The sequence below is a fragment of the Peromyscus maniculatus genome, chromosome 14 (genome assembly GCF_049852395.1).
Source record: "Peromyscus maniculatus bairdii isolate BWxNUB_F1_BW_parent chromosome 14, HU_Pman_BW_mat_3.1, whole genome shotgun sequence".
In the NCBI taxonomy this organism is placed as follows: Eukaryota; Metazoa; Chordata; class Mammalia; order Rodentia; family Cricetidae; genus Peromyscus; species Peromyscus maniculatus.
The window spans coordinates 37,527,617-37,774,300 of record NC_134865.1 but is presented as its reverse complement, the minus strand read 5'-3'; the positions used below and the strand labels follow the sequence as shown (position 1 = coordinate 37,774,300).

Genomic DNA, 246,684 nt, shown 5'->3' with positions numbered 1-246,684 from the left:
AGAACCCATTGGCTGAATTACTTTGTTAATTGCTCTGAGGTCTGTTACCATTCTCCATTTACCAGATTTCTTTTTAATAACAAATACAGGAGAATTCCAAGGGCTGGTTGATTCTTCAATATGCTGAGCATTTAACTGTTCTTCTACCAGCTCTTCTAAAGCCTGGAGTTTTTCTGTTGTTAAAGGCCATTGTTGAACCCATACAGGCTTGTCTGTTAACCATTTTAAAGGTAGAGTTGTTGGTGTTTTTGGAAGATCATCAGTTGTTGTGCCCTGTTCTTGTATGATATGGATGGCTAGTGATGACTCATTAGAATAATCTCTTCTAGTATTTCTCTCAGAAATATGTACTAGTTTATGATTTGTTTCTGAGATTGGAGGGATGTTAATCTGAGTATTCCATTGTTGCAACAGGTCTTGACCCCACAGGTTCATAGCTATGTTAGCCACATAAGGTTTTAATTTTCCTCTCTGTCCTTCTGGACCTATACATTCGAGCCATCTTGCACTCTGTTTCACTTGAGATAATGTTCCAATTCCTAACAGTTGAACGTTTACCTCCTGAAGAGGCCAAGTTGGATGTCAAAATTCTGGTGCAATTATGGTAATGTCAGCACCTGTGTCTACCAGACCAGACAACAAAACACCATTTATTTTTATCATTAATTTTGGTCTTTGTTCATTTATAGAAATTTGCCAAAAATTTTTCTTTATGTTTTCTCCTGAATTTTCTATTCTATTTTGTCATCCCAAGCAACCTGGTTTATTCCAATAGGCATTTGGTTATTTAACTGCTCTGAGTAGGGGTTTCCTCTACGATTGCAGGAAAGGTCTGAACTGCATTTCCTGTGGGGGCCTGCCTGAGGCTCCTCGGGGAGTTTCCAGAAGACCAAGCAAAGGATTACCTTGCCTGTCCCTTGTTGTTCTACATTCCTTGGTCCAGTGTTTTCCCTTACCACACCTTCTGCATACTCCAGAAGGAGGGAAGTTCTCTTGCCATTGTTCCTTGAAGAAACATTGTTTCTAGGAATGCCCGGTTTACAGTCCCTTTTCAAATGCCTTGCTTTCCACATCCAAAACATCTTAACATTCCTCAAACCTTTTGAAATTGCTTCTCCTACCCACATATCATCTTGGTCATAGACTCAACATTAACTGTGTCTCTAATCCAGTCTTCCAAGGATGCAGATCTTGCCTTTAACGACCTGATTATTCTCTTGCATGCTTCATTTGCGTTCTCAAAAGCCAAAGATTCAATTATTATCTGACTAGCTTCTGAATTCAGAACCATTCTCTTTATTGTTGAAGCCAATCTTTGTAAGAAATCTATGAAAGATTTCTTTTGGGCCCTGTATAACCTTTGTAAATGACTCAGTTTTCTTCCTGGTTCCTCAACTCTGTCCCATGCATTCAAGGCTACCATTCGACATAAAATTAGGGTTTGGATATCATATAAACATTATGTTTGTACTGTAACATATTGGCCTTCTCCAACAAGCTGATCCTGGAAGACTTGTATTCCTTTATCCCTCCATTGTTTTTCTATGTTTTTAGCCTCCTCTTTGAATCACATTTGCCACTTGAGCTGTTGTCCGGGTTCCAGAACAGCATGTGCCAGCTCCCACCAGTCCTGTGGTATAATTCTATTATAAATTGACCAGGTGTTAACATTTGCTTTACATATGGGCAATGCATGCCATAAGATACTATTGTCTCCTTAAACCTTTGTAAATCTAATATTTCAATTGGAGTTCAAATATTTTGTGTATTCACTTGATCAGGTTACTGCTGTATGGTTACCAGATAAATTAAGGGTGATTGTGTGAAAACAGGCTTTCTTTCTGTAACCTTAGGATCCAATCTTGAAACAACTTCACTGTTAATTTCTTTTGTCTGAATTTGAATTTCTCTATAATTCATTTTAACAGGTTTAACAGGTTTTTCTAAAACTTTTATCCTGGCACTTAAATTGACTATCTTTTTAAATAGTAAAATGAGGATAAGAAAAGTAATAAACTGCATAATTTGATCAACATTAATCTTCTCATATAGTTGTTCCATTGTCAGACTGCCTAAAATTTCAAACAAAGCCCAATTTTCTTCCAGTGTACACATAAAACCCATTTTTTTTTAATGTGGAAAAAAATTCTCTTTTAAATAGTTTCCTTTAAAATGTCTGATATCTTAGTTGACTTACCAAGTCTGCATAGAACAGTAGAAATCCGAGGGAATTTCAAAACAGCTACCTAGTGTCCAAGGTATGACATAAACTCTGATTAGTATCAATTGTTTCTTTGTAGCATTGACACCTTATTGGGAAACAATCCTTGGATTAAACTGGTCACAGTAAGAATGGTCATATGAGTCTCTTATGTTGGAATTTGTTTGACTTTGCTTGGATAAGAATGGCATTTTAGAGCCAGGCAATGGTGGCTCACACTTTTAATATGCTTTGGAAGCAGAGGCAGGTGAATCTCTCTGAGTTTGTTCCAGGACAACCAGGGCTACACAGAGAAACGCTATCTGGAAAAACTTTTTGAAATCAAAAGGCATTTATAGTTGATACATAAACATGTATACATAAACATGTCTGAGGTATACAAATTAATATTGAAATGCATCTGATGAAGCTCACCACATCTAGATAATGAACCAGTATCAGTTACTGCCCAGAGTGGCCACTATTCTTCTGACCTGCGCACTCCAGCAACTATTGTCACTGGATATTTTCTAGAATTTTGTGTAAATGAGTTCATCCTAGTACATAATACAGTTTTTTTTATTTCTAAGTGTTCTGTGTGTGAATTACCACAATTTGCTTATATGCCTCTGTTGGTGAATAGGCTGTTGGAACTTTGGGCCAATGACAGTCTATGAATATTCATGAGTCCTTTCGCTAGGTGTAGTGGTACACACCTACAACCTCAGGGCTTGGGAGGCTGAGGCAGAAGGATCTTGAGTTGGAAGAAAGGCTGGACTACATAATAAAACCCTATTTCAAAGGGGAAAAAAAAAAACAAAATGACAAAAAAAAAAATGTTAAGTGATGGCACACACTTTTAGACTCCACACTCAGGAGGGAGAAATAAGCAGATCTTGCTGAATTCAAGGCTAGCCTGGTTTACATGGTGAGTTCAAGATCAGTGAAGGCTACATAGTCTGCTGGCTAGCTTTATGTCAACTTGTCACAAGCTAGAGTCTTCATAGAGGAGGAACTCAATTGAGAACATGTCTCTGTAATATCTGGCCATTAGTCATTTTCTTAATTAGTGATTGATGGGCAGGGCCCAGCCCATTGTGGGTGGGGCTACCCCAGGGCTGATGGTCCTGGGTTCTATAACAAAGCAAGCTAAGAAAGCTATGGGGAGCAGTCCAGTAAGCAGCACCCCTCCATGCCTTCTGATCAGTTCCTGCCTCCAGGTTCCTGCTCTGCTTGAGTTCCTGTCCTGATTTCCTTTGGTGATGAACAGTGATGTGGAAGTGTAAGCCAAATAAACCCTTTCCTCCCCAGGTTGTTTTTGGCATTTTTTTTTTAAATCACAGCAATAGAGACTATAACTAGGACACATAGTGAGACCCTGCCTCAACAATTAAAAAAATACTTACTGTGTACATACTATAATAGTAAATACATGGGCAGGGTACCGCCTGCCATTTCCATCATTTAGGAGGTAGGAGGTAGAAATAAGAGAACTGGGTTAAAGGCCAGCCTCAGTTACAGAACACCAAATTTCCCAAAACACACATACACACACACAGAGACAGACAGACAGACAGAGAGAGGCAGACAGACAGACAGACAGAGAGACAGACAGACAGAGAGAGAGAGACAGAGAGAGAGAGAGAGAGAGACAGAGAGAGAGAGACAGAGAGAGAGAGAGAGAGAGAGAGAGAGAGAAATGTGGTGGTAATCTAATTGTACTGAAATGTGATTTTGATTGTATGTTAATAAATAAAGTTGCCCGGGGGTCAGAGCTATTAGAGCCATAGCAAGAGTGTGGCGGTGGTGGCACACGCCTTTAATCCCATAGATATCTGTGTGTTCAGGGATATAGCCAGCATTGGAGACATATGCCTTTAAGACCTAGGGGGCTGTACATTCAGACAGTGACGAGGCAGTCACGTGTTTGGGTTTGCAACCAATGAGAAGGCAGAACAAAATACTTTAAATAGACAAACAGACAGGAAAGAGAACCCTCATTCGGGAAGCTGGGACACCGCGGGCGGAAGGGTGAGATTTTAGCTCTGAGCTCTGACCCCTCGGCTTTCTCTTTTGCATTGTTTCTGTGTTTCTTATTTAATAAGATGGTTGGTTACATCTATAGAGAAATGATTGGAGAGGTGGCTCAGCAGTTTCCAGCATCTGTATCAGCCATCTAGCCCCTGTTCCAATGCCCTGTTCTGGCTTCCCTGGGTACTGCACATGCATACATGTGAACACATACATACTTGTGGACACACATCTGTAATTTTTTTTTTAATTTTAAAAGGCAACGACTAGTAGAACAGCTGGATCACATGGTAGTGGTGTTTTAACTCGAGAAGCTGCCCGAGTGGTTGTGTAGCGACAGTGTCTAAGACTGGTTTCCTGACATCATCAGGATGTGGCATGGTCAGAATTTGGAGCAGAGCTGTTTTGATAGGTGTGTAGTAGTGCCATTGTCCTAATTCTAAAAGTAAATCTAGTGGATTTTTCTTCATTTTGTCTTTCAAAGAACAAATTTAATTGTTTTGTGTTGGGAATTTTTATTTTTTATTTTATATTTTTTTTAACATTTTTTTTATTATGTATACAGAGGAGGGTGCCAGATCTCATTACAGATGGTTGTGAGCCACCACGTGGTTGGTGGGAATTGAACTCAGGACCTCTGGAAGAGCAGTCAGTGCTGTTAACCTCTGAGCCACCTCTCCAGCCTGGGAATTTTTAATTTGATCATATTTTCCTATGGATTTACTTTTGATGTGTTTATAAAATCTTTCTTTAATAATCCAAGCTCTCAGATATCTTTTGGAGTTCACAATTTGAGTTTTACAACCAGAGATCTGCATTTTAATAAGTTCCACAACAGCTTGTAATCTTTCAAGCTTGAGAACCAGCAGTGCCTGTTGACAAAAGGTGCCATGGAAATCCTTTGCTTTGGGGTGCACCTCAAAAGGTAATGGGCTCTGTCTGCTAGCTGTCCAAAGGAAGTCCTAAGCAGCTTGGTCAGATACCAACATGAAGGCGATCTGGACATTTTTACACTGCTTTTACCTCTGTCCAAGTCATCTTAGACCAGTGCTTACTGGTCACTCTCAGAACTGAAAAGTAGGCTCTGTGACCTTAAGATTTCAGAATGTGACTAGTGTGTAATAACCATATGGTTCTCTGGACCTGAGTAGTCCCCGTACTTCTACATGACACTTCATTCACCCATTTCTAGGCTGCTTTACCTAATTGTCTCTGAAGGTTTTCAGCTGATATTTCCCACCGCAACTGTTCCCTTGGTCGTACTGGGGTTCACTGGCTTCCTTACTCCCTCTGCCTCGTCTAGTCACCTTTCGCTTGCTTCTCTACTTAGGAAAGAGCCATGAGTAAGCTGGGCATAGTGCGATGCCTATTCACCTCCGTGCCTATCTAGTGAAAGCCCAGCCAGTCATCACATCAGAAGTAAAGCCTGTTTTCTTCTGAATTAAAGGTGTCAGGGAGCTCACACGCCCTGCAGAGATTCTTTCAAGTGGTTACTGTCTTCCAGGGCTGGCAGCCACTCTACCCCATTCTCTAACACTCTTCACATCATCTTATGTGTATGTATAAATCTCCCTTTGTTCAACCTGGGTTTTTTGGCTGTTGGGACAGGGCCTTGCTATTTAGACCAGGCTAGCCTGAAATTTACTATGTGGCTTAGGTTTGCTTTCAGCATGATCTTCCTGTTGAGCCTCCTGGGTGCTGGGCCTGTAGCACCATGCCCAGCTTACCTTCGCCTTTTTAAAAATTAACATTATTATAATGATGTAATTTTCCTCCATTCCCTTTCTCTTAAAGGGAATTTTGATGGCATCATAGATAGATAGTTCATCACAACTGCAGAGATAATTTCCACATAAGGCAGCATTTGAGTGTTCTTAAGGTAAAGATTTGGTATTTTAAGGGTGACCAGATGTCCTATTTTGTACTATTCAAAATAATTTTTTTAGAGTATGCATAAATATATATGAGGGGGCTGGAGAGGACTCAGTCTGAAGAGTCTTGCTGCTTTTACAAAGACCCGAATTAGGTTCCCAGCACCCATGTTGGACAGCTCAAAACTGCCTGTGACTGCCACATGAAGAGGGGTGAGGGAAGGATTTTTAAATGCAAAAAACACAAGACCACCTTCACAAGCAAGCTGAGAGCTGTTCCGCTCTGTCAAGATTAGGTAGTCAAGGTGAATGTCTGCACAAGCAGGTTACAGAAGCCAAAAAAAAAAAAAAAAAAAAAGCACTTATTCACGTCCTAACAAGTAAATGGTCACAACTGTGCGTGTTTGGGAGGGGGCAGGAGTAGAACTTATCTTCCAGGAACTAGAGTCAGAGACAAATGGCTGTCGAGCATAAGATGGAGTTTCATTGGTCATCAAGATAGCAATACAGAAGTAAGACATCAGGTTTCCTCTCTCTCTCTACCTTTGGGAATTTTAATTTCTTTATATATAATGACTCCACCCCCCAAACCGAAGAAGTAGGGAAAAGTATAGCTTCTCTGGCTTTTGGGAACAAGTCCTCCCTCTTCTTGCTGAGTAAAGTTTCTGCCGAACTGTATACTCAGCAAGCAGAGGGAAGCTGGGTGAGGAGAGTGTATCTTTGCCTCTCAGTATTTGTTTTCCCCATGCTTAGCACAAAGCTACTAGAAAAACAATGTAAGTGTGGAAATAGTTTTGTCACAGAATTTCCTTTCCCAGGATTTCAAATGGCAAAATAGTCTATGTGTAGTTTCATTTTAGAAGTTGTCTTCATGCTACTAGTTCTATGCAATACGTAAGAAATAAGTCTAAATCAAGTGCAGAACATCAGCATTGGAAGAGTCAAATCCCTCACTTTATAAATCGGATCTAGAGTTCAGCTTGAGAGAGCATGGCATCCACACTATTCCCAGAGCAGAAGTGTATCTGGACCCCAGTCCAGCCCCATTTAGCCAGCATATTTAGGCCAGACACCACGTCCTGCATCAGGACATCAAATGTCTCTACAGCTCTCTCTGGGGCAGACTGAGAAGCAAACTGCACTGTGTAGCTGTGTGTTTATTGTCTCTTTGACTCTTTGGGGGGCGGGGTGTGCCACCCAGCTCCCAAGTAAATCACATGGAGGCTTATTCTTTTTGATGAATGCCCAGCCTTAGCTTGACTTGTTTCTAGCTAGCCTTTCTTAACTTAAAATATCCCATCTTCCTTTTGTCTCTGGGATTTTAGCTTTCTCTATTCTGTATACCATTCTTTACTTCTTACTCTGTGGCTGGCTGTGTGGCTGGGTGGCTGGCCCCTGATGTCATCCTCCTCCTTTTCTCGTTCCTTCTTCCCTTCCCAGATTCTCCTCCTATTTATTCTCTCTGCCTGCCAGCCCTGCCTATCCTTTCTCTGCTCAGCTCTTTATTAGACCATTAAGTGTTTTAGACAAGCAAAGTATCACAGCTTCACAGAGTTAAACAAATGAAATATAAAAGAATGCAGCACATCTTTGCATCATTAGAACAAATGTTCCACAGCATGAACAAATGTGACACATCTTAAAATAATATCCCACAGCAGTGCTGGGGGATACAACAGTAGCTCTCAGCTGTGGGCCTGGCTTCTCAGCTGTGGGCCTGGCTTCTCAGCTGTGGGCCTGGCTTCTCAGCTGTGGGCCTGGCTTCTCAGCTGTGGGCCTGGCTTCTCAGCTGTGGGCCTGGCTTCTTTGTCCTCTTTGTCAGACACCCTGTGCTGAACTAAACAGTGTGATGTGAAACTTCCTGCCACCCACAAAAGCCATAAAAAATCAGACCTTTCCTTTGAGGGATTGGCTTGAGATCCCTGGCAGAGGTGCAGGGAGATGCTCTGTAGAGCTCCTCACCTGCCCCACCCCCATCCTTCTCATGCCCTCTTTATCTCCCCATCTTTCATGAATGAAGCATCGCTCCAGGTTTTAAAGAGAAGCTGCTCATTCCTTCTAAGGCCCCATTAAGTTTAGCTCTCCCTACATTATATTGCTCCCCTCCCACCTTAAGTCTCCTCATTGAAGGGAAGTGTGTTGGCCGCCTCTGTAAGCCAACAGCTATTGCCTTACACACACACACACACACACACACACACACACACACACACACACACGCGCGCGTTCCTCCCCCCCCACACACACATTTCTTCTAACACACTACAAATTTTTAATTAGCAAGGAAGGCGTTTTTGCCAATAACAGAAAGTTATTTGTATTATGTTAGCCAAATGCCTTACTGTTTTGAGAAAAAAAAACAATGTAGAAGTCCACCCAGGCATTTACACCCTCCTCACATGGCCCGGAGGTCGGCTCTGTCATCTCTGCTGAGACAGTAAGTACTAATAGCACTAGGGGTGAGACCCACTGCATTTGTTTGACAACGTGTTGGTTATTGTCCTTAGCAGGGGCAATTTCAGTGGAGTTTTAGGGACAATAGCCTAATCAGAGTAGCACAGGAAAGAATAATTTGGGAGAGGATGACATGAGCAAATGTGGATGATTCTTTGGAGGCACTCTCCTGTGGGGAGAAGCAGAGAACTGGAGTAGAGGGTTTTGTCTTTTAAGCTGAGAAAAAAAATTGATTCTCTTTAGAGCTAGAAAATCCTTGCTGATCCAGAGAGAAGGAATGGAAGGATGGTTGCAGAGCCAGAAAGGAGGAAAGGCAGGGATCCTGAACCCGAGGGAGGACACACACAATCCATTATATCAGGACAGTGTGTCTGTGTGTCTGTGCACATGTGTGTGCCTGTGTGTATGACAAAGTGCATGTGTATGTGAATGTATGTGGAGGTCAAATGGTTGCTGTCCTGTGTCTTCTCAGTCACTCTCCACACTGAACCTGAAGTTCACTGATTCTTTTAGGTTGTCTGGACAGCAAGTCCCAAAGATCCTTCCAGCCTCTGTTGCGCCCATGCTGGCACTACAACCATACTCTGGCTTTTTCACATGCGTGGTGGGGATTGAACTGAGATTCCCATGCCCAGTGAGCCATCTCCCGGCTCTGCCAAAAACAGAATTTTTAAACAAGCTGCTTAGATTTAGTGACAAAGAATGTTCTCTTTAATTGCTACCGTGTTCTAAAAGTAAGCAAGATCATCACATGAGAATAAGCAGGAGGGCATGTACAGATTCAGTGGGCAGGAGGCGAGGAGAAGTAGAATGTTTACATTAAAAGGCTTTGCCAAGCATGGCAGACACCTGTAATCCCAGCACGTGGGAGGCTACAGCGAGGCCCATCTCAAAAACCCAATGGCTGGGATGGAGCGTGCTTAGAGCCATAGTGCTGAGTCCGAGGATTGCTCTAGGGATTCTAGCCAACACAACAGGATGAGAAAAACTGCAAAAGGAGAAACTAAGCTATTATTATTAATAGATAACAAGTCCAGATAGGAGACCCAAGATGAGCTCCAACCACCGGAAGTAGCTTAGAGAAAGTGGGATGGAAGATAAATACACCCAAACTGCACAAGCAATTATTCTAAGACTTCGAGAAAGGTTGTGGACTAGAAGCTGCCACTGTGAGAGCCACCAAAAAGTCAGATGAGAAGAAAATAGACTACCCCAAGGGGAAAAGAAGGAAGAGCTTCGGCAGTGGAAAGTTGTGGTAGAACAACTGAGTATAAAACTGCATTACACACTGAAACTCAGGTCAAGCTGGACGCAGCCCAACTATGCAGCTCCCTGGCACAGGGAGAGCAAGTGGAAACCAAGGTTGCAGGTTTGGGTGAGATTGTAATTCCTTCAGCCAGAAGTCAGGAAGAATCCCACATTATCTGTCTATGTGATTCAGAGGGCAGTGGCCAGGCACCATTTTAACAGAGAATCTATTGTGTAAACGTGAGCTGCCCTGGTGACCAGATAATAGGAAGAACCACAAGTCAGGGAGACGGAACGTAATGTGCCAGGACCCCAGGCTGAGAGTCAGGCATGGGACTGTCGTATAGAGCAGGGGTGGGGGGGTGGGGGCCAGGGGGGTTGCAGGTGCTGAAACGCTGGAAATGTAGGCAGCAGGAGGCTGTCTGGGCAATGAAGTGCACAGGGAAAGGTGAGGGACTGCTCAGCAGGGAATAACTGGAGTCTGACAGCCCAGGCCTGAGGTCGGGTGGTGTGGGGCGGTGTGGGGCGGTGGGGGTGGTGTGGGGTGGTGTGGGGCGGTGGGGTGGTGTGGGGCGATGGGGGTGGTGTGGGGTGGTGTGGGGTGGGGGTGGTGTGGGGTGGTGGGGTGGTGGGGTGGCGGGGTGGCGGGGTGGCGGGGTGGTAGGGTGGCGGGGTGGTGGGGGTGGTGTGGGGTGGTGGGGTGGTGTGGGGTGGTGGGGTGGTGGGGTGGCGGGGTGGCGGGGTGGCGGGGTGGTAGGGTGGCGGGGTGGTGGGGGTGGTGTGGGGTGGTGGGGTGGTGTGGGGTGGTGGGGCGGTGTGGGTGGGGTGGTGGTGTGGGGTGGTGTGAGGGGGTGGGGTGGTGTGGGGCGGTGGGGGTGGGGGTGGTGTGGGGTGGTGGGGCGGTGGGGGTGGGGTGGGGGTGGGGTGAGGTGGTGTGAGGGGGTGGAGTGGTGTGGGGCGGTGGGGGTGGGGGTGGGGGTGGTGTGGGGTGGTGGGGTGGTGGGGTGGTGGGGTGGTGTGGGGTGGTGTGGGGTGGTGTGGGGTGGTGGTGTGGGGTGGTGTGGGGTGGTGTGGGGTGGTGGGGGTGGTGTGGGGTGGGGTGGTATAAATGGAATTCCTAGCTGCTGTTCACTGCTCTGAAGCTCCACAGCCAAGACTACATCTCTATAGCAGGGCTGTCAACACTCAGGAGGCTCTGGAAATCAGAGAGGCAAGTCTTCCACCTACACAGATTCCAGGGCTGTGGTCTTCCCCACATCCACAAGGAAGACGCCTCCCTCCATATAGCACATCTGCCACAAATGTATGATCTGGGGAGTCTCAGGAAGGTGGGTGTCTTAGTCACTGTCCAATTGCTGTAAAGAGACACCATGACCATGGCAAGTCTTATACAATAAAGCATTTAACTGGGAGCTGGCCTACAGTTTCAGAGGTTTAGTCCATTATCATCAAATCCAGGAGCGTGGCACCACACAGGTAGACATGATGCTGGAGAAGTAGCTGAGCGATACACCCTGATCCACAAGCAGCGGGAAGAGAGAACCACCGGGCCTGGCTTGGGCTTCTGAAACCTCAAAGCCCACCCCCAGTGACACACCTCCTCCAATAAGGCCACACCTACTCCAACAAGGCCACACCTCCTAATCCTTCTCAAGTAGTGCCATCCCCTGATAACTAAGCATTCAAATCTATGAGCCTATGGGGGCCATTCTTATTCAGACCACCACAGTGGGATGATCTGCCTGGTCCATAGGCTGCAAACCTAGATGGGCCAAGAGGGTACTCTGACATACAAAGAGGAACAGCTACTAAAGACAGTTCTGACAGGCACTGAGCACCTGTCCTCTGCAGGCTCAGCACAAGCATAAATCACAGGAAAGACACGGAGCAGCTTATATTAAAGCAATCCGTCAAGAAAATATCACAATTGGAAGTATATACACTAAATGTTGGGGCTCAGAATTTTATAAACCATTAATGACACAGAAGATCACACGGGTTCTGCCATGAGAGCAGTAGGTGACTTGAATACTCTAATGATATACCTCAGGGTCTCAAACACAAGAGCAGACAGCAAAACATAATACAAATCAGAGCAGAGGGCTGGAGAAACAGCTCAGTGGTTAAAAGTATTTGTTGCTCTTCCAGAGGACCCAAATTTGAGTTCCAGCACCCACATGTGGCTCACAACTACCTTTATTTTTTTTTTATTTTTTTTTTTTTTAATACTTGGAAACATTTCCATATAATGTTTGACACAGAAATCATCAAATAGAAGTATACAATGTTGACAGGAGGCAGTACATTTATAATTTATAAACCCAAATGTATTTATAAATTAGAAATGGAAAGATCTACAAATGAAATTATGAAGGTTCACCAAAGTCATTTAATCTGTCAGTTTCTCATTCATTTTTATGTCTTAATAATATTCTATTGTATGAATAAGCCACATTTTATTTCTCTCCAGTATTTGATAGCTATTTGAGTTGTTTTAACTTTTTTACTATTAGCAACACACTGCTGTAAACTTTCATGTACATGTTTCATAGGTGCACATTTTCAGTAGTTTGAGGATTTATTCCTAAGGGTAGAATTGTTGAGTAACAGAGTAACAGTGTTTTGCGTTTTGACCAACCACCAAACTGTTTTGCCAAAGTGGCACACCATTTTACAATCTCACCAAATCCTTGTTTTTAAGGCTCTGATTTTTGTACAAAAGCATTCAATCATTCTGTCAGACCAAACCAGGAAAAGTAAGCTATAGTTCAGAGCTGTTCTATTCCATTTACTATGCAAAGCCATTCTTGGCATTTGCAACTCTCAGCCCTTTTGAGTATTCTTGCAGTGTTCACCTTTTCCTCCACCACTTTTTCTTCTTCTTTCTTTCTGGTTTATTTCTATCTATTACAAATGTATAAAAAATCCTCCATCAACGCTGCTGTTAGCAGCAGAACCTTGAGAAATACCTTTGGTTTGCCTCAGAAAAGGAACACATATTGCACTGTAAAGTTTATAAAATTGGCGTAAAACATTGTGATAATGTTACAATACCAGTTTTAAGAGTTCAGTGACTAACGGGGAGCCGATGGGATACATGCAGAACTGTGAAAGCGATCTCACTTAGCCAGCTGTACACGCAGACTGTAAATCTACATTCAGATCATTTCTGAACTAAGACTATTATCTCAGTTTATCTGTTGAGGTCAACCAGGAAACCCTAGAATATACCTTGATTTTTGCAAAAAACAAAATAGGGGGAGGGGTTTCTTGAGCATTTCAGTCCACGAGTAACAGTATCCTAACAGGCAAAGTGTTCTCTCACTGTCAACATAGAATGAACTGCTGCTGGAGGTCAACTTGGGTTTTAATTTGCATTAGCACTTACATGCATAGTAGTCCAAGTTGTTGACCTCATGACTTTAAAAAGTAACTCTAAAAAAGTAAAATGGCCCTTCTTGGAAGACTAAAGAAAGACATCCAGCCACAGTTGTAAAAAGTCTCATCAAAACAATATACCCTTTTATGAATTACGCCTCAATTAAAAAAAAAAGTAGCCCCAAATAAGAAGCAGCTCTGAAAAAGAAAATATAACTTAAGATATTTGAAAAAATACTTGCAGCTTGATCTGCACTGACAATGATTGTCGAAGCCTAGAATTCAACATTTACAAATTCTCATTCACATACACAAAACACACTATTATCACACGACTTGTGTCTTGAGAGAATCTTCTGCTTTTTAAATCTTTGGCCTCCCAGTCAATCCCAAGTTCAACCAACTTTAACTAAAACTTCACTCAGAATTTCACCAAGCTTTTCACCCACACATTAATGCTTGTCTTATCTTTCATCAACTGTCAAAATCTGAAGCCTGCTCAAAGATCGCCAGGTAAAAGAAAATAAATGAAATACACAGAGGTTATTTCAAAACAGAACATAACCATCATCCAAAAAAAAAAAAAAAAAAAAGTCACGATTCCCGATTGGGATCATCTTTTGTTTCCCACGTTGGACTATTTCACACTCTGGCATTGGCCAAAGGACACGAGAGCTGGTTGTGGAGCATACAGTTTCTCACACAGATGTCCCCAGAGGAACACCAGAGACAAAGTCACGTGAGGCCTCTCCCGTACAGAGACTGTCTCACAGGGGCAGTGAGGGAGGACACCCACTAGTTTGTGGAGATCCCTGAGAGAGTATGATTCTTTTTTTTTTTTTTTTTTTTTTTTTTTTTGGTTTTTCGAGACAGGGTTTCTCTGTGTAGCTTTGCGCCTTTCCTGGAACTCACTTGGTAGCCCAGGCTGGCCTCGAACTCACAGAGATCCGCCTGCCTCTGCCTCCCGAGTGCTGGGATTAAAGGCGTGCGCCACCAACGCCCGAGAGTATGATTCTTAAAATCTGGACTTTACATAATTCACATCAGCCCTGTTCAGGTACTTACTGGAAGAAAGATGCAGCTGTTTGCCAGAACTCAGCACTCCACTCTAGATCTCTGCTGCCTTAGTCTCCGTCGCGGATTTCCGAGTTCTGGTAGTTACCTGGACCACTGAGGCATTGCCACAAGACTTCTTCTCTTTTGAAACATCCTTTTTCTCTAGATATTAGGATAGCTACACCAGCTTGTTTCTTAGGTCCATTTGCTTGGAAAGCCTTTTCCCAGCCCTTTACTCGGAGGTAGTATCTATCTTTGAAGTTAAGGTGTGTTTCTTGTATGCAGCAGATGGATGGGTTCTGTTTTCTTATCCATTCTGTTAGCCTATGTCTTTTTATAGGTGAGTTGAGACTATTGATATTGATGGATATTAATGACCAGTGATTGTTAATTCCTGTTGTTTTTTGTGGTTGTGTTGTGTTGTGTTGTCCTTCTGTGGTGTATGTTGGTGTGGGATTATCTATTGCTTGATTTTTCATGGATGTGTTTAGCTTCTTTGGGTTGAATTTTCCCTTCTAGTGCTTTCTGTAGGGCTGGGTTTGTAGACAGGTATTGATTAAAACTGGTTTTATCCTGGAATATTTTGTTTACTCCGCCTATGGTGATTAAGAGTTTTGCTGGGTATAATAGTCTGGGTTGGCATCCGTGGTCTCTTAGTGTCTGCATGAGATTTGTCCATGATCTAGCTTTCATAGTCTCTATTGAGTAGTCTGGTGTTATTCTGATGGGTTTACCTTTATATGTTACTTGGTCTTTTTCGTTTGCGGCTCTTAATATTTTTTCTTTGTTCTGTGTGTTTAGTGTTTTAATTATTATGTGGCAAGGGGACTTTTTTTTTTTTTTTGGATCCAGCCTATTCGGTGTTCTGTAAGCTTCTTATATCTTCATAGGTATTTCTTTCTTTAGGTTAGGAAAGTTTTCTTCTATGATTTTGTTGAATATATTTTCTGTGCCTTTGAGTTGGTATTCTTCTCCTTCTTCTATCCCTATTATTCTTAGGTTTGGTCTTTTCATGGTGTCCCAAATTTCCTGGACGTTTTGTGTTACGACTTTTTTGTCTTTAGTGTTTTCTTTGACTGACGAATCTATTTTCTCTATCGTGTCTTCAGTATCAGAGATTCTCTGTTCCATCTCTTGCAATCGGTTGGTTATGCTTGTTTCTGTGGTTCCTGTTCGTTTTGTCAGGATTTCTATTTCCAGCATTCCCTCAGCATGTGTTTTCTTTATTGTCTCAAATTCATTTTTCAGATCTTGGAATGTTTCTTTCATCTGTTTAATTGCTTTTTCTTGGCTTGATTTGATTTCTTCCCATTTTTTGTTCGTTTTTTCTTGCATTTCTTTAAGGGAGTTTTTTATTTCCTCTTTAATGGAGTTTTTCATTTCCTCTTTAAGGGAAGTTTTTATTTCCTCTTTAAGAGAGTTTTTCATTTCCTCTTTAAGGAAAGTTTTTATTTCCTCTTTAAGGTAGTTTTTCATTTCCTCTTTAAGGAAAGTTTTTATTTCCTCATTGAGGGAATGTTTTATATCTTCTTTAAGAGCCTCTATCATCTTCTTCAAGTCATTTTTAGGGTTGATTTCTTCTGTTTCTTCTGTCATGGTATGTTTAGGTCTTGCAGGTGTAGAATCACTAGGTTCTGATGTTGCCATATAGGTCTATATGTTACTGCCTGTATTTTTGTGCTGGCGTCTACTCATCTTTTCCTCTGTGCAGTGCAGGTGGTGTCTGTGTCTGAGAGTGCCTCTCTTGTTCTAATTTTTAGTCTTGGTTTAGTAGGGGTTCTTGGTTAAATTGGTGCTATTGGGCTGTTTCTTCAGGGACAGCTGATCTCAGTCGGTGAATTATATACTTATGATTCTGGTGATCTGGTTTAATGGCTGGGTAGTGCCTTCTTCTGTGTTCCCGGGTCACGTTTTGTTCATTTGTCAACTCCTCAGCTGATCTTGTTTCTTCAGACTTCCAACTGTAGGCATCTGAATCCTCTCCCAGATGGGTTTCAGCTGAGCAGGGTAGTCTCACCAACACCTCCAAGTTGTTGGGTTTCAGCAGTTGGGCCCTGGGTTGTCCCCAGACAGAGTGCCCAGACTCGGCCTGGTTCCGACCCACGGAGATAGCCTCTTCCCCAGGTGTTGGGGCCAGGGGCGTCCCCGCTCCAAGCTGCGTCCGCCTCTCTCCGTCCCCGGGCCTGTCCACTCCTGCCGCCCGCTGCCACAGGCCCACCTGTGTCCACTTGTCTCAACCGCCGGGCCTGTATGTCCCTGTCAGCTGCCGCTGGGTCTGTCTGCCTCTGCAGGCCGCCAACGGGCCTGTATGTTCCTGCCGGCTGCCACCGCGGGCCTACCTACCTCTGCTTGTCACTGCTGCCGGGGGCCCATCCACCTCTGCGGGCCGCCACCGGGCCTGTATGTCTCTGCCGGTTGCCGCTGGGCCTGTATGTCCCTGTCGGCTGCTGCCACTGGGCCTGTCCACCTCCGCAGGTCGCCGACCTGCGTCCGCCTGTCTGCGCCGCGTGGCCCGTCCACCTCTGTGGGCTGCCGCCGGGCCTGAATGTCTCTGTCGGCCGCCGTCGCCGGGCCCGTCCACTCCTCGGGCCGCCACCACAGGCCTACCTGCGTCTTCACAACTACCTTTAACTCCAGTTCCAAGGGATCCAGCATCCTCTTCTAGTCTCTGTGGGCACAAGGCACACACTTAGTACACAGATATAGATTTAGACAAAACAATCATACACATAAAATAATAAAAGATTTTACAAAATTTAAATCAGCGCAGAAAATTATTAAATGGAAACTATGAGAATAACACACAGAATCAAAGAAAAGTTATTTGAAAAAAGAAATAAGACCAACAAACCCTGAAAGAAAAGAAAGATCCAAACTTATAAAATTGCATAAGAAACAAAAAAAGAAGAGATTTCAGAAGGGTCCAATGAAATTCAGAGAATCACTGGACAGTAATTTGAAAACACATTTCAAAAATGTAGAAAACCTAGAAGAAATGGATAAATGTCTAGATACATATGACCTACCCAAATTAAATCAGGATGTTAACTTCAGTGGGTGCATTTCAAGCCACAAGATCGGAGCAGTAACAAAACCCAGGACCGGACAGGTCTGTTATCAAATGCTATTAAAGCACTAAAAAAAGCTCCTCTCTCTGTTCCTAAAGTAGAAAGGCAGGGGCATGGCCAAACTCACTCTACAAAGCTGGCATTCCTGGGACACCAGAACCAGAGACAGGCACAACAAATAAAACTGTTCATCAATTTCCTTGATAAACAAACACAAAAGTTCTCAATAAGATTCTTGCAAATTGGGGCTGGAGAGATGACTCAGAGGTTAAGAGCACTGGCTGTTCTTCCAGAGGTCCTGAGTTCAATTCCCAGCCACCACATGGTGGCTCACAGCCATCTGTAATGGGATCTGATGCCCTCTTCTGGTGTGCAGGCAGAACACTGTATACCTATTAAATAAATAAATCTTTTTTTAAAAAAATCTTGCAAACTGAATTAAAGAAGGCATTAACTGTCGACCTATAGCTGAGGAGCCCCCATGATACTGGACTGGACCCTCTGGATAGGCGAGACAGCTGTTTGGCTTGAACTGTATAGGGGACCCCCAGGCAGTGAGATCAGAACCTGTTCCTAGTGCATGAGCTGCTTTTTGGAACCTAGTGCTTATGGTGAGACCCTTTGTGCAGCCTTGGTGCAGGAAGGAGGGGCTTGGACCTGCCTCAACTGAATCTACCAGGCTCTGCAGACTCCCCATGGGAGACCTTGCAGATGGAGGGGTAGTTAGGGAGGAAAGGCTGAGGGGGCAGGAGGAGGAAGGACAGGGGAATCTATGGTTGGTGTGTAAAATGAATAGAAAATCTCTTAATAAAAATAAATAAATAAAATCCCAAAGACAACACACACACACACACACACACACACACACACACACACACACACACACAAAGATCGTATGCGAAAGCCAAATAGTTTTCACCCCAGAGAAGCACAGATGGTTCAAAATACATAAATCGATAAGTGTGATACAGCACAGAAATAGTCTCAAGGACAGAAATCACATGATCATCTCAATAGTTGCAGAAAAGACCTTTAATGATGCTTGATAAAAGCCCTGAGAAAATGAGGAAGGAAAAGAAGTACATATCTCAGTATTGTAGCCGCTGTAGGCAAACCTATGGCTGACACTAGGCTTAACAGGAGGAAACCAACAGCATTTCCTGTGCACAGGGATGAAACGTAATTATTCAGCATAGAATTTGAAGCATTAGCTAGAGTAGTAAAGGAAAGAAGTAAAAGGGGTGTAAGTAGGAAAGGAAGAAGTTAAATCATCCCAGTTTGCAGAGAACATGATGCTATATTTAAAAGACCCTAACCACTCCATAAGAAAACTCTTAGTAACAAGATATAAAATCAATGCATAAAAATCAGCAGCTTTTCTATATACCAATAATGAACTTGTTGGGAAATAGATCAAGAAAAAAAAACCATTCACACTAGCTTTTTTTTTTTTTTTTAAATCTAATAATAAACCTAATCAAGGAAGTAAAACACCTCTACAGTGAAAATTTCAAGACACTGAAGAATTGAAAACAGAAGATAGAAAGACCTTCCATGTTCATGGACAGGCAGGATTAATATTGTGAAAATGGCTATATCATCTAAAGCAATCTGCAGATTTAATGTAATTCCCATGAAAATTCCAATGAAGCCCATTAGAAAAGTAGAAAAAAAGACAACCCTGCAATTTGTATGGAAACACAAAAGATCCCAAATAGACAAAGCAATCCTGCAGCCATCACAATACCTGAGCTTAAACTGTGCTGCAGAGCCATAGTAACAAACGCAGTAGGTACCAGCATAAAAACATTACATGCTTTGGTCATAGAACATGGGTTAATCAAATTTCCCCAAGGAAGTTAGGAAGCTTCCTCCCTGCCAACTAGATTTCATGGTACCAGAAGGTGTTGTGTAAGCTGATGTGAGGGAAAAGCCACCAGCAGTCTTATCCAGCTGTGAGCTATGACAGGCATGACAACATAATGGCTGCAATGGTGGCAGGAGTGTTTATAGGGTAAACAACTGCTTCTTTAGATTGGTTTACGGACCACTCCTCAGGAGGCAACTCATGCCTAAAACTCATGCCTTCCAAGGCACATGGTTGGGGAGTTCAAAGACTCCAGAATGAACCTGCTACTACTATTTTACTAAATGAACATAATATCAAACTTCCCTCTAAATTTATGTCTCTCTACCCATAGATCAGTGCGGCTCTCAGACATTATTGCAGAATTTCTTTGTGTAGTGGACAATGGATAATGCAGACACTCATAACTGATTAAAGTGCAGAGAATAGGTGTCAGTGGAGTTGGCAGCCACAGATGCACATCTGCATCCCCTACCCACAGCTCAGGGACCGTCTCTGAAAAAGGGATGGAAAGATTTTAAGAGCCAGAGGTCAGGGAAGACCAAAGAGAAACTGTCTTCTGAACATGAAAGGGCCACTGCTGTCATGAACTCATAGAAGCTGTGTTTCCTGCACGAGACCCGCCCAAGAGGCTGAGTGTCCCTTATCTAAAATGCCTGGGACCAAGTGGTTTGGATTCTAATGTTTTGATTAGATAGACGGTCAAGGCATGCCTCGGTAAAAAGGTGAACACTTCAAGAGAGTACACGGATGTTTGCTCTTGCCATACCTAAAAGGGGAGTGTCTTGGCAGAGGGAAAGGCAAGGCAATGGTGCAGAGGTGAGAGCACAGGCACCAGAGGTCGTTCAGGGCAGCACCGTGTGAGTGATATGGAATATGGCATGTATTTACAAGACTAGGCCTGAAGTCATGGTGAGAAACCACGAAAGAGTGCCTCTGCCTTGAGTGATAGATCCCAAGTCCTGGTTGACCAGCAGTCTGGAAGCAAAGCTGGACATGCAGCAGGGGAACGAAAAACTGGAGTCTGTGAAGTCAAATGAGAGAACCCGCAAGAACCTAGATGGACACCTTAGAACCCACCCAGTCCCTGTGCTTCCCCCTCAATGGCACCTGAGAACTTCAGGTGCCATCTCTGCCCTTCATTGTAGATCTCGTGTACCAGGCTCGGGATGCAGGGACGATGAAGGCAGTCTGGCAGCAGCTGCCGCACATCCACATCCACAGCAGATCACCAGCCACCTGTGTGAACTGCTGCAGAGCCTGGCTTACTGCAGTGTCCTGCACAGTATTTGGCCTGCACAGCAGTGACCTGCACTGCAGTGACCTGCACTGCAGAGCCTGGTGCACTGCAGTGACCTGCACAGCATCCTGCAGCTGTTTTGTTGCTGCATCCCAAAGCTCACACCCTTTTCTCGAGAGCCAGGAGGAATTCTGGGAAATGTAGCTCAAGCTTAACCAAGCTGACGCACCTTAAAATGGGGAGTGGGAAAGATACCATTGTAGCCAGACGGGGGTGAGTTTGGGACTGAGTGGTAAAGGATGACTAGAGTATGTTCTGAATAAACCACACCTGAGCATGAACCCAAATGACTTCCTCTGACTGTGTCTGAAAATAGCTCACTGAATGTAGTTGGTGTAGTTTTCCAGGCTGAAGAAAAGCCATCACGAAGCTTAGGTAGAGGGTAACAAACAACACTGGTGATTGAAATGTTAACAAATGTTAGAATTTCCCTTTGGAAACCTTGGTATCTAACTGAAAAGAAGCGACCAGTGATTTGATCCTAGATAATAGGGGATTGGGAGGTAGGGATGGCCTGGAATAGGACCTAGAGTTCAGGAAATGGGACTAATCTATGAGTTAAGGCAAGATTTTTTTTGTCCCCTTTTTTGTAATGTCACTTGCTTTTATAATTTCATGGGAAGGCCTCAGGCCTCGTGTCTCACAGATACCTATTTGAGACTAGTCTGACGGTCTAGCTTGGTGTCAGGGCAACATCAGCAAGATACAGTAGAGCTCAGTGGCCCCTGACTGTGTATTTCCCAGATTCACTTGAGCTATGTGTGGCTTTGTGGCTAAGTGATGACCTCTTTGGTGCTGACATTCCGAGTGCATGTCACCATGATGGCTTTTTAATGTGGGTTCAGGGAACTGCAGTCAGATTCTCTCACTGGCTAGGCAAATGCTTATAAAAACATCTTTTCTCATCCTCAGTGAGTTCATTTTTTAAATGTTAAAAATTATTTGTTTGAAGCACCCTAACTGGCCCATACATTGTGGCCCTCCTTCCTCATCCTCCTGAGAATTGGGGTTATGGGCATGTGTCATGTGCCATGTACCCAGCTTGTAAATTCATTTTTAAAAGCAATGAATATCAGGCACCAGTGTAGAAGAGAGGCTGATGTGAGACAGACAGGTCAGGACAAAGTCAGGCCGTTGCCTTTCCTCGGGTGGAGGTAAAATGGCGCTGATGGTCTAACTCTGGATTGGGTATTAGTTTCATTGTGTTCGTTATCACATGAGGGGGATGTAACGGCAACAGGCCAGGTGTGGACTAGTGGACAGGGTACCATCCATTGAGAATGTTTACCAGTGGTATTCTGCATCCTTCAGTGCATTTTCCAAAAACCACTTGCCCATGAGAATTGTAAAAGAAGTTTCCTTAATCCCACTACCCAAACACAGCAAACAGCTCCTTAAACGTCTCAGCTAATGACCTGGAGCACACTTTCATGGCTTTCCAGTGAAGTGTGAAGTGTTGCCGTTCTCCTCAGCACATTGCCGAGTGAGCCCTGGGACACTCTCAGCAGTTAAGGCCAGGGGAAAGATCTAGAAAACCTTGGCTCTGAACTCCAGAAAAGAAATAACAACAGCGAAAAAGTGTCATGTAAGGCTTCTAAGGATAGATTTCCATTTGTTGATTTTAAAATTGAGCTGCAAAATGCTCATCTAAATTCTAGGAGTGGAAAGTATTGCAGAGTAAATATTAAGTGCTAACATTTGTTTTCGATCATGTTCATACTGTCGTATGTTTTATATCTTTCTTCTGTGTGATTGCTTACCAAAGTTTTCTTTATATTATACACCCTTCGTTTCCATATCATAACACAGAAAGTGTTAGCATTCAGGCATTACCTGGCCCGCCCCGTGGGGACCTGGCAGGATGCATCATCCCTTTGCACATGTGCTTGCCAGAATTCAGGCAGGTACGCTGGCCAGCCCAGGGTCCTACGGCCGCTACGTCGCTATGTAGTCTGTGCACATGCATTATGTTGCTAGGGTGGTCTCTGTGCACATGCACGGTGTCCCTCATAAAAGGCGGGCCCCACCCGCCTTCCCTTTTTCTCTCCTCAGCTCTTGTCTCCAGAGGTCACACTCTTCCTTCCCTTCCCCCAATAAACCCTCCATGAGCCCTGTCGCATGGTCTGTCTGTCTATTTTCGCACGCTGTTTTTAAACTATAACATTGGCTCCATGAGACTGAGCAGGCCCTCCTGACGCTTCTTCCTGCCCACCGGCAGTCTGAGGCATGCCAGGACCCTGGAATCCGATCTGCCTGCAACCGTCTTACTTTTCCAAGTAGCAGATCGCAGGCCCTCCATCCAACACTGGCACCATTAGTGAGGTTCCCTTCTCCACCTCTGGCCATTTCCCACGAGTGAGGATTCGTCTCTCAACCATGGTTTCATGCCTCTTGGCCCCACCAACAAGCCCTAATTCTGGGCAACCCATTTGTCTCTCAGACTCAGAGCCCTGGCCCCTGCTCTGTGTGTGACGACTCACTGAGCATCCTGTGCCTCCTCAATTGATCCTTGCTGAATTTCTGGGACACTAGAAAATCCAGGCCTTTGGATCTTACTTCTCTACCTCACTCATGGAAAAATGCCTCTAGAACCATATCTCCAAGCTCCCCAAACCTTAGACCTCTATATCTAACACCTGACTTAAGGGCTTAACTTATCCGCCTTTGCAGTCAGAACTGGTCCCAATACCCCTTGGATATCAATCCAAATGACCGCTTACTGGCACCCTACATCCCGATATTTCATGGGACCTTTGTAGCTTCTGCCAGCGATCTGATGGATGGAAGGGGGTACCTTGTTTTCAAGCTTTCTCTTATCTTTGCTCCAAGCCCTGCCTCTGTTCTTTCTTCTTTACAAGACTATTAAGCTGCATTTCCCCTCTCATTAGGTGAACTCTCTCAAATAGTTCTTCGTTAAAAAATTCCAATGTTAGTTTCTGTTGCAGCAGCAGCAGCAGCAGCAGCAGCAGCAGCAGCAGCAGCAGCAGCCTGCCTCTGCCGAAGCAGTTACATCATCATCACCTGTCACCAGGCCCCTTTCCACAGCCAGCTGTATGACATGTACACCCCTTGAAAGTGCCCACCAGGCAGAGCTCGCTCTCTTGCTCCTCTCCTTGTCTCTATTTTCCTCCCTTGCCTCCTCTTCTTTCTCTGCTTCTCTTCCTTCTCATCTGCCTGCCTCTCTCAGGTCCCCACTGATGCCGCCTTCCACTCATTCACTCCTCTGTTCTCCCGTCAACTCTGTTGCGTGTGGCATGTTTGTTTAGTGGCATACTTTGGCAGGGCCCGCCAAAGCTACTCACTTCATGCTGGGACCCTACCTGGCTGCCCCACCCACAACAGATCTGCTCTCTTCCATCTGCAACACATCTGCTTTCTCGCTCACCAATGGCTTCGCCTTTCATTCAGTCCAGGCAACTGGGTCCCTGGTGGGGCAGCCTGCCTCTGACCATTCCCCTAGATGCGAGACTGGCATCAGTATTCCTTGGACCAGGCAGCTGGGGAACTGAGAATGAATTCTCTACTTTCTTTTTCTTAGCTCCCAAACCTGCTTGACTCTGTCTGTTCTCCTTCTCTAAATGTCCTGTCTAGGTCTGCTACAATGTGGGAGTCAGAGATGGAAAAGCCAGCTTCGTTTCACTCAGCACACACTGATTTTCCCTTTCTTTTAATTTATTCAACTCCTGTTTGAGATGTGTTTGTGTGTGTGTACATGTGTATGACTTGGATTTAATTCTGTATGTGTGGACGTAAGCTAGCTTTATCTCTGTGTGTATGTAACTTGGATTCAACTGTGCATATATGTGTATGTATTGTTTAGAAACACATGTGCTAAGCAGCAACCACATGGCTCTTCTCCATCTTGGCTGGTCACCTCATCATGATGTAGGCAGCCACATGGCTGGCAGCCATCTTTTACTAAGGTTAAAAAGTACATTTCTTAGTTCTAATGAGTTCTCTGTTCATTGTATCTCTCTCTAGGCTAAGGACACAACAAGTCTCAAATATTTTGGTTTGGTATGAACTTTTATATGATGATAAAAATATATGGTTAGATTTATTACAACATACTGTATATGTGATTCAACTCTGGTTTAAAATATACTCTATATGGTGATAAAAATGTAAGGTCATGAAGATCTACTCATATTAACAAAAGCTAACTTAGAGACTTATACCTAAGTAGTTATGTCTTCACCAAGATTCTAGAAAACTTAAATAAGTGCCCACATGTGTTTGATGAATAAGGTATTTGATAAACAAGATATATATTCTATAATGAAATGACTGGTCCCCTGAGAAGGTCCTTTTCCCAGAGTTGGGCACTTGGGCAGAGGCCCCCATGGCCTGTCAAGGACAGTGCTACCCTCTCTGTTCCCTCAGTCCCTGCTCATGGGCCCCACCCCAACTCGCAAGCCCCCTTTGTCCTGTTCCCATTTCTCCCTGGGATCTTTCCTTTGTCATTTTCCTTGTCTTCCCAGGAGACAGCCTTAACAGCTTTGTACAAACTTGTTCTGTTTTTACCCACAGAATGGCTCTTTTAGTTTCTTTACTGAGCCCATTATCTATGGTTAAAAGGTTTTAGTTTGATACTAGAAGAGCTTTAATTCAAAATCATTATTTTTAAGGCTAAACCTGACAGGAATAGAATGTAAAGTCCTAGTCTTATGAAAGTTGCTAACTTATTGCAGACTGTTAGGGAACACAAGTTAACAATCATCCTTATAAATGATCAAGTTCTTTAATTATAGTCATGTAAGTACTAATATAATTAATTACAGGAGTAAGCCTTATTTAGTCCCCTGTATGTATTTTCTAAGTTAAGCTTAAAACAAGTAACTAGAAACAAAGTTTATCTATTCTGATACATCTAAGAGACAGACAGTCCTCAAGTGCTCAGAGAGCTGCAGAAGCTGGCATTTAAAATATTTAATTAAAAAGCTTTTCATGTTAGAGAGACATGCCAGCTCCTGGCAGCAACCCTGTCTCCTCCAAAGAAGATGGCTGGGCACAGAAGAACCTCCACCTGGAAACTTGCTTCAAATGTGGCAATGCCAGCCACCAAGCAAAAAACTGCCTTTCACCTCAACTGCTCCCAAGACCCTCTCTTGGGGTCCTGTGGACAACAGGACACTAGGGAATCGACTGCCTTGAGCTGCCTTGACAAGGTAGGCTGGTCCTGGTCCCCCACAAGTTCCTACTCCAGAGGAAGTCTGTTGGATCCTCTGGCCCTGGCAGTCGAAGACCGACGCTGCCCTGAGCCTCTGCCCTCTACGACCATGGAGGACCCTGGGTGGCTGTCTAGGTAGCCATCAAGTCAGTCTCTGTCATTTCATTTGCTGATTCAGGTAACACCTTCCCTTCTCAGAACTCTGATGCCGTTTGACACCTAGGCTAGTGGTATCTTTGTCAGCTCAAGAGCAGCAATCAAGGCTTCAGCTGCCTCCTCAGCTCTCTGTGTCAAACTCACAGGCCTCACTCTCCTGCAGCTAATACAGAGTCTAGACACAGTTCACCTTGCTACCAGACTCAGAAAAGAGATAAATTCACAAAACAGATTTCAATGACCTTTTGCCATTCTTTTATTTAAAGGAACTTGCTTTGCAGTGAGTGCTCTCAATGGTCAGCCACCTGTATCTCCTGGTGAATTAGATAGAAAGAAGGTATTTTTAAGGTGTAAAGTTTCTGTGAGGATATGAAAGCTTAAGATGTGAGGATCTAAGAATGTTTTAGGGTCTAAGAATGTGGCTTACGGTGTGCAAATGCAAATTACTAAGGTCTGAGGATGAAAAGGTTGAGAAAGTGACTCGAGATGTATAAAAGAGAGAAACATGTTCCAGACTCCTCTCCCTCGCTGTGTTACTCTTCATAACCTTAACATTAACTGATGGCATTCTGATAAGCCATTCGTTAGCTCTGGCGGAGCACTAAACACCATACTGCCGATATACGACCACAGGCTCAGGATTTTAAATTCCCTTTGGTTGTTTTCTAACTATAGACTTAAAAGGTGCTTTTCATTGTGCAAAAAACATGTCACAGTTCTCCAGATAGAAAGTCATTTCTGGGTCCCCAATGACTCAAAGGTGTACATATGCTGCCTTTTCTACAATGTGGATTTCAGTACAGATTATAAGCAGTGGTAATGCTAATGTGTCTAAAATTTATCTTTTTACAAACTCAAAGAATTTTCATAAGCTCCAGGGAGTCAACCTGGATCCACCTTGAGCAGGTCAGATGCACCCCTCAGTTATGAACTTTCAATCAGCAGCCCAAGCCTCCCGACCTTTCCCTGGCCTTGGGACTTCCCCTCCATCAACTACCAAGACTTAAGGGAAAAAAACTTTTCCCCCTAAACTTAACTTTATCTTCTGCCCTGCCAACATCTTGCCAGATCCAAGCAACACCAGTCCACAGAGCCTGGGCAGCAGTGAAACAACCAGCTACCCCAGGATGTGGCCAGCACCCCAGTTTTCTCAGGTCCCTCTAGATGACCAACTCCCCCCAAGTCAACAGGAAGCAGTCTGGAGAACTTGGTGTCCCCGTTCCCAGCCCACTTTGTATCTGCTTCTAATGCCTCACCTTTTTAATAATAAACAAAAGGGAGGAATGTCTGTAGACAGATTTCTAAATGGTCTTATTAAATAAAACACACGGAGCCAGAAATTTGGGTTAAAGCCTTAGAAAATTCAGGGAAATACGGAAAGCCACCAGCTAACCTCACCTCACCAACTCTGCAGCTTCCAAGGAGAGCACCTTCCTGTCTACCCAGGCTTATATGCCTTGCTTTTCTGCCCTCTCATTGGCTCTTAGCCCAGCTACCTCACTTCATCTTCCTACACAGTTCTGTCACTGTCTGTCCGTCTGTATAGACCTCAGGTCTCTATGGTTGTTACTAGGATTAAAGGCCTGTGTCACCACGCTTGGCTCTGTTCCCTAGTATGGCCTTGAACACACAGAGATCCTGCCTTCTAAGGAATTAAGGGCATGTGTTGCCTGACTTTGTTTACTTTAAATGGCTGGCCTTTTCCCCCTGATCTCCAGGCAAGCTTTACTTATCAAAGCACAAATGAAATATCATCACATTTCAGCACAAATAAAATATCACCACAAATATTAGCATTCAAGCATCACCTGGCCTGACCCTTGGGGACCTGGCAGGATGCATCATCCCTGAGTACATGTGCTTGCCAGTATTCAGGCAGATACGCTGGCCAGCCGAGGGTCCTATGGCCCTGGTAGTCTGTGCACATGCGCTGCGTCCTCTCATAAAGGGTGGCCCCTGCCCGCCTTCCCTCTCTTCTGTCCTCAGCTCTTGTCTCCAGATCCCGCACTCCTGCCTCTTCCTTCTCTTCCCCCAATAAACCCTCCACATGAGCCCTGTTGCATGGTGTGTGTGTCTGCTCTCACATGCTGTTTTAAATTTTTTTAAATTATAACAGAAAGCAGCTTTAATTTAGAAAGAGTAAAATTAATAAATAGAAGTAGGGTTTTGTTTCGTTTGGGGTTCTTGTTGTTTAAGACAGTCTACATTTTTAGCCCAGAACTCAAGATCCTCCTGCCTCAGACTCTGGAGTATGCCAGCATGGTTCATGGAAGTGCTTTGAAAGCAGCATCCTTAGACAAGCTCATACACAATGCTTACCACCTCATGGGCAAAGCTTTATAGATAGTCACTGGATAATGTGAAAAGCAAGTGACCACACATAAAATTCCAAAGAACACTCATTTCTCTGTGTTTCTCTTATGCTTCCAGCTATTTAAACTTAAGGCAAAGACCTGCCTTCCAACCTCAGGGTCAGCATAAGGGCATGTGGGCTACCAGCCCATGCCAAGGTCATGGGTAGCAGCAACAGGAGGCCAGCTATCAGGTGCACACAGCAGATCTACCTCCACTCTCCAGCTCTCGGAGCGTGGGCCCACTGCAAAGAGCACAGGGTGCTGACGGAAAACACCCAATCAAACATGATGTGTTTAATGTCAACTCCCTGCTCAGGAATGTGACTCCAGATGTGAAAATTTGAGAAACCTGTTTTAGCATGGTTTGCTTTGTGTGGAGATTGCCAGAAACTTTTCATAGTAGTGACTGAGGATGGGCATGTTCTCTGAAATTGCTGATGAACTGGGCTTGTCCCTATTACTTCACTTTATCATTTCAAAGGTTCTTCATGTTTATTTCTGGTTGAACACCTTCTTGGGCTGCCCCTCCCCAAATGTCATCTTGAATCTTTCTGCCCTACAAAGGCTCTGAGGAAACACATCCTTAAATGCCTCAGGAGCCCTGTTAGAGTTCTGAGCTGTAAACAGCACTTGTGAGTGAGCTGGCTGGACCCTGTGCTTGCTTTCCTGGAAGGCAGTGCACCTCTCAAGTCCCTCTCCAGGCTCTCCTTGTGGGCCTCCGGCGGTCTCCCATGATGCAGGAAGAAGTGACTCTGAAAATCCTGTTTTTGTTTTTTTTCCAGAAGTAGGAAGATCTGAAATAGGCCTGGCAGCTCGATCAGTGTTGGCTGCCTCTGCCAACAATATGTAAAATGTGTTTTTCAAGGATAAGAAGCTTGGGCCCCAGGCCAAAGCTCATGTCTGCCATCAGCAAGAAGATACATGATCTCTGTGACCCCGCTAAGCTGTTTACCTTTGTGCTTAAACAGGAATCAATGCCTTCCGCAGTGCCAGGGCTGCTCTCCCTTTAACAGAAGCCCACTGCCGGGTGGGTGTGACTGTGCCAGTCTCCAGTGAGGTGAGACTCCACACAGCTCCATCCCTGCCAGCTAAGCTTTCCTTGTTGCCTAAGAGGCTCAGCAAGGTGAATGCAAACACTCTTGCTTTTAACACCTACACAGGCGGTTCCAAGGAGGTCAGAAGAATCTGTGCATGCCTGAGGTGTCCCTGGGCAAGAGCGATCTGGTAGAACACGGTATTTATTTGTTATGCAAAGCTTCGTCCTCAAATACCAGCTCACTGAAGTGCTCAGAATGTCCTCGCAGGGACGTCTGACGCACCATGCTTCCTGTTTTTGTAGAGTCAGCACAGCAGTGCTCAAAGCGTTAAAGCATGAAAGGAGGCAGAGCTGCAGCTAGGCCAGCGGCTTCCCTCCTCACTGCCTCATCCCTCCCACCCCCAACCCCCACCCCCACCCCCTGTCTCCTAGGGAAATGATGCTCTCTGGTAACTAAGCCCGAGATCCTAACTCCTTGCCTAACAGTGTGAGGAAGTGTTCAGGGGAAGCTGGGATGAGCTTCTACTTGGTCCTACAACACCCAAAGGCCTGGCTAAAATAGAGACCGAGAGGGATAAGTCTCATCAATCAGCTCCTCAAACTGGGGTGCGTGTGTTTGGGAGGGCAGCGAGGGTGGGGTGAGCTTGAGAAGAGAAGCTACCGAAGAAAAACAGCATAATCTCCTTTGTTTCCCCCAGATTTGTAAATGAAATGCTTGTTTGTTTGTTTGTTTTTTAGCTTTAAGTATAATTAAGTTAAGCAGTCCTCTTATCACTCTGACAAACCTCCCTTTTCTGAAGTGGGTCTGGCTAAGCCCACACTGTATGCTAGCTATTCCTCACAGGCTGGCCGTGTTCGCCTGGGTCCCTGGTTCCACCCACGTGCGTGGAGTTCTTGCGCACCGCACATGAGAAAGACTCGGCTTCCTCCTCGGGAGACCTCAGTCCAGCTAGGAGGAGCAAGTCAGCCTTTGATGTGGGTCTGCTGGGGGGCCACAGATACGAGATCCCAGAGTTGGTGAAGAAAGCTGGCGAGGGGTAGGCGAGCGTGAGCTGGGTAAGGTTCATTCTCCGAGCCCTTGGGTGACATGGCCACATTCCTACCTATCCAGCCTCCAGTCCCCAGTGCGTCCCCGCCAGATGCAGAATTTAGAGAGATGGCCAGCTATTGTCTGGGGCTGCATTCACTATTCCCCTCCCAGAACCCGAGGCTCACAAGCCCGGAGCTTGGGACATGCCCTGCCGTGAGCTGGAATTGAGTAATGTCATGCTCATCTTAACTCCACAGACACTGCTGACCACTGGGCTTCAGGAGTGGAGTAGGGCAGTAAGTTGACAGCCTCCGGTCTGGAATCCCGCCCACTGGGCGAGGCGAGCAAGCCTGCTGGAATTCCGGGTTTGTTTCCAGCAGAGACCCGAAATGGATTCTGGTTGTTGCTTCTTGGTGTTTTCCTGGGATGGTGAGCACTTCAGCCAGCCCCCTCAGGAAATGTTCCCCAGCATCCCCCCACCTCCGCCCGGAAGCCCTCTTCTCATTCCTTGCTACACAATGTCCAACTGAATGTACCTCCTCCTACGGTAGGGCATCACTTCTTCCTCTCGGGCTCAATGACTCATTGTTTTGTGAAATCGTAAGAGGCTCCGCCTCATCCTTTTGTTCGCCCCTCTCCATATGCTTTATTCATTCCAAGACCAATATTTGTTTTTCTGATGAAAACTTGAGGCTCACTGGCTTCCTCCTCCTGGGACTCCTACAGCCCTTTGCTCTCTGCCATAGCTTAAGAATTCAGCCCTCGGATCCGTCTGTTGACTTGTCTGTCTCCTCAGGCACTGAGCAGATTCTGTAGGGTGGGGCTTGCTTCTGCTGATATGAAGACTTCAGTCAACACCATAAGTCTGTAAATGTTGTCTTTCAGACAACCATCTTTAACCTGTGCGATCCAAAGTCTCTTATTTATTTATTTATTTATTTATTTATTTATTTATTATTTGTTATTTTTTAGAATGGGTCTTACGTTGTCATTCTGGGTGGCCTAGATTTTGATATGTAGATTCAGCTGGCCTCAAACTCAGAGAGATCTGCCTGCCTCTGCCTCCTGAGTGTTGGGATTAAAAGTGTGTGCCCTCAAATATCTTATTTAGATTTCATCTATCTTATTAAATTGTGGTGTTAGATAACCTGGGCTCAGAAAACAGCATTAAACTGCTATTATTCTCGCTGCTATTATTTCTTCTTACTCAGGGATCTCTGTCTCCTGGAAACAACCATGAGACAATAGACTGACTTCTTCACCTGCAGTCAGGCAAAGACCTTCCTGGGGTGGCATGGTGCCCTGTAGGCAGCGGAATTGCCAGGAGGGCTGAATGGCTGCAGCACGTGATTGGCCCGGGATGGATCCAGCGATTTCACACTCACTGAGTCAGTCTCCCTTAGCCACCCCATGTAGCGAAGCATCCCTGTGAACTTCTGTGCGTTTCACTTCTAGCACGTGTTTTCATGTGTCTGTTGTCTGTATTTCCCCGTATGATGGCTAAGTCCATCAGAGACTGCAGCAATTCCCTACTTAGAACAGAATCCAGCAAAGCAGGTGAACCATCAGGACAGACAAGCGTGGCTTGCACCTGGCCACAGACCATGTCAGCCCTGGTTGGTGCATGGGCCAATCCTGGAAGGTACAGGGGTCCTTTGGGGTACTAAGAGGTCAGCCATGTTGGTGAGTGGACCATGAGAGTTTGGCAGATAGGGCGGGTGGTTGGGGTAACAGGAAAAATGATGCAATCTGTGTGGGTCATCAGAGCAGAGGAGAAGTCATGTGAAAGCCATGAAGAATGCTGGGTAAGGGCTGGCGAGATGGCTCGTCAGGCAGGTGGGCTTGGTGCCAACCTGAAAACTTGAGATCAGTCCCTGGAAATCAAATGGTTTAAAGAAGAGAACGGATTCCCACAAGTGGACCTGATGTCCACACATACACATAAGCTATTTATGTGCATACATATGTGTGTATATATGTATGAATATTAAAGGATGCTTACTGACAAGGCTTGATGATTGATAGCGTGTGAGACACAGTGAAAGGGGGTCATAGGTGGCCTAGCAGAAAATGGGAACATGATTGGAGGCAGGATGTGTAATAGGAAAAACTTTGGCTCAGTATTCCCGTAAAGGTATGAAAACCATTCTCTTATAAGCATTGCTTGACACAAACCCAAGGAAAAGGGATTTATGACTGGAGCCAGGGCCTGAGTGTGCATCACCGGAAGTCTATGTCAGTCCCGCAGTTACAGAACCCCAAAGAGAAGGTTATGGGGCACTGACTGTCATTTCCGTGGTCAGCTGCTGTGATGGTTTGAATGAAAACGCTCCCTTAGGCCCATAGGGACCGGCACTGTCAGGAGGCGTGGCTTTCCGGAGTGGAGGTGGCCTTGTTGGAGGAAGCGGGTTATGGGGGTGGGCTTTGAGGTCTGAGAAGCTAATGCCTGCCTAGTGCCTCACAGATCTCTTCCTGCTGCCTGTGGATCCACATATAGAACTCTCAGCTACCTCTCCAGCACCATGTCTGCCTGCACACTGCCATGCTTCCCGCCATGATGACAATGGACTAAACCTCTGAACCTGTAAGCCAGCCCCAATTACATGTCTTCCTTTATAGGAGCTGGCGTGACATGGTGTCTCTTCACAGCAATAGGACACCGACTAAGACAGCTGCAGGCCGGAGAGGCTCCATTTCACTTGGCTTTTTTACAATTCCCTTTAAAATGTTTTTTCTAAGCCGGGCGGTGGTGGCACACACCTTTAATCCCAGCACTCGGGAGGCAGAGCCAGGTAAATCTCTGTGAGTTCAAGGCCAGCCTGGGCTACCAAGTAAGTCCTAGGAAAGGCACAAAACTATACAGAGAAACTCTGTCTCGAAAAACCAAAAAAAAAAAAAAAAAGTTTTTTTTCTATTGATTGATTATTGTTGTTGTTCTGTTGGTTTATGTAGTCCTGGACAGTCTGAAGCTCACTATATAGAACAGGTTGGCCTCAAACTCACAGAGATCTGTCTGCTTCAGCCTCCTGGGTGCTGGGATTAAAGGTGCACTACCATGCCACCCTCCTTTTAAAATACTTTTATACTTTCAACTTTCATGCAGTGAAGTGTGTTTTGAGCATGTGTCTCTGTAGATGCATATGCATACAGCCACATAAATACCATCCAAATCAAGATACTGAGCATCCAACCCAGCAGGTTCTGTTCCTCTTCCCAGTTCTCACCCAGGGTTCCCACTACTCTGCATCTTCATCTAGGGCTCTTCTGGTTATTGAGTTTGGTGTAAACAGGACCACACTGCACATGTTTGCTTTTGGTTTTGGTTTTGTGTGCTTTTTGGTTCTCTCAGCATAATTACTCTGAGGTTCACACTGCTGTGAGTCTTAGGAGTTTGCTTCCTTTAATAGCTGTGATCTTCCTTTGTACAGACAAACTGTAGCTTTTCTATTATTTCCTGTTGATGGGCATGTAGGTTGTTTGGTCTAAAACTGCAGCCAACTTTCTCATACAAACCTTTTGTGTCTACTCACTTTGTATGCATGTGTGTGGTATGCATGTGTGAATGTGGGGTATGTGTGTGTGTTCATGTGTGCAGGTACACATTTGTGTGTGTGGTGTGCATGTGTATGTGGTATGTGGGGGGTGAGTGCATACTTTGTGTGTGTGTGTGTATGTGTGTATGCATGTGTGTGCATGTGAGTCCTGAGGATGATACTGGATGTTTCACTAGGACCTAGCACTTGCCAATTAGGCTCGATGGCCTTGACCCACCTCTCTTCACCCACTCAGCATTGCCACTCAAAGAGCATACCATGGTAGAGGGTAGCCATTCCAGCTTTGACCTGGAAGTTCCAACCCCCATTGAGACTTTGGTAACTGTCACATCAACAAGGCGGGGCCGAAACAGGACCCTGAAGACCCGAGATCCGGATGCGGGGGCCCTCTTGGTTCCTGGACCCTGGACATTAGAGCTAGACCGAGCAGAGTTCTCCAGAGAAAACCGCCGGACTGTACCACACCTTTCCCAGACCCTGTTACCTATCCCTTCACTTGTAAGTTATCCCACAAAATAAACCTTCCTTTTAACTACATGGAGTGGCCTTAATAATTTCACCAACATACTACCCACTTGGCTTTTCTTTAATGTGGATGCTGAGGGTCAAACTTTACCAACTGAGCTATTTCTCACTTTTAACCGTTGCAGGGAGGCTGTACTTTTTGTGTTTTTAGTTTTATTTAAAAATGTATCATCATCATCGTGTGTGTGTGTGTGTGTGTGTGTGTGTGTGTGTGTGTGTGTAGTACATGTGGAGGTCATAGGGCGACTGTGTGGAGTCAGTTGTCCCCTTCCACCTTTATGTGGGTTCCGGGAATCGAACTCAGGTCACCAGGCTTGCATGACAAACCCTTGTACTCAATGAGTCATCTTGCTGGCCTATTTGAAAGTTACAAAGGGGAAGCCTTGACAAAGCCCTAGTATTGTAGCTGGTCTTGACCTGCAGTAACCTTGAGGCTGGCTAAGTCACATCACCTCTGTCATTTATGCTTTGTTGGAGAAAAGAAGATCTGAGGAAAAAGATACAAAGGATTTTAGAGAATCATTTTGTTTTTTTCTCTTCTTTCTTTCCTTCTTTTCCCTTCCTTCCTTCCTTCCTTCCTCCCTCCCTCCCTCCCTCCCTCCCTCCCCCTCCTTCCTTCCCTCCCTCCTTCCCTCCCTTCCTTCTTTCTTCTAGACATGGTTTCTCTATTTAACAGCCCTAGCTGTCCTAGAACTCACTATATAGACCAGGCTGCCTCAGATTCACAGAACTCTGCCTTCCTCTGCCTCCTAAAGACATGCTCCACCAAACCTGACAAGCACGTGGCAAAGTCTTAACCAAGTTAGTCCCAAGGGGTTCTCTATTCTAGTGAAGAGGAGTACTGACCTTCTCTCCTTTTGTACACTTTTTTTCTGAGACAGAGTCCCACACTGTAGCCTAGGCTGGCCTGGAAACCCACAGCAATCTTCTTGCCTCAGCCTCCTGTGTGCTGGGCTGACAGGTGAGTGCCATCATGCACAGCTTTTTTTTTCTTTTTAAAGATTTATTTTTATTTTATGTACATTGGTGTTTTGCCTGCATGTATGTCTGTGTGAGGGTGTCAGATCTTAGAGTTATAGACTGTTGTGAGCTGCCATGTGGGTGCTGGGAATTGAACCCTGGTCCTCTGGAAGAATAGCCAGTTCTCTTAACCACTGAGCCATCTCTCCAGCCCCTACCATGTATAGCTTTGAGCTATCATTTTCAGATGCTTACAAAGGAGTTTGCTGAGGTTTTTGTTTGTTTTGTTTTGTTTGGAGACAAGGTCTCTCTACATAGTCCTAGCTTACCTGGAACTCACTGGGTAGACCAGGCTGGCCTTGAACTCACCAGCTCAGGAGTTTTCATTCTTAACAAGGAAAGAGATGAGATAGGATGTTGATACAGGAAACCAGCAATATACTTGGGAAATGACTTTGAGTCACATGTGGCCCCAAGTGAAGGGTATGACTTTCCTACATCATATGTGGAAAACATTTTCACTTCCCTCTGATCATTACCATCCTGTTAAGCATCATTTCCCAGTATTCAAATGAAGAAGGGACTCTCCTAATTTCTGCAAAGAACTTCTTTCCATGTTTCCCTTTTTAGTCTTTTCCCAAGTGATTCTCATCTCCATGGCAACATTGCTGGTAAATATTCAGTTTCCTAACACTAGACTCCTTCTCAGGCATCACAGGCTTCAGAAGAGTGACTTGTCATTGATTAGGAAATTGCTATGTGCTGGGTAATACATGAGGCAGTTTATAGTCATTTTACCTTAACCCATACACAGGGACAAGGTCAGAAGTGCAAAGAGGTGGGCAGCCCACCCAAAGACACACAGCAGAGCTAGGACATGATCTCATGTACTTTTGGCCCGTTGGCCTAGTGCTAAGTATTATTTGAGCTGAGGCTTATGGGAAGGGTTGAAGAGCATAGGCCAGCTTGAGGTTGAAGCAAGAGGATTTGGAGAGAGCAACCACCCCCACCCCCGATAGCTGTCCACAGCACCCCCATTCCTATTAGCTGTATGCAGCCCACACCCTCCTCCTTAAGCAAACACACTCCTGGCCTCTGACGGCAGAGGACAGCAGATCAGTCTCTCTGCCTGCCTGTGTTAAGAGAAAAGCCTCCATAGAAACAGTCATAGAGAATCATTTAGGAGAACAAGAGGCTTAGCCAGATGTGGCAGCAGATGCCAATAACCCCAGCACCCAAGAGGCTGAAGCAGGAGGATCCCGAGTATGTGACCAGACTGGGCTACACAGAGAGACCTTATCTCAAAGAATGAAGAGGAAAATAAGTATGTAAACAAATATTTTCTGTATTTCACAAAACAGTCATCAGTTGGCATGGGGCAGGATGAGATTGGGGGAAGCAGTTCAGAGGAAAGAGCAAGCGTTCCACAGATCATTCCAGAAAGAAATCCACTCATCTTGAACACTAGATTGTAAGTATTAGTAGGAAACAGGGGGGGGGGGGCTGAGGACAAAGGTAAAAGAAGTTACCCCTTCCCTGGTTTCAAACAGCACTTAGACGTAACTCAGTGAACCCAGGTGAAGCTGTCTTTAAGCCGTTGCTCGATTGCTCTAATCTTAAGTGAGTTCAAGGCATTATGGCTGGTGGAACCCTTTCCTGGAGCCCTAACATTAGAGTCTGAATTCTTGGAGGTGTTGCCATCTAGGGCTGCTTTCTCTGCCAACTAAAGAATTAAAAGGCTGGAAAGAGTTTGAAAGTCGAACAAAGCCAATGCTTATTCTCAGCAAAATAACAAGCGTAGAAGCCACTTCCTCGTGGAAGGAGGGGATCGAGTCCAAAGATGGAGTTCTACTGGGATGCTGGACCGTGCCTGGAAACCAGGATCACCTGTGAGGGCACCAGACTGTTCCTGGAAACCAGGATCGCCTATGAGGGCACTGGACCGTGTCTGGAAACCAGGATCGCCTGTGAGGGCGCCGGACTGTGCCTGGAAATCAGAGTCGCCTGTGAGGGCGCCGGACCATGCCTGGAAACCAGGGTCGCCTGTGAGGGCGCCGGACTGTGCCTGGAAACCAGGATCACCTGTGAGGGTGCTGGACCGTGCCTGGAAACCAGGATCGCCTGTGAGGGCGCCGGGCTGTGCCTGGAAACCAGGATCGCCTGTGAGGGCGCTGGACTGTGCCTGGAAACCTGGGTCCTCTTTGAGGTTCTTAGTTTCACAAACAGACTCAAACAGAATCTCCAGGACAATATCAGTAATGTTAAAAGTAACCCCAGGGCAGGCAGGTGTGAATGGAGGCAGCTGCCCAGAGGAGAAGAATGGAGAAGAGAAGGGAACAAGCCATACTGTTTCAGTGACTGTAGCTAGAGTTTTCCTGCCTTGCCCACAGTCAGGACAAATCTCTGTTACCCGCCAGTCCCACAGCCGCTCAGACCCAACCAAGTAAACACAGAGACTTATATTGCTTACAACTGTATGGCCGTGGCAGGCTTCTTGCTAACTGTTCTTATATCTTAAATTAACCCATTTCTATTAATCTATACCTTGCCACGTGGCTCATTGCTTACTGGCATCTTCACATGCTGCCTGTCATGGTGGCGGATGTCAGTGTCTCTCTGACTCAGCCTTCCACTTCCCAGAATTATTCTCCTCCTTGTCCTGCCTATACTTCCTCCTGCCTGGCTACTAGCCAATCAGTGTTTTATTTATTACCCAATCAAGCAACACATGTAACATATAGAACATCTCACAGCAAGTGACCCTGGATGGAGGGCAGACACATTGGACAAGCAGCCACATGGCAGGAAGGAAGGCTTTAGGGAAAAGAAGGAAGTCCAAAGTACCAGGAAAGGCCAACATTAAAGACAAGCAAAGAAACAAAAACTAAGAAGAAGAGCAAAGAAAAAGAAAAGGTAGTTAGAAAGGTAGGCAGAGCCAGCCAAACCTCATGGCTGCCCAGTGGGGACTGTCCTAATGGGAGGGGATTCTGGGAAGGGAAGTACAGCATCTTATTCCACCTATCCATTTCGCATGGCTTAAAGTGAGGCTGCCTTCCTCGGGGTAGCCCCTGGGCCAGGTGATTGGCCTGTATGACCCATTCACTTTTTTCTGTCTTGAGTAGCTTAGAATGTTGGCTCTCCACTAAGGCCAGAGGTTTCATCCTCCTGACCAGAATGAACTAGTTTTCCCTTGATGGCTTGTCAGACTGACCAGACGTTGCTCTGGTTGAAGGATCAAGGGTCCTGGTAGGTGGTCACCGCAGGGAAGGAGTGCAGGAGCAGAACTGGACTGAGAGGCTCGGCATGGATGACCACAGGGACAGGGGCCTCCTGGGAGGACATACCTTCCAGTCCAGCGGACAGTGGGTGTGACCTGCGTCCAGCAGGCTCTGGACACCCTGGGCACTGTTCTCTTTCACAGAAAGGAAAAGAAGGGAAGGGCCCCGGGTGCTGGCCCGCTGCAGTGTGGAAGCTGCCTGCTGCAGTGTGGAAGCTGCCTGCTGCAGTGTGGAAGCTGCCTGCTGCAGTGTGGAAGCTGCCTGCTGCAGTGTGGAAGCTGCCTGCTGCAGTGTGGAAGCTGCCTGCTGCAGTGTGGAAGCTGCAGGGGTTCGGAGAAGCCGGAGGCTCGGCATGGGTGGAGCACACAGAGGCCGCAGGAGAGGAGCAGCCCAGGCTCCGAGCCGGAGCTCTTTCCCTTAGCTGGCCAGAACCACTGGCCTCACTCTCCAAGGCTCAGCTCATGACTGACGGTGGGGATAGAAAGAGCCCTGGGTGAGGAGTCAAACCCTGACTGAGCTAAACAACCCCTTCGACATGAGCACAAGCCATGGACCACCAAGGAACTGATCTGGAGTGTGACTCACACAGTCCTTCTGGTCCAACTAAGCTGACCCTTTCAGTCACGTAGCAGCCCATCAGAACGCTCGTGCCTCTTACCCCAGCCCCCCACTGGCCTTTACAGAGTGAGGGGAGAGCCAGAGGCCCAGGCTATGGGCTTCCCTGGTTAAATACTCTCTGAATTTGCTCCAACTCCACAAGCCCGGGACCTTGCTGCCCGGCCTCTCTCTCATTCTCTCACTGCCCCAGCATAGGGCCAGGACATGTAGTTAGGAGACACTGATGACCTGCCTTGTAACGAACCTTGTCAGAGCCTGTGATGTGGCCCAGCAAACCCGATTCCAGTTTAAGCCGCGCCGCTGCCTGCTGTCTGTGCGGCTGAGTTAGGTGCTGGGTTTCCCTGAGGCTCAGCTTTCTTGTATATAAAGTGGCTCATGCTTCATGGGGCTTACGGGAGGATTAACACAGTGGCATATGGCAAGCAGGAGGGGGCCCAACAAATGAGTTTCCTTTATCCACGCAACTGGAATCTCTGATCACTCCTCCCAGGAAAAGAAGCCAGTGGAGCCTGTCAGGGGAGGGACCCTGTTGTTTTCAGAGCCACGCCTGTCACTGAGGAGGGTGAACAGCACATCTGCTGGGTTCCGCACCCGTCCTAGGGAGAGACCTTATGCTGCAGCTGTTGCCCCAGCTGACCCACAGGGTGATGTTTGCAGTGGAGCTGTTAGAGCACAGCAAGGCATGAGCCCTGGATGTACAGGCCAATCCCGATGGCACCTGTTATCTCCACACTGACTCTCCAGCTCTTCCTGGGCCCTCAGCCTCTTAGCTAGGGGAGGAAGAGAAGGATTGGGAGGGACAGTCACTACAAAATCTGTCTAAGGAAACATATTAATCTTTAAGCAGTTATTTATATATAATTGTTGTGTGTGTGCACATTATGTGTTGGGAAGGTATGCATGCCATGGTGGGCGTGTGTGTGTGTGTGTGTGTGTGTGTGTGTGTGTGTGTGTGTGTGTGTGTGTGTGTGTGTGTGTGTAGATCACCGGACAGCTCTGAGGAGTCAGTTCTATCCTGTCATTTTTACTCAGGTCACTGAGTTTGCACAGCAGATACCTTTACTCATCGAGGCATTTTACAGGCCTCCCATTAATCTGAAGAATGTTTCTGTATCATAGAAGAAAGACTTTTACTATGTGTGACTTGTTCTCATGAGCAGGAGTTTCAACCCCAGCTTGCCCTCACCTGAACAAGCTCTGTGGTGTTTTACCCTAGTAGGATTTGAGTATTTGGTCACTGCAAGGTCACCACACACCTTGGAGCCACCTTAGGGTTTACAGGACATGTTTAGGGACATTACTTCTCATGATTCTCACTAAGGTCCCAGAGGCAAGAAAGGAGTTCTTAGCCTGATTTTACAGGCAAAGATATTGAGTCTTAGGGAGGCTGTACAACTTCCCGGGATCTGTGGTGATGGGGAAGGGTTTTGTTTTTGTCTTTTCAGGAAAACAAAAACAACTGTCTTAAAGAACTTAAAGACCTTTGGACAAATAAGCATCCAAGGAAAAATGGGAGAACTAACTACCTAGAAAAGATTACCAAGAAAAGGAATAATCTGACCTAAAGCAATCTCTGATGTCTCCAAAAAGATTATAGGATCCCACAATGATGATGATAATGCCATTAAGCTGACAAACACCACCCAAAGATCAGCTTTTGACTACAAACTGCTCAGGACAATTTCCAGATGGCTAGCTGAGATGATCCAGCCTCACAGACTACTCTAGCCAGGACTTGAGACAAGCCCTGCACTTTCCCATTATGCAGAGACTGGACAACAAATGATACAGCTACCTCTCCCAGGACTTGACAATTAACCCATTTTTTTTCTTTTCAGGATCCCCTAAAGATTCCCCCAGACAATAGGAAGTAATTTTAAGAATACAATACCCACATTCCCAAGAGGTGGGGTGGGTGGTATTTGGTCATTCAATGGGTTATGAGTAATTGTCATTGTTTAGGGTGGTTGGTTACAAGTTGTTATTGGTCAAGAAAAAGGCTAAACAAAGGTGATTAGATTGAGGTTCTTGTTTTGAAAAGAAAAAGGGGGAATACAGATAAGATAAAAGGTAGATTATTGAATCTACTCTGAAAAGAAAAAAGAGAGGATATAGATATGATATGATAAAAAGGTAGATTATTGAATCTACTTTTAAAAAGCAACTACTAGTTTTTTACATTGATATGGATCTTTGTATATTGATACAAAGTCGAGATTATTTTGTTAGAATATTCTATACATGTATTTCTAATCTCGTTCAAGGTATTGTACTTATACATCTCATTTAACAATGTAATGCAAATTTCTAGTCCTTGAAATTTATTATTACCAACTAATTAGGCTAATCAAGGAATGCAGTTTAGTAGTTAGTCACCTATTGCAATTGAACTTGTAGTCATGTTAGGTATGTTTTCAAGGTCAAACAGAGATATATTTTAGATAGTCTTCAAACATTTCAGAGATTTACAGGATATGGCATTTAAGATGTTTTAATGACATAGATTCTTTTTTTTTTTTTTAATCACAATGAGACACATCTGCTCCTGGCAGCACCAATCTACTTCAGAAAAGATGAAGGACATCGAAGAAACTCCTTATGGAGTTTACTTTTTTGTGGCAAAATTTAGCCACTGGGCAAGTAAGTGCCCTTGCCTTGATTGCTGACAGTATGCTGCCCAAATGGGACAAGCAGAACACAAAAGAAAGTGACTACAGATCTTTGCCAATACAAGGCAGGACAGTCCTTCAAAAATTCTTGCTTCACAGAAAAGTCTGTCAGATATGCTAGGTCTACAGGCCAAAGATGGGTGCCCCAACATTGCAGAGGAACCTTGGGTGACTGTCCAGGCAGCCAGCTGTTTCTGTCATTTCTCACATTTTTGGAAGTCTTGTTTGCACTTCCTGCTTACTCAGTTAATATTATTTCCTTCTCGGGTCTCTGATGGATTTGAAGACTAGATAGTTATAGTTTTCCTTGTTAACAAATTCAGAAAAGAAACTCACTAAAGAGGTGTAAAGTGTATAAGTTTGAGAGACATCAAAAGACAGTTTTCAGTTGATAGTAAAAGTTAGATAGAAAGTGAATTAGGTACAACATTTTGGACTCAGTAAAATAGGACAAATAATGGAGTATTTTTTCTGAATTTGCCAAATGTTAATGGACTGGACATTGTTAATACAATTCTTGACTATATCTATATTGTATATAGTTATCGTACTTATTGTATATAGTTTTTCTTATATTAGTTATAACCTTTTATTATTTTAGACAAAAAAGGGGTAATGTAGTGACATTTTGAACAAATAAAATTTGCCTGAAGATCAGAGGACAGAACAAGCTACTAGATTAAACATAGAGTCCAAGCAGTGGTGTCACACACCTTTAATCCTAGCACTCAAGAGGCAGAGGCAGAGATTTATGGATTTCTGTGAGTTCGAGGCCATGCTAGGCTACATGAGATTAATCCAGTCTAAAAGAGAAACAGAGCTGGGCAGTGGTAGTACACACCTTTAATCCCATCACTAGGAAGGTTGAGACAGGAAGTGATATGGCTGGGCAGAGAAAGGAATATAAGGCGGGAGGAGAATGAACTCTGGCTCTTTGAGGCTGAGGAGTTGATGAGGTAAGGGATGATGGCTGTGGCTTGCTCTGCTTCTCTGATCTTTCAGCTTTCACCCTGATATCTGGCTCTGGGTTTTTATTAAGACCAATTAGGAATCACACAACAGGGGTCACACAGCTTACTGGTGTCTTGGTATTCTTTCACTGCAAGACAGGAAGAAGCAATCACCATTGTCTGTCTCATGGAGCTTCAGCAGTTCATTCTGCACCTGAGCTTAGCTTCCTGTCACTATTGGCGTAGAAGGAACATGGAAATACTAACACTGGACTGTGCTGGAGACTCTACTCTGGGAAAGCATAGTACAAGGGTTGTCGTTGTGGGTGGCCTCTCTGTAGTTCAAGACATTTAGACTTTCCAAGTACATGTGTGTACGCTGCATCGGGTGTACTGGAAATGTACTCAAGCATCTGCCTTGGGCCCTGTTTGAAATCCTGGTCCAGAAGCCTCTAGAAGCACCTTTGACCCTGACTGCTAGGCCAGGCCCCAAGTCTGTCCAGGGCAGCCCTGTGTCCCTGTGACCCACCACCAGGCATCTTTGGACAGGACCAGATCAGATAGGTGTACCCAGGACAGGCAAGACCTCTGCAGAGAAGGGAGACAGTGGCCACTTCAGACCCAAGCACTCATTCTGCATTCTATGGAATGGCCATGTCACCTCCCGTCTCAGTCACTGTTCGGCTGCTGCGAAGAGACCGCGGCTGCTGTGAAGAGACGCCGTGACCGCGGCAACTCTTATGAAAGAACGTATTTAATTGGGGCTGGCTTACAGTCTCAGAGGTTTAGTCTGTTGTCATGGCAGGGAGCTTGATGGCAGACACGGTGCTGAAGAAGAAACTGGGAGCTCTACATTTGAATCTGCGGGCACCAGGAGGAGAGGGACCTCAAAACCCACCCCCAGAGACACAGTTCCTCAACAAGGCCACACCTCCTAATCCTTTTAATCCGTTCCCTGGTGACCAAGCATTCAAATCTATGAGCCCATGGGGGCCATTCCTGTTCAGACCACCACACCTCTAATACTCTAAAATAATGATTAGACTTCAGTATGAGTTTTGGTGGGGACATTCAAAACTATAGCACATGGAAACTAAGCATGGAGATTGATGTCTTTTACTTTTGCAGGCAATCCATTTCTTAGGAGACAGTGGTGATGGGAAGTCTCTGCGCCTCTTCTGTGACCTCCTAAGAAGAACAGCACAGTGCAGTTTGAATGAGTTGCCACATAGCTGCTCCATTAGTATCCAGTATTAGTAAGTGCTCAGTAAATTGTGTTATTTTCACAGCTGTGGCCATTCAAACACTTGGGCATCTCCTCCAGACTACATACTGTCATTACTTTCGTTTCTTGCCTCAGCTGGAATACAATCTGCAGGACAGGGCTGTAAGCCTTGCTCACTAACGTGTCCTCCTTTCCTACAAGCTGCCTGGTGCATAATAAGAGCTGGTTTTGCACAGCGAAAGGCAGAAACAAAGGGAAGACCAAGAACAGAGTAAAATCTGCGGTTGGCTGGAGCCGATGGAGATCTGTCCAGCTCGCCGTTGTGTAAAGGTCATGGAGACGACAGCAGCCTCTGCTATAAAACAGGTTGGGACACAAGGTAGGGAGAGGAAAGGCAAAGCAGGAAAGCAGTGCGGTAAGGACACAGACTGCGGCTGGGTGGCCCCTCAGCCGCCACCGAGCAAAGGGTTCAGCAGGTCCTAAGTGAGTCAAGACGGAAACGGCTCCCACGCCCTGCTGTTCAGCACTCATCCTCTTGGTCACAGAATGGCACAGAGTTTCTGGTTATTCCAAGCATGGCTTTCCTTGCTTCAGGATACGCTTTCTGCTGCCCATGTAGGTGCTTCAAGGCAACTCAAGAGGGGCGTCCAACCTGGTAAGCTCAGGAGGAAAGGTGCCCACAGCCACTGAGGCAGCCTCTGTCTGCACTGTGCCTTGCTGCCCACAGGGGAAGGACAGCTCTGTAGTCCTCTGAGGGAAGTCAAGAAGCTGACTTGACCTAGAAGATGCTAATTGCCAGCTGTGTTCGCCTGTCCTCGGTCCCCATGGACCTCAGCCTGGAGCAGTGAGTAGAATTTCATATTTGAAATGATCCTTACAGCTTTGGCCAGTTGTGACTGTAAGAAGAGCAGAGGAAGACTGGAGAGGGCTGTGACCATGGAGGGTCTATTGGTCGGGACAGAAGAGGAAGGCTCTGGGCAGAGGAGAGGCAAGGGCTCTGCAGAGCCCAGGCTAGACTTCCCAGACAAAGGCCCTGCTGGGGGAGATGGGATCAGCCTAGGACACACTAGGCCTGGACCCAGGAGGTGGGCCTCATAGTGCTTGTTTGCACTTTCCTGGGTACCAGCAGGCTTACTTACCACCTTCCTGTGTCTGTTGGCCCCCATGCTCTTCTGTCTGTAAAATGTCCATTCACATTTTTGTTTTGGGGGACTTTTGGTTTTGTTTTTTGTGTTTTTTTTCCCAACTCTTTCTACCCCATCAGGATTACATGACTCCATGTAGTATTGATTCTAGGCTTTCATTGTTTGTATGTAATATATACCTTTTTTTCTAGTTTATGGCTTATTTTCTTGTTTCTTTACACTACCTGCAATGAATCAAGATTCTAAATTTTAATAAGGTGACATTGTAAGTATTAGATGAGTTGTGATTTATTGTTTGTTTTGTTGAGGTAGGGTCTCCCTGGCTGTCCTGGAACTCACTATGTAGATCAGGCTGGCCTCAAACTCACAGAGCTCTGCCTGCCTCTGCCTCCTGTGTGCAAGTAATAGCGGTGGTGAATATGACTGAAATGCATTATATGTGTGTGTGTGAAAGTGTCAATTAATTAAAATTAAGAAGCGAGAAAAAAAAAAAAAAAAAAAAAAAAAAAAAAAAAAAAAACAGCAACAACTCCCAAACCCACAATCAAAGAAGTACTTGATTCCATTTTCTCTGGATGGATGCCCAGCCACAGGGCTGCGGCTGCTGCTGCTGCTGGGGCCGCCACTGCTGCTTAGAGACCTGTGTTCCAAGACAGGGATGGGCAGTCCTTAAACATGCCATGTTGTCACCCTGATGTTAGTAGGACTACAGAAGGGCTGTGCACAACCGTGAGGACCCTGCTCCTGTAAGCTGGAGTACATTTCCACTATAGTCTGGCTTCAAGCCCCCAGCTCCAAGCAACCATCACCAGCATGAACAACCCTAGCTTGGGCTCTACATCCAAGGTGCTAACAAATCTAAGGCCACAGGTATCCGAGGCGAAGTGGAGGCAGCCCGTCTTGGATAAATCTCAGAGCCCAGCTGCTGTATCAGATGGGGCGTCCTCTGAATACAGTGGCTGACACACAGCTGTTCACCGCATGCCAGGATCTGCCAGGGACCAATCTCCCAGCTCATGACAAATCCTTCTGTCAAGATCACAAAGCAGGGCATTGTAGCTCTGTGTTAGCCTGTGTCTCCCAGGGTAGGTCTCCAGACTGAGAAGACCAGCCCAGAACATTGTGGACAAAGGAGCCACAGTTGGGCTGGGCTTGAGAGGGAAGCAACTTGGAGAACGGAAGCCCACTCTCCGGCGGTCGGATCCACACCCACCTCCCAAGGCTGGGGCGGAATCGGACAGCAGTGTGAACGAGGCAGCTCTGAGCTCGCGATGCCAGGCCCGCTCCCAGGCAGGTTCCAGATCCCTGCCCTGGCCTGATTTTCCTGTTCTGCCTCCCGAGGCTGCCAGAAGACACTTGATAAATATGCCAGTGCTCTGGCCTTTGAGCCAGGTCTGGGGGACATTCTTAGGCATTAACCAAAGAAAAGCCAGGTGATCTTTAAAGGAAACCCATACTTCAGTCTCTGCCTTCTCTGGCAGTCTGATTTTTAAGAACCCTGCGGGGAAGGGGTGGAGGATGGCCCACCTGAGGTCTAACCGCCTGAGCTGGTGGGGCTTGAGTTCTAAATCCAGGTGTCCGGAAAGAAGGAGTGTGTGTGTGTGTGTGTGTGTGTGTGTGTGTGTGTGTGTGTGTGTGTGTATGTGTGTGTGCACGTGCGCGGGGGTGGGGTGGGGGTAGGGGTGGGATGGGGGGGTGGGGGGGTGGGGGGGTGGGGGTGGCGGTGATGGAGCCGGGGAAACTGCCAGAGTATGGGGAATTGAAGGGACTTATTGGCAAATGTTGCATTTAACGGGTATTTTCAAACACCAATAGCAAGAAGGTTGTTTGGGGACCCCCCTCCCTCTTTGTATATTTCATTTAGAAGAAACTGAAGTCTAAATTTGCATTGCGCCTCATCAAAGAAGTCAGCCTTGGTCTCTTTCTGGGTTCCACTTGGCCAGCCCCACGCTCTCACTTCTGCCTTCCTGCTGTGTCTTGACCCACCTCAGCTTCCTGCCCGTCATGTATTTCCCTCCCCTAGAGACCACCAAACGTCTCCACACTGCTCTGTTTCCCTCCCACCACAGGCAGTTGCTCTAACTATTGTAAGTATAAACTTTCCCATTTAGCTTATTTCCCATTATATTAGACTTACTATAGACTCTAAGATATAATGGATTTATAGTGAACTAATTACATAGTTGTATAGACTATCCAATGGGTAGAAACTTGCCATTGAACAAAGTGACCATGAATTAGGAAACATGTTAAACACAGCTGTGTCTTACATAGACACAGGCAGGCGCTTTGAAAACCACCAGCTCTGGAATTCAAAGGCAGGTTAGCTTCTTCAGGCTGGAGACAGTGGAGAGAGTGTGTGGGTGTGTGCTGGCTGCCCCAAAGTACTCTCTTCCTGAACAGCACCATAGTCTCCTCAGGCCTGGCTGTATGCTGCTTTCTCTGGCTTTGCCCACTGAGATAGCTCAGGGCTCCTGGCTCTGGGACCTTCGTGTCCTGATGTGGATGGGGTGTAGGCTGCCTGCTACTGAGGAAAGTCAGGAAAAATCCATCAGGATGGGAGCACTGGTTGGAGTCAGAGGTCCTTCACCATTTGGGAGGAAATGAGCCCCCATGAAGGGGAAGCCTTGTCCCCCCCCCCCCAAAGTGCACTTGACAGTCAGGGGAGCTCCAGAGTCCTGGAAGAGAGACACAGGCACCATGATCCCACAAGGCCATGTCATAGACGAAGACATTTCCAAAGTTGTCCCAGCTCTGACTCATGGTTTGCTTCAAGGACACAGACACTTCAGAAGTGAGACGTGTCATACCACCGTGTGGCCATAACGCCCATGAAGGTGCCACGGTGCCACCTTCTGCTTCCGTCCTGAAATTGCACCTTTACTGGAGCTCATGCCCGTGAGCCCACTGCCTACCATTTCCCAGTGAAGGTAAACCTCAGCTCCTCATATTCTGCCTCAGGGCCTTTGCTTGAACTGTTCTTTTCTTGGAGGTCTAGTTTCAAAGCTACTTATGCAAGTCCATTTTGTACAGCCATTATTATGAGTCAAGAAAACAAAGATGGTCTTATTTTCATTTGGCCTAGTATTATAAAATATCACAAGAGAACATTAAGGATTTCTTTTTAATTTGAGGCAACTTGCGGGGGAGTGGGGGGCTGGGGGTGGCCGAGTTTGATGATTACAGAGCATGTGAGTCAGCTCTCATCAAGTTTTGTTGCAGTAACAAGCAACCTCAAAATCTCAATAACAAACAGCAACAAAAAGACCTATCATTTGTTACTTAATGGAGTAGGCAGTGGCGGCACATGCCTTTAATCCCAGATGGATCTCTGTGAGTTCAAGGCCAGCCTGGTCTACAGAGTCAGATCCAGGACAGGCACCAAAACTACACAGACAAACCCTGCCTCGAAAAACAAAACAAACAAACAAAACAAAAAGAATAGAGTGGCCCTGGAGGAGGAGCCAGGTGGCCTCTTGTCCACATCACAGAGAGCCTTGGTGGGCGAAAGGAAGCTAAAGGCTGCGGGAGATGCCTCCTTAGACTGCAGATGTCCTAGGATGCCTGTTCTGTCTAGAGCAGGCAGGATTATCACTGTCCCCCGGGAAGGTGTGGCTCAGTCATCGGGGAGGGGACAGGAAATGCTGTTGTGGGCGTTGAGTCCTCATTCAATGCACACATGCAGAATCCAAAGTCACCTCAGACTCTGCAGGAATCAAACTGCTCCCAGACCTGTGCCACAGAGGAGGCAAGAGGGTGACCTCAGCTGATAGGGAAAAGGAGGGAGGGGATTAGGATAGAAAAGCAGGAGGAGCAGGCGCCTCAGGTGGGGTGTGGCGGCTCACCTGGAACCATTCACACCGAGCTGACTCTCACCGTCCTTCCTCACAAAGCAAGCAGTGGAAGGGCTCAGCTGAGAAACACAGGCGTTGGGTTTCTTCCTTCGAAAGATCTCTTAGCCCTGGGGAAACAAGTTTCAAAGTTGATTGGGAAAGGGGAGGGTGGGGTTCAGATATGGAAAGAATAAGGAGGGAACAGATGGTGCTTGCTATAGCGACCAGATTCCCCCCACCTTAGTTAATCTGGGAATGACCTAATTTACATAGTATTTGCATGAATTTCCATTTCAAATTAAAGCTGCCTAACTTCAAACATATAGGAGAAAATAAATGAGATAAGGCAATCTTCTGTAATTGAGCTGAAAGGATGTCTGACATGCAGGTCTAGCCTTTAAGCCCTACCTCAGCAAGGGAAAGAGCTGGCCCTTACCCCCTTGTAAGAGGGGGCTTTCTGCAGCCTTCTGCCTGAGGGTCCTGTGGCCAGTGGTCTGGAAAGAGTAAGAAAGGCTACTTTGCCTGTGTCCACCCCTCCTTCCCTTATGCAGTCGTTTAAGAAGAAGTTAAACTGAGAATAACACAGAAAAGGCAGGAAATCTCTATCCCAGAGCTGAGATATCTATCTCATCATGAGAGCAAGTGGGAAGCCAGCATCAGGTATGGCCTTTTCCACAGAGAACCAGGTGCCTGGGACACTCACTGGGCACGACTCTTATGATGGGGATCATCTCTGACTTCTGTCTGCCAACAGCCCTCCATCTATTCATTCTCATCCTCCATCAAGTCCTAGATTCCATCACAGTGTCTCAGACATATGTGAGCACCCAGGAACATACACCCTGGGAGTTGTCACCAGCCTGGCTGCACATTGGCAGTCCAGTGATGGGAGCTGTGCCAACCTAGGACATGCCACTCACCGTGTTTTGTAGCTGGAAGTTTTCCTGTGTCCTGCCTGGCCCACAGTCAGGACAAATCTCTCACCCACAGTCCTGCAGCCTTTTATAAAATAATCACACAGAGGCTTAATATTAATTAAAACTGCTTGGCCATTAGCTCAGGCTTACTACTGACTAGCTCTTAACACTTAAACTCAGCCTATTTCTGTTGATCTATATGTCACCACATTTTCCGTGGTTTACCTGAGTGCCATTTCATGCTGCTCCCTGGATGGTGGGACTCAGCCTTCCTCTTCCTAGAATTCTCCTTGTCTGCTTATCCCACCTATACTTCCTGCCTGGCTACTGGCCAATGAGCATTTTATTAAACCAGTGTACAAAAGCATTATTCCACAGTATTTTCCCTTTTCTGTTTAATTAAAAAGGAAAGGTTTAACTTTAACATAGTAAAATTATAGATAACAAAACAGTAATAAAGCAAGAATTATAGTTAAAATATCTAGTCTATTTGTATTTGGCAAAATCAAAGAAGATATCCTATCTATTCTGTATTTGTGAGTCCAAGGTTTCATATCTACCTTATCTCTTATCATAAACAAGGAACACCATAATTATAACTATCTAGTCTTCAACTACATCAAAGACCTCAGAAGGATATATATTACCTAAGTAAACAGGAAGAGCATTGTAAGCAACTTCCAAAAATCTAGAATGACAGAGACAGCTGTCTGCCTGGACAGTCATCCAAAGTTCCTCTGCAATGTTGGGGCATCCACATTTAGCGCATAGGCCTAGTCACTTTTAGTCACTCTCAGTCACTTTTCTCTGTGTCTTGTAGAATGTCTGGCAGTTTATTCTGCAAAGCAGGAACCTGAAGGACCATTTTGCCTTGCAAAGTTCAGTGGTCACCTTCTTATGAGTCCTGCATGTCCAGTCGAGACAACATTTTGTCAAGCAGTCCAGGCAAGAACAGTTTCTTTCCCAAATGGCTATTTTTGCCAAGAAGAAGACAAATTCCATATGGAGTGTCTTTGACACCCATCTTTCTCTCTGAAGTAAATCATTGCTGCCAGGAGCAGACGTGTCTTATTGTCCAGAAAGTCTAAGTTTTTAAAACATTTTAAATCCCATATTCTGCAGGTCTTTGAAGTTTACCTACCTAATTGAATTATATTTATGTATATCTAGAAAACTCAACATGACTATAAGTTTGACTATTGTAGAAAACTAATTATTAATCTGTATTTCTTAATTATCCATTTTAATTTAAATGAGTTACATAAACACAATACCTTAAATGAGAGTAGAAATATATATATATACAGTATAACAAAATTAACTTTAAATTTGTATAAATAAACTAAAATCTATACCAATGTAAAACATTTTAAACAAGTTGTTCTTTAAAAGTAGGTTCAATAATCCACCCTTTTATCCTATCATATCTATATTCTATATTTTCATATCATATCCCCCTTTCTTCTTTTAGAAAGATATTGACTATTACCAATAACAATTTGTAACCAACAACCTAAACAAAGATAAACATTCATAATCCATTTTTTGGGAATATGGGCATAGTTTTCTAGGCTACTTCTGCTGATAAAGGGTGCTGTATTCTTATGGGGATCCTGAGAAAATTAAGAATTATGGTCAAGTGACTGGAATAGTCTGTGAGGCTGCATTGTCTGAGCCAGTTGTCTTGAAGCTGTTCTGGATGTTGGACCATCTGGGCCATGGTGTCATCAGAGACCTTTCAAGGGGCCTTGGCTCGTCAAACCACATTAGCCTGGAAGCAATCCACAGGTTCTCATCTTCTGTGGAAACAAAAGCAGAACCTCCTTACCAAAGCAACATATCCATAGACACACATTTTGAAGTCAAGATACTTTTGAAATATACATACTGATTTAACTCAGCAGTTTTTACAAACAAATGTCTCTCTGCAGTTAAAAATCCTAAAGACAACATAATCCAGACTCTCTGTGTGATTTCCATCTTTACATGACCTATTTTTATATTACTTTTACTTTCTCTTTAAAGACTTTATTTTTTAATACTATCCATTTTTTAATATAGCTGTCCATCCTCCTTTTTCTCTTTCTTTTAAGCCTACATACATTTTTACACACACTGTAAACTGTTCAGGGTTTATCCCATCTGAACATGTCTTACTGTGACTCTATTGCTTTAAACTGCAGCATGACTAGGACTGAAATGGCAGCTTTGGCTACTGGCTCCGCCCACCTCAGCTTTCCAACATGGTGGAAATACATTCACTGCCAGCTCTTGGGGAACCATGTGTACCACCAACTCTTGGAAGCAGTGGGTCTATGCCTCTGTTAAAGCAGTGTGTAGCCCAGAAAAGGTTTTTTTTTTCCTGTCTCTGCTAGCAAAGACTAAATCCGCCACACAACACACTGTGCGGCTTGGAGTTGCCTCTGTGTATTGTGGCAGGAATCTGCAGCCATGCTGCTTAGCTCATGGTGACTGGCAGCCAGCTCCATCTCACAGGCAGCTGTAAAGAGACAAGTTTGCACTGCTGCTGGCATGAGACTGTGAGACTAGGAAGCCCAGTGTGGCTCCGTTTCTGTGCATTCAGGATATTTAAACTTTCTTAGGTCTATATGGGTCAATGCCCCATGTTGGGCGCCACTTGAGAGAGGAGCAAGTGGCCCAAGGAGCAACATGTAATGGGACGCAGGTAAAGCCATGCCACATGTGGCGATACATAAATTAATAGTTATGGGCTAATTTAAGATATAAGAGCTAGCTAGCAAAAAGCTTGAGCCATAGGCCATGGCCATATAGTTTGTAATTCATATAAGCCTCTGTGTGTTTACTTGGGGGACACCAGTGGGAGAGACTTGTCTTGACCGCTGGCAGGATGGGACACAGGAAAACTTCCAGCTACAGTGTCTACTCAACATCTGTGCCTTTCTCTAGTTCCTGGTCTGATTCAGATCTGGGGAGACCACAGGGACAGACCAGATGGGCACAGAGCCCAGGCTAGAGGTTAGGAGGTCACCCAAGCAAGTGCTGGCTGTGAGCCTGTCACCAGAGATGAGCTAGCTTTAGTGAGGGCTAACTGTTCAGTGTGGCTTTGAGGTGCTGCTCATATGTCAATCATAGACTGCCTTCCCTGAGAACCATCTCCTGTCTTCAAGTTATATCCTTCTCAGGTGGCTCTCTCACATTTAGCACCCCCTCCCATTCCTTAGCAGAGAGACGCAGGTCAGGAAAGCCTCATGCTGTGCACTCATGTTCCCTGGAAGCAGTTTCTGTTGAGGGTCCTGGGGCATCTCTCCCTACCCATAGTTAAAGCCAAAAGCTCCCTACCCCTCACTCCTACCCATCATTTCCTTGCTCCATGAAACAAAAGTCTAGAACAGTCTAGCTACTACTAGGGTGGAAGGGAATTTTAGGAGACATGAGAGGCAGGGCAGGGGGGAAGGGAGGGAGGGACCCTCAGAGGAGTGTGTTCATTAATATTTTAAACATTTATTTGTCCTTATACTTTGCTATGAAATAATAAACCATCTTATACAAACCAACAAAAGATGGCAGTGGTAAGGGGGAGATGTGGAAAAATGTTGATAACAAGACAGAGGAGGCAAAGCCCAATGGTCAGAGTCCAGTGTCACTGAAGTGTTCATTTATTTGCTTTGTTGCATTTTATTTTAACTTTTTTATGTGTATGGATGTTTTTCTTATATATATATGTCTGTGCAGCAAGCATGTGCCTGATGCCCAAGGAGACCAGAAGAGAGAGTAGGTCTCTTGGAACTGAAGTTACAGACAATTATCAGCTACCATGTGGGTGTTAGGAATTGAATCTGGGTCCCCTGGAAGAGCAGAGAGTGATCTTAAACACGGGGCCACTTCTCCAGCTCCTGGTGCCGATGAGTTTTTCCCAAGGCTGTGCCCTCTAAGCCGTTACCCACTAGTACCCCTAGGCCAGGCCACATGGTGCTTGAGAGGGGACAGGGGCCTATGGACAGCTGTGGGAGATCAACTTACCCATCTCTGAGGCTACAGGAGTTCACTGTACAGCAACATCACTGGCCAAAGAGAAGGCTCTGGAAAACCAGATGTTTTTATTCCACCCGGCGTTTATGTAAGAACATTTCAAGCCATCTCATTTCTTTTCAGGTCATCTCATCCTGACCCAGGAGATACACATACACTCTTTCCTATGTCAGGGGGTGTGATGACCATTTTAGGCTTTGTGGACCACACTACTCAAATACAACAGTCAGCTCAACATTGTGTGATAGCAGCTCCAACATGAAAACTAAGAGGTGTGGCTGTGAGCCAATATGTGTAGACACAGAAATCGTGCATTTTGTTTGATTTTTATTCATGGTAAAAAATTATTCCTCTTTGGATGGTTTTCATTTAAAATCATTCTTCGTTCACAAGCCAGGAAACAAAACAAAAAGAACCAGACAGCAAACTGGTCTTGGCTTTAAGCCAATTCTGAAGCAGAGGGTGGATCTTTAGAATTGGAGGCAGGGTGGAGCAGATGGACGTGAATGAGCATCCAAACGCAGCCAGAGCAATTGACTGGCTTCTGTGTATGTGGTTCCTCTACCTTTTCACCTTGATGTTTCCCAAGTGAATGGTTTGCTAGTCATGAGTGCGATGTAAATTCGCAAGAATCGTTTTGGACAGAGTAGAACAGAAAGGATTTCAGGGTCCACACACTGAAGTTTAGTATCGTCCATTACATCTTGCCAGGTGTGTACATCTACACATAGACATCCTTATATCTAAGGAACGTGCTGGGTTACGATGTGATGTGTATTTCTAAGTTGGACAGGCATTGCTGTGGTGAATATTGAGAAGGGGAGGGGTGTGTACCCAGTCTTCTTAAATGCTTCGTGACTACGTTTCCCTCCCAGCCCTGCGCCTCTGCATGTTTCTTTACTGATTGCTTAGACATCTTCATGGTGATACCCGGGTGGACAGAGTGCCAATGAGAGATGAAGGTAGGCCAGGCCATACCCAGCCCTCAAACTCCACATCCCCTACCTATGTTTTTATCCTAGTAATTAATATTCTTTACTTGATGATACAAATTCATGCCTCTACCTGAACACAAAAGAAAGCAAAATGCACCTCAAGTCTAGAAGGGGATGGTCATGAATGTCCTCCGTCACTCGGCCATCCAGCCAGTTTGGTCTACACTGATTTCTTCCCTGTTCTGAAAAGAGATAGAACAGTACTTGTAACTTTCTGGCCTGAAGATTTAGGAACTCCCCCATGTCTGACTCTGCTGACAGTGATGCTGCTTGAGAAAAACAGAGGAGGTCCGTTTCTGTTGTTAAATGCCACCCTTTAGAAAGCCTATCACTTACCTCTAGACCTTGGGTGTGCTTTTCAGTTTTTAAATTTCATGTATGTGGGTGTTTTGCCTGCACACATACCCATTGCCCAAGGGGCCCAAAAGAGAGTCCGAACTCCCTGGATCTAGAGTTAGATAGTTATGACCTGCTGGGAATTGAACCTGGGTCCTCTGAAAAAACAGCCAGTGCTCTTAACCACTGAGCCACCTCTCTAGCCTCTAGTTGAGCAGAGTTTATTTTGAAGAAGTTATGTGCCATTTACAGATTTCAGGAGCAGCATCTTATTATTTTTAAAAATTCCTTTTTTCTTTTCAAATAACTCAAAATATTATTTTTCATTTTAAAATATATTATATAGAAAATAATTTTTCCTACCCATGTCTTATTGTCTACCCAGCACCTTGTAATGACATATCTGGTATACAGCTCAGGCTCAAGAAATATGTGAAAATGCATGAAAGATAGAATTCCAGACACTGGGGTTCAGGTACACAATGTTTGGGAGTAGAACACAACTGTGAAATTGGATGAAGCCCCGTGAGAAGCATGAGTGCTGGTCTCTAACTATACCACCTGGCTTAATCTGACATACGATGTTCAGTGAGGGCCTGGGAAGATTTTAGGAGACGTATTCTCCTGCCCACTTGGTCAGCTGATAAAAAGGCTTACACACAAATCTCAGAAGCATCCTCTTGGTGTGAAGAGAGGGGTGTTTACATTGCAGCCTGGGAATGATAGTTACTCTCCAGCCATGGCCTCTGGGAGGCAGCACAGAGACCGACTTCTGGGCAAAGTGGGCAGTGATGTCATGAGCGTGGGGTCACATGGGGCAGCCTGGGCTGGAGGTTGTGGTTTGAAGGGAGAAGTGAAGACTGAGTCAGGGACACAGACAGAAGCAGATCTCTAGTCTCCTTCCTTGCAAAAGTCCTCTTCCATGGAATGCCTTAGACACTGCAGATGGCTCTTGGGACTCTCAGATGCCCCTGCTCTTTGCTCGGTAGTTGCAGGCGAGCATCTGTCCCTCGGCACTCAAGTCTGCCTCTGACCAGGCTATGCAAGCAGCAAGCTAAGAGCCCTCTGGGTGTGAGGTCCCCCAGTCACTCAAGGTTCAAATTGTATGTCCACTAATCGCCCTGGTCAATGCTGACTTACCTCAATGAAGAGAGGTTCCATGGTTATCTAGCCACTCTTACCAAGCTGGCAGTGACTTTCCAAGTGGAGTCCATGAAAGAAATGAGAGATTCAAGAGTGCTCCTCCTTCCCCGCTTCTAGCTTTCAGAGATAGAATTTTGGATTTAACATTTTTTTTTGCAGTGTTTTCTTTCATTTTTCTTTATTAAGAAATTTTCTACTCACTCCACATACCATCAACAAATCCCTCCTCCCACTCCCCAGCCCTCTTTCCCAAGCCACCCTGCATCCCCACATCCTCTAAATCGAGGTCTCCCATGAGGAGTCAGCAGAGCCCAGCACACTGAGCCTAGGCAGATCCAAGCCCCTTCCCGCTGCACCAAGGCTGTGCAAGGCGTCACACTTCAGGTACCAGATTCCCAGAAGCCTGTCCATAGACCAGGGACAGATCCCGATCCCCCTGCCTGGGTGCCCCCCAAACAGTTTGAGCCAAACAACCGTCTTCCATATCCAGAGGGCCTAGTCCAGTCCCATGGGGGCTCCACAGCCACCAGTCCACAGTTCATGGGCTTCCACTAGTGTGGTCCGTCATCTCTGCACGTCCTCCCATCATGATGTCCCTCCCTCACCTGCAGTATCTCTCTTCTCTCTCATCAGTTGGATTCCCGGAGCTCAGCCTGGTGCCTGGCTGTGGATCGCTGCATCAGCCTCCATCAGTCACTGGAAAAAGTCTCTATGGTGACAGCTAGGTTATTTGCTAGGCTGGTCACCAGAGTAGACCAGTCCAGGCACCCTCTGGACCACTGCCAGCAGACCAAGGTGGGATCAACCTTGTGGATTCCTGAGAGCCTCCCTAGAACCCTGCCTCTTTCTATTCCCATGATGTCCCCATCTATCATGGTATCTTCCTCCCTGCCCTGTCACTCTGTCCCTGTTCCAGCTTGACCCTCCCATTTCCTTATGTCTCATCCCCCATTCCTTGCCTTCCGCCACCCCCACCCCCACACCCAGTCTGCTCATGTAGATCTCATCCACTTCTCCTTCAGTGTCCCTCCTGGGGTCTTTCCCTGTTAGCTAGCCTCTCTGCAGTTGTGGGTTACAGTCTGGCCATCCCTTCCCTCACATTTAGTATCCATTTATGAGTGAGTACATACTATGTTTGTCCTTCTGAGTCTGGGTTACCTCACTCAAGATGATATTTTCAGCCGGGCGGTGGTGGCGAACGCCTTTAATCCCAGCACTCGGGAGGCAGAGGCAGGCGGATCTCTGTGAGTTTGAGGCCAGCCTGGGCTACCAAGTGAGTTCCAGGAAAGGCGCAAAGCTACACAGAGAAACCCTGTCTCGGAAAACCAAAAAAAAAAAAAAAAAAAAAAAAAAAAAAAAAAGATGATATTTTCTAGTTCCATCTATTTGCCTGCAAATTTCATGATATCATTGTTTTTTTTTACTGCTGAGTAGTACTCCATTGTGTATATGTGCCATATTTTCTTTATCCATTCTTCAGTTGAGGGGCATCTAGATTGTTCCCAGGTTCCTGCTATTATGAATAATGATGATATGAACATAGTTGAACTTGTGTCCTTGTGGTAAGATTGAGCATTCCTTGGGTATATGCCCAAGAGTGGTATAACTAGGTCTTGAGGAAGACTTATTCCCAATTTTCTGAGAAACCGCCATACTGATTTCCAGAGTGGCTGTACAAGTTTGCATCCCCACCAAGAGTGTAGGAGTGTTCCCCTTGCTCCACATCCTCTCCAGCATAAGTTGTCTGCAGTGTTTTTGATCTTAGCCATTCTGACAGGTGTAAGATGGTGTCTCAGCGTTGTTTTGATTTGCATTTCCCCGATGACTAAGGATGCTGAGCAATTTCTTAAATGCCTTTCAGCCATTTGAGATTCTTCTATTGAGAATTCTCTGTTCAGCTCTGTAGCCCATTTTTTTAAATTGGATTATTTGGTATTTTGATGTCTAGTTTCTTGAGTTCTTTATATATTTTGAAGATCAGCCCTCTGTAAGATGTGGGGTTGGTGAAGATCTTTTCCCATTCTGTAGGCTGTCGTTTTGTCTTATTGACCATGTCCTTTGCTCTAAAAAACTTCTCAGTTTCAGGAGGTCCCATTTATTGTCAATCTCAGTTTCTGTGCTACTGGTGCTATATTTAGGAAGTGGTCTCCTGTGCCAATGCATTCCAGACTACTTCCTACTTTTTCTTCTATCAAGTTCAGTGTAACTGGACTTATGTTGAGGTCTTTGATCCACTTGGACTTGAGTTTTGTGCATGGTGACAGATATGGATCTCTTTGCAATCTTCTGCACGTTGACATCCAATTATGCCAGCACCATTTGTTGAAGATGCTTTCTTTTTTCCATGGTACAGTTTTGGCTTCTTTGTTGAAAATCATATGTTCATAGGTGTGTGGATTAATGCCGGGGTCTTCACTTCAATTCCATTGGCCCACATGTCGGTTTTTATGCCAGTACCAAGCTGTTTTTATTACTATAACTCCATAGTAAAGCTTGAGGTCAGGGATCATGAAGCCTCCAGAGGTTGCTTTATTATACAGGATTCTTTTAGCTATCCTAGGTTTTTTGTTTTTCCATATAAAGTTAAGTATTGTTCTTCCTAAGTCTGTGAAGAATTGTGTTGGGATTTTGATGGGAATTGCATTGAATCTGTAGATTGCTTTTGGTAAGATTGCCATTTTTACTATGTTGATTCTACCTATCCATGGTAGATCTTTCTATTTTCTGATATCTTCTTCAATTTCTTTCTTCAGAGACTTAAAGTTCTTATCATACAGGTCTTTCACTTGCTTAGTTAAAGTTACCCCAAGGTATTTTATATTATTTGTGGCTATTGTAAAGGGTGATGTTTCTCTTACTTCTTTCTCAGCCCCTTTTTCATTTGTATATAGGAGGGCTACTGATTTTTTTTTTTTTGAGTTAATCTTGTATCCTGCCACCTTACTGAAGAAGTTTATCAGCTGTAGGAGTTCCCTAGTAGAATTTTTGGGGTCACTTATGTACACTATCATATCATCTGCAAATAATGAAAGTTTGACTTCTTCCTTTCCAATTTGTATCCCTTGATCTCCTTATGTTGTCTTATTGCTCTATCTTGAACTTCCAGTACTATATTGAATAAGTATGGGGAGAGTGGACAGCCTTGTCTTGTTCCTGATTTTAGTGGAATCATTTTGAGTTTCTCTCCATTTAATTTGATGCTGGCTGTCAGCTTGCTCTAAATTGCCTTTATTATGTTTAGGTATGTTCCTTGTATTCCTGATCTCTCTAGAACCTTTATCATGAAGGGGTGTTGGATTTTGTCAAAGACTTTTTCAGCATCCAATGGGATGATCATGTGTTTTTTTTTTCTTTCAGTTTGTTTATATGGTGTATTACATTGACAGATTTCCATATGTTGAACCATCCTTGCATCCCTGGGATGAAGCCTACTCAGTCATGGTGGATTTTTTTTGATGTGTTCCTGGATTCAGTTAGCCAGTATTTTGTTGAGTATTTTTGCATCAATATTCATGAGGGAGATTGGGTCTGTAATTCTCTGTCTTTGTTGCATCTTTGTGTGGTTTGGGTATCAGGGTAGCCTCATAAAAAGAATTTGGTAATGTTCCTTCTGTTTTTGTGGTGTGGAACAATTTGAAGAGTAACTTTGAAAATCTGGTAGAATTCTGCGCTGAAACCATCTGGTCCTGGGCTTTTTTTTTGTTTGGGAGACTTTTAATGACTACTTCTATTTCCTTAGGGGTTATGGGTCTATTTAAATAGTTTATCTGGTCTTGGTTAACTTTGATATGGGGTACCTATCCAGAAAATCATCCATTTCTTTCAGATTTTCCAATTTTGTGGAGTACAGGTTTTTGAAGTATGACTGATGATTCTCTGGATTTTCTCATTGTCTGTTGTTATGTCCCCTTTTTATTTCTGATTTTGTTAATTTGGATGCTCTCTCTCTGCTTTTTGGTTAATTTGGATAAAGGCTTATCTATCTTGTTGATTTTCTCAAAGAACCAACTCTTTGTTTCATTGATTCTTTGTATTGTTCTCTTTGTTTCTATTTTATTGATTTCAGCCCTCAATTTGATTGTTTTCTGGCATCTGTTTCTCCTGGGTGGGTTCTTGTTCTAGAGCTTTCAGTTGTGCTGTTAAGTCACTAGTGTGAGATTTCTCCAACTTCTTTATGTGGGCATTTAGAGCTATGAATTTTCCTCTTAGCACTGCTTTCATGGTGTCCCATAAGTTTGGGTATGTAGTACATTCATTTCCACTGAATTCTAGGAAATCTTTAATTTCTTTCTTTATTTCTTCTTTGACCTATTAGTGATTCAATTGGGCATTATTCAGTTTCCATGAGATTGTAGGCTTTCTGTAATTTTTGTTGTTGTTGAAATCTAACTTTAAGCCATGGTGGTTTGATAAGACACAGGAGGTTATTTCAATTTTTTTTTTTGTATCTGTTGAGATTTGCTTTGTGACCAAGCATGTGTTCGATTTTGGAGAAGGTTCCATGGGGTGCTGAAAAGAAGGTATATTCTTTTGTGTTAGGGTGGAATATTCTGGACATATCTATTAAGTCTATTTGAGTCATAATGTCTGTTAGTTCCCTTATTTCTCTGTTAAGTTTCTGTCTGGCAGACCTGTCCATTGGTGAGAGTGGGGTGTTGAAGTCTCCCACTACTAGTGTGTGGGGTTTGATGTGTGATTTAAGCTTTAGTAATGTTTCTTTTATGAATGTCGGTGCCCGTGTATTTGGGGCATAAATATTCAGAATTGAAACTTCATCTTGTCGGATTTTCCCTGTGATAAATATATAGTGTCCTTCCCAATCTCTTTCGGTTGATTTTAGTTGAAGTCTATTTTATTAGATATTAGGATAGCTACAGCAGCTTGCTTCTTAAATCCATTTGATTGGAAAGTCTTTTCCCAGCCTTTTACTGAGGTGGTGTCTGTCTTTGAAGTTGAGGTGTGTTTCTTGTATGCAGCAAATGGATGGATCTTGTTTTCATATCCATTCTATTAGCCTGTGTCTTTTTATAGGCGAATTAAGACCATTGACATTGATGGATATTAATGGCCAGTTATTGTTAATTCCTGTTATTTTTTGGTGATAGTGTTGTATGTTTCCCTTCTTTGGTACTTGTTGGTGTGGGACTGTCTATTGCCTGTGTTTTCATGGGTGTATCTAAGTTTCTTAGGTTGGATTTTTCCTTTGAGTGCTTTCTGTAGGGCTGGATTTGTGGAGATATTGTTTACATCTGGTTTTTATCATGGAATATTTTGTTTACTCTGTCTATGTTGATTGAGAGTTTTGCTGGTATAATAGTCTGGGTTGGCATCCACGGTCTCTTAGTATCTGCATAACGTCTGTCCAGGCTTTTTAAGTCTCCATTGAGAAGTCAGGTGTTATTCTTATGGGTCTGCCTTTATATGTTACTTGGCCTTTTTCCTTTGCAGCTCTTAATGTTTTTTCTTTATTCTGTATGTTTAGTGGTTTGATTATTATGTGGCAAGGGGACTTTTTTTTTGGCTCCAGTCTATTTGGTGTTCTGTAACCCTCCTGTATTTTTACTGGCATTTCCTTCTTTAGGTTGGGAAAGTTTTCTTCTATGATTTTGTTGAATATATTTTCTGTGCCTTTGAGTTGGTATTCTTCTTCTTCTATCCCAATTATTCTTAGGTTTGGTCTTTTCATGGTGTCTCAGATTTCCTGGACATTTTGGGTCATGACTTTGTTGGCTTTAGTGTTTTCTTTGACTGATGAATCTATTTCTTCTACCATTTCTTCAATGCCAGGGATCCGCTCTTCCATCTCTTGCATTCTGTTGGTCATACTTGCATCTGTAGTTCCTGTTTGTTTGCTCAGATTTTCCACTTCCAACATTCCCTCAGTTTGTGTCTTCTTTATTGACTCCATTTCAGCTTTGAAATCTTGAACTGTTTCCCTCACTTGTTCAGTTGCTTTCTCTTGGCTTTCAAGGAATTTGTTGATTTCTTCCCATTTTTTGTTTGACTTTTACTAGATTTCTCTAAGGAATTTTTCCTCTTTTAAGATCTCTAATATCTTCATTTTTAAGGTCGATTTCTTCTGTTTCTCCTGTGTTGGGATGTTCAGGTCTTGCTGATGTAGGTTCTGATGGAGCCATATTGGTTTTTATGTTGTTGACTATATTTTTGCACTGGCTTCTACCAATCTCTTTCTCCACTTGGTGCAAACAATATCTGTGTCTGAGGGAGCCTCTCTTGGTCTGATCGATACTCTTGATCCCATGGGAGCTCTTGGTCTAGTCGATGATGATGAACTTTTTGTATCAGGGAGCAGCTCTTAGTCCAGCTGGCTCTGTCTCAGGGAGTAGCTGCATTCTTACCATGTGGTAGATGGTGGTGGTCTGTCCTGTGTGCAGGAGGTCTGCCTGCCAACTGGCCTCTTAGTCCAATCGGGTGCTGGCAGGCTCTGTCTCAGGGAACAGTTGCAGTCTCAGAGGGTGGGTGGGATTTGGGGGAGGTGGGGCTTGGGTTACAGGGTCTGATGGGGGATGGTAGTAGTCTGTCCTGTGTGCAGGAGGTCTGCCTGCCAACTGGCCTGAAACTGGGACTGCAATGGGTGGTGGTGTGGGGGCACAGGGTTGTGCCCCTGGGCCCAAAGCCTACGGGCTGGGGTGTTTGGGTATGAGGATAAAGACTCACCTCTTAGTCCAGTCAGGTGCTGGCAGGCTCTGTCTCAGGGAACAGTTGCAGTCTCAGAGGGTGGGTGGGTTGGATTTAACATTTTGTCTCATCACTTTATCTTATTTTATGTAGGTGAGACAAACATCTGGTACCCAGATCTTCATCCATTTTTCATGCCTTGCTAGCCCCTTCAGGTGTTGTAAACTCCCACATCCTGTTAATTAGAATATGAACTTCACAGATACTAAGTAAGTCAACAAGATGATTTTGTAGTGTGGTTGAACAGATGTGTCTCTGGCAGATGAGTGAGCATGAGCAATGTCTCCTCAAAATTACCTTTGGCAGTACCCTCCCACATAAAGGAACCCCAAGAGAAAACCCTAGGCATAGGCAGCTGGTGTAGTGCCTAGGGTGGGCACAGGGCAGCCACCCTTTCCGGGAGAGCCCCTGCTTCCCTTTAGGACCCTCTTATTCATAAAGTGCTTCCTTCCTTTTCCTAGGAACTCTCAGGCACTGGGCTAAGGACAAGGGAGAGCCAGCTGACCTGAACATCACATGGCACAGGGAGCACTCCAATTCTGGAACATGCACTGCTCAGCCACTCTAGTAGAATAAAACCAGAGGCTTTGAAGTTCCATCCCAGTTATGACCCAGCACTTTGGCATACTCTGGAGAATACAGGACAAGCCAAGGAACTCTCAGCTGAGCCTGTGTTGACTCATCCCCAAAGCTAAAGAGTTCCCATCCAAACTCACAGAATCTGGATTCTGGAGTTGCAGAGATCCCAAGAGGCTCCTCGGGGCAACTGAAAGCTAGGACAGTCACTCTGGCTTTATTCTCTTTCCAACACCAATGTTCCTGAAGCTATATAGGAAGTGGGGGACACCAGATAAGACACAGCAAGCAGAATCTGTCCACTGAGATTTCAATGCAATAAATCTCAAGTAAGTTCAAAGCTCCCACTGCTTCAGAAGTGGCTTGTTAGGCAGGGGGAATAAACGTCTCTGTGCTGGCTGGTTTCATGTCAACTTGACACAGATGACATCATCAAAGAGGAGGCAATCTCAGCTGAGAAAATGCCTCCATAAGATTGGGCTGCAGTCAAATCGGTAGGGCATTTTCTTTCTTCCTTCCCTCCTTCCATCCTTCTTTCCTTCCTTCCTTTCTCTCTCTCTTTCTTTTCATTCTTTCTCTCTCTCTCCCTCCCCATCTCCCCCACTATCTTTAGTGATTGATGGGGAAAGGCCCAGCCCATTGTGGGTGGTGCCATCCCTGGGATGATGGTCCTGGGTTCTATAAGAAAGGAGGCTGAGCGAGCCATGGGGAACAAGTCAGTAAGCAGCACCCTTCCATGGCCTCTGCATCGGTTCCCACCTCCAAGTTCCTGCCCTGTTTGAGGTAATGCACTGACTGACTTTGTAATGAACTGTGGTGTGGACGTTTGAGCCGAACAAACCCTTTCCTCCCCACGTTGCGTTTGGACATGATGTTTCATCGCAGCAACAGAAACCCTAACTAAGACAGTCCCAGATCTTGGCCCTAGAACTGTGTCTCATTAGTGGAGAGATGGGGTCCCCTCTGACTTTTCTTGTCTATGTACCAAGGAGTCAGGCTGATGACCTGGGAGTCCATCCTAAGTGGAGCACTCCAGGGGGTTTTCTCTAAATTCTGTTCAAGCTACAGGATAAGATGGCTCTGTGCAGCCTGGCAGCCTGAAAAGCGCATTTCAACTTTCACAGTGGAGTCCCCAAGCCCTGGATCTGTCAGCCTGGCACCTTCTAGACACAGCTCTTAACCATTTGCCAGCCTCTTACATCACTGAGTTAACCAAAGTCTGGCTAATTTATGGATTAGTTCTCCCAGAGCCTGGATGTAGGGCCTGTCTTGATGAGTCACTTTCTCAGAGTCAGGTGACAGAGCAGGGTAACTAGGCGGGGAGAGGGGGATGGGGGGCTCTTCATGTCATCCTGTGAGTTGTAAGTATGGTGCCCAGTGACATGGAGCAGCCAGTCTGCACATAATGCACTTTGTACTCTATAAATGGCCCGTGTCCAGGTTGACACTCAGAGCCAGCTGTTCCCTTGGCTGCTTTCTCTGGAACCAGTGATGCTTGGCAGAAGAAAGGCACTAAGGACAAGCCCAAGGTGCCCAGATGTGTCTTTCTGCTGCCCTCCACCGGAAGGGCTCCAGAGTGCAGGCAGCCCCAGAGGTCTCGGAGGTGTGAAGCTTCCCCAGGAAATCCCCCCAGCCAGAGGAAAAAGTGGCTCATTCCTATGTAGCTCTCATGTACAGAATCCCACTGAATGTGCACACTGTTGTTGTGCAGGTGTATATTATCCTTACCTCCCTTTACACAGGCGGAAACAGACTGGACCCGCCGTTGCCAAGTTAATAATGACACAGACGGCTTTAAATAAGTGCTCTAAGTCCAGTCCTTCAATCAGCCAAGTCTTCTCCAGAGTGGCGACAGGTCACCTTGGGGTTACTCACCCAAACTGAAACCCACATTTTGGGCAGTAAGATAACTCAGTAAATTGCTTGCCTTGCAAACACTGGGACGTGAGTTCAATTCTCAAAGCCTACATAAAAACCCAAATGTGGCAGTGTGTGCAATTTGGAGGTAGAAACGTGGATTCCTGGGCTTGCTGGCTAGTCAAACTAGCTTAGTCAATAATTTCTAGTCTTATAAAAAACCCTGTCTCAAAAACCTGAGGAAAAATGTCCTTTGTTCACATGTACTACGCACGCACGCATGCACACACACACACACACTCACATATGAACATAGACACCCATGCACACCTGCAATTGGACTTTCTTTGGACTGACAGCTTCCAAATAGTGACATGGAGACTTCTTGTTAAGTATGAAAGCTTGTCCTTAGCTTAGGCTTGTTCCTAACCAGCTCTTATAACAATTTAACCCATTTATATTAATCTACATTCTGCCATGTGGCTTGTTACCTTTCCTCCATAGTGTGTGTCCGACTCTGACTTATTCTCCCTCTCAATGGCAAATCCCTCTTCTCTTCTTCCTGGAGTTCCTATCTCTTCTTGCCCCACTCATCCTCTCCTGCCTTGCTATTGGCCATTCAGCTCTTTATTAAACCAATCAGAGGGTGCCTTGGCAGAGACACATCTTCACAGTGCACAAAAAGCTTATCCCACACACATGCATACACAGAGAGGAAGAAGGAAAAGCATCTTTTGTGACACTCTTTAAAGACTTTATTTTAGGTGTGTGTTTGTGAACATTTTGCCTGCATGTATATATGTGTAGGACATGTGTACCTGTGGAGGCCAGAAGAGGGCATCTGAGCTGAAGTTACAGGTGGTTGTGCACCTCTGTGAGGGTGCTGGGAACCAAACCCTGGTCCTCTGCAAGAACAACAAGTGCTCTTAACCTCTGACCCATCTCTCCAGCCCCTGTGATACTCCTTTAATGGGGGAAATGAGACAAAATGGATTAAATAAATTAACCCAAAGCTAAGACACTACAGCTTTGGAAAGATGAGTCACGGGTTTGCAAGCTTATAACTCTGGCTGTATTAGATCCTTTAAGTTCAGGAAGGAGATGACTTTGAAGATTATGCATTTCCCCGGGGGATGAAGTAGCCAGCCGCCTTAATACTCTGTCCATCTGGGGACATCCAGACAAGCAAAGGGGACCTCTGATACATCTTGCCGTCCTATCAAATTCTCTCCTACTGCCACCCTGGTGGTTAAGGATTTTATCTTATAAAGAGGGGATTAGCATGTCTTCCTGTTCATTAAAAGCTCACACAGTAGGCTAACAGCAACACTTCTCACACATCCACGGGGAGGGGCCTAGATGGTTCTCCTTGGAGCCTCCCAGGATTTTATCGGCACTTTGGCCTGAAACGGGAGGTCTTGGCACTGCTTTTGAGGTCAGGTGCAACACTACAGAATTTACTCAGGACAAGACCAAGGGCAGCAAGTGCATATCGATCACAGAGGAAAATTATAGGGCAAATGTTGCTTTACCAAGCCCATCAAAAGAAGTGGAGACTGCTCAAGCCTCACTGCCATGCCCATGCCCACCTGGAGACTACTAGTCCCACGGTGAGGACCGTGATGCATACTCTGCATGTCAAAGGAGTTTTGAGGTTCATGTATGTCTAGTACTTCCTCATCCCTAAAAGTCACTCGGGGATCACAAACCAGCTGAGCCCTTGGGTTTCTGATAAAATTTGGCACCGTTCAGAGAGACAGCCAGTAAGTGCAGTGCCGGAAGAAGGGAAACGCCGGAAAGAATGCCATTCCTCCACGCCCACCTTCCCAAGGTCACCATCACGATCTTCTGCTATTAATACACCAGGGAGTGGTCCAGACCGGTCAGGGACGCCATCGCAGCCACCCTCCCGCCTGAGGAAAACGGTCATTGCCCCTAAACTTTCTTCATCCAGTTTGCTGTGTTCTCTCATGTGGACCTGTGCAGAGACTGGCTGACATTGTCTTCCGGGCTCCAGCTCAGTCAGTTCTGCCTAATGAGAGACCTCAGTTAGAGAAATCAAATGATCTTTTCCTCCCGGGAAACTGATTTTAAAAATAAGAAGAAAATGAGTCGATTGGCAGCAGAGAGGACTCACGGATCTGTGCAGAGGAGCCAAGTGAAGAGTGTGCCAGCACTGAGGCCTGCTGGAGGCACAGCACCACAGCAGCCGTGAACCCGGCGGCGGCGTCTGGCCGCCTACCTGCCACAGGTGGGTACCACACTGTGCTTGGGGTGAAACATGGGCCTGCTGCTGCAACAGAGGCTTATATTGTTACAACAGTGTTTGTCAGAGCTGGGCGGAGCGCTTCCTGGAGAGTGGCAGAGTCCCCAGTGTTTATACGGCAGGAACGAGGCAGACTTACGGGGACAGGTGTGTGTCAACACGGCCACATTTCTCAGGGCGTTGGTACAGGAGAGAGAATGAACGCCTGGGGCCTGTCTCTGCCCGTTTGCCGCCCTTGTACTGAGGTGAGCCGTTGCTTACGGGAGGAGATTCCTGTAGCCCAGAGTTCCAGAGGCAAGAACATTTAAGACAAACTGCATTTGCTTGGCTTCTGGTGAGGCCTTAAGCTTCTTCACTTCATGGCAGAAAGCAGAAGAGCAAGTGGGTGCATGCAAAAGACAGAGAGCACGGCCAAACTCCCTCAGTAGTTCGAGCATCCGTCCATCCATGAGGTCTCTTCTCTCTACAGCCAAACACCTCCCCTGAGGCCCTGCCTCCCAACATGCCAGGGTGACAATCAAGTTTCCATATAAATTTCAGAGGGGATAAACCCCATTCAACCCGGAGCAGGTCCATACTATTCATCTCCCAATGAAGGCATAGGCTGGAAGAGCAGCCAAGTGAGTGTTGAAGTAAGCAGTGTAATTTAATTCCTTTAAAGAATTGCCAAAAAATCTAGTATTTGAGCATGTGCCAGCATATGTATCAGAACCCTCTGGTTTCAAGTAACAGAAACCAACTCAAGTGAACTGACATGGAATTTGGTGATTTCCACAACTGGAAAGTGATCTAAGACCAGCCCCAACCTTGGCAATGCTGGACACATGTGCTCAACATCACTCAGGCACCAGCATCCATCCCTCCAGCTGTGGCTCTCCTCTGGCTGGCAGGCCCCTTCCCATAGGCACGAAGTCATCAACACTGACTTTCCAGATCAGCAGCCTGTATCCACAGTGCTGGTCTCATTGGTCCACCTTGGGAAACTTATCTATGAATGAACCAATCATAGAGCTTGGGAGGAACAGCCCTCTGAATGGCCTGATGTAGGTCATGTACTTAGTTGTAGATCCAGCGAATGTTGTCAGCGCCCCCAGAACACAGGGCCTAACATAGAAAATGGTTGTTGCCTGAGAGATACTGAGCGGGCAGCAATCCCAGCTTCCACATCAAGCAGGTGGTTGGAGGACGAAGATCCTTGAACTATCTTTAACCACCAAAGGATTTTTAATTTAGTGTGTGTGTGTGTGTGTGTGTGTCCACACAGTGCTGGGATTCAAAGCCAGAGCTCTGTGCATGCTGGCACAGCTTCCTAATCTCAGTCATTATGAAGTTTAACTTTCACAGTGAATTTATCAGTTGAGGGTCTTACAAACATGTGAGTCTCACTCTGGTTGATTTAAATAGAAGTCACATTTATGAAAGCATATTAACAGCTGACAGAGTCTCCACATGATTCAGAGTGAAAAAGAAACTTGGGCTCTGAGTTCATGAGCAGTGCAGAGCTTCCCACCCATCTGGTGATAGGCCTTTGCTGCATTCTGCTGTGAGTATCTGCGTCCCTCTGCCACACCCTACCTCCATCACTGAGACACAATCCCATGTTGAATCTGTCCCTTGCTTTCTTCTCTTCCAGACTGAAGTCTCATGATGTCCAATCGATGGGTATAGCCTAGATCACATGCCTGAGAGTTCCCCACAGATGAGTCCATAACAGAGTGAGATGCCACCTATAACATGGCTGTGTTTACCAGCTTTGTGTTGCTGTAATGAAAGACCTGAAGCAATTAACTTACAAAGATAAAAGCCTTGCTTTGTCTGATAGTTCCAGAAGGCCAAGTCCAAGACTGGGAATATCTATTGCTTTGAGTTCCTGGTGGGGGTACCAGATGGAAATGGCAGAGAAAACTACTTACGGGGGTGGGGGGGTGGGGGTGGGTAGAAAGAGGTTATCCCACAATTCCCCTCAAGGACAAACCTCCAAGAACCTCAACACCTTCCACTAGGCCCAACCATGGTTCCACTGCCTCCCAACTGTACCGCCCTTGAGGGGGCATACCTTTACTACATGGCTCTTTGGTGTGAGCCTTAACCAAACCACGGCAGTGGCGATGTCCCAGGTTTGGAAAGCTATTAAAATGCTGCGGAGCTGGCATCCATGAGACCCATGCCCACTATACGGTCTCTGAAAGGTCAAGCTGTCTGTCTCTTCCTGGCTCTGGAGACACTGAGCAACTGAGTCAAGACTCTTTGTTTTCACATGTGGCCCCCTAACTAGCCGGTGAGCCTAGTTAACACAATTTTGGCCAACAAAACTTGAACAAAGTGTGGCTTGCAGATATTTCTCAGTGAGACTGGCTGACAGAGGCTCACAGTTTCATTATAAAGACGGTCTCCAGTGGGTCATCCAAGCATGGCTATGCCCCCACTCACTCTGGAACCTCTGCAAGTAGCTAATAAGCCTGTCACAGGAGTGCAGAAATGCTGCTCTGACCTGTTATAGCCAAAGAAACAAACCTCGTCCATGAATGAGAACTGGGCTGATGGTGGGGCCTGGCAAGGGCCTCCCTGGTCTGATTAATTCTTCTGGGAGTCTAGCATGCTCTAGCTCATCCCAGGAGACAAGCTTATTTGACTTTCCTCCTATGTCTGTGAACTGCTTCATCAGGAGCCAAAGTCCCTCGGTGAAGACATCATTCTTTGAGTAGCAGCAGTGTTACAGATGCTGAGCTAACACTGAGCAAACATATCCTGCCCCCAAGAAGCCTTCAGATTAGCCAGTGTAAGTGACGTGAGGGGAGGCAAGACAGGAGACAGACTCATTAGCGTGCTATTACTTTGAAAGACGTCCAGCTCTCCTTTGTAAGTCGATCTGATCTGATATGGGAGCACAATCATTCTATGTTCTGAACACACAATTCAACAGTAAAGCATCTCCTGGTGGGAAGTCTGTTGGTGTCACCATCAAGTACACTTAGCCATATTTAATAAATGATAATGACCATTGCAGAACATCTCTGCTGTGCCAGGCATACACAGCTCCTGGGTAAATGCCGGGAAAGGCAGTTTTGGACCTCCCCTGGGAGTGCGGCATGTTCCACGAGGGTGGGGCATTGCAGGATCTGGGCCTTGACTGGATGTCTCTCTCTGTGACCCTCCAGTTTCGCCATTGCCGAGGAAGTGGCAGGTACCTCCGAGGACCACTAGGTGTCGCTGTAAACCTGTGAGATCCAGGCCTTCCACCGAAACGCAGCATCCGCTAGGTCTGTTTTCAATCAACACGTTGTCAGTTTTTCTCCCCAAGGCCCCAGGGGTGTGCTAGGAATTTTTATTTCTTGAGAAACCCTGTGATTCGGCTGCCCTTTGTTAGCCCTGCCTGAGAGAGCAGAGTTGTGCTTGCTCCTGCAGCCCCGCTCCAGGCAGAGTGGGAAGGACCCAGCAGGGGCTCCAGGCCACCGGCCACAGCCCCTGCCTCAGGTCTCTCCTCCCGCTCTGTCTCCCGTCAGTGGCACTGGTGGCCTAGCCCTGTCAAAGCCTCTTTCAACCCTTTCAGGACACCCAGAACCGAGCGTGCGGCTGCTTTTCTTCTGATCCTCGCCTTGCCAGCTGGAGGCCTTCCGCAGCTCTCTCGCCGGGTAGTTCTCAACCTTCAAGTGCTGCGACTCTTTAGCACGGGTCCCTGTGCTGCGATGGCCCCTCCAGCCGTGAAATCATTTGTTGCTACTTCATAACTGTAGTTTTGCTACTGCCGTGAATCATAATGTGAATATCTGATGCGCAGGCTATCTCCCATGTGACCCCAAGGGGTCACTGCGGCTGACTAGAACCCTTTACTTGTGTCGGTACTGATTAACTTGCGGATTGCCCAGCTGGGAGCCGCCTCGGTCAACAGGTCAACAGCCACAGCTTGCTTGCAAGAGGCCATGATAACTGTCCTGCCGCCCTCCTGGAAAAGGCCACTTGTGGGTGGAGCTCCAGGTTTGGACATTTCTGGTTCCCAGCACCCTCGTAGCTGCTGCGGTTTCCGGGAGGAGGTAACAAGGTCCTGGCGGTGGGTGCCTGGAGCTGCTCTCTGCGGGTGGTGAGGCCACAGGCCCCGGAACCAACCTCCTGAGCTACAGCGACCCAGCTGGGAAGACTTTCCCAGAGGCAGGTCCGGATCAGACAGTGGCAGCGGCCGGGCAAGAGGACAGTGCCCCTGCTGGCCGACTCGAGTAACTGCTCCCCTTCGGCGCGGGGAGAGACCCGGCGGTGCAGGCGGTAAGGACAGACTGCACGCAGACAGCGGGTAGGAGCAAAACAGAAAAGAGCACACGTTTCCTTTTCACACCGCAAGCCAAGGGCTGGGCTGGGCGGAGTCAAAGGCCTCCAGAGCTGAGCCTTTCCTGTCCGGCAGAGGAGACACAGCTCGGCTGGCTCCCTGGCTCCGCGGTTCCTGAGCACACTCGCCCCTCTTCAATTTCTCATCGGCACTAAAGAGATGAACCTCAGACTCCGAGAAGCTGTGAGGGTCAGCAATCAGGTGGGCGGGGGCGGGGGGTAGAGGCCTAGCTCATTAGCCACAGCAGTCCAGAGGTTTGCCCCGCCGGCCTGGCCTGCAGACTGCTCTAGAGCAAGCCAGGCTGTGGCTAGGGCGCTCTGTTAGGCTGAGCAGAGGACTCCAGACCAGGCCCAGGCCCTCCAGCGGAGTGGATGGAGTATGGGAAGGGCCAAGTGCCACACTGGGCTATCTGTTTAAAATTCTTACAAGCCCCTCATGTTCTGCTGGGAGGAATGTGAGACGGGCAGCTACCGTGGATGCAATCTGACAGTGTCTCTTACAGGTCCCAGTGACTGTGTGACCCGTTAATTCCATTCTTAGATATATACCCCAAATAAATGAGAACTTGTGTCCACACAAACGCTTGTAGGATATGTTCATTGCAGAAATATTCACTATATCCCAAAGATGGAAACAACCAAAATAAATACCCACCAACTGATGAATGGATAAATACGTGCTGCGTACATGCAACGAACTATTATGCAGCCAGTAAGAGTAATGAAGTACTGACGTACCTACAATGTGCCGAGTGAAGTACGCAGGTGGATGTGGACAGTAGGGTTCCACTTATATGAAATACCTTAATAGGCAAATCCATAAGACGGAAAGATGATTAGCAGGTGTCAGTGCCCAGGGATAGGAGATGCCTCTACATAAGTATGAGAAAATATTTGGGAATTAAATTGTGCTAATTGCACAACCTTGTGAATACAGTAAATCACACTGAATACTATGATACGTGAATTAAGCCACAATAAAACTGTTACTTTTAAAAGGCCCCTTAGCGAGCCAGCTGGAGTCTGCTCTGGCTGCGTGAGCAAATGTGATGGGCAGTGCAGGCGTGAGCTCTTGTGAGCTTTGCCTACAAATGAGATTAACCAGCTGCCCGCTGTCGGCTGTGCCAGCTCCGTGGCAGCCACAGCAGCCACAGGCTCTTTCACAGCAACTTAAAGGCTTGAGTGTGCTGAGGTCCAGGATTTGGACGGCAGGGTGCTTGCTCCACGTTTGGGCCGGCTTCCTTCTCTGGGAACCATGCAGAAAGATGACAAGGCTCGTGAGCATGGCTTGCTTTCCTCAGTCTCGAGACTTCTAGAAAAGAAATCTGGGTTTTCCAAACCCCAAACCAGGAGTGTACGTTCTGACATGCACCCATGGAGACAGAAGGACAGGAGTGCTACTTTCCCAGAAACTTACGTAGAGACAGACGTGTAGAAAGTGAGCAAGCCTCCTCCTGTAGCTCAGGTCCCTGGTGGGAAGCAGGCAAGCACAACAGTTCTCTGAACTGAGCTGATCCAACAGGCGGCTTCCTTGGGTTGTGTAAGGAGCCCTGGTGCAGAATTCTGACCAAGAAGCCCTGCCCAAGCTCATCTTTCTGCTTCTTGGTAGCATTGATGAGCATCTTGGCAGGGAATTCAGTGTGGCAGAAACACTGCTAATTCATCCCCAAGCAAGGGCTATGCCAGCTAGACAGCGGCTGTTGCCCTCTGGGAAGCGGTTGTGTGACTTACAGTAACCAGTGGAGACCCCACCAAGGGAGTAGCCAGCTCTGCCGGAGACCTTTACCAGACACAGGAACAGGGCCCAGGAGAACCAAGGACTTATTTCCAGTGTCCCTGTTGCTGCTGCTGGCCCAAGCCAACACTGTCTTCTCCTTCTCTGTATGTCCCTGTTTTCCTTCAGTCTGGTCTCCATTACATTCGGAATAAAAGTTAAAGCCACAAGGCCCTCATCATGAGCTCTCCTCTTTGCATACCAATGACATCATGTCCCCAACACCCCAGACAGACAGACAGACAGACAGACATGCTTGCCTCCACGGGTACCCCTCGCCTTGCCCTTGTCCGCTTGCTGTTTGGAAGGTTTTTCTCAGATACCTGAACGGTCCGGCCTACACATCCACTGTCAGAGTCTCCCCTCACTGTGTGGGCCTTCCCCGAGCATCCCTCTAGAGTAGTCTCCGGTCCACCTCCAGACCTGCTTTTCCTTCTCAAGGGTGTTTGCTGCCACCGACATATCGTCTGTACACTGGCAAATTTTAGATCATATTTATGTATCGAATGTTTCCTTATCATCTCAGTAAAAGTAAAGACTAAGCCTCAAGAGAAAAGCAAAGGCTGTTGAGGGAGTCGGCCACCATGCAGTGGAAATAAGACGGCGTCTTCAGGCTGCCTTGGTCCGGGGCTGCTTCCCTCAGCAGAAGGCACCCATCACTGGTGTGCCTTTGCTTGTCCCTGACGGGGTCTCAGTTAGACCCGTTTAGGCCCGTTGTCAGATTCAGCAGCCTAGACTGTGATGCCCGCAGCGGCGGGGTACCCACTGATATTCAGCAGGCAGCTTCCTGGGCTGAGAACCGTGGCTAACGAGGTACTTTGCCGGGAAGGTGGTGGGCCACATGTGTCTTTATGTACGGCCCAGCCATTGTTTGCTGGAATATAAGCCCAAAGGACGCTGCTCACTCACTATGTGTCTGAGCTAAGTCTTCACAGCTTACAACAGTGCCAAGTACTTTGTAGACACCTGCTGGCAGTTAGCTGAGTCGGGGCTGTTTGTCTAGACAGAGAAGCTGTGGCTGCCACATGTGGGTAGAAGATGAACGGGAAGTCTCCCTGATTCAGCCCAGTCCTACAAACGTTTGCTGAGTGCCTGCTACACCCTGTGCTCGCCACCCCAGACTGCACAAGAGCTGCCTGAAACGTATTGAAGGGCAGTCTCGGTGCTCTGAGCCATGCTCAAAACTGTCCCCAGCTTTGATTTCTTCCCACCTTTAGCACCCTTCAGGCTCAAGGCCTCACTTTCAGATACCGCTCTGGTCCACGTCTACTTCCTGCAGCCCTCACTCAGTTCTCAAAAAGGATCCATGTGATAAGAAGGGAGTCTGAGGAGAGGGAGGACTAGGGTCGGGGAGGGATGAGGGATGAACTGGAGCAAAGGACAAGGACACACGGAATGCCAGACTCAGCTGTGGCTTCTTTGGTTTGGTTTGTTTCTAAGACAGACTTTGACACTCTAGCTTAGACTGGCCTGAACTCACTGCTTAGCCCAGGCTGGCCTCAAAGTCAGAGTGTTCTTCTGCCTCACCCGCCCCAGTGCCGAAACACATTGTTTTATATTCCAACGACAGCAATTAATTTTTAAATGGTGCAGCAAAAATATCCTCAGATGTTAAGAGGCTCTCTGTCTCCATCTCCTCTTTCTCCACAGCTCCATCACGGCATCCCAGCTGACGAGACTACTGCACCCTCAGCCTCCTGAGGAACGGGACACAGGCACTCACCACCACACCTCTATGAGCGGATCATTTTCAGAGTTGGCTTCTTACCTTACAGCACGCGTTATAGCTTGTCCTCTCCCAGGTGACACACAGGAAGGTCTGGGTGTTCCGAGACTCCTTCCCCCCCACCTCACTGACTGTTTATTAGGGTACAGATTAAAAAGTCCACTGGACACAGGATTTATCCACAGAAGAGCCATGTGGGGATGTAATTACATTGTGGTGACCCAGTCGCCTGAGGCTGGTCCTCCACTGGGCCATCTCCACTACTTTTTGACAAAGGCTCCTCAGTAAGTACATGTACACACACACACACACACACACACACACACACACACACACACACACACACACAAATGGCTCAGGGTTACAAAGGAGATTCCATGCTTGGGTTAATCCAGCTTTAATTTTTAAAAACCGGAAAGGGGCCAGCTCATCAGCACCCTGCAGTCAGTCAGTCATGGTAGACTGAAGGGCAGCTCCATGGGTTCTTAGCCCTGGGCCTCACAAGGCTACATGTGGATGGACTTTTCTTCCCCAGCAGTCAGTCAGTTCTAAGAGACTTAATATTAACTATATACATTTGGCCAATAGCTCAGGCTTGTTACTAGCTAACTCTCACATGTTAAGTTAACCCATATTTCTTGCCTATGCTCTGCCCTATGGCTCAGTACCTTTTCTCAGTATAGCGAGTTTATCCCCTGCTTCCTCCGCATCTGCTCGAAACCCTGAGACTCCTCGTCTTTCTGTGAGCTCTCGTTTTATCTGCAGTCCCGCCTAACTTCTACCTGTCCAGCTATTGGCCAGTCAGCTTCTTTATTTAACCAGTCACAGTGACACATCACATAGTGTAAGGGAATATCCCACAGCTACATGTGCAGAAGGAGATGGGGAGGGCCGAGCTCTCCTCTGAAGCTCCTCGCTGCCTTGGCCACTCCTTGGGTTCCTCTGGGCTCACCTGGGACAGTCAGCTCTTTACACAGTGCTCAGTCCTCTCAAAGCCCAGTCTTCTGCCATCCTATAGAAGGAATGAGAGCCCCCCCACCCCCAACCTTCTAACATCTTCAGTGGGCTTGTGAGCAGTTAGGAAGGCCGCAGCGGCCTTCATGTCTTCAAGGAGCTTCGCTCCCTTCCCTTGCAGGGACACTGAGGACTTCTGAAGATCAAGGCATTTTAGTTGGGGCTCCGCAGATGTCCAAATTCTGAAACTGGTCATCTGCCACGTCACCACTTTAACCCTACAAGGGAATGGCTCCACTTCTTTTGCAAGATTCATACCCATTCAAGGGAGTTCCCTGGCAGCACAGTGTCATTAATAAACCACGTCTCCAGCTAAGTCAGTTTCACCAACGTCTGACTTTCCAGAGAGGCTGCACTGGATCAGGTGTGCAGAAAACCGGCCACCGAGCTGTCCGAGGTCTCCTGTGGGGATTCTGCTGTGGGCCTCCTCAGTGGGGGATGGAGTGCTGCTGTGATGGCTCCTTGATGATTCTTCCTGGCAGTTACTGAACTAAGGTCTCAGCAGCTGAGAAACGAGACATAGAGGGCAACTGAGGCCCAAGCAGCTCTTCTGGGCCTCTGCTGTAAAGTTTCTGTGCGGTCCCACTCTATCACTTTTAGTTAGGTGCTCAGGCCAACAGGGAGTTTAAGGTCTCCTGCTGGACCGCACTTCCCAGTGTATATACATTTAGAGCCCATGGCAGGGCGTGGGAAGAAGCAGGCAGGAGCTGTATTATTTCAGACTGATGTTATTCCAACTTTGAGAAAATGTGTTTCATTTCATGGGTCATCTTCATCAGAATGGCTAAAATGAAAAGGACTGACCATTCCAGGAGTCAGTAAGGAGGCAGAGCAACTGGACCTCCCAGTCTTTGATGCTTGAGGGTACACTGGAGCTACCACCTTAGAATGCCGTGGTAGTGTCCAGCCATGGCTCTGCCTCCTCCAAGTGGGGCAAAGTCATGCGAGGGCATCAGATAGAGTAGAACAGGATTACTGTTGTGAGTGTAGCGTGATGGCCTCCCAAACATGACGCTAATCGGGGAAAGCCATTGCTATGAGTTTTTAAAAGGCAAAACTAATCTACAATGATAGAGGGTTGTGGCTGTCTCCCGGAGAAGACTGCATGTTAACAGGGTGAACACCTCAGAGCTGCATGGTTTGTCAATTGCAAGATACATTCAAATAAAATTAAAGTGAAATAAAAATAATAACATCATGTTTCTTCTTCCCAAATGAGTGGCTCACTGTGTACCCTCTATGTCTTTCAAAAACAACTCATGCTCACTCACAAAGGTGTACAGTGTTGAGCTGTATTTAAAAGTGAACACAAGGACAGGTGTATTAGGGAGACAAAGTGGAAGGCTACTCTGAGAGGGCTTCCTGGCCGCCGCTGCAGAGGACACACGGGCAGCTGGCACTCAAACGTCAGCACTCCAGCAGATGCGCCCAGGTAGTCGGGAGCCTAGAGAGAAAAATTTCCAGTGTCATTTCAGAAAAAGCCTGTTGTGTGACTGAATCCCATTTCAGAAATATTTTAGATGTTTTGGCAGATACCCTACTTAGGATCCTGGATGTCTGAGTCCATCCAGCCACATCTGTGCACCTGTGCCAAGCATGGCTACTGTCCCTGTGCAACTTAAGTTGAGGTGCTCCCCCCACCCCCACCCCTCACCCCCCACTCCACCCCCACACACAGAGGCTTGCCCCTGTCCCTCGTGGGGGGCTAGCAAACACACACCTGTTATTTTTCTGCATGTTTAGTGAGTGGTCCTTCTGCAGCTGTGCCTCTGGGCTGGGGACTGGGCTCAGGCCAGTTGGGCAGTTGGGTTAATGGGACTTTCCACTTTCTGGCACCAGTTTTTGAGTTGAATTCATATATTTCCCCGGTCACTAGGGGCAGATAATACAGCAATCGTATAAAACAATAAGTAAACCAACTCTGCTTGTCCCCACTTCTCCCTGTTCTGTTCTGACGACTGATGCGGGAGGCTGGAAGACGTGACCCCCTCCCTGTGATGGGGAAGGATGCGGGAGGCTGGAAGACGTGACCCCCTCCCTGCAATGGGGAAGGATGCGGGAGGCTGGAAGATGTGACCCCCTCCCTGTGATGGGGAAGGATGCGGGAGGCTGGAAGACGTGACCCCCTCCCTGCGATGGGGAAGGATGCAGGAGGCTGGAAGACGTGACCCCTGCAATGGAAAGCAGCTTGTGAGGCACCCAGACGGTCTTCCCAGGCCAGCCTTTCCCCGAAGCTGTGCAGCTCAGATGCACAATATTTCTCTGGATCGGGAGCCCGGCAGGCTCTGACACCACCTATCTCACTTGCAAGATGAGGGGGCCATGTAAATTTCAAGTTTCTTAGGCTATCAAATAAATTGGGTTCAATTTCTAGCGGGGTTACCCATTAGGATCTGATTTATCTTGTTTTAAAAGACCCTTGAATCTGGCCATACAAAGGAATTCAGTAAGTAAGGGTAGGGAGCCTTTGATTCTTATTTATGTCTGGCTGGCAGAGTGTAGACACTGATCTGGTCCTGCCGGGGATGAGGGGAGCAGCCATTTTCATTGTGCTGGAGCCAGCAGCCACTAATTGATGTGTTTGTTCACATTGGGCCAGTTGGCTGCTTCTTCCCCCTTTCTTCTCTCTAGCACATAGGAACTGCACAAGTCTCTCCTGCCTTTCTCCTTGTAAGCCTGGTTTTGAGGCAAGCTCGGCTCCTGCCACAGCAGTAGAACACAAGTGGCCGCTCTCAGCTCAGGGTCCCACCAGCACTTATGCTAATGTGGGCACATTATGGTAACAAGTACCTAATAATAGAGGGAAATTTAATTCCAACAGCAGCAGCTTCTCACTGGAAGGGAGCCATCCTCCTTCCGAGGACTGAGCCGTCTGCATGTGAGGGTGGCAGGAAGCCAGCACACTTGCCTCCTGAATTTGGTTTCCTTCCCTTTATTCACGTCTATAATTGAGCCTTTGTAAGTGGAGGGATGTGTGTAAAGGAGCTAAATTTGGAGCTGATTTCAGGGGGCAATGAGAGCTCTGGAGGCCAGCTTTACCTTATGTTCATCATGTCAACCAAGAAGTTCTTGGCCCTGATCTGGGGGTGGGGGAGCCAAACTTGCCACTTCTGCTACTAATAAGATGGCATTAGAAGCGTGCAAGAAGGACCAGAGGTGAGACAGGACCAGTGAGCAGGGGGAAATATACGCCTTTTTGAATTCACTAGTTTCCTAAACGGGTTTGTTAATAGGTAGTGAGGCAAGAAATCGCACCCTGGAGAGCAGCGGCAGGTAGAAGCACTGAGGTGTCCGTCACTGGGTCTGCAAGTCTGTCCCAGCTGCACCCAGCACTCAGCTTAGCCATGTTAGAGTCTGAAAGGGTCAGCCTCACATTACAGACAATGTGGCCAAGATGCTGACCAGTGGTTAAAAGAAGGATACTGGACACTGTTCCCAACTCTTCTGTCCCAGAGCACAAAGCGTCCTCATAGGTGGCATTTCCATTTGGTTACCTGGGTCTGCGGCTTCTCCATCAAAGACGGTATTCATCTGGACAGATTCCTAAGGAAAAGAGACTGCTTCGAGCACAATGCTGTGGCTCTCCCCAGGCAAGGTCCCCATCCTCACAGCCCAGCTCCCTACTCAGGGTTTCTTTCGCTATTTCATTTTATTCATGTATCATTATTATTTTTTAAGACAAGGTTAAGCCCAGGATAGTCTTGAACTGGGTATGTAGCTAAGTCTGGCCTCAACCCCCTGCTTTTCTTGATTCTACCTCCAAAGTGCTGGGATTACAGGCGTTTGTGCCTGGCTTTCTTTGCTCAAGGCTTTGAGACACTAATTTATTCAGCAGGCACTGGGCCATATGTTAGGGACACTACGGTGACCCAGCCAGGTAGGTCTGTCTACATAGTTTGCCACTGACAAACAGGGACTACAATAAAGATAGATGGCTATGATAGGAGATGTCAGATGCTATGGGACACAATGGTGAGCAATTAATCCAGACCTGTGGGCTAGAAAAGAGTCCTGAGAAAATGCTATCTAAAGTATGTAAAGCAAGAGCCAAATGCTAAGTGCCTTGGGCTAAGATTTACGTCATTTCAGAGCATCGGTGCCAGGCAGACTTGGAAATAGGTCCACAGGTCCTACCTTGCCCCCAAAGCCAACAGTGCGGCCGCTAGCTTCCCTGAGGCCCACCCTCCATGTTTGGTGCTGTGTGCCATCCTCCAGATACAAGCTCTGCAGATGTGCTTGTCCCCAACCCATGGACAGTCTTTCACTATATCATACCCTGAAAAAAGTGACAGAATTGAGATCCCCAGCATGCTGGCAAGAAAGCTACTCAGAGCACAGTGGGCTTTTCAATATGGCCTTTTCCTTACCACACCACCTCGTCACTTCCCCACAGCTCCTGGATGCCGAAGGGAAGAAGTGAGAATTCCATGTGTTTCATCTACTAGATCAGCTAAGAAGCCTCATGTTTTACGTCATGAGGATTTATTTATTTAATAGATCAATGTGGCCCAGTTTTAAGGCCATCTATGGGTGGCATCCCCCTGGCACCCTAGGAGCTCCTTTTAGATGGTAAGACCTTGGAGGTCCAAGGCTGTTCCTTCCTCCTACTAGTAGACTAACCAGAGAGTAGCAGCACTAAGGTGTTGAGTGTAAAGCGGAGATCCCCCGTTAGCTGCACTAACCCCCTCATGATCCATACTCACCAAAAGTATATGTCCTAGATCATAAGGTTTATCAAGGGAAACAGAGTTTTATCCCTTCCCAGTGAGTGTATTTCTCAGTAAGAGAAAGCAGAAGAGAATGAGATGAGTGAGAATGCCCCGCCCCCGTGTTTGGTTGCTTGGTCCTGTTTGGAGGCGTGGCCTTGCTAGAGGAGGTGTGTCCCTGGGTGTGGGCTTTCAGGTTTCCTGAGCCCACTCCGTTCCCATCCTCCTTTCCCTCCTCCTCCCTCATGATTGTATCTCAAGATGTGAACCCTCAGCTGCTGCTCCAGTGCCATGCTTGCCTGCTGCCATATCCCCACCCTGATGGCCATGGACTTGAATCCTCTGGAACTGTGAGCCCCAAATAAATCACCTTAACTTGCCTTGCTATTGTATCACAGTGACAGCGAAGCAAGACAGTGTGAATGTGGCTCTAGCCAGGATGAGCCCGTCACAGAGTGAGACATGTGGTAGTTTTCAAGAGATTCCCTAGCCACTGTCTCAGGGTGGCTATCCTCCCTCCCATTTCATAGTGAGGAATCTAAGGCTCCCAAAGGCTTGGGGGTCCTCAGGGTCAGGCTAAGGGGTAGGTAGAGCCAATCCCAGACCCAAAACTTTGCATCTTCTCTATCACTTTTTTGCAAGGTTGTGGGAAAGTCAAGAGAAATTAGATCCCGTAGAATGCTGCAGGCCAGCTCCAGCCCTTAAGCTCTACTCCTCAAAGCACTTTTGTGGAGAGCTGGTATGGGTAATAAACACTACTACTCGATATTTATGAAACCCAGAGCAAATACATCAGCAGACATGTTCAGTGAGGGGAGGAATCCTATCAGGAGCTTGCCATGCAGCCTCCCAGAATGCATAAACACTCCCCCAGAGCCTGGACCCTGTAGCAGAGACTGGGTACCAGTGCCCAGCGCCCAGCGCGCAGGCAAGGTTCCTGCGGCTGGCCACACTCACCACCGCAGCCTCTCCCGTCACGTTCTTCATGTCTGCAGGGGAAAGAACAGCGCAGCATTGGAGCCTCTTAGATGCTACCCCAACCTGAAGTGCCACCCCCACGATGGGATTCTCTGAGCAGGCTTTGATTCCAGTCTTACAGACATGGCAAAGGGGTTTTTTGTTTTTGCTTTTGTTTTTCTTTTCTGCAGACCTGTTCACTGACAGCTTTCAGTTTTCTCAGAAAACATACACATTTATGCACAGCACACAATTTAATTTTTAAAATGTTTTTTTCCAGATTATTAATACTGGTCCTAGGAAATTAGCTCCCAAATGGATTTAGAGATAAGAAAGACTATATGTTCATAGCAAGGGATTTCATTCCCTATATCTTGGTTAAAAGTGATTGAGTTTGGGGCCCGAGAGACGGCTCAGTGGTAAAAAGCATGTGTTGCTCTTGCAAAGGACCCGGATTTGATCCCCAGCACCCACATGGGGGTTCACAGCTATCCATTACTTCAGGGGCTCCAATGTCCTCTTCTGGCCTTGAGGGCATCAAGCATGCATATGGTACACGTATACACATGCAGGGCAACTGTCACACATAATAAAATGAATAAATCTACTTAAAAAAAGAGGATTGGAGGCAGTCATGACATTTCCATAAAGGTACTCTCTCCATATGATCAATAGCCATTATAATCAAAATTTGAACCCTGCTTTTATGCTTTGGGCATATCAACACACCTCTATGGGTGGAGTGACTTAAGCAAACATTTCTTAAATGCATAGAATTTCCAATTCTATGTCTTGTCTCTCCCCATAGCTTCGAGTAGCCCTAAGGTTACAGCTCTTGGCCAGCATTAGAATGACATATCTCCTTGGGCCTGGGCTCTCAGTAGATCTTGCTCAATTTAGCAATTAACTAGTCTGACCTAATGAATTTTGTGAAAAATGATCAAATCCATTACAATCTGAGAAGAAAATGTCACTGCTCATTCAGAAGTGGCACTTGTACAAAACAGAGTGCTCACTGTCCTTGGGAGCTGTCACCCTGTCCGTGGGCAGCAGTCAGGAAATGCTGTGTAACACGTGGAGAGATTCCTGTCAGGGATGAACTGGGTTCCACAGGAGATATACCTAGATGACTAAACTGAGTTGACTAGAGATGAACATGTGTAGAAAGTAGGCAAGGTCAAAGTGAGTGGGCCGAGGACAGGCACCTTGCACCCTGACCTTCCCTACTCAAGCACAGATACCCTCTGCTTCCTCATTCAAGACATGAATATTCCCGGACTGAACCCAGATTTGAACCCTTTAACATAATATAACAGAGCAAACAGTGGACAGCAAACAAACCAAGAGAACATGCACTATACATACCTCTTTTCTTCGTCCTATGGGGGAAAGGATGAGCATTAATTGACTGGACAATATTCCACATAAATGCCCACACATGGTAACACAGGGCCTCTAGGCAACTGGATTCTTGGGATTTGGGGACTAGTTTGAAAGTGAGCTGGGGAGAGGAACCAAAAAGTTTTGGCCACTAGGCCTGCTCTAAACCAAGCAGCTTGACAAGTGATAGCCTGGAATTACGAAGGGTCTAGGAGTTCGAAACTCTTGCTTCATACAACTCCAGGGAACACAGTGACTTTGGGGAACCACCGGCCCCTTATCTAGGCACTCTTCTCCCCAGTAGCCACCTGAGCAGAGAACGTGGTGTGGCTCACAGCGGGGAGGCTGGAGGCCAACAATTAACTTTAGTTTCCTGGAACATGGAAGAGCTGGACTGGGTCTCTAATGCCCTTCTCATACAACCTTGAATCCCTTCATTCTAATTTTATTCCTCACTATTTGACAAGTGTTGGCTGCCACATAGTACAACTAACTTTCAGAGAGTACAAGTCTGAGTCTGAATTTCTAGCTATTTTCTCTTTTAGGTTGGGCCATGCTGAAACTCTATTTAGAATCTGAGTAGGAACAACCAGGTTCAAGATACATATTTACCATCTGGTTATAATTTTCATCTATGTTGCAATGTCTACCCTCCCCCACCTTTGTTTTCTTTTCTTTTTTCAAGGCAAGGTTTCTCTGTGTAGCCTTGGCTCTCCTGGAACTCACTCTGTAGACCAGGCTGGCCTCCAGTTTGACTCTGCTTCCCGGGTGCTGGGATTAGAGGCATGTGCCACCACCTCCTGGCTTACATCTTTTAAGGATATGTAACACCATCATCCTTATGTGCTTAAATATGACCCTTTTAGAAACAGGGTGGGTTTTTTTCTATCTTTCTCAAAGTCAATTTGTAACTAGAATGCAAACATTTTTTTTTTTTAAATTTCAGCAGATGCTGAAGGATTTCTTACCTGAAGTCAAGGTTGTCAATAGTACAAACCTTCTCCAATAAATATGGTAGAATGCAATGCATATCTTTAAACTAATGTCTTTCTTTTATACCATCTTACATACTGACACTCAAAATTACTTGATAGTTATAGTTAATATTCAAATACTCTTAAGAGCTATTTCAGTCTTATCATTTATTCCTTTTTGCCACTGAGGGGTCCTGAAAGTCAGGGCATCCAGCTCCCAGGACATCTGGGCATATGATTAAATTTGGGGTCTAGAATCCTGAGCTCACTGGGTCTTGGCTGTGAAGTTAAAACCGCAGCAACTTCAAAAACATTGCCGTGACAACCGGAGCATTTACCGGTGTCAGGAACGCCACCCGGAGCCCTTTGTGCAAGTGGCTTAGGTGGCTGTCTTACAGAGGACACTGATGACGAGAGAGTTCTCATGTGCCCAGAAAGTGACAGCGCTCAGGTTCCAAACACCTGGCTCACAGCCATTGAGCCCTGGCTGTAAGAGCTACTGAAAATGAATCCGGCCCCAGGAGAAGTCTGTGACACACAGGTTCTCATAAGAATCATATGCCCGAGCAAGTGAGAGCAGGGAGATAAACTCCATTCGTGTGTTTCCAAGAGGGTGGGAGATGGGGTTCCGTGCAAGAGAACAAGGATGGTCTAACAGCTCTAAGGGAGCCACTGCTACCCAAAGTTTAACTTCCTCGTCTGCTTTTGCTGCTGTTGTTTCGCTTCCTCTAACTCCATCCCTGCCCATAAACACCGCAGAGAAGACACATCATATTCCACAGCCGCGCACAGCGGCGTTTATCCAGGGCAAGGTCACTGGAACGGTGACAGCCCACTTTCTCCAGATCCCACCAGGACCAGGGCAGGTTGCTAGAATAAGATGAAGGACAGGTGTCCTGGCCCCATGGGTGACAAAGTGGGTACCCAGGCCCAAGGCAATTAGAATTTCTTTCCTTCATTCCTATTTTCTCCTTCAAGCCAGGTACCCTGCCCTGTACAAAAAACAAACAAACAAACAAACAAAAAGCAAAACAAAACCAAAATAAAATAAAAAGGAAAGCCCCAGCCCACCAGAACTTACAACTGTTTCTTGTCCTTCCTGGTCATGGAGGAGCAATGTCTGTAGACGGTTTTGGCCAGCAGGACCGTCAGGGACCCCAGAAGACCCACAAGCAGCATGGAGCCCAGAGTGATGATGAATGGCACGTACCATGCTGATGGAGAATACGTGTTTTCCCTGAGGATCTGGTAGGTGATCCTGGGCTTGAAGGACAGAGAGGGGAAGAATGAGTGGGCAGGAGCATCTCTGACATTTAGCATTGCCGGTGTGCGGTGTCTGGGCTGCTCAGTTCCTGTCCTGCAAGCCTGACATCTGTGTGCTATAGTTCTGCTCCTCCCAACCCTGTCCTTGTTTACATCCGTTGGATCAAAACCCAGAACAATTAGGGAACTACAGATTGGCTCCTGACTTAAATGCGATCACTTCCCCTTCCTCAGAGTTGAAAGGTCCACTAGCTATTCCTCTGCTACAGCACAGCACAGTCCAGGGACTAATTTAGCCATTGTCTCTCACTGGGAAGGCAGGAACCATGAATGCTGGTGTTTTGTTTTTACACCTTGTAGGCTTTTCAGTGTTCACTCGACACAGCTGCCACTGCCAGATGAGTGGGCTGTGATCACAGGGAAACTTCAAGTTCGGAATCTGCTTCCTAGAGTGGGAGACAGATAACAAACAAGTCATGGAGACTTCAGAATTGGAAATAGCGTGGTGGGTTAGGCTGTAAACCTAAGAGACTTGACAGTTTCTTCCTAAAGATAGCCTGCCAGCTCGCCCCATAGTGGAAGTCGCCAGGGTTTGTTATGGTTTGAGTATGAAACTCCCACAGGTTTAGTGGGTAAAGGAGCTTGCTGCCAAGCCTGATGACCTAGACCTCCCCTGGTACAAGGAGAATACGGATACCTACAAGTTGTCCTCTGACTCCCACAGGTGAGCTGTGGCACACATGTAGGACATGCATGTACATCCCCCCCCAAACAAACAAACTAATTGCAATAAAAATCTAAAAGGAAAAGCCTGGAGAGATGGGTGGTTAAGCAGTTAGGAGAACTTACTGCTTTGAAGAGGACCCAGGTTTGGTTTCCAGCACCCACATCAGATGACTCACAACCATCTGTGACTCCAGTTCCAGGGAACCCATGCCCTCCTCTGGCTTCTGTGGGCATCTATATGCATGTGGTGCACAGACAGACATGGAGACATATACATACAAGCATATGTAAAACACATGAAAGCTTTAATTGAATGAATTGAAAACTAAGCCCCCTCAGGCTCTTGTGTGGAACTGCTTGCTCCCCAAGCTGGTAGCACTATTTTATGAGGTTCTAGAAATTTTAGGAGCTGAGGCCTAGCTAAAAGGTCACTGAGAGTGCCTGCAAGGTCACACCTGGTTTCTGGTCCCCTCCCAAAACTGCTTTTTGTGAGTCATCAAGCAAGAGGCCTCCTCCACTGCTTTCAAGTGTACATGGCAAAGCAGCATGGTACGCTGTATGGAATTGTGAATCAAATTAAGTCTGCCCTCACCATAAGTTGTTCTGTTGGGTGCTTTGGTTGCTGCTACACAAAAGAAAGCCACACATGGCTGCCACAGTCTCTACTCACCGGGGTCTACCCCTTTTCTTTCTTTCTTTCTTTTTTTTTTCCCCCCAAGACAGGGTTTCTCTGTGTATCCGTGGCTGTCCTAGAATTTGCTCTGTAGACCAGGCTGGCCTCAAACTCATAGAGATCCTCCTGCCTCTGCTGCCTGAGTGCTGGGATTAAAGGTGTGCGCCACCACAGCCACCCAGCTCATTGGGGCCTACTGACTGCAGTAACAGAGAGGTGAACATCACCAGTTATTGGCAAGGCTCCGAGAAGCAGATAGCCCCATCCACAGGCAGTTTTCTAAGAGGAGAGGGATGTGGATGGAGAGGGGGAAGGGGAAGCAGAGGGAAAGTGTGGGGGCCCACAGGGACTCCCTAGTAAGGCCTGACTCAAGGTCAGAAACTCCGAGCTTGCTTTGCCCAGCAGGGCTGCGTAATAGGATGATTTGGCCAAGGTCGTAGTTACCAGGTATTTTGAAGGATCTACACTTGTTGGTACTTCATACCCCGACCTTGACAGGGGGAGGTCTTTTGCTCCTTCACTTGCTGATGTATAAAAAGTCCATCATGAATAAAGTCGAGGTGACTGGGTATTGACCCAGGGCCCTCCCGAAGCTATCCTGTATTTCTGTCTTTCTCATCATCTGTCTGTATTTCTATCTAATACTTCCTTATTCCTCACTTCTCCCCCCAAGAACCCTTCAACAGGTCAGAGCTGGTCTCCTACATATGATGCCAGAAGGTGGTATGAAGTCTCCCTCCCCCTTCCCTTCTCTCTCTCTCTCTCTCTCTCTCTCTCTCTCCTAAAGAACAGGCTAAGAAAATTGCAAGGGTCTAGCAAGTCACGAAGGTTTGAGTTTATGATTGTTTTTAGGTCTGAGAAAGATGTATAAGTGTTAAGGATGCAGGCCTAAATTAGATCTCAAGTTGTAATATAAATAAGTCATAAAAGTTTTGTTGAAGTTTGAGAAATATAGGCTTTAGGTATAAGGATATTGTTAAAGCTTAGGCTTAGTAGAAGGTAACTTAGGGTAAGAGCAGGTTTTCCCAGGCATGGAACCTTGGGCCTTGGACAGGGAGGGGAATGGAAGGGCAGTGTCCGGGACCAAGCAGCCACTGCGGACTTAGCAGCCTGAGGACAAGCATCGGCTTCAGAAGCCCCCACCACAAGCAGAGGCATCAGAAGCAGGCGCTGACCTAGCATCAGCATCACTGAGACCCGAGGGGCATCACTGAGTCACAGGCAACAGATGCAGAGAGAGCCATGGTGAACAGCAAGGGTCTGCCGAGAAGGAGCCTCAGTGAAGAGAGCACAGTCAGCCAGCGCGCTTGCAAGAGCCGGACTGACATGGCTGGAGGCTACACTCTGTGACCAGGATGAGCCCAACAGAGACACCTGGCCTCAGGAGAGGCAAACCGTGAACAGCAGCTGTGGCGTGGAGAGTGCAGCAGAGGCTTCGGACCCCAGCAGCCACAGCAGAGTGAGGGACACCCTGGGAGAGCACAGGCGGAGAGCTGATTGGGCAGCTGGAGGGAGTGTGCATGGCACCTTGGCTGCTTCACAAGAGATAAAGCCTCCAGAGGAGAATGCCTGTGGGGTACACACCCAGCGGGCCAGGGAACTGAGACACGTGTTTGGTTGTGGGTTTGTTCGTATTTGGAGCTTTTCACTTCATTATGACTTGGGCAACTATACCAGAACTTTCAGGGCAGCTGGTAATCCAGGCCCTGGTCCAGGGCTTTCAGTGGAACATTAAGACTGGTATCAGAACTGACTTTTTGAACTTTTCAGACTTAAGAAATGGGATGGACAGGAGTGGTTCAATTGTAATGGGACAGTTTTGATTTCACGCCCCCCCCCCACACACACACATAATCAACTGTGACTTACGAACTGTTTTGTGTAAAAATGAAACTGTTTTGTGTATGCATATATGCCTCTACCAACTGTGGTGACTCATGAACTGTTTTGTGCAGGAATGGAACTGTTTTGTGTAAAAATGGAACAGTTTTGTGTAGGAATAGAAAAGTTTGTATTTTCTACCCAGGCTCAAGATGCAGCTTCAAAAAAATATAAAGAAAGGGGGAGTTAATATTCCTCAGTCTCTTTAATTTTTATGAAAAAAAATTTCTTGTTTTTTATATGGATAATGTTAGCCTGTATTAATGTACCCTATGTTTTGTTGGTAAGAAATGCAAAAGGTTCTATTAAGAAACTGCTTTTGGATGTTTGCTAAAATTCATGAAGTGTAGATAGTTCTATTAAGAGTTTACTTTTGGATATAAGTTTGGGAGAATTGTAATTGTAATTATGTTTAGTAATATTCATACTAGAATTATGATGTTAACCTGTAATGTTAATGGTGATGCTAAGGAGTCCTCAGATTTGATATTAGGAGTTTACTGATTTATTTGACGCAGTTACATCAGAAGCTCATTAATTTAAATAGGTTTGAGGCAGCTAAAATTGCTATAAATACCCAGGACCCATTTAAAAAGGCCATTCCATCTTGATCATCTTCTACTAGGAGGTACAGCAGCCATAAGGAGCAAGAGCTCTGATTATTCCATCTACTTGCAAGCTCTTAGTGGAAAGCTGATGCAGAGTTGCATAGAGCTAAGCTCTGTACCCTCACTTGAAATCTTTATATTATAGAGAAGGGGACATCTGTGTGGGCCCACAGAGGTTCCCTAGTAAGGCCTTACTCAAGGTCAGAGAATCTGAGCTTGCTTTACCCAACAGGGCTGAATGATAGACCGATTTGACCACAGGTGTGGTCACCAGGTGTTTTGAAGGGTCTACACTTGTTGGTACTTCATACCCTGACCTTGAGAGGGGGAGATCCTTTGCTCCTCCCCTTGCTGGTGTATAAAAAGTCCATCATGATTAAACTCAGGACGACTGAGTATTGACCCAGAGCCCTCCCAAAGCTACCCTGTGTCTCTGTCTTTCTTGTCATCTCCTTCTATATTCTTCATTCCTCACTCCTCCCAATAACATTTTGATAGATTGGGGCTGGTCTCCAATAGGAAAGAGGTGGAGAGAGGAGAAAGAAAGTACACCTTTTCTGCAGTGATGCTCCTCTTGCCCTGCAGTACCCCCTCTCTGCCCTGGTGATCTCCCTCACATTCTCTGTCCTGATGCCCTCCCTCACCCTCTCTCTCCCTGATGCCCTCCCTCAGCCTCTCTGCCCTGCCTTCCCTCACCATAGGCCCATCCGCCTGTGGTATGAAATTTAGCAAACTATGAGCCAAAATAACCTTTGGAATTGGAGTTGCTTCCCTCAGGTGTTTTCCTTCAGTGATGCAGTCTTTACCGCAGTGGCCACTGTTTGGTCTACCACATGTCCCCACACTGTGTTCTCTACTGTGAGAGGTCAGTGGCTCTACATGCCCAGGCTCTTACACAGATTTCGATCTGCTAATCAATGGTCCTTCCAAACAAATGCCTCACACTTTGGGGTCAAAGGTTCCATTGCTGTAAGTGCTAAGGCTGGAGGCCACAGGTCCCGGACCCTTACCCTGGCAGCTGTGGTGACGATCGAGGTCGGGTGAGGAGTGACTTTTACACTTAGTGTCACCGTCCCTGTTTCAACAAGAGCCCTGGCACTTCTCCTGCCAGACAGCAAGTTGTCATCAGTGATGTAGACGAGCAGCTTGAAGTCCCAGATCTTATCGAGGCCACCAGCATAGTCGAAGTGGGATGCCAGCAGCAGACGAGTGACGTTGGAGCCAGCATTGGGGGAGAAGGTGAAATGACTGTTGATGTTGCCTAAATGAGATTTGATCCAAGAGTGTTGGCAAAAGAAATAAAAAGAGCATAAAATAGAGATAAGAAAAAATCCCATTTGTTTTATTTCCTCAAATGTCCACACTTTATTTTTTATGTTACAGGCTAAGTCTGTGATATTCTGCAAGTGAGAACGGACTGGGAAAGAACCAGACCCCTGTCCTAGGGCCACAGAAGGAGAGTTAACCGTCCTGGCGCAGGTCCTGACTGTAGTCAGAAGGTTTCCTCTGGTCTTGCCTGGCCCCATGGTCCCATAGTCCCTTATAAAATAATCACTCAGTGGCTTGATGTTATTTACAAACTGTGTGGCCTATGGCAGGCCTCTTGCCAGCTAGCTCTTGCCTCTTAAATTAACCCATTTCTATTAATCTGTTTTGCCATGTAGCTGTGGCTTACCAGTACTTTCACATCTTGCTTTTCCTGGTGGCTGCTGGCCTCTCTCCAGACTCTGTCTTTCTCTTCCCTGCCTCTTTCCTTGGATTTCCCGCCTGCCTCTGAGCTGCCTTGCCACAGGCCAAAGAAGCTTGTTTATTAATCAATGGGAACAACATATATTCACAGCGTACAGAAAGACATCCCCCAGCACCTGATAGTTTAGCAGGCAGCATTTATTTAATGGCAATGCAGGCACATGTAAATGCCTACTGAGGCCAGTGAGTGGGCAGCAATAGCCTAGAGTGAGCTACACCTCTAACCATGGGCCAAGTTCACCCTACGCCTTTTGTGGAGCTGTCTGGCCACACTGGTGAAGTCCCCTAAAGGAAGGCACCTCCTGAAGTTGCAAGGACTTCAGGCCCAGGTCCTTGGAAATTCTCCCCAAATGCCTCATACACACACACACACACACACACACACACACACACACAGATACATACACACATACACACACATACACAGACACACACAGAGACACATACACACATACAGACAGACACACACAGACATACACAGCACATACACACAGACACACACACAGATACACATAGACACATACACACACAGACACACAGACACACACACAGATACACACAGACAGACATAGACACACAGACACATACACATACACACATACACACATACACACACACAGAGACACACAGACACAGACAGACAGACAGACAGACAGACAGACACACACACACACACACACACACACACACACACACACACAGCTGTTGGGGCCCACAACTTGAAGCTCCAGGCACCTGGGGCAGGAAGGATTCACGCCCAACTACCGCTCTTGCTCATCCTCTGGTGTCTCCAGACTCATTACTGACTGAAAACAGTAAATGGAGCAGATGATGCAATTTTTATTCCCTCAGCAGCAAAGTGCTCCGTAAGGTCCTTGGGACTTTCAGTATGGATTATCTCCACCCTCAGCAGCTGTGGTCTCTAGCAGTGTCTGCCCCTGGTTTTGGGGCATGGTGGCTCAGCGGCTTCCCACTGCTCTGCCAGACTCAGCAGGTGGCCGAGATGGATTTTTAGGTTTTCCTGTGGAATTGCTCTGCTTGTCTGGGTTTAAATCTCTGGCCCCAGCACCTCATTAGATGAGCTATTTTGGTCTCGACTCCATTGAGAGGTGCTCTTTTCCTCTCCTTCCCACAATGGCATGTTTTTAAAGAAAGAAAATGAATGGAACAGAAGAGTGTTGCTGAGGACACGCTTCAAAATGCATTTAATCTATTCTTATCCTGAGAGAGGCCTGGGGTTCCCTCCCTCCAACAGGCTTTTCAAGAAGAGGTGGTGAGGAAATGAACTAAAATTTTTTATAAATTACATTAATTATATTCTGGGAATTTGGGGAGAGTATTCCATTAAAAGGATTCATCCTTCCTGGGGCCTTGGAACAGCCATGTGGGCGTCAGTCTGGTTGTGGGGGTTTCTGGAAGAGCTAGGTGAGGCAAAGAAACTCATGGAGCACTGGGAAAGGCAGGAACCCTTGTATTCCTCAGCCCTCCTTCCTCACACAAAATGCGCCCTCCCACGCCCACATCAGTGTATGAGCAACAGCCCAGTGTTCTGTCCCTCCCTGAAGGGCCCAGAACTGTTGATACCAAGTACAATACCTGAGCCAATGGAGTATCGGAAAGATCTGGGGCTAGAATCAAGGTCAGTACATGTCAACTTGAAATTCTGAATGTTTGTGCCAACTTTCAGATCCACTGGGATAGCCATGAAGTAAAATTCTGGGGTACACATTGGCTTTTCATCATTTTCTCCAATGATGTTTACAGTGATCTAGAATAGCAGGAAGGTGGTTAAAACATTACTACATTTTATTCAGTGTGTGTATGTGTGCTGTGTGGGCAGAAGTCAGAGGACAACTTATGGCTGTCTTTCCTTTCACCGTGTGGATCCCAGGGATCAAACTCAAGTTTTTGGGTTCGGCAGCAACTACCTTCACCCACTGAGCCATTTTATCAGCCCAGGACAGTTATTCTTAAGAGCTAAAATGTAGTGAGTGCTCACTGTGTGGGATACGAAATTTGCATGAATTCACTGATCTAACTTCATATGTGAGTAAGAATGTGATAGCTCCCATCTACAGGTGAGAAAAGGTGGCTGAGAGACAGTGAGTAATTGACATAAACCCACTCAAATAGTGAGGGGCTGGCTAAGATTTCAGTGTAGTAATAGCCCTGCTAAAATCCTTTGCTGTTAACATCTCTGCTATGTGTGTGCATGTGCAGATGTATGTGTGTGCATGCTCTCTGCTCTGTGTGTGCATGTGCAGACATGTGTGTGCATGCTCTCTGCTCTGTGTGTGCATGTGCAGATGTATGTGTGTGCATGTTCTCTGCTGTGTGTGTGCATGTGCAGACATATGTGTGTGCATGTAGAGTATGCAGATATGCAAACATCATCCCTCAACACACATGCTTCCCAAAGATGATGCCAGATTCTCTCAACAATGGCCATGAACTTATGGGAATGCATATATTTACTTATGCACCGTCCCCTGTGAACCTGAAATTAGTCTCTAGTTTTGTTGTACATCACAATGACTCTCAACTCTGGATCCGTTTTCTTGTGCCTACCTGGAGTCCCTGGAGGGTGGGGCCCAGACACTTTCTGTTACGTTCCTCAGCTGACTTCTCTGCAGGCAGGCCTAAGAAGCAAGGGGCTAGAGGGAAGGTCTACAGCTTGGCTGTTAGCACGGCAGAGTCCTCAGCTGCCCGGCAGCTCTCATTGCTGTGTCCCAGGCCTGGTGAACTGACTAGGACTCTGCCGGCACCGGATCCCACAGTGTCAGCCCTGAAAGGGACTTATGTGATCATTTCGGCTCATCGCCCTTTTTTAAAGGCTTATGAATTTTGAGTCGTATGCATTCTACTTTTGAAATTTAGGGATTTCAGCTATTTCTGAGACTGGGAATAAATTGAAATGTTCACTCTAGTTAGCTCCCAGAGTGGAGTCCATTCATTTTTCTCTTTAAAAAAAAAATGAAAAAAGAAAAAAAATACAGCCTAACAAACACTGCAATTATCTCCAAATTTCCTTGGCCAGCAATTCCGAGCCTCATGCATCGCTGAGAACTTCATCCCATTAATTCAAAGCAAGTCACCAGAGGAACTGAACTACTCGGGCACTGGTTTATCACATGACTTTCTAGAGAAATAGGGTCATAGAGATAAGCCTTGCTCATATCCCCTCAGAAAATTGGGAGCGTGGCTAAGAAATGAATTCATTTTCCTCACTGCAAGCCGGTTGCTGTCCCTACCACACTGCTAGCTGCCAGCTGCCAGCCATGTCACTTCCCCCATACCTTTCCACTGTACTAATGGATCTTTATGGCCATCACGTAGCCCTCAGAGCATTGCAACACTCACCCCACAGACCCACTAGACCATCAGCGATGCCCGTGCACAGCACGGTACCCCTGGGAGTTGGACTCAGGTGCCGCACACTGTGCACTGAGAATCTGCATTCAGTGACAGCCTCACCATGGAACGCTGAGCAGCAGACGTCTGCAAACAGATGTGGGTCCCTCACAGGTCCATGTGCCAGAGGCGTGTGCCCAGTCTGGTACTGCTGTGGAGTGCAGTTACTATGGGTGGTGGGGTCTCATGGGACATCCACAGGTCATTAAGGGGATACTCTCAAAGGGACTGGGGGACCCTAGCCTGTCTTCTCCTTACGTCCTGACTCTTGAAATGTGAGTGAGCATTGTCTAAAACACATATTGTTGCCGGGCAGTGGTGGAGCACACCCTTAATCCCAGAGGCAGAGGCAAGTGGATCTCTGTGAGTTCAAGGCCAGCCTGATCTACAGAGCAAATTGCAGGCCAGCCAGAGTGTTTACACAGAGAAACCCTGTCTCAAAACAAAACAATAACAACAACAACAACAACAAAAAGCAAAAACAAAAATACCCCCCCAAAAAACCCTATAAAAACACATATTCCCACCACATGCCACCCTCACCAAAGGCCCAAACAGATGGGTTTGAATCAGGAGCCAGGGTACCTCTCTTTACTTCAACAGTAGCCAGAGTCAGCAATTTTATCATCATGGTACAAGGTCGAGTCACAACATCATGTAATATCTACCCCACCTGGTGAGCATGTGGATGGGGCAGAAACAGGCAATACCGCCCCATCTGGTGAGCATGGCAGAGGGCAGAAACAGGCAATGCCACCCCATCTGGTGAGCATGGCAGAGGGCAGAAACAGGCAATGCTGCTTCAGGAAGAGATTAAGAACTACAAAACCGACCCACTTTGGCAGCTTGCCACTTACCACCAACCGGTGGAAGACAGCAAGATTTAAAGGGCACTAAGGGGGACTTTGTCACACAAAGTGGCTTTGTGGATGCAGCAGACTTGCCGTCAGTCTTAACACTTCACCCACAAATGTGAGCCTCAAATAAAGTGATCTTTATGTCCTGGGAAGTACTACTTACTCTCCCCTTCACGGACCCCTCTTGCTGTACCACATGCTGAGGGGGCCAGGGAGAGCCCGAGTCAACCAGCTGGGGGACGGTGGAGAGACCCAACAGCCCCAACTCACAGTGACAGAGCTCGTGTCCTCGCCATTGGAGGCCTCGACCGTGAGAATGTAGACGGGAGTGGTCTCATGGTCTGCTTTAGTTACTAGCTGGAGTTCGCCTGTCTTGGGATTAATCCAAAAGATGTTTGGGTACCGGAGGCTGGCCCCTCCGCTGGATATGGAATACACCACGCTACGCTGGGGCAAGTCTGCGTCGGTGGCTCGCACCTGCCCAACTCGGGTTCTAGCTGCGGGAATAGAGAGCGATTAATAGTGGTGTGAGGCGAGGTATCCTCATTGACACTGGCAGACTTTTGGGGGCTTCCTAGTTGTCAGAAGCCTATGTATTTTAAATATTCAAGTCTATTAAATTCAAATAATGCAAATAAGCACCCAGGAAGTGACTGGACCACCAGTCCAAGCAGTGCTCGAGGTGGGAGAGAATTCATACCCTACAGGAGCTCAAGGACACCCATTACGTCACCACCATGAACGGTGAGAACAAGCATGCACACTCCTACACCCAACCTTCAGCAGTAATACAGCTAAAGTCTCTTGCACTTTTCAAGTGTTCTAAACTGAGCTGTTGGAGCTGAAGAGGTGGCTCGGCGGTTAAGAGCACCTGTTGCTCCTTCGGAGGACCCGGATTTGATTTTCAGCGCCCACATGGTAGCTTGCAGCCTTTGGTCACCACAGTGTGGGGAGATCTGATACTCTCTTCTGGCCTCTGTAGGCACCAGGCACTCACACAATGTACGTATACACACAGGCAAGCATTCATACACATAATATAAAAATAAATAAAGCTTTAAAAGGGAATATAGCAATGGATGAATTCTGAGTCTAGATGTTGAAATTCTGCTATTTCTGCTTATTTTACAAGTGTTGGTAGGGCTGTTGAAGTTCTGGGTTGCTTGTTTTGTAGAAGTCCTTTCTCAAAAATTTTACTCCTGTAGGCAGAGACCAAGTCACTCAATTCTACAGGCCAGCACCAAGTGTGTGACCCAGGGAAGACAGCCAATACCACAGTACTAAGGCCAGAGGATTTGTGAACTGTTTGGTCCTGTTGAACATATAAAGCACACAGGGTAATATGTAAGAAGCTGTGTTCTCTGTAAGGAGCTAACAGTGCTCCCTGTAAGGAGTTAACCGTGCTCCCTGTAAGGAGTTAACAATTGTGTCCCTGTAAGGAGCTAACTGTGTTCCCTGTAAGAAGCTAACAATTGTGATTCCTGTAAGGAGCTAACAGTGCTCCCTGTAAGGAGCTAACAATTGTGTCCCTGTAAGAAGCTAACAATTGTGATTCCTGTAAGGAGTTAACAGTGCTCCCTGTAAAGAGCTAACAACTGTGCTCCCTGTAAGGAACTAACTGTGCTCTCTGGACTATCTTCTTGTGTTTTGTTTTGGAACAACATCAGAAAATAGAGACGTCATGATAACAAAATGCATAGGAATAATTGGGGTGGGATGCTCTGATTGATTTGGTTTGGTTTTTCATTCTAGAAGAAATACCCGTGATCTCAAGGTACATGGCCAGGGATGACCTATTGATCTGACAGAACATGCTGGATAACAGAAAGCTAGCAACCATTACCTTCAGGTTAGGAGAGATGAAGAGAAACTGGAGCAGGGAGCAGAGATTCTCTCTCTCTCTCTCTCTCTCTCTCTCTCTCTCTCTCTCTCTCTCTCTCTCTCTCTCGTTCTCATTTTCCACCTCCCTCTCTCTATCATCTATCTGCCTGCCTCCTTACCATTTCTGTCCCCTCACCGTGTATGTGTGTTCTGTGTGTGAGTGTGTGTTCTGTGTGTGAGTGTGTGTGTGTGTGTGTGTGTGTGTGTGTGTAGTGCTGTGTGTGTGTGTGTGTGTGTGTGTGTGTGTGTGTGTGTGTTCTGGCAGGGTCTCATGCAATCCAGGCTGGTTTTGAACTTGCTATATAATAGCAGGTGGCTCTAAACTTGCTCCTCCAGCCTTCACCTCCCAAGTGCTAGGATTACAGGCATGGACCACCATGTCGGTCATGGGACTCTTTTCTTTTTTTCTTTTTCTTTTTTTTTTTTTTTTTGGTTTTTTCGAGACAGGGTTTCTCTGTGTAGCTTTGCGCCTTTCCTGGAACTCACTTGGTAGCCCAGGCTGGCCTTGAACTCACAGAGATCCGCCTGCCTCTGCCTCCCGAGTGCTGGGATTAAAGGCGTGCGCCACCAACGCCCGGCTGGGACTCTTTTCTTTTTTTTTTTTTTTTTTTTTTTTTTTGGTTTTTCGAGACAGGGTTCCTTTGTGTAGCTTTGCGCCTTTCCTGGAACTCACTTGGTAGCCCAGGCTGGCCTTGAACTCACAGAGATCCGCCTGCCTCTGCCTCCCGAGTGCTGGGATTAAAGGCGTGCGCCACCAACGCCCGGCTGGGACTCTTTTCTTAAGGGCAAATAGACCACAAAAATCAAAGTATCATTATAAAGGCAGAAAATGAGACTGCCAGTGAACTCAAGAAGAGGAATGTGCTCTTATTTTGTCTTTAAATAAAGGGACTAGAGAAGTGGGAAATCTTTTCCCTACTTGAAAATCCCAATTCTCTGAGTGAGCCTGTTAAAAATCACAGAAGAGACCAAGAGAAAACTTAGTCTATAACACAGAGGATTAGCAGAAATCAGGCAGACAGACAAGGAAGCAATCAGGGCATTCGGAGAAATGCAGGTTAATCAAGTTTTTACAATCCATGTTTCACCTGTAGGTCTCTGCAGTGGTGAGAGCAATGAGAGAGAGGAGGAGGAGGGGGGGGGAGGGAGGGAGAGAGGGAGGGAGGGAGGAAGAGAAAGATGCAATAAACACAAATCAGCCATGAACCTGTGAAAACCTATTGGTGGTCTCTGCCGGGTGCCATGCGTCCACAGAGCCTGAAGTCAGATGAAGCCTGACAAGAGCCTATGGCCTGTGACTTGGCCCCTACCCACCTGGTCTTGTTTCTGACACATCAAACATGTATGATGGTCTATCAAAGATGAGAGGAAATTCATTTTCCGGGCTTGTTAGGATGGAAACGTAGATGCTATCTAAAAATGGAAATAGAAACAAATTAACATCACAACCTGCACCCATCTGTTCAGTGGGCGTTTTGAAAACATCTTGTAAGTTTGGGCTTGGGTACAGGTGAAGACCTGTCTCCAAGACACTAGATGGTCCTCTCCTCCGTTCCCCGACAACACAAATACAGGCCACTGTAGAACTGGAGGAAGAAGTTTGAGAAAAGCCTGACAAGGATTGAGAGAAGCAAATGGACCAGTATGAAAATGGGGACAGTGCGGGACAGTGCGGGACAGTGTGGGACAGTGCGGGACAGTGTGGGACAGTGTGGAGACAGTGTGGGACAGTGTGAGACAGTGTGGGACAGTGTGGGACAGTGTGGGAAAGTGTGAGGACAGTGTGGGACAGTGTGGGACAGTGTGGGACAGTGTGGGACAGTGTGGGACAGTGTGGGAATGTGGGGACAGTGTGGGACAGTGTGGGACAGGGTGGGACAGTGTGGGACAGTGTGGGGACAATGTGGGACAATGTGGGGACAGTGTGGAGACAGTGTGGGACAGTGTGAGACAGTGTGGGACAGTGTGGGACAGTGTGGGGAAAGTGTGGACAGTGTGGGGACAGTGTGGGACAGTGTGGGGACAGTGTGGGACTGTGGGGACAGTGTGGGATATTGTGGGACAGTGTGGGACTGTGGGGACAGTGGGGGACAGTGTGGGACAGTGTGGGAAAGTGTGAGGACAGTGTGGGACAGTGTGGGACAGTGTGGGACAGTGTGGGACTGTGGGGACAGTATGGTTACAGTGTGGGACAGTGTGGGGACAGTGTGGGACAGTGTGGGACAGTGTGGGACAGTGTGGGACAGTATGGGGACAGTGTGGGACAGTGTAAAACAGTGTGGGACAGTGTGAGACAGTGTGGGGACAGTGTGGGACAGTGTGGGACAGCGTGGGACAGTGTGGGACAGTGTGGGGACAGTGTGGGGCAGTGTGGGGACAGTGTGGAGACAGTGTGTGATAGTGTGGGGACAGTGTGGGGACAGTGTGGACAGTGTGGGGACAGTGTGGGACAGTGTGGGGACAGTGTGGGACAGTGTGGGACAGTGTGAGACAGTGTGAGACAGTGTGGGGACAGTGTGGGACAGTGTGGGACAGTGTGGGGACAGTGTGGGACAGTGTGAGACAGTGTGGGACAGTGTGGGACAGTGTGGGGACAGTGTGGTACAGTGTGGGACAGTGTGGGACAGTGTGGGACAGCGTGGGACAGTGTGGGACAGTGTGGGGACAGTGTGGGACAGTGTAAAACAGTGTGGGATAGTGTGGGACAGTGTGGGACAGTGTGGGGACAGAGGACAGTGTGGGACAGTGTAAGGACAGTGTGGGGCAGTGTGGGGACAGTGTGGGACAGCGTGGGACAGTGTGGGACAGTGTGGGGACAGTGTGGGACAGTGTAAAACAGTGTGGGATAGTGTGGGACAGTGTGGGACAGTGTGGGGACAGAGGACAGTGTGGGACAGTGTAAGGACAGTGTGGGGCAGTGTGGGGACAGTGTGGGACAGTGTGGGGACAGTGTGGGGACAGTGTGGGGCAGTGTGGAGACAGTGTGTGATAGTGTGGGGACAGTGTGGGGACAGTGTGTAATAGTGTGGGGACAGTGTGGGACACTGTGGGACAGTGTGGGACAGTGTGGGGACAGTGTGGGACAGTGTGGGACAGTGTGGGGACAGTGTGTGGACAGTGTGGGACAGTGTGAAACAGTGTGGGACAGTGTGAGACAGTGTGAGACAGTGTGGGGACAGTGTGGGGACAGTGTGGGACAGTGTGGGACACTGTGGGACAGTGTGGGGACAGTGTGGGGACAGTGTGGGACAGTGTGAGGACAGTGTGAGGACAGTGTGGGACAGTGTGGGGACAGTGTGGGGACAGTGTGGGACAGTGTGGGACAGTGTGAGGACAGTGTGGGACAGTGTGGGACAGTGTGGGACAGTGTGGGACAGTGTGGGGACAGTGTGTGATAGTGTGGGGACAGTGTGGGGACAGTGTGGGGACAGTGTGGGACAGTGTGGGACAGTGTGGGGACAGTGTGTGATAGTGTGGGGACAGTGTGGGGACAGTGTGGGACAGTGTGGACAGTATGTGGGACAGTGTGGGACAGAGTGGGGACAGTGTGGGGACAGTGTGGGACAGTGTGGGACACTGTGGGACAGTGTGGGGACAGTGTGGGGACAGTGTGGGACAGTGTGGGGACAGTGTGGGACAGTGTGGGACAGTGTGAGGACAGTGTGGGGACAGTGTGGGGACAGTGTGTGATAGTGTGGGGACAGTGTGGGGACAGTGTGGGGACAGTGTGGGGACAGTGTGGACAGTATGTGGGACAGTGTGGGACAGTGTGGGACAGAGTGGGGACAGTGTGGGGACAGTGTGGGACAGTGTGGGACACTGTGGGACAGTGTGGGGACAGTGTGGGGACAGTGTGGGACAGTGTGGGGACAGTGTGGGACAGTGTGGGACAGTGTGAGGACAGTGTGGGGACAGTGTGGGGACAGTGTGTGGACAGTGTGTGATAGTGTGGGGACAGTGTGGGGACAGTGTGTGATAGTGTGGGGACAGTGTGGGGACAGTGTGGGACAGTGTGGGACAGTGTGGGACAGTGTGGGACAATGTGGGGACAGTGTGGGACTGTGTGGGGACAGTGTGGGACAGTGTGGGGACAGTGTGGGACAGTGTGGGACAGTGTGGGACAGTGTGGGGACAGTGTGGGACAGTGTGGGACAGTGTGGGACAGTGTGGGGACAGTGTGGGACAGTGTGGGACAGTGTGGGGACAGAGGACAGTGTGGGACAGTGTGGGACAGTGTGGGAAAGTGTGAGGACAGTGTGGGACAGTGTGGGACAGTGTGGTACAGTGTGGGACAGCGTGGGGACAGAGGACAGTGTGTGGACAGTGTGGGACAGTGTGGGACAGTGTGGACAATGTGGGACAATATGGGGACAGTGTGGGACTGTGTGGGGACAGTGTGGGACAGTGTGGGACAGTGTGGGACAGTGTGGGGACAGTGTGGGACAGTGTGAGACAGTATGGGACAGTGTGGGACAGTGTGGGACAGTGTGGGAAAGTGTGGGACAGTGTGGGGACAGTGTGGGGACAGAGGACTGTGTGGGAAAGTGTGGGACAGTGTGAGACAGCACAGGACAGTGTGGGACAGTGTGAGACAGTGTGGGGACAGTGTGGAGACAGAGGACCGTGTGGGACAGTGTGGGACAGTGTGGGACAGTGTGAGACAGTGTGGGACAGTGTGGGGACAGTGTGGGGACAGAGGACCGTGTGGGACAGTGTGGGACAGTGTGGGACAGTGTAGGACAGTGTGAGACAGCATAGGACAGTGTGGGACAGTGTGAGACTGTGTGAGACAGTGTGGGGACAGTGTGGGACAGAGGACAGTGCGGGACAGTGTGTGGACAGTGTGGGACAGTGTGGTGTCAGTGTGGGACAGTGTGGGGACAGTGTGGGGACAGTGTGGGGACAGTGTGGGACAATGTGGGGACAGTGTGGGACAGTGTGGGACAGTGTGGGGACAGTGTGGGACAGTGTGAGACAGTGTGGGACAGTGTGGGGACAGTGTGGGACAGTGTGGGACTGTGGGGACAGTGTGGGACAGTGTGGGGACAGTGCGGGACAGTGTGTGACAGTGTGGGACAGTGTGAGACAGCATAGGACAGTGTGGGACAGTGTGAGACAGTGTGAGACAGTGTGGGGACAGTGTGGGACAGTGTGGGACTGTGGGGACAGTGTGGGACAGTGTGGGGACAGTGCAGGACAGTGTGTGGACAGTGTGGGACAGTGTGGGACAGTGTGAGACAGTGTGGGGACAGTGTGGGACAGTGTGGGACAGTGTGTGGACAGTGTGGGGCAGTGTGGGGCAGTGTGGGACACTGTGGGACACTGTGAGGATAGTGTGGGACAGAGGACAGTGTGGGACAGTGTGGGACAGTGTGGGACAGTGTGGGGACAGTGTGGGACAGTGTGGGGACAGTATGGGGACAGTATGGGGACAGTGTGGGACAGTGTGGGGACAGTGTGGGACAGTGTGGGGACAGTGTGGGACAGTGTGGACAGTGTGGGACAGTGTGGGACAGTGTGGACAGTGTGGGACAGTGTGGGACAGTGTGGGGACAGTGGGGACAGTGTGGGACACTGTGGGACAGTGTGGGGACAGTGTGGGACAGTGTGCGACAGTGTGGGGACAGTGTGTGGACAGCGTGGGGACAGTGTGGGACAGTGTGGGACAGTGTGGGACAGTGTGGACAGTGTGAGGACAGTGTGAGACAGTGTGGGACAGTGTAGACAGTGTGGACAGTGTGGGACAGTGTGGGACAGTGTGGGGACAGTGTGGTACAGTGTGGGACAGTGTGGGACAGTGTGGGGACAGAGGACAGTGTGGGACAGTGTGGGGACAGTGTGGGACAGTGAGGGACAGTGTGGGGACAGTGTGATGACAGTGTGGGACAGTGTGGGACAGTGTGAAGACAGTGTGGGGACAGTGTGAGGACATGTGAGGACAGTGTGGGACAGTGTGAGGACAGTGTGGGGACAGTGTGGGGACAGTGTGGGGACAGTGGGGGACAGTGGGGGACAGTGTGGGACAGTGTGGACAGTGTGAGGACAGTGTGAGACAGTGTGGGACAGTGTGGACAGTGTGGACAGTGTGGGACAGTGTGAGACAGTGTGGGGACAGTGTGGGACAGTGTGGGACAGTGTGGGACAGTGTGGGGACAGAGGACAGTGTGGGACAGTGTGGGGACAGTGTGGGACAGTGAGGGACAGTGTGATGACAGTGTGGGACAGTGTGGGACAGTGTGAGGACAGTGTGGGGACAGTGTGAGGACATGTGAGGACAGTGTGGGACAGTGTGAAGACAGTGTGGGGACAGTGTGGGGACAGTGTGAGGACAGTGTGGGACAGTGTGAGGACAGTGTGGGGACAGTGTGAGGACATGTGAGGACAGTGTGGGACAGTGTGAGGACAGTGTGGGGACAGTGTGGGACAGTGTGGGACAGTGTGGGACAGTGTGGACAGCGTGGGACTGTGTGGGACAGTGTGGGACAGTGTGGGACAGCGTGGGGACAGAGGACAGTGTGGGGACAGTGTGGGACAGTGTGGGACAGCGTGGGGACAGAGGACAGTGTGGGGACAGTGTGGGACAGTGTGGGACAGCGTGGGACAGTGTGGGACAGTGTGGGACATTGTGGGACAGCGTGGGGACAGAGGACAGTGTGGGGACAGTGTGGGACAGTGTGGGACAGCGTGGGGACAGAGGACAGTGTGGGGACAGTGTGGGACAGTGTGGGACAGTGTGGGACAGTGTGGGACTGTGTGGGACAGCGTGGGACTGTGTGGGACAGTGTGAGGACAGTGTGGGACAGTGTGGGACAGAGGACAGTGTGGGACAGTGTGGGATTAGGCTAGTGTGAAATGGAGAGTGTGGAGAGGGGGTGTTATGGGAATGGAGGGAGCGTCCTAGCCATGACCAAAAACACCACAGTATAAACTGTGATTCTGCAGGGCAGCTGCCCCTGAAGAAAAGAAAGTTGGATGGGGGAGGGATGGGAGGTACCACTAGCAAGTTAGGCCGTAGCCAGATCCTGGAAGTGCTTGTATGCCAAACCAAAGAGTTTAAAAGTGAACTTGACAACTGCAACACGCATTCAGGGAAGTTCTACGCTGGCCTTTGTATTTCCTGAAAAACCACTGACAGAAGTAGAGAAGCAGAGTGGGGAGGGCGGGAGGCAGAGAGACCCTGAGGACGCTGGATCTCAGCCAAAAAGGAAGTAGCTGTTGGGGCCTGATTGGTGGATGTAACAAGAGACCATGTGCCCAATACCTAGAAGTATCTAATGCAATTCAGTCATCGATGCCCGGGGAGATGCCCTCTGAAGTAAACCAAAGGGTACTTGCTTTTATAGTACGGAGGGGCGACATCTTGCACTTGGATTATCACACTGTACTTATTGCCAGCTGCTAGGTTGCTTGGATTTTCATAATCTAGATCACCAATTAACTAGGTCAAAACAGAGATACTAGATTACATAGGATAAACAGTCATATTATTGAACCGACGAATCTATTTTCATATAGTTAGTGGCTGTGTAAATCGCCAGCATCCTTGGGGAAACAGTTTGCTGGGGCATTTGAGGTGTTTTGAGACATAACTCTAGTGTAGCTAGACAACTCAGAAGAATTTACCAAAGGAGAAAAATCTATCTCTAAAGACGTCTGCCCAGCTAGCACTATTGCCCAACAAACAAGATTCACACCTCCAGAACAGTTAAAGAAAAGTACAAAAGGAAACCCTTTATACAGGAATAGTTTCTATTATTTAATATACTCATACAAATATATCTAGATACATAAAACCACATAGAAATGAAAAATGTGTCAAGATGTTGACAGTGTTCACTCCCATATGGTAATGTTCTTCAGTGTTTTCTGTATTTTAAATGGTGGCTATGGATTAAGAAACTAAGAAAAATATGAATTTCCCAAAAATTGAAATTAGTTTTTTTTTTTTTTTAATGACACCGTGACTTTCTAGGGGACTGAAGACAGCTTGAGATGGGAGGTAGAAAAGGAGGCAGGCTAAGGAGAAAAGTGGTGGGCAGCTTGCTGTCATCTCCAAGGTCTGCTGGAAATACCTCTCACGACTCCTGCCATAGTCTTCCTTTCTGCTCTTTTCCCCACACCCTGCAGCAGGAGCCCTGTGTGAACAGAAGCCGCACAACCTTGCTGGACCTCGCCTTTCATACCCATCGTCCAGTTCTGCCTCTGCTCCTGCGCAGACTTTCCACTCCCTCCTTGTTCTGTGCTCTGTGGGGTCCCTGGTGGTTCTGTGATGCAGAATCTACCAAGACGGCTCAGGCTGTTCTCTCTCCCTTGCACCTCAAGTAACAGAAGAGCTTGTGCACCAAGGGCACTGCCATGTTTATAACGGCTCACTAAACAGGCATGCAAAGGAAAGGCAGGCAAAGTCCTCAGCCCCCAGCACAGCTCTGCGAAATGAATGCTGCTGAAGCCTGAGAAAAATAAAGAGCCGACAGGAGCGCACAGCCACTATTAAGTCTGTCAGTTATGGTGGCTCTGAGAGGAGGCTGTCTTGCAAATTTCTCTCTGCAGGGTAGCAAAAGCACCATGCATGTTGGACCAGCTTCCCCAGTGTCCTTTTAATGAGGCAATGACCATGAACTGACCACAATTCTCCCAGAGCCAGCTGGATGCTGTGAAAATCTGCGGCTGCTCCCCACTCCAGATGGCGTGGTGAAGTTGAATTTGTTGTTTGGAGCTTCGCTGTCATCATCAAAGCAGAACTTGTTCAGGTCCAAAAGCAGCGTCCCGTTGGCTGCTCTCTCGGTCAACATGATGCTGGCAAAAAGATGTAATTCAATATTTCCCCTAACAAATGGCGGCTGAATCGGCCTTCTAACCTAGGCTGAGGCTAGACACCTCTGCTTCATTCTCAGTGCACAAGCCTCCTCCTCATGGCTCTCCACTTCTGCCCTGGAGTCCTCAGATTGCTTCTAATACCGCAGCTGGAGGCAGGCAGGCAGGGTCAGATCCTGTCAGCCTGCTCCTGAGGATGGGGAAACTCCTCCTCTTCTCACCTGCCCCTACTCTATCTCCCTGCCCTCAGCTCCTCCTTGCTCATGCTCCTCCCACCAGAGTGGGATGCTCCTGATGCTCCTTACACAGACCACCAAGGCGCTAGCCCCAGGGCATTGCACCTGTTTCTGGAATGCCCCTCCCCCAGGTCTCCACAGTGTTCCTCAGAGGCCCAAGGCTCAGTCTCCAGGGTGACCCTATTGGGAGCTGGTGGAGTCATCTGAGTGGAAGTCAGGGGCCTGGGGGTGCCCAGAAGGGAACCGTGGGACTCCTGCCCTTTCTCACTCTCCGTTCCCAGGCTTGAGGTGAACGGTTTTACCCCACTGTGGGCTCCTTCCACAATCTGCTGTCTTGCTAAAGGCCCTAAACAATGGGGCCAACCAATCATAGTCTGAACTCTCCAAACCTGTGAGCTGAAATAACCTCTCTCACATACTTGTTACAGAGGTGGAAAATGAGCTAACACCCGCTTCTTTCATTTCCTTGAGCTTCTAACCTAATGTCACTTTTTTAGAGAAATAATAATGATTCCTACCCACTATTTCCTCTATTGTCTGCCCCTTTATTTGTAATCTTAGAAATTATCATTGTCCACCATGCTACATATTTTATTTATTCATCCTGTGTATTGTCTGTGTTCGCCTATCATGCACACTCATTGAGAACAGGGGTCATCATCCACTTTGTTCTCTGCCCAGTCAATAACTATTTGTAGGATGAATGGAGGGTAGGCAGCATGTGAGAGCAGAGTTGTGAAAAATACAAGAGAAATAGGAATTCCATGCCACGACTGCAGGAGTTTTAACTTGTTGAGAGAAGATCAGTCATCTCCTATTCTTAGAAGATTGAAAACTCCTTGACTTTGGTCTTAGAGGCTTCAGTATCATAGAGGGGCTTCTCAATACCTCAAAACCATGGTTCTCACTTCAGAAGGAGTAAGAGAGAGCTCACTGGGGGGCCAACTGTGAAACTCAGGTTTCTCCAAATATCATGTAACACCGTGGCAGGGGCTCTATGAGAGACAGTTATAGAAGAAAAAAAGTCATGATTCTAAGTGTTTACCAAACACACTGAAGGACCACAGACAGGACCACAGACTGACAGGACCACAGACAGGACCACAGACAGACAGGACCACAGACAGACAGGACCACAGACAGGACCACAGACTGACAGGACCACAGACAGGACCACAGACAGACAGGACCACAGACAGGACCACAGACAGACAGGACCACAGACAGGACCACAGACAGGACCACAGACAGGACCACAGACAGGACTACAGCGGGGGAACCAACAAGAGGCTTCAGATGCTGTCTGAAGACATTCTTAGGTTTCCGAGTGGTGGAGCCAGTGTACTTCTAAGAATACATTTTAAAGTTTTGACTGTCACGGGGATGTCAGGTCAAACACAGGTGGCAAACACATGACTTGCAAACAATATCCCAAGGCAATTTGGCTCTGGATTGCAAAATTTTAACTCTCCCCATAATCATGAAGTACTGCCATTTGGTGTCATCGGATCTTCAATACAGGCTCCTAGTCATCCCCATCATTGGCTAACCCTGACTTTTCATCCATCCCCATGGTTAAAAACTTGGGCTCTTTCTTTGGGAATCAGGGGTCTCTTGGTCTGGCTGGAACACCTGGAGAAGCTAAAAGTACCACAGGTTCTCCCTGCTCCATCTGAAGAAACAGAATTCTGCCTCCTTGTGTTCTGAATGGACCAACAGAAAATGTGAGAGGAGCCAGAGAAAATAATCCTCTCTGGAGGGGAGGCCAGAAGACTGACTCTACTATACTTGGTTCTCTCTCTCTCTCTCTCTCTCTCTCTCTCTCTCTCTCTCTCTCTCTCTCTCTCTCTGTGTCACACACCCCAAGTGGCTCTGTCTATAGGGAGATCAGACAAGCTTTGTTGAGGCTGTGAGATATCCTCCATTCTCCTCCTGTGGGAAGCTCCAGAACCCTGTTACAGACAAGGGGAAGAACAGGGGGAAGGAAGAAGTCCCCTGCCCACATTTATGCCCTTCACCACTAATGATTTATATCATTTTTTATATACCTTTTTTTTTTTTTTTGAGAAGCTGCAGGTTCTTATCAGTCTGCTGGAAACTGTTTTCAACACACCATCTGACTTGGGATGATTGTCAGCAGCTTCTCACTGTTTATGGCTGAGGAGTGAGACTGAATCTGGCTGGAAAGTAGGAAGTTGGCTCTGGACCCAGGCGGTGGGACACTGCCTAATGCAGAGGCTTGGGTGGAGAGAACTTCCCCTCTACCTGACCCAGTTGGGATCCTGAGACCAATGAAGGTAAGAGGCGATTGGAGACTTCCTACCAAATGTTGTTGTGGTCAGTCAGCTTGTATAAGGTAAGTCAGAATCAGAAGCCTGATGAGTCACCCGCTGGGTTCCTAGAAAGGCTCTGTGAGTCGCATTTACTCTCTAGACCCAGGTGTCCCTACAAACCAGTGAGCCATCAATACTGCCTTTGTCGTGCAGTTGGTCCCAGGGATAAGGGAAAGCTCCAGAAACTAGAGGAATTTGAAGGGTGAGTGGGTCTCAACTTTTAGAAAGTTTACAGTAGCTGAGACTCAGCTGAAGACTGGCAGAGAAAGAAACTCTCCCATGGGGTAATCACTGCCCTCAGGGAAACTGACAGGAGAGGAAATGGGGGAAATAGACCAGGAGAAAGGGAAAGAAAACATCTGGGGAAAAACAGTGTGCCTATTGTAAGCAGAAGGGTCACTGGAAGAATGAATGTCCAAGCAGAAAGAATAAGAGGAGAGCTGCCCCATCCTCAGCTAGCTGAAAACGGACAACTCTGCCCCCAGGAATCCAGGATTACAGCAAGAGTGAGGGGCACACCCATTAACTTTCTAAGAGACACCAGAGTACCCAACTCTGTCTTGACAAAGCCCTTTGGACCCTCACCTCCAGGAAGATAGCAATCCAAGGAGCAGAGGCCAAACTGCCTACTTCCCATGGACAGCCTCCTGGACCAGAGACGTAGGACAAGATGCTGTGACTCATTCTTTTCTGGTTATGTCAGACTGTCCATACCCATTCACTAGAAGGGACTTATCACAAAACTCACAGACACCATCTCTTCTGAGGGGAACTCGACCAGTTTAACTCTGGACTCTGGCCAAGCACCTACCAATATTCTGGTCACTTCTCCTCTGTTCAAGGAGTACCTCTTACAAGAGGAGTTGGCACCAAAAGGGAAGAGCTAGCCTCAGGCTTCCTGTGAGAATCCAAAGCAAGGGACCCTGATGTTTGGGCCAAGGGGAACCCGCAGGGCTTAGCAGTTTGCTGGCCACCCATTATAGTTCAGCACTGGTGTGGGTCAAACAGTAATACCCAAGGAGGCCGAGCCAGGGATCGTCAAACACGTCAAGAGAGGCAGGAATTCTTGTCCCCTGCTACTCCTCCTGTAAGACTCTCTTGCTTCCTTTCCTGAAACCTGACACTCAGGACTCCCAGCCAGTACAGGATTTAAGAAGGTTAAAAGTGGGTGGAAATCATCTACTATGCAGTCCCAAACCCCTACATCCTCCTGAGTTTGGTGCCCTGAGAAAGAAAGATCTGTATGGTCCTAGATCTCAAAGATGCTTTCTTCCGCCTCCCACTGGCCCTAGCAAGCGTCCCATATTTGTTTTTGAATGGACTAACCCAGAGGGAGGATATGATGCCCTACTAACATGGACTCATTGATGCAAGGGCTCAAAAACTCACCAATACTGTTTGACGAAGCCCTGAATGTGCAGATCTGTTGGAACTTAGATAAAAATATCTACAAAGCACCCTGCCTGAGTATGCAAATGACCTCCTCATAGCTTCGGTCACTGAGGATGGACATGGACAGGAACCACGGGGCCTTTTAGAAACTCTCCAAGCCCTGGGGTGCAATCTCAGCCATGTGCCCCTCAGGTGACATACCTAGGCTACAACCTAGAGGAAGGAAAGCGGATGCTTTCCCATAACCACATTTTATCCCCCTGCAAATCCCCACTCCCACATAAAAACAAAGGTAAAGAACTCCTGTGGGCGACGGGACACTGTCAGCTATGGATAATGGGATTTGCTGAGATATCCAAGAACCTCTATGCCAGCACTGGGGGTATGCAGCCTTTGGGATGGATTGGGACTGAGCAGAGGGCCTCTGAAGTCTTGGAAAAGGCCCTGATTTCTTGCTTTCCCAGACATGGAACTAAGCTATTCCATTTGCATGTGGATGATGTCAGAAGCACTGCCAAGAAGTCCTCACACAAATCCCAGGACCTTGGAAAAGACCAGTGATGTATCTGCCTAAGAGACTTGACCCAGTCTCATCTGGATGGCTGGCATGTATTAGGGCTACAGCTATCAGCACCCTGTTGGTAAAGGAAGCTGACAAATTAACTTTAGGGCAAGAACTGTTCCTGACAGCCCACACACTGTTGAGGCCTTCTTGAGGGGGCACCTGTGAGATGATGTCTAATGCCCAGGTGACCCAATACCAAGCCCTGCTTCTTGATCAGTCATGCATTCAGTTCCATATGATGATGACGTCAGCCCTCAACCCTGCTGGTCTACCAGACAACAACCCTGCAGATACCCTGCATGACTGTCTGGAGGTGACTAACCAGATTCAGTTCATCAGATCTGACCTGACTGACACTCTGCTGGCAACACCAGCTGAGGTATTCACAGATTCGAGAGCAGTTTCCTCCAAGATGGGATTAGGTATGCAGGAGCAGTAATGACAAGGCAAGGCAAGGCTATCTAGGCACAGTCTTTGAGCAGGGAAAGCTCAGCTCAACAAGCTGAGCTTTTAGCTTTGACTCTGGCACTACATACACTGAGAACCAACATATTTTCCCCATGGACATGGCAAGAGGATGGCTCATCTTAGCAGGAAAAGAGAAAAAATAGGGAAGAAACCTTAGCCCTATTGGAAGCTATCTGGTTACCCAAGAGAGTATCCACTGCAAAGGACTCCAAAAGGGGGATCACCCAGAAGCCAGAGGCAACGGAGCCACTGATTTGACTGCCTGGGAAGTCAATGCCTTGAACCAGTGGGGTCTCTCCAAGTCTTGGTAGCCCTGCCAGAGCCCAGCTTACAAACTCAACCAAAATACAGCCTGGTGAGGTTGACCAGGAGAATGAGAATTAGCAAAACAGGACAAGCAAGGATACTGGATACTGTGGACAACAGACCCATCCTTCCTGTGAGTCTGGGAAGGCGGCTGGTTACAGAATTCTACCAAGCCACTCACCTAGTGAACACAAAGCCTTTTGAATTCCTCAGACCCAGGAATTATGTTCCAAGTTAGAGAAGCTGACTGAAGACCATGTTTAGATGTGCCACCTGTGCTCAGGTAAGCCCCAAAGGCGGAAGGAAGATTACAGAAGAAATTCCAGCTCCAGGAAATGGACCTGGGGAACACTGGGAGTTGGACTTTATTGAAATCAGTCCTATTGTTTTGGGTTATAAGTATTTGATGATGTTCGTAGACATCTTTTTAGGATGGATAGAAGCCTACCCCATCTGAACAGAGATTGCTCCAATAGATACTAAGAAACTTCTTCACGAAATAATTCCTAGGTTTGGACTACCCCTAGTTTGGGGGTTGGACAATGACCTGCCCTTCGTGGCCAAAGTGTCTCAAAATCTGACAAAGGTATTAAATATTAGCTGTAAATTACATTATGCAAATAGGCTACAGAGCTCAGGTCAGAGAGAAAGAATGCTTAGAACTCTAAGGAGACTCTGACCCAGTTGATCCTGAAACTGGTGAAAATTGAGCCAACCTCCTCCATTTTGCCTTGCTCAGGGCTCCATACCATAGGGGCTCACTCCTTTTAAAATTATGTTTGGGAAAAGCTGTGCATGGTGGCACACACCTTTAATCCAAGCATTTGGGAGGCTGAGGCAGGCAGATCTCTGAGTTCAAGGCCAGCCTGGTCTACAAAGCAAGTTCCAGGACAGCCAAGGAGCAATTCTAAGAAAATGACACCCTCTCTCCCAACAGGTTTTTGTTTTTCTCAAGGTTTTGGACAATCATCATTTGTAAGGGGTTAGTTATAAGTTGTTATAGGATTAGGGGTGGAACAATAAAGATTAGACTCAAAAAAACTCATTTGGAATAGAAAAAAGGGGGATAGAAAGGATAGGATAATAAGGTAGATTATCATACCTACTTGTAAACTAAATTAGCAACTATCAGTTTTAGATAATTTGCATTGGTATGGATTCTTGTATTTTGATACAAATGTAAAATTATTTTTCTATTCTTAAGGTAATTTATATATTGACAGAAATTCAAAATTATATTTGTCATATATATGACAAATATTTTATATATTTAAAATATTTAAATATATATAAATATATATTTTATATATTTAAAATATTTTTGTATATTGATACAAATGTAAAATTATTTTTGTCATACTGTATTCTGATTCTGTTTAGGATAGTTTGCATATTAATGCAAATTAAGGTTATTTTTGTCATATTGCACTATATGTTTCTACCTCTGATTAGATATTTCTGTATATTGTCACAATTTCTAGGTCATTGTCCTTATACTGTAATCTGTTTACAGATTGTTTATTTTTATAATGTGAAGCTTTAGTCTTTAAGCTATACAGCTTATTAAGAACTACAGGTTAATGGTCACCCATGCTTGTCATCCTTATAGTTATGTTATTAGGTTTTCTAGATGCACAAAGATGTATTCCATATAGATAGGTAATCTTCAAAGACCTGCATAATATGGCATTTTAATGTTTTAATAACTTAGAATTCTGTTGACATGAGACACAATTGTTCCTGGCAGCACCAGTCTACTCCTGAGCCTGATGGGCATGAAAGACACTCCATATGGAGTTTGTTTTCTTCTTGGCAAAACTGGCTTATTGGGCAAAAAACTGCCCTTGCCTTGACTGCTGACAGTAAACACGCCGTCCAATCTGGACAAGCAAGACACAAGGAAAAGCAACTGCTTAACCTTGCCAAGACAGGCTAGGACAGTCTTCCAAATTTTTCTGCTTCTGAAAATGATCTGTCAGATATTCTAGGCCTATAGCCAAAGTTGGGTGCCCCAACATTGCAGAGAAACCTTGGCTGACTGTCCAGGCAGCCAGCTGTTTCTGTCATTCCTCACATTTTTGGGAATTCACTTGCTTGCACTTGCTGCTTCCTCAAGTAATATCACTTTCTTTCTCAGGTGTTTGATGGGGTTGGAGACTAGACGGTTACACTCTTCTCACATCTTAGCTAGGGCATATTAGGTACAAGCCTCTTCAGGATAGGACAGCTTTTGGAGTAATGTCTGTAATTTGCCAATTACCTATAGTCTGGTCACTTAGAATGTGTTCCTTGCTTGATGCTGTTCTTTTTTTTTTTTTAATGATTTTTTTTAGATTTATTTATTTATTTATTATGTATACAGCATGTATGACTGCAGGCCAGAAGAGGGCACCAGATCTCATTACAGACGGTTATGAGCAACCATGTGGTTGCTGGGAATTGAACTCAGGACCTTTGGAAGAGCAGTCAGTGCTCTTAACCTCTGAGCCATCTCTCCAGCCCCATTGATGTTGTTCTTATTGGTCATAGTTTCATTGTTGTTTATGTTATTACCTTTTCTTTCTTCTGCACAATACTTGATTGTTTTTATTGTATGTAGTTTTATGTTAGGATCAGAACCTTCCTAATTAGAAAAAAAGAGGGAAAATGTTGTGGGAGTTCAATCCATTCAGTCAATGACATTTGGGGTGACTGACCCTATGGGCATGGTTTTCTTGATATATGACCAGATAAAACTGAGGAGGGGGCTCTCTCTCTTTCTCTCTGTTTCTTTGTCTCTCTCTGTCTCTGTCTCTCTGTCTCTGTCTCTGTCTCTCTCATGGTCAGAGTAGGAGCAAGCCTTGCAGTTGGTCCTCATCACCCTTGAGCAGAATGACAGGAGAGCAGCAGCTGGATCAGCAGCGGCAGCCACCTTGTTTTGTATTCATGAGTCTGTATTTCCATTGCACCCCTTAATAAATTAGCAAATAGACTTTTGTGGGTTCTCACTTCAGAAACCCTGTCCCAAAAAAAAAAAAAAAAGGAGGAGGAGGAAGAAGAGGAGGAGAAGAGAAAAAGAAAACCCAAAATTATGTTTGGGAGACTACATCCCACCCTCCCCAAACTCTGAGAGGCCCAGGCAGAAGTGTCCAATCACCCCTTCTGGAGCTGTTGCAGGCCACTGACCAGTGAAGGGAATCCTGCTATTGCTACCTCTGAACCTGCCCACCAGCTCCATCCAGGAGACTTGGTTTGGATAAAGATGATCCCTACCCAGACTCTGGAATTGGCCTGGAAGGGACTCTATCCAGATAGCCTTACTATTCCAACTGCTGTGAAAGTGGCTGGCATCATTCCTTGGATCCATCACTCCCAATTAAAGAAGGCCGCTGAGGATGAGGACAGACGGACGGCCACTGGGATTTCAGACCCCTTCAATATAAGACTGACCTGGGATCATTAACCCAGGACACTGTGTTCATTATTTACCTTTCTCTGTAGGAGACGGGAGCCTACAGCCCTCACTACCCCTTATCTGGATTCGGGAATTATGAATAACAGACACAGGGAAAGCGATAGTCAGTCCAATGACAGATCAGCAACCCCAGTTCCACACAGACCTTTGTTTTTTTATGCCCACGTTTGGAGCTTTGTTAAACTACAGAAGTGATGGTTGTGGGGACCTATCTTTTCAGAAAGAAAAGCAGAAAATCCAGTTTTCTATGTGTCCAAAGAACAGCCCCTCCCCACTGTCAGGGTCCAGGCATGGTGGGAGTTACTATTGTGCTAAATGGGGTTGTGAAACTGAGTCTTCCTAGAAGCATGCCAACAAATATATATATTTATAAAGAGGGGACCCTCCCAAACACTGCATGATAGGGAACTGGAATCCCATAACCATAATACTGAGATTGGAGTCAACATTGGGATGACTATGTTTCATGGGATGCCAGAAAAACCTGGGAAATAACTCTATTATGCTACCAAAAGATACCCAGGAAATAACTTTACTATTCAGAGGAGGCCACCTCCCCAGATCCCAGACTTGTAAGTCCCAACAGAGACCTCCTTCCCAGCCCAAGGGGAAGGACCCACCCCAACCAATGTTCCCTCTGCGAGATTTGCTGCAATCTGCACCAAAAGCATTACCACACTAGGCCCATTGCACTGGGGCTGGGAATCCTCCTTCCATATTCTCCACCCTTGACAAGGTTCACAGTTTGTCTACTCACTCACAGCTGGAAATTGGTCAGGATTGCTGACTATGCCTGAACCCTCAAACCCATTACTATACAAGGGAGAGGGACCAACCAGACCATTGGTCCACCAGCAAATAAAAACAACTGTAGCTGGGAACAGCTTAAGCTAATACTGGGGGGCTTACAGGGGTCTGGAACCTTCCTGGTGTCCGGAACTTTTGACTTAAAAGCCTCACTTTACTCCAATGCTTGCTTTTCCACTCTCTAGGTCAATTCTTCTCATCAGCAGCAGTGCTTTGCGGCCCCTGAGACCACTTGGTGGGCGTGTACCATTGGTTTAACTGAATGTGCCTCCTCAGAGGCATTCCAAAACACTAAGTCCCTGCTCTGTGACCTGGTACACATCCTGCTCTGGTGTGCTTATGTAATGGGGAAGGAAGCATGAACCCCAGGCTGCAATGGGAAAAGCGACGAGCTGCACTCATCCTTGCCCAGCTCCTGACTGGAGCCGGTATTGCGGTCCAACAGCCACAGGAACATCAGTCCTCATAATCAGTGATTGACTAAGCAAGTGGACCAGGACTAAGGGACATTAGAGGACTCATATCAAGACTAGAGAAGCAAGTAGACTCCTTAGCAGAAGTGGTTCTGCAAAATTGAAGATGCTTAGATCTTCTCTTGATGAAACAAGGAGGATTATGTATGGCTTTGGGGAAAATCTGCTGTTTCCATCACAAGCAATTATGTTTAATAGGGAAAACCTTGCCATGGTCAGGGAAAAGCTCAAAGAAAGGGAAAAAGAGAAGCATAGGTCAGGAAACTGGTTATCAGTCTCTGTTTACTTGGTCACCATGGCTGATCACCTTACTGTCAGGATTAGCTGGACCATTAATTCTTATCCTGATTGGGCTAACAGAGGGACCCTGCATCCTCAACTGCATGGGTAACTAAGCTACTGGTCCCCAGGACCAACTGTGTCCTCCTAGAACAGGATAAGTCAATGATTTGACTCATGCCATTGAATCAGTGGGGAATGTGATGGGACAAGACAGCGTAGAGGGTCCTCCATCTTGTATTCTTGCTAAGGCCATTCCAGGTTTAACTAGAATTTGATCTCCTTCACGGAGAATGCCATGGAAAACTACCCAGCTCTATTCTAGGAACCAATGGGCAGGATGTCCTAGCTAACTTACCTTAGCTTCTGTTAAAACTGCTTGCTTCAAACTGCTTAATTCTGTGATGCCTTTGAGATGCAGGATGTGGTTTCTGCTTTTAAAAACCCCATGTTCTGGACACTTTTGGTTCCACCCAGGTTCTCGAACACTTGGGTGTTGTCCCAGCCACTAGGATACACTTTCAGTTGTCTATACACTATGTCTGAATGGTCATCACTGGTGAGTTCCCTGCAACACCATCAATTATATAATTATATCTAGACCATGAGTGTTTGTGATCTAAGCTCTGCTTACAGCACTGTGGACCTGGGGGAGTGCATCATCTGAACACTTCAGGATCCTGGTGCCAGAGTGCACATTCACACTCGCTCTTTCTGTGTGTGCGCGCGCGTGCATGCGTGCGTGCTCGAGTGCTGTGGTGCAGTACATGCATGTGCACTCCCATGGGTAGTGCTGCTGAAGATGTAACCTGGGGCCTGCTGCGTGCTAGGCAAGCACTTCATGCTACATCAGCAGTTTTGACATGCTCTTTTCATTTTTCTCTGACGCTTGGTGTTTTTCTCACAAACATGTTTCTTGGAAAGCCACTCCTCCTCATCCATCAATCCCTGCCTCTCAGGGGAGGGGCTTCTCTCCTTCACAGCCATCAGGTCCCAGCAAAGGTGACTTGCCCCGCAGCTTTCTAGACCCGCCTCCTGTTCATGAACAGCTTGCAAAGCACTTTCAGCCAAGTGCTGGGCAATTTACAACCTGAGCAGAGGCCATCTCACTGCCTTTGACGCCTCCACTGGAGCCCTGGGCCCATTCATCATCAACCTGGGAATGACACAGGCTCTCTGTGCAAAGATGTGGGAGCCTGAAAGGACCGGCCTCCCCCAGGCCCCGCCCACCCACAGCCTCTGGGCCTCCAACTATCACCCAGCTGCTCTTAATGAGTGCTGGCACCCAGCCCTCCTACTCTCCAGCCCATCTGCAGAGACTCCCAGTCACAGTGCTCTGGGATAAATGTCAGTGACTGTGCAGCTCCTTTTCCTTTGTCCTGGGTTTTGTTTTGCTTTCGTGCTTGGCTTAGTGATGGCTGGGATGGAGATGGGATCAAGAATGGGATGGCGGACACACGGACAGGGCTTCCCAGTCCCACAGGTCCGCATGTTCAGGAGTCACGCAGGCTGAGCTCTTTACAGCTCCAAGGAAGGAGCCCTTTCAAGGACCCACCTCACTGCTAAGCCTTCAGCAGCTCAACTGGGGGTTACCCTCTTTGGAAAAGCCTGGGGGTGATGACTGCATTGTTTGGAATTATCTTCAGAAATGAATATAATTAGCACAGTTACTGACTTAGTGTGATGGACTTCTGGGCTAATTTGGAGAGAAGATCCGAGAGTAGGACTCTCTGGGGACTTGCCTGGAGGACCTATGACATTCAAAATGTGATTTCACCAGGTAATATGGAACACAGTCTGCAAACTGTCCTACCACCTCAAGGGACTCTAGACCACAGGAAGCCAAAATATCCGATGAACAGATATGAGAAAAAGAGAAAACAAAGAGGCTTGAGACAGCACAGCCTGCTACAGGCACTGATACCCCCAACCCCCCACCCCAAACCTTGTAGAGGAACAAAGAGCCGAAAGGCTTAGGATAAAAAGAATTTCCCAGGATGCATTGGGACCACTGCAGAGGGCTATCATAAATGAAGATTTTCAAGGGCAGTCAGTGACTCTGCAAAGCTTTATTCCATCTATAGAACCCAGACTTCCTTTAGCAGATTATGGGGTGTAGACTGTACCTGTGGTGTTGTGGAAGTCACGTCCTATCTATGGCACCCATCCATGCCAATATAAGAGAACGGAATGCTCAAATCTGGAGAACAGTCTACAATGTGGTCCAGCCTGTGACTGGGTCAACCAGGTCTCAGCAGGAAGTAGATGGCAAATGAGGATACTTCTAGGACATTTAGTAAAGAGATGATTACAAAGGGGTGTATAGATGTATGTAGAAAATTCAAGGGCTCTCAGGGCCAACAAGAGTGGAACAACTGGTTGTGGTGATGCACGCCTCTAATCCCAGCACTCAGGAGGCGGATCTCTGTGAGTTCAAGGCCAGCCTGACCTACAAAGCGAGTTCCAGGAGAGCCAGAGCTACACAGAGAAACCCTGTCTCAAAAAACAAAACAAAAAACAAAACAACAACAACAAAAAAGAGTGGCGTGCTACCCAGAGACTGGGAAGTACCAGTGGAGGGAGAAATCCCTGAAACTGGAACGGAGGGCCAGGGAGTGCCGTGTGCAGAGGGTGGAGGGCCAGGGAGTGCTGTGTGCAGAGGGTGGAGAAGGCAGAGGCGACAGGGAGTTGATTAACCCCCAGCTTCCCGCTCCCCCCCCACTGGTCAGGAGAATGTGAATTACGAGGAAAGTAGCGGACAGCCATGTGGGGCGCGGGGCAGGTGCAGGTGCAGGTGGGTCCAGACCAGACTCCGAGCAGTCACACTGGTCCTCTAGCACTGAGCAGGGCATGCAGGTTGTGAAAATGGGGAGCTGTCATAAACATAACAAATGAACTTAACAGCTATCGCTTACCCCGATGGTCTCTATCTGGGTCTCTGTCTTTTGCATGGCCATGCTAGGTATTCAATCTGTCCAAAGTCACCTGGGGCAAACTTGAAAACCCAGTCAAGATAACCCAAGAGACTTTGTCTATAGGGTCATCAAAACAGAGCCCTGTTCTGACCTCCAGCCTTCTTTTAGATGCAGGGCACTCTGCCCACAAAGGTCATTGCTGAGGTTTACTGCACCCCAAAACTGTCCCCATTCAGACTTCCAAAGTCTGGCTAGCACAGAAAATACAGAACTGAAGCCATTATGGAAGAATTCCCAATTTTGTCACTTATTGTCAAAATAGCAAAAAGAATGCTGGTTAAGAAAACAAACAAACAAACAAACAAACAGAAAACCATGGTAACGCAGAGTCAAAAAGGACTTGATGGGTTGATGTGAAGGCTCAGTGGTTAAGAGCACTTGCTGCTTTCCCAGAGGACCTGGGTTCAGTTCTTAACAACACCTGTATGGAGGGTCACACCTAACTGTTCTTAACTCCAGTTCCAGGGGATCTGACGCCCTCTTCTGACCTCTGCAGGCACCAGGCATGCACGTAGTGCATATATGTAGGCAAAATTCTAACACACATAAAATGAAAATAAATCATTATTAAAAGACTTTATTTTAAAATTATTGTGAATTAATTGTGAGTCAAAGAACAAGTGAATATATAGAAAATAACTCATGTCCCACATGCATCTGTATTTCCCTCTCACTTGTACGCAACTAAGTTGTGAAAGACAAATCAGACGTTTTCCTTTGTTTCACCCAAGTGCTTGGTTTGGCTTATTCGTTATTTACTGTGGGTGTCTTTGCGAGGTCCTAGTTACTAATCCCGACTCCATTACTCCTGCTCCAGGCACTCTCTCACGTCTGGTGGCAATAAACGAAGAAAAGACAGTCCGGAGAGGGCCTGTGGCGCAAGTGGAATGAAATGGAAGAATAACTGTAAACACAAAGTGGAAAAAAGAGATAATGAAGAGGGAAGGAGAGGAAAGAAGAAGAGTAACAAACAGAGCTTTGTACAAAATGGCGCACTTCGAATCTGCCTGCAGAGTCGTCACCCTAATGTTACCCTCTAACGGAGGAGCCCAGAGGTCAAGGGCCACCCAGAGGGAACACATTTCAACACACGAGTACCTGAAGGTGAGCTTTCTGCATGTTGCAGGGTTGTCGTTGATGTCTTCCACAGTGAAAGTTATCTGGATGCGGTTCTCCTGACCCCCCGAGGGTCTGTCCCTCACCAGAACCTCCAGAGAAACGATGGGATTCTGTCTCAGTTCGCCTGCATCCCGATCCAGCCTTTGGGCCACTTGGATTGTCCCAGTCACTGAGAGGGCAAAGGTTAGAAGTCAAGTGAAGAATAAAGGCACATTGGACATGAGAACACAGAAAAAGGCTGTTCTAGAATGATGACTGGCTTACCCTGGGGGTAGCCTATACAGACATGCCTTTCTGTACTTGACACCTGACCTAACCCTGCTCTAAAGGCTCTCTCCTCTGTCCTGATCACTTGACTCCTTCCTCCCCTCTACTCCCCTCCTCTCCTTTCTTCTCTTCCTTCCCCCAGTCTCATGCTTAGCTTGATTTGCTTTCATTTTTATTACTTGGAACCAGTCTTAATTTAAATACTCAAAAAAGGGTGTGTGGAGGGGAACAGAGCTCAGAGGCAGAGTATTGGTCTAGAGGACAGTGCTCTGGATTCAATCCCCAGCACCACTGTGTATTTATTTGTGTGTGTGTGTGTGTGTGTGTGTGTGTGTGTGTGTGTGTGTGTACTTGTTAAAAGTCCGTTTTTGCAACACCAGAGTGAAGAGAATTTTCAACTGAGATCATCTATCTCTACACTCTTAGCTGTGTGAGGATGTCAATGTCAAAAGCCTTCAGAAGTTTCCAGAGATAGAAGCCAGGTGCTGGCCTTACATGCCCATCATTTCCCCAGGCCCAGACTAGGAATACTCAAAAGTTTATGAGGCCAATGACACACAGTCTGGGATTGTCCAATACTGGTTTCCACAAAAGCATTATGTAAGGTGAAGTTCAATGGACTGATGTGGCTTGGATTCATGGAGTGACTAAGAGGACAGGCTCTAGAATCATCTGGCTTGGACATCAAAGTCCCCCTATGAGCTAGAGATCTTGGGAAGTCACTGGAGCTGTCTAGGTATCTCTCTAGCCCTTGGCTTTCCTTTCACTGGGTTGTGCAAGTACCATAATGCCTGGTAAGTATAAAGTCCCCAATAAGGTGGCTGTTGCAGAGGACAGGAAGTTCACTCTCTGCACTAGGCTGCTCGTACAGGAACACAACTGCCGACAATCTACAAGCTGATCTAGAGAGACATTGTTCAATGTACCACCATTAGCCACATGTAGTTGTTTAACCCCTGATGGGGCCAGTCTGAATTGAGATATGCTATAAGTGTAAAATAATGTAAAATATCTCAATTACTTTTCAATATCAATTATGCTGTAATTATAGTATTTTGGACTTTAAGAGTAATTTCAATTTTTAACGCAGCTACTGAAGACAGTGAATTTACACACCTGCCTTCATTTTACTTCAGTGTTCATATCATTCTTCTGAATCCTTAGAAATGTGTGGATAGGGCAGGCAGCTTGAACATCTTTACAGGCACCTTCCAGAGAGTAATGGGGCTCAGGGCTGCCCCACAACATGGCACCCTAACATCTGAGATAACCACAGAAGCAGAAGGGCCTCTCCACTCTTGTTCTGTCCTCCTTTGGATTTTCCCAGAGATGGTAAGCATCACCATCTAGAAGGACAGACACCTGAACATCAGGGCTTGCACAGTTTACTCTAGTTTTAGACACTTTGTCCTCCAATCATAATTATCCCTTTACTTTCTTAAGAAACTTGATATAAAAATTCAATTTTCCAGACAAGTCTGGTGGTTAATGTCTATAATTCCAGTACTCAAGAGGCTGAAACAGGAAGATTGCCATGAGTTGGTACATAGCAAGTTATAGGCCAGCCAGAGCTACATACCAAGACCTTGCCAAAAAGGAAAAAAAAAGGAAGGAAGGAAGAAAGGAAGGAAGGAAGAAAGAAAGAGAGAAAGAAAGAAAGAGAAAATCACTGTGCAGCACTCAAGCAGCTCTCCGAGTTCAAGGCCAGCCTGGTCCACAGAATGAGTTCCAGGAGAGCCAGGGCAACAGAGAAGAAACCCTGTCTCAAAAACAAAACAAAACAAAACAAAACAAAACAAAACAAAACAAAACAAAACAAAGACCAAAAAACAAAAAACAAACAAAAAACAAAAAAACAAAAACAAAACAAACTATAAAATATAATTTCCCTCATGTCCTTGAGTCTTCGTTTCCACATAGATGGAGATATGTGAGTTCTATTTATATTTAACCTTAGTGGCAGTTAAAAAGAAATTCACCTCCTCCATGAAGGTGTCGAGTGACTCCCTGCTCACCATCAGCCCTGTGCAGGCTCCACAGTCTCGGCTAGTGTCTGTTGCCTTTAATACATCTTTTCCCTGGCAACTAAGGCTGAGCCTGGACAGAAAGGCAGGCCAAGTGCCAGAGAGGAAGAAAGCCTTCCAAAACCACTCAAGCGGGTGCATTAGAAGATGCGGGATAGGGTGCTGCGATGACTCACACTGGTCTATCACAAAGTAGCTGCTGATGGTCGTGATGCTGTAGAGGAGGTGGCTAGGAAGGCCCTCGTCATCAGGATCCTCCGCAGTGATGTTCGCCACAATGGTTCCTGGACGCAGCTCCTCTGGGATGGAGTAGTCTCTCCTTGGACTAGAATAAAAATACAGCAGACGTGGCTAATTTGCAGGGGAGGGGAGGGGAGGGGAGGGTGCGGACTGACAGTAGGTATTTTGGTGTGCACTAAATATAGCACTGCATTGCTTGAGTTGCATCAACATGCAGAGAACGCAGCCGCCGAAAGGAGGGTGACTCGTGTCTGTGCTTCCCAAAGTCACATCCTTGTGGATGCAGAGGTGTGCCAGGCTGTTCTGCAGTGATTTACATGCGCACAATCACTGCCTACCTGCCCGCCTGGTGCCTTTTCCTATCACTAACACCCTCTTGCATAAAGATACTTCATCTACTCAGTCAGCTTCTCTCCTCCCAGTTTTTGTCTGGATCCTTTTAAAGACCCCATCTGGACGTGCCGTTCAGAACTGCAGGTTTCCTCACCGTGCATGACTCCATGCCACGGAATCTGCCAGAAGCCTAATATTGTCTATTCTAGCATCTCTGGTCTTTGTTTTTTTTTTTTTTCTTCTTTTGCCTGAGGATACATTTTCACATAGAACTTAGGCATCTTTCCAGGTGGCATTCATCCTGAGATCAGCTCTCTCAACTGAGACACCCCTGCCAGTCAGCAAAGTCATGGTACTGTTCTCAAGGGGCACCGTGTGCAACAGAACTCCAAGTGCCCAGCTTACCTACCTACCTTTCTCGGACCTTTGTGCTTTTGTAAAAGGGCCATAGTGAGATCATTCCAGAGTGGCAGAACCACTTTCAATTTCCCTTTTTCCCAAGGTGCCATTTTCCCCTTTGGTCCCTCCTCGAAGGGAAGCAGGCTTCATCTCTGCCCTAAATGCTGCCTTCACAGAGCTCAGACTCTGCTGCCTCACTACTGCTGTCCCACAGGGCAGGCCAGAGGAAACAGACTCAAGAGAAGCAGAGACCATCTATAGCCAGGCCTACACCCTAGCCTACCCCATGGGCCCTGCCCCAAATTCTGAGCCTAATATCCATGGGGAAGGGGGTTCTCCCACCATGTACCCAGTTGGGAAGGAGTAAGCTTGTTTTGTCCAAGAAGTCACTCCAGTGCATGGGCCTCCCTGCCTGGTGTCCCACGAGCAAGCCCTGTGCCTTCATTCTCACTTGCCATATCCCTTCTCAGGGTGTGTGACATCAGTGGGTTGAGCCAGAGGAGCCAGGGGTAGCAGGGACCAGAGCCAGAGCCAGATAAAAGAGGCAGCCTTGTCTTCTACAACCAACGGAACCCTGTTTCTAATACAGGACGTTTTTTCTTTCATCCACTAGGTTGGGTCTAGTAACTTCCTAGCCAGGATTACAAAGATGCCTGGTGGTTTGAAGGACAAAATGTCCCCATAGTTTCTGGCATTTAAATATTTGCTCCATAGTCGGTGCTTTGGGGAAGGCTTAAGAGATGTGGCACTGCCTAGGAAGTCTGTCACTGGGGGCAGGCTTTGAGGTCTCAAAAGACTCGCCCTTCCCAGTGTGATCTCTGCTTCCCCTTTGGGGTTAGAGATGTGAGAACTTGCTGCTGCTCCAACTGTTGTGCCTGCCTGATGTCCTGTTTCCCTGCAGTGATGGTGATGGACTCTCATCCTCTGGAACTGTTAGCCTCAAATGCACCCTCTTTGTGTAAGTAGGCTTGGTTGTGATGTTTTATCACAGCAACAGAAAAGTGCAATAAAGATGCCCTGCTGCCTGCAAAGCCTGGCCTCATTTCTGCAATACTTGAAGCACCAGCAATGCCAGCATTACCATGAAGCTCTGGAAATGCAGATCCCAGAGCACTGATGGGAGACTTGAGTGTCTACTGAGACAGACAGGGATGTGCACACTCTCTCCAGTGTCAGATGGATTAGCCCAGGATGCCTAGGACAGAAAGAAGACATGATAGGAGGAACGTGCCCTGCCTTCCATCTTTGATACCTTCTAGGCAGTGGTTCTGAACTTGGGTCAGGGAGGTGATTATATTTAGACACATCTTTTGGTTGTCACAACTTGGGGAGGGAACTGCTCTTTCCATGTTGAGGGAGATGCTGCTAAACACACTCCTTCACATGGGACAGCCCTGCCACAAAGAGAAATATCTGGTTCAAGTTAGGATGTGAGTTCAAACCCTGCTCTGAAGCCTGTATAGGCCACACTGGCTGTGCCGGGTCACCATGAAAGAAACAGGCTGGCTGTTGGGGAGAGTGCCTCATGCTTACCAGTTTTCTTGGTTGCCCTGATAGTAAGTGCGGCGGAAAATTAAGTTTAAGTATGTGATCTACGATTCATGTCTGCAAAAAAGATTATCCAACAAAAGGTCTAATTTCAGGTCTATCAAAACAGAGAGGGGCTGGAGAGATGGCTCACAGGTTAAGAGCACTGGCTGCTCTTCCAGAAGTCCTGAGTTCAATTCCCAGCAACCACATGGTGGCTCACAACCATCTGTAATGAGATCTGGTGCCCTCTTCTGGCCTGCAGGCATACATGCAGACAGAATACTGCTGTAGGATGTCTTTCTGTATGCTGTGAATATGTGTTGCTCTGATTGGTCGATAAATAAAGCTGTATTAGCCTATGGCAAGGCAGCTTAGAGGCAGGCAGGAAATTCAAGCAGATGGACAGGAAGAAGAAAGGCAGAGGGGAGATGCCATCCACCGTCCAGGGAGCAGCATGTAAGGGCATACAGGCAAAGCCACAGAATAGAAATAGAAATGGGCTGAGTTTAGTTATAAGAGATAGCAAGAAGCCATCATGACCCATAGGTCATATAGTTTGTAAATAATATTAAGCCTCTGAGTGATTATTTTATAAGCAGCTGTGGGACACAAGTGGGAAAGATTTGTCCTGACTGCAGGGCCAGGCAAGACCAGAGAAACCTTCCAACTACAGAACACCATATACATAATAAATAAATAAACCTTAAAAAAAAAACAGAGAGGATAAATATGACTATCATTCACATTCCCCACCAAGCTCTGCACTACCCCTGGCTGCCAGAGTGCAGGACCACAGTGGGTGGGGCTGGTGATCACATTCCCTGTGTGACTCGGTAACTTCCTCCCTGTGAATGAGGACTCAGGAAGGCACTCCCAGGCACCCCTTACAGGACGAGTCAGGCAGAGGGAGAGCTTCTCGCTGATGTCTAAGATAAAGTGCTCTGCAGCCACCACTGTGCACAGGTGAATATGTCAGTGGTTTACAACCTTCATGAGCCACAGCCTCCCCCGACACACAGCCAAACCACAAAGTAGTCAGACAGACATCTGTCTCCACCCAGGGACGAAATGAGGAGACAGTCTCACCACAGAAACAGCACTCGCTGTGGCGGCCTTGGCTAGGCACCAAGACACAGAGCTGTTTCCACAGCCTCCTTGGCTGCCTCACACTCAGGACTTGGTATACCTGGGTCAAGTTGAAGATTAAATCTCATACGGTTAGTGCTAGCAGAAGTTTCAGAGAAGAGAAATTAAGAAACTCAAGGGATTAGGCATGCTCTCAGTTCAGCATCTAGTATGACTCCAGGTTTATCCTTTCAACCCATGGCTGTTGAGGATGGGGCTGCTTGTAATTGAATAGTGTGAGTGAAATGAGGCAGTGTCCTGCCCCATCCCCATTCCAGAGGACAGGCTCCTGCAGACACACCTTGACACCATCCGTGAACACTGAAGCAAAGCCAACTAAGAGCCTAAGAGGTCCATCTCTAAAATCACAAGTGAGAAGCACAGAGTCTGAAGGGGCCCCTGGGAGGCCATTTCCCCTCTCTGATAAACTGCTTACTAGTGCATTTTAGAAGACATGGATCCAAGCAGATTAGTGCCAGAGAAGTTAGTTTTCTCTTCACTATCCTGTCAATGTGATTCTCATTTGTGCTTGTGGGGAATATTTCTGGCCTTATGAGTACCAACCCCACAGTTATAACCTTCCTAGATCTTTTGGTCCATGAGCTGTGTGCTAGCCTCAGCCTGAATCTGAACTTGTATATCACAACCGTTTCTCAACCTACTGGTGTTTGTTTCTAGGCCATCCCATCTGCAGAAATGCTGCAGGCGCTCTGGAACCCAGCACCAGTCACTGAAGGAAACATCCCAAGAAAGGTTATTTGTTGCTGTAGCTGCTACAACACATCTGGAGCTAGTTAGTGTAGGTGACCAGACACCACAGCTGGAGCTAGTTAGTGTAGGTGACCAGACACCACAGCTGGAGCTAGTGTAGGTGACCAACACCACATCTGGAGCTAGTGTAGGTGACCAGACACCACATCTGGAGCTAGTTTAGGTGACCAGACATCACATCTGGAGCTAGTGTAGGTGACCAACACTACATCTGGAGCTAGGGTAGGTGACCAGACACCACATCTGGAGCTAGGGTAGGTGACCAGACACCACATCTGGAGCTAGGGTGGGTGACCAGAAGTCTCTCTTCTGTGCCGTGTTTGCAAAGTGGCACAAGGCTAGCCTGGGAACAAACTGGGCTTAGAACCAATCAGTCTTACAACATGTTTGGTTCTGTGTGCTTTCATATTCTTATGTGTACAGGTTCATACGCATCTGGAAGCCAGAGAACATCCCTGGATGTTGCTCTACTTGTTTTCTTCTTTGAGACAGGGCTTTTCACCAAAGAGGCTTGGCTAGCCCGTGAGCCCAGATTCGCCGGTCTCTGTCCCCCCAGCACTGGCACTGTAAGTGTGCAAGCACACCCAAACTTTTTGCATAGGTTCTGGGGATTGAACACAGTGAGCACTTTACCTAATGAACCTACTCTCCAGCCCTCTTAAAATATTTCTGCAAGCACTTTACCTTGCTCTCATGCTTGTGGCTGTTTCAAATATTTTCATCTAATGTATACACATATATATCATATATAAAAATATATAATATATAAAGTATATATAAATACACAAAAACACATAAATATAATTATATAATAAAATATATAACATAATATATATGTTGCATGTAATAAAGTAAACATATATATGCACATGTATGTGTAAATATTGGTTTTTTTGAGACAGGGTTTCTCTATGTAGCTCTGGTTGTCCTTGAACTCACTCTATAGAGCAGGCTGGCCTCTAACTCATAGAGATCCTCTGCCTCCTAAGTGCTGGGATTAAAAGCATGTGCCACCACTGCCTGGGTATTTTTAGTATTTTTAAAGATTTATTTTATTATGCATTGTTAGTGAATCAACAATGCATATGTCTCTCTGTGTGTATATGAACATGTGGGTGCAGGTACCTGAGAAGATGAGAAGAGAGTGTTGGATCCCCTGGGGTGCTGTGGGATGTCTTTCTGTATGCTGTGAATTTGTGTTGCTCTGATTGGTTGATAAATAAAGCTGCACTGGCCTATGGCAAGGCTGCTTAGAGGCAGGCAGGAAACCCAAGCAGATATATGAGAGAAGAAAGGAGAGGAGAGAGACACCAGCTGCCGCCACCGAAGGAGCAGCAAGATGCCAGTAGACCGGTAATGCCATGTCCTCGTGGCAACTTATTAATAGAAGTGGGTTAAGTTATAAGAGCTAGCTAGCAAGAAACCTGCTATAGGCCATGCAATTCGTAAATAATATTAAGCCTCTGAGTGGTTATTTTATAAGTGGCTGTGGGACTGCCAGGCTGGGTGGGACTGTGGGGCCGGTGGGGGACCGCAGAAAACTTCCAGCTACACTGGAGCTGAAGTTATAGATACTGAAAAACTAAACTCTAGTCTCCCTGAGAGCAATGAGTACTCTTACCCGCTATGCTGTTGAGGGCTGTGAGTATACAGCAGGTGATAACTGGTGTTCATATGTCAACCCACCAAATGAATGACTCTTTGATGGGAAGCCCCACCTGGCAAGGCCATGAGGTTACTGACTATAAATGACCAGTTGCTCCTGGTCTGTGTTTCTCTCATGTGCCATTTCATCTCTTTGCTAAGAACTGCACTGTTTCCTTAAGAACAGCTATGATATCTCCCCATTCACCGTGCATTTCCATGTAACGTGTATATGTAATCTCATGATTACATCTCAATCTTATTAGCACACATAATTATGGATAGTCAAGATGATGATTTTTTATTTAACTGTACAATTTTTATGGATAGAAACCTACTAAAATATGCTTCATAATTAGGTGTATTGTTCCATGTGGACTGTAGACACTCAGAGGTCTTGTTCTCCATTCTTAGCCACTGACAAGGCAAAGTTGGTCAGACAAAGTGTCCTCATAGAACTTTCATGGAGCAGAATTGCAGGTGCCTGGCCTTGTTGGATCAAAACCCTTCAGAAGAATTACAGTGAACCAGACGTGATAGTGCAGGTGTCTGGCCTTGGTGTATCTCAGTCCTTCAAGAGATCAATAGCACCTATGCTGCCCCAAGTTTCCTCCACTGGAACCTCCACACTCTGATTCAAAAAACAGTTAACACTTTGTATCTATTTCTACACTTGTTTTTAATGCAAGATTTTAGGCTTAGTAGACTATGGATAGGTCCTGAGATTCCGGTGGTTAACTGAAAAAGGCTGTTAGCTGACCAACCATGTCTGGATATTATTAATCACATAAAATAGTACACACATTCTTTGCCTCTTTCTCAGATCTCTCGTTGGCTCAGTTTCTTCCCTTGTAACTCTTGTACCTATCCCTTTAAGAGATAGCCAGAACTTTACAACTCACAGGTGTGGTCAGTCACCAGTTAAGCTAAGTCTTTCCCAAGTGTGACTCTTATCAAAATACTTGTCCCTGAGACTTTACTTTGTCGTTTTTAACTCACAAATTGTTAACGAATGGCGATGTGTGTGTGTGTGTGTGTGCGCGCGCGCGCGCGTGCGCGCGCACGCGCGCGCGCGCGCGCATACACACACACACACATCCCCACACACACCTATATATGCACTTGGGAATTTGTAATGAGTTGTAGAATAAAGATGTAGAGGAGAATAAAAATGGAAGACACAAAGAACACAACAATAAAGAGCACATAGAATGAAGAGCATTGGCCCATGTGTGTGAAGATATTATAGAAATTTTTCACTTTTCCCTCGCCCCTGGGAAGCATATCTCAGAGGACTCTGGGTAGGGGCTGAGGGCAGGTACCTCAGCCCTTCACTGTGCCATCTTTCCAGTCCTAGTTTTGCTATTAATGGACAAATAATAACTGTACCCTGGCTTTGGGTTTGGTAGAGTAGCTTGTGCTATATTTGTTCACAGCCATTAATGCTGCTGACCTCCGAGCACAAGATGGTGCTGTTTCCCTGTGGCTGGGGCCTGTGCCCACTCAGGGCAGCAGAGAGCCAGGCAGCTCTGAAGGTCATCCGCTGCCTCTAAAATCCCCTTATCTTCCTGAATCTCCATGTGCAGCGGGCCCGTGATGGCCACACTCTTTCCCTCATCTCTGCTGTGTGAGAAGCAACAGACACAGCCAGGTGTTGTTCTGGTCTCCCAAGCCAAGCAGAAACTCCGGCATGCCAGCGGCCGTACAGTCCAGTACGGGCTTCAGGTTGATTACTGACGTGGGGCACGTTATTAAAGAAGTGCCTGCCTTGTGTCCATCTTCTGTGTTTGTACAGTGACTTTCGAGGAGCACCGTGCTCAGCCCTTGCCCCTCTTTCTACCACACCCACACACAGTCCCATGGTGTGGCGAGCAAAGGGGGAACATGAGGTTGGGAGGCAGAAAGGACACTGAAGATTTCCATTTCTCATCTCTCATCTAGGCCAGAGCACATCTCTCTGGTGTGTCACAAAATGTGTCCCAGACAGCTGTGGCAGCAGACTCTTTGAGCCCTGCCCCGCATGCCCTCAGACCTACCTGATAAAGCGTGGGATCTCATCGTTGATGTTCACAATGGTCACCTGGAGCTCTGCGGAGGCTTCGAGATTCCCGCTGTCTCTCACTCCCACGAGGAGATGGAAGCTGTCAGGGAAACATTCCAAGTGCAAGAAAGAGTTTGCTCACACAGTCACAGAGGAAGAGAGCACAGTGGAGGGAGTGATTGGGGTGAACGGGCCCCCTCTCCAGCCCCACGCTTCTTATGCACCTTCAAATGCCAGGGGTGACCACCTCCCCTCTCTGGCCATGCGGCTCACTCCCTCAGTTTTTAAGTCTGGAGTTTTTCTTCATGGCTACTACCTCCCTGGACAGATGTCCACTCCAGCCAGCCAACTCATATTCTCTGCCTTACAATGTCCCTGCAATGGACCTATTCCACTCTCCAGGAAAGGAGGCTCACATTTTATTCATCCATTCGAAGGCCAGAGCCTCCCATACACCAGGTAAGCAAGCACTCCACTGAGCTACACCTTGTCCTCAATGACTGCTCTAGGTCTCTTGACTTGTCTCCAGCCGGGAGCCTCGCCTGGCTTTCCGCAGGCCTATGGCTTCCATCTCAAAGCCTGAGCTGTCTTGTCACACTGCTGCCTTTGGGTGCCGTGTTCCTACCCTCGCCACGCAGTGCCCCCAGCTCTGGGCATGCCCTCCCCACACCATGGCGCCATTGTTTCACCTGTGTCCTGCCAGGGTTTTTGGCCTGCTAAAGCTGAACTCCTAGCCACACTCCAGGCTGCTCAGGGACCCGCCCTGTGTTTGTATCTGGCTATTCCCTTATTTTCCTCATACTTCGGGAAGGTCATTGGCAAGGTTACCTCTTGTGTCCTGCTTCAAAGTCCAGTTCTGTGGTGGAGAAGAGGGTGCCATTAGCAGACATTCTGAAGTTCTTTGAGGGGGAGATGAGGAAATGCTGTAAAACAGGAGAAAGTGAGGATCATGGCAGCACACCCTCGCATGCGTTCGCTCACATCCTGTCTGGCACTCTCGGTCTATACAACGTTGTGAATGATTCAGGAAGATGTCATGGTTGCTGAGGAGAAAGGCCTTTAGATGCAACTGGTCTGAACCGCTGGCTCTGATGAATACTCCCTACAGAGCTGCTCCAACCAATGAACGCCGACCAAAGGGCCTGCCCAGGCAAGTGCTGCTGTTGCCAGGGCTCATCTCCCTCTCCAAGTCCCTGTCACCTTGCTCCTGCTTACCCTGGCTCTGACACCATACCTTGACTTTAATCAACACTACCTCATGTTAGATATTAGGACCATGCCAGCATGAATGAGCTCTTATGTTTATCCTTGAAAGAGCTGACAATTAGCAAGATGTGCCCGAGCATCATTCATTGAAATGAGAGAAGGAAAGGGAAGAGGCAATTGTAACCTGAGGATGTGGGAGACAGCAGGACTTAAGAGTTGGGGATGCACTGTCCTTAAACCTTATTCTGGGAACAGGGCCACTGATAAAAGCAGGCTTCCCACATTTTTAGGTAGTCAAGGGTCTTTGTTATCCTTGATTCCAGTGCCCAATGCCACTCTCTTGATGGTTGTCTGCCCCACTCATGAAATCTGATAGAAACACACAGGCTCTTGCACAGAACCCACTAAGGCCCAGCCCACAGGAAGACACTACTGTGCTCCTCATCAAGATGGCTTCCTTGCCTGGAGTATGGAGTCAGGGAAGCAGGAGAAGGGCTGGGCATGTGTTCTTCTCCTTCCCTTGCCAGACACTTAGAGACCACACCAATGGCTCCACACTTGGCCATTGGGAGGACTGAAAGAGAATGCAGGCTGTTAAATATGATGGGCAATGAGAACACAATTTATAGCCCTTTATTGCAAAGGGCTCTGAGGTTAAAAGGTTTCATTATTTCTTGCTAAGATGAGAAGTGATCTATCCCTGAGGCCTTAGATGGGTGAGTCAGATAACCAGTGTGCAGTGGGCAGCTGTTCCAGCTTTGACCTGGAAGTACTACCCCCATTGAGGCTTTGGTAATTGTCACGCCTACAAGGTGGGGCTGAGACAGGAGCCCTTAAGACCTGAGATCCGGAAGTGCCGGCCCTCTTGGTTCCTGGATCCTGGATGCTTGAGGTAGATTGAGCAGAGTTCTCCAGAGAACACTGCTGGACTGCAATACATTTTTCCCAGACCCTGTAACCTATCCCTTTACTTGTAAGTTACACCACAAAATAAACCTCCCTTTTAACTACGTGGAGTTGCCTTAATACTACAACCAATACCAGTGGAGGGTTTGAAAACAGAACTATAGCCTCCAAAGTCTAGGATCAAAGACACAACAGCCAAGGTCTCCAACCACAGATGTGGGGGGTGATCATTTTGGAGTTCCTAGGACCCGAGAAGAGTGGCCAGAAAATAGATTCAAGGTCTCCTCTGGGGCCAAGATGGAGTCTTCAAACCATGTTTGAAAAGTACCTACTTTCTGCTTATGTAACAATCTCTCTCTAGTTGCAATGATCATACTTTCACACAAAAATTGGGAAAGGTATAAAAATATTTAAAAGTCACTAACTGAATTCACGTGTGAAATCTCATCATTTGGATGGGTTACTTCCTGGTCTTTTTGTGCAAACACACACTTTCCAAAATCTCAAGATGATGTGCTAATGGAATGGCAACACTGTGTTCTTCTTTCAATCTTGAGCATTTCCTCAAAGCCTTGTATCTCCTATCAACCCTGTTTAGCTTCTGAGATCAAGTGTGGTCAGGATGGGGTGCCTGCAGACTCTCACCATTACACTGACTCACCAGCCTAGTTAGCTACCAACAGCACAGCATTTCAGACATGGGGTTTATTTAACAACAACCTCTTGGTTTTCATTTAGGGGTTCCTGCCCTGTTTTAAGAGGAAATGCCAGGAGGCCCTTTTCTGTGAGCTTCTCTCAGGACTACACCCCCTGTCCATTATAGACAAACCTTTGCAAGCCCCCACCATCTCTCCAGTTCTTTGTCTGAGCAGCAATAGGTTGGGTCATAAGCTGCCCACATGCAGAGCAATCCTGTGTCTTTGGGCTGGGTCTTCCCTGCAGGAAATCTTCATGTCTCAGTGATCAGAGGCCCATGCTGGGTGTGATGGAAGAACCGGCATATTTACCTCATACCCCAGACTCAGAGTCTTCCTGCATGTGTTTTGTAAAACTCCGGGAGACAAACCTATTTATTTGGTTCTAAGCAGTGGGAATCTTGGGATACAGACATGGCAAATAGGCTCTGCCTCTAAAAGCTTAAGGTCAACTGAGGGAACAGAGTGTTGCAGGTGAGGGACTCCATCCACGAGGAATATGGGCAATAACAGGAACCAAAAACCTTTAGTCACAAACTGGAATAGTCAATTATGTTTGTGATTCTGGAGAAAGGCCTCCTGGATTTGACTCCTGGTCTCGTCGTTTCCAGCTCTGTGAGTTTGTGCAGGATAGCAGCAATGGAGCCTGGCCCATGGAGGAACCCACAGCATGCTGGTCTTAGTCACTGTTCTGTTGCTGTGAAGAGACACCATGACCGTGGCAAATCATACAGAAGCAAGCCTTCACTGGGGTGGCTTACAGTGTCAGAGGCTTCGTCTATTATTATCATGGTGGAGAGCAAGGCAGAGGGCAGGCAGGCATGGCTTTGGAGCAGTAGCTGAGAGCTACATCCTGCAGAGAAGGGCCAGGGGCTGGACCTAGTATGAGCTTTTGAAACCTCGAAGCCTACCCCCAGTAGCACACTTCCTCCAGTAATGCCACACGCACCCCAACAAGGCTATGCCTCCTCCAACAGGGCCAATTCCAACCACCCCTAAACCTTTAATTCTTCCAAACACTTCCCTTTCCTAGTGACTAAACGTTCACATATCTGAGCCTATGGGTGCCATTCTTGTTCAGCCCCCCACGGTGTTAAGACAATGCTTCGAACCTGCTGGGCCCACCTTGGATGGTAACTTGTACTGTTCAGCTGAAATGTAAGATCGTGTCATGAGGGTGGAGCTCAGGGGTAGAGCTCTTGCTTCATGTGCACAAGGCCCTGAGTTCGATCCCCAGCTCTGCAGCCCCCTAGAGAACAGAGCATGCTCCTGAAGGGAAAGGTGTCTTTAGGTTTCCATGTTCCAGTGTGTAACAGAAGCTGCCCCACACAGGCATTCAGTGCGTCTTTGTTAAATATTCGATGGTGTGGTTCTCTTCTTGCCAATTTCTCACTGATGAGAGACCAACATTCTCACCTCTGAAAAATCCTATAACAGGGAAAGAATGGTGTTCTGTGCCTGAAATCCCAGCATCCGTGAGGCACAGCTGGGAACATCACCACAGATTCCAGGGCAACCTGCAGTACTAAGTGAGACCCTGTCTCAAAAGCCAACCATGGCAGCCTCAAAATTCTTAAAACAACAACATATCGTGCCAACCGTTTTGTATGTCTGTTTAAATGTAGTAATGCTGTATTTGGCAATGCAGTCTTGAGTTCAGTCTCAATAACTGCTACAGGAAAGAAAACAGCCAGACAGCAACAGACAGAATTGGTCTGGGGAACAAAAACCAGGGGCATGAGAATTTCCTTAATTTCTATGATGCTGATCTTGATGATCTTTACATATATGTGTACATACGTATAATTAGTGCTAAGCTAATTCTCTTTTCCTTCTGTCTCCTCATTTTGTTCATGGGCACGCAGTTTTGTGCTCAGAAAGGGATAATATCTTCAGACTAGAAACATTGTGTCATGTGGCCCCTTGCCAGAGACTCAGTAAGGCTTTCTGTAAACCTGGCATTCATGCCTCCTTTTTAAGGCTTGTTTAATCAAAGCTCTCCCTTGATATTCATTCTTGGAAAACAGAAACTGAATAGAATGAAAAGCAACTGCAGCCCCTGTCTGCCCCAGTCCTGGCTGAAAAAGTCCTGAGTAATCAGATCAATTCAGCTAACAAATGCTCCTTAGACAAGCTCTCTGCCTTCCGCTGGGAATATCCCTTCCCACCTCCCACAGCTCTGTTTGCCAGTTCCTGGTGGCTCCTGATTGCCCTTGGTCACAAAAGCTTCCTTTTGAAAGACACAGGGCCCATCCTTCCTGCCCCATTCACTCTGCAGAGTGTTTCTGGTATAGCCAGAGGGAAGGTGAAGTGGCCCAGTTTCCAGAAATGTCAGCTCCCTGGGGGCCAGCAACCTCCTGTTACAGTGTGGCAGCAGCTGGCAATATCCCAGCCATCTCTGGCTGTCAGGCCTTCCTACGAAAAGCAACATGAATTCAGCCTTGTCTGCTGGAGATCAGGGCACCAATGCCATCATGAGCTAGTTTCCAGAGGGAAGCAAGAACCCTTGTTCTCCCAAGTCCAGAGTTTCAATGACACTTCAAGCCTGCACTCAGGACCCCATAGCCTCACCCAGAGAAGCAGCACACAGACCAGGAACTTCCAATCAGGCTGGGTGGGTTAAAATTCAATACCATGTGTCAGTTAGATTCCTCCATTTAAGATGGATATTTTGAAACAAACAAAACCCCCTACCAATTCCTCTTTCTCTCCTCCCCCCCCATTCTACTCCCATCCCAGCTCTGGGGGTCGTAGGTTGGGGAGAGGAGAAAGAAGGAAGCCTTGGCTGAAGAAAAAAGGCCAATAAAAAGCTGTCCACTGCAGCCCAAAACTCTGGCTTCCACCTGTGGGGAAGAGCGAAGTGTGTATGTCACTGAAATGGTTTTTGTCATTGGACAAAAAATGCCATTGGACATTTGTCAAATGGACATTGACAAATCTGTGTATTGGGAGTTCTGTAGTGATTGTTTATTTGTTTTTAGAGACAGCATTTCACATACCACAGGCTGACCTCCAACCCACTATATAACAGGTTTCATGGCATCCTAAGGAATGAACCCAGGGCTTTGTGCATTTTAGGCAAGCACTCGACAAGTTGAGCAGCATCTGCAGTGCCCAGAGCTGATTGTATAATGTTCACCTCACCGATAAAGCTGCAGCTTCATTCCCTGTCCCTTCTGTAGTAGGAACGCCGTAAGGAGACTGAGGTCCCGTTTACGTGATCGAGGCTCTGACAGTCTTAAGGGCAACAATCTCCATCCACCTGAGGATCTGCCCAGAAGCAGGCACAGCCAACAACTGCTGTGGTTAGGGCTGGAATCTACCAACCTGAGGCTTTTCCTTCTGTGAGCCTCATACAGAGACCCGGAGTAGAATGCCTTTTGCTGTGACTTCAAAGACATGCAGGACAGGTTGCAGGGGGGCATGTGGTGGAAAAGCTTTCAGGAAGGAAAGGGTAGGGCATCATAGCAGAACTTCTGGAATAGGGAAGAAAGACCCGGGCACCCAGTACCAAGCAAAGCCTTAGTTCCTTTTCTCATTCAGAAGCAAACGGCTGCTAAGAGACCATAAAGCGTTACCCAGAAACTAGATGGTGGACATGCCTATGCTGTGTGACAAAACTTTCCCTGGGGAGGTGAGCACATCTGCTTACCTGTAGGAAACCTACATCAGACCAAAGCATGGACACCACCAAGTCCAACTTGGTGAATAAGGGAGTTGTTCTGGGGTTACTTAGAGGAATATGAGTGAGAGGTTACTTATAGCAGCAGAAATGACCAAAGCCCACCCCAGCACAGGTGACAGCTCGCAATGCTGGGAACCTGGAGCGCATGGCGCAGACTGAGGGCAGCTCAACAGGTCGAGAGCATCCTTTCCAGGTGCCTCCCTGGGTCTAATCCTCTTCCAGGCAGCTGGGCTGGTCTCTAGTCTTTGCAGATCAGTTTGTCTGGGTCTTCTTGGTAGCTTGGCTCATCCAGAATCTTCTCTGCAGCTCAGCTTCCTTCCATCTGAGAGGGGCTCTCAGCTTCTATGGCTCACTCTGGCAGGGAGGGACCTAAAGAATCTGGTCAGTTTCAGGGGCTTCCTGACCCTTTTGAGTCGTTTACCTCCCTGCATAAGGAGCTTCTAGCAGGATGGAATATTTCAATTGCTGAGGAGACTATTACAGAGCTGCCTGTAATCCCAGCATTCAAAAGGTTGAAGCAGGACAACTAAGGATTCAGGAGACCAACCTGGGCTGTATAACAAGACCCTGTCTATAAAGGGCTGTGGCTGTGGCTTAGTGATAGAACACTTGCCTGACATGTATGAAGACCTCAGTTCAATGACTGAGGCAGGGATGGTAAAGGCAGGAAACTTTGGGGGCCAGCAAGATGGCTCAGCACTGAGCAGGTAATGGTACTTGTCACACACTGTGACAAAGAAGTCTGGAGACCTGGGCTTGATCCCCATGGTGGAAGGAAAGAACCAGTTCCACAAAGTTGTTCTCTGACTTTCACAGGCATAGTCCTCGCCCACTAATAGTAAATACAGACATGCATACATAAGCTCTCTATTCATGACCTTTATTGGTCTATTCAGCTTGGAGGATTCCTGGAAAGAAGGAATGGCTAGGCTGCTCACACAGCCACGAGCAAGAAGATGTGAGTGAGGATGTTCTGTTGCTCTACTATCAGTGAGGTTATTGCTCTTTTAATTTAATCCTTTGTCTGCCCTGGTGAGGACAAAGCACACTTCATTTCATGCAAAAGGCCTTCCTTAATGGAAGGGTCTGAGAAAACCCTTTAATGGAGGGCTGTACACTAGATCACTTTGCCTCCAGCTGCAAAATCTATTAGTATCCCAGTCTCCAAGGAGGCTGTGATGCAGCCAAGAGGCCATTGGCAAGGAGCAGGATGGAGGAAGGGTGGGGGTGGGGTCTCTCACCAAGCCTTCCTCAGCAGGTGGAAAAAACTGAGTGGCTACCAGAACAACGCTCACAGGGAGAACGGCTTTGGATCTCAGTCACCTGCATCCTCATCAGAACACAGAAGGAATCCCTGGGGACATAACTACATCAAGATACAAGCCTGAGCTCCCACACCAGCCACCAGCCATGTGCATGTCACCACTGGGCACCTGAAATGTGGCTAGCCTAATGGTGGTGGGCCCAGGAGTAAAGCGGATACCATGTTCTAAGATCATATGAAAAGTGAACATAAAACATCTCACTTGTCATTTGGTGATATGTTATACATATTGAATTGAGCTATATTATAACTACTGTAACTGAGGAAGAGAGAGCAGAGGTCTGTAGAGAGGAATTGACATGCGATCATACTTCAGAGGAGCTGTATTAAGAAAGACAGCTTTCAACCAGTGTGTGTGTGGGGGGGGGGGCGTGATTGGGCCTGAGAGTGGGAGATTCAAGGACAGAGCACATCATACGGTAAGCATCATGGCAGGGCCTTGAAGGAGAGGAAGTTCCAAAGAGCAGTTTCCTTAGGAGAGACAACTGCCATGTTTAGCATGACAGGAATCCATACAACAAAGTGGCACTTCTGACTCCTGGGTTTTGGGGAATGGTGGGAAGTTACACGCTTGTGGCTTAGCCTACAGTCCAGGAGGCAGATCTAGTTCAGACTTGGTCCTGAACACCAGAGGGGACAGAGGGGCTGGACTTCGTCACTGCGGTTCCTGTCAGGTCTTGGTCCTAAGGGACAGACTGAAGGGGTGTGGGAGACGCAGCGGCGAGGGCGTCTGTGATCCAACAATGATTAATGCCGCCTGATTTCTTGTACTTTTAATGTGGCCACTGAAACACTGAAAACAACATCTGCAGCATTTACTCCTGGTTGCACAGGATAGTGCCATAATGAACAAGGGTGGCCAAAACAACATACAGCTTCACGCCTATCAGGTTTATTTTAAAAGGATCCAGTGAAGCCGCAGAGGGGGTGGCTTCTGAGTGCACCCCAATTTACTTGCTCTGTGACATGCTTTCACTTTCCAAAGGGACACTAGCTCACCAGAGCATGTGGCTCTTGCAGGCCTTACCTTCTCCCCCATTCCCTCTGCCTTGATAAAAGCCATTGGATTACATTCCTAAAGCTGGCCACCAAGATCTGTTCCCTTTTTCGGCTGCTTCCTCCTCCTGAGGCTGACCACCAAGGTCCAGCAATCAAAAGTCCCCTTTGACTCACCTAATTAACATGCCCAGTTAAAATTAAACACCTCATTCTAGCATGGGGTTTCCCCCTTTACCTTTATAAACCTCCATTTGCCTACATGCCACATCTGTCTCCTCTCTATCCAGAGGCTGTCCTTTTTCCCTTTGGGACAAATATCTCTTCCCCTTTCCCTCGTCCCCTCCCCTTTCCCTCATCCCCTCCCCTTTCCCTCGTCCCCTCCCCTTTCCCTCGTCCCCTTTCCCTTTCCCTCATCCCCCTTCCCTTTCCCTTGTCCCCTCCCCTTTCCCTCGTCCCCTCCCCTTTCCCTCATCCCCTCCCCTTTCCCTTGTCCCCTCCCCTTTCCCTCGTCCCCTCCCCTTTCCCTCGTCCCCTCCCCTTTCCCTCGTCCCCTCCCCTTTCCCTCGTCCCCCTCCCCTTTCCCTCGTCCCCTCCCCTTTCCCTCGTCCCCTCCCCTTTCCCTCGTCCCCTCCCCTTTCCCTCGTCCCCCTCCCCTTTCCCTCGTCCCCTCCCCTTTCCCTCGTCCCCTCCCCTTTCCCTCGTCCCCTCCCCTTTCCCTCGTCCCCTCCCCTTTCCCTCGTCCCCTCCCCTTTCCCTCGTCCCCCTCCCCTTTCCCTCGTCCCCTCCCCTTTCCCTCGTCCCCTCCCCTTTCCCTCGTCCCCCTCCCCTTTCCCTCGTCCCTTCCCTTTCCCTCGTCCCCTCCCCTTTCCCTCATCCCCTCCCCTGTCTCCTTTGCCATCACATCCCAGGCCATCCTAACACAAACCCTCCCCTTCTTCTCCTTACACCTGCAAGGTCATTTGCCACTGTTTTCTGCCTGGTCAGAAAGCAGCCACTTTTTCTTTCCCACTTAATGAAGGATCTCTCTGTGAGAACGGGTGCTTGGGTGTCATCTGCCCCTCATCTGGGGTCTGAGAGGGACCCCACTGTTCGGGGTCCCCTTCACCCCTTAAACTGGATAAGGACTGGAATGTGTGTCAGTTTCCAGGGCCGGGGCTCAGTGTGTGCTCTAGATCTGTCTCGAATCTCCCTTCATTTTGGGAGGGAGGCACATCTTATGGAGGCCACCAGCTAAGGTGACAGGCACAGACAAAGCCCAGGTGGCTCTCAGTACGTTTCAGGGCTTACTCGAGTCTGTTCTCGCTCCGCTCAGCGGTTCTGAGCACAGTACTAAAAACAACCTGAAGTTTGCTGCTAATTCAGCATGCGCCTGCTGTGTACAGGAGTCTGCATTCTTCATGCAGCAGCCGCATCTGTTCCCAGCATATGCCAAACATGAGAAACAAGTGTCCAAGCCTCTCTGACCAAACTAGTCACTGTGCAGACGCCACACTGCGTCTACATCCCCACAACCCCAAACTCTCGGGAACGTGAGCAGTCAGGACACCTGTGTTTAAAGTTCCCTGTGGTTGCAATTTCAGGCCAAAGGTGAGCAGCATGAACTTGACAATGGAGAGCTAGCCATATCCTTTCTGCTTTGCATAGCAAACCGTGCCTCTCAGTACCCCCAGTGCCCACATCAAGCATCTGAATATGAAGGCCATGGAGAATGTGGTATTGCCCAGATCATTATTATTTTTGTCCAGTTTTTGATCCTCTGGACAGTGTAAGCTGTTCAGTCCCACACATGAGTGAAACACATCATTAATGCTTTCTATGGCAAGCCAGAGGCACCTCTATCCAGACAGACCCACGGCCTGTGCATGCCCAGGCTTACAGTTCGCCCAAAACCACTTTAACTTAGCTGTATATGCTAAAGGGAGCTACCTTGTCATACTGTCTCCCTTGGGCAGCCTCCCTTCCAGGTGACAACTGTACCTGAAATGGGTTTCTGAAGGGATGGAACCATATGCCAGCTGTATAACTTGCAAATGTATTAAATTGGAAATATAAAATAGAAATTTAACTAGGTACAGTGGAGCATACCTGTAATCCCAGCACTAGAGAGGCTGAGAAGCTGAGGCAGGGGAGTTGAAAATTTGAGGCCAGCCTGGGCTATCAGACCCTATCTGAAAATATGAAAACACCGAAAATACAAAAATAGCCAGGTGTGGTGGCACACACCTTTAATCCCAGCACGTGGAAGACAGAGCTAGACAGATTTCTGTGAGTCTGAGTTACAGGATAACCAGGACTATGTAGAGAAACCCTGTCTCAAAAAACCAAATTATTTACACACACACACACACACACACACACACACACACACACACACACACACACACACACAATGTTGTTTTCAAAACTAAAATGTCTTCACCTGGAGCCTGTGGTGGTTTGAATGAAAAATGTCCCCCATAGTCTTGGGAATCGGAACTATTAGTGTTGATGCTTGGGTGGGCTTAGGTGGTGTACGTCACTGGGGTGAGCTTTGAGAGCAAAGAGCCTCACATTTCCAGTTTGCTCCTTGCTTGGTGCTTTACAGTTGAGGATGTGTGCCGCCAGGGTTACAGCTGGCTGCCGTGACTCCCAGCCTTGATGAACCCTTATTATCCCTCTGGAACCATAAGCCAAAACAAACACTTTCTTCCTTAAGTTTCCGTGATCATAGTGTTTTATCACAGCAACAGAAAAGTAACTAATACCGGCCACAGTACAATTCTTACAAACTTTGCCGTCATTATCATACTGAGTGATAATCATTTGATGTGTGCACCCATCACGCTCAGAACACAACACCCAAACCTGACAAATAAGAAAAATGAAGAAACAAGAAGGTCCCTCTAACCTTGTCTCTACTTTCTTTCTTAAGGCAGTACATCATAAGACCCTCATCCCAGGGGCCTCTTGCTCTATACATTGAGGCTTAGAGGAACCCGAATAGACAGACCTCACTTAGGTGCCCCTGTTTTTGTTTTCTGTCTCATTATAGTTTTACACAGTGTCTATTTTTTTTTCGTGGAACCTGAGCATAAAAACACATAGTCTGGGCCTGGAGAGAAGGCACAGCAGGTAAGATCACTTAGTATATAAACATGAGGATCTGAGTTCAGATTCTGGCACTCATTTTAAAAAAGTAGCAGGTGAGATTGAACGTGTCTGTAATGCTAACACTGTGGGGACCCAGACATGGGGCATCAGTGGGGCTTGCTGGTCCCTGTCTAGCTCCAGGTTCAGTGGGAGACCCTGATGGGAAGGACAGAACAGTGAGAGAACAGACACTCGGGGCTTCCTCTGCCTCCTCCAGCTATTGCACACGGGCATGCACACACACACATGCACAACCACACATGCCTACACACTCCTCCACCCACACATACATGGTACTTCATTTTCCACAGGGATCTGAAGCTTCATTTCTGAAGGTTTCTGTGTCCTACAAAACTTTGGTTAAGCAATATGCTATTTATTCCTCCTTTTTTGATTTTGGTTTTGGTTTCTTGTTTTGTTTGTTTGTTTTGAGACAGAGTTTCTTTGTGTAACAGCCCTGGCTGTCCTAGAACTCACTCTGTAGACCAGGCCAGCCTCAAACTCAGAGATTCACCTGCCTCTGTCTCCTGTGTACTGGGGTTGAAGGTGTGCTCCTCCACCATCTCTGTGTACTGGGGTTGAAGGTGTGCTCCTCCACCATCTCTGTGTACTAAGATTGAAGGTGTGTTCCTCCAACATCTCTGTGTACTAGGGTTGAAGATGTGATCCTCCACCATCTCTGTGTACTAGGGTTGAAGATGTGATCCTCCACCATCTCTGTGAACTAGGGTTGAAGGTGTGCTCCTCCACCATCTCTGTGTACTGGGGTTGAAGGTGTGTTCCTCCACCATCTCTGTGTACTAGGGTTGAAGGTGTCCTCCTCCACCATCTCTGTGAACTAGGGTTGAAGGTGTCCTCCTCCACCATCTCTATGTACTAGGGTTGAAGGTGTGTTCCTCCACCATCTCTGTGTACTAGGGTTGAAGATGTGATCCTCCACCATCTCTGTGAACTAGGGTTGAAGGTGTGCTCCTCCACCATCTTCTGTGAACTAGGGTTGAAGGTGTGCTCCTCCACCATCTCTGTGTACTGGGGTTGAAGGTGTGCTCCTCCACCATCTCCTGTGAACTAGGGTTGAAGGTGTGCTCCTCCACCATCTCTGTGTACTGGGGTTGAAAGTGTGCTCCTCCACCATCTCTGTGTACTGGGGTTGAAAGTGTGCTCCTCCACCATCTCTGTGTACTGGGGTTGAAAGTGTGCTCCTCCACCATCTCTGTGTACTAGGGTTGAAGGTGTGCTCCTCCACCATCTCTGTGTACTAGGGTTGAAGGTATGTTCCTCCACCATCTCTGTGTACTGGGGTTGAAAGTGTGCTCCTCCACCATCTCTGTGTACTGGGGTTGAAGGTGTGTTCCTCCACCATCTCTGTGTACTAGGGTTGAAGATGTGCTCCTCCACAATATCTGTGTACTGGGATTGAAGGTGTGCTCCTCCACCATCTCTGTGTACTGTGGTTGAAGATGTGCTCTTCCACCATCTCTGTGTACTAGGGTTGAAGGTATGCTCCTCCACCATCTCTGTGTACTGATATTGAAGGTGTGTTCCTCCACCATCTCTGTGTACTGGGGTTGAAGGTGTGCTCCTCCACCATCTCTGTGTACTGGGGTTGAAGGTGTGCTCCTCCATCATCTCTGTGTACTAGGGTTGAAGGTGTGTTCCTCCACCATCTCTGTGTCCTGGGTTGAAGGTGTGCTCCTCCACCATCTCTGTGTACTAGGGTTGAAGGTGTGCTCCTCCACAATATCTGTGTACTGGGATTGAAGGTATGCTCCTCCACCATCTCTGTGTACTGGGGTTGAAGGTGTGCTCCTCCACCATCTCTGTGTACTGCGGTTGAAGGTGTGCTCCTCCACCATCTCCTGTGAACTAGGGTTGAAGGTGTGTTCCTCCACCATCTCTGTGTACTGGGGTTGAAGGTATGCTCCTCCACCATCTCTGTGTACTGGGGTTGAAGGTGTGTTCCTCCACCATCTCTGTGTACTAGGGTTGAAGGTGTGCTCCTCCACAATATCTGTGTACTGGGATTGAAGGTATGCTCCTCCACCATCTCTTTGTACTGCGGTTGAATATGTGCTCCTCCACCATCTCTGTGTACTGGGGTTGAAGGTGTGATCCTCCATCATCTCTGTGTACTGGGGTTGAAGGTGTGCTCCTCCACCATCTCTGTCTACTGGGGTAGAAGTTGTCCTCCTCCACCATCTCTGTGTACTGGGGTTGAAGGTGTGTTCCTCCACCATCTCTGTGTACTAGGGTTGAAGGTGTGTTCCTGCACCATCTCTGTGTACTGATATTGAAGATGTGTTCCTCCACCATCTCCTGTGAACTGGGGTTGAAGGTGTTCTCCTCCACCATCTCTGTGTACTGGGGTTGAAGGTGTGATCCTCCACCATCTCTGTGTCCTGGGTTGAAGGTGTGCTCCTCCACCATCTCCTGTGAACTGGGCTTGAAGGTGTGCTCCTCCACCATCTCTGTGAACTGAGGTTGAAGGTGTGTTCCTCCACCATCTCTGTGTACTAGGGTTGAAGTTGTGTTCCTCCACCATCTCTGTGTACTGGGGTTGAAGGTGTGCTCCTCCACCATCTCTGTGTACTGGGGTTAAATGTGTGCTCCACCACTGCCCGGCTGTCCTTCCCTCTTCCAAACAGTCTTCTGTCACTCGGGTGTCTGCTGTGACCATTTTAAGGAAAATATTGTTATTTTTCTCCAGTCTCAGGAATGGCTTACTTCTAGTCCTCAAATACTTCAGATCATTGTAATTTCATCTTTGTTTCCAGATGACCTAACGTGCCTGGATAACACTCTTGGTAGAAGTCCAAACAAACGACATAAATAATAAAGTACATTTTGGTGTGGTGACTAATCCACTCTAGGAACTCTGTTCCACTGCTCCCTCTCAAGTGGTGGTTCCAGAGGACACAGTTTTGGTCATTGACAATTAACAGAAGTATTATTATGCTTCCCTACCCAAAAACAACATACTAGGCTGGCCTGTCTCCTTTACCCTATACCCCACCTTACTTCCTTTTCCTCTTTTTGGCTTTGTAGCATCATGACAGAACATGTGAACAGCCATGTTGCAACCATGAGGTTAGAAAAACAGGACAAAGCAAAACATGCTTTATATGGAAGAACAGAAACAGAAAGCATCCAGCCTTCTCCAAATGGCACAGCACCTGCCCTGGGTGGTCTGGCTGTCCCCAGACTTCTGGATTATGGGAACACACACACATGCATACACACACATACACACAGAGACACATACACACACATGCATACACACACACATACACACAGAGACACATACACACACACACATACACACAGAGACACATACACACACATGCACACACGTGCACACACACACATGCATACACACATACACACACACACACACACACACACACACAAATGCACACACTCAAATTCATCTCCTGTGGTTATATTTTCTGCTATCTGCCCTCCATGACAAGTATGCTCTCAGTAAATACTCATTTAAAGCACCTACTATTTGTTGCATAACAGTTCCCTGAAACGTTCCATCCTGCAGGGAAGCTCCTTAAGCAGGAAGGTAAACAACTCTAAGTAGCTTCAGGAAGTCCCTGAAACTGGCCGGATTCACCAGGGCTCTCCCTGCCACAGTAAGCAATACAGCTTCAAAGGATTCTGAGACCAGACCATCTGCCTGGAAGAGGTTCAGACCAACTGAGGCACCTGGGAAGGACACTCTCCAACCTGTTGAGCTGTCTGCAGGCTGTGCAGTGAGTCCAGGCTCCTGGCTTTTGTGAGCTGTCACCTGTGCTGGGTGGGCCTTGGAGATGCAGCTGGCTTTGAGTCATTTCTGCTGCTGTAAGCAACCCCTCACTCATATTCCTGTAAGTAGCCCCAATAAATGTTTTGGTTCAGCAAGTTGGACTATGGTGGGAACCATGCTTTGGTCTGTTGTGGGCTCCCTGTCTGGGGTGAGTGTGTGAGTGTGTGAGTGTGTGAGTGTGTGTGTGTGTGTGTGTGTGTGTGTGTGTGTGTGTGTGTGTGTGTGTGTTGCGTGTGTCATCTCCCCAGTAGAGTTTTGTCACACAGTGTTGTTGCTTTCAGTAGCGTGCGCATCCACCCATTCCACGCTCTCTTCTTCATGCCAATGCTGACTCAAATGAATCTTGAACAAAAGAATGAATGAATCTTTTTTTTTTTTTTAACAAAATGACATCTTCTAAGAAATACAGCTATCTGTTAATTTAGAGATGCCTGCAGTAACCTTCCAGCAGCTGTTTCAGACCCTGTGACAACCTGCATTGGTCCTGGAGATTATTCCCATGGATCGCTTTGTCCTGTTAGAAAAACCGGTTCTGTTGAAGCTGCAGATCCGCAGCAAATGGAAGACAGTGCAGCCTGGCTGTCCTGTTTCAGAGCACTCTTCTCCAGAGGGCAGGGCTGGCAGCTGGGTGCCCTGCGCCCTTGATAAACCTCCGTGTTTTCCTCCAGGCTGTCCAGGCTGCTGCAGGGCAAGCTCAGCCTCATCGAAGCAGAGAAAGGCACCCTTCCCAGGAACAGCTCAGACACTTCACCTGGGGTTGCTGGGTCTAAAAGCCCCAGCTCCAAGAGGGAATCTGATTTCAAATGGGAGCGAGGAGACCTAAGCCTTCTCAGACTGGATGGTGAGGCAACTCTCTGGGACCCAGTCCCTGTCTGCACCGAAAATCCCTGAGACTTAATTTTCCTTTAAAAAGAAAAACACCTTTGCTGCAAGCTTGAATGTCTCTTAGGAAGGATGTCAGAGCCTATTTTGGCTGTATATTTCCTGTGCTCATTTTCAAAATAGCATGGTGGCTTCGTATCATCTTGAAAGTGAACGCTGTCAGCTTGGCTGGCCTGAGCAAGGTGGCTTCGCATGCCGCCTCTCACATGACCCAGCCCTGCCTATGCCAGGTACTCTCCTGCTTCTGCTGTCCCTTGGGAAGCACAGGAGCTCAACAAAGTTAAGAGTTTGTCCAGGGTCACAAAACGCCTTGCACCCAGAGCCCTGGACGGACCTTGGAAGTGGCAGTACATCCCCCTGCTGTTCTTGCTACCCACCTGACAGGCTTGGCCGTCAGGCTCCTGCCCCAAAGGTGGTGTGTACAGCAGCAGCCTCGGATACTTACGCTGAGGGGTATGTTCCGGCTTGTGTCTTCTGGGTCAAAGGCCTCCACCTGGTAAATGAATCCAGGATTTGTTCTTTCTACTACACAGAGGTTTAAACCTGTTCCGAGTCAAAAGGGAATCAGAGTGTCTCGTCAGATAGGGAACTCCAACCCCAAGCCATCCAGACACTACAGCTAAAGGGAACCAGCAAGGCATGCTGGCATCATGGGACAGAGAGAGCAGCCATGATAAGACCCAAGGAAAGACCGCCTGGGCCAAGCTGTTCATAAAGATCACTATGATGCCAGGTGTCATGCCTCAGTCACCTCCTCCACTGGGAGGTGACTCTGGACTGTCATTAGCTGGAAAGAGGACCAGATGAGAGGGAGCCAGATGAGAGGGAAGATGGAAGCCACCCTAGTGCCTCCAGTGTGACGCCAGTCACATCCAGATCCATCTTCTTATGTTAAAGTGACCCTGTGAGACATGCATAGACTTTCAGCAGAAGGGAGTGGAGGTGAGGACACAGAGAGGGGTGGGGGAGGGACAGGACTAAAGAGTGCTTTGAGAGGCTTGCTAAGTCTGAGAGGCCTTTTAGCTGGCCAGGAGACATTGGGCAAAACAGATGGAGTTAGGGAGAGCCCAAGAGGAACAACAGACTCGGGGCTCTCATTGCACAGAGTACACACAGCCATGAGCTGGGCGAGATCTGGTGGGAAATGCCCCTAGGTTCCATCTTCTTTATTTTTATTGTTTTTTAAAGTTTATTTATTATCAATATCTGTGTGTGTGAATGCACATGTGCACATGTGTGCATGATGTGCATGGGTGTGCATGCCATGGTGTGTGTGTAAAGAAGGAGAATAACCGTGTGGCTCAGCTCTCTCCTTCCCTTTGATGTATGTGCTGGGGGTTGAACTCAGGTTGCCAGGCTTGCATAGTAGGAGGTCTTACCTGCTGAACCATCCCTTCACCCCTTGTTTGTACTTTCTGTGATGCTGAGGATTGAACCCACGGTGCTGTGCCTGTTACGCAAGCATTCTGCCACCAAGCCACACCCCAGACCCCATCCTTAGGTCATCCCCACTGGCCAGGCAGAGTCCGTGAGGGAGAGCAAGACAGCTGGACAGCGGCTGCAGAATAAGGTGGCAAGGCTATGGTGGGCCGAGCCCAGGTTCCCCTACATTTCCCACTTGGATTCAGCGTTCTTCCCAGGACTGAGAGGGACAGAGAGAAGCACAGATGCAAGGCTCTAAAGCTGCTGGGTGTCAGGACAGGACGTGCCAAGGAAGACATTCCATTTCCCCTGCTGGTTAAGCAGCTGCCTTTTCTGAGGAAGCAGCTGCTTCTTCATTTTCTTTTTCTGTTTGGCTCTGTCCCGCAGGGTCCTCTAGGATGTGCTGTCTGGGTATGTCTCACCTTGTGCCAAGTTGCCTTGAAACTGAGGCGGCTCGTTCACATCTGTCACCTGAACAGTTAGGACCTGCACGTCTGTGACACCAACATCATCTTTAACATAAATCTGCAAATCAAATACTTTTGGTCCTGTTTCAAAATCCAGTTGCTCCTTCCCAGTGGTGACAACCTAAAACAGAATGCAAGATTCTCAGCAGTGCACACGAAAGGCCAGCTTTGTATGCAAGCACTTCGCAAGGGCGCATCCTGCCTCCTGGTGACCATTCTACACTCACTGTCAGAGGCAGCTCCTCTTCTGCCTTAGTCCTTCCAACATAAGCCCGACCCCAGGACACTTCTCAGAAGGCACTCCTGTGGGTGATGGATGCTGCTTTTCATAGAAAAAAGCAAAACTACTCCAGAGACATTCTGGTGTGTTCACTGGAGATGGAAAGCCACAGAATTGAATACCTACCACACTTAGCACCAGACACCTGGACAGGTACCTTAGCTACCCTGGACACAGCTCCTACAAGCCCAGGCACATTTCTGTGGGTTAGTTATTCCCTAAAATGCTTGTGTTGAAATGGAATGACCAGTGTTCCATCACTGGCTGATGTGAGCTAACCAGTAAGAGGCGGTGGATGGTGAGCAAACCATTCTCCTGAGCGAATCAGTGCTTCAATCTGGAGAGTGGGCTGCCACAGAGCCAAGCCAGCTTCCCAGGGCTTCCTCCTTTAATGGTCTCACCCTCGTCCTTGTCCCCTCACCGCGGTGTGTTGGCCACGCTCTTCTGCAGCTAGAGGGCCCTGGCCAGGTACCAGCACCTTGACTTTGGACACCCAGCCTCCAGAACAGGAAAAATCACTTTCCTTTCTTCATGTTTCCCAGCCTACAGCGTGCTGTTACAGGAGTAGACGTCAGAGTGAACAGACATCCAGGGTTAATCTCCTTCTCTCCTGTCCCTTCCTCCCTGTCTTCCTCTCCGTCTTCTTTTGTATTAGTGAGGACTGAGCCCAGAACCTCACAATACTAGGCTGATACTCTACCCCTGGACTCTACCCCTAGCTGAAACATTGTATTTCTTCTAGAACTTTGGCTGCTAATGCCAGGACACTTAACATCACCTGATGAAAGCACTTGGCTCTGGGCCGTTACTCTGCTGAACTTCCATGTGACCCCAGGGGAGTAGCTGTTCCCCTGCCTTTGTTGCCACGTGGCTACAACTCAGTGAGCCAGCCCTGGGCTAGGTGAGCTGCTGACACTTTGTAACAGAGGTGAGGGTCAGGAGGGAGGAGAGTTTGCTGTAAGCTATCTCTATTTAGAGAGGGCTGCATGGAGGGCTGCATGGAGGAGGTGGCAGTTATCAGGTTTGCTCTTGCAAGATCTAGACTGGTTACAAGAAGAGACGGTAGCCACAGGTGCGAATGTGCACAGTGGAGGAGGGCAGGGTGGAGGGTGGTCTGGCGTCTGCAGAGAGCCTGTCTGTCTGTGTATACGCCCCATAGCCACTTATCCAGAGCTGGGCTGTCTGCGCTGTCTATGGACGGTGAGGCAGACTAGCACATTGTGGGGCGTTTACCCACCACCCCCACAGCTTCCCAGAGTTTTCTTGAGTGTGAGCAGCAGGAAATATTAGATAGAAGGATTTATAGCGGAGAATGTTGCGGAGATAAACAGATAGAAAATAAAGGATAGCCTCGAGAGGGCCTGGAACCTATTCCAACTGGCCCCCGACTGTCTCTGGTCCAGGGTTTTTATAGAGACGCCAAGGGGTGGAGCAAAAGACCTCCTCCCCCAGCACAGCCAAGTGCAGGCCATCTCAGACACCTGCACTCAGGCCCGTGGTCCTGATCATCCTCTATTTGGACCTGCTGGGTAAAGCCACGAGGAACCCCAGAACGGGCTCCCACAGGTCCCCCCTTCTTAATATATAAAAAAATAACTATTAATGGCTTACAGCAATCTCCATAGCTGTTACACCTCCCAGTATGGGAGTAGAGGATGATATAGATGGCATTTCTCTTTTGAATTAGGTCCAAGGTGACCACAGCAGTCTTAGCTGCCTCAAGCCCTTTCTAAACCAAAACTCTTAAGGCGACTACAAACTTAAAGAATCCCTTAGCTTCAACTTTACCATTAACAGGTTAACATAAATATTGCTATACATAGTCACAATTCTCTCAATCTTACAACTCAAAGCAAACTCTTCACAGAACCATTAGAATTAGCATATATGGTGCTATATATAGTTAACAATTTTCTCCGTCTTACAACTTTAACTCACTCATTTGAATTTTCTTGTTAACAGAACATAGGAAAAACTTCGATGTATTCACATCAAACTTAAACATTTTCTTAACTCCACAAAACCAGGGTGCATTAATATCAATAGGTTTCTGCGAACATAATTCAATCTCATAACTCCTCCTTTTCTTTATAATTTTTTAAACAAAGTCTCAAACCTAGTTAGAGGAACCCAAACTTATCTGTTTGAACAGTTCCATTTGTAACACAAAACCAGTTCCATAAGTAATTCCATTTTTACATAAACAGTTCCACAAAACAATTCATAAATCTCCAGTTAATAAAGCATATACGCATACACAAAATTGCATCTTGATTCTAAGTAGAAATACATTTCTTCATTTAAACAGTTCCATTTTTAACCCAATTCCAGAAAACCGTTCCTAGGTCATTACTATAAGTAAGCTCAAAATTGTCCCATTGCAATGAAATCTCTATTGTTCATTTCATTTAAGTACCAAAATTCAAATGATAAATATTGGTACTAGCCTTCCAAATTTGAAGAAATCCATAACCAAAATCTTTTTGTAATTTTATCTCATTTTAAGTTCAAAAAGTTCAAACAAGGAATAAATTCTGGTATCAGACTTTCACTTCCAAATATGAAGAGACGTTTTTCAACCAAAACTTTTTGCAGTTAATTTTTGTTCAAACAAGCGTCTCTGCAACTTTTGTTCTCACAGACAGACCTTTTTAGTATAGTAATATTTTAAATCGCACCGTTTTTGCTGTTAGCTCAGGTTTTTCTGTGCTGCGTTGATATTCCATGGATCTCAGCCGCGGATGCCTTGTGCTGGTTCTGGCCTCCGCCATACTTAGCTTCTTAGCAGCTTCTGGAGCTTTTGAAATCATTTAGACTGCCTACTTTGCAGTCTACTAGGACACTATCTCCTGTGTCTCAGGTGTTTTCACCATATACATTAATAGACTCACACTTAACATTTACACTTTTTCACAAACTCACATATAACACTTTTTTTGCCTTGCAAAGCATTTAGACTCATATTCAACATTTACACGTTTTTACAAACTCATATACAACATATTAACATCTACTTATTTATACTTTATAGAACTACTTTAGCAAATATATTTCCTATTAATTCTTATATTCATTCCATCTTATTTCTTATTTAAACTTACATTTACAACTAGCATCTTACAAGCTTATTACTACATGTCTTAAGACTACCTTAGATACTTCTTACAAGCTTATATTCTTAAAGGAACTCTATAGATCTATTTTACAAACTTATATAGGCTACCATTAGCATATATCTAACTTAGCAAACACCTAAAGATTTCTTAACACAGATATAACAAGACAGAATTTCTACAAACTCACATATCTTATTTTCATTTTTCTACTTCTTACTCTTAATTATTATCACTATCTCTATTATAAAGATTTTCTTAACTAGACAGGAAATACGTACATCATTTCTAAAGTTTACAGTTTATAGTTAGCTTTGTTATAAAGCACTGGGATTTAGTGAGTGTTATTATAGAGTTGTGATACTTGTTGCTAGGGGATTGTAACATTCTCAGGACAAAGCCACACTCCAAAGTTGCCAGTTCTCTCAGCCTTTCCGGACCAGCAGAGATGCACTGTCAGCGGTAGACAGTTTTTAACTAGAGGCTGTCCCCCCTTCACGCAAATTCATATTAGCTCCCCAAAGAACTTCAACTCAAACAAACGTTTCTATCACAGCAGTACTTTTGTTTGTTCTACTGAAAAACTTTACTTCACACTGAGGGTGAAATCACCATATTTAGCTGCTGTAAAGCTCTTCGCCAAAAACTGCACAGCTATTAGGTGGTATTTTAAGGATTTTAAAGTGACTTGTTTGCTCTTATAGGTAGCTTTTTGTCATCCAACTGCCGTAAAAACTTTGCACAGCTATTAGGGTAAATAAGGCATTTTACCAACGGCGCCCCAAACCGCGAAGCACCTAGTTCCATATCCTTTCAATTTTTCATTGGAACTGACACTTAAACTCTTAGATGATTTTCCTCCTTATTCTTTTTAAAGGCTGTATTTTAAGTTCACCATGAACATATTTTTGAGCTGACAAAAGTGTTTCAGGGCAATGTCGCCATCTTTAGCGAAAAAACTACATTTCCCAGAATGCATTTCCCTTATCAGTCCATAATAATATCAGTCCCATATATCATTTCCCATAGTTCTTATCGGGTTTGAGAGTCAACTGGTTCTCTTTTACCAGACTTGCTTACAAATTCTTGCCCGGGAGGTTTGAACAAAGTTTTTCGCTTTTGCAACGGGCGATTTGAACAAGCACTTTACATTTTTAGCTATGGGACATTGGGAGGTTTCTAGTCTCCTCAGTTGGCTTCAACAGGTGTCTCTCCTTCAGTTGACACTGGCCCCCAGATCAGAAACACGCCTGTCTCGTTAGCCGGCATTGAGGCTGGCATTTCTGATAGCAACTTTCCTCGGGGCTTGTGTTTGTTTTAGCCAGTCAGTGAAAAACAAGATCATTTACAACAGCTTTTCCATAGCTCCTTCAGAGATTTTCTCCCACTGATTTATCTCATTTTGCTTGCTCCTTCCTTCCCCAGATGCAGAGCTTCAGCTATCTGCGGCTCTGTACCTCTGCTAGCTGCCTTTGGAGGTAGGGGCTTTTTTTCTCCCCCCGAATCTGCCTCAAATTCTAGCAGCTTTGTCAGGTCATGCATTTTCTGGGGAGGATTATGTCCCTTTCTCTGTTTCTTCAGAGTCTTTCTCCCAGAAAGTATCCAGTTTGGTCTCAGTTTATCCCCTCTACCCCAGAAACAGTTTCCAACACTACAGTGGCGGCTTTCTCTGCTACTGAAGGTAGGGGTTTTCTGTCTGTTTCTGTTTTCAGGGTCTATGGTTTGCGTACAGACTGAAAAATCTAACAAGGGAGGTTTTTGCCATTTCTAAACTCCCATTAGGACAGGTGTTTTGCCTCATCAGGCCTTTACCTGGCCCAGTCCCCCAGTGGGTTGCATTTGCTTGTCTGGGTGCTCAAGGACAGAGCTTATGCCAGAGGCAATCACCCCTTAGGGCTACACTCCCTCATCTCATCGGGAGTCAGTTGAAACAAAGCTTTCTCAAAGAGATGCTTTCTCTGACAGAAAAGAAAGCTTTATTCCTGGATAGTTCTGTTCTGCCCTGGCTGGGCTCTTTCCCCAGACAGCGTTCTGACTCAGCAGCACGACTGCTTCAGACACAGTTCAGCTTTACTCTTTTCCCAGACAAGTCCTTTCTCTGATAGGAAAGCTTTTTCTCAGATTTCTTTTTGCAGCTGTGGACCTATCAACCCGGGACTTGTAGGAAAGCACGCGACTGTGCCGTTCCCACAGGCTTTAGCTTTGTTTGTTCATTAGCAATCTTCCCCTGGGTCCTGCACCTTCCTGCCTCAGCTCTGTGCTCCAGGAAGTTTACAACGCAGGAACCCTAGTATCCCCGAAATGCACTCCAACTCAGAGACGCTGGCCAGTCACCTCTGGGTTTTTGGTCACAAGCGAGGATACAATGCTAACAGTTTGCATTGCTTCAGGGGATCTTTGCATTAGGGCGATTAGGAGCTCCTTTTCATTCTGAAATGCTCACTCAAAACCTTTGCTGCCTCAGCTCAGCCGTAACTGTGGAGCTTGACTATTTTGCTTTTCTCAGGTCAAGTTTCCTGCCCTTTTTGGGCTCTCTGTAGCTCGTCACCCACACTCTCCCCAAGCGTTTCCCTCAGGGTACTCTGACCCACTGTCTTTTACTAGCTTGAAGAGACAGAGCTTAGAAGGGGTTTTTAGAAACTTGTCCTTGCCTCCTGCATTGCAGGGATGATTTTTAGAGCTTGAAAGAGAACTTAGAGGTTTTGCTGTCTTAAGTTTGTTGTTTTCCCTTAGAGCTAATCACAGGTGGTCCCCATACTAATATCTTCAGGTGATTCTAATTTTTGTCCTTCTGAGAGAGTTAAAGGCTTTAGTTTTTAAGTTTAAGAGCTTTTGAGAAAGATTAAGGCTTTTTAGAGAGATTTTTCCCCAAATTTTCCAAGAAAAGCTTTATAGTTTAAGAGAGATTTCCCCCCAGGATAAAGACCAACTTTTCCCAAAACTTCCCAACTTTAAACTTTGACTTCTTGCACCCCCATTTTTGCCTCAGGGAGAAATTACTTTCTCCTGCCGCTTGGATTTGGCATTTCAGCTGTCCCCAGGTCAAAGGCTTCCATAGGAAACTTTCTTCCCCATAAGCTCAAAGAAGAGCTTTTTTACTACCCGTAAAGCCCAAAGAAAGATTTTTTCCCCAGTTTGCTTTCAAAGCCCCCAAAGTTAGAAAATTGAAGAGTTTTTCTGTCTAGTTGCCTTACTTATTTTTTCCTACACAATCTTATACTTCTAAGTTTTTCCTAAACTATATTACTACCCTATATCTTATACTTATCACAGATAGAAATTGAGAAAGGGATAGAAGATAGAAAATTTTGACAGAAGAGAATTTCGCTGCAGCATCGGACATCCTTCCAGTCCGCTTTCCTTTTCTCTCGAGGATAAAACGCCTGCCTTCCCAAAAAATATATATAAAAATATATATATATTCCATAACACCGGCATGCCTTTCCACTGGCAGGGCTGACTCAGCACTTTCACCAAAAACTCTGTAATAAAACTATTATTTTCCTTTATCTTTAGTCCCTATTACTTTGTCTTAAGTCCGTGTTCATTTGTCTTTAGTCCCCCCTTTTTTGTTCCTTTTTTCTTTAGTCCCTTTTTTCCCTTCTTTAGTTCCTTTTTTTCCCCTTTTTTTCTTTAGTCCCTTTTTTTCTTTAGTCCCTTTTTTTCTTTAGTCCCTTTTTTTCTTTAGTCCCTTTTTTTCTTTAGTCCCTGTTCGGGCGCCATTCTGTGGGGCGTTTACCCACCACCCCCACAGCTTCCCAGAGTTTTCTTGAGTGTGAGCAGCAGGAAATATTAGATAGAAGGATTTATAGCGGAGAATGTTGCGGAGATAAACAGATAGAAAATAAAGGATAGCCTCGAGAGGGCCTGGAACCTATTCCAACTGGCCCCCGACTGTCTCTGGTCCAGGGTTTTTATAGAGACGCCAAGGGGTGGAGCAAAAGACCTCCTCCCCCAGCACAGCCAAGTGCAGGCCATCTCAGACACCTGCACTCAGGCCCGTGGTCCTGATCATCCTCTATTTGGACCTGCTGGGTAAAGCCACGAGGAACCCCAGAACGGGCTCCCACAGCACATCATAAGCAAAGACTCTGAACCAAACTAACTGACTTCAAAGCTCAATTTCCCATTATGTAGCTTTCCATGCCTCAGTCTTACCATCTGCAATACAAGGATAAAGTAACACCTGCTTCATAAGGTCGTCCTGGAGCTTGAATGAGCTAACTCAGGGGCTGTGCCCAGCACCATCTGGCACTAAGAACCCTGTGCAAAGGTTGACTTCATCCCTGGGTAGTGGAAACTGCTTGGGGAGTACACATCCACCTGTCCAGCAGACACAGTCCAGTGCCTCCTTATACACCAACTTCCTGCTCAGGCTGGAGCCTCCTTTATGTCCTGTTAGACGGATCCTGTCCTTCCACATCACCTATTGCTGCTTCCTTCTCTTTGGAACTAGCTGGGACTCTCTACAGGAGGCAAGTAGACTTCTCACAAGCACCCAAAGTTTGCATCTTAGAACAAAAAGAATCATGCGGCTACCAGCAGAAATGGGAAAACTGTCTGGTCTCACCAGTGCTTACAATGTTTGTGGATCTGCCCCTTGCCAAGCCATTTTGGTGTTTTATTCGTCACGATAACTGTAGATGGGCAAACATCACTCCATTTCACATACAGGGTGGCCGAGTCAGGGGAGGGAAGGGAGGAGGGAAGGGGGAGGGAAGGGGGAGGGGAGGGCTCTCCTGAGGCACCAGGTGGGAGTGGGGGGGCTTCAGTTTAGCTACAGAATTCTGGGGTAAAATCGTAAGTTTGGCTTTGTGTATGTGGGCCTCAGCATCATCCTGAGCAAAGCTGAGCAAAGTTTTGGGCCCATAGCTCTCAGAACAGTTAACAGGACAAGAGAGAGGTCAGGCTGAGCCTGGAAGATGAAAGAGAGGACAGCACTGGCCTCCACAGGACCTTGGAGAGCTCCTGGGCGGCTGCTGGGTCCTACCTGCTGCCCTCTCCTGCCTGGGTGGCTCAGAGCTATCCTTAGAGACTCTCATCCAGGAGACCATCGCCCCCCCCTCCGGGGGGGGGGAGATCACTAGGCCTATAGGGCCAAGGAGACTCTCTGCTTGGCAGTAGTGGGGTCTACTTGTGAATTAACAGCTCAATTAAATATGTTTTGTTTTGTTTTTTAATGAGATCTCCAGAGCTAGATGACCTGGTTCCCAGTCACAGTCAGCTACATATTAGCTATGCAAGCTAAGACAAACAACTCAGTCTTTCTGTGCTTCAGTTTTCCTCGTCTGTGGAGCCATGGTACCTTGAAGATTTCAAGAGCAGGAGTGAGTGTGAGATTCATTTTCAGTGGTGTCCAGAACACAGCTGTACTCTGTAAGTGTGAGCAGTCGGCAGGACTTAGGGAAGAGACTGGCAGCAGCTACCCAATGCAGGCCATAAGCTAAGAATGGATAGGCAGGGCAGCTGAGTCCTGGAGCCAGCATCTGGGTCCTGGGAACTTCCGTGGGATGATGATGTGAAGATTGACTGAACCCATCCCAGAGTGGAGAGACACTGGGCTCCGCCTCAGGGAAGGGGTTCAACAGGGCAGCTGTAGGCCCTGACCTTGCTCTCTTTGGAGCTCCCCTAGTAATGCAGAGGATGCGCTACATTTAAGAACAGCAGTATGGCTGGTTGGTGGTGGCACATGCCTTTAATCCCAGGACTCAGGAGGCAGAGCCAGGCGGATCTTTGTGAGTTCGAGGCCAGACTGGTCTACAGAGCAAGATCTAGGACAGGCACCAAAACTACACAGAGAAACCATGTCTCAAAAAACAAACAAACAAACAAACAAACAAACAAACAAGAACACCAGTATGGACCCCATGGAAGCAACTAAGTCTAGACTAGGCAGGCTTGAGCCCAGTATGTCCCACAAGGACCCAAGGGACCCATGGCAGAGCTGGCTCTAAGTTCAGGAGGCTGCCAGACCTGTTGAGTAAGGGGACTGAGGAGGAGAATGCTGAAGGCCAGAGAGTCCAGACCCTGGATCCTAAAGATGTCCTCAGGCAGGCTCTCCCTAGGGGGATGTGACAACTTTGGAAAAAACTCAAATGACAAGCTAGACAACAGAGCAACCATGGCGTGACACATGAGTGCAAATATTTGGGTCTGAGGCATCTGAAAGGAAACGTGCTCATTGCGGATCTAGACACTGAGACTTCTGCTTACACGTGGGTGTGTCTTTCATATTAAATATACTTGCTCTTTCAGACTGTCCTCTAAAAAAGTCACAGAGTCACAGCAGAGTAGACACCCTAGATTCAAGGTCACCAACAACTCAACATGTCAAGATTCACCTCCTCCCTTCCAAAGAACAGGGTGGGCCAGTGCACACTACCACCCAGTAACATGTGAGGTCAGAACGTTCAAGGCAACTGCAGAAGAAGAGAAGGAAAGGCCGAGGAAGCTGGGCATCTAGCACAGGGGCTCTGGAGTCCTGTGCGTATCTTCTTACAGACACGGGGCACGAGTCAGAGGCAGCTCACCTCAAAGTTGGTCCCTGATAGTCTGTTCACCCTGAAGGCTTCAGTGAAGGGTCTTGGGTTGACCACCATGGGAAATCCTGGCATCACAGGTGACAATGATACTGATAAATTCACGGAAAACTCATGCACCAAAGTTGCAGGTGGAGCATTCTCTGGCACGTTGCTGGTGGCGGGCAGGTGGATCAGGTGCAGAGCTTCTCCTCCTGCAGATTTAGACAGAGACGAGATGGCATAAACACCAAGCGGTTGGCTGGAAACAGAGGTTTCTTTGCTTGGTCTGTGACTTCATTTCATGGCAACAAAGGGGGCTGGTCATTACCCAAGATGGAATGCTTTCTAGACACTGGAAGTGAAAACATGAGGTCTTCTGGGAGCCAAGGAAACAGCCAGACCAAACAGCCATGAAATCTGCTGCCGCTGGGGAACAAAGGCTCTGGTTCTCCCTCCTCCCTCCCAGCCTCGGAAGAGCCGGAAAAGAACCACTTAAAAGCCTTAGTGTGGTAATGATGCTCTCTCTTGCAGGTCTTAGTGTGGTAATGATGTCCTCTCTCTTGCAAGGGCCCAGAAGATTGTGGAAGCTTATTTTCCTTCTCGAGGCAGTGTTGGATTCATGAGGTCATCTGAGAATTGAGTGTGCATGACTAGAGAACTCCAGAATAGTGGGGAATTTCTCCTCAGCCATTAACAATGTCAAGGACAATGAATGGTCTGTTGCTGGAGGCTGTTTGGGGGCATCCTGTGGAGGATCAGTCAGTGTGATTAATACTAATTTCACAGAGGAGTCAGGAGGGCACATGGATTGCTTTGGGTTTCACTAGAGAGGGAATTTTATAATTTAAGAGAGAATGTGCAAGCCGGGGCGGTGGTGGCGCACGCCTTTAATCCCAGCACTCGGGAGGCAGAGCCAGGTGGATCTCTGTGAGTTCGAGGCCAGCCTGAACTACCAAGTGAGTCCCAGGAAAGGCGCAAAGCTACACAGAGAAACCCTGTCTCGAAAAACCAAAAAAAAAAAAGAGAGAGAGAATGTGCTTCTCCCAGGAAATACTGGGGGCCATTCTAAGGTCCCCATGATATTGTGCCAGACTTGGCCACAGCAGAAGCCATATTCCCTCATGTTTTTTATAATCTTGCTAACTATAGTGGGCTGGGGCTGTGTGGTGGTTTGGATAGGAATGGCCCCTACAGACTCAGGTGTTTGAATGCTTGACCCACTATGAGTGGGACTATTAGGAGGTGTGGCCTTGTTGGAGTAGGTGTGGCCTTGTTGGAGGAAGTGTGTCCCAAGGCACCCAGCTCAAAGTGATGTGCCAGTGGTGACCAGCCAAGTTGTAGCAAAGAGAAGGTCGCAGGCTCAAGGCCAACTCTTCTTCCCAAGACACCTCATTTCCATCCTATGGCTGGTCTTCTAGAAGGTTCTTTCAGAGTCTGGTGAGCAGGCAAGAGGCTTTAATGGAATTTGACTTTCACATGTGTCTTAATTAAGAATCAAATTAGGGTTGCTGGCATCTAACACATGGACAATGAAGAGGCCTGTGGAGATGGATCAGCAGACACAAGGCCAGCTGCGACATCTTGATGCATGAAGCACTGTTTCCCATGAATCACAGCCTTTCTAGGAATGCACCTCTGGGGCCTCCTCCTGAGCCAGTGTTGAGACGGTTAAAGCCTTCCTAGCTTCCGTTAGTGGCAGAAAGCTGACCACCCTGGGCCCCCAGCACTGAGTGGTAAGGCATGGCCTGCTTCTCTAAATCACAGCTCTGCTTTTGAGATACAAAACAGCCCTCACCTGAAACTGTACCAGCAAATATTCCTTCAGGGACCAGTAAGATGGGAGCGATGGGCCAAGATGCTTGCCATGCAGGCCTGATGCCCTGAGCCCAATCCCTGGAACCCATGTAGAGGTGGAGGGTGAGAACTGATATGTAGAGGTCAGAGGACAACTTTGTGGAGTTAGTTCTCTAACATCCACGTGCATGCCATGGCATACCCCACCATATGCACACTAGTAATAAATACACAAACAAGTAGTCCTTGGTTTTCTCCATTAATCAAAGAGTGTGGAGGAAAATGCTGCTGTGGAGCAGAGATTTGAAAAGAAAACCTTCAGTTTCACTACTGCTTAACCGTGTGACTGGGTTGAACCCTGATCTTCTGTGGGACTCCAGTGTCAACTCTCTTGTGTCACTGGTGCTACCCAAATGGCTGCTAATCGGGGCTCTCTTGCTAAGAGACACCCACAGGAGCCTAATGACAAAATCTGCAAATCTACAGCTTGTTTCAGAAAAAAAAAAAAAAAAGTACTGTAGAGCAAAAATACAAAGGAGACTCATCATGCGGAAGGCTGCTCTTAACAAAAGGTCCAGAGCCAGGGCCAGGCTCCTGTGGTCACCTTTTTCCCAAGGGCTTTGGAATGAAGCACTTTCTTGGATTATGAACCACTGATGCATGCACAAATACTGTCTTGGCCCATTTTGTGGTGCAATAACAGAATACCACCAATCAGGCAATTTATAGACTATGAGTTTCTTTGGGTTATTCTTATGCATGCTGGGAGATCCTAATTGAGGATTTGTACATGGTGAGGTCCTCTGGCTGCTCCATAGTATGACCTCTTAAAATGAGAAAGGGCCTAGCTTGCTGTTTGTTTGAGATAGGATTTTGTTTTGCAGCCCAGGCTATCCTGGAATTCACTGTGTAGCCCAGGCTGACCTCAAATTCGTGACACTTCTCCAGTAGGACAGAGAAGAAAAGACTTGGTCCTCAGTGTTGATTCTGACCATCACATCAGCTGGTAGTTATGAAGAAAAGGCTGTGTTGGTCTGGGAGCCTCACTCTGCTGTTGCCCTGCGGAGAGCATCTCCTAATACCACAGAGGTGGCAACATGGGGAGGAGAGCTGCGAGAAAAGCCCTTCTGAGACCTGCTCTGAAGAGAAGAGACATCTGCAATCCCTGTGGATGTCACACATACCACAGAAAGACTTTCTGGAAATTGACTCTCTTCTTGAATTTTCAAACGATGTGAATGAGAGCATTAAGAGCTGCTTCATGGGCTGGAGGGATGGTCCAGCAGGTAGAGCATTTGCCGCACAAGCCTGCTCTCTGAGTTCTAGGACCCGCAGAAAGGTGGAAAGAGGGGACTGACTCCACAAAGTGGGCCTCTGGCCTTCACATGTGTGCTGTGGTTCACTCCCCACCCCAATACCACACACACATAATGATAATTAATAAATATTTTTTAGGCGAGGCAGTGGTAGCACATGCCTTTAATCCCAGCACTCAGGAGGCATAGTCAGACAGATCTCTGTAAGTTTAAGGCCAGCTTGATCTACAGAACAAGTTCCAGGATAGCCAGGGCTACACAGAGAAACTCTGTCTTGAAAAACCAATAATAATAATAATAATAATAATAATAATAATAATAATAATAATTTTAAAGCAGCTATGGGACTGGAGGGGTAGTTCAGACACTAAGAGCACTAATTGCTCTTCCAGAGGACCCAGGATTGATTCTCACCGCCTATGTGACTGATAATAATCATTTGTATCTCCAATTCCAGGAAATCTGACACTGTCTGGGCTCTGTGGACACCACATGCACATAATGTACAGACATACATGCAAGTAACCCCCCCACACACACACACACTCCAAAAAAGATTTTTAAGTGACAGATATACCTAGTTTCATAAGAGGAATGAAATACCGAACCTCAGGCCTTTTCTGATTTTCTCACACTGTCTAGCAAAGGTTCAAGCCCAGCTGATAGGATCAGGGAGCTTCCTCAAGACATCCGTGATTTCCCCAGCCTGGTGCTCATGGAAAAAACTCTGGTCCAGGGGCCTGCTGCTGTTTGTGTTCACATCAGACTTCTAGACTCCAAGGAAGTCCTTCACTCCCCAGTGCCCCCGGCATGCTTCATTTCCATGGGGAGCACAAAAGCTTTTCTAAAAGAGTAGAGAGCTTCCATACACCCCAGGTTTAAGTACCCTGGGTCCTCTGGCTGGTGAAGAAGATGTGGGCCTGTGGTGCTTACGGAGTGCAAAGGCTTTGTTCTCGGCTCTTCCCCGTGGATACAGTCAGGAGTTTGTCTCCTTCCTGTTCTCTGGGGATTTCCTTTGTAAGTCATTGTCAGTACTGCACGTGATAGTTTCCCAAACAGAAACTTCCATTTTCCCTCATCTTGGTAAGAAATGGGGGGAACAGAAGCTGAGTCAAACACAGGTAAGAAGTAGGCAGAAGATCTGAAGCTCGACATTTGGTGAAGGTTCACCAGTAAATGTGAAAGACACAGGCACACCTGCACCAGACTCTGAAAAGATGACGATCAACTCAATTAAATATATACTGGATGCCAACGTGATCGTGGGGGCCCACAGGGCACTAAGACATTGTTGGGCTGGCATTACAGTTGCAGACAGTTAAGAGACAGCTCAGACACTTCAGAGGAGAGTCACGGAGCTCATGTCAGCTTGTTGGGCACCTGGGCATTGTACTGCGCTGTCGGCATAGAAAACACAGAGGGGCAAGGGCCCTTCTGGGGTGCAGTGGGAAGAGGGTCTGTGATGAACCAGAGCAAGTGGGAGGGATCTAGGGCATGGCAAGGCCTGATATTAGGGCCTGAGAAATAAAAGAGGAGGCTGTTTTGCTTTCTTTGGGGCCCCTTCATGCTGAAGGCAGGTGCACATTGTCTGCCCTCACACCCAGAATCCCTCAGACCTCTACAGTTTAGAGTGACCATTGTGGTCAGGTTCTCGGACTCACAAAAGATGAGAGACAGTCAGACCACATCACAGAAGTCCATCCACAGGTAGGTCTTGACCATGGTGGAAAATGAGTGATTCAGCATGGGGTCGACTAGGCCAGAAGAGATTTCTGGTAGGAAATCCCAAGCACCCAAGGACTTGCAAGCCTGTGCGATTTGTTTATTCCCCCATCTGAAGACAGCATTCCAAATGAGAGTGTTCAAGCGAAACCTGCTCCCTGCATCCCATCTGACTTCACTGCTCCCTGGGGACAACAAATGTCACCTCCCAACTCAAACAGTTATAGCTCAAAAAATCGTATTTCTGGAGAACCTTCAAATGTTTACCTCAAGTAGGCACCTGGACAGTCCATGGTGTGCTTTAACTCTGTAGCTCTGCCCTACACAGGCTAAAGCCTCAGGCGAAGTGCTCTCAATATGAGGAAGCCCAGTTATTTTTTTTTATTAGCAGGTCGGAGAAGAAAATCAAATGTTCATTTTTATGGATCTTGAAAAAGCATTTTGATTTAAAAATCCATTTTGATTTAGAACTAATAATCCAGATAAAACCATCTCCTAAATGTAGAAAACATTTCTGCCTTACACCAAAAGCTAGCATCCTGCCTGGGGTACAGAAACAGAAACATACATTTTCCTCATTAGTTATAAATGGTCAGGAAGGACGGGTTGGCAATTAGATAAGAGAAAGAAACGGCACATAGAACAATCAGAGCAAGGACTACCAATGTTCATTCTCTTCAGTCCAGCAAAGTACATTCGATTAAAGGGGAAACCTTTAAAAAGAGTAAGATCAGTCGTTAACCAGCATCTGTACATTGTATGACAGTAAGCTAAAGGATAAAAGGGAAGAGAAGATTTTTATCTACAAATGGAGAGAAAGAAAAATAACCACACAAATAACTGAAGTCCTGTAAATAACAACATAAAGGAAACTAACTGGCCCCTGAGGGAAGCAAAGGAGGATTTGAGCAAATACCTAGAACTCTGATTAGGGGACTCAGCAGAGTAAATCATCACACTACCTTTTACTAAGCATTTCCTATGTTCTAGGTCCTTCTCTGAGTGTTTCACCATGTAACTCACCAAAGATGTAAATTACCCCTAAATTAACCTGCAAATTAATGTGAGTGAATTCTATTTATTATGCATATATTACTTATTCAAATTATAAATTTAATTTAAAAAGCTTAATTTCAATAATCCAAACTGAAGGTATTCTTTAAAATTATACAAGATTCTTGGGGGCTTAGGGGTTGGGAGCACTGGCTGCTCTTCTGGGGGACTCGGGTTCAATTCTCAGTATTTATATGGCAGCTCACGGCTGTCTGTAGCTCCAGTTCCAGGGGACCTGACACCTTCACGCAGATATACATGTAGGCAAAATACTGACGCACATAAAATAAATAAACCTTTACAAAATAATAATAACACAAGATTCCTGGAGCTCTTGAATGGGGGAGAGAGTGCGGAAGAGTCAGGTGAGTCTTGGCCCTTTATCAGAAGGACTGGCCTTGGCTCACAGCTCCGCAGCTGACCCCCATATCTGTTTCCCTGCGGGAGGGTTTGCCAAGTGCAATGCCTGGAAGAAGGACAAATTGTCACAAAGACTGACTTGATATCAGAACACAGCTAGGCTCTGAGAAACATTTTCCCAACCCGAGTTCTCAGAAAGACTCCTTGCCAGGCCAGTCACAGCAGAGTGAGGCCTGGACAAGCCTGGGCTCTCTGTGGTTTTCTAAGTGCATCCGCTCCAGGACCCCTGGCCCCAGGATGCAGGCCACCCCAGAGTGGCTGCCTTTCGCTCTTCACGGCCGAGAGACCCTCACAGGAGTGCAGGCTCACAATGGCCACGTCCTCTCTGGGGGCATTCTCACAAAATGGTGTCCAGCAAAGCAAGCAGACCAAGTAGCTTTACAGCGTGGAGCTCCTACCTGAGGTGACCCCCAGGAGAGCAAGGACAATGACTGCCCCCTGCATACTGGACGGCTCCTGTGTGTATGGCTATCCAGGCCCTTCATCCAATGTTCTGGCCCACATCTACTCCAGATACCACAGTCGTCCTTCCCCTCGTGACCTGGTTGCCAGGCAGGAAATCAAACAGGCTTTGGTGGTAACTAAAGGAGACTATAAACACTGCGGTCTGTTTGTTCCTTGACCTACTTGTGTGATAACCTGCTACCAGACAGGCCGGCTAGCCCATCCTAGTTAGCCTGAGGTCTGTTCCCAAAGTCCTCATCCATATATCTCCACCGAGAACTCACGGGAAGTCAGAAGAGCAGAAAGTGACATGCTGAGTCGGTGGTCAAAGCTGCATGTCCCTGTCATTATGAACACGGGGTCTGTTGTCATTTGCCCAATCAGGGCTTCAGGTGAGGACGTCTGCACTGATCTGAACTGAGGAGCAGGACTCAGACCTGCAACTCACTGAAACTCATTCTCAAGACAATGGCCAGGAGCTGGGTCCAGACATCTCCGTAAAGCAGACACCCGGCGACGGTGCCCTTTGACCCTGTGTTAGTTGCTTTGCTTGTGGCTGTAATAAAACAGCTCAAGGAAGGGAAGCTGAGGGAGCAGCCTTCGGGGGGAAGAGGCTTAGGCAGCAGCAGCAGGCAGCTGGCATGCTGCAGCGGCACAGCTCACAAACATCCCCGAGGTGAGTGTCCTAGGTTAACCATCTCAGACGCCATCCCCCACCACGGCTCCCCTAGAGCCCACAGGCCGGCTGAAGAACATTGGCGCTGGGCTTCTGCCCACTAGGAAGTGGTGTGCCCCTTTACAGCATTTCCATGGCTGTTGCAGCACTGTGCCGAGGCACAAGGAGAGGTGGGTGAATCTTCACAGCCTGGCTCCACGTTCACTCAGAAAAGAGGGGTAATTTGCAGGCTCAGGGGAGATGGCTGAGGAGCAGTAGAAGAGTAATTGTGTCAGTGGAAGAACCATCTCCTCCATCCATTCCCCCACAACAGGTACCTGCCTGCTGTAGGGAAGGGATGCCCCAGGAGCCCCAGATGTGGAAGGGTTGGCTAAACCCTCTGTCAGGGATGGAAGGGGGGTGGAGGATCCCAGGTACTCTGAAGCACAGGCTAACATACATGCAGACTGGGTCGGCCTGAGAAGTCATAAGAGGTGACAGGCTGTGAGCAGGCAGTTAGGGAGAGGGCCTGGTCCCTCGTCCTTTCTCTCTGCCCAAGCTTCCCCGCAAACCTGTATGGAGGAGAGGAGCTGGGAGGAGCCGTGTGGTTTGCCCAGTCCCAGCACCAGCTGCGCCAGCCTCTGAGAGGAAGAGTGGAAGATAGAGAGGAGACTTAGATTTAGATTTGTAGGAGCTGAACGGTGCTGGCCATCAGTAGCAGCGTGCTAAGGGACAAGACAGTGAGATTCAAGCCTCACATTTGCAATTCCAGCACTCAGGAGGCTAAGGCAGGGAGACTGACAGCCTGGGCTACATAGTGAGTTTGGAGCTAGCATGGGCTACAGAGGAAGCTACTGCTCCGAAGCCAGATGAGAGAGAGAAGGATGTGGAGGGAAAGGGGAAAGAAAGACCATGCAACAGAAGTCTGTTTTAACAGCGAGGAGAGGGAGACTGGAAGTATCTCAGTTCACTGAGAAGAAGCTGCTGGTGAGCAGCAATCCCTCCCGGGCTGGGGAGGCCAAGGCTCAGATACAGTTAGTGCTCTCCTCGGAAACCCAGGACCACAAGGCCGACTCCTCCCCTCCCACGGTCTCCAAGGTGCTCTGTGTCCCTGCCCTGGCTCCAGACACAGCCTCCTCCGAGGCCCTCAGTGCATCCTCCAGGCTTTCAGGCTCATTTCACAAGAGCTTGCATCTGATCCTTCACTTTGCTGCTAAAATCACAAACCATTAGCTAACTGTCCCTGGATAAAGCAGGAAGATTTGGAATGCAAGTCTAGACGCTTCCGTTTGAAGTAGCTAAATGGTAAAAATCATAGCCTCTGCTGTGTGTCCTTAGGCAAATTACCTAACCTTTCAGATCTCAATTCTACCTATGCCTACCTGGAAATCAGGGAAAGTAAGTCCTGCAATCCAGTATTTCCGCAGCAGTGAATGAGACAAGGCAGAGCAACCGAGCGTAGAGCCGTGAGTTCAGAGCACACCCAGCAGTGGTCTACCCCAGAGGGACACCTGCAGGGCCAGCAAGGGAGACACAGGCGTGCAGCATCCTCTGCTGAGTGAATACACAACAGTTGCCAAGTTACCAATTCTCACTCCTCAGTTTTTCCTGTCATATTAGTTACTGTAAATAATCCATTTCATTATGCGTAATTAAAGCTGAAGTGATGGCTCAGATTAAGTTATGGAAAACGTCAGAATAATTAAGGCTTTGAATTAAAGACGCTCACATCTGTTTAATTTTCAACCCGACTACATAGTGTTTTAATGTGGCCCTGTTTTCACTGGGTTTCTGTCAGCTCCGCCCCCGCTCCCCCCCCTCCCCGCTCCTCCACCCAGCTCCCCTGGAGTATGAGGGCCCCTTTTGGAAGGTGCTGTGTGCTTGTTTGTTTCCTCTTGTAAACAGCTTCTGTGTCCACTCCCAGAATGGGTCCATCACCAGGACCTGACACTTCTAAGAGCACAAGGTTCGAAGGAGGACCTACCTGCTCAGAAGTCCCAGCGGCTTCACGGGACCCTGAGAGCCTTGTTCTCTTGTTACCTGATTGCTGAGCTACTCCAGTCTCTAGGATCTATCTCCACAGGAAGATGAGTGAGGGACCTCGTAGCCCGGTAGTCCTGGGCCAGAACTTTTGGGGCCAGGGAGCCTTCTGCGAAGTCTGGGCTGGCCTAGCAGCCATCAGGCCTTGGGGTACTTCAAGGGTTCCCTGGGAGCGGCTCCGGTGTCCGATGTGTTAGTGATGTTGCCTTCTGATATGTGACTTAGAACCGGGAACATGCTTTTCTCCTGTAATCTCTATGTACCTGAAAGAAATAGGTGAGAAATGGGAGGTGTGTGGCAAATGCTCAGTTGTTCTGCCCTTTAATCATTCTGAGGGCCTGAGGTCTGGGATGGCAGTGACCTTTTTAATCTGTGGGACAGAGCATGGCTATCCATCTGGCTTGGAACTCTGGCTTCCAGTAATGTAGACCTAGGACAGGACATGTGGGATTTGTGGTGGTATTGTGTTCCCCAAAATATTGTGCACACTAATAAACTTATCTGGGGTCACAGAACAGAAGAGCCACATTATTAAACATAGAGGATAGGCAGTGGTAGCACACACCTTTAATCCTAGCATTCCAGAGACAGAGACCTACCTGGATCTCTATGTGTTCAAGGATATAGCCAGATATGGTGACACACGCCTTTAATCCCAGGGAGTGATGGCAGAAAGCAGAAAGGTATATAAGGCGTGAAGAGCAGAAACTAGAAACTTTTGGCTGGTTTAGTTTTTAGGCTTTGAGTAGTGGTTCAGCTGAGACCCATTCAGATGAGAACTCAGAGGCTTCCAGTCTGAGGAAACAGGGTCAGCTGAGGAATTGGCGAGGTGAGGAATCTGTGGCTTGTTCTGCTTCTCTTATCTTTCAGCGTTCACCCCAATACCTGGCTTCAGGTTTGTTTTTATTAATAAGAACTTTTAAGATACTTACTACAGATATTTGCCTTTCCAGCACCTTGAACCCGTCCCCCAGGTCCACATGCATAATGGGGCCAGCATGCAAGTGGCACATGGCTCCAGGCAGGAGTGAAGCATGGCCCAGTGTTCTAACATCCACACTGCATTAGCAGCGCTTGCGGGCCAGCCTCCGGACAGTTTCCCCAAACTCTTCCAGGTGAGGGGAACTTGATGTTTCTTTCTTTTTCTTTCTCTGTCTTCCTTTTTAAAACCTTTTTATTTTTTATATATAATTTATTTTTATTTTATGTTCATTGGTGTTTTGCCTACATGTATGTCTGTGTGAGGGTGTCAGAAGCCCGGGAAGTGGAGAGATGGCTCAGTGGTTAAGAGCACTGGCTGCTCTTCCAGGGGACCCTCATTCAATTCTCACCACCCACATAGAACTTGGTATTTATTTGAGCCCTAAATTCTTCCTATTTAACATGGTGCCAGGTGCATAGTTCATGCTCAAACAACGGTGGAATTAATGATTCATTTTGTAGTCTCCTGATCTTTACCTTTCTCTCTTTCTGCCCTCCCCAGAACACATGCTCAGTGATGTTCTGTGAGGGGGTTCCTGGAGTCAGAAATAAAGAAATTCTGCAGCATTTCTCCCTTCGAAAACCCAGGAACAGCTTCCTTCCACACCGGCCCTGAGGATTGTGGGAGAAGCCAATGCCCTGGCAGCTCCTGGCACATGTCAGCCCTGGCTCAGGGTGGGAGGTGGGGAGACTGGCCTCCCTGAGGCCACCTGACCACCGGGAGTGTAAGTGCTTCTAGAACTCTGTGTGTTTCTGAGTCACACCTCCAGGAAGCCTGTAGCTAGAGTTTTCCTGCCTTGCCCACAGTCAGGACAAATCTTTGTCACCCACCAGTCCCACAGCCGCTCAGACCCAACCAAGTAAACACAGAGACTTATATTGCTTACAAACCGTATGGCCGTGGCAGGCTTCTTGCTAACTGTTCTTATAGCTTAAATTAATCCATTTCCATAAACCTATACCTTGCCACGTGGCTCGTGGCTTACTGGCATCTTCACATGCTGATTGTCATGGCGGTGGCTGGCAGTGACTCCTCCGCCTTCCTGTTCTTTCTTTTCTCCTCTCTGTTAGTCCCGCATATACTTCCAGCCTAGCCACTGGCCAATCAGTGTTTTATTTATTGACCAATCAGAGCAATTTGACATACAGACCATCCCACAGCACTTCCTCTTTTCTTTTCTTTTCTTTTTTTTTTTTTTAAAAAAAAGGAAGGTTTTAACTTTTACAAATCTCCAAAGCCAGCTTGGTATATTTGGGAATTTGGGCGTAGCCTCTCTTACTACTTCCTGCTGGAGGGGGCACTGTATCTTATGGGGACACAAAGAAAATTTTAGGATTATGGAGTAGTCCATGAGGGTATATCGTCTGAGCCAGTTGCCTTGAAACGGTTCTGGATGTTGGATCATCTGGGCCTTGGTGTCAACAGAGACCTTTCAGGGGGTCTTGGCTGGTCAAACCTGATGTATCTTAATCTGGAACAAATCCATAGCCTCTGGCTTTCTGTAGAAACAAAAGCAGAGCCTCTTTTCCAAAGCAACAGAAGCCCAGGCCATTCCTATTTGTTTTTAGAACAGTTTGATGAAGACACATTTCACAGATGATAAATTGCATCCAGCTAAAGTACACAGCCCTCTGGTTTTTATCATGTTCACAGACCTGTACTGCCATTGTCACAACCAATCTTAAAACATTTCCATTGCCCCAAAAAGAAACACTCCTTAGCAGTTGCTCATTGTCCTCTAGCTTCTTACTCCCACAAACCTTCAACCATCAATCTATTCTGGTTCCTGTCGATTCCCTTGTTCTTGACATTTCAGATGGAACCATACAACATGTGGGTTCTGGGATTGGCTTCATATGGAACTATACAACATGTGGGTTCTGGGATTGGCTTCATACAGAACCATGCAACATGTGGGTTCTAGGATTGGCTTCATATGGAACCACACAACATGTGGGTTCTGGGATTGGCTTCATATGGAACCATGCAACATGTGGGTTCTAGGATTGGCTTCTTTCACTGAGCATCATGTCCTCAGAGCCTGTCCAGCTTGTAGCCTGCCTAGTACTTCACTCTCCCCTCCCCCCTTTTTTTCTTTTTACTGCCAGATAATATTATTCTTTTCTATGGATGAGCCACATCTAGTTTGTTCATCCACAGAGAGACATTTGTCTTATTTCTACTTCACAAAGCTGCCATGAACATTCACACACAAGTTTTGTTTTGTTTTTTTTTTTTTTCAGGGAAATGTGTTTTCATTTCTGTTGGGGAAATACCATGAGCATAAATGTCAGGTCATATGACAACTAAGGGATTATTCTTATGCACAAATACCTTACAACTAAGGGATATTCTTATGCACAGATTCCTGACAACTAAGGGATATTCTTATGCACAGATTCCTGACAACTAAGGGATATTCTTATGCACAGATTCCTGACAACTAAGGGATATTCTTACGCACAGATTCCTGACAACTAAGGGATATTCTTATGCACAAATTCCTGACAACTAAGGGATATTCTTATGCACAAATACCTGACAACTAAGGGATATTCTTATGCTTTGGCGCCAGCCCTCCAGTGTCCTTTGCTGGTGTCCCTGTTGTAAGCTGTGGGTTCCACACATGTCACCTCTCTGACAATTTTTCCAAATATCTTTATATCAGCTAATCATTTCTCTCTTCCTCCTTTTTGTGATGTTCATTTGTTTATTCACCTGCTCTGTGCCCTCTGTGCATGATAAGGTTAAAGCAGGGGGTAAAAAAACAGATAGAAGGGCTGGAGAGATGGCTCAGGTGTTAAGAGCACTGGCTGCTCTTCCAGAAGTCCTAAGTTCAATTCCCAGCAACCACATGGTGGCTCACAGGCATCTGTAATGAGATCTGGTGCTCTCTTCTGGCCTAAAGGGATACATGCAAACAGAACACAGTATAAATAATAAATAAATAAATCTTAAAAAAAAAAAACAGATAGAAGTTCCTTGGCCAGCCTAGCTAACACTCTGGAAGCACTGTTCTTCCAATTTATCCATCATCCGCCCATCTATCCAGGCATCCATCCATCCATCCATCCATCCATCCATCCATCCATCCATCCACCCATCAGTGCGCGCATGCATCCATCCATCCACCCATCAGTGCATGCATGCATGCATGCATCCATCCATCCATCCATCCACCCATCAGTGCGTGCATGCATGCATCCATCCATCCATCCACCCATCGGTGCGTGCATGCATCCATCCATGCAGCCAGCCAGCCATCACTCCTGTGTCACTGTGTACGAGCAACTGAGCTGGGTGCCAGGTCTGTTATTGGTTACCTTTAAATCACGTGTGACCAAAAGAACTGGAAGAAACAGGTAAAAAGGACGGTTTATTTTAGTTTTGCCTGTGAGTGATTTCAGTCTTTCATAACAGGGAAGACATGGTGGAAGGTCTCTGCTTCTGTCCACAGAAGCATGCAGGGGCAACCGAGACCAGGAAACAAGGAACGTGCCAGAACTAGCAGCAGGGGTAACCTTCAAACTCTGCCCCTGCAACCTAGTTCCAAAGATGCCACAGCCTGCAAAACAGCACCACTAGCCGGAGACTGAGTGTTCACTGAGCCTGTGGAGGGCGTTCAGATCTAAGCCTGTTGTGACACCAGAGTCCCACCAAGGTCCCCCAGCCTAGCCCAGAGACAAACTTATCCTAAGCCCACAATTACAGTCAAGTGAGCCAAGAACTGTGTTCAAGGGTGCCTGAGGCCGTGAGAGCATGGCTGAGTGGGGGAAGAGGATCAAATTCAGATTGGAAGTAGGACTGTCAGAGAAGGCTTCCAGATGCAGGTGAGCAGGAGAATGCCAGGTGAAGGCCGGTCAAGGCGGGGAAGGACAGCAGAGAGGCCTGGAGAGTGTGGCTGTCTTGTGAGTCTCTGCCAATTGACTTATCTCTAGGGACCGTAATTTTTAAGAAGTAAATTGTTTTTTACTAGCTAATATATGCATACAATATAAAATTCCAAGTGTCCAGAAGAATAAATAATGAAAAGAAAGTCTTCTCGCCTTCGCCTGTCGCTTGGAGGCAGCCATTGTTAGTCTTGTGAACCTCCCAGAGACAGCTCAAGCATAAACACGCACTCATTTACATAGTCATTACTCTTGTAGAAATGGAAGCTTAGAACTTGAGACAAGCTTGGGACGTCTGGGGAGAGGAAACCTCAGACATCAGACTGCATCTAGGCAAGTCTGCGTGTGGGGAGGGGGGGTTGGGAGGGGTGTGCTCTTTATTAATGGTGGATGAAAGAGGACCTAGCCCACTGTGGGTGGTGTCACCCCTGTACAGTGGTCCTGGGTTATTTAAAAAGCAGGCTGAGCCAACCAGTAAGCAGCACTCTTCCATGGCCTCTGCTGGAGTTCCTACCTTCAGGTTCCTGCCTGCTTGAATTCCTGCCCTGGTTTCCTTTATGATAGACAAGTAAGCTAAATAAACCCTTCCTTTCCCAAGCTGCTTTGTATCATTTGAATAAATGTTCGAATACTCAGTGCATTAAAGACGCTTGTTCTTTTTAAAAAGCAGGACAGAAGTTTTTGTCTTTTAAAACATAGGATAGAAAACTGTATAGCAGTGTCCTGTATCATTTATGCGGTTCCCTATGGAGAGAAGTTTACTGTGTTTCCAGTTCGTCTATTACAAATGAGCCTGGAGTAACTATGCCTGAATATATGTAATGAATATGGGAGTATGCTTGCAGATGAAATTCCTAAAAATGAAACTGTTGAATAGAAGAAAATGTGCATTTAACTTTTTGATGTATGCTATCAGAGTATTTCTTAGAGATCTTGTTCCAACATTTATTCCCACAAATGGCATGTACAAGCATGAAAGAGGTCCCGGACCCTCGATGATACCATATTATCAAGTATTTTACCTATCTGTTAGGTAAAGAAATATTTCATTGACATTTGTATTGCTTCTCAAAAGTGAAATTAAGCCATGCTTTCCAATATATAAGAGGCCCTGGGTTTGATTTTTGCACCAAAAGAAAGGGAGGGAGAGAGGGAGAGAGGGAGGGAGGGAGGGAGGGAGGGAGGGAGGGAGGGAGGGAGGGAGGGTAGGAGGAGAAGGAACCAGAGGTGGAGTAAGGTGGCAGTTGAGCCTCTGACATCCATGTCCTACCAGATATGTCAAATTGGGCATTTGTCACTAGACAAATGACTTTTGTAGGACTAAGAAATCAGAGGAGGCTGGGCGGTGGTGGCGCACGCCTTTAATCCCAGCACTCGGGAGGCAGAGGCAGGCGGATCTCTGTGAGTTTGAGGCCAGCCTGGGCTATAGAGTGAGTTCCAGGAAAGGCGCAAAGCTACACAGAGAAACCCTGTCTCGAAAAACCAAAAAAAAAAAAAAGAAAGAAAGAAAAAGAAATCAGACGAGAGGCCACATTGTCTGCTTGTAGTTTATAACAAGAAGCTGAAAAGTGGGACAAGGTGGGCAGAGGGAGATGCCCATGTTGCCCCTTCCCCAGCCATAAGCAGCCCAACATGGAGAGAATTAAAATCGGACTTTAGGACCTGATATGCAGTACCAGAATTAATGTTGGCAGAATTAATATAAACATGGACGTAGTACTGAAAGCGATTTACAGATCCCAGGCTATCACCATGAACATCCCAATTCTTCACAGAACTGGAAAAGAACACAGCTGACCGAGAAGAGTTTGCAAGTTTTTAGCATAAAGAAATGATAAATGTTTGCAGAAACAAATTCGCTTGGTGTTGTCAGGCCCGAGAAACCCGGGACGATGCTCACTCCTACCTGTGGCTCCTCCGGCACTTCTCACCCACCCTAACTAACCCTCTCCAGCCCAGGGCCCGGCTTCCCTTTCCTGTGTCACTCGGCCCTGTTGGCCATGCTGTCTTGCCTCTTGGCTCTGCTCTTGGCCTCTTGTCTCCTGGCTGGCTCACTTTTGGTCTGCCTTGGTTCTCTCTCTCTTCTCTGCCCTTTTACACTCAGGGGCCCGAAAAGCAGATTGTGCCATAGCGTCAGATACTGAGGTGATTGAGGCGTAGGCCCTCCTTGCCCACACCGTTAATCAACAGGTTGAACTAATAACTCTCACCTATGCCTTCCAATCGGCACAAATGTTACTTGTCGGCATTACTTACCGGGTGCAAGAAAACACGAGGTACAACGGAACCCACTGTAGGAGGTTTTATTAGGGAGGGGAAGGGTGGGGGTGGGTAGGCCTCCAGAAAAGAAAGGTGGTGAGGGGCAGTGGCGGGGTGAGGGAAGGTGTGCTACCTCTGGCAACAGGGGAGAGATCAGGTAGAGCATGCTTTTTTGGGTGGGGGGGGTGTCGAGACAGGGTTTCTCTGTGTAGTTTTGGCACCTGTCCTGGATCTCACTCTGTAGACCAGGCTGGCCTTGAACTCACAGAGATCCGCCTGGCTCTGCCTCCCGAGTGCTGGGAGGAAAGGCATGTGCTACCACTGCCCGGCAGAGCGTCACCTCGCACATACGTACATGGGTTTACATAGCTACACCACACATGCACATAGATTACGTGACAGGATGGACACAGATTACATAGGACGCAAGGCCCTGGAGTGACTAAGCGTTTGCCTGACTGCTGACAGTGCATACACGGTCATGTGACTCCTGAAGTGGCCAGGATTCATAACAGCCAGGACAAACCCTAAATGTCTACGCATACTCCAAATATGCCTTCCACATCTCCCTGTCCCACGCTGCCATTTGGGAAGAGTGTGGACTGCTTACAGCCTTGGACATTCCTCTACCAGTAAGTCTCTTGTGTCAGCTCTGTTGAGTGGTGTGATTTTGTGGCATTCCTCGGCCCCTAGTAGCCAGGGTCTCCGTTTGCTGCGAAACACTTATAGAAACAAGTGCTCTTAACCACAGAGCCATCTCTCTTCCCAGCCCTACAGTCATCATTTTTCACTCAAGGACCGTTGATAAAGCTAAAGTTAATAGCTAAGATATATAAAGAAAAAGATCAGTCTTGACATACTATTTTTTGTAACTATTCTGTGAATCTAAAATTATTTCAAAACTTTGAGGGGAAAGGAACCACGTATTTCCACTTCTGTGAATGTTCTGGTCACTTCTACAAGCTTATTGGTATTTTCTACTGTCTTTTAGAACTTTGGTCTCTTAAGGAAATTAGGACTTGGTAATATACATTTCATTCATGTGTATTTATGAATATTTATGCATTTCATTCAGGTTTATTTATGAATATTTATGCATTTCATTCATGTACATTTATGAATATTTATGCATTTCATTCATGTTTCCCAAGTTCCTGCTGGATTTTTTTTCCTTAACTTTATTTCTAGAGATTTTTGCTGTAGAATTTTTCAAATTTTTGATACTGTCAAACTTCCTGTGTTGTGTCTTAGATTTTGTAAATTTCTTTAAACGGGCCTTTATTTCTGAGATGAAAGTTTTCTGCATCTTTCTTGTACCTTCATGGCTTTGCTGTCCAGCGTAGGCTCTTGTTTCTTTGGAACTGTCGTCGTTCAGGTTCGAGTGAGGTCCAGGGAAGTGTGTTGCCAGCAGCGGCCTCAGAGTGTGCTTCAAGTCACAGGAGTCACCTTTTCCTGACCTGCTCTGAGACCGGGTCCTCACAACACTTTTTCCTCTTATCCAGGGAGTAGTTAAGCTTAGCATAGAACTATTGAGCAGAAAAGAGAAGAGAAAAGAAACAAACAAACCAAAAAACTCTCTGTTTATCTCATTCTATCTTAAAACTCAAAGAAGAGGAAGAAAGACTCCCCTGCCCAGAGCAAGTCACTCAAGAGAGCTGGGACTGCTTGGCCAGAACTTGCTCCTGGGAACCTAGGCCGCTCATTTGCATCCTGTGGGTGACTGGAGGTTGAATCAGTCACTTTGCTCATGATAACTCTTTTTTTCCACAAAGAATTGGACTGACTAGTTGGAGGCATGATTTCAATCACTGTCTCCTGGCCAGGAGGGTTATTCAGGATGAGAGAGTTGGTGTCGCCCCCCCACCCCCCACCCCTTCCTTCGCCTTGAGCTATGACAAGATAAAAGAGAGGCTGGTGGCAGGCCATGGGCCTTTTGACATTCACAACCCTCTATTTAGGCTTTTTTAAAAAATGTTTTCTTCCTTTACAAATAAAGACCTTAGTCAATTTTCAGTGTCCATCTTAATGTTTCTCTTCCATTTTCTGCTTTCTGTTATTTAGAATTAACTACTTATTTGTTTTCAACACACAAGAAGACACATTTTCTGCTGTAGCTGTTTTTAATTTTGTGTGTGTGTGTGTGTGTGTGTGTGTGTGTGTGTGTGTGTGTGTGTACATGAATACACACGCCATGGCACACAAGTGGAGGTGAGAGGTCAGCTTGTTGGAGTTGAACTCAGGTTACCAGAACTAGCAAGTACCTTTATCCTCAGAACCATCTCACGAGTCAAAGATGTTTTAACCACCAATAGTCTCAGTGCTTGTATTTAAAAGATATTTTTTTTTTTACAGATTTCCTTGCATGCTTTTGCTTCTTGCATTGCATGCTTTTTAAAAAATTATTACCTTGTGTAATGAGTAAGAATAAGACCATTACCACATTTTTGAGCCAGATTTGAAGCAAGCTTTATTTTATTCAAGTGCACCATAGAGCTGGCCAACAACTGCCTCCTAAGTTGGGTTAGAGAGAGCATTCAAGATGCTATGGGAAAACAAATTCACACATACAGGATACAGAATAATGTAGATCCAGTTGCAGAGTCCTTCTGTTTTCCCGTGTGTGTGTGTGTGTGTGTGTGTGTGTGTGTGTGTGTGTGTGTGTGTGTGTGTGTTTGTCTGTGAATGGAACCAGCCATCTGGTCTCTGATCACACCAAGAGAGCCAGTGCTCTTTCTCCTCAGTTTTAAGCAGTCACCCACTTTTAAGCAGGTACCCAGAAAAAAAACACACCTCCATCAAGCAGATACCCCAAGGTCATTGGCGGAGTGAATTCTCACAACACTCCCCTTTTTGTCTAAATAAGAAGGTTCTGAACCTTATACAAAGCTATATACAATAAGAATAATATCAAGTATTGTCTAGAAGACAGAAAAGGTAACAACATAAAAAATGGAACTACAATCAGCAAGAAAAACATTGAACAAGGAGCATATACTAAATGTCCAGGCCAAAGGTAAATGGCAAATTGCGGAGATTACTCCAATAGCTGTCCTATCCTGAAGAATCTAAATCTTGTCCCTGAAATGCTCTTAGTTAAGATACCAGAGGATTGTAACTGTAACTATCTAGTCTTCAACCCTCCCAAAGACCTGAGAAGGGAAATAATATCACCTGAGTGAGCAGGAAGTGCAAACAAGCGACTTCTGAAACATGCAAGGTGTGTCATAAACAGCCGGCTGCCTGCACAGTCACTCCATGTTGCCCTGCAGTGTTGGGGCATCCACTTCTGGGGATAGGCCTAGAATATCTGACGGACCATTTTCAGAAGCAGGGACTTTTGAAAGATTGTCCCACCCTGTCTTGGCAAGGTTCAGCAGTCACTATTGCTTGTGTCCTGCTCATCTGGACTGAACAGCGTGCTTACTGTCAGCCGTTGGCACAAGGGCAGTTCTGCCCAACAGACCACTTCAGCCAAGTAGAAGACAAATTCCGTATGGAGTGCCTTTGATGCTCAACGTCCTCTCGGGAGTGAACCAGTGCTGCCAGGAGCAGTCATGTCACATGTCAACAAGATTCTAAGTTATTAAAGCATTTCAATGCCATATTCTCTAGGTCTATGAAGTGTTTGAAGATTACCTATCTATCTGACATATATCTCTATCTATCTAGAAAACCCAACTAACATGGCTATAAGTATGACAAGCATAGGACTATTAATCTGTAACTCTTATAAACCTAAGTAACTTAAAATCTAAGGCTTCACATTATAAAAATAAACAGTTTGTACAGATGTACAGTATAAGGATAATGACCTTGAATTTGTGACAATATACAAAAATACTTTAATCAGAGGTAGAAATGTATAGTGCAATATGACAATACCGTAATTTGTATCTATGTACAAAATATCCTAAACAGAAGTAGAACATACAGTATGAAATATAAAATTTTACATTTGTATCAATATACAAAAATATTTTAAACAAGAGTAGGAAAATGTGTACAATATGATAAATATAGTTTTGTATTTGTATCAACATACAAATTATTTTAAACAGGAATAGAAAAATAATTTTATGTCTGTATCAATATACAAGAATCCATATCGATACAAACTATCTAAAGCTGATAGTTGCTAAATTAGTTTACAAGTAGATACAATAATTTACCTTGTTATCCTATCCTATCTATTCCCGTTTTTTTGAGCCAGTTACTTCAAGGTCTTTGGTGAAGCGAATTCCCACCACAGCCCAGTGTCTCTCTCCTCTTCTTGCTGCCTGTGGGTCTGGATATAAGAAGACTTCTCAAACTACTCCTCCAGCACCAAGTCTGCCTGCCTCCATGTTTCCCACATGATTACAGTGGAGTGGACCTCCGAACTGTAAGCCAGCCCCAGCTAAGTGAGAGTAGGTGTGGTTTATAAGATGGAGGCAGACTTACAAGGCACTGAAAATGAGTGACAGTTGAGCTCTGTGGTGCCCAGGAGAAGCTGCAGAAGAGGAGGCAGGAAGAGTGTAAAAGCCAGAACACAGAGGGAGAAGGGCTGAGAGACACCATCTTCAGAACAATACACAGACATGGCAAACTCTCAGTAAGTACAGACACCGGCCAAGAATGAGCCCTTTGGCATGTAGGAAAGGATGGAGAAGGGACACAGGGGCTCCGTCCCTCACTGCTGAACTATTTCCAGGGATAGAGTCAGAGAAAGTATGGATGCCATTGCCTTCAGTTCTATACTGTATCTATTGGTGACCCCCATCGGCCTCCAGTAAACAAGTCTCAATCCAGTACTTGTTTTCAGTGCCCGGACTGAACACCGTGGAGGCAGGGCTCACATACATCTTGCGTGTGTGTGTGTGTGTGTGTGTGTGTGTGTGTGTGTGTGTGTGTAACCCCGTTTTGGTGTCGGCAGTGTTGAGAGAGTGGAGGAATCGGTGGAATGTTGGCCCCGCGTCGTGCAGCCCCCCAGCCGCCCAGATGGAGCCTGTAGCCGTGAGACACTAACAGATGAGCCACCAATCACAAGCCGTGAATCAGCGCAGTATTTACATCCCTTTGTCAAACACCATCACTTAGGGTTTGAATTAAGCTCGGCTCGTTGTTTACAGTCTCTGCTGCTTGTTAAAAATTGATACAAACCCCACATGCTTAAATGGCTTGATAAGTGGTTAGCATCATCGTGGTCGCCAGCAAAGAGCCTAGCCTTCCTGTCCAGATGTGAGAGCCAGAAGGTTTCTGTTCCTCTCATTGTTCTCTGCAGGAGCGGAGGCTCAGAGAACTAGGAGACGGTGGTCTGCACAGGCAGAGCAGGAGGCACGTGTCTTGGTGTTAGGCCTGCCCTTGACCCTCCTCCTCCAAGCCCTTGCCTTTTGACTCTGGGCAGATTGCTTAACAGCTCTACATCTGAACAAAACGTGAAACAAAATAGTGCTCCTCCATTGAAGAACTGATCAGGGGACCAAAGGTAATCCTTTGTGCATGTTCTCTGTGTGACAGGGGTTCTGAACCGAGTCACTTTATATATATAAAAATTTTAAATAATTACAAAAAGGGCCAGCTGATAGCTTTCCCAGCTTGTCTCTTTGTTCATTCACTCTATATATTCTTTGGAAGTAACTGAGGATTCACTATAAATAAGCTGTGAATTAAACTCACGCCTTTACGTATCTCCCCATGCTATGAAAACTAAGTACACACTAATAGCATCTACTCCATGCTTTCCAGGCGCCAGACATTGTATTCCACGCTTAATATGACTGGCTGTTCAATTCCCCACAATAACGCTATGAGATAGTTGTAGTAATTTTATCTATTACTCTCCATTTGGCTGGTGGGGAAACTGAGGCACAAAGTTGCAGAGTCACTTGCCCAACATGACTAGTCTGGGAACTAGCAGTGCCAGGGAGTCAGATGCAAGCAGTCGGACTTCTCAGTCTGGCCATGTCAGAGACTCTGTGCAATATGAGGCTGCAACCCCTTCTCGGCTCTCAGCAGTGTGGAGTGAAAGGACCACAGCTTGAAGGACCCTGCGGACCTGACCCGTGCTGGCCTTGCTCCAGTGGTAGGAGGGGTCCAGTCCTGAGGAAGGAGTTGCGGGCTATGTATGGGGTGCAGGCACTCCTGGATCTCAAAGTCAGGGTATGGACTTGTGTTACACATTCAACAGGCCACTCAGCATTTGCTGGTGAACCACCCACCATGACGTGAAGGGGGCAGAATGAACCAGTGGTTTGTTTAAGGAGTGAAAAGAGCCTCCGTGCCCAATGTGCCCTCAGGAAAGGACGGCAAAGGCGCTGATACAGCCATCCAGGGATGACTCAGAGGGAGATGGCTGGTCAGAGCCAGGGGCCTTTGCCTATGTGGGGAGCTCACTGGTAAGGTTGGAGCCTGGCATCACTCCACAGAAAGACACCGGGAGGCACCAGGAGCAGTAGCCTGGGAGCCCTGGACTCCTCAAATCTATGAGCCTCTGCAAACCCCTTCCCTCTTACTCTGTTCTGTGGCATCCCAGGATCTATGAGTGAAGACAGGTTGGGGAGCATCAGGAGTGCTGCCCCATCTTTCCTGGAGGGATTGGCTCAAGCCAGTTCTGGGTGACATCACTAAATATCCCTGAGATAGTCACTCTTGGCACACTGGCCACTTTCTGGCTCTCTTGCCTTTGATCAGTAGAAAGGCCAAAGTGAAGAGTCATACATCCCCCTGCTGTGTGCCCTCTTCAGCTGAGCATGGCCACCAATGTCCCTATATGAGTATGGGGTGTTGTGGGATGGTCTGTATGTCAAATTGCTCTGATTGGTCAATAAATAAAACACTGATTGGCCAGTGGCTAGGCAGGAAGTATAGGCGGGACTAACAGAGGAGAAAAGAAAGAACAGGAAGGTGGAAGGAGACACTGCCAGCCGCCGCCAGGACAAGAAGCATGTGAAGATGCTGGTAAGCCACGAGCCATGTGGCAAGGTATAGATTTATGGAAATGGATTAATTTAAGCTATAAGAACAGTTAGCAAGAAGCCTGCCACGGCCATACAGTTTGTAAGCAATATAAGTCTCTATGTTTACTTGGTTGGGTCTGAGCAGCTGTGGGACAGGCGGGTGACAAAGATTTGTCCTGACTGTGGGCCAGGCAGGAAAACTCTAGCTACAGTGGGGTCCAGAAGCCATCAACACACAAGATGCCCTCTGGGCCAGCCTGGTGTCTCCTGTGAAAATCAAGCGCAGCCTCGGGCCGCTTTCCTGACACACCTGACAGAGGAGCCGGGCTGCACACTCCTTGCAAAATCACCCCCTCTTCCTCACTGGGCCCAATGAGGGGTTCCATTTCAGCTTGCTTTCCTGCCCTTCGGAACTCACACAGGATGTGTGGGAGTGAGGGTCTGTGGTGGAGGTCTGTGTTGGGTGAGCAGTAGAAAGGGGCCAGGCGGGACAGGAGGGAGAGTGTGGGGTAGAAACAGAGTGGGCAGAGCTCAGCGCCTTTGGAAGGTAAGCTGGCTGGAGATGACAGATGACTGGCTGAGCACCCAGGCAATCAGAGGTATGTGAGGTATAGAAGAGGAAGCAGTGTTGGTATCCAGACTTGGGGTTCAGGCCAGAACATGGCCAGGGAGGGACTGTTGGTCTGAAGAATTCTTGCCAGGTGGTTAGAGGACATTTGTATTCTGTGCTTCAGCTCTGGACGCTTCCCTGGCAGGCTCTCAGGAGGGTATTCAAGCTCACATGCTGTCGTTATTCACTGATGTTCGTGAGTTCTCTAAGCACGTGAACTTGACTGGAGAAGAGTGAGGAAGCAAGGAAGTCTAGCTTTTTACTTGGGACTTCCTGCCCTCCCCTATCCCCTACAAGGGGCCTTAGGAAGAGTAGTGGCCTTTCGTCTGTATGCGTTTCTCAAGTGGTCCACCCGGCCATAAGCTCTGCCTGTGGTGGGTTCTCTCTGCCTTCCTTCCAACTGGAGATAAAGGCCCTGCCCTGGGAAGGGCAGGCAGAGGGAAAGACTCTGGAAACACAGTGCCTCACCAGGCCTGGGCAAAGCCGCCCTGTCTCTCTACCCTGGGCAGTGGTTGGCAGCTCTGGCAGGGTTGTTGAATTCGTTATCATGCCTGCTGAAGGATGCGCTGCTGAGAGGTCTGTTGACACTAACCCACATCCCTGGGAAATCCCAAGTGCTGCAAACAAGTGTGGAAGGAAACACTGAACAGAGTGAGACGTCTGTGTCCTTGGGCTGCAGGACAGACAACCTTGCTATCATGGCTCAGATCCCCACTGCTTCATACTGTGGTCTAGCTGTGAGCTGGAACAGAGCTGCTTTGGAGGGGTCACTGTAGCGTACGTTTGGTCCAGGCTAACTGGATTCCTTCCGCAGTATGTGGGCTATGAGGTGGTTCTGGGCCTCCTAGCCATGAGGCGATGCCCAGATTGGTGAAGTTGCCACCTGATTTTATTTAGTTAGTTTTTTGTTGTTGGTGGTGCTAGCCTTTTCTTTTCTTTCCTTTTCCTTTCTTTTCTTTTTCTTTTTTCTTTTCTATGTTTTGAAACAGTCTCTCCCTAGCCTGAAGCTCACCAAGATGGCTTTTCTTGTGTGGGTTCTGGAGGTTGAATTCAGGTCCTCATGCAAACAGTTTACAGACTGCAGCCCAAGGAGACATTCCTCAGAGCTGATTCAGAGAAGGAACATTGCATGATCATCCCAATATCACATTGTAATGACACAGCTTTATCAATAGCTCTTGAATCGGCTTAATCATCTATGTGTGGCATGCATTTATACACTGTGTGTTCATGTGTGCACATTTATGTGCACACACACACAAGAATTTTCTAGAAGATTCTGTACTGTCAGTGAATATACCAGAGTGTGATGCTGTTCAGAGCTTCCCCATCTGCATCTGATAAGGGACTTGGCCTCCCACAGCTACAGCCTCATTTACCCTCCTCATACTGCACACACACCCAAAAACCCCACACCCCACACCACCCCAGCCACACAGATCCTTTGTGATCTCCCAAGCCAATGGACTCCAGGCAAAGGCAGGGCTTCACTCACTGTATTTTCTGCAGAGAACCACTTGCCTATTGCCTTTATCCTGTGACTGGTCCAGGTGAAGATAAAGAGCCACGCATATGTACCTGTGCAAAACAACCAAGGGCAAAGTTCACTCAGCCTTGCCTCAATCACTGAGACTGTGATCAGCTTCGCGGTACTGTTCACTTTGGTCAGCCTCAGCCCAGTGTTGATACATCCCTTTCACTTAAGTTTGCCTTAAATTTCATTGAACTTAAGTTATTCTAGCAAAAGGAGATTCAAAATCTGCAGTTATTTACCATTAATAATAACCTTCAATTTATGTATTTTAAAGCTCTATCATTAAGAAAATAAATTAGTAGCCACATAATGCTTTAGGTATACTAGCAAGAGAAAACACATATAGTGAGCACAAGAGAAGTCTGCAGATCATCTCTATGGGGCTATGGGGTAGCAATTATTTTTAGCTAGTTTTTAGCAAAACCAGCTGGCCATGCATATTAACTGCCTTTAGGCCATTTGCATTTGTTTCTGATAATGTTTCTTTCCCCTCCCAATCACAGGGTTTGATAAACTTTTTTTTTTAAACTGGAAATTCTGCCTCAGCATCTGCTGAGAACTTAACTGTCTGGGCACCCTAAGATCCAGGCCACGGCAGATCCAGTGTCTAGTAAGGGTCACTCTACTTTTGAGGGTGTGGCCTTTCTTTCTGATTCATCACAGCAGCTTTCCGAAGCCTCCTTTGGCGTTAACTCTGGTCATGCAGGCACAGTCCCTTATAAGCACTTCCACAAAGGTCCCGCGTCTTAACGCCACCTTGAGGTTCAAATTTCAACACATGAATCTTGGAAGGGCACGTCTGTTCAAACTATAGCACTTTGTTCTTTTGATCCTTTTGGTCTAACTATGGTCACCTAGAAAGAAACCAAGTCGATGGAGCATGTAGCTCAGTAGGTGCTCGGCTGCACGAAGCCTGGGTTCTGATCATCAGGTCAGTCAGTCCACAGTCATGGTGATATGTGCTTTAGTCTTAGCTCAGGGACACTACATGATTCATCACCCATTTTTAGTTAGCTCTCTGTGCTCAAATCTCTTTCAACTAGTCTCTGTTGGTGAATTTGAATAAGCCAGTGAGAGGAAACGTACGTAGACACGCACGTACACATGCATGCACACAACACGAACACACCAAACACACACTCAGCATTACCTCTCACTGTGTCTGATCCTGCTTCACTTTTGTGCTGGCCCTTATCAAGCCGGAATTATACTTAACTAACCCTTTATCCACTTTTCTTCTTCACCAGTGTGTAAGCATCATTAGGACAGATGTCTTATTTACTGTTGTATCCCTGGAGACCGAAACTATGCTGAGAAATGTTAGAAATTAACTTGTTTGGTTGGATACATGAAGGGAATTATGGTTGAAAAAAACTACTTTGATCAAGTGGTAGCTGGGGCACCACAGCTTTAAAGTACAAAAAGGTAGTCAGGCGGCCAGCTTCCAGCAGCCAGCGGCCAGCGGCCAGCTTCCAGCCCATGACCACCGTTGGCGCCTTCTTTCCTGTTGTCGTCATCGTCATCGTCGTCGTCACAGACACCTTGATTGTGTTCTTTCACGGAAGTTCAGCTTCTGGTCCACAGGAACAGTTCACGTGATCAACCCAATTCAATGGGAGGTTAGCAAATACTTGTCTGTGTCAAGAGTTCTTGGACTCTTCTCCAGGGGTCAGTTGGTGTATTTTCTCAGGAATGCCGAAATACAGCGATGACAGCTGACCAATTGAAGGGACGGCGACTGGGAAGTGAGGGTGGCTGCTGAGCCCAGAGTGTGCTAACTACATTGATATTGCAAGCACACTTCCAGAGGGGCATTTCATCCACACAGAACACTGTTTTCAAATATTGTCCTGTTGGCTAGTCTAATGTCAACTTGACACAAACTCTAGTCATCATCTGAGACAGGGGAGCCTCAACGGAGAAAATGCCTCCATTAGATGTGGCTGTAGGCAATCCTGTATGGCATTTTCTTAATTAGTGATTCATGTGGGAGGGACCAACCATTGTGGGTGGTGTCACCCCTGGACTGGTGGTCCTGAGTTCTACAAGAAAGCAGGCTGAGCAAGACATAAGAAAACAGGCAAAGGAGTTGGAGAGTTGGTTCAGTGGTTAAGAACACTGACTGCTCTTCCAAAGGACCCGGGTTCAGTTCTCACCACCCACATGTCAGCTCACAACTGTCTGTAATTCCAGTTCCAGGGGATCCAACACACATGGCAAAACACCAATGCACATAAAAATAAATTAATTCAAATAAAAAGAAAAAAAGAAAAAAGCCAGTAAGCAGCACTCCTCCATGGTCTCTGCATCAGCTCCTGCCTCCAGGTTCCTGCACTGTTTGAGTTCCTGCCCTGACTCCCTTCAGTGATGGACTACAATGTGGAAGTGTAAGCCAAATAAACCCTTTCTTCCTTAACTTGCTTTTGGTCACGGTGTCTCATCATAACAATAACATGCCTACCTGGACAATTGCTTAAGTAGCAACTAAGCATCTAACAAAAAAATGCAAATAGAAACCATTGTTATTTATTCATTAAAGCAGTTCCCCAAATTTCTACACCAGACAGCAGTTTATCAATCTAATTGTGACATATAACTGGACAAAGAAAAAAATTAAAAAGACATTTTTATCTTTTTTCTCTAACCAGATCTCCCTTCCCAGTCTAAATGAAGTTTCCTTTATATTTTAAAAACATTTTCTTTTTTATTTTAATTGTTACTTATTTATGTGAGTGTGTGTGCTTGTGTGTGCTTTTGTGTGTGTGTGTGTGTGTGTGTGTGTGTGTGTGTGTGTGTGTGTGTAGGAGGAAGTCACAGGGGTATCAGATCACCTGTAGCTAAAGTGACAGGCAGTTGGGAGCTCCCTGACATGGGTGCTGGGAATTGAACTTGGGTCTTCTGCAAGAGCAGTGTGTACTCCTAACCACTGAGCCATCTTTCCAGCCCCTCCATTTTAAGTATATGGATCAAAACAAAACAACCAAAAACCAATAGAGCATGAGAGACTTAGTAGTAGTGGTGGTAATGATGATAATGGTAGTGGTGGGTAAGTGGCAGTGTTGGTAGTGGTGGTGATAATAGTCATGTTGGGGACCCTGTGATAGCAGTAATAATAGATAGTGATAGTCGTTGTGCTAATGGTAGTAATAGCAGTAGGTGGTGGAAATAATAAAGGTGATGATGGTGGTGGTGATGGTTTTGGCCATGGCAGTAATGTGGTAGTAGTGATGGCGGTAGTGATAATGGTGATCATGGCAACAGTGGTGATAATAATGGTGGATATGTTGGTAGTAGTGATGGTATTGATAATGATGGTGTTAGTGTAATGACGGTGGTGTGATAGTGTTAATGACCGACAATCAACAAGACTCCAGCTTTATTAGGCTCTGCCTTCCATAATCTCTGGCTCCAGTCTTCCCTCCTTGACCTTGGGTGTCACATTGTGTATGTGCTGGGACTTGCAGCTGTGTGGGGCTGACCTGCCCACCGGGCCCTGCCTTGCTGTGTTTAGATTTAGGGAAATGTTGCCATCTAGTGCCCCACATGAGTCTTAACTCTTTAAGTAGATAGGACAGCCTCCCTCTCTCCAAGGTGCACCCTGGGCCAATATCACTTCCACAATTGCAACCATGGAAACATCTTCGTGAGAGTTTGTTTTCATTCATTTTCTGTTCACAAAATGGATGGAAAGAGAAAGATTCAGTAGCCACAGCATGAATGTTTAGCCATGAGCTAACGTTAACTGTGAATAGCATGTTCCACTGGGCGAGACAGGAAAAAGGAATTAAAAGCAACTGAATATGAGGAAGTGACGTGAGTGGAGAGTCAGTGGCCTTCACTTCACTTCACTCTTTTGGGTGTTCCTGCAACACTCCTCAGCCGGGGTATAGTCAAGAGAGTCCATCTCCAGCCATCCTCTGCATTCTGAGGACACAGCTAGATGAACTCATCAGCTAAGTGATGCTCTAGGGTTCTGACCTCCTTTCAGGTAAATAGGTATTTTTAAGGGAGGCCTCCAATGACTTAGTTCCTTAGAGGGGAACTGGGGTAGCCAGGCTGGAGGGGAGAAGTTCTGGGCCAGAAATCACTGCAGTGACTCCAACTCTGTCTGGCCAACCTTCAGCCTTTCGTGGTATTTGTGTCATGATTTGGATTGGCCTTTCATGCTGATCTTTCCTACCATGTGTGGGCAAGGGCTACATCTGTCCACTGCTGCGGGATAGGAGCTGAGCTGATGGCTGCTAGGGAAAAACTGGTGCCCAGCTTTGGGGAAACTTGATTTAGTGAGTGAACAAGAAGACAGAAGGCCAGTAGACAGCTCAGGTGCCGTCAAGTTGAAGGAATTTGAGATTTCATCCAGACTCGAGGTTTTGAAACTGCTCAATCCTACAGCCCTCGATTCTTGAAATCTTGTGCTGGTGCCTCCAATGTTTTAAAGATAGCTCCTCTCTCACTATCTTCTCACACATACCCTCTTCCACTGGGCTGATTTTAACAAAGAAGCTCATAGAAGTCAGACTGTTATGGAAGATGACACAGCTAACTGGAGAGGAACTGGGGCTCCTCACCGGAACAGGCCCTGGAGGACACCAACACTTGGTATAGATGTGCAGCACTGTGGCTTTCTGGATGCTGACGGCCGAGAGACTGTAACGTCCATCTGGAGACCAGCAACCTCACTGAGATGCTAAAAACAAAGGCAGAGTAACTCTAATTATAAACCCCCGTATTGAAAAGATGAATAAACTTGGCAGTGCTGGAGATCCGCCTTGTGTCCTAACTATTTCTCAGTTGATTTCGACCTGGCAAAACCCCAAATGCATTTTGCCAAGCACTCTTTTCCTAATTCCTAATCCCTGGAGTGGCTTCAGTGAAATTTCATCCATATGTTTGCGAGTCATTTACAGTGAACTCATCTTCTGCTAGAAGAAATGCCTCCTCAAGTCAGCAGAGTCCAGAGCACAGCATGTTTCCGGGCAGAAACAGATCATGCTAGCTTTGGGAGGAACTGTTGGAACTTTCTAATTACCAGGTGGGAAAGAGCATGGTATTTCCTGCTCCCTCATACCTTCCCCTTTCTCAGTGTGCTTTCTTGAGCATGTTTGAAAAACCTTCACCATTGTTTATAAAACTGGCAAATGTCATATTTGTGAATGGATTTAAACAAACTGTGGATTTGAGAGGGTTTTATTGTTGTTGTTTACAATTCCCATTTTTAACAGAAGCAGTGAAAGAAAGGAACAATTGTCAAACTCACACTGCATGGCAGGTGCATTTCAGCAGCCTGGTGAGAGGCGCGGTCCTCCTCTGCAGGGAGTCAGACACAGACTTGGAGAAAAGGTGTGCATTTAGCAGAATTGAGGCTGGAATTCAAGTCAGAAGCCAGCTGGCTCCTGGGTTCATGTTCTTTCCACTAGCTCTACTTGTCCACACACACTAAAGGGGCTAGCACATGGTCACATTGTCCACACACACAAAGGGGGCTAGCACATGGTCACATTGTCCACAGACACAAAGGGGGCTAGCACATGGTCACATTGTCCACAGACACAAAGGGGGCTAGCACATGGTCACATTGTCCACACACACAAAGGGGGCTAGCATATGGTCACATTGTCCACACACACAAAGGGGGCTAGCACATGGTCACATTGTCCACACACACAAAGGGGGCTAGCACATGGTCACATTGTCCACACACACAAAGGGGCTAGCACATAGTCACATTGTCCACAAAAGTAAAGGGAGCTAGCACATGGTCACATTGTCCACAGACACAAAGGGGGCTAGCACATGGTCACATTGTCCACACACACAAAGGGGCTAGCACATGGTCACATTGTCCACACACCCAAAGGGAGCTAGCACATGGTCACATTGTCCACACACACAAAGGGGGCTAGCACATGGTCACATTGTCCACAGACACAAAGGGGGCTAGCACATGGTCACATTGTCCACACACACAAAGGGGGCTAGCACATGGTCACATTGTCCACACACACAAAGGGGCTAGCACATGGTCACATTGTCCACACACACAAAGGGGCTAGCACATGGTCACATTGTCCACACACACAAAGGGGCTAGCACGTGGTCACATTGTCCACAGACACAAAGGGGGCTAGCACGTGGTCACATTGTCCACACACACAAAGGGGCTAGCACGTGGTCACATAGTATATGGTCACTGAAACTAGGGTGGCAGTCAGTGTCCTGTTGGGTTTGTTTTAAGTGAACGGACTGGACTAGACGGTAAGAGGGTCGATCTCTCCTTGTTACTGTTGCCTCGGAACAGTGAGGGGCCCAGTCTTCCTCAGTGTGATCAGACACCAGACGTGGATGCTGTCAGGCTGGGAGGAGAAGCGTTCACGATGGTAAATCTACACATGAGCTATCATCTGAGCAGAACTACAGATAAGAAAGGGGCACAGCCAGGGTTCACAGTCCTGTGACACAAACAGCCTTCTTTCTTCAGCAAATAAATGGCAAGGAAAATAAAAGCAACGAGGCCTAGAGATGACCGAGCGCAGGCAGGAGTGGTCTCCAACATCAGAAATGTGCCAGTGTTACTCGGGTCTTGGTCTGCAAAAACAAACAAAACAAAGCAATTGTGAGATAAACAGGAAATCTGAGCACAGACTGAATGTTACACGTTGTAATTATTGTGTGTTATATATGATGATGATCTAATGACCATGTCTAAAAGAAAAAGACAGACCTTGGTCTGCTGCTGCAGCTCTGTTAGAGGTGAATACACGGGTCAGCGTTCCATCCGTCACCTAACCGCGAAAGACGGACCAGAGAAAGAAGGAAGAGAAGAGGGGGGGGGGCAGGGAGCAAGTGTGCTGATTCTTCCTCCCTCCTCTCCTTCCTTCCTTCCTTCCTTCCTTCCTTCCTTCCTTCCTTCCTTCCTTCCTTCCTTCCTTCCTTCCTTCCTTCCTTCCTTCTTTCCTCCCTCCCTCCCTCCCTCCCTCCCTCCCTCCCTCCCTCCCTCCCTCCCTCCCTCCCTTCCTTTCTGGATTTTGTTGTTTGTTTTGTTTTTTGAGATAGGGTCTTAGATAGCTCAGGCTATCCTTGAACATGCTATGTAGCTAAGTTTAGCCATGAATTCATGATCTTCCTGCCTCAGTCTCTCAAATGCTGAGATTACAGGTGTCTGCCACCACAACTGGTTAGGAGTTTTCTTAAAAGAAAGAAGGAAGGGAGGGGAGGTGGGAGGGAAGGAAGAAGGGAGGAAGGAAGAAGGGGGAAGGAAGGAGGGGGGAAGACCAATCCCCTCTCCTAAAAGTACTTAAAAATTGGGCTAGGAGAGTAACTCAGTGGAGGAGTGACTGTAAGATGAATTGCTAAACGGTTTTATTAATTAAAAAAAAAAAGCCCAGAGCTAGATATTGGGGTGAAAACTGAGAGATCAGAGGAATAGGACAAGCCACAGCCAACCTCACCTCACCAGCTCCTCAGCCTCCAGAGACAGCGGCTTCCTGTATACTCATACCTATGTACTTTTTCTGTTCTGCCATCTCACTTCCTCTCTCTGCCCGCTCTATCACTTCCTTTTTCTGCCCAGCTCCATCTCTTCCTGTCTGTCTGTACAGACCTCCAGACTTCTATGGTTAACTAGTACTGGGATTAAAGGCATGTGCCACCACGCCTGACTCAGTGTGGCCTTGAACTCACAGAGATCGGGATAGATGTCTGCCTCCCGAATGCTAGGATTAAAGACGTGTGCTACCACTGCCTGACCTCTATATTTAATATAGTGTCTGGCTTTTCCTCTGATTCCCAGATGAGCTTTATTGGGGTGCACAGATAATATATCACAAGTGATGGCTTAGTCTTCCATCGGTTAGAGGTCTAGCATAATTTCAAGAAGAAATAAAGAGGGGATGTTATTGCTACTGGCTGTGTGTCAGTTTTTCTTTACCGCCTGTTTAGTGGGCACTCGCTAGCATACCGAAGGAAACATGCACTGTGGGTCCCGTGACACCTACTGCCCAAGCCCTCTATGATTGTCAGGGATCTGCTTTTGTCTTTTGTCTTTCTTTCCTTCCTTCCTTCATTCCTTTCTTCCTTTCTTTCTTCCTTCCTTCCTTCCTTCCTTCCTTCCTTCCTTCCTTCCTTCCTTCCTTTCTTCTTTCTTTCTTTCTGGTTTTTTTTTGAGACTGTGTTTCTCTGTAGTCCTGGCTGTCCTGGATCTCACTCTGTAGACCAGGCTAGCCTCAAACTCAGAGATCTGCCTGTCTCTGCCTCCCGAGTGCTGGGATTAAAGGCCGCCGGGCTGCTTTTGCCTTTCTTTCCTCATCCTTACTGGATTATTTCAAAACAAATTTCAAATGTCACTAGCATTTCACATGGACATGCCTGTTTTCGTGCCTTTAAAATGTTTAGATTTGTGGGATTGAGAGTCGAGTCTCCAACCATTCTGTAGAGAGAAGGGCCTGTGAGGAAATAAACAGAGATGGAGTCAGAGACACCAGAAGGTGGGGTGGGGTGGCCATGGGTGGAAGCTTTGAGAGGGAACTAAGGAGGCTGGGTGAACACAGCTCTGACCGGAGGAACAGCCTCACACACCAATACCTGCCGTTACAACGTGAGGACTCCCCTACTCATGGAAGGGCAAGGGAGCCAGTTACAGACTCGAGCAGAGGGTGTCCGCTTCTGTTCTCATGCTGGTTCCTGGAGGCGTCTCCTCGTCTCCCCACAGCTGTCCTCTGTCCACCAGAGTCGGGATTTGAGTGCTGTGGCTCATGTACCCGACCTGTCAAACTTTCACTTCCGTCACTTGATAGGAGCCCTTCTCAGCCTGTTACACATTCCCTGCACTTTCATGGGACAGCAACACACGGTTTGAAGGCCTTGCCAGCAATAACAGTTTTACATTGGCCTCCAAAGTGAACAGCCCTCTGAGAAACAAAACCGACTGACATGCAAGCTCATGAAGCGCTTTGCAGTCACCAGACTTTTCTGTCTTCGTTGGTTTAATAGATAACGTGAAGGTGGGAGGAAATCTCTTTCTCCCTGTATGCACACCTTCTTACAGTTCTCAATGCATCTTCTGATTGGAAGACCCCCTTGTGTTCTGTATTCTGTCTTGGTGCCCCCAACCAGGCTGTGAAGGCATTACACCTGTGCCCCAGGTAAGAGCATATTGGCTATGAGTCTTGAGGGGCTTGCCTCTGAGGGGCAGGTATTCTATCTTATTTTGTGTTTCCTGAGTGCCATTTTACCTTACACTCAGCTACTAGCTGAATCTAGACAGCTAAGGCTGCAGACTAAGAGACGGATTGCTTCTATGTTGCCCATGAATATCTGCTTGGGCTCCAGAACCTAAGCCAAATCAGATCTTAGCATCTCCCAAAGACTATAAAAATGAAGTGAAGCATAGGAGATGGACAATAAGCAGCCTAAAAATGCAGGCACTTCATGGCTAAACATTCTGCTGGATATCTCTGCGTATTAGCAAGAGGTAATTTAGAATGGAAATAATAGTATTTATTTATTAATTGATTTGCTTATTTAGTCTCTTAATTATCCATTTGTTTCTTTGGAATTTTGTTTTGTTTTTGTCTCAGTTGCTCAGACTTTGCTGGAACTCTCAATGATCCTCCCATGTCAGACTCTCAAAGGCTAGGATCACAGGTGTGAGCAACCATGATCACCTACATAGTAACTTTTTAAAGTCATGTCTTATTTTTAAAAAGTGTGTCTAATGAAAAGAAACACAGAGCTTCATTTTTTAAAAGCACATACTTGAAGTGATAGGCAAATGATGAAGTAGGATGGAAGATGTTTCCCACAGAAACAAAGGGCGGGGCCAGGCCTTCCACACAGTGCTGCAGGCCTCAATTTCCCACCCGAGAACAAATGTCTTTCCTTTCTGCGAAAGGAGACCCAGTGTTTTTCAGCTCTGCTGTGCAGCACAGAGGTTTGGTAGCTGAGCTGGAAATGAGTTAACTTAAACACCTGGGGTTCTGATCACACGCCGTCAGACAGCAGAACGCTGACAGACAGGGTCTGCATGGTGATGGGGGTAGCGTGGGCTGTTTCAAACTTCAGGGTGAAGGTGACCCTTCCTGTTCAGCAACATCAGCTGCAGAACTTTTTCAAATTCAGTCTTCCTTATTGCTTTATAATTTATAAAAGTTGAGCCAGGCATAGGCATGGTGGCCCACGCCTTTAATACCAGCACTTGGAAGGCAGAGGCAGGAGGATCTCTGTGAGTTCAAGGCCAACCTGGTCCACAAAGTGAGTTCCAGGACAGCCAGGGTTGTTACATAGAGAAACCCTGTCTCGGAAAAAATAAAACAAAAACAAGAACAAAAACAAAAAACAATGCATTTATATAAGCTGAATGCATTGAGCTTAAATGTATGGTTCTTTAGTGTCCCACTTTAAAAATTGGCTATAATGTGCACATATGCTTTATAATCTACACCACAATCGAGACATAGGACAGACCCAGTGCTTCTAGAAAGATCTCTCCTCAGCCTGCGAGCCTTAGGTTTTCAAGGGGCATTCATGTTGTCGTATGATATAGTTCATTTTTCTGTTATGAAATAGTGCTTATTGTCTGGCTATAACATGATCTGTGTATCCATTTAATGCACTTATCTAAATTATTCTATTATTAATAAAAACGCAGGAGTTAGATATTGGGATAAAAACCTGATAAATCCAAAGAGCGGTGGAGAAATGATTAACTTATCGGCTGACTATTCTCCACGTTTCCCAGACCAAAAGAACGCCAAGAATCTCTAAATCCCTCCCTACTACTTCCTGTGCAGCTCTCTACCCAGCTCCCTGGGTCTTCCAACACTTCTATGGCTAATTCTGGTCAGCTGAACACTGACCCTCTCGAATTCAAGGTTTAACTTATTGGCAGTCTTGAGTGTCAGTGCAAAAAAAACTTTCCCACATTAATCATCTAACTGAGTGACATTTGGATTGCTTCTACTTTGGGCTGTTATTAAGGCTGATAAGTCTCCTAGCGGGTGTCTGTTTTAATTTCTGTTTAGTAAAAACCTAGAACTGGGTGCTGGAGAGATGGCTCAGAGGTAAAGAGCACTGGCTGTTTTTCTAGAGGTCCTGAGTTCTATTCCCAGCAACCACGTGGTGGCTCACAGCCATCTGTAGTGGCATTTGATGCCCTCTTCTGGCATAAAGTTGTACATGCAGATAGAGCACTCTTATACATTAAATAAATAAATCTTAAAAAACAAAACAACAAGAAAAAAAACCTAGACTGATATTTTGGTCATTGGTAGGTATGTGTTTCATTTCATGAAATCTCTCAGGCTGGTTTCTGAAGTGTTTAGTACCATTCCCTGCTCCTGTCAGAAGGGGCCCGAGTCCCAGCGGATCTGCATCCTCGCCACTGTCAATGTATTCCATCTTTAACCTCCACTACTTTAGCAGGTACCTCACTGCTGGTTTTAATTTTAGTTTCCTTCCTGAGTATTATTATTAAAACCTTTTTCATGTATTTTTGGCTATTATTTTTCCCTTATGTAGTGCTTAGCCAAGTTTTGTAGCCAATTTTTTAATTAGGCTAATTGTGATGGCAGAATCCTCTGTCAGATACAGATGTACCAAATTTCTCTAGTCTGTAAGCAGCTTTTCACTTAGCTGGAGGTGGCTCAACCACTGAGCACAGATGTAAGCGTGCACAGGGCCTGGGTCTGATCCCCAGCACGAGAAGGAGGACAGAGAACAGAAGACAGGAGAAGGAAGGTGGGGGGAGGGGAGGGGGGAAGTGGGGGAGGTGTCTTAGGGTTTTATTGCTGTGAAGAGACACCATGACCACAGTAGCTTTTTTTTTTTTTTTTTTTTTTTTTTGGTTTTTCGAGGCAGGGTTTCTCTGTGTAGTTTTGCACCTTTCCTGGAACTCACTTGGCAGCCCAGGCTGGCGTCAGCAACTCTTATAAAGGAAAACATTCAATTGGGGCTGGCTTACAGTCTCAGAGGTTAGCCCATTATTGTTATGGTGGGAAGCATGGTGGCGTGCAGACAGACTCGGTGCTGGAGAAGGATGAGAGTTCTACATCTGGATCTGCACAGCAGAAGGAAGATCTGACACGCTGGTGTAGTCTGAGCATATGAGACCTCAAAGCTCTCCTCCACAGTGACACACTTCCAACAAGGCCACACCTCCTAACAGTGCCCTGGCTATGGGCCAAGCGTTCAAACACAGGAGTCTGCGAGGGCCGTTCCTGCTCAAACCTTCACACGGAGCTTTTGATTTGTGTGATGCCCGTTGGTTATTTCTTTCTTTTATGGCTGTCTGTGAAACCCTTCTTATAGAGTAGGCTACCTTAGTCATCCTAAAGCATAGCCAAGGCTGAAAGCCCATGTACAAGGGTTTCAGGAAATCAGACTCCAAACTAGAGGGCTCAAGAATATGAATGGCTGAAAATATAGAAAGGCACAATCTTGATGAACACACAAAAAAGTACTGAAAACCCACTTGTGTCCACAGGGAACACTTTTACACTTTGACTCGTAGGCAAAGAGAAGGGCACGTGAGAGCCAGCCGGAGTGGAACTCCAGCAATGCTACGCAGACCTGGGAAGTCCTGCTTGGAACAATGCAATGAGCACATAAACTCGTAAACTCGGGGGCCTGCAGCTGGCAGTGGAGCAGTTGGTGGCGCTGCCCAGCTGGGCTTTCACCCCGCCCTGGCTCTGGGCGTGAAGTCTCCAACAGTGACAACGCAGAGCATGGATGCTGGGAGGGACCTGAAGCTAAAGGCAGATGCTGCAGTACTTAGGGAGCCTGGCAGCCTGGGGAGCCCAGGCCTCATGAATCGCAGCCTGGGGAGCAAGAAGACCTCACGGAGGCAGCTGGGGACCACACCGATCTCTGAAAACTACAGAGAGTAGTTATAGAAAACTAAGATGACGCAATGGTCCAAGTTCCAAAAACAGGTCTGTCAGAGATTGCCATAGCAGTGGGCAGCACCTGCACCAGAGGCACAGTCCATGCAGCTGTCTAGGCAGCTTGGATCTGTCCCACAGGCCAAAGGCAGCGTGGCTGACAGACCCAGTTGACAAAATCACTCTCTTTGAGATAATCCAGTGGGCACAGGCCTCAGCCCAGCCAGCTTCACTGAACTACTACCTTCTCTTTCATTAGCGTAATTCTGTCACCAATTAACACATTTATTGAGCACCTACTATATGCTAGAATGTTTAATTCTAAAATTCATTTAAAAAATTTAAACTTTCTAAATGTGTGACGTGCAAGTGTGTGTGTGTGTGTGTGTGTGTGTGAGAGAGAGAGAGAGAGAGACAGAGACAGAGACAAGAGACAGAGACAGAGACAGAGACAGAGAGAGAAACGGGTTTTATCCCCCAACCAAAATTCTAAAACTCTTGAGCTCTCCGGAATTCCTGCTCAGCTCAGAGATCCAGACCCGAGTTGCAGAAGCACTGAGCTGGTGACGGGGTGAGCACCTGTGACACCCCAACAGCAGAGTCCTATTCCAGGCTAAACAGGAGTGAGCTGCCAGACCACAAAACACATGGGGCAAGCTGAGCACAAGAAAGCCGCCACATGAGAAGGCTTCAGACAGTGGGATTCCAAGCAGGAGACATTCTGAACGAGGTGAACGGAGCAATGAAAGCTCACTGTTTGCCAGGATGGGAAGGACATGCCAGAGTGGGCAGAACACGCATGTCTGTGTCGTGCAGCTCTATGTCTAGTACTAGAACAATGGACATGGGTCATTACATTAGGCCCATGGGACTTAGATATTGTGGTGGTTTGAAAGAAAATGGCCCCAAAGGGAGTGGCATTATTAGGAGGCGTGGCCTTTGTTAACGTAGGTGTGGACTTGTTGGAGAAGTGTGTCACCGTGGGGTAGGCTTTGAGGTCACTTTTGCCCAAGCTTCCCTCAGTGTGACACGCAGACCACTTCCTGTTGCCTGCAAGCCAAGGTGTCGGATACTTGGCTACTTCTCCAGAACCATGTCTGCCTGCATGCTGCCATGTCCCACCATGATGATAATGGACTGAACCTCTGAACTGTAAGTGAGCCACCCCATTCAATGTTTTCCTTTAGAAGAGTTGCTGTGGTCATGGTGACTCTTCACAGCAATAGAAACCGTAACTAAGATGGATATCAAGGATGAATCCCAATGTAAACTGGGCTTTGGATGACAATGTGTTGAAATAGGCTTGGCCTTTGGTGTGGGTGTCAGCAGTAGGAGATGTCACATGGGGTGAGAATTGTGTAGGAACTCTCAGCTTTCTGCTTGATCTTGCTCTCTCTCTCTCTCTCTCTCTCTCTCTCTCTCTCTCTCTCTCTCTGTGTGTGTGTGTGTGTGTGTGTGTGTGTGTGTGTGTGTGGTGCTGGGCATTGGACCTAGACCCTCATGCATAGTAAACATGAACAGCCCCCAGCCCCTGGAGAACCCCGCACAGCTCCCCTCTCTTCCTTTGAGTGCTGGGATTACTGACTTAGCATATGGCATTTTGGGAAAGGCAAACTGTGAATAAAAACTTTTATGAGCATTTAAAATTTTTGTGCATCAAAAGACACTATCTAAATGAAAATCCAATCTACACATGTTCAGAGAAGGACAATCTGATGAAGGGTTTTGAAACTGAAAAGAAATCCTGGGAAGAAACGGTGTCTCTGAATGTTTCAAAAGTCACGGGGAAAAGAATAACTTTGCTCTAAAACATGTGATTGAGACCAGTAAGTGGACGTTGTTGTGGTAGAAGCCACCGAGGGAGGTCTCGACTCTGGGTGACTTGTGGAGTGCTCTGTGGGTGTCACAACTGTCCGTCAGAGATGCAGGCAGCCTGGCTTGCTTAATGCTTCAGAAACTGGACTGATCGTCTGAAACACACAGAGCATCTCAAAGTGCAGGTCTGTGTCAGGTGTGGTGGTTCATACGTGTAATCCCAGCACTCTGGAGGCAGAGGCAGGAGGATAACAACTTTGAGACTGGCTTGGGCTAGTTAATAAGACCTTAGTTTTTATTGTTTTTATTTGTTTGTTTTTATAAACATGTGTATAAACCCACCTACATGTGTACATGAACACACATACAAACACACAAAAATGTGGATTTCATGGTGACATGTAATCCTAATGAACCTTAACAAAAATACCTGCTTTTTAAAAATCCTCCAACTCTCAAAAGTGTCATCGTGAGAGGCTGCGGTGGGGCCCCTGGTAAGAAGGCAGGAGCTTGACAGCTTCTGTAAAGGCCAGGAGTGGTGACAGCCATCCAGGGCCATGAGCGACAGCGGCGAGCAGAACTGAGAACGGGAATCCCGTTCTGCTTCCGGAAGTGGAAGTGCTCAGGGTCGGGAAATCTGCACGGCATACCCCTGCAAGGTCTCGCTCCAAGGAAGATTCAAGGCATTCTAGATCAAAGTCAAGGTCCAGATCTGAATCCAGGTCCAGATCCAGAAGAAGTTCTAGAAAGCATTATACAAGGTCACGATCTCGCTCTAGCTCCCACAGACGATCTGGGAGCAGGTCTTACAGCTGAGATTATAGCAGATGGCACAACCACAACCATTCTACCATGTCTACTTGAAGGCGTCATGTTGGGAACCAAGCAAATCCTGACACCAGCTGTTGTCTTGGAGTGTTTGGACTGAGCTTGTACACCATGGAAAGAGACCCAAGAGAAGTGTTCTCTAAATATGGCCCCATTGCCGATGTGTCTGTTGTGTATGACCAAGTCTAGACGTTCAAGAGGATATATGCCTTTGTATATTTTGAAAATGTAGATGATGCCAAGGAAGCTAAAGAATGTGCCAATGGAATGGAGCTTGATGGACGTCGAATTCGGGTCGATTTCTCTATAACAAAAAGGCCCCATATCCTAACACCAGGAATTTACATGGGGAGACCCACTTATGGCAGCTCACACCACCTAGATTATGACAGAGGATATGATCGGGGTTATGATGATCGGGACTCTTACAGCAGATCATAGAGAGGAGGTGGTGGAGGAGGAGGTGGATGGAGAATTGCTCAAGACAGGGATCAGATTTACAGAAGGCAGTTACCTTCTCCTTACTACAGTCGTGGAGGATACAGATCTCGGTCCAGATTGTGATCATACTCACCTCGTCACTATTAAAGCATGAAGTTGAAGACTTTCTGAAAGCTGCCATAGAGCTGGGATATTGTTTGTGGACAATATTTTCTATTGTCTCCTGTTTAAAAGTGAACAGTGCCTAGTGAAGTTAGGTGAATTTAAACCTTTATGATGACTACTTTTGGTGGAGTTGACATGCTGTTTTCATTCTGCGTTTGCGTAGTTCGGTGCTTTGTTCAAAGTTAAGTGTTTTCAGAAAAGTATGTTTTGCATGTATTTTTTTACAGTCCGAATTTTGACTGCTGAGAAGTTTCTATAGTATAAAACCTTTCATTTAAAAGGTTTTTCTCCTGAATCCAGGGTGTTCTGAAGATCGAAGCCTGTGTGTAAAATGCTACCAAATGGCAAAAAGCAACAATAAACAAGGTTGATTTTTAGTTTTCTTTTTAAATATTGGTGCTTAACCAGAACCATTCTTAAGTTACCAGTAAAATATTTTAAAGTAAAAATACTCAAATTTCTTTCAGGAGTCCATGAAATTTGCCATATTCAATATACTTGCAATTAAGTGTTAAATACGCTGTAACTCTGTGCTGCTAGTATTAGAAGATAAATCTTTCCATACAGCAAGTGCTTAATGCTTACATTGATGTGGATTCATCAGCCTTTATGTAATCTGTACTATAGATAGCAGGGAATAAGAGGTACAGACACATGTCTTTAAAGGCTGTTTCTTAAGGCTGTTACAGAGAGATCATGGTATTTCAACTAGTTATCAACAAGTGACGACAATACATTCCACCACAAATGTCCTCTTGTTCTTTTGGCTTTCAGACTATATGAAAATACTGGGTGCTTCAAGGTATGGAATGAGAGAAGGGTTCACCACACCTGTGTCGTGGATGAACTGAAGACTGCCTGTTCGTTTTTAAATATTATTTTCAGGTCCTTTGCTTACCAAAAGAGGCCCAATTCATTCAAATGTTTTGAGAACTGTTTAAATGAAGGCAAAGAGAAAACTTGCTAATGAAAATAAATAAATAAATAAATAAATAAATAAATAAATAAATAAATAAATAAATAAATAATCCTCCAAAAATTCTGCTGGAAGGCCGGCCTTGGAAGCCACTCTTGCGACCTCTGTGCCCCCATAGTTTAAGCACCTATGACCATGTGCTAATTTGAGTTTAGAAAGCAAAGATGGCCCAGATGATGGCACACGCCTTTTATCCCAGCACTTGAGAGGCAGAGGCAAGCAATCTCTGAGTTCAAGGTCAGCCTGGTCTATAGAGCAAATTCCGGGACAGCCAGGGCTACACAGAGAAATCCTGTCCCAAAAACCAAAACAAGAACAAGACAAAACAAAATAGCAATGATGAGGTAATAGAACTAGAGTGATTTTGTAGAAAATGGGGATGTGGTAAGAGTGTGCCTAAATGGGTGACCCCATCTTAGAACCTATGCGTGACCAGGGCACAAGGACTGTGTAGACCCTGGGGATCCTGAAGAATGGATTCTTTTAGAATGTCAGTTTCTGCAGAGCACCAGCCTAAAGTTTCCTTGAAAGTTGAAGTCCCTAAAAGAAGCATCTGCCCTGCTTCATTTCAGATAAGCTGGGTCTTAAGCAAAGCTGGACGCAGAGGCAGATGTTAAGATGTTGCAACCAGGGAAGGGAGCAGGAGACTCACGGCTTTTGTTACTTCCTAATTGGAAGAAGGTGTTACTTCAGGGAGCAAGACATTTAAGAAATGCCATTAGTTGTTTGTTGCTGTCACAGATAGGAGGTGAACAGGCAGGAAGCTGGCTTGAAGTCAGCCAATGTTGAAAATTAAGGATGAGTCCCAGGGGCCTGGATTAAGAGGGGAGGTGAACAGGCAGGCTGCGGTGTTCAGTACTAGTGGAGTGGGTCTGGAGGTGGCTCGGGGGGTAAAGGCAGGTCTCCACCAAACCTGGCTCTCTACCAAGCCTGGTGACCCGAGTCCACCCCCAGGACCCACAGGGTGGAAGGAGAGGACCGGCTCCCTTAGATTATGCTCTGCCCTCTATATGCAGCGTGTCATGCATGTGCCGTCCATACGCACATAAACAAATTCATAAACTAACATAATGTAAGTCTAATGATAGTTTAATCCTTTGACTATTTCATACAATATATTTTGATCATATTTACCCACCCCCCAACTCCTCCAGATCCATCCTCCCTTACCCATCCAATTTAAAAAAAAATAATAACTTGAGTACAGTTTGCATTCCTCATTTACTCTTGGGTGTGAGCCCTGTCCTGTCTATCTGCAGAGGGCACAACTGCCTTGTCCATGCATGGTTTGGGACCCCAAACTCTGATCAGGGACAATGAGGGAATGAAGAAATTACAGGTACATGGGCAGAGAAAAGCTGGGACTGGGTGACCTGAGCTCTCTGATGGAGAAGCTGCAGTACCCTCAGAAGACCAGAGTGTTTCTTAGGTACTGTGAGCAGGGATCCAGGCTTACTACATGCAGATAAAGGAGGAGGGTTTGTGGTATACAGCTGGATCAAGAAGGCAGGTTTAGCTAGTCTCAGCAGAAACGTTTTCTGCAGGGAAACAGTCTGCAGGCTGTGAGCATTGGGGGGAGAAAACTATGGTGGACATTTCCTGCTCTCACTGTCAGCATTTCTGTTTGGACCCAAGGAAAGCTTGACATCCCTCTGAGTCCCACCTGGGGAAGGCTTTGCCACTCACATGGCACTGAGGCCCTGGGGTCCTTGCCATGCTCATGCCAACAATACACACTTACTCAGGATTTCACTTCACTTTATTCCTGCACACACTTTATCCTTATACAAACCTTGCAGCTATCAAATGCCAGTAGCTCCTCAGCTAAGAATGGGACCTCATGCCTACCTTCTCCCACCCCACGAGATTTTGTAATTAAAACAAACAAACAAACAATCCTAGTGGAGAGCTGGCTCAGCAGTTAGGAATACTGCTCTTCCAAGGACCAAAGTTTGGTTCCCACACTGGGTAGGCCACAACCTCATGTGACTTCAGGGAACCTTCTGGTCTCCTCAGACAGATACTTACACACACACACACACACACACACACACACACACACACACGCGCGCGCACGCGCACGCGGGCGCATGCACGCACGCAAGCATACACCAAGTAGGTGTGGCCAGATGCATTCATCTTGAGCATAGTTATCACTAAGGTTTCTGAAATTTATCTAGGTACTGTTGAAATTAATGAGATTTGGAGTTGTTTTAAACTCATTACTGGATTCACAACATCTTCTCACTGCCACACACTGCCACAACCAATGGGTACCAACGTGCTTGTCTATCACATGAGCACATGTGATACATTGTGTCCCCCAATATATTGTGCACCCTAATAAAGCTTATCTGGGGTCAGGGAACAGAACACCCATTAGATTAGACATAGCGGCCAGATAGTGATGGCACATGCCTTTAACCCTAGCATTCCAGAGGCAGAGATCCATACAGAAATCTGTGAGTTTAAGGCCACACTGGAAACGGAGCCAGACATGGTGACACACACCTTTAATCCTAGGACTTGAGATCTCATGCCTTGCTTGGGAAAGACACACACCTTTAATTCCAGGAAGCAGAAAGGTATATAAGGCATGAGGACCAGGAACTAGAGGCTTTTAAGCTTTTAGGCTTTTAAGCAGTTTAGCTGAGAACCCTTCCAGGTGAGGACTCAGAGACATTCAATCGGAAGAAACAGGATCGACTGAGGAGTTGGCAAGGTGAGGTGGCTGTGGCTTGTTCTGTCTCTCTGATCTTTCAGCATTCACCCCAACACCTAGCACTGTTTTTTTGTTTTTTGTTTTTTTTATTAATAAGACCTTTTAAGATTCGTGTTACAGGCACATGCAACCTGTCCCCTGCTGGGAAGACTGAGCACAAAGCTGCGTCCATTCAGGAAGGACTATGAGCATTTCTTTTCCTCCCATGCACACTACAAATAGCTTTCCTTAGATCTTGAGTTGGCTCTTCAGGCACATACAGGAAACAAGATGAGGGTGCAGAGAGACACTACAGGCAAAGAGTGATGATTTAGCAGTGTGGGGAGATGTCCGCCCACCCGGTGAAATGTTCCCTCATCTCTTCTGCAAACAAAGCCCCTCCCCCCACCACCAGGCAGCCAGCATAAGTGAAATAAAATATTATTTAGTTATTTTGTAAACAAACCTTCTGCTATTAGAAAAAGGGAAAATGTATTGGGAAGTGGGATTCTTTGAATTCTTATTTTGAAAAGTAATGACTGATTTCTGCAATGTGCCCTCAAGTAGTTACAAAGCAGCGGGACCGGCACCAGACGAGGAAGGAGGAAGGGTGGGGTTTGTGTCCTCCAGTCGGACAGAGTCACTTACTGCTCTGTGTCAAGGTATAACACGTACAGTTCGCAAGCCTGTTTCAAACTCTGGAACTCAGCACCAACAAGCTGTTGAAAACAATGCCCACACTGGCTGGCTGCAACCCAGTGTGCAAGTGAACGAATTAAACAGCGCGATCAAAAGCCTGCAAGGTTCACATCCCAGGAACTCAGGGGAAATTTATCTTAAGGAAACAAGTCAACAAAAGCTAAACATCATGACGAAATGCTTCTTCCAGGCACGGTTTCTAATACTGAAAACTTGAAAGCAGGCTAAGGTTTAGCCATAAAGGAAACTGTAGTAAAGTCATTAATGAAATATAATGTCACTGTTATAATGCTGATAATGGCCAGGCGTGGTAGCATGTACCTTAAATCCCAGCACTCGGGAGGCAGAAGCAGGTGGATCTCCATGAGTTAGAGGACAGCTTGGTCTACAGAGTGAGTTCCAGGACAACCAGAGCTCCATAGGGAGACCCTGTCTAAAAACGGCAACAGGAACAAGACGTCAGTAATTAACTACTGACACCTGACAAGTGCTGAAGACATTACTGCCAAGTGAAAGAATGCGGACTATAGAACTGTGTCTGTGCCAGAATGTTTATCACAATATTAACCACAAATAAGGACTGAACTAACTCATAGTAAAACTCACACTACACTTTATTACAAAGTATGAGTCAATTTTTATTTTTATTTTGGTCTTGACAGACAAAAGAAAAACTGAGTTGGGGCAGAATGAATGTCTATGGGCTTTACCTCTTGCGACTAACTCTCTACCCAACACACCTTTCCTCTGTGGAAGGGAGCAGGTCGGACTTAGGGTGAAGACGCTGCCATGGAGGACGTCTGCATACACAAAGCACTGTGCTTTCCTTTCAATCTGGAAGAGATGGATAATGCACAGATTACAGGAAGTTGTCCTGTCCCTCTCTAGTCATCTCACAAAATGACGTTCTCTGCATGCTCAGAATTTGTCTGAGGCAACAAAGTTGATTTCCAAGGCCTGAGCTGAGCTCATCCAAGAGCCTCCTCCTTCAAGTCCTCTCCCTGTTCCCAAGCATGTCTAGGAGAGGATGACAAGTCTGAAACAAGGATTGCTGCCCCTGTGGCCAATTAGCTTCCAGGCCGGTGTCCCCTGTCCTGGCTGCACAGGAGAGTCTTTGGAGGTGTGCTTTAAACCTGCTGATCCCCCACCTCAGGAGAGCGTGGTCCTGCGGGTGCCCGGGAGCGATGTTGTGACACTCTCTGGGTGATTCTTACAGGTGAGTTCTTCAGGTCCCCTGCATTCTCAGCTGTTACCCTGTGAGCATTTCAGATGACCACCTAAGCTGAGTTGGAACAAGACTTCATTCACACTTTTAATACTTTATTGTGGTAAAATACTCGTATCGTAAACTGACCTTTTTCGCCGCTTTAAGGTATTTGACTCAGTGGTATAAAATACATTACAATGGTGTGCAGCCATCACAAATATCTAGTTCCAAGACATTTTTATCATCGCAAAGGGAAAGCCAGTATGCAGTCATCTGCTTCCTGCCTCTGTGAATTGGCCCGTTTGAGACACGGAATTAGATCCATATAACATGTGGCCTTTTGTGGCTGCCGAATTTCTTTTAGTGGTTTCCAAGGCTTGTCTGCACGGCTGGTGCATTCATATGCCATTCTTCTCCACTCCACAGGTATATTACAGCTTGTCCATTGCCCACCGGCGGTTGGCACGTGTGTTATTCTCTCTTTTTATTTCCATTCACTCTATCCTTAAATCTGAAGGTGCTTTTCAGAAAGAAGAACTTTAGTTCTTGGGACCCTGGAATAGTGAGGCTGTCCTTCTCATGTGTGTCTGGAACATCCCTGTGCACACCACTGGAGACTTGATAGTCCCATCCCAGGCCTCTCCTGAGACCTAATAAATCAGAAATTCTGGAGCGCCCTGTGTTTGAACAAGTTCTAGGTGACTCAGACCCAGAATTAAACAAGAGAGCCCCTGGGCAGTTGAAGGCCTGTGCACACATACACACACTACCCCCAACACGCACACATACATACCCCCAACACGCACACATACATACCCCCAACACGCACAAATACATAAACTACCCCAACACGCACACATACATACCCCCAACACACACACATACATACACTACCCCCCAACACGCACACATACATACCCTCAACACGCACACATACACACACTACCCCCAACACGCACACATACATACACTACCCCCCAACACACACATATACATACCCCCAACACGCACACATACACACACTACCCCAACATGCACACATACACACACACACATGGCCCTCAAGGGCCCTAGTCAACTTTGGCCTATGGCCCTGGGGTAGAATCAATCAGGAAGGAACCAGAGACAGTGAAGCAGGAGTGAATCCTGTTGTTGAGGTGGAAACCGGCTGCCTCCCTCCGTCCTCATAGTGCTCCTCCCTCATCCTCATAGTGCTCCTCCCTCATCCTCATAGTGCTCCTCCCTCCGTCCTCAGTGCTCCTTCCTCCATCCTCATAGTGCTCCTCCCTCCGTCCTTATAGTGCTCCTCCCTCATCCTCATAGTGCAGCCTACCTCATCCTCATAGTGCTCCTCCCTCCTCCTCACAGTGCTCCTCCCTCCTCCTCATAGTGCTCCTCCTTCCTCCTCATAGTGCTCCTCCCTCCTCCTCATAGTGCAGCCTCCCTCCTCCTCACAGTGCTCCTCCCTCCTCCTCATAGTGCAGCCTCCCTCCTCCTCATAGTGCTCCTCCTTCCTCCTCATAGTGCTCCTCCCTCTTCCTCATAGTGCTCCTCCCTCCTCCTCACAGTGCTCCTCCCTCATCCTCATAGTGCTCCTCCCTCATCCTCATAGTGCTCCTCCCTCATCCTCATAGTGCTCCTCCCTCCTCCTCATAGTGCAGCCTCCCTCCTCCTCACAGTGCTCCTCCCTCATCCTCATAGTGCTCCTCCCTCATCCTCATAGTGCTCCTCCCTCATCCTCATAGTGCTCCTCCCTCATCCTCATAGTGCAGCCTCCCTCATCCTCATAGTGCTCCTCCCTCCTCCTCATAGTGCTCCTCCCTCATCCTCATAGTGCTCCTCCCTCCTCCTCATAGTGCAGCCTCCCTTCTCTTCAGGTCCCCGAAGCACCTCCAAGGCTGATGCAGCGGGGAACCAAGTCATGAGCTGCTGCAGACTGGTCATGTCACCCAGGTGGTCCCTGGGTGAAGGGCTGAGGAGGAGACCGCCTTGGTGGCGGCTGCATGGCGTAACAAACAAGATGGAGTCTGGAGTCCCTCTGCACCTGGGTTCGGGACGTAGCCTCTCGCTGGGCCTTGTCTCCTTCTCTGTGAAGCAGTATGCCAAACATGAAACCTCCCAGGAGAGTTAGTACAGAGCAGGGGTCCTCACCTCCCAATGCTGTGACCCTTTAATACAGTTCCTCGTGTTGTGTGACCCCAACCATAAAATTATTTCATTGCTGCCCAAATCGTGGGGACCCCCGAAAGACCACCACGGAGACCAAATCCCGCATGTCAAAGAGCCTTTATTACCTTCAAGCTCTGGGCTTGGTTTGTCTGTCCGACGCAGTGGTGAGAACAGAGAGCCCTGAGCCCAGGCAGGGTGGGGTTTTTATCATAGCGGAGGTTGGGGTGAGGGGATTTCCAGGGTCCAGAACCTGATTGGCTCACATTTGTCTAGGGGTATCTGTAAAAGGAAACTAGGTGTGTGCTAGACTCAAGGCCACCTTATCTAACGGTTGGAATGTTTGGGATGTCAGGTACTCCCCATCCCGGGGTGGAGCCCTGGGTGGTATCAGCTTAGGGCTTTTCCTGGGTCTGGGTGTTGCCTGCCAGTCAGCCTGTCACAGAAGCTCTGTCTGGGCCCCTAACCCTGTCATGGCTGCTGTGTGGTCATGCTGCTTTGGGCCCCTCCACAACTGCTACTTCATAACTGTAATTTTGCTACTGTTAAGAATCATAATGTAAATACCTCATATGCAGGATGTCTGATGTGTGACCCCTATGAAAAAGTTTTTCAACCCTACAGGGGTTGAGACCCACAGGTATAGACCATCATGTGCTAATGAAGAACACAGGAGATAGCTCAGTGGATAAAGCCTTATCACTTGACTACTGGTGTTTGGATCCCCAGAACCCATGAAAAGCCAGGGGTGGTGCCCAGCTCTGTCCTCCCACCAGGCCTATGGTGAGTTGGCAGGCAGAGATGGAGAATCCTGGAAGCTTGTGGGCCAGCTAGCCTGTGAATAACAAGTGAACTTGTCCCAAACAAGGCGGGAGGAAAGGACAGACACCCAAAGCTGTCTGTCCTCTGACCTACAAAGGGAAGCATGTGCTCCTCACCCCCATGGTGATGGTTAGTTATGGTTGTCCATTTAATACAATGTGGGATCACCTCGGAAGGAGTCTCAGCAAAGAATGTCTAGATGAGGTTGACCTGTGGGAAAGTCTGTGAGAAGTGTTCTTAAAAGGGTTAATTGAGGTGGGAAGGCCCTCACTGAATGTGGGCAGCACCATTTCAGGGCTAGGACTTGGACTTACTGAAAAGGAGGGAGGCTGCTAATGTGTGTCTGTTCTCTGACTGCTGCTGTGACCCCCACTAGGATGGATTGCAGTCTGGACCGGTGAGCTAAATAAACACTGCCTGTCCTGGGTTGTTCTGTCAGGGAATTTTATCAGAGCAATAGAAAGCACACGGGAACATGCACACACACACATATGTGCCACACACACACACACACACACACACACACACACACACACACACGAACACACACACACACGAACACACATTTTCAAAAAAGAGAGTGCGTGGCTGAGTTGACACCAGGCTTACATTCCTGCTGTGATTATTTGAACAGCTCAAGCCCAGACCTTCATCTGCAAAATCAGAGTAATCGATGACAGTTGTCGATGATAGTTTATGCTCAGAGGAGCACAAGAGCATAAAATAAATTTCTAGGTTTAAACTAATTTTAACTATGCCTGAAACCAAATAATCACCATATTGAGTGCTGTTATTGTTATTATACATGCAAGGTACTTACAGTGACTGGCAATTGAAGTGAGCTATTATCCTCACCCCATTACCAGGACAAGTGGGCACCCTGGGGAACCTTGATTTCCGGAAGGGATTCTGTGAATAGCTCTTTACATGAGAAACTGAGTGCAGACCCTGCCAACCTCTCCATTCTTGCTGATGCGGGGTGTCCAGTGTAGGCAGTGAATGCAAGCCTTCCTGGATACTGCTGGGGAGGCATTTCACGCCTTGAGACTGAGAGCCACACCCTTGGGTTTCCCAGCTCAAATGTGTTCCAGCTCAGCTCTAAGCCTCACACAGATGAACTGGCTCTATCGCATGCTGCATGCTGGCTGAGCAGAGGTAGATTTTCTCTTGTCCATTCACATGAGCAACAGAAAAGCTCGCTTGTGCACCGGGAGGCTGGCGACTGGAACCCCTGAGGGAGGAGGCTCTTGCCTTCCTTCTGCCTGCCCTTGCATTTCCTCTTCCATCACTTGCCCTTCCCAATCATTTTCTCTGATTTTCATGCCCTTGGGCACTGAAAATCACCTTGGCAGATGAGAGAGGCAGGTCAGGAACCGACTCAGAGGTATTTACTAAACAGAACTTCAAAAGGAGGGGAAAGGCAGAGAGGGAAGCTGACAGCAAGAAGTCAAATCTGAGGCTGGGGGAAGGGCAAACAGAGCAGGAAAAGAACAGCAGAGCGGAGCCAGGAGTGGGGAGGTGCGGCCTGGGCGTCTTCTCTTCATCTTTGGAGAATAGGCAGCTCTGACGAGCCTGAAACTAAAGCTTAGTGGACTCTGTTTTTTTTTTTCTGGCTAGAATTGACTTTTATGAAGAGTTTAACAACCTAGGGTTGTTCAGTCTATTGAAAAGGGTCCTGGGGTGGCTTGGGGACTCTGCTGACACCCACTGAGCCCCTTGATCATCTTGTCATCTCTGAGTGTTCTGGGCAGGAGCCAGTAGAGCTGACTTCACTGTCCAAGCAGGTTCAGGTTCGAATGTACTAATCCAATCAGCAACACCATCTTCTGCAACCCCTACAATGATTGGTTCAGGGATGCGGAACAAAATCTGGTTTGAGCCAATGAGACGGCAGGTGTTCTTTCTGGGGTCTTTGAGTAACATTTCTTCCTTTCGGTAAAGCTTCCCATAAGACTGCCACTGTGCCCTGGTCCTGAAAAGGAAGCATGTGGTTCCAAATGGCAGCAAACTATTAGTTCTTCTCGCCTTCTTAGGAACGAGAATAACTGAATTCCTAAATGTGTACACTTAAGTCCAACAAAACACACTCTTAATGATCCTGTGTGACTAAGTACCTGCCAGTGAGATGTGGGAACAAGTGTTCTGATTCTCCCAGTGAGCCACCCTGAAAGTGAAGAAGCAAGCCTTTTCTCCGGCCCTTCCTCCAGCCTAGAAGGTAGATGGAAGGGCCGGAGCTCTAGCAGTCATGTGGAACATGCCCCAGGATAGGAGGATCAAGTTAGACACCCCAATGGGGAGATCACTGGACCAACCCAGACCACCTCTTCCTTTATGAGGAAGAAATAGACTTCTTTCTTGTGATAGCTGTTATCATGAGGAGTTTCCCATCACACTGCAAAAAATTTAGCAGATGGACCCAGATTTCTGCTAACAACCATCTTGTGCATCTAAGAGAAGGAAGCCAGACTTGGAAGAAGCTCACACCTCAGAAGCAGAGTTGAAACAAAGAGAAACCAGGTCTGAGGCAGGTGAAATGCTGTCTGTGGTCTCAACTGCCAGAGAGGCTTGAGCCCAGTTCAGAACCAGCCTGGGTAATACAGACAGACCCCGGAGAAAGGGGATGAGGAACACAGGGGAGAGAGGAGAGACAAGACGGTGGGGGAGGTAAGGGGAGGGGGAGGGGGGAGGAACAGAGGAGAGCAGGAGGAGGAGGGGGAGGAGGGAGGGAGAGGGGAAGAGAATGAGCCAGGTCTTTTCCCATATCCTGGGGCTGCTGGGTCAAGCTGAAGCTGGCATGAGCAGAACCAATCACTTACTGCCATTTTTCAGTGAGAGCTTTGGTTGGCAATTTTTCTCTTAAACACAGAGCTCACACTCCTGGATGTGGCGAGATTGAATAATGTTTTGACTTCCTGGCATTTGTGGAGTCCCTACTACGTGCCAAACAGTGATTTGTGAGTCCTCTTGCAACAGTACTGAGTGACAGAAGTTGTACTCCTGCATTTCCAGTGCAGAAACTGAGGCTGGGAGGAGTATTTCTGGATACCATTTATGGCAATCTCCCCAAGAAGAGTGACATGCTGTGTCCCCCTGTGAAGGTGCCCCAAAATAGCTTGACCACACAGCAGCCATGACAGGTTTAGGGGCCTAGACAGAGCTTCTGTGACAGGCTGACTGGCAGGCAGCACCCAGATCCAGGAAAAGCCCTAAGCTGATACCACCCAGGGCTCCACCTAGGGATGAGGAAGTACCTGACACCTCAAATATTCCAACCATTAGATAAGGTGGCCAGATGTCCTTGAGTCTAGCACACACCTATTTTTTGTTTTATAGATACCCCTAGACAAATGTGAGCCAATTAGGGTCCTGGACCCTGAAAATCCCCTCCCCCCAACCTCTGCTATGATAAAAACTCTGCCCCACTTGAGTTCAAGGCTCTCTGCTCTCACCACTGTGTTGGACAGACAGAGGGACCAAGCTCTGGAGCTTGAAATAAAGGCTCTTTGCTTTTACATGTGGGATTCGGTTTCCGTGGTGGTCTTTTGGGGGTCCCCACGATCTGGGCATAACTCCCCTGCCTCACCCATCATACTCTGTCTCTTAGAACTTCTTGGCTGTCAGAGGCATGGCAGCTCTGGGACCTATGAGGCCGGGCATGGTGTTGAGAGCACCCAGCCTGGATGGCAGGGCCAGCTCTCATCAGCTAAGACTGGCACTGTCTTGACAAATGCTTGCCTCTCTGTTGCTCAGGCCCGAGTGTGACTCCCGGTCCTGTGGATTCAGTGATTGGGTGTGTCCACCTGCAGGTGTCTGACTGAGCTCCTGCTGGGCTCCAGAGTTCTGTTTTCCACCTACACACTAAAACAGCCCTGCCAGCATCACTGGAGGGTCAGTGTGCCACGTTCATTCACCTATACTACGTGACCCAGCACGAGTGAATCCTGACTTCACAGGAAGTCACGTGGACTATACTGCCCAGGACTCCATGCTGCTTAGAAATGCTCAAGCTAGGCAAATAAAATCAAGATGATTCTTGCCACCGCCCACCTCACCTGGGCAAGTCACTCGCTATTTCACGTAGCCATTGAGGTGACACCAGTGATCATGAGCTCTGAAAGATGACGTGAGCACCAGTTATCGACATCCTGTCTTCCCAGGGGAGACAAGGTCTCAGTACACAGGCCAGGAGAATTTGGCTGGTTAGGAAACGCTTCCCAACAGGGCAGATCTCTGGACCGCATCTGCCACCTGCATGGTCTCCCAACACCTTCACTCATAGACAGTAACAAGCACTATAGGTCTTCTGCACCCAGGAAGTAGACTTTTCCTGATGAGAATAAAAGCAACTTACAAGAAAACAATTCTCTTAAATCATAAATTATCAAACATTTATAAACTCTACCACACATAACAAAGCACTTTTGTGTGTTCAGGAAAACAAGACAAGCCAAAGACTGGGAGACTAGACTGGCAAAAGACATACCTGACGAAGGATTGTTATACAAGCTACACAAGGCCCTCTTAAAACCCGATAGGAATATGAGTAACGTAATTTTAAAATGGGCAAAATATCCCAACAGATGCCTCATCAAAGGGGATATAGATATGGAGGAAGCTTTCGGCACTTGGGACTAGAAATGAGAGCGACAGGGAGATGCCATCCCAGAGCCATTAGCGTGGCTAACATCTAAAAACACTGGCAACACCAAATGCTGCCAAAATGAGGAAAAAGGACTCTCCTCTACTGTTGGTGGAACTGCAAAACGGTCCCGCCACACTTCAAGACAGTTTGGCAGACTCACAAAACTAAATATATTCTTACCATATGATCTGGTAATCATGCTCCTTGGGTATTTACTCAAAAGACTGAAAAGTTATGTCCACACAGAAACCTGCACATGGATGTTTATGGCAGCTTTATTCAGACTTGCTAAAACTAGGAAGCAGCCAAGATGTCCATCAGCAGGAGAACAGAAGAAAGAAAACAACCACTGTGGCACGTCCAAACAAAGGGAGTATTATTCAGCCCTGAAAAGAAATGAGCTGCCAAGCCATGGTGTGACATGCAAAAATCTTACGTCTATATGAACTAAGAAAAAGAGCAGATCTGAGAAGAACACATGACTTCAATTTTATACTATTCCGGGAAAGGGAAACCGCTGGGATGGTTAAGACAAAGCCGTGGGTTTACAGGGGTTAGCAGAGAGAGGAGATAAATGAGCTATGCATAGATCTCCTTAGGGCAATGAAACTGCTACAATAATAGATATACATGGGTGATGGTGATGTCAGACATTTCTGTACATGTGCCACCAGGGTGGGGATGTCACTAGCAGGGGAAGTCACATGGTTTGGAGGAACAAAGGGTGTATAGGAACTGTACTTCCTGCTCAGCTTTGCTGTGAATCAAAAACTGCTCCAAAAAAATCTATTAAAATAGAAGATATGAGTTCAAGCTAGCCAGAGCTACACAGTGAAACCTTGTCTCAAAATCCAAAAATAAAACAATGTCCGGTGGTGGTGGTGCACACCTTTAGTTCTAGCACTCTGGAGGCAGAGTCAATCGGATCTCTGTGAGTTCGAGCCCAGCCTGGTCTACAAAGAGAGTTCCAGAACAGCTAGGACTATTACCCAGGGAAATTGTATCTCAAAGACAAAAAACAAAAAACAAAAAACAAAAAACAAAAAAAAACCCCAAAAACAAAAACAAAACAAAACAAAAAACTAAATAAATAAAAACACACAAAAAGATATTCAATAAACTCAATCCAATTACCATCTTTAACTTCCTGTACATATGATGGTAAATTAAGCTGCACACAGGGCACTTTGTAAGCCTCTACACATTTAGTTAAAATAAGACTTAAGAGACTGTGAGAACGAGAACATACAACCTGGCTGTATATCTGACCATAGAGAAATGCCAGGGACTGTTTCCATCCCTGGATCAGATGACTAGCTACAGCCAAGGCAGTTTTGCCAAGTCATGACAAAGGTTTCACGGATGCCTGTTCCAAAGTTAGCATGTCCCAGGGGCAGGGACATAGTCTCTGAACCAAGGAGGCAAAGTGTCTGCACCGGACAGTCATGGATAGACCACAGCGGCTTATGAGACCCTGGGAGGAGAGCAGAGAGGACAGATCGTAAAGTGCCCAAGTGCAGCCAGTGCCGCCCTACACACTGCACAGGGCATACAAACTGTCACCTGAGGCATGGCAGGAAGGATGCCACAGAAAATGCATCACTGGTATTGTTATGCCCAGATCGCGGGGACCCCCAAAGACCACCATGGAGACCGAATGCTGAATGTAAAAGCAATGGAGCCTTTATTATCTTCAAGTTCTGGGCTTGGTCTCTCTGTCTGTCTGAGGCAGCGGTGAGAGCAGAGAGCCCGGAGCCCAGGCAGGGTGGGGTTTTTATCATAGCAGAGGTTGGGGTGAGGGGATTTCCAGGGTTCAGGGCCCTGACTGGCTGACATTTGTCTAGGGATATAGGGGATGTTTGGAATGTCAGGTATTTCCTCTTAGTTGCAGCCCCACTGGGTGGGGTCAGCTGATGGCTTTTCCTGGGTCCACTTGTTGCCTGCCAGAAGCTGTGTCTGGTCCGCTAAGCTAAGCCTGTCATGGCAGCTGTGTGGTCAAGTTGTTTTTGGGCCCCCCACAGTATGAGGTTCAAGAAATGTGGTAGGCGGCGCTATGCAAATTCTCACTCTTTATGAGGCTCAGGGGGTATTTTGTTTGTTTTTGTTTTTTTAATTGCCAGTCAAACTCTGTGCAACTTTCATCTATGAGCAAACAAAGAGCTGTGCAGGGAGTCTGTCCCGGTTGGGAGTTCTAGGGATGCTCCTACAGGTGGTGTGGAGAGGAGCATGCATAAGCGTGGCAGTGTGTACTGGAGTTTAAAAAAGCTAAAAACCCATCCCCTTCCAGAAGCTCTGCTGAGACCTGGACTTTCTGTGTTGGCTTCTTTCAGGATCTTGAAAGCCGTCTCCTCTAACTAGGCAGGAAGCTCTCTAGCCACTCAGGCAGCCAGGGGGAGTGCTTCTGGCTCCCTAATCTCCACCTGGCTCAGTTGTTGAGGAATTTCTGAATTGTTAGCAAATCGTATATCCATGTAACTCCCAAGCCCCTTGAGGTGCTGACAACCACCCCACCACCACCCTCCCTCTCACCCGTCCCTCCCTCCCACCCCATCCCACCCTTCCCTCTGGGACCAAGCACTAAGGAAGAGTCTTCTAAGTTCCGGCCCTTGTTGGCTGTGACCTTCAGCACGTTCCTGAACACCTCTGTGTGTCAGCAAGGCAACAGAGATGTAATGATGGCTGCGGCTCTACTGTGTCAGCCCTCTGCCCTGCTTGTGATGAACAGCGCCACTCATCAGACTGTCTGATACTTAGCTGTTCAGTGGCTGTGGAGCAGGGTTACTGTGTTGGGCTTGGAAGGAAGAGAAACATTTCTAGGTACCCTGAAATGTGTGGGACTGAAGACTCAGGGCTACATACATAGCTACCCCAGGCTTCATCTGGCCTCATTAATCCAAAAGATGGGAGGAAAAAGACCACCGACCCAAATCATCCAAATTAATTAAAGCAAGCTTTTTTATTTGTGTACAGGGACTGCCTCCCCCTAAGGCAGGGCTCAAGAGGTCAGCAATGGATGTGAGGAAGACAAGGTTTTCCAGATGGGGGATTCGTCAGGCAAAATAGAGTTACAGGAGCAGAATGTACAAGTTAGTTCCTCCTGAAACAAAGACATGGTTGCAAGGTGGGCAAAACGAGGTGGTCCTCAGTGGCCATGACACCTTTTGAAGCAAAGGTAGGGTTGTGAGATGGTTACGGGCAACTTTTTGAAACAAAGACGTGATTGCCATTCCTGAAACGGAGGACAGAACCATCTGTAGTTAAGGTTACAGGTGGGGCAAAGCCAGTCCTTGAGAAACAGGTTTAATCATAAACAGGGACGAACCTAGTTTGTCTTCACTGTAAGTTGGCTTTTAAGCCTAAGATGGAGGCGGGCTGGTTCTTCACCTCTACTGCCTCCTTTGCTTTTTGAGTGTGTCTTTCATACTCACAGGCCCGCTTTCCCTCCCTCTCCCTCCCCCCTCCCTTCTCCTTTCCCCCCTCCCTCCTCCTTTCCCCCCTCCCTCCTCCTTTCCCCCCTCCCTCCCTCCCTCCCTCCCTCCCTCCCTCCCTCCCTCCCTCCCTCCCTCCCTCCCTCCCTCCCTCCCTCCCTCCCTCCCACGTTCCTTTCTTCTTTCCTGTTCCCGGTTTGTGTTTTGTTTGCTTTGTTTGTTGCAGGCAGTGTCTTCTGTAGCCCAAGCTGGCTGCCAACTGAGGGTAGCTGAGAATCACCTTAAACTTCTGATCCCCCTGCCTCCACCTCCAGAGTACTGGGATTACAGGTGTGTGCCACAGCCAACTTTTCTTTAGCACCAGCTTGCCACTGCGCTCCATCTTGACCTCCAACCTCCAGCAGGCAGGACTCTGGCTCTGTCCCCAGAATGCACACGTGCTCTTCATCTCAGCAATCCAGTGTTTGGGAATTGCATAAAAACAGAAAAGCTTTTTTGGTTTTTGTAGTTTGCACATTGCCAAGCCCTGACAACACACGTGAGGGGCGGGCGTGCGAGGCAGTAAAATACACCACACCTGCCACGGGGAACCCTGCTTTCAGCAGCAGGTCTCACTTGGGGTCGCCCTGGGAAACAAGAGTCTGGAATCTGAGCCTCAAAGCCAGGCTTCATGGAGACAACGCTCGCCCAGGAGATGCTGGGAGGTTGCTTAGGAGACAAGGCGGCTCTAACAACCGAGTTAGAACAGTAAATAAAATTGCCATCTGTTGAGTTCTTAATATGGGCCAGGCACCATGCCAAGCATTTTACAAGTGTTAGCTATCTCCTTTTTAAACCTGCTTAAATTGTGGAATAAAATACTCCTGGATTAAAGTGTTCAAAACAAATGCATGGTATAACGAACAGTCACAGGGCAAACGTGTGTAATTACCCCCAGGGTCGAGACAGAACATCCCAAGCACTGGAGAATGGCCCACTGTGGGAGGGTCCCTGTGGGCCCCACCCTCTCCTCTCTGAGAAGCCCTGCTGTGATTTCATATCAATCTCTTCTTCTTTTGGATTTTCGAGACAAGGTTTCTCTGTACAGCCTTGGCCGTCCTGGAACTCTGTAGACCAGGCTGGCCTTGAACTCACAGAGATCTGCCTACCCCTGCCTCCCGAGTGCTGGGACTAAAGGTGCGCGCCATTGGCCACTGTGGTACCAGCATCAATCCCTTCTTGCCTTTGGACTTTTCTCAAATATGAGATGGAAAATAAAAGCTACACCATTTGTAGCTTAGTTTTGTGCTTAGATGCTGTGTCTTCTTGGGGGTTGCTGGGGATTGAACCCAGAGTCTTGCACATTCCAGGCAAGCGCTCTACAACTGAGCTACATAGTTTTGTTCTCACTGCGCAGTGCTATGTAGCACTCCATGGGGAGCGTGGTATATCACGGCATGTTTATTTGTCCTATGGTTAATGGATATTTGTCTTGGTTCCAGCTTGAGGCTACCACCCTCAGAGGCAGGCCATTTATTCGGTCATACGTGAGAAGTTCCCCTTAGACACTCAGTCCAAACAACATGGAAGGTGCCTTTTTCGGTGTTTTTAGACGATGCCAAGATGCTTGCCCCGTGGTCTAACAGACCTGCATTCCATCAGCAGCACCTCACTCCCCATCGTGGACCCCGCATTGGGATCACCAGGTTTTGCAAAGCTGAACAACATGGGTCTATTTAGCTATAGCTTCAATTTCTGGTCGTTAAGTTATTAATAAGTTATTAATATGAGTTACATTTCATGTCCATCCCTATTTTTGCCTCTTTTGCTCGGTGTTGTACAGGTGGTACAGGTGAATTGCTCTGTATTTTCCTCCATTGATGAGGCTGTGTTAACGCCTCTTCTGCCACACGGTCGGGTTTTCTGCCTGTTTCTTTAGCAGTTTGGCCTTTTACTTTCTGCTTGGTAAGAGGTTCTTCTCGGTTTTCATTCTGGACATCCATTCTCTAGTGGTTTTGTATTACAGATAGTTTCTTCCATTTTCATGCAACTCCTTAATTCTCACAATGGTTCCAAGAAGTAAATATTAATAATACGTCAGTGCCTCTGAGAGAACAACCTTAGCAAGGACAGGTCACCTCTAACCAGCATCGGAGTTGGGAACACACCCAGATCTGCTCAGACAGAGCTGAGTGCTTTCCTCTCTGCTACACTTAGGAGTGAGGCCACCTTCCCTGTGCACCCAGCCCCTCTGCCCCTCGGCCTCTGCCTCCTTCCTGTACCTTTGGTTTTCTCTCAACTTCATTTTCCTGCCTACCTCTGGACCAGCATCCTATGACCCACAGCTTCAAATGTCACCCTCTTAAATTCTCCTCCCAGCTCCACAAAGGAGTTTTGTGGGGCATGTCCCTTCACAAGCAGGCTTGCAGGTCACACCACACCATGGCTCGGATGCTCTTCTGTGTGATCAGCTGAGCTGGGGTGGCAGTCCCTCCGCCAGAGTCCTTTGGATGCTGCTGTAGGCACCAGGGCTGAGCACTGGTCTCAAAGCAGGTCCACTCTGCCGACCGGTCCTCACTGTCACAAGGACAGCTCCTCTCTGCCTGGCTTACTTCCTGCCAAGCCCACTCACGTGTTCAGGCAGCGTAGATGACCCTGCGGTGTCCCCACTTCTCCATGTGATGGGCCTTATCTCTCTTTTGGAATTCCCAAGATCACTGCCTGAGCTGACACTGAATCCGTCTTCCCCTCTTCCTGGTCCAGAGGGTCAGCTGGAAAGGCCAGCCCGCTAGGTCAGATTTCATGTATCCCTCACTGTCTTCTCCCTTTTCCAGGAATGAAACTTCAAACATGCCAGGAGCTGTAGCCCTCCTCCCTCTCCTTCCCACCACGTTCCTCCTCAGTCCTGCTGCAGGGTGGGCTCTTTCCCACAGGCCTCTGCACACAACCAGCATTGCCCGGAAGGCCCCAGCTGCCCTCACCAGGCCTCTGCACACACCGCCTGCATTGCCCGGGAGGCCCCAGTCACCCTCACCAGAGCCCAGCCATTCTAGCCGCCAATTAGAGCTAAGATTTTCAACGTTCCACAGTCACAATCCCTGTCTTCCCAGGACATTTGTACACAACTCAGAGTATATGGGTCTATAAAATCAGTATATAAGCCAACATTGTGGATAATAAATCATAAAGAAATTTATTTTAAGGCAATTCTTTGGTATATACATAATTTTACTATTTATTAATGACAAAAACAAATTTGCATGTTAATTCAGCACCGTGTTTGCTTATTTTTACATAAATGAATCAAATCTTGACTGAATATTTGATATTGTGGGACCTATAGAATCTCTAACATCTTTCAGGATTGGTCAATATTTTGATTTTGTAACTGTCAATACTGAGAATGCTGCTTCTCATACGTACATAGTACAAAATGTTTGGAGTGTGATTGAGGCCATTTGAGAATTATGAGAGATTCTGTCCTAATCCCATATCAGAATTCACTGAATGATTTCTATGAAACTCAAATTAGCAACTCAAACAGCAGTTCTTAAAATCAAACTTTCTAACACAAAATGGTCAAAGACATGGTACTTCATACCACGATGACGGCACAAGAATATTCTTGGCTTTCCACAATTCAATCCCGGTGTGTCTATGAGAGCAGAAAACTTCGTGCAAACATTGAAACACTATCATTGATAGCAATCGTAGCTCAGATCTGAGCCGAGCTGTTCCCACAGAGCCATGAGAATCATGTGACGTCACACACAGTGTAAAGCGTGGTCAGGTTTAGAACGAGGATGCGTGAGGGCGTGGGATGCAGCATCTGTGGGTGCTGCCAGAGCACCTCGCCGTGTGGTGGAATTACGTTTTGGTTGTTGTACATCCATTGACCTTTCACTGCGGCCAAAGTAAAGTTAGTCACATGACCCCATGTGGATCACAGCACACACTTCACGAGGGCTTGGACTAGTCACAGGAGGCTGAAGTTAAAAATGGTTCACTTAAACAACAAGCTATCATTCTCATCAGACAGGACAGAGAACCATCACTGACGTGTAGCTGAGTCTCACCTCAGACCTCACTCAGCTACTGTGTTTATTAAACTACTCAGCCCCTTTTGACTCACATTTCACGTCTATGAATTTGCCCTTTAAATGCACCCATAGGGTACACAAAGACACGTGGAGTAATTTTCTTTGCATGTTGTTTATAATACAGACAAATGGAAGTAATATCCAGATCTACCAAGAAGACCATAGCTACACTGTAGTGCATTCGCAGCCTGGAATATTACTCAGTCATTAAAAAGAAATGCGTGTTTGTGTAAGGAGGATATTCAGGATACATTAAAAATAAATTCAGAAGACTATGATTTGATATTCCAGCTACACTTTTAAAAATTGAAGAAACAGACAGACCTGTTGACAGTGGCTTCTCTGGAGAGGCAGTTAGTGGAACAGTTTTCCACACTGCGCTACATACTTTTTCTTTTTTGGTTTTTCGAGACAGGGTTTCTCTGTGCTGTCCTGGCTGTCCTGGAACGCTCTCTGTAGCCCAGGCTGGCCTCAAACTTAGAGATCCGCCTGCCTCTGTCTCCCGAGTGCTGGGATTAAGGGCGTGCGCCACCACTGCCCGGCTGCTGTGTCTCTATAATGATTTTTTTTTTGCTGTTTTATTACTAAAAATAATTTTATAATCTAAAACTTTTAATATAGTGAAAAATAATAATCACACAGCACACCTGCTGTGCCCTCTTAAGGAAGCTGTGAGGTCAGCGCCGTCTACAGCCCTATTCACTGCTATTTCCCCGGAGCCTGCTTGGTGTTGGGAACTTGATAGGCGCTCATTAAACATTTATTAATTGAATGAATAAGCGAACAAACTATCTGTTTCTATGATCCTATAAACTGCTACCCAGTCCCAGCTCCGGAAGCGGCGCGTTGGCCACCTCCTCTTGAGGTGAACCCCGTTCTTGGGAGCAGTTGCTGGCTCAGCCACCTGTGCTGGCAGCTCTGCCGTACCACACCTGCCGCTGCCGCTGAGCTCTAGGGCCTTTGCACAATTCCTGCGGTCAATGTGAGTTCCTTTTCTGACTTAGGGAATAATTTCGTTCGAAGTCGCCAGCGTAGTTTAAAGCCCAAGCCGTGACTCCAGCTAACTCCCAAACACTTTGGTTTGGATCTCAGGACAGCCATCTGGAAGGCTCCTCCTCCCTCTTGCTCTCTCAAGTCCACCTCACTCTCCCACCCTCCTCCTGTTCCATGTTATTAGAACATAGGGCACATGTTAATGCTCCCTGCGGTGGTTTAGTAAGAACGCCTCCCACAGGCTCAGAGACGTGCATGCTTAGTCACCAGGGAGCGGAAATTCGGAAATTCGAGAGAATTAGAAGGATTAGGAGGCATGGCTTTGTTGGATGGAGCGTGTCACTGGGGGTGGGCTTTGAGGTTCTCTCTCTCTCTCTCTCTCTCTCTCTCTCTCTCTCTCTCTCTCTCTCTCTCTCTCTCTCTCTCTCTCTCTCTCTCTCTCTCTCTCAGCCGTGGGTCAGCTCCTGCTGTGCATGCCACCATGCTCCCTACCATGATGATAATGGACCAAACCTCTGAAACAGTAAGCAAGCTTCAGTTAAATGTTTTCCTTTGTAAGAGTTTGCTTGGTCACGGTGTCTCTTCACAGCCACGGAAGAGTGACTGAGACACTCGTGTTACCCGCTCTCCACGCCCATCCCAGTGTTCTCAGGGCTTCTGCCTTCCTTGTTCACAGCTCCTGGCTCTGCAGTCACTCCATATGTATTTCCCAGGGGAACAAATGTGGCTCTGTTTACCTGAGTCATCTCCAGACTCAGGCTTCCACTTCCCTTACAAGGCTGGCCCTGGGGCTACTGTAACAAATGACCGTGAACGTGGAGGCACAAAGAAACACAGGCTTATTCAATAACAGCTCTGGAGTCAGAAGGCCAACATCTTTTTTTTTAACTGGGAAAAATCAAGGCCGCACTCCCTCCACAGTTCTAGAAGCGAACCTGGCCACACCTCTGCAGCCTCTGCCGTTTGCTGGTGCTCCTGTGCTGTGGCCATCTCCCAGCACCAGCGACTTCAGGTGTTTCCGTGTGTCATGTTTACATCACCTTGTCCTGTGCATGTGCCGTTATAAAATCCACCTGGGCGTCGCTCTTCCACTGGGTGCACAGGATCACATTCAGTGCCCAGGAGCTAACCCAGAGAACATGAGCGGATCACCCTGCAGACATCGTTGTGTAACATAACATTCATCATTCGTAGGGCGAATTGACTGCACCTGATGTCTTCAGGCCACCGGAGATGTCACTGCTAGCTCTGGAAATCCCTTTGCAGGATGAACACATGTGCTTTGAGCTTTTGTGTGCCTCTCCCTGGCAGGGCCAGTCTCACAGAAGAGGCTGACTATGCGGAGCAGGGGCTGCTGTCTGCCTTTCCCCCTAGCTCCAACCTCAAAAGGAGAAAAACGTTCAGGGTTCCTGTTCCCTCTATGCAGCTGGCTACCCACGGCCTCACCCTTCAGAAACCATAGGAAGTTCCCTATGAGAGGCAGCCACGCCACGTGCAGCCAGGACCTCCCGGGGCCTCTAAGGAGCGGCAGGAGCAAGAAGGCTTACAGGATCATCCCCCTGCTGCAGAGCATGCAGTCCGACCTTGCTGTCTGGGAGTCTAAGCAGGCTGGGCTGCAGCCTGGTCACTCCTTCCTCTTCCATGATTTCTAATGGGAAGATGGGTAGAGAGATGCTGAAATTAGCCTTTTCTCCCAAACAGTACCCTTCAGGAGAGAGGGTGAGTGCAGGGGAGAGGTCAGTGCAGGGGAGAGGGTCAGTGCAGGAGAGAGGTCAGTGCAGGAGAGAGGTCAGTGTAGGGGAGAGGTCAGTGCAGGGGAGAGGTCAGTGCAGGAGAGAGGCCAGTGCAGGAGAGAGAGGTCAGTGCAGGAGAGAGGTCAGTGCAGGAGAGAGAGGGTCAGTGCAGGAGAGAGAGGGTCAGTGCAGGAGAGAGGTCAGTGCAGGAGAGAGGGTCAGTGCAGGAGAGAGGTCAGTGCAGGAGAGAGGGTCAGTGCAGGAGAGAGGTCAGTGCAGGAGAGAGAGGTCAGTGCAGGAGAGAGAGGGTCAGTGCAGGAGAGAGGTCAGTGCAGGAGAGAGGTCAGTGCAGGGGAGAGGTCAGTGCAGGGGAGAGGGCGCAGGGCACGGGAAGCCCTTCCATCATCCGCTGACTCCACAGTTGCTTCTGGACATGGTCCCTGCTGATGGGAACATGCAAGTCCTCCAGGCCACTTTCCTTGCCTCTATAATCTCTCGTCCAGAAGCACCGAGAGGATCCTGGTCTCTGGTCCTAGTCCCGGGTTCCCTGAGGTCGGTAGGGGTGCTTTTCACCCCGGCCTGAGGTCTCTACCCCACAACATCTGGGCGCACTCTGAAAGTTGAGGACAGAGGCAGGTAGCCCAGAGCTGGATTGCCTTGGTTTCATATCCACTCCCTCCCCATGTAGGAAGAAGGGGCTGATAGAATGGGATGGTGTCCTTGACTGGCCAGCAGATTGTCACAGCATCTGTAGGTGGGAAGGAGTCTCCTTTCTTCCTGTGCCTAGGTGAGGCCCAAGGATCGAGTGGGACGCAAAGAAGCGTCTTAGAGGCCCATGCATGGCTCCCCAGAGTCCAGCTGCAAGTTTGATTCTAACAGAACTGGCTGGAACTGGTTATGCATTTGCCCCACCTCTCCATTTCTGTGGTGCAGAAATTGCCACGAGACCCAGAGAAACTATGTCACTAGGGGAGCTACAGTAGGCTGAGGCTATTTGTGACTTGGGTTATTGCTGCTGGTCCTTTTGAGAGCATATCAAAGCCCCGAAGCTCATCAATGGACAACATGATCTACTCTGCATAAAACTCACACACGTTTTGGGCAGTGGTAGCACACTCAGGAGGCAGAGGCAGGTGGATCTCTGTGAGTTCCAGGACAGCCTCCAAAGCTACACAAAGAAACCCTGTCTTGAAAAAGAAACAAACAAAAAAACCAAAACCCCAAAAAACCCACATAAGCTAGTCTTTTCAGCTCCCATGCTGGCCCTCTAAGGGAGGCACACAGCTTTTTGGTAGAGGAAAAGAATGTATACAACCCAGTCTTACTTGTAGTGACTTCTCTGTGTGCTTGCAAAGTGACTAAATGCTTTCAGAGGGAGTTATTGACCCACTGAAGTAGGAACAAAATCTAAGCCTCACCTGGCTGTGGTGCTCGGGCTCTGATATTTGAGAATGGAGTCCTAGGGTTGAACGTATCAGGCAAGACTATGACAATTCCACAGGTTACTTTTGTTAAAAATGTGGTCCTCTAAAAAAGTATTTAAGCAGGTTGGGTGGTGGTGGCACACACCTTTAATCCCAGCACGAGTTTGAGACCAGCCTGGTCTACAGAGCAAGTTCCAGGACAGCCAGGGCTAAACAGAGAAACCCGGTCTTGAACCCCCTCCCCCATAACGTATATAATTAGCTAGGCTTAGTGGCGCTCATCTGTAATCCCAGCCCTTGGGAGGCTGAGGCAGGAGGATTACAGTTTCAAGTCCTGTCTTACACAGTGCAAGGTGAGCCTGGGCAGTGAGACCCTGCACGCAGAGCCGTTGTGGCTCAGTGGCAGAGCGTTCGCTTGGAATGTGTGTGGCCCTGGGTTCAGGCCCCAGCTCTACAAAACAAAAACAAGAAATTAAGATTGATAGCCCAGATCATGGGAAAACAGGAATTCTGACACATTCAGAAAAGTTCATCAATTTCAAAATTTAAATGCATATTCCCCTGACATGGTGATGTCATTTGCAGAAAAGCCTCTTTAAAAACAACCAGAGAGAGGGCCAGGCATGGCAGTCCACACCTGTAACCCCACCAAGAGGATTTCTACACATTCAAGGCCAGCCTGGGGCCACTTAGAGAATTCCAGGCCGCCTTGAGCTGTAGATTAAGACCACCTGAAAAGAAAATAAATGAATTGAATAATCAGGGATACTAAAAAAGATTAGCTACATAAAACATTCATTATAACTGTTAATAACACATTTTAAAATTCAAACCTAAACACTCATAATTGGGGATTAAAGATGTTATAGTTCAACAATAAACACACACTGGAATGCTGTGCTGTGATTGTTTAAAAAGCCATTTATTAGCTTATATTAACAACGGTGGTATATAGATTTAAATACATGAATTATATAGTATGTTTATATTCATGTTCATATATGTAGCTATGGATTGCCACAATAAGTAAAGTGTCTTGGTTTGCAGAACGGGGATCTAAATGTCTATAAACATGATCAACAGGTATATGGTAGAGAAATACTGCGTGGATAGCAATCCATTACCAACACATTAAAAGTCTAACATTTATTTCTAGGTTGATGATCATCCACATGTATGCCTTTCCTTCCTTTGGAAATTTTTTTTTTTTCAATAATTGCTCCCCATGCCAGAGGGAAGATCCAACCACCTCAGAAAGGTAGGATGTGACTCTGGGAAATGCTCTTTAGCCAGGACATCCCTGTTGGCCAAGGACCACTACAGAATAAACAAAGCAGTCGAAGGACATCACTCAGAACTAGCGTTGCCAGACTCTCTGAGCTCATGCTGGATGTGCAAGGAGAAGCTGATTATTGGTTAGACCAGCATAGGCCTCTCTGAGACTCTTGGTCACCTACCCTGAGTGAACGTTGCCTTCTGTCTGTCTCGGAATGCCTGAGGACAGGCGCTTCCATGGGGCCACCAAGCTGTAAGGCTTCTGTCACTCCAGTGGCTGTAACCGAGTGTCACAGTCTTTAGAAAGCATCGTTCTCACCTTGGATCATCATAGCCCTAATTTTAAGACTTCTTGAAAGAAGTGTTATTTGTTCTGAGACAGGGTCTCGTGCATCCCAGGCTGACCTGAACTCCTGTGTGGTTGAGGATGACTTTGAATTTCTGGTGTCCCCACATCTGGTCCATCCAGTGCTGGGTTCCAGCGCATGGCCTTCTGCATGCAAGAGAGACACTCAGCGGACGGAGCCTCATCTGAGCCCTTGAAGTCAGTATTGTTCAGGGAATCACGCCAACTGAGAACACCGTGTTCCTACCCACATCACATCACTTCATAGAGCGACTGTGGTCGAGATCCCGCAGAACTCTCACCCCGTCTGGGCCTCCCAGGACTTGCCTGCTGTCCGCTGAGGGCTAGGTTTGGGGGACCTACCGTCTCTGTGTCTCCAGCTCTCTGCTAAGGTGGCCACTGCCCCATCTGCAGTGCTGGGCTACCATGTCACCATCTATTTATATCAGTCAGGCACATCCTGCTCAGATCAGGTTTCTTCTCCCCAGCCTTGGCTGCCCAGGGTGGCCACTGTCCCACTCAGCCCCCTGGGTCATTTATCTTCTGTCTATCAGGCAAGGTGAGCTTAGCCAACTTCTCTGATTCTAGAAACCGAGGTTGCTATTCCCTGAGATACCACAGGCCAATCTAACTGGGGTCGTCTCTGACATGACATTAAATGAGACAATTCCTTCAGCAGATCAGTATCTGAACGCCAGAATACTTACTTAGGAAAAAATATGGATTGCTGCCTTTTTCTTGTTTAAAAAGAAGGTCTTGCTACATAGCTCAGGGTGGCCTTGATTTTGTGATCCTTTTGAAATTTCAGGCAAGCCTCACCATGCTTTAAGTAAGGCCTTCTTAATAGAAGCAATCATTATGGTCTTTCACCAAAGGCCCTGGGCTGAGTCACACTAAAGACAGCGAACAAAGTGAGAGCTGAATAGCAGCGGAAGCTTGTGTAGAGGGGATGCACCAGGATGAGGGACAAGGTAGGGCAGGCTGCACCAAGCCCTGGTGTCATCACGCTCACCTCACGGTGACATTTTACTCATAATTTGATTCTTCCTGGATACAAAGGGACATGGAGCCCATCAGCTGACTGATTCTCCAACACCCACCTCTCAGGAGAGTCCAGTCCGTGCCAACCCTGGACTCCATCACCGGCGGAGCTGTGATGCAGATTGTTCAATCAATCCTGGGTCAGCCTGTAATTGAACACACACATGCTGACCCTCCCACTGTTGAATTTATTAAGCTGATGTATATGTCACTGTCTCCTCCTAGCCCTACACTAGTGTACGGCGAAATCAACCGGCATTAGAACCAAAGCCATCATATTCCATGACCCAAGGCACTGTATCTCTCGTTCATGAGAGAGCTCTTGGGAAATCGCCGACTCAAAGGCTTTCCTAGGCATCGTTCTGTGGTGATGGTCACAGGGTGGTGGTGGTCACGGGGGGGGGGGGGGGGGGGGGGGTGGTCACGGGGGGTGGTCACGGGGTGGTCACGGGGGGGTGGTCACGGGGGGGTGGTCACGGGGGGGTGGTCACAGGGGGGTGGTCACGGGGTGGTCACGGGGGGGGGTGGTCACAGGGGGGTGGTCACGGGGGGGCCACAGGGGGGTCACGGGGGGGTGGTCACAGGGGGGGTGGTCACAGGGGGGTGGTCACAGGGGGGGGGTGGTCACGGGGGGGTGGTCACGGGGGGGGTGGTCACGGGGTGGTGGTCACGGGGGGGGGGCCACGGGGGGCCACGGGGGGGTGGTCACGGGGGGGGGTGGTCACGGGGGGGTGGTCACGGGGGGTGGTCACGGGGGGTGGTCACGGGAGGGTGGTCACGGGGGGTGGTCACATGGGGGGTGGTCACGGGGGGTGGTCACGGGGGGGTGGTCACGGGGGGTGGTCACGGGAGGGTGGTCACGGGGGGAGGTGGTCACAGGGGGGGTGGTCACGGGGGGTGGTCCCAGGGGGGTCATGGGGGGGTCACAGGGGGGTGGTCACGGGGGGGTCACGGGGGGTGGTCACGGGGGTGGTCACAGGGGGGGTGGGCACGGAGGTGGTCACGGGGGGTCACGGGGGGTCACGGGGGGTGGTCACAGGATGGTCGTGGTCACGGGGGGGGGTCACGGGGGGTGGTCACGGTGGGGGGGGGTGATCAGTGGAGCTGGTGACTGACGCACAGTCCTCTTTCCTTCTGCGGTCCATCTAGTCCACTGTAAGCCTCAGGAACACCTTCCATCTGGCAGAAGACAATGTGCACATTCCTGATGTCACCCCGCCACCCTCTGCCAGGCAGGTTGTCATCAGAAATCTATGATGCCGGTCATGTGACTAGCGAGAAGAGGGAGACCTGTGCAGAGCATTGGGCAGGTGATTGACAACTGGGGGTCGGGGAAACAGTGGGAAGGAGTGTCCTTTGTAGACCCAACCTCATCATCCCTGAATTGGAGATAAGGGCAGCTGCCCTCCATTTGGAAAGCAATGGCCTAGAATGACGCCATACTTACATGGCCATGTTCCCTTTAATTCCACAGGTGCCTTCCAACCCACGGCACTCTTTGGCTCTTCAAATGATGTCAGTGAGAAGGGTCTGGGTCTCCCTCGTAATGGTGGGGTGTGGTCAAAGACGCTCACAGTGGTACTGCCGTGGCTGCAGTTAGGCACTCGCTGTCTGAAGACAAGGGAAGCCCGGCACCAGCTGCCAGCACCAGGCTCTCCCCGCCTCAAGAGCGAAAGGTGTCAGGAGGTGCTGACCGCAGAGCAGCATCTGCCCCTGCGTCCTGGCCTCTCCTCACCATGACACCGACGTCTGCACAGGGCTGGTGTGAGAACACTGGTGCTCCCACCCTCCCAAGTGTCACCTCCAGACCTAATGCCCCAGGGCACAGTTGTGGCCAGGACTGCTCATGAAAAGCTTAAGTCAGGAAATGAAATGGCAGTGGGTGTGCATGACTCCAGAGCCACCCGGAGGTCACTCCGGCAGACCCTCTCCTGGCTGCTGAAGGCCTGACTGACAGCCACAGGCCGAGTGGTTTCCCTCCACTCCCTGGCCCCTCTTCCAGCCCAAGCGGCCAGCCCCACCTGAGGTCCACTTCTCTCTCCCGTAGGCATGCCCCCAGCTTTTCCCATGGGGATGACGGCAGATGGGCATGTTCACACCCCCCAACCCCCTCCACAGCTTCCCTACCTCCACAGCGACAGCTGTCACAGGTCACAGACTACACTGACACACAGGTGGAACCCTGAGTCCGTGCTGGGAAAGCACAGGGGCAATGAGGACACGGTGGGACAGTCCTGGGCGGAAGCGCCATGTGATGGCACACAGAAGACAGCTCAAACCCCACAGTTTTGAGCGCGTGCACCGTGGATCTCTGCAGCTTGTGGTGCCAAGGGCAACTGGGAAGGACCAGAAATTAACCTTTTTGTGGCAGTTTGAATGTAATTGCCCCCCCCCCCCACAGGCCTATAAGGAGTGGCACTGTTAGGAGGCCTTGTTGGAGTAGGTGTGGCTTTGTTGGAGGAAGTGTGGCCTTGTTGGAGTAGGTGTGGCTTTTTGTTGGAGGAGGTGTGTCACTAGAGGTGGGCTTTGAGGTCTCCAAAGATCCTCAGTTCACTCCCTGTTGCCTGTGGATCAAGATGTAGAATTTTCAGGTATCTCTCCAGCACCATATCTGCCTGTATGCTGCCATGGCATGCCACAGCATGGTGATAATGGACTGAACCTCTGAACTGTAAGCCAGCACCAATTAAATGTTTTCCTTTATAAGAGTTGCTGTGGTCATGGTGTCTCCTCACAGCAATAAAACCCTAGCTAAGACACTTTTAAATTTTGTTTGTGAGACAGAATCGTGCTATGTAGCTCAGGCTGGCCTGGAACTCACAATCCTGTTGCCTCAGCCTTCCAGGAGCCAGTGAACATTACCTTTTTTCCTTATATTATTCGTCAAAAGAACTTAGGTATCTAAATGTGAAACAAAACTTGCCAAGCATAAAGAGAAACTGGAGAAGACTCATGGCCTTGAGGATGGACAATTTCCTTAAGCAAGACACAAAGCCAAAGGCTCCAGGAGACCCAGATGTCTAAGCACTTTGGAAAAGACAATTAGAAAGAGAAAAGTGACAAGCTGAAAAGTGGCACCATTTCCAAGCAGGCAGAAGTGCTGTGTGTCTGGAAGGCATAGAAAATTCCCTCAAATCAATAAAGGCCTCAAAACGCCAACAACAAATCAACAGTCACAGCAGTTCAAAGAGAGAATAAAATGCACATTAAAAAATGTTCAAAAACACCCAAACTGAGGAAAATGCAAGCGAATAAGACGCATTCCCCTCATATTTCCAGGAGTTAGCATTTTGAAAACGTTGAGCATTAATGAGGGTTTGAAGAGAAGGGCACACTTCTACATGGCTGTGGGAGTCTGGACTGCTCAGCCACTTTAAACGGTGATTTGGCAAGGCTATGAAAATGGAAAGTGTATGTACCTGGCAATTCTGATTCTGGGCAGAAATACTCCCTCCTGTGCCCACAAAGCATGTATAAAAATAAAAGTGCTGATCACCCTGTCTTTCATGAAACCAGAACCCTAAAATATCTATCAATTAGGTAATAGCTAAGGGAACTCTGGACCATTCCACGGAATCCTATGCAGCGGTCAAAAGAACGAGTTATTCCACATGCGATGCCATGTAACAGTACGTATGAAAGAGCAGGATGGGGGAAATGATTCAGTCAGGAACGGTTTGTGAAGATCTGAGCTAGAATTCCAGAACCCATCTAAAAAGCTGAGTATGGTGGCACATGCTTGTACCTCAGTCCTGGGGTGATGGAGATGAGCAGATCGCTGGGGCTCATTGGGCAGCCAGCCTCGCCCAATCAGTGAGCCCCAAGTGTCAATGAGAGACCCTGTTTTAAAAAACACAGTGGGCAGCTCCTGAGAAACAACATCTAGTTCAGGCCTCTAGCCTTCACATATGTACACCTGTACATACTTCCAGACAGAAGCACAGAAAATAAAACAAAATCTGCAGGAAAAATGACCACAAAATAAAGTGATTCACATTTTAAACACACACGACAGTACCATCTACACCTCTAGTAATCGAGGTGTCAGCAAATGTATAGAAAATGGTATGAAACATGACACCAGGTCTGGGGACAGGAGCGGATGGCATGTCTTGGTCGCCAATGTGATATTATTCAGAACCATCTAGGAGGCAAGCCTCTGGGCTTAACTGAGGTGGAAAGACCCACTCTGAATGTGGGTGGCACCATGGGTGGGTGGGCCCGGTGGGTGGGCCCTATTCATAAGCAGGACCAAGCCAGCTGAGGACCAGTTTTAGCCTGGCTCTGCTTCCTGAGTTTGGCCCTGGCGTGACCAGCTGCCTTGCTGTCTGTCCTGTTGCCACACCTTCTCTGCCCTGACAGACTAGTGCCCCCTTACCTGTGGGCCACACGGACCCACCTTAGCTCCTGTTCTACGCTGTGATAAGACATCAAGACCAAGGCAACTAATGAAAGGGTTTATTTGCAGCTCACTGTTTCAGAGGGTGAATCCACGGCCATCACGGTGGGAAGCATGGCAGCAGACGTGACGTAAAAGAAACAGCTGGGAACTCACATCTTGAGATACAACTACAAGGCAGAAGAGCCATCTGGCAATGGCTGGGCTTTGGAAATACCGAAGACCCCCACCCCAAAGTGACACACCTCCTCCAACAGGACGACACATCCTAATCTTTCCCACACAGTTCCACGTTCACAGTTGGCGACGATGCATTCAAACCACCGCAAAGCCCTTCCTCTCTTCATGTTGCCTTGTCAGAGTGAGAAGGGTAACTACCGTAGGAGGGATAACCCCCAAAGGGACCGTGTAATGGGGCGATCTCTCTGATCTATCTTTTCACTACCAGAAGCAAAACACTTTTTAGAAGCCAATATTAAATTTCTTTTGTGAGGAGCAAGAAACTTGAAGACAAAAACCGTGTGTAGAGATCCCATTCTGCTCTCCGTTATGAGGTCTTGTTTTTGTGAGGCGAAGGCAGCTTTGTTCCCGGTGGAAGAGCTCATGCAGAGGGTTCACCATATGCCGGGAGGGCTACCCTGGGCTGCAAGACCAGGGATGTTTGGGACAGAAGTTTCAGCGCTTCTACTGGAAGCGATCGCGTCCGAGTGCTGGCCTCTTCCCAACTGCCAGTTGCTGCTCACAGCATCTCATGCATCCTGACTGAAGAAACAGGCAGCCAGTGTGGGAGACTGAGGCAGGAAGATTGCTGAGAGGTCACACTGAATTTGAGGACATCCCGGGCTATGGTGTGATAGCCCATCTCAAAAAAAAAACAAAATGAAACAACAAAACAAATAAACAAAAACCAAGCAGACAGACAAAAACAATGAAACAACCAAAAGTGTGTGTGTGTGTGTGTGTGTGTGTGTGTGTGTGTGTGTGTGTGAGAGAGAGAGAGAGAGAGAGAGAGAGAGAGAGAGAGAGAGAGAGAGAGAGAGAGGAATCACAGCAAACGTGTCTGATGACTTACTACCCATCAGGCCTCGTGCCCAGGGCTCAGCACCCCTAATTTCACCCAATACAGGAATCCCAAAAGAACAGCAGCTTTGTTGCCCATTTAACAGATCAAGAAGGAGAGGTTCAGCTGGCTTCGGGATCTCAAAATCAAATGCCCAAACTGACTTAAGTCCTCGATCGGGCCTCCTCCTCAAACAGCCTTCCCAACCACACTAAATAGTGAGGCTGTCTTTGCTTCAATTTGTACATGTACATCAATATTCAATTTCTTCCCATTCAAGGTAAGGGATAAGGAAGGGCTGCCATTGCTCCTGTGTGGCCCTGGAGATCCACCAAGTCTGGTCCACAGCGAGGACAGAAGTCGTCTGCACACCACAGCGTCAGGAGCCCGAGGCACTGAGGCCCAGTGGCCAGGAACAAGGGGATTGTAAGGCAGATGACCCATTCCCACGGAGGCCGTCCTGCCCCGTCAGAGCACAGATGTCCTGTTTCCTGTACGTTACTTATCAGCAGACTCTGTGTTCATCACGTCAGCTTATGGCCGGGGCTCTGGTGGTACCAGTCAGCAAAGGCCTGGAATTCCTTTCTTCCTCCAACTGGTGTTCCTGGGGTGGGGGTGAGGGGGGTTTCACGCTAGTCCTGTTTCTAATCCATCACCAGACAGCAGTGCAGGAAAGAGCTGGCGCCGTGGTCCAGCCTGCAAGGTGGGTGGAACCTCTGCCTTCCTGATGCTGAGAACGCTTAGAAAAACTAATGGCATAGCAAAGTTCCCCCAAGGCACGATGCTCAGGGAAATTAGCAAGAAGAAGGGCAGGTAGGATAGATGGATTCATTTAAGTCAAGGAACATCAAACCATTCTGGGGACGTTTCCTCTGAATGGAACATGTCTTTTCCCTAGCTGCCTCCAGGTAACTCCCAACCATAGTCCTAGCAGGACACAGCTAAGCCACATTCCGCACCCACACGCATGCTTATGTTCAAAGGAGCCTCCGCGTGGTCCCCTTTCTTTGGCAAGACCAGACCTCAGCTTACTATAAATCCTTCCCAATTTCCAAGATGCAAAGCAGTTTCCATTTTCTTGGTGACACATTTTTTGATCACTCCTAGCTCATTTCCAGTTCCTCCAAGGAACTGGCTCAGCCATGAAATTCCACACCACTTTCGTACTGGTATCACTGCATGTGTCAAGCTCCCTCTGAAGAATTAAGCTTGATCTTTCTCCAGCTGCAGCTCTGTGAAGTCCAGGGTGGGTCTCCCCGGGCCCCTGTGTGTGAACAACTGGTCCACGAGAAACAATGTTGTTTGAAAAGATGTCTGGATGAAGACATGCCAAGTAGAGTGCCTGGCTTATCTAAGATGTCAAGTATGATACATATTTCCCACACTACAAGTATTTAACATAGGAATTCCTTACCCCGTTGTCCCTTAGCTAACAATCCATCCAAGAACCTAACCGAGGTTTATTCACGTCTGATAGAAGCAGGCCCATTTGCACACACATGCCAGTGAAACAAGCCTGGAGATCCTCCGTCATCGCCCATCCTAATGCTGGTTTTGAGGTGCATGGTGCTGAGTGCCAGGACGTTCCAGCCCCACCAGAATACATCTCAGAATCAAGCAACGCTTCGGTGTGGGGCAAAGGGTTTCTCGGGAACAGCAGTGGTTAAGAATGGAAGGATGCTGGGCAAATAGAAAAGTTATTGATTGTGGGGTAAGGGTGTCTTTACAGTTTATGTAGAAAATTCCTAGGAAGCAAACAGTTTTAAAGAGGTAACACTAGATGTTAAAAGGTCTCAGTTACCTGCCCCTAGGGTCAGGCGGGACATCTCAAAGCACCGCACTCCGGGGAGTCGGGTTCCCGTGGGATGCCTAGTGCCCTTGCCGCCTGCACGCTCGGTAGGAAGCGCTGGGTCTGAGGGAAGGGCCAGGCTTCCTCCCCCAAAAGCGTAGAGCTCGCTCCGGCTCTGGTGTTCGCGGAGCAAAGTCTCTGCGGTGGCCCTGCCAGCGGGGACACGAGTCGCGCAGACGCTCCGGGTCACCAGAGCCAAACTGAGTTTGGAATTTTGCCTGCCCCGCAGCCCGGGATGGGATGGCCGCTCCCCTCGCCCCGACTCACCTGCTTCTCTGAGCCACGTCCATTTTCCTCTTTGCTTCTGGCTCCCGAAGGCATCTGTGCCGCGACCGGGTTCCAAGGCTCACCAAGAGAAGAGACAGGGTGGTATGGTAGTGGGAGGTGCACTCGCCAGAGTCCCCGCCCTGCCCTGGGGGGTAGGGGTGGAAGGGGTGCAGAACAGCCGACCTGGCCCCCACCAAGCCCCCGGTATCCTTCGGCGACATCGCACGATGGGTGACTGGGACCCCGGGAGGAAGGGGCATGCAGCGTGCAAAACTTTGGGTCCTCCAGCGGCGACTGCCGGAAAGGCCGCCTTTACTTCTGCCCGGGGTCGCTCCAGTTGCGGGGTTGCTGGCTGGACAAGGCGGCGGTGCGCAGCATCCTGGCTCGAGGCGACCCTGCCCGGCGGAACGCGCGCGGCTCTCGGCCTCTGCACCGCTCTGCGCTCCGCCAGCCCGACTGCGCGCTCTCCCGGGCCCCGCGCACTCCGCGCCTCTCTGGCGCCCCCAGCGGCCGCGCGCAGCGCAGCAGGGCCGGGCAGGGCCGAGCGCGCCCCGCCTCCTGCCTCCTCCGCCGCCCTCCTCCCCCGCGCAGAGCACTCAATGTCGGAACGTTCCGAAGATGACGTCGGAGCGTTCTCGAATCCCGTGTCTCTCGGCTGCTGCTGCCGAAGGAACAGGGAAAAAGCAACAAGAAGGAACAGCAATGGCGACACTGCACCGCAAAGTGCCCAGTCCGGAGGCGTTTCTGGGCAAACCCTGGTCCTCCTGGATCGACGCCGCCAAATTACACTGCTCCGACAGTAAGAACCCCACCGCCTGCTCCTCCTTTTATTATCCTGTAACCTTTCCATTCACCTAGAGCCACTGGGAAAAAGTGTGTGTGTGTGAGAGAGAGTGGCCCCCGGCGTCCTCCATGCTTCTCCCTCTCTCTCTAAATAAATACACACAGACACAGACCATCAGAACACAGAGAGGCCCGGCTGCCAGCAAGGCTGTCTGTCTGTCTGTGTCCGGCTCCCTGGGGCAGGCAGCCCGCGGGGTGGGCTTTCGCAGCCCTACGGTGGTATCTGTTTAAAAGGCGACTCTGTTGCTGCTTGCATAGTTTTTTTGGTACCTATCTGGGCCAGGTAGATGGAAACCCGGACTCGGGAGAAAATGTTGCATTGTCAATTTTTGCAAGATTTTCAGATACAGTATTTATATCGATCTGTTGCCAATAAACACTCTCCCTCCCCCCTGACTTTGGCTTTCCCCCCCTTTTTTCCTCATTTTCTTTTCTCCTTTTCTTTTTCATCTGCAGATGTAGATTTAGAAGAGGCTGGAAAAGAGGGTGGCAAAAGCAGGGAGGTTATGAGGCTTAATAAAGAAGGTAAGTGGAGCTCTTGGCATTTTAGTGTTAGCTTGTGTGGCAGTCTTCACAGGCTTTGGAATATAATGTGAATTGTTCTGCTGGGTACAGAGTGACTAAGGCTTGTCAAAAATTGAGCACGCCCGGGTGACTGCTGCTTCACTGTTAACTTCCTTCGAAGTATAAATACAACTGGGGTGGGGGGATGCAGATGGGGGGCGGATGGAGGAGAAGTTTACCGCACTCCAGGAGAGTCCAGTCTGAACCTCCTGATGGTATCTGCCATTCTCCTTGAAGCACCATTGGCCAATGGTGGTGGTGGGGTGTGAAGTCCCTGTGTGAGGCATGGGGCGTCCTCCACAAACATCCCAGCCTCTCTTGTGTTAATTCACAAGTTGTGAAGAACCCCACACGGTCAGTCATTCCAGCCCGCAGTGACTTCTCCACTCTCACTGAAAACCGTTGCGCATGGCGAGCCTTGGCTGCAAGTGACATTTTGTGTCTGGTCGAAGATTGTAGGGGCATCAATGTGGCAGATCCCTAGCCAGTCTGTGCTTCCCAGCATGCAAACATGACACCTGAAAGAGACAGATGATCTCTGGGCCTGTGAATGAAGCCCATAATGCCAGACCTGGGCATCACATACCTGTGGCTGTGTAAGTCAGTTTTGCTGTTGCAAGCCCACCTTTGGGCACTCTGGCCTCTGGCTTCAAATGGAGCTACTCTGGAGGCCACCTTCTGGTTAGAGAAAGGATGGGTCCATTTGAATTGCACTCATTGATATACAACTGGCTGAAGTTGGCCATGGGAGGAAGGCGCCGGAGATTGCTGGGAGGTGTTAAAAAAAGTTCAGACATGACCGCAGGAGCATTTGCTTGTCCTTGATGAATGGAGAAAACCCATTTGACAGACTAGTCCACTGATGACAGGGGGTGTTGCCTGAAAAGGTGGATGGAATCTGCTTGGAAAGGTGGACCTCAGTCTGCGGACTGAAACCCAAGACCGTTGGTTTTCAGTGCCCGCATCAATTCTGGACTATCCAGTGAGGAAAATTTGCTCTTCCAGAAAGAATAATGCGGAGGTTAAAATGTGTATTCAAGGGCGGTTCTCTAGCTCCGTGTGTCTGCTAATTAAGTACTTTGGGAACAAAACATTATTCTAAAGATGTTTGCCTCTAAATATCTTAGCGTGATTTTGACGTGTGTGTTTAGGATGCACGAGGGAATGATGTCAAGTGGGCTCCTTACAAGTGGCAGCTTATTTGTGCTAAATGTCCACGTGTGTTGGCAATGGAAAGGGATTCCTGGTAGTTGTCACTCCACGGGGAACTCTTGAGGTCTTGAACCACTCAGAGAGCTGAGCTCTCAGACCTCTAGCTTTGCTGCCACGACGAAGGTGCAGAAGCCAGTATGTTAAAGTTGACGAAAGGCTGCGGCGTCATGGGATTGGCACCTGGGCAGGCCTGGGTGACGCCTTGGGATTCTCCGGCCACCACTATCTATTTCTAAATATGCATGTTCCCAGATTCTCTTTGCTGCATGAGAAATGGATTCTTTTAAGGGCAAATGAAAAGCTCTCCTTTCCTCAGAAGTCACAGATGTTACATCTGGCTTATCACGTTCTCTGTCCTGTAAAGGTACAAAGATTTTGCTTCTAGTTGAATGCATCTTTATGGGGGACACCCAGTGTTCAGTGCGCCATGCGGTTGGCCCATATAGCCATGCATGGACTTCCTCTCTTTGTGGTGGGCCTGGTGGTGTGGCCTTGGGTGAGAAGTTGAGAGGTTCCTGAGTTAGGAGCTCAGCTTTCCTTACAGGAAAAGAAAAAATATGTGCAACAAATCCGTGTTCCATGGTAAGAACTTCAAGGTTGGGCTGGGACGCTGTGTCAGAGTGTTTGGTCACATCGGGCCTCCTTGTTGGAATCATCAGGTGGGAGGCCTTAGGGTGGGTAGATATTTGTGGAGGGTTGTTGCAGGACATAAAGTGCCCTTGTGGGACGCTGGGGATCTGTGTTGATGAGTATACATGACTGGTGCAGTTGGCTAGAAGCAGGTCTTGAGAAGACATGTGGTAATAAAAGAATAAAAATTTAGGGTTGAAATCGAGAACCAGCAGGATTGGCTGTTGTGGTGCCAAATAAATAACATAAAACTTACCATGTTAAGTTCTTCTGAGTATATAGCCCAGCGGTATTCACAACCATCACCACCTCGTTTCCCAGGCTTTTCACCATCTCAGGCAGAAACTCTGTACCAACACATGTAGATGATGACTTGCCATGTCCCCTCCCCAAGGCCTGGCTTCTCCCGGTCTCTGTCTGTCTCTGTGAAGGTCTCTGGTCTAGAGTCCTTGTGTAAGCTGAATCACACAATACTTGTCATTCGTTATCTTCTTTCTGTGGTGCGTTCAGGATTCGTCCATGTTATATGATGTATTGGTACATTCCTTTTCAAGGTAGAGTCCTGTTCCCTTCTATATATACTACTCACCCATGGGATATGTGGGTCACTTCCACCTTTGACTATTGTGAATACTGCTTCTTTGAGTACTGGTGTGATGCAATCATTTTTAGACTGAAGTAAGAGGAAAGTTGGACTGGAAATATAAAACAAGAATCATCTGCCTTTGGAGCTTTCTCACCACTGCTTTGGAAGATACCATGGGCCCTCGCAGACTTTCTGAATAACCTGGTGGTTGCAGTATCATTCCTGGTGTTCCTTTGCTTTGATTCCTCACCTGTGTTGATTGGGAACGGTTAGCTCTGAAGTCTGCTCATCATCTTTCTTATTCCCTCTAAAACTGTAGTTTCAAAGAACTCAGCAAAGGCATTTGAGTTGTAAACTGTTGCTAATTCCTTTTGGCCTGGGCTTATGAGGGTTGCCTTAGAGCAGCTTCGCTGCGAGATGAACCACGGAGAACTGGGAGCCAGCTCCCCACTTAGGCCCTGGGGAGAGCTTCACTCCTCGGGGCTGATTCTCCAGCTGTAAAGCAAGGGGTTTGGGACTAACTGCCCACCACAATCCCTCTGAGACTTCTTACCCAGGCTTCACTAGTGACTGTCACTACCTTTAAGATACACTCATGCTGAACAGCCTGACTCCAAAGAAACTTAAAAAAAAAAGAAAGAAAAAGAAAAAACAAACAACAACAAGCAAAACCCCTCACATTTAAAAAAACAAAACAAAACAACAAAGCATCCTTAAATGACTTCAGAAATTGAGAATAACTGGGAGTAGTTTCTCAGTTTTTAAGTTTATCTCAATGCTGACAAAAAAATCACTGTGTAGTCTGCTTACTAGAAACAGTTGTGAATGGTTTGGGGTCTTCAGTGACTGAGTTCAGACCCCACAGAACAGAGGGGTTGAGTCCAGACCCCACAGAACAGAGGGGTTGAGTCCAGACCCCACAGAACAGAGGGGTTGAGTCCAGATCCCACAGAAGAGAGGGGTGGAGTCCAGACCCCACAGAAGAGAGAGGCTGAGTCCAGACCCCACAGAAGAGAGAGGCTGAGTCCAGATCTCACAGAAGAGAGGGGCTGAGTCTAGACCCCACAGAAGAGAGGGGCTGAGTCTAGACCCCACAGATGAGAGGGGCTGAGTCTAGACCCTACAAGTCCAGACCCTACAGAAGTAGAGCACCCACCAAATCTGTGTTCTCCCTATGAAGAGCACTCTGGCCTCAACTTGGGTCTGTCTGTCAAGCCATAAACTTTCCTCAGAGGAGGGTTCCAAGAACCTTGCTGGCCCAATCTTCATGAGAACTGGGCTATGATAGAAAACTCCAAGGAAGGCTGTTTTTCTATGCTAACTCTGTATGTCACACTATTCTCTCCTCCAGCTTGGTAGGTGTCACCTGAAGACTTTTCCCAAGCGAAAGTCTTACTCAATTTGGGAAGATGTTCTCATTGCTAAGGACCTCAGCCACCTTTAAAAGAAATGCCAACTTATAGACAAAGAGTGGGGTCCATGTGTCTCAGAAGTGCCCTTAACTACAAAACAGATGTTAGCTGGAAGTGTGAATGAGATAATAGAGGAGAGATCAGCGTTTAGTAGGTGCTGAATGCAAGCCTGCTTTTATTCTTTTTATTATTACAACTATTACCATCATTTATTACTGAAACTAGTTCCGTAAAATGGTATTATTTTAATTACCATGAATTTTTAAGTCATCTGTGGTAAAAAGAAAGACATACTGTATGAAGAACTCCAATTTTAGAGCAAAGCGTGCTGTAATTTTATGAAACTTAATGATTTAAAAACAATTTATGTGGACATAGTATTTTTCATAGACTAAACCTAAGAAGTGGGTTATGTCAAAAGCAGAAGAAAAATACTTAGGCAGTTCATGGCTTCAGAACATGAATTTTTTTCCCTCTTTCTGGTAGCTTCTGAGGTCTACAAAAATACATTTAAAATGATAAGTTGTTTCATTTATTATGGAGAAAAGTGAGTCCTCTAAGGACATTTCTGGGCCTTTTGGAAGCCAGTACTTGGGCAGGAGTGTGTCTAAGGTTTCCAGCATTTCATTTGGTGAAGGTAAATGTGAAATGCTTCCATTTCCTAGTGAGCTGGAGCAGAGAAGGCGTGCTGTGGAAGTGTTCCCGAGACACTGGGGGAGCGGGGGACGTGGGAATGGGCTCTGTGTGGGCTCCTGCTTAGGGCTGGAAGGGGCAGCTTCGATGGGAAAATGGCAGCTGGCCTAGGAGGATGACGTATTCTTACAGCCCAGGCCAGGGAGCTAGAGACAAGCCATGGAGATTTATGGGAAACTGTCTTCAGCTTCTTTATCATTCCACAGACAACTCTGTTATCTATGCTAATGGGAGATGGGAAGGCCCGAGTCTGCAGATTACACAGATAAACCTCATTTTCACTATTAATTTCAACTTTGTTCTCGGTTACACCTGTCCTCTTCCACTTTGCTAGGAGCAGCAAGACTTGTTTATGGTGGCCTTTCTCTGTTGCCCTGGGCTTGCGTGGAAGGACAGGAGAGAGGGAGAGGCAGGGCAGCTAAGGTGGTGGAGAGTGAGAAGAAAGGGAGAAGTGAGGTGTTGGAAAAATAAGGGGTACAGTGGTGCCAGGCTGAGAAGGGGCAGCCAGACCGTCCACTCAGGGAAACGCAAAGCTTTGGAAAAGAGTATCTCTTGGAAGTTACGAGAATTTCCTCGTGCCCAGATCCTATGTGGAGAATGTGGGGTGGCTTGGAAACTGGATACAAAATGTTACTGTCAGGGCTTGAGTTAGATTGGGCCTTCATCTTCTATAAGAATAGTAGATTTTTTGTTTATTCTTTAGCTTTGAAGATGTAACCTTAAATTCATCTAAAAGCTACTTAAAAATAATCTCTGAGTTACAGAATTCAAGAGTATATACTTTACTGGAAAGTCTCTCATGCATCCATTTGTTTCTGTATCTTTCCAAAGATATCCTTGGGTGCATTGAAATAAATACATACATACTTCGACGACCTCTCTACTGTATGAGTGACAGCTCCCAGCTACAGTCTAGCATCTTGCCATTTCTCGCTGTCTTGGAGGACTGTCTGTTAGTCTAAGGGTGTAAGGACAGTATACGGCCCGGTCTTCTGAGGCACCTGTGTGTAGGAAGGTGCTGCCCCTTTTTGGCTTCCTTCATACATGGAATCCACTCCCCTACCCCTCTCCCACCCACCCCTGTAGTGCCAGCTCTGGGATGACTCGGGGACACAGTAGTGGTAGACACAGTGACCCTTCCCTGGGAGCTCTTCCTGGCAGCAACCTCAGGCATCAGAAAAGCCACAGTGATTGTGAGGGGTCCTGACAGAGAAAGCAGGGGTGTTGTTGGAGAGCATGAGAGGAGGGTCAGATTTAGGTTAGACCCTTCCAGAAGAAGTTTTACATCAGCTAAAACCTGAAGGATAATGGAAGTTCTCATTGTGTGGACCTGGACAAGGTGGAGTTGGACGAAACAGTATATGTGAATGCCCAAAGTACAAGAGAATATGGAGTGTTCTAGAACTCAAAAGGTTTTATTGCTGGAGGGAAGCTGGCAGAACAGAGGGGTAGTTTTCCCACCAGTGACACTGATGACATTTTGAGCCAGGTATTTCTTTGTGACAGGGAGCATCATGTGCTGCTCATTGGTTTCCGGTAGTGACCCTTCACCCCTCCAAATGTAGACAACCAAAATGTCTCCACATGTGCCGGGGAGGCAGAGTGTCACCAGAATAAAGCGCAGCTGGAGAAGTAAGAATACAGGGCAACCGTGAGAGAAAAATTTGGGAGTATTTTGGTACTCTTCCTTGTCTTGGGCCTACAGCCCGTACATGAGTCAGCCTTATCAACTGCCCAACAGGGCAAGTGGACCATGGCTCTCGGCAGTGCTGTGGCCAAGTTCAAGAGTCTGAGAGAGAGAAGGCTCGGTCTCTCTAGGAACTCCTCCAAAGTCTCCCAGCCCGTGGTGGCTCCATCTGAGGCCGGCAGTGACAGCAGTGGGGGTCAGGTCCTGTCGGACTGGCCCAGCCCTCCCTCACTGTGGTGACAGGAGGATTCTGACAATGGTGGCGTTTGGAACTCAGTGGCCCCTGATGCCAGAAGCACCCTGGCAAAGCACCCCGATTTCAGTTTATATTGAAAGTCAGACTGGAAATGCAACTGGCATTCTCTGCAGTTCGATTACCCATGGGATACGCCTGAAATGGGGTTGAGCATGAAGAGAACAGAGCAGCTGGCTTCAAGATCTCCACGCTAAGGATTAGGAAGCCTGGAGGGCAGGGCCAGGCCTGGCTCTTGATGGCTTCTGATGGGCATGTCATGTGCTTGACAGCATCATCTAGGGCTGTAGGGCCACGTGGACCCGTTCAGTCACCAGCTGGCAAGAGGTCTGTTGGCTCTGCTGTGGAGCTGATGGGGGAAAGTTAGGCAGGCTAGTTTCTCCATGCCTCTCTGTAGATCATGCTCCTATGCTCCGGGCTGACTTTCATTTGTGATGTTTGGCTTCATCCCTGACATCCTTCTGCTTCCTTCTATCCAGTGGTAGCAGCCAACACGGTGAGACCTGGTCCTGATGAAATCCTTTGTTTGTATCTGAGGACCCCAAGCAACCTGGTGTTGATGTCTGGGGAAAGTGGTCATTCAGCGACTCTAGCAGTCAAATGTAGCTGTCATAGAAACAGAGCATTAGCCAGTGGCTTGGATCTTTGCTGAGTGTTGCAGAGAGTGATGGCAAGGGTGCACTTTGGTGTGTCTCTTCTAAAACTCAGTCTAGGATCCTGCAGTGATGGGCTCCCTGCTGTGCCCTGTGACAGGGCTCAGACTGGCTGCCTCTGCTAAATGGACCTGACTTTGAACCCTAAGACACTGGCACTGATGGGGAGAACTTGGGAAGGCCCTTCCTGCAAGTGGGCTTAGGCCTAGGCTTAGGATCCTGAGCAGCGGAGGGCTTAGCCTGGTTCACTCAGTTCCTGCAAGGAAAGCTGGAATTCCTGTGTGGCTAGAGCATTTGTTTTCATGTAGATGCTTTTTCCTGTGCTCCCCCCCCCCCCCCCGCCCCATTCCACCTGAGTGCTTGTCAGGGCAGGACAAACTGGTGCCAGGTCACTGTCATCTGAAGATGCACGCGTCAAAGATGGACTCTCTAAACAAGCAAAGGTTATTCTGACATGCTGACTTCGGCAAAGCAGATTTTGAGTTTGTGGATGTTGATGGTTCAAGGACATCCTCAGCAGGGAGCAGTGTGGCCGGCCCAGTACCCCAGTGGGTCATGGAATCTGGGGCTGGGCAAACAGGTGATGGTGTTGTAGGGGTAGATGGTAGACAGTTGAGATACCTTCCCTTACCACGGTGATGTCCAGTTCTTCTAAAAAGTATATTGACCAAGTTCAGAGTTCAGCTCAGTGGTAGAGCATCTGCCTAGCGTGCACAAGGCCCAGGTTTCGATTTCCAGTCCTTCCCCGTGCCCCCAATGCGCTGGCCTCACAAGGGCAAATCCTGCCTGGGCTCGCTTCTGTGAGGTTCCTAGAGGAGTCATGTTTGTGTGGATAGAACAGAATGGTGCATCATGGGGGCTGGGGTTGGAAAGGTAAAGTTTGGCCTTTGTGGGTCCAGAGTTTTGGGTATAGATGCTAAAAGGGTGGAGATGGCTGGTGGTGAGGGTTCTGTGACAGTGTGAATGTATTTAAAGCCACCAAACTGTGCACTTAAAAATAGCTACAGTGGTTAATGCTATACTGTGTGTATTTCACTACACACAGAGAGTTCATTGGCATGGCAGCCTTGGGAGTTTCATGCAGCATTATTTAAATTTTGACTCAACCATTTCCCAGCTGTGTGTTAATTTCAGATTTAATTTCCTCATTTTCAGAACGGAATAATAGTTCCTCTCAGAGTTGCTGTAAAAATAAATGAGATGCTATCTGGCATCCTATAGGTACCCAGTAACGTAAGCTGTGCTCATGGTCATTTTTACCAAATACTCAGGTCCTCTTCTTTGTCTTATCCGAGCTGCCATTTCCAGGGGACAGATTGTATCAAGATTCTTTCAGGAGTGGGCCAGGACACTACCTGACACTGGGCACAGTGTTCGTATTGCCATTGGGTCCTCATGATCACCCTGTGAGGGAAATCCTGTTCTTAGCTGAATTTTAGAAACCGGGGAGCCAAGGCTCAGAGGGATTGAGTCTTTACCTAAGTGGTTCAGCTGAGAAATAGGGGAGCTGGGATTCGAACCCTGAGGCTGGCCGATCCCAGAGTCTGGACTCTAATCA

General features: G+C 47.2%; 2 protein-coding genes, 2 long non-coding RNA genes and 1 pseudogene across 23 annotated transcripts in view; 3 read left to right on the top strand and 2 right to left on the bottom strand.

Annotated features, from left to right (window-relative positions):
* The first annotated feature begins 45,685 nt into the window (after positions 1-45,685).
* LOC121822362 (uncharacterized) lies at positions 45,686-77,805 on the top strand. Of its 7 annotated transcripts, XR_013044332.1 has the most exons (8): positions 45,686-46,576; positions 47,008-47,230; positions 57,012-57,173; positions 63,539-67,761; positions 69,410-70,555; positions 70,935-71,036; positions 71,327-72,295; positions 75,518-77,805. It is a non-coding gene; the product is annotated as an uncharacterized LOC121822362 (long non-coding RNA). The 7 variants fall into 7 exon arrangements; XR_013044331.1 differs by having other exon boundaries at positions 69,410-71,036; positions 71,327-72,033; XR_013044333.1 differs by adding an exon at positions 63,171-63,286 and having other exon boundaries at positions 69,410-72,033.
* Positions 77,806-77,868: 63 nt separating this feature from the next.
* On the bottom strand, positions 77,869-166,543 carry Cdhr3 (cadherin related family member 3). Its single transcript, XM_076550524.1, has 21 exons — positions 166,412-166,543; positions 159,718-159,920; positions 149,750-149,915; positions 148,351-148,448; positions 132,097-132,191; positions 131,264-131,368; positions 123,362-123,510; positions 120,874-121,063; positions 106,298-106,469; positions 105,005-105,111; positions 98,988-99,082; positions 96,063-96,289; positions 93,121-93,292; positions 90,786-91,036; positions 85,706-85,887; positions 83,636-83,649; positions 82,562-82,566; positions 82,271-82,477; positions 80,102-80,150; positions 78,328-78,479; positions 77,869-78,051 (listed from the first exon to the last, which is right to left on the bottom strand). The coding sequence occupies exons 1-20, from the start codon at positions 166,455-166,457 to the stop codon at positions 78,331-78,333; spliced, it is 2,682 nt and encodes an 893-aa protein (XP_076406639.1). The 5' UTR covers positions 166,458-166,543; the 3' UTR covers positions 77,869-78,051; positions 78,328-78,330.
* A 34,066-nt stretch (positions 166,544-200,609) lies between these two features.
* Positions 200,610-201,544, top strand: LOC102924892 (transformer-2 protein homolog beta pseudogene; annotated as a pseudogene).
* A 26,450-nt stretch (positions 201,545-227,994) lies between these two features.
* LOC121822360 (uncharacterized) lies at positions 227,995-237,089 on the bottom strand. 2 transcript variants are annotated; one of them, XR_013044328.1, is made up of 3 exons: positions 236,594-237,089; positions 229,078-229,164; positions 227,995-228,124 (listed from the first exon to the last, which is right to left on the bottom strand). It is a non-coding gene; the product is annotated as an uncharacterized LOC121822360 (long non-coding RNA). The 2 variants fall into 2 exon arrangements; XR_013044329.1 differs by lacking the exons at positions 227,995-228,124; positions 229,078-229,164 and adding an exon at positions 234,361-236,157 and having other exon boundaries at positions 236,594-237,074.
* An 82-nt stretch (positions 237,090-237,171) lies between these two features.
* The window catches only part of Atxn7l1 (ataxin 7 like 1), a 228,182-nt gene continuing 218,669 nt past the window's right edge, over positions 237,172-246,684 (top strand). For 5 of the 13 annotated variants that reach the window (XM_042260724.2, XM_016007911.3, XM_016007908.3 and 2 more), the window contains exons 1-2: positions 237,178-237,392; positions 237,893-237,961. In XM_042260724.2, coding sequence (XP_042116658.2) covers positions 237,212-237,392; positions 237,893-237,961 — 250 coding nt within the window. In that variant the 5' untranslated portion in view covers positions 237,178-237,211. Of the gene's footprint in view, positions 237,393-237,892; positions 237,962-246,684 lie in introns of all 13 variants that reach the window. The other 8 variants (XM_076550801.1, XM_076550786.1, XM_016007913.3 and 5 more) reach the window with 4 other exon arrangements.

Excerpts from the sequence above, each read along its gene's own strand:
- Cdhr3 (XM_076550524.1), bottom strand. The coding sequence starts at position 166,457 with ATGCAGGGGGCAGTCATTGTCCTTGCTCTCCTGGGGGTCACCTCAG. Across the intron at positions 93,293-96,062 it reads AGGACACGAGCTCTGTCACT|ATCACTGTAAACATCATTGG; the intron begins GTGAGTTGGGGC and ends CTGCTATTCTAG. Across the intron at positions 78,480-80,101 it reads TGGAGAAGCCGCAGACCCAG|TGACCGGGGAAATATATGAA; the intron begins GTAACCAAATGG and ends ATCTGCCCCTAG.